The 288,358-nt window shown below is 39.5% G+C and overlaps 2 protein-coding genes across 6 annotated transcripts; one reads left to right on the top strand and one right to left on the bottom strand.

The window, feature by feature from the left end:
* Positions 1 to 99,424: 99,424 nt before the first annotated feature.
* Positions 99,425 to 166,973, top strand: PLEKHG7 (pleckstrin homology and RhoGEF domain containing G7). The gene is given in 26 exon segments (XM_053895319.1): positions 99,425 to 99,714; positions 104,126 to 104,310; positions 106,860 to 106,957; positions 107,714 to 108,049; positions 108,052 to 108,410; positions 108,611 to 108,698; positions 109,351 to 109,480; positions 109,689 to 109,756; positions 112,052 to 112,240; positions 121,919 to 121,984; positions 121,986 to 122,052; positions 125,385 to 125,431; positions 130,401 to 130,491; positions 132,650 to 132,787; positions 137,029 to 137,150; positions 137,481 to 137,581; positions 141,364 to 141,476; positions 147,350 to 147,432; positions 147,435 to 147,516; positions 149,048 to 149,147; positions 149,510 to 149,607; positions 154,580 to 154,658; positions 161,714 to 161,868; positions 165,780 to 165,838; positions 165,841 to 165,879; positions 166,866 to 166,973. Coding segments are annotated over 26 exon segments (3,291 nt in total).
* Positions 166,974 to 170,574: 3,601 nt separating this feature from the next.
* EEA1 (early endosome antigen 1) lies at positions 170,575 to 285,017 on the bottom strand. 5 transcript variants are annotated; one of them, XM_019446419.2, is made up of 31 exons: positions 284,749 to 285,017; positions 263,661 to 263,753; positions 256,717 to 256,842; positions 252,057 to 252,181; positions 251,414 to 251,468; positions 251,256 to 251,321; positions 249,099 to 249,138; positions 247,598 to 247,711; positions 246,767 to 246,888; positions 245,478 to 245,633; positions 241,656 to 241,670; positions 238,319 to 238,435; positions 228,731 to 229,069; positions 222,632 to 222,781; positions 221,245 to 221,364; positions 212,673 to 212,876; positions 209,546 to 209,746; positions 207,255 to 207,368; positions 204,231 to 204,386; positions 202,366 to 202,505; positions 194,946 to 195,276; positions 193,755 to 193,856; positions 191,779 to 191,973; positions 185,593 to 185,775; positions 180,566 to 180,751; positions 178,778 to 178,909; positions 177,422 to 177,607; positions 176,233 to 176,471; positions 175,839 to 175,959; positions 174,908 to 175,006; positions 170,575 to 174,200 (listed from the first exon to the last, which is right to left on the bottom strand). In XM_019446419.2, exons 1-31 carry the CDS (start codon positions 284,770 to 284,772, stop codon positions 174,078 to 174,080), a joined length of 4,374 nt encoding a protein of 1,457 aa, XP_019301964.1. In that variant the 5' UTR covers positions 284,773 to 285,017; the 3' UTR covers positions 170,575 to 174,077. The 5 variants fall into 5 exon arrangements, with proteins under 5 accessions (XP_019301964.1, XP_019301965.1, XP_019301966.1 ...); XM_019446420.2 differs by lacking the exon at positions 241,656 to 241,670; XM_019446421.2 differs by lacking the exon at positions 256,717 to 256,842.
* Between the last annotated feature and the right edge of the window lie 3,341 nt (positions 285,018 to 288,358).

Here is a 288,358-nt window from a genome sequence, read left to right as displayed (position 1 = left end):
ACAAGAAAGGCGAGTAGGATACGGGAAAAAATGCAATTAGAAACTCTAGGAAAATTAAAAGCTGTACAAGACGTATAATAACAACACACTATGTAACGCTGCAATAAACCGTATAGAGCCCAAAGGTAAACACCATTTATTGCTTTACAATTTTAGAATCAGCCTATAGACAAGATGTTAGAATTGGATTATAGAGCAGAAGGCAAACAGTAATGCCATTGACACTGTAGAAGTACAGGTTACAATAATTGGGATAGAGAAGTGAGAGAGAAGTACTAAAAAGATGGGGACTTAAATTGTCTATTATTAGAGGAATAAGTATATTATCTAAAGTTGCATAGGTAACTAAGAAATATCTAAAGCAAAGATATGACTAACAGAAGGTATTGAGTGACCTAATTGAGTTACAGTCTCATCTATCAGCATAAGAAGACAATGTACAATAACTAAAACCAATAACCCAAGAATGAGTGGTACAAGAGTACTGTTTAGAGATGCAGAGGTAAGTAACAAAAAGAAATGCTATATAAGTTATAAGTCACATGTGAGAAGATACTAAAGACAAGGATGGGACAGGGAACTATTGCTTTTCAGTGTAAACGCTTCTAACATTTGTTGCCCTGTGCAGTTTTGCTTTGGTAAACCTTTTTTTAATTATTAATATAAAAATCCAAGTCTATACATTTTATTTCAAAATGTAGAATCCACCATTATACACAAACTGATCAAACTTCTGTAAAAATTAATTGACAAAGTATTCTTCTCCAATACATTTAATTATATCTAAAACTAACCATATTATCAGAATGGGGAGATGCTCACTTTATTCTGGTAAACAGTCACTAACAAACTCTCACGTGTTCCAAACCCAAGATGTAATGTATCTTCAAATTTCCCCTCCATTTGGAGACATCTGCGCTCATCGATTTACAATGTGCACGGGCTGCCTGATTATTTTATTATGTCATTTGCTACTGCAGGAATTATTCATGATCATTCACCAGCAAGCTGAGAACACATGGGGCTGATATCTTGATTCAGGACCCTAACCTAAAGTGGATATGAGTACTTGGTAAATTTAGAAGTGAATTGCACTCCACTACCACAACCTTTCCTCATCTACCTTCATATACACTTATCACCAGGAGCCACAGGTGCATTTTGCGTGGAATGTCCTTTGTGAGCAGCAGAGAACAAAGGGAATTTCCTGCAAAATGATGCTGAAACATGAGCACTGATGTATATTATCTTGCCAGCACCTTGCCTATTGAGTATCATCTCTGGCTATTATTCAGATATTGTTCTCTTTGGATGGGGTAGGACAAGGATGAGAAGTCCACTTAAGTGCTCAAACAGTACCCTCTGCTGGTCGATTTTGCGCTGAAGATCTGATTTGTAGCAGGGCTTAGTCCCACTGACAATACATGGAAAGGAGAGAATAGAAAGCAAGGTGAAAACTCTAGACCAGGAGGTAAAAGGCAAACACAAATAAAAACCGACTAATTTTAGTTACGTGAAAGGAAACGGACATTTTAGGCATCATGCCACATAGCTGATGCGTAGATACGTAATTAACTCTTAACAAAATACATTCTTCTTACAAAAAGGATATATTAATGAGGGATTGTGCATATTGCATTAAAATTCTCTGCTTTGCAAAATGGTCCATCACATGGTCCCCCAGTGAGTTTCTTTTGTGCTCTTAACATGCGATGTGACTTTCGCTCTGTCTTTCAGGAACGAATTAACTGTGTAAAACAAAGTGGTTACTTGCATCACAGCCCAGGGTCCTTACACCATACCGGGGGTGTCTGTATTACTTGACATGTTTATAAATGTTTAGAAAAAACTCAAAATTAATGTTTTGCTGTCTTGCTAACATGTAAGGAGCAGTGGTTTGGAGATAGCAAGATTACTTTACCTGGCCAAGGGAGGAATGGGTAAAGATGTCTCTGGAGCAGGGCTATCTTATGATCTACTTTGCTTAGTGTAGTTGAACTGCTTCATAAATTGAAGGGCAATTAAAAACTGGTGCAGAACTACATTTAGAAACATAGAACCAGCATTTTTTATACATTTCATTAAAAATTAATCAAATCTTCAGCTCTCCCTGCCTATCATGGCGGTAGAATTTGTAACGTATAAAGTACATCCCGTTCTCACTGGGTATTTGCAGCCCTGTATGTTGAGAAAAAAGTCAACATATTTTAAGCCACTAAATAGCAATATGTGCGACTGATCTTTATTTCGTCTCCTCCAAAGTAGGAGCGGGGGGAATTCAAACGCCCATGGGCACCAAGAAATGGTACATGAGTGGCACACTCTGAGTTTCAGAAAAGGCACAGGGTTTTCTTGGTGTGCCTTTCATCTGTGATCAAGACCAGGATAGAGAGAAAACTCCACTATAAGAAAAGCAGCAGGTCAAACATGATGAGTGGTAACTGAAGTGCTGGGAAGACAATAAGGACAAGGAACGCTGAGGAATTGGGGAGTGTATGTGCCACCCAAGCTGATCAGACACCTGGAATTTGTCATTGTTGCGAGAAGCCCTGAGGACCAAGGGGTGCCAGATCTTACGCTTTTTCAAGAAGAGTCTGAAGTCAGAATATTTATACATTTCCTCTTTGAGGCTCGAATTTTTCCAGAGGAACCTGTGAGCCAAAACAAATATCCACAAACTAAATTTATCCCCGGCCAGCAGTCTAATGACCACAGACGAAAAAACTCTTTCCTCCTGCTTCAGGGCCTTTGCACATGTCTTTCATTCTGCCGATAATCCTCTTTCCCATTCCCCTTCCCTTCCTCCTAGTCCACCACACTCATCCCTCTGGTATCTACGCAATTGCCATTGCTTCCAAAAAAGTCTTCCCTGGCCCGGGAGATTAGATTAGATCCCCTTGTGACCTGCTGTCCCACCTTTTGGTGCCTTTCCATTGTAGCGCACAGCATGGTTTATAATTATGTGTGTAATTGTGTGCTTATTTGATTTATTTTCTCCTTAGCCATGTAGGCAGAGGCCATCTCTCTTTTGTTCAGAAGGATATTGTTCATCATAAAATAGGCATTGTTGAATAAAAGGGTAATGGTCTGAGCTTTTTAATTTTGTTTAACGTTTTTTGAGACAGAGCGTGTGCACGAGTTGGGGAGGGGCAGAGAGAGCAGGAGACACAGAATCCGAAGCAGGCTCCAGTCTCTGAGCTGTCAGCACAGAGCCTGACACGGAGCTCAAACTAACCAGAGCCGAACACTTCACCACTGAGTCACCCAAGCACCCCAAGTCTCTTATGTCGCTCTTTACACGGGCGCCTGGGTGGTTCAGTCAGTGAAGTGCCTGACTCTCAGTTTTGGTTCAGCTCATGATCACGTGGTTCACGAGTTGGTGCCCTGTGTTGGGTTCTGTACTGCCAGTGTAGAGCCTATTTGGGATTCTCTCTCTCCCTCTCTCTCTGCCCCTCCCTCATTCTCCTCTCTCTCTCTCTCTCTCTCTCAAAAATAAATAAATAAGCTTAAAGAAAATTTTTTTTAAAAAAAGTAACTCTTCATAGGTGTACCTGAGCCGCTTATCTATGGTAATATCACAGGAACCCTGAGATTTTGCCTTTAGAGGCAGAAAGCTCTTGGTCTGATAGCCCATCAGCTGTGATGTTACCTAGTTGCTGAACCTCTGGGAGTCTGTTTCCTCATTTAAAAAGTGGGACTTCATAGTTTGTGCAGAGAACTAAAGATGATGCATTGCAGTGCTAACGCAGAGTGAGCGGTCAACGGTATTACTTATTATCATTACCACTCTCATTAACAGTTTTCTCCCACTAGCTTGTCCTCTTGTCCTCCTAGAGCATTGGGGGAGGGGGGGTGGTGGCAAATCCGAGCTAACAGTCCCACTGTCGTGCCTCTGACCTCAGGACAGTATTCTTCCAACTATCAGCAGCATTCTCCAAGCTAATCAGTATTCAGGGAAGTCAGACCTGAAAGAGGTTTTATAATCCAGTGTCCTAATCTTAGAATTTTTTTTAAGTCAGAAAGACTTATGCACCACTAATCTTTCTTGATTATGTCATTGATCTTAATCAATCCCTTAAGAACCCTTGATATGTATTTTAGGCACACCTGCCAGGAATGAGTTATAAACCTCAGATGGATCGATGGACATATTATCCCTAGGGCAGGATGCATGATTTCTGGATTTACAATATCTGGGAAGGAGACACTGTGGTATGTGTCATGGAAAGCAGGTCAAGCTGGATCCAGGCTCACCTGGGTTCAAATTTTTTGTCACCAACCAGCTCTGTGGTCTTGGCCAAATCATTAGGCCTCCCCTGTAAAACTAACCCCAGAAGACCTCATGGGGGACTGAAGATTACAGATAACACGTGGAAACATCCTGTCACGGAAGAGATGCTCAATGAATGACAGTGACATAGTAAAGGGGAAATTGAGCGTTGAACTCCCCTCCTCCCTAAACTACCCCACCTCCCTAAAATGAAATTCCATTTAATTTATACGAGATAGCACACACCATAGCAGGCTGATTGTCTACTGTAAATCATAAGATTTCAAACTTACAGTGGAAGAAATAAAGCAATCTCTGGAAAGTTTAGGATCTTTGCTAGCCTGGGCCAAAAGTCTGACTGTTATGTACACAGCTTTTAGTCCTCTGTTTTCTCAGGAAAGCAAAGAGGAACCTGAGCCCCGGAAGCCAGCACCTGCAGCCCTCTCCCACTATAAACTCTGCTTGCAGCATCCACTCCTAAAATCAGGCTGGTCTGTTACGTGACTCATTTCTATACCTCATCATACCGAAATGTCCATGAGTTTCTCTCTCCGTCTTATTTTTCAATGCCTCACACTAGCTTCCCTGGTTCTTTGCCTCCCCTACCAATTGACCACAATAGGGGTCATCATTATTGTTTTCCATTCCAGGCTTCCTCGGTTCTTGGCTCTATCTACATGGCATCACTCCCTGAGTCTGGCTGGGGTACCTGTTTGTCACCCAGACTGAGAACACAGGATCTTTGTCTGATATATGTTTGTTTTCCCAACAGCTGGTACATAGGAGGTGTTCATATCTGCCCACAAAAGAAACTAATAGTGGCTGCTTTAAGCAAGACAAGAATTTATCTTAAAAATCTTGAGTAGGGGACGCCTGGGTGGCTCAGTAGGTTGAGCATTCGGCTTCAGCTCAGGTAGTGATTTCACGGTTCATGTGTTCGAGGCCCGCATCAGGCTCTGTGCTGACAGCTCGGAGCCTGGAGCCTGCTTCAGATTCTGTCTCTCTCTCTCTCTCTCTCTCTCTCTCTCTGTCTGCACCTCCCCTGCTCATGCTTTGTCTCTCAGTCTCTCAAAAATAAACATTAAAAAAATTTTTTAATAAAATCAAAAAATGTTGGATAGTTCCCAGAATCTCCCTAAAGCCGGAAGTTCCAGACTCTAGGTCTGTGCGGCTAGGAACAACGCCCCAAAGAACACCGGATGGACAGCATTCATCTGGCAAAAAGACACTTCTGCCCTCTCCCTCCACAGTTTGGGACAATTTGGGAACGAGTTCCCCCCAAAAACTCCGGGACGGCTCCCCAGGCCTGTCTGCAAGGGAGGAGGCAAGGTTGATATTTAGCACTTTCAGCCTCTCACATGAGGGATGGCCTCGTGCCCAGAAAGACTTAAAACGTAAAGAATTCCTCCATAGGATAAGGTTCAAATGCTGGGCAGCCAAGATTAAAATACAGCAAAAGTCATTGCCGCACCTACTGGTTCACATTGACCGGAAGCCAAGTTCTCTTGTGTTTTGGTCCGCTTAGCGCTCACCACGGCACCAGAAAATTCTAGTGCTCACTACCTGTTTGTCGGAATAACTACACGAATGATGGCTGTAAGGCCACATCGTTTCTTACTTCCTGGGCTCCCTTCACATCCACCCTGACTCCTCCTTTTGTCCTGAACATTTACAGCAGCCCTGACTGTGGCCCCCAGAGTGGACGCTGAGAACAACACGCTGTGAGCACAGCGGCCACACTTGCTCCCCGTCCTTCTGCACGGCTGGCACCAGCCCCAGAGCTGCCCCACTGTCTCCGCTTTGGCTTTGTCTTCTCTTTCCTGTCATTCCCTTGCCCTTTGGGCTTGAGGACTGCATTTGGCTCACTGGCTTTTTGACCCCAGACACTTTGCAGTGTTTCTCAACAGGGGCCCTGTGAGCCTTCGGTGCAGAACAATTCTTTGTAGAGCAGAACTGCCCCTGAAGTGGCAGACGCTTTAACATCCCTGGCAGTGCTCATTTAAGGTTAGGACCCTTCTACCGTCTAGGTGAAGAGCAGAAAAACGGATACATACACCTTTCCAAATTGAGCCTAGTTTGAGGTGGGGAGAGGGGAGAGCACGGCCCCGGCGGGGAAGCACAGCTTTTGTAAAGCCTCTGCTCACACACAGCACCTGCCCAGCTCCCTGGTTAGATCACAGCCTCCCAGCTCTGCAGCTCGGGGCTTGCCCCCAGCTAGCTGCCCACGGGGACATACAAATTTCCATGTCCCCTGGAGGCGGAAGTTCGCTGTTCAAAATTGACGTTTGGAAAAATTACGAAACGACAATTGAACGGAGTCATATGGAACTGGACTTCGTATTCCTGTGTGATTTGGGCAAAGCACTTCATCACTCCGAGCTCAAATTTCTTCAGTTGTAAAACAGGAGGTGTTTTACGTCAGGTTCCCTAGGAGTAGAGCTTGAGTTGGAGACTTTTATTCAAGCCGTTTATTGGGAAAGAGTATTTCCCAGAGAAGGGGAGGAGGGGAAGCAGGATGGGGCAGGGGGGAAAAAAACCAAACAAGGAAACTCTGAAGCATAAATGACATCGGTTTGTCTGGCCTTGAGATAAGGGAACTGGCCTTTTGTACCCCCGGGTCAGTCAGGCGTGGGCCGAAGTCTGGGTGGGGAGGCTGTTCCCATTGGCCAAGGGAAGCCTGCTGCTCCCCATCCCCAAGGAAGTGGTGGTAAATTGTTAATCAGCCATTTCTCACAGCAGCCAAGGGATGGGTGAGTGGCAGTAAAGGGGAGCTGGGCAGGGCGCCAACAGCATTTGTCACGGGAAATGATGATACAATACGTACCTCAAGAAATATGGCTAGCACCTTGGCTGGTACACAGGGAGTACTCAGCAAATGGTTTTATTGAGTGGCGCAAATGGAGAGCTTGCAGCCGGTGCTCTCCGGCAGGTGCGGTGGGGGCGCTGCAGGCAAGGAGTCCATCAAGTTCTCATTCCCTCTCAGGAGCCCAGAGCATCCCCAGCCTAACCTTCACTGGGACTGACCCCCCCACCCCCACCCCCAGCCTCTGTGCCCTGCGAAATGTCTATTATCTACCACTTTCATAATGCACAGAATGCACAAGTCTTACAATACCAAAAGTATAAATAAGGAATCATTGAAGAAAGATGGTTGTCCAAGTCTTTAGAGCTTTCCAGAGATACAGGGTGTGTGGATATGCATAAAGAGGGATATTTTTGCTTCTATTGGAAGGGGGAGAAGAGAGGGAAGGAAGGAAGGAAGGAAGGAAGGAAGGAAGGAAGGAAGGAAGGAAGGAGGGAGGGAGGGAGGGAAGGAAGAAGGAAGGAAGGAAGGAAGGAAAGAAGGAAGGAAGGAAGAAGGAAGGAAGGAAGAAGGAAGGAAGGAAGGAAGGAAGGAAGGAAGGAAGGAAGGAAAGAAGGAAGGAAGAAGGAAGGAAGGAAGGAAGGAAGGAAGGAAGGAAGGAAGGAAGGAAGGAGAAAGGGAGGGTGGAAGGGAGGAAAATACCAAGAAACATTTGTGGGACATTGGGGGAAAAAAAAGTCATGTATTTGATGACACTGTGGCAAAGAGAGAAGAAATTAGAACTAAGAATAAAGAGAGAGGAAAGCAGCACACAGGGACTGACTAAATCCACCAGACTGAGGGCCATGACTTTGTCCAAAAAAGGAGCAAATAAATCTTTCAGGAAAGTCACAGGCTCTGACTGGTGAGCAGAGAGAAAGATAAGCAGAACTTACTGAAGGTGATTTGCAAAATCACCCACAACTTTCAAAGATTTGAAAAGCTTTCTTGGAAATGGAACACTTTATTTCTTGGATATAGATACAATGTAAAATACAGAGGGGCCAGACTGTTTCTGTCACTGCTGTCACACAATAGGGCATGGTACTTTGTCCTTTCAGTTTATCATAATCCCTGAGGGCTCCCACAGGTGCCTTCACTCTGTTTATTTGTCCCTCTTCCTAAAATGCCTTCCCCCACTTTATATATATAGATGAAATCATTCAGCAAGCACTTACTGGGGTCTATGACAGGCTCAACATTGTGTTTACAGCGAGGATAAAGTAGTAGGAAAAAATTAAGCCACAAATACTTTCTTCAAGAATCTGACAATCTGGGGTAGGGTGAGGTAGTTAGAAATTTTAAAAATAATTACATTAATAGTTTCATAAATATGTATTATAATCGGTGCTCTAAAAACCAATCATTATGTTTTATTATGTATTACGGGGTCTCTCCTTGTTAAGCTAAAGGGAGTCAAAGGCCCAAAAAGCCTGTCAGTTTCCAAACTGTAGTGTTTATTGATGAAATGATCACCACACACACACACACATACACACACACACACACGTACACACACACACACACACACACACACACACACACACACGGGAATGATTACCAAATTATCTCAGAACAGGGGCTATCTTGTTCCTTGGAAAGGAATACTCGGCAAGCTTCTGAGATGCTGGCCATGTTCTATTCCTTGTCCCAAGTGGTACTCATATGAGCATTCACTTTATAATTCATTAACATATACATTTTTTGGTATACTTTTCTGTATGTGTGTCCTATGTCCACATGACAAAGTTTTAAAACAAAAGTCTGGCCATTTCTTTTCACAAAATACAGCCTGCTATAGACTATAGAGTCAGGCGGTCCCTGTAAGAGAAACACTTGTGCTGAGCTACTTTTCAGCAAGATCCAAAAGGACAAATACTTGAGAAGGTGGCATAGGAGTGACTAAGTCATCTTCTCCCTAGCCCTGGTTGTAGGCCCCAAGGATGCTCACTTTAGCTGATCTGTGCAGGAGCCCAAAATGCAAGAGCAAGATATACAGGGCCAGGTGATGTTTCCAAACAGAGGTCATGAAGGGAATGGGGCTTTACTGTAAGGGATTATCCTTCTGGAAATTTACCAAGAATAGGCAAAGGACACCAGGCAAAAGTATAGTCTGCAAGCAGCTGCTTGTACAAGTAACATCATGACATTCCCTAGTCTGTTGCTCTGCCAAGCCATTGCCCGGGGGCTGGCATGCAGCAATCTCCATTACTCCATTCATGCAAGACAGCAGAGGCTGGGGGGCCAAGAGTATGGAAGGGCCACAACTCGACAAGAAGAGCCCATGGGATAACAGACGGTCCGGAACTGAGTATGACCCACCCAAGAAAATCGGAGAACCATCGCTCACATATAATGCTCTGCCTTGCCATTGAGTCTCCATTTTCTATTTTTTCCCTTATATTTTTGGCTTCTTATTTTAGGTGCAGTGGATCTATTCTGGTTTTCCCACAGCAATATTTTAACTATAGAGCATCTGTCACCTTGAGAGTCTGAGTGGAAGTGCTCTTCATCACTTTGTGACTGAATTCTAAGACCTCAGACATTGACTCTATCAGTAAGTCCCCAAAATGTGCAGTGTACCACATTCAGAAGACTCTAGTCCCCAACACCACACGTGGGCGCACGCACACACATCCTGCTCACCTGTGCTGCATGACAAGCTCTATGGCATTTGTGTCCCAAAAGGATACCCATCAACTGTCTTATTTTATTTCTTTTTGCAGTTATTTTTCTTTTTTTCCACATAATTCATTTCTGTCATTACTGACAACGTATACCTCAGAGACAGCATTGTAAGTATTTGTTTGGAAACAGCCTTGATATTGTATTTTGCTACTCTCTCGACTACCTTAAAAGTCGAGTAGATTATTGGCTGTGTATAAATAATGCAGAGAGCTGTCACTGGAAAACCATGAGAGTTGGGCAAGTGATTTAACCTCGTTGAGCCTGAGTTTCCTCATCTATAACGAGGCACAAGAGTGCATGGCTCACAGGACTGCGAAATAACTAAATGAGATAACATACTAAAGCAGATAGCACAGTGCATGGCAAACAGAAGGTGGTTAATAAATGGTGGTTAATAAACAGAAGATGGTAAGGTCTTTCCCCTCAACTTACTGAGGTCTCTAGAGAATACCACAAATAAACACAAATGACATGGTGCATCCTGTGGATTAAAAATGTGATGTTTAAAGGCATAGGGTGTTTTTCTAAAACAACCTTTGTACATCCAAGAATAGCTCTGTTTATGACTGTGTGTTTTTATCCATCTGGGTTCACTCAACCCTCAACGTATCAGTTGGTCTTTCACATTCGGTTTAAATTTCGTTTCTCTTGAGGAAGCCTTCCCCAGACATTTCCACTCACAATGATCTCCCCTTTCTGAATTCCCTCCCCACCACAATGCAATAAACCATACCTTATGTGTGTGTGTGTAATTTGTGTTTGTGTGTGTGTGTGTATGTAGATAGATAGATAGATAAATGATTGATGGATAGATAGATAGATAGATAGATAGATGATGTGTGTGTATGTGTGTGCATAATTTTTCGGAATCAAATTGTAGACCTCTAAAGCAAGGATTTAACCTATGCCTTTTTATGTTTCCAGAAGCCAACACAGTTCCCTGCATTCGAGGGCTACTGTGTATATGGTTATTGGTTGGTTGGTGGTTGGTTGGTTGGTTGGTTGGTTGGTTGATAGACAAGGACTTAACTCTTCTGTTGTAACTGTGTAACAGACCCATAAAAAGCTAGAGCTCGTACAGGGGAGCAACACATCCTCAAGGAATCCAACCACCAACTCCCCAACAGCTTCCCAAATGGCACCACTTAGAAGAGTTGAGGAGGGATCACCCAGGATCTGTGATTTGAGCCAGTTTGAGATCTACTATAAATCCAACAGCTTAATCCACTGCTCCCCTTGCTAAGCAATGAGCAGTGTTCCTTCTCCTCCCAAAACAAAAACATGCGTCTGGCTTAGCAAATGTCAGCACAGCAGCATGAGGACAAAAACGAGTGCCATTTCCATGAAGCAAAGTTACTGGGCCAACAGCAGATGCATCCGTTGGCATCAGGCAAGGTCCATTATGTAAGCAGCGGTAACACCAGAGATCAAGAGCACACAAAGCCCAAGCTTTCAGGCCTGGTCAAAAGGCCCATCTATTGTCTCTGGCAGACAGTGCCAGAGATAAAGTATCCTGGAGACACAATGTAAGGCAGGCTGAAAATGCATGTGCCAAGCCAAAACGAAAGCGAGGCTACACAATGGTAACTACTGAAGGAGCAGCTGGTCCTGGTGGCACCAGACTGTGTCTTTCAGCCCATGTCATCAACACTTGTCCATATAGTAAACATTTTCTGAAGAGGTGCCTGTCAGTTTCCATTTATTTATAAATAAGTGAATGAATAGCATCCAACTTACACATTTTTCATGGTCTTTTTTTTTTCTCCCCCTTTAAATTCCGAAACCAGATGAAAAAGGACACCACATAGCAGAGCGATAACACAAGGAGAATGCAGCTCTGTCCTGGAAGGACAGTTGATGAATGACAGATGATGCACGTTGAGACAATGGAATGAGGCAGTTGCAGGCTATTGTTGGAACAAAAGGAGGTCAAATCTTATTCTTTTCTCCTGCCAGGTCACAAAGAGTTGGTCACAACTTCTCTTTAAAAGGAAAAGGAAGAATGCATTCCTAAATCAAGGCTTCCCAGGGCAGTGGGAACAAACCCAGCACTCCTTAGCTACACTATCTTGGTTGGTGGACGAATATTTCTGACCTTTTATATTGAACTCTAAGAAAGTTCTTTTAAATGCAAATTAACCATACTCATCTCCTTACCCCTCCTCTTAGAACTATCAAAATGACTGTTGAAAAATAAAACTATACGCATCCATCATGGTCCATCAGGAAGGTTTGAGCCCAGTGGTCACTGAATTAAGTTTTGCATCAGTAAAAATGGCCTTGGAGTTCTTCTCTCCTAACTCGTTCTCTCTTTACAAAACAAAAGATAAAAATTTAAAAATAGAGTCTAATTCATCTTGGGTCAGAGGGTGAATTGGAAGCAATACAAACATGCAAAGAATTAAATAAATGCACCTTGTCTGAAACCAGTAATGACATTTTCTAGGCCCAATTCAGATAACAAGGGACTTCCTTTTGCAAAGCATCATGGTGCACAACAAATAGCCTGCCAAGCTTTGGGTTTAAGCTCAGGTGACACCTACTGGCCAAGTCGGTAGATTGATGACATTAATTCAATTCTGTGTCCAGGTCTGACTGTCGTCCCAACCATACAACTTTCTTTGGCCAACAGGTTTTTATCAGACATGTAGCAAGCAGAGGTTGAACAAGTGCTTGCATATTTCAGTTTGTGATCTTGTACTCAGCCATTGCCATGAGCACCCACCCGGCCCAGCCTACTAGATAATGTAAGATGAGGGGAGCATATGGAGATATCCTAGCCATCCCAGCCAAAGCAATCCCAATCTGCTGGCAGTCAGCTGATGTCCAAGCATGTTAAGTGAGCCCAGCTCAGACCGGAAGAACTGCCCAGCTGAGTTCAGCCTAAATCATCAACCTGCAGACTGGGGAACCAAATAAACACTATTTTAAGGCACTGGGTTTTGTTTGTGGGTTTTGCTATGCAGCATTATTGCGGCCAAACATAACCGATATCCTACGTGATACTGGGCAAATCACTTTACCATGCAAGCTTTAGTTTCCTTCAATTTTCGCATCTGCAAAACAGATGCACGATGACTTCTTCACAAGGTGGCTGCTATGACTAAACTTATAAAATTAGATAAGGTATATGAAATTATTTAGCACTGTCCTAGCACGTAAGTGACATGTAATCTGTGAGAGTTCCTCCTGTGCCTCCTGTTCTGCCTTTAGATCTCTCCCACCAGAAGAACTGCCTTCTTAATGTTCTCACTATTGATCTCCATACTCTGTGGAGTTACTTACATGAGCCATAGTTGTACCCAGTGTTAAACACTTCAGTGGAGTCCACAAGATAGATTGCCAAAGATTTTTTTTAAAAGTCTCCTGTGACATAGAAATTTCCTGCAACATGCCTGGAATTTCTCAGATCACTTCAAAGACTTATTTCATGTGAGACCACAAATCTAGGGTGAAGCCTAGAAAAATACCATTGACCTCCCACTGCCTATGGCTGTATCTGAGGTTGGAGCCCACTCTTACTACAAACAGGCAGTCCAGAAGAGCCATCCCTCAAGTAACAATAGAATTTTGAATCAACACATAAGCCCCAGCACCATTAGATGGGATAATTCTGGGACGAATGGTCTATACTACCTTCCAGAGATCCCTAGAGGGATTGACTCTCAATTGCCCACTGCACTAATCTCATCTCTAACACATTCTTTATTGGATGTTTTCTGTCTGTCACTGTTTTACTTCTCCACTGCCTTAACAACCCTTCCTAGGGTCACTTCCCCAATAAGTAGCTTACATTCAAATCCTTTCTGAGGTCTGCAACTGGAAAATCCAAATGTAAATAATCGTGGAAACCCATCTTTGGATGAACTCATCTGAAAACCTAGATCCCAAAAGCCATTCCCAGCAAAGTTTGAGAACAAAATCATTCCCTCATTTTGACAATATTCAATGCAAGTAACGCATCAAGATCTCAATGGCCAAGTTTCCAGGCAGGCCTTCAGCACCTCCCTTCTGGGATTTTGTAGTAATTATCTAAATGGCCTCCCTTTTCCCAGACTTGTCCCATCCCTCTGCCGCTGGCCATTTCCCACACAACTTCCTTGTAACTCCTCTGCTTCAAGTTATTCAGTGTTTCCCCACTATCTGCATGATGAGCCCAATCTCCCTAGATTAACATACAAGATCCTTCCTGACCTGGTTATCCCTACCTCCTTCTTCTGCCTCGTTCCGTACCATTTCCCTGTACCTTCCACCTTGGCCATACTAAATACCTTGCAATTCCTGATTCAGTATGCTGTGTTCTATTTCCGTGCAGTTGCATAAATTATTTCCTCAATCTGAAATCCCTTCTTCCTACATACCTACATGCTGAATCCCCGTTCCTCCTCGAAAGCCCTGATAGGGGATGGAATGAAGGGGGCAGCCATATCTACTATGTTGCTGGCTATCCCTCTAAAACGTCTCTCTCACCCATCCATTTCCCTCCAGGTCCACTCCACCATGACAGTCAGGCTCCTCTATCTTACCCTCTCACAGCACCATGTACCTTCCTGCAGTACCTTCACCCAAGTTTAAATTTCATATCATATGTGAGGTTAATTGATTAATGTCTGTCTCCTGCAGATGGTAAATTCCTTATGAGAATAGGGTCAGTTCTACTCTTAACCACTAGGGGGTTCGTGGTACAAAACATGCCATAAAATAAGCATTCAATAAATATTCATCACAGTAATTTGTGAATCACTCCCTACTATTTGCAAAATTTTACCTGCAAATCACTTATATTATTTCACATCTAACATTCTATATATGAATCAGGGTGCTCCAGAGAAACAGAGAAACTGAACCAATGAAATATATAGAGATAGCCATAAGAGGTGATTTAGTGTAGAAATTGGCTCATATTTATAAAGACCTAGGAGTCCCATGATCTACTGTCTGCCAGCTGGAGATTCAGGAAAGCTGGTGGCGTAATTCAGTCTGAGTCCAAAGACCTGAGAATTAGGGAACTAATGGTTTAAATCTTGGTCTGAGTCCAAAAGCCCAAGAACCAGGAACACTGATGTGAAGAAAGCAGAAGATGGATAGGTCAGCTGAAGCAGAGTTAAATTGTCCCTTCCACTGCCTTGATATTCTATTCAACTCCTAAGTGGGTTGAGTGGTGGATGTCCACTTGTATTGGTGAAGTTGATCTTCTTTATTCAGTCTACCATTCAAATGTTCATCTCTTCCAAAGACACCCTCACAACACACCCAGAAATGATGTTTTACAAGCTATGTGAGCTTCCCTTAGCCCAGTCATACTGACACAGAAAATTAACCATCACACACTCTGTAGCAACATTTTCCTCACTTGTCAGTTTCCATCACATAATTGTCATCTTGAGAGTCCCAGGGCCTTCAAATAGTACTCTATAAGAACTCACCTTTATTGAGTGCTGAAAGTATAAGATTATAATGCACAGAGAAGAAGGTTCATCCGGGAAGCTTTGGAGGTTGGATAATATTTCAGTTGGCAGAGATAATGGCTTGAAAGAAAAGGCTTGAAAAAAAGGAGATACACAAATAAAAGCAAGTTGTGTGGGAAATAGCAAGTTGTCACTATGACTGGAAAGTGATTGGAGTGTGAGTAATGGAACAACTCAGCTGACATGTGTTGAGGGTTTATTATATGCCAGGCACTATGATAAACATCTCACACATATTAACACTTTTTTAAAATCATGAAAGGTAAAACTCAAACAATAAATAAGGGTCAAAGTACAGAAGGCTTTGAATGTCATCTAAGAAATTATTCTTTATCTGATGACTGATAGAGTTTCATTAAAGGTTTCTGAGCAAACGTATGATGTATCTGACATCTCAAAGATGTGCTGTAGGAATATTAAGCTGGTGATAGCAGCAACAAATCTAGAAGAAGGAAAATATGAGGGTATGGAGATTGCATTGGCCATCTCTAGAGATATCTATGAGGGTTTTCAAAGAAAGACCCACAAGACATGTCCTTTGATTACATGGCATGATAAGCAAGAAAGAATAAAGAATTAGTCCACAGACTAGATCATGAATGGCTACCCAAATGGGTAGGAAGCGTTAGTGTCAAAGGGGTGAGGAATGGCTAAATAAGTTACTTGATAAGTAATATGTCTATTCCGTGTCCAAATCAATTGGGGGGGGGGGAGGCAAATAAGCAAGAAAGATTAGGCACCAAAATATCACCTTTGTTATTGATGAAGTTGATAGTGGACAAAGTGGCTTATACCTGAATAAGAAAATCAAATGGACATTCTCATACTAATGCTCATCATGCAGTACTGGTCCAGGGGGTGCCTCCTGCTGGTACATTCCCTATAGGCAGCTGGTTCCCAACTAGGAAGAAAAGAGAAAAGGACAGACCGACTTTCTCCTCTAAGCTCACCAATCATATCAAGTCACTCTACCTCCTTTGGGGAAGTTAGTAAGGGAGTGAAGAAGGTAGGTACTTAAGTTAAGGGCACTCACTCTACACAAGATGTGAAGAATGAATAATCCTCCCTAATGACGTATGTAGGGGGATTGGCAAACTGTAGCCCATGGGCCAAATCTTGCCCACTGCCTATTTTTATGCAGCTCCAAGCTAAGAATGGTTTCCATATTTTTAAATGGCAAAAAAAAATCAGAAGAATGCTATTTCATGACCCATGAAAATTATGACATCCAAATTTTAGGATAAATAAATTTTTATTAGAACACAGGCATATCCATTCACTTATGTATTGTGTATAGCTACTTTCATGATACACGACACAGTTGAATAATTAGGACAGAGCCTATAGGGACCACAAGTGAAAAATATGTATTCTCTGATCCCTTAAGAAAAAGTTTGCCCACCCCTAATTGAAACTATTGAATTCCATGCAGCCATCAAAACAAAGAGGTAGGCTACATATACTGCCCTGGAAGGCGACCCATCCTATTCCATGGTGAGAAAAAAGTAGGTTGCAAAGCAGCAGATAGAGTACAAGTCCATTTTATTACAGATGCATATGCTGCTAAATAGAAGGATATTTACATATCTCCCTAACAACTCAAGCTGTCAGCAGGAATGACACGGCATGGGAAGGAATGGGCAAGAAGTAGGAGGGCTTAGACATTTGTGCATTCTGTGTTGCTTAACATCCTTGTAACGACCATTATTATGTTTGTATATAGATAAAACAAGAAGAACACAGTGATGGCTTATGCTGCAAACAGGTCAAATGAGAGGATATTTGGAAATGACTGCACGATAATCACAAAACTTCAGGATTTGGAAACCGACATCCAGTCTAAGAGCTCATTTGGTGCCCAAATCGATTCTATTACAATTTAAGCTGAATGTGAAAACCTCCAGAAGCAGGAACCTGCTGCTACCCACCGGCAGCCCATTTCATCTCTGGATAAGTTCAGTGGTAATAAAATACATCCTGACATTGTATTGAGAATTCGCCTCTCTGTAGGTTTTATTTGTTAATTCAAATTCTCTGTTGCAGGCTGGTAAGAAAAGTAATCTCTCCCATTGGAGAGTCCCTTATATCTCTGAACACAGATTGCATGGAAAAATTGAGCCTTCACTTCTCCAAACTAAACACCCCTCTGTCCTTCAACCATTCTACATGTGATGCTAAAAGAATGAAAAGAGCTAGAGTCAATGAGTCATGGAAGAGGATGGATACCTGTAAAACACATGCTTTTGGAAAACCTCAGCAGTAAAGGTTAGTGATGAATTGAGATGGTAGCTGGAACAATAAAACTGAAATTTCAAGAGGAAACATATTTTAAGTAGAAGGAAAGAAGCGAGCATACTCTCTAGAAGAAATGATATCGGTGAAAATGGAGATGGGACCAGCAGTGGGGTATGACTGAGCACCCTGACAGAGGAAGAGAAGACACAGGTGAGAAAACAGAAGAATTTGAAAGGGAGATACATAAGATAAGTAGAAACAAATCTTCCCAGGAAAACAAGTGAGCAGGTCATGTGCTATGAGAGAAGGAGGCCAGTAATTTGTGATGAACAGGGTGGAAGGAGGGGTAGGAAAAAGTGGGAAGGAGTATGTTGTTGGAGTTGAAAACCCGCATTAAAGGTATTACAGTGGCCGCTGAGGAAACACAAGACAGAGTCAACAGGGGTTAAATATAAGAAGAGCTTAGCTTTGGTGAGGGCTGGATGTGGGAGAGAGTGGACAGGTCTCAAGGTTTAGTGGGTTTTTCCAAAAGCATTTAACTACTCAGATTTTCCCACCTCAGTCCGTCCTCCGCTTGCCTCTCCAATGCGGGGCCCAGAGTGATTGTACTATTGATTGCTGGCAGGAGATTGACAGCCCATTGCAGGAAGACGGCAGTGGCTCTTTGTCCCCAGTTACACTGATGTGTGCCTTTGTGTGTGTAGACCCATGAGTATACACCCTCATAGAAACATTATACTCTATGGGTTTATTAAAGAATCATAATGCTTTCCAAAATTTCTCAAGCCATAATAAAAGGCCAGTATTCAACAGTGTTTACTGCTTGACCTATTCAGTCAGAAATAATAGGAAATATATTAAAAGTGCTACCTTTTCCACACTCTTAACATAATGCTTTGAATTTCCCACAGCATCCCAGCGGATTACTATGAATTACTTTGCAGGCACAAATTCTGTTTGTTTTCTCTCCCACTCTAGACGATAATCTTTGAAAATGTATTTATCAAGAGCTGAAGTGGCTTGTTTCTCTACCAGCCTTCTCTAGAGGTGCATATAACAGCATGTGGAAAGAGCTAGGACATTTGAAGGGCTCTTTCCATGTGTAACTCAGAGATCATCTTGCTCCCTTCTGGTTGACTCCTTGGTCACAATTCCCATGGCTCCTCTTCTAAAATTCACCCAAGTTCCCGCCTCACTCTCCACACACTTACCCTCTCAGCTGGTATCTTCCTATTACCTGTGCTGGAAGCCCTCCCCGCCCCAACCCATCCCCTCATCCCTGAACCCTTTTCAATAGTTATGACCTTCTGGAGTGCCGGGTCTCTGTAAGAGAAGACAGGGAGTGGTCACACTTAAGACTCATTGACTGGATATGATGGTGCCCAGAGCTCCCGAAGCACTCTGATATTAGCATCATCTGCCCAGCTAGCAGAATAGACAGTCTCATCAAGGTTTATGTATCTCATAATTGTGACCTCCTTTAAATGTTTTCTTGAGTGATCTCCCAGCATTTCCCCTCTAGGAACTTGGCATCATGTGACATTCACCTCAACATCTTGCAACTGGGGTCCAGAAACAATGAACCAAAAACAACAAATAAAGGAAACATGCATTCTTTGTTTTTTCCCCATCCAAGCTCGTATTCACTTGGAGAATTACCTGGTGCCAAGCAAAAGAAAGCTCCAGCTGGGGAGGAAGGAACCACAGAGAAACCATGATGGAGTTAGAGTGAATAAGAGTGAACCGTATGGAGAGAATGTCAAATTCTTGTTTTGAATGTGGAGAAGAGCAAAGATAACAATTTCAAAGGTGCTCTGCCCTCCAGCTGGGTAATCAGCACATTTCACTCCAATTTCATCTGAACATAGCCTTTTAAGTCCAGGAAGCCCCTTCTTCTATTTTACTGAGAAAATCAAGGCCATCTGATAAAAGCATACCAAAATTCCCTCTTCTTTCTTGGCATCATATGGTAGATTAGGGACAAGTTCTCTGGGCACAGGCAGGCTAAAGCTTTCTCTGACACTTACTAGCTCCTGGGCGAGTTCTTTGATCTTTCCATGTTTGCAAAAAGTTTCCTCATTATAAGAAAGGTAAAAATAATGTTGTTTTGCAGGATTGTTCTGAAGTTTTATTTAGATCAGACCCCAAAAGCCCTGGGTCTTTCTTTTAGGATGAGATAAAACTCCTGGTTCTTGGTCTGTATTTAATCATGTGGGCCAAATTATGTGTTTAATACATTATAATATAATTAGATCTGACAAGAGATTAGCCCACCTTTGAAGCCCATGAAGTTATCAAGATGATTTGGAATCTGGATTTTTTTAATGTTTTTTTTAATGTTCATTCAGTTTTGAGAGACAGAGTGCCAGTGGGGAAGAGGCAGAGAGACAGAGAGAAACACAGAATCTGAAGCAGGTTCCAGGCGCTGAGCCTGATGTGGGGCTCTAGCCCATGAACCGCGAGATCATGACCTGAGTTGAAGTCCGCTGCTTAACTGACTGAGCCACTCAGGTGTCCCTGGAATTTGGATTTTTATGCACCCTCCTTGACAATGAACACCACTCTAAGTTTATATCAAAATATTGGCTATAATTTTAGCGAGACCCTTAAAAATGAAGCCATCAGAGCAGTAATGGTATGGTTTTAGTGAGATAAAGATTGAAAATTAATTTTAAATCTTTTAAATACAGTTTATTTTATCTGTATTCTGTGCTTTTTAATGTCTACTTTTATATTTTACACTATATAAATGTATACATGCTAATACAAGCATGGATGTATATAATTTACAAATAAGCGGATATGTGTATATTAGCACGACAGGCTCAAACAGTTTTCATTGATGAGATGCACTATCAAAGGTTGGGAGAACATGATCTACACTGACCCCAAGTGTTTGCCTCACTCTTCGGGTTATATTAAAGCTCTGTGTAAAGATCTATTGTTCATGGCTCTCTATTTCCAAATGAATATGATCTGAGCTCTTTCGATGCATGCAAGGCCTTTCCCAACTTGTCCCAGCCCTCTTGTATCTTCCCAGATTGCAGTAGGAAACAGATCAGCATAGGTACATTGAAAGAAGATTAATAGAGGGACTACCTACAAAGTGGTAGGTAGACTACAGAGAAACCACAAGGGTAGCGACATGGAAAGATAAGAGGAGGTGTCACTCCCTTTAAAGTGAGGAAGGGTGAAGGCATTTACCCTTCCCTAGAAAGAGAGAGGCTGTGTGAGGAGATCCCCTACAGACACCAACAGAGGAGAGGTGTAGAATGCTCAAGGCATCAATCCCTTCTCTCTCTTAGCTGCCCCCTTGTGGCTGAATCCAACCCAAAGGGTGAATATTAATGTGGTTCACACAGTTCCCTTCCATGACACAGAATTTGATGAAGGATGGAAATTGAACCTGGAGAAACAAATGACAGATATCCAGACCAATTTTTTTTCCCAAGTTTTTTATCCATTCATCCATTCATTCATTGATGTTTTCCTTTCCTCATTCAACAAATTTCTATCAAGCAGAGCATTGAAGACTGATCTGGGCACTAGGGAGACAACAGGAGCAAGACAGTCTGTGTGCCTACTCCCAGGTCTCATGCTACATTCCTGAGTGGCAGGTAGGTACAGGTCACAATGCCTCCTATGTGACATGTGCTGTCATAGGGAATACTAGGGGACTTGCTTCAAGGAAAATGGCCCTGAGGATGGCCTCCCGGAGGAGGTAAGACCTGAAGATTAAGATCAGCCATGCAAACAGATAGGAGGAAATGTTCCCAAGAAAAGAAGTAGTAAGTGCAGCAGATCTGAAGTAGAACCACGCTAATGATGATCCAAAGACAAAAAAGAGCCCATGTGGCTGGTGGTTGTGAAGCAAGTGTCGGGGTTGCGCAGGTGGGCAGGGACCGTCTCATGCCAGGCTTCGCCAGCTAAGCTAAGGAACTTGGGCAATGATGTGTCGTTGAAGCAGGGCAGTGCCATACTCTTTCTGAATTGCTCACACAGTCCTAATGTTGCCAACTTTTGAGTGTTGTGTCTCCGTGCCTTTGCACATGCAGTTTCCCTGCCTTAAAACCCACCCTCTCTCTTCCAACAGGCAAACAGTTAGTCATCCTTTGACCCACTTTATGTGCCATTTCCTGCCTGAAACTTCCCTGGGTCCCGTCAGGCTGTCTTAGTCACTTCCTTTTCTGTGCTTCCCTCAGCACTTCGCACCTCTCTCCCTGCTGTGTCACCATTTGTTTACTGACCTTATCTGTCTCAAGACAGTGAGCCCTTTGAAGGCAAGGACCACTCAACGTTCTTTGAATCCCCACCTCTCCCCCTCCCTCCTGTTGCCCTCTGAGAGTGGACACCATGTCTTAATCAGGTTTCTGTCCTCACCCTGCCCTTCCTCCACCCGTAGTCACCTGGCCTGGGGTGTGCCCTATTAACAACACTCAAGAATGCACACCGAATGAATAAAGTCAAGAAAACAGACTTCCCCTATCTCTGGCTTTAAATAACAAGAAAAGCCTGCCCAGAAGAGGCCATCAGTGCTTGGGTGATTCCTTAGAGCTTCCTAAACATCCAAAGTAAGACCACAGCTGAAATCCATTTCAATGTCTAGACGGGGTTTTCATTTGTTTGTTTAATAGAGCAAAGACATTTAATCGTATATTTAATAAACTACCTAAATTAAACACTTATAACAAGTCATAGTTTAAAGTAAGTTTGTGACGTTGAATGAATACGTTTGCCACACATTTTGCAAGCTTGCCTTTCCCCAGAAGGCAAAGACAGTGTCTTTTTTAAAAGTGACTTTTGTGTCCACACTGCCCAGCACACAGTAAATGCTTATTGAGTATGTGAAAGAACAAGAATTAGATATCAGACCTGCTCTGTCTCAACAATATCCGTATCAGGTGGTGACTGTTAACCATAGTTAGTGTGTATTTTGGTTAGCCATAGCTACATAACAAATTATCTCAAAATACAGCTGCTCCAAACAACAAATATAGCAAATATTTATTATTTCATATTTATTTTAAACAATTAGAAGTTTGATGTTTACCTAGAGTTTAGCAGATGCCTTTAATTCATATGAAGGTAATAATAAATAATATTTATTAAGTGCTTACTACCTGCCACACTGTTCTAATAGCTGTACGTATCCACTCATTTAATCTTCAGAAACATTTTGAGATGTTTATTCTGATTAACCTATTCTGTGATACAAACCTTTGGGCACAGCAAGGCTAACTAACTCAACAATGGTCACACAGCCAGTAATAGGCAGGCCCAGGATTCAGACTCAGATCACCCAGCTCCTGCACAAACTTTTCATCTCTAACAGATTGGCTCCAAAGATAGAAAGATAGCAACAATTTTCTCTTCAAGGATGAAGTTAATACCATGAAGAAACATCCCTCTCATCATTGTCATATATGGGTCACTTCATCTCTCCAAGAGAGATGATCGACTTGTATAGATCCATATGGCCCACATGGGCCGGATGGTGCCCATATTTGATGGTGACATCAGTAGCCGTGGGTCTGAACTTCACAAATTAGCTCAAAGGAATTGCACGCCAGAGTTCTGACAGCATTAGAACTATTGCATCAAATTGTATCTTGTTCAAGTTTAAAAATAAAGGGTGGCCGTCATTAACCTAAAGATTATAGCCAGTACCCTTGACTATACCTAAACTCCCAGCATAAAACAGTGACTGCTCTTGTGGACCAAAAAAAAAAAAAAAAAAAAAAAAAAAAAAAAAAAAAAAAAAAAAAAAAAAAAATTACCAAAGAGGCTGGCAAACGATGCTTTTAGGGTGCCCATCTCTTGAAAAAAAAAAAAAAAAACGAAGAGCCCAGCTCTTCAAGAGTTTTCATTGTCTGCCCTTCTCCGTCAAGAAAATAGGAAAATCTCCCTCCCTCATACAGATATGTTGCATTAAAGGACACACAATGCATATTTTTTCAATCCAATCAAACCAATCAAAGTGGAATGAACAATGGGTGTTGAGCAAGGAGGGCTGGGTTCACACCTCAAACCAATTGATTCACATGATTCATCATAGACACAGCTCTTCACTGCTCTGGGCATCAACTTCCTCGTTATGTGAGAAAAAAAAATGGATGAGAAACTCTCTATGATCACATGTATCTCTAAAAATCATTGATCCTTAGAAGTAGAAGTCCATATAAAATTAACACTTCTTTTACTCAGGTGACAGATGCTATCATGCTTTGTAACAGTCTGTGTATTAACTACACGCGATTAAAAATCTCACAAAACAGGCTATGAAAATTAATCATTCATCAAAGGCCAAACACAATGTCAGTTCTGAGAGAGGCAGCATTCAAACAACCTGGGACCTGCAGAAAATTCCCATGACTCTCTTCTGTCACGTGGCAGGGCAACACAATAGAAGACAAGACAGATTCCCCTCCCCTCCCCACCTCCCACCCAGCTGTGGTCGTGGCCTGGAACCCTCCTTCACAGGGCATGTTCAGGAGCAGCAGTCACTGTGAGCCCTGGCTGAGGAAGGCATATCCACGGCTCCCTGCTCCACTTTCATGGGTATGTGGAGTCAGATATATTTTTCTGTAAGCTGTCAGGAGAATTGCGGTAATGGGATGAAGTCCATTGATTAACACGGGAAGAAGATAATAAATGTAATCCTGTTGATATGAGGAGTAGGACAAGTTAGAGGGGGCTCAGGATGTAGGAGGATTGTCACTAACGCTTCAAGTATGACGTAGTAGAAACATCACTGTACAGGGATCTGGTCTCCCAAGTAACTAACTGTGGGATTCTGGGTAGGTCACTTTATCTCCTGTTACAAACCAGGCAAGTTGCATTAGATAAGTGGTTTTCACACTAAGTCCTTAGACCAGAGGCGTCTCATGGAAAAATCAGTGGGTGAGAGGGACACAGAACCAGATGGGTCATGCTTGTGACTTTCCTCTCCCATCTCCCGCACGATCATCTTTGCTTTTACCTGTTTTGTATTAAAATTGAACAAAAGTTAGGGTGCCTGGGTGGCTCAGTCGGTTAAGCATCTTCAGCTCATGTCACGTTCGCACAGTTTGTGAGTTTGAGCCCCACTTCAGGCTCTGTGCTGACAGCTCAGAGCCTGAAGCCTGCTTCAGATTCTGTGTCTCCCTCTCTCTCTCTGTACCTCCCCCACCACACTCTGTGTCTCTCAAAAACAAACATTAAACAAATAAATAAATAAAATCTTTCCAGTTGAACAAAAGAGGGGCACCTGGGTGGCTCAGTCGGTTGAGCATCCAACTTCGGCTCAGGTCACGATCTTGGGGTTCATGAGTTCGAGCCCCACGTCAGGATCTGTGCTGACAGCTTGGAGCCTGGAGCTTGTTTCCGATTCTGTGTCTCCCTCTCTCTCTGCCCCTCCCCTGCTTGCACTCTGTCTCTCTCTCAAAATTAAAATAAACATTAGAAAAAAAGTTGAACAAAAGGAGTTTTTAACTTGGGCTATGATAAAGAATAAAAAGTTTGAAACCACCTAAACTGAATGACTTCACACATCTCCAACTCTATGAGTCCACGTGAATATTAACAAACAGGCACATGCTTGCTATCTGAATTCATTTTCACACCCACAGCAAACATCTCAGGGTGAATTAAAAGTAATTCTTTTGAATTTGGCCTCTTTTTTCCTCTTGTCCAACAGTGAATTCTGGAACTCCTTGACAAAATATCTAAATTACAAAATTCACCAGTGTCTTCTCACTGGAAAATGAGGTTGTTCGTGGTTTTTGACCATAAAACTTATGCGACTTGTTCTATCAACTTCCTCGAATCATTATTCCCCTTCTGCTTCACCATGATAATAATTATCATGGAGTCTTGGCAGAGTCCTTGGATAATCATCTCTAATGTCATACATCAGCCTTCCTGTCTCCGCAACCTGAGCAGAGGTTGGCAGCAGTCTTCCCGATGTTCCACCAAAATGCTGCCCCTCTCTGACGAGCCAGATGAGTCTTCAGTTCCCTTGGCAACCCCAAATACTTCATGTGGTCCCCTAAATCTTCTTTAGGGTTAGAAAGCAAAAGGCCTCCATTTTCTGGGAAGGATTCAGAGGTAGTAGGAGGGATGGCAAAGCCAAATTAAATTGAAATGAGTAAACACAAAGCAATACAGTTTTGTCCATAGAATAAAGTTGGAGAAGCTAAGAACGGTCCACCATACCCCCAGGTGCAGCCATATGATTGGACCCCATGGCAATTAGCCCAGCCAGACCTGTGGGATTTGCCCAGTCTTCATCAGGCTGTCTTTCCATCCGTAATAGATCCCAGAGCAAAACTGCATTGACGTTCCAGACGGCATTTTAGGTATCAACCAGCTTTGACTCAAATAGATTGGTGGAAGGAAAACAGTAATGACATTGTTTTCCAGCTCTTGGAACCCGTTCTGAGTTTTAATCACATAGACAGTTCCCTTCAAAGTTTAGTGCCCGTTCCATTTTGCAATATTTGAAGGGATATAGCCAGTGCCACATGTTGAGGCATTTATCCAATTCGTTTTCTGTACCTGAAAAATGCAGGGAGTCAGCAAATATTAGGCCCACCTGCTGCCACAGATCCTCCTGTAACCAGTGTCCACACTGAGCATCAATGACTGTGCTTTTTTCACGCACTCCAGATATAGCCTCAAAAGAGTTCTCTGAGCGTCGGTCGAAAAGCACTCAGGGTTGACAGTTAGGATGAAACTTATTCCTCATCCTGGACATGCCCTTGCTGTTCATGGATTGAAGATTTATAATTTTAGCCATTCAGAAGCACCCCTCAAGAACATGATAGCTGCATAACTTGGCTTAGTCACACAGTTGAATCACTTATGATGAAAAGATCCCTCAGCTGATGAGTGAGCCTAACGTCTCCCAGTATCTGTATCTCAACACAACTTTTGATCTTTCTCTCTCCTGCTTTAAAAAAAAAAAGTGTTTATGGGAAAAAATATGGGCTGTGGTAGTATTTATTAATTTGGAGATTTCATAAAGGATCTTGTTATTTAAAAGTCCACTATTATAACTACTACATTAGTAGCCATGCATACCACCTCCCCGATTCTAAACTCATTCATCCCCTACTGCTATTATCTCAGTCAGGGACATAAATATTCAAACACTTGTTCAGAACAGAAACCTGGAAGCCAAGTTTGAAGTGCCCTCTTAGCACCCCATACCCCAATCCATGAGAACATCCTATAGATTCTACCCCCGAATACATCATGATCTGTTTGCTAATCTTCCACTTCTGTTGCCGCCATCTTGGTTCGGGTCATCATCATCTATCTCTTTGCTAGAATGCTGGTCCTGACTGTTCTCTTCTGCCTCTTCTACCCCACTCTCTGTTCTGTAGCCACAGATGTCTATTTGAAAAGTGAATCCGATCATGCGTTAACACCCCCCCTCACCACCATCAACTCCCTCACCACCAAATGCACATTCACAGGCACTGGAAATCTTTTAATATATGCCCACTGTATGCTCAAAGTGTTGGTCTGCAACAAGGTAAGGAATTTACATCAGAACATAAATATAAACCAGCACACTCCTTTTTTTATTGAGCAAGTCTTGCTAAACGTGTGTCTGCGGGTGTGCATTTGTATAAGCTCGGTACAGTGTTCTAGGTGACATAACTGATTTACATCCACACAAGCTCTTTTTCTTATCACAGATGGGTAGCAGTTTGCCCACTAGCAACCCATGTTCAGACCTCAAGCTGAGTAGCACAGGCTTCCCAACCCCAAATAATGAGACTCCTGCCTGTCTCTCAAACTTGATTTTGAGCCCTTCTTCCTTTTATTCCTCTGCTGCAACCACAATGCACTGCTTTTGGCTTCTAGACATAACCATGTTGTCTTAGAGACATAACCATCGTAACCATCGCCTCTCCTAGAAACTTTGAACTTGTTTTCCCTCATCTGAGAATACCTTTTCCCTGACCTTTTATTTAAATGACACTTCCTCAGGCTCTCCTTCCCTGGCCACTTAGGTAGAACTTCCTCTCTATTCCCTATGACCATTTGGTCTCCAATTTGACACCAGTTTTTTCCATATGCAAGTCCATATTTATATGTGCTGGGCTGCTAATTGTTTGTCTCCATGAATAGACTGGAGGCTCCATGAAGGTAGAGCCCTTATTGGTTTCTCTGGTTTCACTGCCCAGAGAATCACTGCTTTAGGCATGGCATATCCCTCAAGTGTGTTATGGCAGATGGAAGCTTAGAGAACACACAGCCAGCCACAGTGACCCTTCAAGATGTTAATTTATTTCTTCAAGTCTTCCAAGGATCATTTGCAAAATCTGAATAAGAACTAGATTCTTGCACCCAGGTTGCCCAATCTACAAGTGCCCAATCTCTCACTTTATAATTGCAACAAGTCTCAGCCAGTTGAAGGTTAGGCAACCTATAAAGGAGAAACAGAATTACTTCATGTGAGTAAACAACTCATTATCCTCACTTGGGATTTTCTCACTCTGAATCACTGCAATGTTGTCATGTACATTTATGTCATTGTCATTCTCCTTAGAGACCCCATCTTACAACAGCTAAAATTTATTAAACAGCCAAAAATTTAGATGCCAAACACTGAAGCCTCCTCAGGGAACAAGACCACTCGGACTCACCTTCATGGAGCTCATGGTTCAGTGAGAAAAACCCACCGTAAACAAATAATGAACTTGAAAAGAGCGGTGGGTGGGGAGAACAGGGTGCTGCAGGAGGTGCACACTGAGGGACACTAACAGTTTTTAGGGGTTAGAGAGGATGGCACCCAAGGATGGAAAGAAGGCAAGTAAGGGGGGCAGAGGAGTGATTCAGGCAGCAGTGGGGCTGGAAAAGGCCAGGGGAAAAGAACAGGCTTGGTAATTTCAAGTCCAGTGGGGCTGGACTGCAAAGTAACGGGAAGGAGAAGACAAGGAATGAGGCTGGTGGGCAACCTGGGGCCAGATCTTCTATGGCTCAGCAGGGAACTTGGACTTTATCCTTTTCTGCCGGGACATGACATGCAACACCTCCTGTCTCCAAACCTCCTACCTAGAAATTACTTACAGCGATGTTGTGCATGAAGCACCTGCTGAATACATGTTAGTGACTATTAGAGGTTCATTAAAGGATAGGAAATGATGAGCAAAAATAACTGAGACAATGTTAGCATCGGAGGAAGACAAATTGTAATAGAAAGGACATGTAATCCATATACTATGTGACTCAACTATGAAGAATATTTGTCTGTGTGTGTGTGTGTGTGTGTGTGTGTAGTGCTAAAAAGTATTTTACCAAATATGTGATAAGACTGTATTTGAAACGTTTGTAGGCAGTCAGTAGCCGATACCCGAAACTGGAAAATCAAGAAATATCTGTAGAAACAGACATTAATTATTAGTCATTATTTAGAAATAGGAAAGTCAATACCAGAATGAAGAGTTGAAAGATTTGTAAGCAGTCACTTCTGAGGTAAAGAACTAGAAAAGGGAGATAAGTTGGGCTAAGGTAGGGCCAGGCACTGTTCTTATTTTATTACAATCCTTGTATATGCTTTACTTTGTTATTTTTGCGATTATAAGCTCTGTATATGTGTGGCTTTTTGACAGAGGTATAAAAAAACAGACACACACACACACACACACACACACACACACACACACACATCCCTAGAGAATACTAATCTAAAGAGAAAAAAGAGAAAAGAATAGAGGGCAGTCAAGATGCCCCCTACTGACCTTTTGCGGATGGTTCTATTGATGAGTCATTCCCCTATCTGACTTGCCTGGGTTCCTAAACCAATCATGTCAGCAGCAGGAACACAGCAGCCCCTTTTGCCGGACGTGTCATGGTTGGACTGCCAGACAACTTTTGGATTTGTAGTGCTGGGGACAAGCATGTTTACCTGCTGAGATTCCCAGTTGGCTCCATTGAAGGAGGCCCTGAGTACAGATCAGGGCCCCAGGGAGGCAAATCTTTCAGGAGTTCCAGAGCTCTCGGGGTCTTCAGAGGAAGCCAGGACATGAGGGAAGTGTGAGCCCCATGTGCAGGGAAACAAGATCCAGAGATGGAACTCGTTTTGATTTGGCCGACTCGTTCACTTATGGGAAGTCAATGGACCCACCAGATGCTGAAGTGTTACATCTCACTACTTCATACCCCACTAGCTGGAGATGTGCGATACTTAACAAGGACAAAATTCAAACAATCTTCTACTACCGATGAAGGAAAAAAATAGTGAGGGGAAGATCATACTTGAAACAATCTCTTGAAGCAGGGAAGCTGTTTTTAAGTATTTTCAAGGACTTTAGAAGGACTCCTTTTACTGACAGTGTTAATTAAAAACTGTTCTTATTTATTAAAGCAATTCCCCTAATTTTCTCTACCAGACAAAATTTTATTAGTCTACTTTCAGTGACTGGATATACTTGAAAGAAAAAAAAAAAAGTGCTAACATGTTTTGTAGATGAAGATTTTTACTTCTTCAGAATAAGTTTTACATGTAGTGTTATAAGTTAAGTGTTATGTTTCCTAATGCAATTTCTCCACACTTAATGTCAATGAGGATATTTATCTCTTCTGAGTACAGGGTGTTTTTTTTTTTTTACTAAAAACAGAATATTTTCCCAAAACAAATGCCAACTATTTCCTCATTATATCTTAAAAGGATAACTTCCATGTAAGTGAATGTTCATGTCAAATGTTATTAAGCACAAACAGCACAATAACTAAAAATAGCTCAAATATTGTCAAAAAATAGCCACATCTTGTCAACGAGCTTGTTCTAGCCAAGTTCCCCATTACTTGCACAATCTATATTTTGGGAAAGACAGAACCTAATTGTTTCCAAACAAAATTTCAAGCCTGTATAGGGTTTTCTTCCTCTGATTGGTTTCAGTTTAATGAATTAATCTTTTAAAAGGGAGAATGAAGAAAGAGAGGCTCCTCCAAAAACTCACTTAACATGTGCATTTTATCAAGGGCTTTAATTATAAAGTTTAATGGATAATTTTCGTTACAATCACCTTTGGAGAGATTTCAATTTTTTTAGGGCATTACTTTCATCTTTTGCCTTACATTTTTTATGGACAGATAGAAAACAGCAAATGCCAACTTGGAGAAAAGACGTTTAATGCTATTTGGGCCTGAAAGCAGAGTGAAAAATTTTTTTCTAATGCAATTCAAGCAATACTGTATTAAAAAAAAGTTATCAGCTCACTCAATCACCTCTTTTAAAGTAAAAAAGACAAGTTACTCATTTAGGACTCCCAGTAACTTTTCCTGAGGTCATGAATGTTACTCAATAGATTTGTTTAGTACCCTTTTAAAAAGCACCAAAATTTTAAAATTCAAAGCATAGTTTGTGGGCACATGGGGAATATGAAGAAGTCTAAGACACAGTTCTTATTCCCAGTCTGATTAAATTGGGAGAAATCATCTTACTGTGGGCATTTTGTCTCAACTGAATTAGACTTCTCTATTAATAAGTCACTTACAATTCAGACAAATTTCAACACTGGTCATGCAAGCGAACAATTAAAGTCCTCGAGGTGGCAGAGAGAGAAGAGTAGCAATGGAAACAGATCCACACTAGAGCTTGGCATTTTACTGGTGGAACGCCCTCGAAATGGGATCCTTAAAAGGATCCTACACAGTGACTTCTACAATTAAGGGTGCTATACTTTATATAAAATCTTATTTAATCCTCACAACACTTTGAGGAAGATCCTATAGATATTCTCCTTTTACAGATAAAAAGACCAACACACAATGGAGGTCGATAGTTTGCCCAAGATCACATGGTTTATTGAGTGGCAAAGTCGGGAATTAAATCAAGGCAATTTGATTCCAGTACATGTGCTTTTAACAAACATTTACAGAGTGTTTATACCACTTTGGTTTAAACGTGATTATGCATTGCAGAGACATATATCTTCATGGGGAAAAAAGGGGTGTGTGTGTGTGTGTGTGTGCGCGCGCGTGCACACACATCCATGCGGCACACATGTGTAAGTATTGATGTCATTACAGATGTCTTCTGGATGGCAAGACTGAGTGATTCTTTCCTTCTTACTTATGTGAACTTAAAATTTGTTATTACCATGGGTGTGTGATGCTCATGTAATAAAATAAATACAAAATGCCACTTCAAAAGCAAAATTAAATAGAAACAACTCAAGTTGATTTAATGACTAAGTGAAGACAGTGGATTCTATTCTCTCACTATTATTATTAACAATAATAATAGCTGTTTAAAAATAAACATTTTAAAAGATGCACAGGGCTGTTTGCAGGCATTTTTCAGGAAGAACCCTGTACCAAGCCCTGTACCCATATTATCTCCTTTAACCCACACAATTTTTCTTACAATATAGATGTTATTTATCACCCTCCCTTTACAGACGGTGATGGTGAGATACAGAGAGTTTGTTCTTGGTCCCGTAACTACAAGTGGCAAATCTATAATCTGAAGCCAATCTCCAGAGCGTAAACTCCTAACCTCTTCCATGAGACAGGGGTGCTGGCTGGGAAGAGAAGGCACTTCCAAGCCTGGAAGCTCTCAATTCGGAGACTGAGAGATGTGGAAGGACTGGTGCCGATCTAAAGTCAAAGCTAGACAGCTGGAGTCTTTCTCTCAATTCATGTCTTAAGTAGAAAACATGTAAAGCCATTTTAAAGGTCTCTTGATGCAGGAAGAGGATTCTTCTTAATCTTTAGTATTTTGTAAACATAAAACACAGACAGCCAAAATACTTGTCAGTATGTTATGGCCAATTTTGTTTAGTTTTCATAAAATCAAATACAGAGCCCAAGGTTCTAAAAAATACTTCCATAATTTAAATTTGTTTTAAATCCTAAATTATAAACGTTTGCATTTCATCCCGAAACAGAATTTAATATATGTTTAGGCTAAAAATTCTATTCGAAGCATTATATAATCACCTACGCATCCACTAAGAGGACATAAGATTCTAAATAACCAAACGGATGAGTTTGAGGGGCAAATTTTTATTATTACCCTGGAAGAGATAATTATGGAAATTTAGATGTGTAATGACATATGGATTTTTAAATAAATTATTGTGAGACACTAATTAATCTTGACATTTAAGAAATTACTCATGAGACCTGTTCACATATTTTGACAATATGTAGAAAGTTTGGCTGTTTTCAATCCACCTGATGCTAACAGAGTCTCAGATTCTACAGATAATATTCTTCCAGGATGTTGTTGGAAGTGTTCCTTAAACTGCAGGAGCAATGATATACATGGTTATGGAGTGATTATTCACCTATTTTGTTATTTCATTTTTTCGCTCACAGTGATGTTTAAATAAATATCTCCTGAGGCTGTTAAGAGGTCGCAAAAATCTCTGCCATGGTTACCATCTAGTTCTTAAGACAGGATGCAAATGTAGCTTAAGACAATTCTTTCCAAGCGAGTGTTTTGTGAATAACTGAATACATTTCCTCCTAAGAGCAACTTGAAATACTTCAAAGCTGGCTTATTAAGAAAGAGTCTCACTTTCTCTTGCAGAGCCTTAATTTTCATTAAACTCTTCATGTTTTTATCCCCAGTGGGTTACTTAGACTGGTTTCCTTCCCCGTACACAGGGAGAATTGTCTATCTATGCTTCTTTAGTACTGGACAGCACTGTGATACATTTCAAGCCCTAACCATACATGCATGTTAAAAATAATTATATACTGCCTGTCACCCCTAATGGCACTGTCTAGTGGACCCATTAAATTGTTACTAGGTCTTCCTGTGGCACAGAATCTATCAAGCTCTTTGCTTCCTGCTGGAAGGGTCTGAAAAGCCAAGAGACATTTTCCTCTCTTTTCCCTCTCCCCACTCTCAATCATCGCTCCTACATTTAACTGAGTTCCTAATTCCTTTTGCTTCTTCAGGAGAAAAAGCACAACGGCTGTCACAGGCAAAAATGTTCTTTCTCGCCCTTTCGTCTCCAGGCAGATGAATCAATAAAATATGAAGACAAAAGTGCTCCATGTTCTGGCCAAGGATGAATGTTCACCAACAGATATTCCTGATTGTAAAGGGAAGCATTTCATCTCAGGACCCAGATCCCAGAGACAATTATTGATGAATCCTGCAATACCATCAAGAATAAAACACTCTTCTCCCAGTCTCAGACTTGAAAGAATTTTCTTCCACTCTTCTTTTTTTCCTTCATTCACACCTACCAACACAAGTCGGCCAACAGTGCAGACTTTGGCTTTGCATCAGACAAAGCTGTCCCCTCTCTGCCTCCTCATGTCCCAGGACAGGTCACTTAACCTTTTGAATCTTCAGTCCCCACATCTGTGACATAACTATCAGTGGTTTCTACCTTCTAAGTGATCGTGAGTACTAAATAAAATAAGATTTCTAAAATACGGGGCCCCATATCACACACAGGGAAGGCACTCAATAGATGTGAGTTGCTCTGATTAAAATTATTGCTGCGATGTTTTTGCTCTTTTCCATTTCCATTCATTTCAATACAAATTTTTCAATCCTTCCTATGGTCAAGATGCTAAGCACAGCAGTACAATTTTTTTAATGTTAATTTTTGAGAGAGAGAGAGAGAGAGCAAGAATGGGTGGGGAAGGGGCAGAGAGAGGGAGACACAATCTGAGGCAGGCTCCTGCTTCTGAGCTGTCAGCACAGAGCCTGATCCAGGGCTTGTACCCAGGAACTGAGAGATCACGAACTGAGCTGAAGTCAGACACTTAACCCACTGAGCCACCCAGGCGTCCCACCGGTACAATTTTTAAACACAACCTCTGCTTCAACAAAGTAATAGTCTACTGGTAGTGACAAAGAAGAACTTAAATAACTTTAATATAAGGCAAGATATGGTAGATGACAAAAAGAGGCACCGAATGCTCCAAGACAGTGCTTCTCAAACTGTAATGTGTGTATCAGCCGTGGGAGGATCTTGTTAAAATGCAGATTTTGATTCAGTAAGTCTTGGGTAGGGCCTGAGATTCTGCATTTCTGATAAGCACACAGGTGCCGCTGATGCTGCTGGTCTGAGGTCTATCTTAATTTAAGCAGCAAAGTTCTGGGATGTTTGCGTATGATACAAACAGGGTTTGTACTTAGCTAGTATACGTCAGTATATCTGTACTGGTTTCTTAAATGCTAAATACACTCTGATTGGCCATGATCCATAACCTATTGTTAAACCCATGGTTGAGTATCACTCTGGCTATAACCACTACACTACTCTGGTAGACCGCGTAGAGGTCACGTTTGGTTTTAAAACAGGAGGCGTGGCGTTCAGGGAAGGCCTTGAAAGATTAGCAAAACGTTACTCATTTCTACTTGCTTGTCTAGTATACCCACTCTACCCTTCTCAAACACCACGGTTACTGTTCGTTTGGAATATAAAGTGCCTTCCGATGATTCCCTCGAAAACAGTGCTCCTCTGAACCTTCAAGACTAGATGACTTCTTATAAGAATTATGTCGCAATGGGTCTTCCCATGTTCTTATGGTTTCGTGGCTGCTGTTTCTGATTTTGAAATGAAATTAAACAATAAAAACATGCAATGGCATCCTCTACATTACAGACAAAAATCCCAGCCCCGCTCAAGTTGAGGCCAACCGTTCTTGTGTTCTGGTGGCCAGATACCCACTGTTGACTGGGATACCAGTGTTTCACTGGGGGCTTTCACATAAAAATCCAGATACCCAGCTTGGAAAATTGGGAAGTCCACCTGCCAGGAGCCTAAATTCACACCTGGAAGCCATCAGCTGGGACAGCACAGCGGACTGCCTTGGGGGTTAGGGTTTGGGTGGGGGTGGGGTGGGGGTTGCGGGGAGGGGGAGCTATGTTTCAAAGTCTCCATACTCCAGGCAAATCTCATTATCTCTCACATCTGATCGGCTTTACTCTCTCCTACAACTATGTAGGTATTTGAGTTTGTGATTTCATCTTCAAAAGCCCAGGAATCATCTTGATTTAGACAAAAGTATACGGTATGTCATTAATGACACAGAACCACTGACACATGGTGATTTTCAGAATACAAGGACAGCTAGCTTTTTTCTAGGACAATAAATCTTAATATAATAATCAGACCAACTTGAAAGCTTTAGCTTTCTTGATTTGCAGACTTTGTTTTTATCCATCATTTCAGTATTTAGTTCCAGTAGTTTGTTTCTTTCCTTCCCTCTTGTGGACATGAAAGGGAATCTGAGTAAGGAGAAAAAAGGTAAACCAAGGAATCAATACCCCATTTCATGAGCAAAACATTTCTAAAGGTTATGCCAGCAACTTTGTGAACCACTAGAGAATTCACATAAACTAAAGAAACCAGAAAAAAGAATGTGTGACTTTTCCCAGCCTGGGTTCTCTACTCTCAGGATTTTATTAGCAACTCGGTAAAACCTGGGTAAATCACCTTGGCTTCTTATGCCTCATTTATGCCTTGTGAGAGTTCAGAAAATCTAGAGAAGTAATAACAAGAAAATAAGTTTTGACTCATTTTAAAAGCTTTTCAGATTGATGATGTATTTACTCACTTAAAATATTTTGAGATTTTTTTTCCCTTCCATATTTAAAGGTAGTCAAAACTACAAAATGCACCCATACCAAGAAAAAAGAGGCACTAATTGACTTCTTTCAGATACGAAACATTTTATATGTTTTTAAATTTTCAAAATAGATGACCATCCTCTAGCATAAGTGTTGCACAACTGGAAAAACAGAGGGGCTTCTAAGGAAGACAGGATCGCTGCAGGTTTAAGGATTTCTTTTCACATAGCTTAAACTATATCACTGTTTCTCCATTTGGCTGGATGGCGAATGTGCTGGAAGAACCTGGCTTGTTTTAAAGTTACAAAGTGACATGAGGGGAGGGAGGTGGGAGACTCCCGCGCACAAAGTGACATGATACCGGGGCTGATATCTGACCCCATTTAAAATCCATAGATTCATGAATATGGTATGTGTGGCATCAGCACAGGAGCTCGGAGTCCACAGCCCCCTGGATGCATGGGACTCTGCTCGGCTCGCGGGCAAGGACCGCACCCCTCACCTGAACTCAAGGCCAGAGCTAGTGAATGCTACCTCCCAAGGTTGTTGGCAATGATCGAGTCAAGAGATTGGAAAGAGCTATACTGCTGAGAAGCACGACTCAAAAGCAAGACACAATTCAATGAGTAAAACGCTTAGAATACTGCCTGGTACCTACGTCTTCTTGGTTTAAAAAAAAAAAAAGTTCCTAAGATCTGTGGTACTACACGCTATTATGAATCTCTTGGTAGGTAGTTACACAGAATATTTCCATTGTTGGCCTTCTCTTCATTCACTATTTATCCCACCCTAACACCTCCGTAAATAACTGTAACACAGAACAGATTTGGTCTTGCTAACACTCTTACCAAAAGGTCATCGAAAACAGATGCTTAATTCATGGGAAATAACATTTAATATTAAAAGGTACGTAGGATAACCAATGCACTAAGTTAAAAGGATACCATATAAAAGCCGAAATCCAGGGTGCTATTCAAAATCCCAGCCATTAGGAATGGCTCACAAAGCAGCGGGGAAAGGAGGGACCCTTTCCTAGGTGAGCATCACCAATGATTCCTGGTGTGGAACCTCTGAGTCAGCAACCCGTCTCCCGGCTTCCTCCACTTATATCCTTCTCATCACAGCTTCTGCTGTACGCCTGTCTCCTTGGATTTCTCCGACCTCCACCACTGACACACCTCCAGCCTCAGAAGATGGATTCCTGCCTCCCTCATCACTTCTCGCTCTCCAGTCAATGGGCAAGATGCTATTTCTCCATTTCTTGACATAACTCAGATCATACGACACCTGCATGTATTGGTGGTGTTATGGATAAACTGTCACTTCTTGTGTATTACCAATCTCAGGAGCACTGCACATCGATCAGCTGCCTATTGTGTATAAGGCACTGGTGAGTAGAAAGCTAAATAATTTCCTGTCTATAAGCAGTTTATAACATCTAAGGCATCTATGTCGTTTTCTCGTATATAAAAAGGTATATAATTTTTTAAAGTATGATTGTATTCTGTAGGAGTACAAAGGAAGGCAATCGTCTCCTTGCTGGTCTTTCCATCACCTTCTAGCCCTTTACCCTCCTTTATCTTACTTTATTACTTACCTCCTGTATCTCCCTTACATGATACATATCTACTTTTTTGGTTATTTATCAGTAGCTATTCCCAACTGCCAGAATGTAAATTCCATGTGAGCAGAGACTTTGTCCTTGATCACTGCTATGCCCCAGCCCTTAGAGCACTACTTAGCAAAGGGAAGGCCTTCAATAAATATTTGTTGAAAAGCAGGTCTTCCAAAAGAAGTGGCATTTGAGTTGGGCTTTGGCCAATAAGAAAGGCCTCAGTAAGTGAGACATGGAGAAAAGAGTGTTCTGGAAGGAGGCTTCAGCAAGAGCACGGAGGTTTCGAAGTACAATTTAAATGAGGTAACAAAGTGGTTTTAATACAGAGAAATGAAAGGCTATGGTGGAATTTAACTATTTAATTTTAAGAAAGAAAACAATGTTTGCACCAGCAGTGTTCTATTTTAGACATTTCAGTGACATTTACGGGCCAACCTTTAAGTAGTCTTAGAGTAATCCAGGTCCCAAGTGGATAAACTGCAAAGTAAATATACACTTATTAACAATATGGAGGACAGATTGAATCCAGAAAGTAGGGGAGCTACGGAAGAGAAGGAGAAAAGAAAGAACGAGGAAGGTGGGGGAAAAAAAAGAAAGCCAGAGCTCTCACCACAGCTTGCAGAGTATCCTTTTATTTTATTTTATTTTATTTTATTTTATTTTATTTTATTTTATTTTATATGTCATCTCTAAGAAACCTGTGTTTCCATTCCTGCCTACCCTGCTTTAGCGGCCCCATCTGTGGGTGACCGCCATCCTGGATTTTGACTCTTGGTGATGGTACCACATCAGGGAAAACAGATGGGAGTTTGGGGGGGGGGGGGAGGCGTTTTAGTTTCTGCTAACTTCTCTTAACAAAGACGGCAAGTTTCCATCATCTATAGAAATCTCTTGCAATTCAAGAAAAATCCAATACCATTGCCAATGTGAGTCATTAATGGGTGTGAGGAAGAACAAACATTGAACTCTGTCTCTCTATTTCCACACGCCTCTTCCACAATGTGGCAACCTGATGGTGATTTTTTTTTTAAGAACAATGTTTATAGCTTTTAAAATAGTATTTGTTTAATGGATTTATGTCCAAATCATTCCTGTGGAAATTCATGGGCTTGCAGGGGATGTTTGTCTGCCACACTGTTCCTACCTGCCCTGAATAGGCTGTGACCTCACGCCTCTGTCTTGCTTCAAGTCAGAGGTAAGTCTCTCCTCAGCATTACAGATGCCTTACTGAATCAGCTCCTGGGCTGTAGCCCAGGTAAGGTAGGCTATAGATGTAAGGTTCTCCAACCTTTGTTTTGGTCCAGCTTTCGACCATGTCATCCCAGCCCATTTTCTGGTAGGAAATTTAAAACTCGCCATGTTTCTCAGTTCCCTCTAGGTGGAGGCTTCCATTGTCCTCACCGGGGAGAGGGAGCAGATGATGAGTTACATCACATCTGCCTCAGGAAGGGAACTGTATTGAGGAACAATTTATTCAAACTCATCAGGTCTTAATTATTGAGAGCATACAGCAAAGAATTGGAAATTCAGAGCCAACTAGAAATGCTCATTTGGCCTCTAAAACTCTAAAACAATAAAAGTCCTTAGGGAAGACTGCATTGCTCCTTAGTTGCCTTAGAAAACAGACGAACCCGACAATTCCAGGAATTTGGATATTGAGCTTACCAACCAGCCACCCGTAGGGGATGCCAACCCACAACACTGCCTGCAACCAACTGGGTGATGTGGGTTAGACCAACTCTGGGAACATTTTCGATGCTTAAAAAGAGCCCAAGGGGGACCAAACAGAGAATGTGGTAAAAGTGTCCATTGACTTTTTTTTTTTTTCTGTTCATCATCCTCTTGAAATAAAAATGGATTTTTTTTTTTTTTTAATGCAAGCTAGAGAATAAGCACTTCCATTCTTGCAATCCAGCCAGGTCTGGGATGAAAGCAACTCCTTCAGAAAAACAGGATGAAACAGCAGCACACAAACCATGTAGGGGAGAAAGGATTGGAAGATGAAAACTCTCTTAGTGTCCTCAAAACAAAAACTTGATCAAAGCACGCACCTCCCAGTCTTGAAACGCGGTGTAAAGACTTTAGTGTGGGGAACAAAAGACTCAGGGAGGAAGAATGAAAACAAAGGAATGGCCAAAAGAGAGAGATGGGGTGAAACATCGCCATTCTTCCAAGACCAGGAACGAAATTCGTCCCAGAAATAAAGGGCATAAAAGAAAGACAACTGCAACACAGCAATAGAAAGTGCGTGTGACACGTTGGGCCAGGAAGCCGGTATGACAATATTTTCTCATAGAACGATATTCTATTTCATCACCATATGCTTTAGGAAAATCCAATATGTTCCTGCCAGACTTCTAACATTTTTTCCCAAGATGGTAAAAGCTTTAGGGAACGTGTCAAAGATACTTAGCACCCACTGCATTTTTGACTATTACACATCAGTAATTCTCTGGCTCATGAATTTTAATAATTCCATCACAACCCAGTTTGCCAATCACTGTCCCCAGCACTAGCTGATGAAAACACATGCAGCAGCAGATCCTGTTTGGGTTTTGTTCCCGGGCGCTGTTGAATCTGCAAATGGAAATTAGATAGGTCTACAACTCGTTTAAAGAAAATGTATGCCAAGATGGGATGCAAGCGTGATTTGAAGAATTATTTCAAAACACGGGTCGATGCTACTTCAAAGTACAGCTCACGAGGTACCCGGGGAAGGAGTGAACGTTAAAGGTTTAATCACTCAATCACAGACAGACTACTGCAGACTAAGTAACTCAAATGGGAATTCCACAGGACACGAACCATGAGTCGCATGTGCCATTGGCTCCTCACACTCCTTGGTGGGGAGCACTTTCTCAGCTGCGCGCATCCACAGCCTTCTCCCCGCACCCGCCTGCATTTGCGTATTTCCAACCAAATTTCTGGTGACTGTTCCGGCTTCGTCACCCATGACGTACCACACTTGGACGGGCGGCCAGTAAACCATAAGGTGGCATATAAAAACCGAATTCGGTGCTACACCATGCATCAGGACGTGTGAGCATCAAATTGAAATCATCTGTTTTTATCTGGCTCCCTTTTCTTCGATTTTCTTTCTGTCAAAGGCTAACTTTACCCCTCCGGTCACCTGAGCTGCAAATGTGAGCGTCTTTCACACTCCTCCTTTATTGTGCTCTCCAGTTACCAAACTCTGTTAGTTCTCTAGTAACTCCTAACGCAGCCTTTGAACCGTTGTCCCCTTTCTAGTCCAATTTCCCCAAGCCAGACCCTCTGCGTCTCAGACCTACACTCTGCTAAAAATCACTCCAGAGCTTCCTGCTCCCAGCTTGAGTCCTGTCCAATTCAGCCCTTTTGTTCACACCTGGGAGATCTTTCTAAAAATGCTACTTTAATCTTGTGGCTCCTCTGCTCAAAAGCACTATTTACCGGATAAAGAACAAAGCCCCCGTTTCATAGCCCACGGCCAAGGTAGGTACCCGACTCTTTGAAGCTGCACCTTCCACGGCTTCTCAAAACAAGCCCTTTGAGGCAGGTGCATTGTTCCAGCCCCAGAAACTGAGCAATTGCCAGTGGCTGCTTGCCCTTCCCGAGGCACCTTCCTCCTCTTCCCACCTATGAATCCTAGTTCCCGTGAGGCCCCAACAGCTTCCCGAGCCACCTCTGCCCACTGGCTCTGTCTGCCTGGACACTCACTCGGGTGCTCGTTCATGATCTGCGCCTCCTCACAGGGCTGCTGGCCTGCCGTGCTGCTGTTGAATCTGCAGAGGGGGCTTTTGTTTTCCCCAAATAGATGCAAGCTTTGGGAGGACCACCGCCTTCAAGTAACATTCATTAAGCACCTGCTGTGTGCAGAGTCCTTCTTGAGGTGCCACAAAGATAGAGCAATATCTCAGTTAGGGCTGCTATGACAAACTCCCATAGGCTGAGTGGTTTATAAACAACACAAATGTATTTGTCACAGTGTTAGAGTCTGGACGTCAGAGATCGGGGTGAGAGCATGATCAGGTTCTGATGAAGAGACCTCCTTTCCAAGTTGCAGAGGACAGACTCCTCACTGTGTGGAAGGAGGCAAGGGATGTCCCTCGGAGCCTCTTTTATAAGGACAGTGGTCCCATTCGCCTCATGACTTAACTGCTTCCCAAAGCTCCCACCTCCAGATACCGTCACCATTGGGGTTGGGATTTTAGCCTATGAATTTGGGGGGTCACAAACATTCAGACCGTCACGGGAGCGTTATACTTCTTTGGCTTCCCATGACAACAAACAGGGCACTGTGCATATCACAGCTGTCCCATGTGTATTCTGAGTGAACTGATTTCCATAAGTTTGATATTGTAAAATTATGATTTCACAATCAAACTGTCAAAATTAAATCCCATAAATGCCTTCCTCATTTCATAGTAGAGAAACTATGGTAAAGAAAGATGGAAGATCTTATTAACCCGATGTATTGGTAACAAAATTAATATCTGAACACACATATTTGTCTTCTATTTTCATGCTCTAACTGGCAAACCTTTCTATGTCACTTCAAGAAAGATGTGCCCTAGATTCAACTTTTCTTTCCACTGGTAATTAATGAATTGTTCATCTGCCCGAGGCACTTTCTGGCTTCCGTCCCCTGTCCAACAAAGCACGGAGTCTTGCGTTCTGATCTCTCATTTTTTCATACGGTTCTCCTAATTTAGACTCAATCATGAGAAGCTCGAATCCTGTGGAACTGTAGCCAAAGTCAAACAAATGAAAATAGATGTTTCTTACACTCACATTCCCATTGCCCCAATTTACAGCTACACAGATAATTCCTGAGTTTCCTTGATAATTATGGGAATTTCCCAAAAAAAAAAAAATGTGTTTGGTCACATGCCTAGTTTCCATTAGATAAAAACACATGTGAATCCAGGAGTATCTTATATTTATCATAAAGAGACTTTGGTGCAAGAAGGATTGATAAAGCACATGCGTTGTCTTCACATTGTGTTAATTGGGAGGATGAGAACATTCCAGGTGGTAAGTCTTCACATTCGTTTAGTACAAACAGGTGATTCAACACTGAAAATCAAACAGCCCAAACAAAACATAATTTATAAACATATACATAATCAAAACTACATAAAATGAAACAGATGTGCAGAAAAAAAAAAGCCCTAACACTAAGATATTAACAAAGGTTTTTTTTCCCCCACCTGAGTAGATCCATTCATTCATTTATTCATTCATTCACTAAGCGTATACTCTTGGAGAATTTATAGTGTCAGACACTATGTTAGGCATTGAGTTGTAAGACTTTTTTCAGTTCTCCAAAGTTCCATAACAACATGTATTAATTTTATGGTGAAAAATGAGCTTTTTAAATTATAATTCGTTGTGATGGTTAATTTTATATGTTATGTGTTATGTGTTAACTTGGCCACAAAGTGCCCAAATATTTGGAAAAACATTCTTATGCGTGTGTCATAAGGGTGTTGTAAGTATGAATATGCATATGTATATAATATGTAATGTATGAAAAATAGTTGAAGATAGTTTAAGATAAAGTTTAGCATATGGCACCACATGGCCTGCTGAACAGTTCTCACGAAGCACTGAAGCTCCTTTAGAGATGAGGGTCTGATAAAAATGTTGTTCCTTCCTATCTACTTACCTGGCTGTTTACTTGTTTTTCCATCATTAAACATAAAGCTTAAAGAAACTGATAATTAGGGCTTCATTAAAATTAAGAAAATGTGTTTCTTTGAAGACTGTACTGACAGAGTGAAATGCACCAAGCCTGGAAGAAGATACTTGTAATGTATGTACCTGACAAAGTACTTGTATCCAGAGTATACACAGTATGCCTAGAAATCCATATGAAAAACACAGACAACCCGTTAAAAATTGGCAAAGGATTTGAATACGCACTGTACAAGTGAAATATTCAAATATAATTAAACATATGAAAAGGTACTAAACGTCATTAGTCATCAGGAAAATGCAAATTAAAATTACAATAACTTACCCCAGTGCACACCAGAATGGCTTGAAATTTATATAACCTAGGGGCATGTTGGGTGGCTCAGTCGGTTGAGCGTCCAACTCTTGATTTCGGCTCAGGTCATGATCCCAGGGTCGTGGGATAGAGCCCCATGTCAGGCTCCGTGCTAAGCATGGAGCCTGCTTGGAATTCTCTCTCTCTCTCCCTCTGCCCCTTTGCCCCTCTCCCCCACTTGCACTCTCTCTCTCTCTCTCTCTTTCTAAAAATTAAATAAATAAATAAATAAATAATCTAACCCGACAATTCCAAGTGTTGACAAGAATGTGAAGGAACTGGCATTCTCATGCACCCCAGTGGTAGTTTAATGCTGGTTGGTAAACACCATTTTGGAAAACTGGGAGTACCTACAAAAGCAGAGCATTTATATCACCTATGACCTAGCAATTCCATTCTTTAGCAAATGCCCCATAGAAATGCATGTGTGTACCAAAAGACACACACAGGAAGGCTTGTAGCAGTAGAAATATGACAGCCAAAACTTGAAAACGACTCAAATGCTCTCGTCAATAGTAGACTGGAGCAAGAAACTATAGTATTTCCAGAAAGGCAAAGTAACAAACCACTGCTACCGGCAAAAGTGTATGTGAACTTCAAAACAATGACTGAAAAAAGCTAGCTACATAGGAGTGTATATTGTCTGGTTCTATTTACATAAAGTTCAAGTCAAGCATAACTAATCTCTGCTGGTAGAAGTCACGGTGGCGGCTTCTTCTGTGTTTAGGGGATGGAGTAACGAGGTTTCTGGGGGTGCTGGTGGTTTTTTGATCGAAGTGGTTGGTTACACAGGTATTTTCAGGGGATAAAATTTCATTTAACTATACACTTACAATTGGTGCGTTTTTCAGCGTGTATGAAAAATAGTTGAAGATAGTTTAAGATAAAATTTAGCATATGGCACCACATGGCCTGCTGAACAGTTCTCACAAAGCACTGAAGCTCCTTTAGAGATGAGGGTCTGATAAAAATGTTGTTCCTTCTCATTCATCTCCAAAAGAGTCAGTGATCTCTTCTCTTAGTGTTTTCAGTAATGACAGCCTTTTGGCCTGGATTGTGTTCTTCATCCATTTCTTCCTGTCAAAAATCCTTTCTTCCCCTTTAAGACTGAGTAAGCAGTTCCATCTTCTTGATGAAGCCTTCCTTGACTTCCTTAGGAAGCATTTTGATCAAGCTTTACTGCTTCATCGTCCACCGGTCACGTTCACTGCATCTGCCTAAATCCCAGTGTCCCTGGGGGCACTTTTTATTTTCCTTTAACTGTTTATGGCATTCTTCCCTCCTATTTTAGTTATTTCCATTTTTGTGTTTTCACTGCTTAAAGGGAAAGGTTACTTCTTCACCAGTGTTTAAAAATATTATCCTATTCTATAGACAGCGCCTTGGACCTGTGTCTACTACTTATCCTCTCACAATTTCCAAAGTTACATCTCCTGCCAGCCCTCTCCCTGGAACGAGTCCTGTGTATCCACCTGCCAACTCCTTATCCCCACTGGGATTCTAACAGGCACCTTAAACTTCACATGGCCAAACCCTGACTCAACCCCCTCAAACCTGCATCTTCCATTCTCTGAATAAATGGCGACTCTGCCAGTTGCTCAGGTCAAAAACCTTGGAGTCACCCTGCACTCGTCTCTCTCTTTTTCTCTACACCCTATATCTGATGCATTGGTAAAGCCTCTCAACGGTGCCCTCAAGATATAACCTGAGGCTGACTGACCCCTTCTAGACACCTCTGCCACAAGCACCTTCTTCAAGTCACCATAGCCTCTCCCCTGAAATATCCCAACAGCCACCTGTCTTTGAACTTCGCTCTTCGGTCTGTTCGCACACTGGCTAGCATATCCTTTTAAAAATCTATGACAGATCACATCAGCCCTCCGCCGACAGCACCGAAATGGCAAAAGCCCTTCTCTACCCAATCTCCTCCTCCTTTTCCCCCCTGCCCCGCACCCACCCCCTGCTGAAACCCTGCTGGCCTCCGTGCTATTGCTCCACTGCCCAGGCATTGTCCCTACTCTGAGGTCCCTTCCACCAGGAACGCTCTTCCTTCTAGGAACCAAGGTGCTCACTCCCTCACCTCCTTCAAGACCCTGCTCACACATTACCTTCGCAGTGGCCAACCTACATTAGATTGTATTCCCACTCTCCTCACTCCCCTCCAGCTCTGTCCTTGCCTTTCTTTCCCCCACAGCACTTAACACTGTCCATATTCTTTTTTTTTTTTTTAATTTTTTTAACGCTTATTTATTTTTGAGACAGAGAGAGACAGAGCATGAATGGGGGAGGGTCAGAGAGAGAGGGAGACAGAATCTGAAACAGGCTCCAGGCTCTGAGCAGTCAGCACAGAGCCCGACGCGGGGCTCGAACTCACGGACCGCGAGATCTGACCTGAGCCGAAGTCGGACGCTTAACCGACTGAGCCACCCAGGCGCCCCAACACTGTCCATATTCTTTACAGACCCTCTATATATTATTTAGCTTTGTGCTGTCTGTCTCCTCCAACTAAAATGTAAATAGCACAAGGATAGATATTGGCATCTATTGTATTCATCAGATTCATGAATTCAAAAATTCATCAAATTTTTGCTGGATTCATGAATAAACAGTAGGTCCCTAATACATCACCTAGGAATGAATGGATAAATGAACAAACAAAATAACCCATAGAATTTAGTTTTCCAGAGACACCATGTGCCAATTTCTATCCTCCTAATTTATTTTACCACGTTGGATAGAAATCTTTCCACATTTCACATTAATCTGCCTCCTTAAATAGATGGTATAGACACCATTTAACTCTGTCTTTGTGACTCTGGGTCATTGACAGGAACCTATGTTGCTGTACGGAGATACCGTCAAAGGTTATCAAAACTTGTACAGTTGGCTTTCCCTCCAGTAAGTTCCGTGTCTGCTGTTATCGTTTCTCACCACCTTCCCACGGTGCTTTCTGCAAATCTATTTTGGTCAAGGCTTTCTCTAATTTGCATTTTCAAAATCAGGCTTACTAAGCTAGTTAGAAATGTGTCTGTTGGCCCTGAGTGACAACTAAGGGCTTCTCCAAGGAGCCAAATTCTAATACTTCAGTCCTCATGTGGAACTGAACATCCCTTTTACTCCTCAGAAGTCAGTCTGCTTCTTTCCCAGTTTTACTAGCAATCGAAATGACAAGGGAAATGACTTCTGAACACTTGAGAAAATGAGCTACTAATGAAATGTTGGGTAATATTTATATGAATATACATTTCGTGGTATGTATATGTGCAAACATATGCATTGTGAGATATTTCACAAGTCTTCTTCAACACTAGCCTTCTTCAACACAAAAGGCAATGTAAAAAGCTGGATTATACTATTGCTAACTTACTTTTTTAAGGAAAATTATGTACTAAAAATTCTCCAAATTTGTTTCAGTTACATAACACATTCATGCTTATTATACTATTTGCCTTTTCTCAGGTTCGAATTTAACAAAAAAAAATTGTGAATTATTTTCCAAAGGTTGGAATTATTTTAATTGCTATTTAGAATATGATGATCCTAGTTCAGTCACGTAGTATTAGTTCCACCTCTCTGTGCAACCCATTTAATAGCCCTTTTCGCCTGTGGACGCAGGAAGTAGTTCAGAAGTATTGAAGATGTATAACCAGAACCCCTTTAAGCCCAGGATGACCTGATTAGGTTAATAGAAGCTCCCTGAACAATTTAGCCATTCTGCTGGGAAGCATCCATTGTATGAGGACCCAAAGCAGTAATCTGTCCTGGTCTATTCTATAAACTTTGTCCTGGGGTCAGTTGCTTAAAGCCACAAGATTCTTTTTGTTTTGGTTAGTGTTTTGTTTTGTTTTTACTCTGTCAACAATGGAAAAGCAAAACATTGCTTCAGAGAAAGACACTTTTAACTTCCCAAGGCTGATTTCTGTTTCCGGTGCTCTGAGCCACGCCTTCCCACACTGATCTCCCAATTAGGCGTGTCTTCTACGCTGTCTTCATTCTGCCTTACTTCCTCAACAGAAGTTCTTCCCTTCCCCCCACTACCCTCCAAAAATGAGTTGAAAGTCACTAACTTCGGTTTATGTCATAGTGTTGTGGGCTGAATTGTGTCCTCCCAAAATTCATATGGCATAGTCCTAACCCCCCAGCATCTCTGACTGTGACTGTAAGGTCATGTGGGCGGGCCCTAATCCAATATGACTGGCATCCCCCCAGGAAGGGGAGGGCTTGACACGGATGTGTGACCACATATGGAAGATGACAAGACGATCCGAGAAGAAGGTGGCATCTGTAAGCCAAAGAGAGAGAGGGCTCAGAAAAAAACAACCTGCCGACATCTCAGCCGTGGACATTCAGCATCCACAACTCTGAGGGGGCAGAAAAAATCTGTTGTTTAGCCCACCCCGTCTGTGGTCTTTCGTTATCGCTTACTTATTGTAGCGAGGACTCTTCCTAGTTTTCAGAGTTGTTTGAAGAAGTAAGCAAAACATATGATGTTCCTAATTTGATTATATATGACATTACAGAAAGTTTTCAGATTTGAAAAACTGAACAGCATTATTACATATCATATCATTGGGCCTCCGTGTTCAGTGTGCTATAAAAAATATAAAGTTCTTAATTACATCCCATTTGAAACATAATCTTTGACCATGGATTTGCACATGTCCTATAATTTTGTTCTGTCCTTTGACAATTGAACTACAGTTGACTGGCTTAAGACCAATAAATGTCTAATTAAGGATAAATTGTCTCAGTTTTTGGCATCCATATAATTTCCATCTTTTCCTAAATTGAATTAAGTTTATGAGATCAAATTGCTCATCATTAAAACCAGCACTCTCACACTTTCCTTTTTCCATTCCATGCATTTTTATAAAATATGTGCAAAAGTGCAATAAAATTCACATTACTGCATAAAGCACTGCTATAAAGAGTAAAATGGAAGATGCCCCCAGAACTGAACTATGAGCTGAGAGGCAGCTCTCCCAGGCTAAAATCATCAATTTGTCTTTCCACAGCCAAACGTCCAGATTTGGCCTGGAGAAAGCAATTAAAGGATCAAATGTACAATGCTCCAAATGTGGTTTATATGCAGGTAATCACTCTCTGCTGGCTGAGTGCCTTGTTCTCAATAAGCAATAGCTATTATTACTGTTGTTGTCATTTTGATTATAATTTTTGGTGTCATTGCATAAATATACTGTGCTTCGTGTTGCCTAGCAGGATTGCAAGGGCCCACAGTCTTCCAGCAAACATTTGTGGAGCCCTGACTGTGCCAGGGGTGGGACTGGGTAGCGTGGTGAGAAGGACTGTGCCCTTTGGTGGCTTCCACTCCAGCAACAAGTTATATAAATGAGCAGATCAGCCCCAGGGCAGCATGGCAAATGAAGCGCCCACGTGTGTGGGGGACGCTCAACTATCCCCCAGCTATCTGTCTCTTGCACAGAAGGGACACGAGAGAACAATCCGGGGAGGTCTGAGAAGGCTCTGAAAACCTGAACAGGGGAGCAGAAATTATTTAAAACTTATCTTCGATCACAGTGTTGGCTGCATAATTTGTGTTTCAGTGTTTCTGTAACTATTTTTCAGGTTTGCTTTCTTCAGAGGCCTCTCTCCTTGGCTGACAGAGGACCAGCTTCTTGCTGTGACCTCCCATGGTCTTCCTCTGTATGCGCTCATACGTCTGTGTCACACTCTCCCCTTCTTCTAAGGACAACAGACATTGGATTAGGGCAGGCCTATGTAACTTATCTTACCTTACGACCTTTTTAAAGGCCCCATCTCTAAATACAATCCTACTTTTCTGAAGCACTAAGGGTTAGGACTTCACCAGGTGAATTTTGGGAAGACATGATTCAGCCCATAACACTGTGATGTGATCTAAAGTTAATGAGTCTTGGGGCGCCTGGGTGGCTCAGTCGGTTAAGTGGCCGACTTCGGCTCAGGTCACGATTTCACGGTCCGTGAGTTCGAGCCCCGCATCGGGCTCTGTGCTGACGGCTCAGAGCCTGGAGCCTGTTTCGGATTCTGTGTCTCCCTCTCTCTGACCTCCCCCGTTCATGCTCTGTCTCTCTCTGTCTCAAAAATAAATAAACATTAAAAAAATAAATAAATAAAATAAAAATAAAAATAAAGTTAATGAGTCTAAATTCAATTTTTACTCTTCTTTTGGTCACTGCTTAGCAATATTCTTTTAATAATTCTACTAATCATCATGCCCTTGTATGTACAAAGGTTTCATATACACTTTTTTTTTTTAGCTCCAAGACATTGAGTATGGAATAGACACTGTTATGTTTCAGGTGAGAAAACTAAAACCCAGAATTGCAACGTTGTCTGATAAAGCTTAAGTAGTTAGTAAGTGCTACAACAAGTTGTCTTGGTCAGTTCAGCTGCTGTAACAAAATACCATAAACTGGGTGGCTTATAGACAACAGAATTTTCTTTCTTACAGTTCTGGAGGCTGGGAAGTCCAAGATCAAAGTGACAGCAGGTTCAGCATCTGGTGAGAGACTGCTTCCTGGTTCATAGATGGTTGTCTTTTTACTGTAATTTCACATGGCCAAACAGAGGGAGCTCTCTGAAGCCTTTTCATAAGCGTACTAATTCCATTCACAAAGATTCCACCTTCATGACCTAATCGTCTTCCAAAGGCCCCGTCTCCTAATACCATCCCTTTGGGGGTTAGGTTTCAACATGTGACTTTTGGAGCACACCAACATTGAGTCTATAGCATAGATGACTGCTTAGACCTTCTGACCTCCTTCCAGAAGACCATCAGATGTCTAGTCCAGGGTACTTTCTACTATACCATCATGCCCTGTGTTATTGGGAAGCAACTCTCTTTTATAAAATGTAGAGCTATGATGTGGAACGTAACAGCCGATGCTTTCCCCAATTATCCAGACTGTCCAAACAATTCACATTAATCACAGACTCATAAATAAGAAGATAAGGGGAATTCTAAAAACCAGCTAGTTCAACTCTCCACATTTCACTGATAAGGAAACCAAGGCCAAAGAATGAATAACACGTCCAAGGTCACATAAGAAATAAGCTGGAGACTAGGACTAGAAACCAGTCTTCATCCTTCTATCCTGCTGATAATTCAGTAACTTATTAACCAGACGTTCGTGGAGCAACACATGTAGCAATTTAGAGAAACAAATCCACAGCCAAAGTCTCCTGGACTGGAACATGTTTTCCATGATCTACACCAGCTGTCACTTAAACTCCTAGAACCTGTTTCTCTTCTGAAAAATAGGAATAATAATACCAAGTCAGAGTTAAATGAGATAATACAGGTAAAGGACCTTGAGTTGCAACAAATGTAGTAAGTACTCCATGAGGGCCATGTTCATCTTTATGACATGCTACATGGGTACTATGTAGCTACTGTAATAAATAACATGTTAGTTTCTCAGAGCTGGAAATGTTTTGCCAGTCCCAATGCAGGATTGTGGAATAGAGTTTCACAGACCACAAAGGACTGCCTTCAGTGGCTGCCTTTGGGGTTACTACTCCAAGTTTAGGAAATTTAAAGATAGAAAATTGCTGAACCCAGTGAAATGCCAGATGTTTCAGACAGAGGAGTAGGTCTCCCAGTCAAGTCAGTATCACATCTGGATACATACTGGTCATTAACATCTCTCTCAGTAATATCCATACAGTACTAAATCTAAATATTCTTTTTTAATTTTTTTTTTAACGTTTATTTATTTTTGAGACAGAGAGAGACAGAGCATGAACAGGGGAGGGGCAGAGAGAGAGGGAGACACAGAATCTGAAACAGGCTCCAGGCTCTAAGCCATCAGCACAGAGCCCGATGCGGGGCTGGAACTCACGGACCGTGAGATCATGACCTGAGCCGAAGTCAGACGCTCAACCAACTGAGCCACCCAGGCGCCCCTAAATCTAAATATTCTTAACAGAGAAGAATATCCTGGATTTCTGTGTATAACTTCGCTCAGCCTTTACCAATTATAATGCTCAATGCCAGATACATTTTTGCTAGTGGGTTACAACCACACAATTAGCACCCTTTTTCTCCCCGTGAAAGAGTCTACATTTCTGACACTGCCAGAGGAAACAAAGCAATTTTATTTTTAAACTACCATTGTTTTTAGTTCCTTTGTCCACAAAACCATAATGAGACACACACAGGGTATCCAATTTTAGATTTGGTGTGCTACCAGGATATTTTCTTTCAGGAGAAAAAAATTAGAGGAAATTACTGTACAAATAATCATGTCCCTCTGGTGACTATGCTGGTAACCACTGGGCAAAATAGTTTGTCACTCCTGAGACTTTGTCATGGAAACCATCATATCTGAAGTGGCCCCTAAAGAAACTACACGTTCCTCATGACCTTCCCAAATGGAAAAAATCTGGTTTGAATAAGTTAGAAAGGCAAGAAGAATTTGCCCAGGAGTCATAGACTTTATAATCTAGGTTGAGTTATTACTTTTCTTAATGCAGAAATTTGGCAAAAAAAAAAAAAAAATCAAATAAACATTCTGAGAATTTTATAGAAAGAGAAATCTCTGGCAATGATTAAGTTCAGCTAAGCTGGAGCCTGATCTTTCAGCTAAAAGGCAGCAAAGGTGGGGAACCCCAATTCAAACTCAACTGTTAAGTCATCCCTGACACTTGACTGTGATACAGCTGGTCCCACGACTTCCTGTTTTGTTTTGACTTGCATATATCACTGAGTAATTTGCAGAAATAGGGATTTTTTAAAAAAATTACATACACATATAAATTGCATTTGTATATAAATTACAGCAAGAAGATTAGAGGCTACAAGTCCATTTCTTGTTTTTTTGCTTTGGGTAAAAAATAAATGAAAATATACAAAAAATATTCAGGGGAGGAGATCATTATGAAACAGAAATACATGCAATTCTTTCCTCCCCTTCTGTTTGTTAAGCTGGGAGAATGAGCCTCTCCTCTCTGCTCTTTGGGCCTCTAGAATATACCCATGCTCACGCATATCAAGAATTGTATTTCCATTGGTCCTTATGCCAGTTCTGAGAGGGAGGAAGAAATGCATGAGAAACATGGGCTCTGCTGGGCACAGCTCCAGGCGTTCTGTCATTCATGGTACCAGCTGCCCTTCAAGGAGACTTCAGCAGCCCCAAGTAGACATAAAAAGTAAGCCTCGGGGAAATTAAGTGATTCCATCCAGGTGAGGGCAGAGTGAGAGGTGGGACAGCATCTGTCTGTCGGAGGGCTGTTACAGACATCACTCGATTAGGACCTGCCAGATATAGATACCCTCCCACCCCCCGGCCACCCCAGCTATGGGAAAGGCCACGCTTGATGTTTGTTTTTTAATTGCAACGAGATAGAAATTTCAGAAGAGAAAAGAGGGGAAATTGGGAGGGGAGGGAGGAGAAGAGGACATTGAGGAGAGGAGAATCTGGGAACAGCACCCTTGACCTTCTAATGCTGTGGGTTTAGAAGGCTAGGCTGCCAAGCTGCTCAAGGACCCGTGAAGAAAATAAGTTCTCTCCCTTCAAAGAAATGTCTTCAGGAAAAAAAAAGTGCCATGAACAGCTTTCTTTTCCCAGAAACTAGAGTGTTTTCCCCTTAGGTCAATGACCATTAGATAACTGACCCTATTTTCATTTTTGTTTTGGCCCCAAAAACTTAGAATGACATTTACAGCTCAATTTTATTAACTCTGTAGTTAACTCTCTAGTCCATCTAAACATTTATTCCATCTTTCTACCTGGCCTTGTCTGTTTATAGTTATGTATTCTCAGGTACCATTTTCAACTATTGTATGTTAGCTAGTAAATTATATATGCTTGTAGACAAACGCCATTCTTATGTGACCAATAAATAAGATAATGATTTCATGCATCTGATCAATTACCTGATATAGTTATTAGCATGTATTAATTTTCATTGACTATTTAATACGCTTACTTTGCATTATGGCTTCTACTGACTGTATTCAAGTTACTTTTCCCTTAGTTCAGTCAACAAATATTTATCAAGTGTTCACTGTATGCCAGACACTGAACTGTGTGCTGGGTTCCCAATGAAAGCAACACACACACAGCCTCTGTTTTCAGGAAGATGTTGCAATTGTCACATGAAAAGTACAAGGAAGAAGAAGTACAGGGTGGTAAGTGAAAAGTACAAGGAAGGAGAAGAAGGGGGTGGACTAGAACCACCCTCGGACCTAGAACAGGTGAACTTGAGCTGATCCCAGGGTTTCAGGACTGCCCCAGGAAGGTCACATTTGACTTGATATCTATAGGGCCTTAATGAAGATAAAAGGATGGTGGGGCAAGGGTGGAGTTGGGGAGCATTTCAAGCAGAGAAAACAACACGTACAAGGCTCTAGGGTACAAAGAGCTTTAACGGCAAGGGAAGGAGGTGATCTTGAGGTAGGAAGATTGTGTCAACATGTAGAGAGACACGTTAACCTAGAGAGAGAGTCATACTGAAGATTCTTTGTCCCAAAAATGTTGATGAGGCTATAAAATGATGTGCTCAAAGTCATCCAGCCAGTGAATAAGGATGTGTATAAGAAATATCAACATAGCAAAACTGAATCAGCTTGTAGCTAATAATACATGCTAAGGGGAAAACTGAAATGATCTTGAAAATTATTTCTTTAGTGCTTTCACATATAGGGCATTATCAAAATTGCTGTTAAATCAAAAAAATTCAACACAGATGTTGTTAAATAGTTATTATTAAATTTACTCTTACATACCCCAGTTTACATAGGACAAAACTGATGTTCAGAGGAGTTAAGTGCTTTGTTTGAGATTACTCCAAAACAGTAGCAAAACTGGGAGTAGGACTCAAAAAAAAAAAAAAAAAACAAAAACAAAAACAAAAACAAAAACAAAAAAAAAATTGGGAGTAGGACTCAGGACTACTGAATCCACATCTTGTGTTCTGTCCATGAAGCATGTCCCACGTGGTGCTTCTCTGATTCTTTAAATTCATGTTCAAGACTGGGTCCCAGGGAACGAGCCAGAGGATGAAAACTTTTCTGTAAAACTGCCCTTGAGCTGTTATTGAGGCATATAAATGACAGCGAAGAAGAAGATGTGAGGTAGATTTTATAAATTATTCTAATAAATGGGAAGTCATTAGATTATTCATGCAAATGCATGATCAATCTTGAATTTTTACAAAGGAAAGAAAACAAAACATCTTTCACCACTGAAAGGTAATTTGAAATTTGTTACACTTAACATGTTAAAAAATCGAGGCAAACCTTAGCTGTGCATGCTTTGATTTTAAAAAGCTTTCACTCTTGGGTGGGAAATTAAACGTTCTTATTCCTATCCCTCATGAGAGGAAAACAAAAACTTGAAGGAATATAGAGGAATTGTTTTCTTTTTTCACATAAACAATGTTCTACAAGAGTTGTTCTTGTAAAAAAAACAAGAGTTGTTCTTGTAAAAAAAAAAAAAGTAGCTTTAAGCAACGTCAAGAAATGCAAATGGGGTTTCATCAGAATGGTGCTCTTGACAATAAAGGAGAAGGAAATCTCACGAGAAAAAAGGAGCCATAGAAGAGAGACGAGAGTCCCCTCAAAGTCATTTGGCTCCAGAGGCTGAAGGATCACATCAGTTGTGCCACAGCAAGAGTTATTGGATGGTCTCAGCTCTGCTTCCATTAGCAGGCCCCACCTTCCCTCTCGAACGCAGTCTTCCTTCTCTACACAACCCGCGGTGCCTGTTGAGACCTCCTGGGCCTCAGGGAATGCGGTTGTGACCCTGGACATGGTCTCTGCCTCCCTGGCCATTAGAGCTCATTGAAACTCCCTGCCCCATCATAATCACTATCAATTTTGTCCTCTGCTCCGCATCTTTTCCCTACCTTATACCTCTGCTTCCTCATACTTTTAGATGACCATTGCTTTGGTTTGTTTACAGCCCCACTGGACCTCTGTGGCCCTAAGGCCTCAGTCTACCTGAGTTCTGTCCATGGGAGTTTTTGGCGTCAGCCCCTGCCTTCTATATTTCCATCCTATATTCCTCAATTCACACCGTGAGCGAAAACCTGATTGGCCTGGTGAATGGCCCCATTCTGATTTTGACACTGCTGTATCTAACAGGTCCTGCCATTGACTGCTGTTGGGCTATGGATTCGCCACCCTTGGTTCAGGCAGTCACCACTCCCCCAGCAAGCTATAGTCACGGAGAGTAACATGGCATACGACACAAAGACAAGCTCTGATCTGAAGTCCGTGTTAAAATGCCAGCTCTGTCAGCCATGGGACTTTGGGCAAATCCCTAAAGGCTTCTTCTATAAAAGGAGGGGGATTGTAACGTCTGTCTCACTGGGTTGTCGTGAGCACTAAATGAAGTAACACATGGAAAACCTTACCACTGTGTTTAGTACCCAGTAAGGGCTCCATTGATGTCAGCTGCTATTACTGTGGGTGTCTAGTGACAGTCCTCAGCAAGTGGCCACGAGCAGGCCAACTGCCCTTGGCTGGGGACTGTGGATCCAGAGAAAGTCATCAAGGACCCTGCGCAATCACAAGCATACAATGTCTTCAACCTCGGCTCTACCTGTCGAAGCTCACTCACAGATCTTTTTAAGTGGGGAAGATGCTGAGAGGGCTTTGGATTTTTTTTTCTACACGAATGCTTTTCACATGACCAATTTAATCCACAAAATCAATATACACAAATGTGGGTAACTGCAGGAATAGGCTGTCAAAAGTGCCCTTTTTCATTTGAGCGTTCTGTGACATACTCCTGGTTGTTTAGCCAGGTTTTTATGGTTGTTTAGGTATTTGTGTGTGTGTATGTACAGGTGTGTTTTAACAAGAACCCCCTCATTATTATGTGACCTGTTGAGATCTACAGGAATTATCTGGTAACCTGGGAAATTAGCTTATTTAAATCTGGTTCAATCAGGCCTGTTAAGTCACCTAAGTAGAACTAACTAAATATTTTCATTTGAATTAACAATTGTAACTGTTATATAACAATACAGAAATGGGTTTGGTCCAAGGCAGGGTGGTTAGTCTCTGACCCCATCTGAACTGGGTTAGAGATGAAATGGCCTGTGACACCAGCCAACTCTTGAGATGACATGAAATCACTGCATTCCATTGTCCGACTCCAGGGAAGCACCTTTCACACTATGTTCTAGTATATACCATGACAAAAAAACGCGACTTCTGAAGTCTAGACGATCCAGAAAAATCTCACTAGGGAAGGGAGGGGGGCAGGGCTCACAGACCAATGTTTGTCAGAGGTTGAAGTATAGCTCTCTGACACAAAAAAACCTGAAAATTATAAATTGGGTTATGATAATTCCCATTTTCAATGCTTCCAATAGCATAGACATGAGTTCTTTACCGTGTGAGAGTGCTGCTGCCTCTCTTTCTCTAGCTCGTGGTTCAATACACATAAGCTGCTCTGCTTCCAACCTGTGCCCAGCACATACCAAGGTCTTTCCCAGCTCAGGGGCCCAGTCCCCTGTGAGTCCTCTCCCTCACCACCCACCTGAGATTCCTCCCGCACAGCCAACTCATTATTTCCTATCTCAATAAGCACCCTAATGTGTTCCTTACATAGCACCTGTCATGATTTATAATTATTTTATTTATAAGCTCACTTGAATTCTGAGATCTTTGTTCCTAGACTCAAGGCTTTCTGAAAGCAGAGACCATCTCTGTTTTGTTTACTGTTAGGCCTCCAACATTTCGCCCAATGCCTAGCCCACAGGAGGTACTCAATAAATATTTGTTGGATAAATTAAAGACAGGAGGGAAATCGAAGGGCAATTCACATACTATAGGGAAATAAATAGATGTCTTGTTCTTTAAATGGGTGAATTGTATGGTGTAAATTGTATGTTATGTGAACTATGTATCAAAAGAACTGTTCTCAGAAGAACAAAAACTTACAAATGGAATCTATGCTCAGAACTTTGAGGCTCCTTATAGGATTGTGGCATGCAACTTCATTTCGTGCACAAGTAACGCTTTACAAACGGAGGAGAATCGTGTTAATAACCAAGAAACAGTGAACTGCTGCACCATTGGTTGGTTATTAAAGGGCACACCAGCCCTTAACAGAAACTAGAGACCAACAAACCACAATTAGAGGGTGGCTGATAATACATGTGCCTAGACAGGGAGTCCCGTGATGCCTACTCAGCCTTTGGAAGACCAGAGACTGGACGAGGTAAAGAGGAAAGTGAACTTTGTTTCTGCTGCAGTGGGATCCAAGAGGTTGGTTGGGAGTGGAGGGCAGGGGAGGATTAATATCTTCTCCCCATCAGCTGTGTTCACTACTTGATCTCCTAAAGCATTCAAATGTTAAAATCTGATTACAGAAAAGCTTTTATTTCATTTTTGCCATTCGTATATCTATACCACTTGAATGTGGGCAAAGCAATCTGTAATTATTATTTTTTGCCTTTATTCAAAGTACTATTATGCTGAACAGGTAGGTTGATGTTTCAAACTCAGCTATATCTGGGCCCTTTGTATGATGAGAATAACAGAATGTCCCAATCAACTTAAAATAACTCACTTGGAGGCTATCTTCTTAGGAGATGCCTGTCCTATCTGTAGATAAAGCTACTTATGGGATTTTGTAAGCTCTTTTATGGACCCTTAGAGCTCTCTAAAATTTTTTCTGGATCAAGGTGAGCATTTACAAAATAAACCATCAGTAACCATTGGTATGATAAATAGGGTGTAAGTAGCTCCTTGTTCCATCCTATAATAGCAGAGAGTCCCTTGGCTTAAAGGAATCAGGTCTTTGGTGGAATGTCCTTGCCTCTTTCTTTACAGAAAATGGTAGAAAGTAAAATTCCCCTTACAGAATTAACCATCTCTTAAAGGTTAAGATACCGCTTGGATTCAACACCTCCACAGATCCTAGAAACTGACTAATAACAGGTGCTAAATTAAAACTAACTTGGGTCTGATCCTAACTCAATCACTCTGTGAGATTATATATGACATAGACAAGTTATGTAGCCTCTTTAAGACTATCTTCCCATCCGTATGATGGGAATAGGAATACTTACTACCTTCTCTCGGAATAGGAATACTACTACTTCACGGATGAAGTAAAACAGAACACAGCAATCACAGTGCCTGGCTCACAGAAGGCACCGCAACAGTAGGCCTTAGTTATTATTTTATTCCAAGAGAAAGTTCTGTCAAAATCATATGGTGTTTCCCCACACACCAAAATACCGTATGATGAAAGCGAAACCCCTCCAAACCTCAGTTTCCCCATTTTTAAATAAAAATAAAACAAATAGCAAAAGTAAGAATTAAAGAAGAAAATACATATGACAGCCATCTGTAAATTATACAGCTGCATTAGCCTTATTTAATATATTGGTTTTATCATTGGTGCTATCAGTACTATAATACTGGAAGCAATCATAACTCCTGTCATATACCACAAAAATCCACAACCAGTTCAGCCTCAGGATTAAAGATAATGAAGAGACATTATTTTGTTTCCTGAAGGGAGGAAAAAAAAACACAAAAGAAGAGAATCATTATGGAATGCAACAGCACATATCAGTGTTAATTTTTTAAAAGGGCAAAATCTGTTAACGTTTTCAACCTACGGTTTGCAGCAATGAGGAGGGAAATAAGTTAAATATTTGTACGCACATGCAGGGAGAGTAAGACAGGATCTGGTCGTAAGAAGGATTCCAAATCCTGTTGGTTTCCCTGGGGCAAAATGCAGGGATAATATGACAAAATATAGATGGCCGTCAAAAACGATATCATGAATCTGATCTCAAAATTTGGTCCTCGGCAACAAGTGCGAAAGCATCTCCATGGCACAGAGGTGACCTATTTTTGAGGCTAGAGGAAGGAATTCTCAACTTTGAGCAAGCATCAGAATCATGCAGAAGGCTTGTTAAAACACAAATCGTGGGGCCCTACCATCTCATCTGAATGAGCAGGTTGTGGTGCAGGCCAAGAATTTGTGACAACGATACTGGTTTCTACTTTGAAGACACCGGATCGATATAATGTAGGTATTTCTGCAGTAATGCTCAACTCCATGAGGATGGTTGGAAGGAAAACATGATAGTGTTTTGTTTTGTTTTTTAATTTTATTAAGGAATAATTAGCATAATTATTATATGCTATTATATACACAATAAATATAATTGTGTGTATTTAAGGTGTATGACATGATGATTTGACATACGTATAAGTTGTGAGATTATTACCAAGATCAACATAATTAAATACATCCATCACCTAACATGCTTATGCTGTACTCCTTTTTTCATTGTGTGTGCGTGCACGCGCGCGCGCGCGCGTGTGTGTGTGTGTGGTTAAGAATGCTTGTGATCTACTCTCAGCAACTTTCAAGTACATAATACCATATTATTAACTACAGTCAAGATGCCGTACTTTAGATCCTCAGAATCCGTTCTTCTTATAACTGAAAATGTGTACCCTTTGACCTGTATCACCCCATTCCCCTTCCCCCAGCTCCTGTCAACCACCACTCTGCTGCCTGTTTTTATGAATGCATCTTATTTTATATTCGACATATAAGTGATATCATACAGTATTTGTGTTTCTCTGTTTGGCTTATTTACTTAGCATAATGTCCTCTGGTTTCATCCATGTTATTGCAAATGGCAGGATTTCCTGCTTTTTTATGTCTGGATCCTATTCCGTTGTGTGTGTGTGTGTGTGTGTGTGTGTGTGTGTGTGTGTGTGTGTGTATGTGTGTGAGAATATGTGTATACCACATTTCCCTTATCCACTCATCCATCAAAGGACATTTCAGTTGTTTGCTATTGTGAGTAATGCTTCAGTGAAAGGGGAGTGCAGATATCTCTTCAAGATACCAATTTCAATTCCTTCATATATATATATACCCAGGGATGGGATTGCTGAACCATATCGTAGTTCACTTTAAAATTTCTGAGGAACTACCATATTGTTTTCTATAATGACTGTACCAATTTACCTTTCCACCAACAATGTATAAGGGCTCCCTTTTCTCCACACCCTTGCTAACATTTATTATCTCTTGTCTTTTTGGTAAGAGCGATCCTAAGTGGTGAGAGATGATACCTCATTGTGGTTTTGATTTGCATTTCCTTGATTATCAGTGATATTAAGCACTTTTCATATACTTATCGGTATGCCATTTGTATGTCTTTGGAAGAATGTCTATTCAGGTCATTTGCCCATGTTTTATTGTACTATTTGCTTTTTTGCTATTGAGTTATATGAGGTGGTTTTTTTCTTTAAATATATTTTGGACATGGACCCCTTATCAGAAATATGGCTTGCAAGCACTTTCTCCTCATCTATACCTTATATTTTCAATTTACTGATTGTTTTCTTTCCTATGCAGAAGCTCGTTAGTTTGATGTGGCCTCACTTGTTTATTTTCATTTTTGTTGCCTTTGCTTTTGGTGTCTAAGAATCATTGTGAAGGCCAGTGTCAAAGATCCTTTTACCTATGTTTTCTTGTAGGAGTTTTATGGTTTCACGTCATACATTTAAGTCTCTGATCTATTTGTGAGTCGTGTAAGACAGGGGTCCAGTTTCATGCTTTCACATGTAGATATCCAGGGGTGCCTGGGAGGTTCAGTCAGTAAAGCCTCTGACTTCGGCTCAGGTCGTGATCTCAAGGTTCTTGGGTTCGAGCCCGCATCAGGCTCTGTGCTAACAGCTCAGAGCCAGAGCTTGTTTTGAGTTCTGTGTCTCCCTCTCTCTCTCTCTGCCCCTCTCCCGCTCTCAAAAATAAATAAACATTAAAAAAAGTTTTTAAAAAAAGATGACATGTAGATATCCAGTTTTCCCAGCAGCATTTATTGAAGAGACTACCCTTGCTATCCTTTCCACATTTTTCATTCTTGGAGCCATTGTCAAAAACTGGTTGACCCTATACGTGTGAGTTTATGCATGGGCTCTCTATTCTGTTCCTCTTTTATACCCCTACCACACTGTTTTGATTACTATTGCTTTGTAATATAGCTTGAAATCAGGAAGTATGATGCTTTCAGCTTTGTTCTTCTTTGTCAGGATTGCTTTGGCTATTCAGAGTCCTTTGTGGTTCCATAAAAAATTTTAGGATAGTCTTTTCCTATTTCTGTGAAAAATGCCATTGATATTTTGATAAGGATTGCATTGAATCTATAGATCATTTGGGGCAGTATTGACATTTTCACAATATTAATACTTCCCATCCAAGAAAATGAGAGATCTTTCTATTTATTTGTCTTCTTCAATTTTTTCTTCAATGTCTTATAGTCTTCAGTGTACAGGTTTTTCACTTCCTTGGTTAAAATTATTCCAACGTATCTTATTGTTTTGATGTTATTGTAAATGAAATTGTTTTCTTAATTTCTCTGTCATATAGTATGCTTTTAATGTCTAGAAATGTAACTGATTTTTCTATGCTGATTTTGTATCCTATAACTGTAGTGAATTCATTTATTCTAATAGTTCTTTAGAATGTTCTATATATAAGATCATATCATCTGCAGAGATAATTTTATTTTTTCTTTTCTAATTTGGATGATTTTTAGTTCTTTTTCTTGCCTAATGGCTATGGCTAGGACTTCCAGTACTATGTTGAACAGAAATGGTGAGAGTAGGCATGCTCGTCTTTTTCCTAATCTTATTGGAAAGGTTTTTATCTTGTCACCATTATGATGTTAGCTGTGGGCCTGTCAAATATGGCCTTTATTATGTTGAGAAGCATTTCTTCTATACTTAATTTGTTAAAAGCTTTTATCATGAAAAGATGTTAAATTGTGTCAAGTCCTTTTTCTGCACTTCTTGAAATGATATGATATTTATCCTTCATTCTATTAATGTGGTATGTCAGATTCATTGATTTGCATATGTTGAATCACCCCTGTATCCAGCTTGAATCCCACTTGATTATGGCAAACGACCCCTTTAATGTGCTCTTGAATTCAGTTTGCTAGTATTTTATCGAGAATTTTTGCATCTATGTTTATCAGGGATATTGGCCCATAATTTTCTTAGAGTGTCCTTGCCTTGATATCAGCATAATACTGGCCTCATAAAATGAATTTGGAAGTGTTCCTTCATCTTCAATTTTTTTGAAAGAGTTTGAGAAGGATTGGAATTAATTCTTCTTTAAGTGTTTGGTATAATTCACCCATGAAGCCATATGGTCGTGGGCTTTTATCTGTTAGGAAATTTTTCATTACAGAACATAAGGGTGTTTGATTTTAAATGGAAGTATCACCATAAAAGATGGGGAATGGGAAGTAAAAAAATTGAAATTATGATCAAGATGCTGTTATTTGTGGAATATCTGTTCTGCGAATCAGTGGAAACCAGGGATTCCTCTGACCCTACTGGCTTGGTGAAATCTCAAAGTGTTGGCAGGCTCCCAAATGATCCCCCAAAATGCAACTTAAGTGCAAACGAGAGTCAGTTTGGCCTGATGAAGACACCACAATCCTGGGCACTGTTGAAAAGATGTGAAAGGATGGGAGAAAGTCATTCAGCAGAGACCTGAATGTTGTTCTGTCTCTTTATTATTCAAGTTGAGCAATTTCCTCTGGTATTACCAGATTCCCAGCTGTGACTGAATTCCAGGCCCACGAAAAGCACTTTTGCTATTGCAACTGGGCAAAATTAGGGATCATAATGGCCAGTACCTGTCTGGGGCTCACTATGCACTGGGCACTTTACATGCATTATCCTATATAATCCTTATATCAGTCTGTAAAGTAGGAACTACTATAATTCCGCACACCTCCCCCCCCCCCCCCCATTTTTTAAGGGAGAAAACCGAGTCTAAGCAAGTGGCTCTGAGTCACAAAGCCAGTAAATAACAGAGCTGTATTTGAAAACAGAGCTCACTCACTCCTGAGCCTGGTCTACATCCAGACAGAACTTGGCACACATGAAGGATGATCTGTGAGGTACGTATCAGGAAGATTTCACCGGCGCCTAAGAGCCTTTAGAAATCAAACACATTTCTCTAAGTGTATCTTCCCACTCCTCCTGAAACACATGATTATTTCTCGTTGCCATTATACAACAAACTACACAGAGAGAAACAAACAGAATTCCCTTTGTTCCATCAGCCTCATAAATATTTTTTATGCTATTACAACAGCAGGAATTCTCTTTGTCCATAGACTGTACATTGATTTCTACCGAGGCTGGGCTGTCCTCTTCCCTTCTTTTATAGGAATCTTGGTCTTTCTCTTAGTCGCCATATGTCCCTAAGCTAAGGAAACAAACATCTGAAGAAAGCACATGGTTTCCATAATTCAGCACCTAAAAATACTTCATGGGTTTGCTTTATTTAATATTCCCAACAATCTGCAAAGCAGACACTGTCCCCCTGTGTCATGCATGAAGAAATGAGTGCAGGAGTATTGGGTATCATGGTTAATATCATGGAGCCAGCTGAGATGCTCTCTGTGTCCAGGTCCTTTGACAATAAAGCCTACTCTTTTTCTTTCTGCCTATTCTCCTTGCTCTTTCCACTGCTTCTGCACTTTTCAAGCATCAATTCCATAAAGCCTACATAGGAAGGGGGAGTGCAACGTCAAGAGGAAAAAGAAATTTTGTAAATAAAAATAAAGTCCTGGTTTTTCAAGGTCTTGGTAGAGCACTTACCCCTGAAACCCCACAGCATTGGGACCACTATTGTCATTCACCCGAGGTCTCTGATGATTCTTTTCCCTTGGATTACCTAGAGAGGAATGAATTCCACGTGTTTGCTTGCATGACAGGATAAACTGCCAAGGCCAGTCTTACTATCAAGGGTTTCTCTGTCTGACATTTCAGCCTGACCTGGTGAAAGCAGTCGGGAAGGTACAGACCTTGTCCCCCATGTTTGAACTGTGTAATGTTATACTGCCACCTTGTGGTCCCTTCGTTGCGAGCTCAAAAACAAAGCCAGAGCTTGACAAAACCAGCAGTGGTGGAAACCAGTTTTGGAACTCGGGCTGAAGAAGTAGAAGTTTGGGAGAGAATATAGGAGAGACGTCCTAATTTGTCAGGAAAAACGTTAAGTCGTATATGTCATAAAATAATTTCCTGGTCAAGGGTACAGGACCTGGAGTCAGACGACCACAGTTTAAACTTACCGACTAAATAACTCCTTCTTTGGGCATTTTTCTTGTCTATATCATGGGAATAGTAATAATGTCTCAGGACTGCTATAAGAATTAAATGAGATCGTGCATGCAAAGCGTGTGGCCTTAAGCCTGGCACATAAGTTTCGCTGTTACTGTGGAGCCCAGACAAGAAAGCATGCTGTCCTCTCCAAAGCTCCAAAAGGTCCTCTCTTCCCTGTCACTTCCTGGGACCTAACCTTAACCCTCTCCCTTCCCACTCTGCTGTTCTTTGGTTTGAGGCTTAAACATTTCATCTTTCCCTACCCCTGAAGCGTGACTTTGGGGGAGTCAAGCAGAACACATTTCAAATCTCATCTTAATCCTCTAGCAGTTTTATGACTTTTGCCAAGTCATATAAACTTCCTGAGCCCAAATTTCCTCCTCTGTAAAATAGGGTGAATAATACCCATGTCTCCAGATTATAGAGAGAACTGGAAATAACATATACAAAGCATCTGGCTCAGTGTATTTCTCATAGTTGTGGATTTTTTGTTTGTTTTTTATTAGTTTTTTTAAGTTTTTTTTTGTTTGTTTTGTTTGTTTGTTTGTTTGTTTGTTTTACTTATGTATTTTGAGGGAGAGAGAGTGAAGGAGGGACAGAGAAAGGGAGAGAGAGAGAATCCCAAGCAGGCTCCACACCATCAGCACAGAGCCCTATGCAAGGCCTGAACTCATGAACCATGAGATCATGACCTGAGCCAAAATCAAGAGTCAGATGCTCAACTTACAGAACCACCCAGGCGTCCCATCACATAGTTGTTTTATTCTTCATGGTGATCATTATTATTGTCATTATTACCTGTATGTATCCTTCCCCAATCCTTCCCTTGTCCTTCAAGAAGCAATAAAACCTTTAAGCTCATCTTACCCATCAAAGGTCCACCAAGTAATTGGAAAAGAAAGAACCAGTCCTTCCGGTGTCTCATTATGCAGCTCCAATAAAACATTATTTTCCCATGATTTCATAACATATTTATTTTCTCAAGGCTAAAATTGTTCAAGGCAATTTGCTCACATTTTGATGCTTCTAATATGGAAGTATATTTTATAATCAATAGGTACTTCTATATTTGTTTCTTCTCTCCAACCCCTAACTCCCTCGGAAAAAAAAAAAAAAAGATATAAAGGTACTACTAAATCAAGGTTAATCTTATATTTAATGACAACTTAGGACTCAAGAATATAAGTGGATTCTGCTTTCATCCACCCTAACATCCCAAAGTCTGGATCTATGGTGACATCTTAAATGTTCTTAGCCATATGAATAGGAATTTCAAAGGTACAATGCTCCTGTATGTGAAGCAGTAATGCTAAGGAGACTGGGGTGAGGGGGTGGGGGGACCCAACAGCCCCACCCGCTCAGCAATATGACGATCCCCTTCCTTGCAGCACAGAATGAGATTGGAACTCTTGTTTTTCCCACTTCTCCATGTCCCAGAAACAAATGACAAGCCCTGAGCCCTCTAAACTCAGGTGGGAAAGATTTGCACTTTCTTCTGCATATGCAGACAGCTAATCACTCCCAGGACACCTGAGCTGGCAGGGCAGATGCCGAACACTGAAATTGCACGACCTTGAGCCAAGTAGAACCTGTACATTCGGTCACTAAGGTACAGCCGGGATCGCTGCCTGGGTTTCTAATGAATGAGGACTTGTTGCCTAATTGAAAACAAGCCTAACATGCTTCATTCATTAGTGTCAGAAGAAAGAAAAAAAAAAGAGAGAGAGAGAGAGAGAGAGAGAGATAGAGAACACATCCTGATGCCAACTTTTCAAAATTCCCTCTGGTCAGTTTTCCTGTATAAAAACCAGCCCATCATCCCCAGTCAGCCCGAGACTTGGCAGCAACTTTTTGGGTCCACCCCTTGGCACTGAAGATAAAATGACCTTTGTAGTTGCTTCTTTGGAAAGGTAACTTCAGTGCAGTGGAATAACTAATAGGGAAGAAGGAATAAGTAAACATTTCACTCTGGCCTCGACAGGCTGTTTCAGCCACAGAGTGCGGCTGGTAGGTCAGCCAACCAATACCTTTTGCTAATTCTTCCAAAGAAAAACAAAGTGAACTTGGACACCCCCGGGGCCCTAGAGAATGTGCTGGCAGCCAAGCTCAGCTACCGCCAGTAACTGCGATATCTTAAGCGCTAATGGCTTACTCTTTCTTTTCTCTTCTCCATGCACCTCTCCTGAGGTTCCTTCTCACTGTCAGTTGTCCAGGGCACCTGAGAGGGAGAGACACCCACTAAGACACAGGTGGAAGTCGTCAAACAGATTGCCTTTAGCTGCCATCTTCACCTGAGCTAAGTGGACACTGTGACCCCAATGCACAGATTTTGTGCACAAGTTCCTTCTCAAGATAAGCCATTAAAGGCAATTAAAATGAGTGATCACAGCTGAGTTATTCTGTCAGGGTGGCGCCCCCGCTGCCGGGAGCAAAGCAAAAGCTAAAGAGGGCTTGGTTTCAACTGAATAAAGATTTTTCTGAGAGAAGTCACTGCTGGGTTGCCTTCAACCCAACTGTGGGTCTGTGGGAAGGCTCCAACTCCTGTGTCTGCATAGCCAAAGTCAATCTCCATAGAAATAAAGAAAGCTTATCAAAGAGCTGGTCTAGAAAATGGCCTGCATTCTGGGCTACTCAATGACAGAACGAGAAGAAAGATCTTAATCCCGAACAAGTGAAAACTCTCCAGCTGAGGAGTACCAGACGGGAAAGGGATAACAGGAGGATCATGGGAGGCTTGCAACGATAAAAATAGTAAATCATTTATCTTCAAGGAACTAAACCTCTCTTGCTGGAGAGAGACTCTTACAAGATGAATTAACCGCACTCCTCACATCTTTTAACTCCGTGTCACTTCCTAAAAGCATCAAGGAGTTAAGCCAACTTATGACACAGTTTATTTCATTTATTCCACAAATATTACTTGAGGTCCTACCACACGCCAAGCATTCTACAACGGCAAAGACGCTAAACCAATCTCAGTCTGCACAGAATATACAGTCCCTTGGAGGTGACTGCCCTTGCAGTGAGGTCATGCACTCTGGTCAGAGTCCAGGCAAGTGAGGTCAAGTTTAAGCTCTGCCATTGACCTTATGTATGACCATGAGCAAATCGTATAGGTCTCCCCAACCCTTAGTAAAATGAGGGCTATTTTTGAGCTGCCACATTGTTTAAGCTCAGGGCATCTTGAAGGCAAGATGAAACTTGTGGGAGCAGGCTGGCCACAGATCTTCTGCCCTCAACTTTGACCTCAGCTCTTCTGCCTGCTTCTGGTTTAATACATTGGAGGTCAGGGGCACCAGGGTGGCTCAGTCGGGTAAGCATCCTACTTTGGCTCAGGTCATGGTCTCACAGTTGTGAGTTCGAGCCCAGCATCGGGCTCTGTGCTGATGGCTCAGAGCCTGGAGCCTGCTTCACATTGTGTCTCCCTCCCTCTCTCTGCCCCTCCCTCATTCATGCTCTGTCTCTCTCTCTCTCTCTCTCTCTCTCTCAAAAACAAACATTAAAAAAAATAATACATTGGAGTTCATAGTATTGTTTTTAATATTTTTTAAGTTTGTTTATTCATTTTGAGAGCGAGAGGGAGCACAGGAGGGTCAGAGATAGAGGCAGAAAGAGAATCCCAGGCACTATCAGTGCAAAGCCCAGTGTGGGGCTTGAACTCACGAACTGCGAAATCATGACCTGAGTAGAAATCAAGAGTCAGATGCTTAACCAACTGAGCCACCCAGGCATCCCTTGGAGTTCAGAGTATTTGAAGGAAAAAAATTCAACAGCTAAAATGAATTTTGAAAACTATTGCTGTATGATTTTAATATATTTTTTAATGTCTATTTATTTATTTTGAGAGAGAGAGAGCAAGCAGGGGAGAGGCAGAGAGAGAGGGAGAGAGAGAATCCCAAGCAGGCTCCGTGGTGTCGACACAGAGCCCGATACAGGCCTCAGACTCACTAACTTCGAGATCATGACCTCAGCCAGAATAAAGAGTCATATGCTTAACTGACTGAGTCACCCAGACACCCCTGCCTTAAATGATATTAAAGTCCATTCCCATTCTGTGGTTTCTTTTCCCAGATTTCATGGAGTTTTTCATCGCTGGTAGATAAATCACCCAGGGAAATCTCTCTGAAAATAGTTCCTCTCCTTGGAACACAGACTTCTCTCATGAATATTATCCTACCACAACCTTGCATGGCTTGTCCATCTCCCCTGTGAACCCAGATTTCCTCTTTTCCTCCGTCAAATATAAGTTCACCAATATATGGTCATCGCTGGTATGATCAGCTCATTTCCTCTCTAAATTACCATACTTGACATCTTTTTCCTAACATAAACCACGGTGTTTCCTATTTTCCCCAACATTATAGGCAGCTTGTCCTTCCTGGGGAAGATTTTGGGTTTTGTTGCTTCACTGTCTTATATTCCAACTTATTCTCAGAAAGGATCTGCAGGAATGCATAAAATACAAGTGCACGACATCTTTAATCGATATCAAAGTAATTTATATATACACATTTAAAAAAATAAATAGTCTGAAGAGAATTTTAAAAATAGTCCCACTTCCCAAAGCCAACTACTTTAAATCACGTAGCTGTTTTTTTACAAATCCTGGCCATTGCTTTCCTATCTCTTAATAATATGCCGATATTGCTATTTGTTGATTTTTACACTTTTTTTTTTTGCCAGATCCATTGATTTCTGCTATTATGAATGAGGAGTTAACACTCACCTTCCCCATTTTCCCTAGATAAGTGTGCCACTATTTTACGTAAATCGATATACATTTTTCTACTGTGATGATTATGTATATGTCGTTTCTGGAAAGGCCAAGCAGTTTGCTAAGCATGCAGCTTAAATGGGAATCTAAAAGTGGAGAAATAAAGGCGAGGAAATAAAAGAGAGCTGGCAATAATTTAAGATTTAAATGCATACTCGACAATATATGAGTATTTCTCTGCTTCCATGAATAAACCACCACTGAGATCAGTCTCGGACTTACAACGTGCATAAAAATCACATGGGATCTTGTTAAAATGCAGATTCTGATGCAGTAGGTCTGGGTGGGACTTGAGATTCTTGCATGTCTGACAAGCTCCCAGATGAGGTCGATGCTGCCGGCCTAGGAACTACGTTTGCAGTAGCAAGATCACCTCTGATGATTTCCAACTCTTCTCCACAGAGAGCCCTGGCTCTTCTCAATAATCTCAGTCTGTTCCGTTTTCTATTCCAGAGTGAGTGGCAACGTGGCATTCACCATAAGTACTTGCACGTGGAGAGGAACAGGTGTCCCATCTCTGTCTTGCAGATGGGAAACACTTTGGCAGGTAAGGGACTCATGCGGAGCTAAATGACAAAATTCTCTAATATAGAAAGAGTGTTTCAATTTCCACCTTCCTTGCTAACAGTCTCAGATGATGTTTAAACACTTGGAAACAAGCTACAGAGCATGTCTACCTTGCATCTGATGGAGGTGCAAGTCCCTAGGGTAAGCAGAGGACCAGCCATACTTCCTGTTTCTTTTTAATTATCTCCGTTTCTTTGCATTTCTCCAGGGTGCCCTCTCTTTGCTCATATCCACCTGGGCTGCCAGCAATCTAGAGACACAGGTTGATGGAAAAGATACCAAAGGAAGCCCTGCTCTCCTCTATTACGGCTGTCCTCCATCACGAAAGAAACTTCCTCCGAATAGTCTTAGAAAGTGGTACCTGTCATTTGTTACAGATATAAAGGCCAGTGGGTGCTATAAATGTTTAACCACTGACTGGCAAAAAAATGAGGCCCTGATTTGTAGCATTGCCAAATGCCATTGTGTAAATATTCCCACTCTGGCCAATTTCAAGCAACCAATGTGACTTTTCTGAACACGGAATTAGAAGGGGACGAGTACAGTCGGCTCTCACGAGCTGGTCCAAGCTGGCTCCAGAACATTGCAAGAAAAGCCTATCAGTTTAAAGCCAGACAATTAAAGCTGTATATTCAGTAAAGATTTACAGCTGTTTTATCAACCTTTTCATCACCTCCCTTTACTACCAGATGAAGCTGACCTGGCAAGGTCTTTAACAGTTGATAATTTTTCTTTATTACAAAGTATTTGGCAGAAATGTTCCCACCACATAAATTAGGCCCTTGGTCTGTAGATAAATAGCTTTCTTTGTCTCCTATTGAATATTGCTTTGGACCAGAGAAATAGAATTCCCTTCCTGATGGTTCCCATGCATTTGGTAACCCTCTGGAAAGAGGAGGGGAAAAAATTTGCTACTCATATGCTAAAATTAAAATTAAAAACATTCTAGTATGTGCTTGTTGTATATCTCAAGGAGTTTATTTCTGATATTATAAAGGTGTGTTTTAAATAAACACATTCATGGGGTGCTTGGGTGGCTCAGTCGGTTGAGCATCCAACTCTCAATTTTGGCGCGGGTCAAGATCTCGCGGTTCATGTGTTCGAGCCCCACATCAGGCTCTGCGCTGACAGTGTGTAGCCTGCTTGGGATTCTCTCTCTCCCCCTTCTCTCTGCCCCTCCCCCACTCATGCACTTGCATGTTCTTGCTGTCTCTCTCTTAAAATAAATAAACTTTTAAAAAACACATTCATAAACTGAATTTGCTGTCTGAAGGAAACTTGAGAAAAAATTTGTATACAGAAACAGAAAGATCTTATGCCTTTTGATCCACGGATCTTAAAACTTTATAAGTGATCAATCTCTAGTAGTTTGAGAATTGTTAGTTTAAGCTGAAAATAGAAACTTTAGGAAATATATATACTTTGATGGCTAGTCGGGGTTACGGAAGTTCAAACATATTTGCCTGAGAATAAATGGAAGGTGAAGCTAAGTGGATTGCTAAACGACCACAAATTATTTCCCTCCTTGTATAGCCGCGTCCTTTGCTATATGACTTCGCAACTCCTCCCATTAATAGGTGAGGTTTACTTCTAGCTCTTGAATGTGAGCTGGCCTTGTGACTTCTTTGGCCAATTAGAACACGACAAAGGGCACGTGTGGTGCACGACTAGGCTTCAGGAGGACTTTCAGGAGTTCCCACTTGCTCCTTTGGGGAACCTGGCATCATGGGAACCAACCCTCCCGGGAGACAAGAGACTTCTGACCCAGCACCTAATCACAACTGCACCCAGCCCTACTTGCCAGGCTATGGAATCTTATGCTAAATGAAAGAGTGTTTAAGTGTTTATGTACTTAGTTTTATAGGGATTGTACAGCAAAAACTGCTACAATCACTTCTAGATTAGAGAAATCTCAAAAGGCACACACCACAAAATGTGATATGTGGATCTTTTATTTTCTGGACACTGACTGAAATCAACTGTAAAAGAACATTACTAAGATAAATGGGAGAAATTAAAATGAAATGAGTATTGAGGAATTATTGCCAATGTTGTGAGATGTAATAATGGCACTGTGCTTAGGTTCATAAAAAGTCCTGGTCTCTTAGGGATATATATATATATATATATATATATATATATATAAATAAATTATTATTTATTAAATTGTACAAATATATAATTATAATTATAATTATAATTATAATTATATTAATTAATATATTCATATATTAATAATAACTAATATAAATTAATTTATATATAATAAATATAAATATATATATATTAAACATGTACCTAACACACACATATACACATACATACACATAGAAATATTTAAGAGCCGGAGCACCTGGATGGCTCAATCAGTTGCGCATCTGACTTTGGCTCAGGTCATGATCTCCAGGTTCAGTTTGTGAGTTCAAGACCCACATCAGGTTCCCTGCTGTCAGCGCAGAGCCTGCTTCAGATCCTCTGTTCCTCTCTCTTCTGCCCCTCCCCCACTTGCACTCTCTCAAAAATAAATTTAAAAAACATTAAAAAAAAAAAAAAGAAAAGAAATATGTAGGGGTAAAACAGCATTATGCTTGGAATTTGCTTTAACATTCTCCAGTAAAGCAAAGAAGGGGGGTGGGCAATGAATAAAAGAGACAAAACAGGCAAATGTTACAGTGATAATGTTTGGTGGTTGATAATGGCCACGTGGCAGTTTGTTATACTATTCTCTCTTTTGCATATGTTTGAAAACTTCCAAAATAGTTTCTGAAAATATTTCACCTGGGAAGAGGTTCTTAAGGTTATTTCTGGGATTTTTCCAAGTACCTGGAAAGAAAGCAATCACTGAATAGAAAGTCCATGTAATACAATCACTGGCCTGATTGTCTGCTCAAATAAATAGCAATAAATTTCACAATGCCACTGTGGAAGCAGAAGAAATCAAGTAATGGAGGTGGCAATTAGATTAGCTGGAAAGCCATGGTAAAAGTCAAACCCCAGAAAGTAAATCAGTTTACAACTGTAAACCCAGCATGCACTGAATGGAAATTACAAAGTGGATAGGGCAAGGACAGGGAACGTGGCTATTCTGATTTTAAGGCCAGTATTTTTCCACTGCAACATGGCCGCGGCTTCACTTCATGACATGGAGCGGCCAAGAGTTGCAAGCAGGGCTCTTGTGGTGGTGAGTGAAAAATGCAACCTAAGTTAGCCTAAGCGGTGAAAGGTTAACTACTAGATTTGTTAGTTAAGGTGTTCATCACTAGCTGCTTAAAAAGTTAAATCCCCGGATGTCAGTGTCTTCACCCAATGAACGTTTATTTTATGCTGACGCAACTGTTCAAGGGCGGTATCCTAGACAGATGGCTGCAGGAGCCGCCCTTCCCCAGATCCCTGGCCTCTCACCCAACGGATAGAGACATGAAATGAAAGATCCCTCATGGGATGTGTCTGCGGGCTAAGCCTGGAAAGAGGCTATATGTGCTTTGGCCACATTTGGTGAAAACTCCAGGCCGTATCCAACTGCAAAGAGGGCTGGGAACTGTAGGCTAGCTGTGTGAACTAGAGGAAGAAGTGGGTTTTGGTGAATATATTGCGCTTTCTGCACAACTGGACTTCACTCCTGGCAAGACAGAAGTGATACATTCCGCACAACTGGGTCCAGGCTCCCACCGTGATGAGAGGTCTCTCTCATACTCTCTTTTCCTACCTTGTTTCTATCATGTTCCATCTCGCCTCTGCCTTATTCTGTCTGCTGTTTTTTCGTTGCTTGATTTGTCATCTGCAGGATGCTCAGGCATCATATTGCTTATAAATGTAGCCAGCAGGCAGGACGTAGACACTGACTTTCCTTCTACATCACAAAATTCAGTTTCAGCCATTCATCGAAACATCCTTGTTTCCAGTGGAGTCCCATCTAACAGAAATCGCAAAGGTGGTATGCTAAGCGTGAACATTTAGGAAAAGCTGAAATAACATGATCCCTCCCTCTTCATGTTTTGCGGGCAGGAGGACATACAAGTAACAGAGAAGACAGACAAGATGGTGTGTGTTATGCAAGAATTATAAACAAAGTGCTCTAAGAATCCAGAGAAGAGTGCACGCATGGCCCAGAGTTGGAAGAACTTCCCAGAAGGGTATGTTCACATTCCTCTACAGAAGGAGGGCCATTCAGAAAGAGGAATCAGTGTCCAGAAAAGTATAGAACTGAGACCGTACGTGCATTTGAAGGAGAAAATTAATGCATTTGGACCACAAAGGCCAAAGGGTAAGTAAACAACAACAAAGATATAAAGAAGTCTAAATACACAAGGTCTTTTCTACCAAGCTCAAGAGTTTGATTTTGTTTTCACTTAGACTCTCTCCTTGACCAGACTCTAGCCAGGCTCCACTGAGGACTCTTCTGAGCTAGGCCTCAATGTGGCTAAGGAAAATCTGAACAAATACTAACATGATCTCTAACAGCTCAAGGCTGTGCCCCTAGGATGACCCTCGTCCCTCCTAAGGTACCTGCCCAAGGAAATTCAAGGCTGCCAAGAGAATTTATTATTTGTTCCAGCCAACACCTGAAGGTAGAGCCACTTCCTGTCCCCTCACCTCCAGGGACTCGGAGGAGCCTAACTTGAATAAGTGCCAACTAGCAAAACCAGATGGGTTTCACACAGACCCAATCCCCTTTCCACTTTTATAATTTGTCACTGCCCTGACCCTAATGAGCCCACCAATCCTTCCCTGTTCCTCATTCTCCCCTTAAAACACCCAGTCACCCTTGTACAAACCAAAATTGTGTTCAGTTCACGCTGGACTCTTTTCCCCAGGGTGGCAATATATTAGTGACTAGAATCTGCTCTCACCACTTCCCCTAGTATCCAGCTTCGTTTATCTTCCACCGTTACCATATATATAGGTAATGGAGGCTTTTGATTCAGAAAATAACCCAATGTGGGGCTCATGTGGGGCTCTTTGTTTCAGTTTTGTTGCTGTTCTTCTTGTTGTTTTATGTCTAAGAAGATGTAATCTGATGGAGCGTAGCAGGTGAATTGGAGCAAGATGCACCAGACACCTGAGGTCCAGAGAGGAAGATGAGAGAAATAATGCAGGCAAAGGAAGGTGAAGCCTGAGCTAAGTCTCTGTCAGAAAAAGAAAAGAGAGAGAGAGCGAGCAATTTCTCAATTAGAATTTGCAAGATTTGGCTACTGAGTGGATGAGGTCAATGAGACACAGAGGAGCTGGAAAAGTACCTGGAGTTTCCAGATGGAGACACGGATGGAGGACCCCATTGAGTTGTTGTTTCAAAAAGACACATAATTCATGTGAGCCATATTTGCACATGTTTAAGCTGTAAGAAGAACGTCACCAAAGAAAATTCACTGCGAAGAGATTTGTGTATCAGAGGCTTCCAAAGCGATTATAGAGCACAAGACAAATTAAAATAGCAGGGATTACATCATGCGAAGTTTGATTGCTAAATAGTACGTATGGTGTTTCCAAATGAAAACCAAGGTCAGAAATCGAAGTCCACAACTCTTATCTCACTAAATATTCTAAGTTTGAAGAGCTGAACCCACACACATGCACACACACACACACACACACACACACACACACACACACAGAATGTTATACTTTAAAAAAAAATTCATTCCTTTTTTGCATGAAATCCAGATTAAAAATTAAGGGAATCCAGAAATTTATGCTGGCTGCTACCTGCAGTAATTTTAGTTTAGAAATGTTTAACAGGAAACAAATCACACGACTAAACATTTCAGTGGAGAATTTCTACATGGCATTACCTGGAATACTGCACAAGAATGGACTAGTGATGTTTTATAAGAAACTCACAGCAAAGGTTTTAGAAAAATAAGAGCCATATTTTTTTTAATATTTACCACAAATATTGGAAACTAAAATTGAGAAAAGTGTCTAAAGGACTTTAATCCTTAAAGTTCTTTTGAAAAAGGATATAAAATGCCTCATGTTTCCCCTGAGCCAACTAAATGTGGCAGAATTGAGCCCAGGGAAGAGACTTGGAAACCAGAATACTTCTTTAAGATTATTCAGAAAAAGTAATTATGCCCTCATTTGTTCTAAAAACATTTTATATAGTTTTAATAAAAACAAGATACTTGCACCATTCATTGATTTTGCCTAATTATCTATTGCAAATGTTGGAAATGTAACAAAATCCCCACCGTGGGGAGCTCCCCATTCCCACAGTGCCTCCTTTGCAGAAGATGAAGGGAAAAAGCAAACACTCTTCCTCCTGGCTTTGAAAAAGCATCCTACACCATAGGCAAAGCCCAAGCACAGTTGCTCTGGGGAGCTGCAGAGCAGTGGCGGAAGGCAGGGAGGCCCCAAGAAAGCACTGAATCTGCCCTCCCAAGACACGAGTGGACAGTCTTGCCTCTATACCAACTATCCATGGGACTCGGAGCAAGTCACTGAAACCCTCTGTAGCCCTAAATGGTGAACGATTAAAGCTTGTCTTCATTAGATCTTTGCTTCTGAGTGCATGTGTGAGGACAAAGTCAGATAATTCATGCTAATTTGGGCCATCATGTCAGTTTCCTCTTCAAATGTGGTAGATTCATAATGGTTTTCTTGTCGTGTTGACCAATGTGTATCTTTTGTATACAGTTTAAATATATGACACAAGAGAATGGAGTGAGAATAAGCAAAATATCGCTCAGGAAGCCCTAAAAAATAGCACACTGGATAAGTCTTAATCATCCAGCTCTGTTAAGAGGGAAAAATCAACAAAAGAACCTGCACAACTTTCTTGAGAATGATCTAGGAGATCAATAGATTTGATGACTCCCAAAACATAAGTAATCACTATCATTTTATTAATAGGAGTGTAGTATCTATGAAGTGTAACATTCAATTCCCTCCCCTTCCATCTAAATTTGCATTCGTTATATCCCCACATAAATTAAGGGATTTTAATAATTTTCTAACAGTTATCACCTTTATAGTTGCAAAAAACAAATGCTTGTTCATTTGCTGTTCATTAACGAACATGAAACGGGCATATGGGAAACGGAGTCAACATCGATCTGTTACACCAAACAATACGCTTTGTCTCAGTTCCAGCTAGGAGACATCATTGTTGGGACAATATAGGCCTTTGCAAAACCTCCTTCGTGCCTATGGAGTCAGGCACTTGCAAACGTGCTCACAGACCGCAGCAAGTAGAGGCAGAGCAACTAGATTTGTGGGTCTTGAATAATGCTGTTTACTTGGGATTTCAGTGCTCAAACATGTGATTCTGAAGACTTTTATTGCTCTTTAACAACCCATCAAATATGGCCAAAATAACAACCGAGGGATAATAATAATTTTAGAAACATGATTTTCCTTCGCACCTTGCCTATGAGCCTCTCAGATCACTGCCTCCCCCTCTCCTCCTGTCCAGTTCCCCCTCACAGAGGACGACTTCATGTGCATGCCCAGGCTCTTTTTTTTTTTCTATTAAAGCTGTATCTTCAATCCTCTACCCCCTCCCCCAACTTCCATCCCTAGTTCTCTATCTTCTCTCCCCACACACACACACACACACAAAAATGTCAACCATGAAACCATCTGCTTGCCAGAACCCCCCAGCCTGGTCAATTTTGCTATCTGTGGTTACGCATCATTTTGTGTCATGGCCCTCCTAGTTGGGTGAGGATCACTGTCTTTTCATGGCCATCCATTGCCAAGCTGACCCTCTGTTTACATGTGACCCAGAGGCAGGGACGTGACTGTGGTGACAAGACTGGAAGGAAGGGTTGCTGTAGAGCAAAAGATTGCTCAATTTGATCACTTTCTCCAAACTGATGCCTTTTCAGAAATTTTAAGCCAGTATGTTGACATAATGATTAAGATGTACTAAACATCATCACAAAAAGGAATGTAAGGTGAGAGTTGTAGTTAGATGGTAGTTAACCTTCCTTCCAAAAGGGGACCCCTTTCAGTGCTTGCTTTTCTGTCAATCAATGGCCATCGACACTGGCCCCTCCCACTCTCCCATCCTCCCCCTCCTAGGCCCACCCTCAAGGCTGAGAGACCTGTGTTATCTGTGCACTTCCTCCCCTGCTATGAGAACAAGGTTCTGCTGGTATTTGATATTGGAATGAACTTTTAAATTTTAAAAAATTTGTCAAGGTAAGACAAGAAAGGACAACAATAATCCAATGTGTTTATATGTGGTTTGTTAATACTTGCCAAATTCCTTTTTATCCTTTAATATCTTGTGTAGTGGGTATATGTCTCCTTATATTGAAGAGGAAACTGAGGTTAATGGTAGTGAAATCAGTGACCTAAAATCACACCATCATTAGGATCCAATCCCTGGACTTCAACTCCACGTCACTGGCAAATATAATAAGTTGGTTCCCAACCTATGTTGGGATTAACATAAATTAATAGATCTTAAATTATGAAAGATATTAAAAGAGTCTAAAAGAAACCAGACTAAAGGCAAGTGAATATTTTAGTACTTTTCTATTATTATTTTCATTATTATTAATGACCCCCTGGTGGGATATTTTAGGATATTGATGAGCCTTGACCTTGGATGCCACACCATCATGCAATTATTAAGTGTCAGAAGAATTGATAGCTTTTAGAAAGTAACAGCAAGGCTGAAATTAACTCCCAGCCAGTGTGCAGTTGACAGCCGCTGATGGATGAGGGTGAGTTCAAGAAAGATGTGGTTGCAAAGGAAATCACATGTTCCTGCCCCCTGAATCAACCAAATCAACTCAGCTTGGCTCAGATTAGCATCTGTGTTTTCCCCACTCTCACTTGAACTCTGGTAATGGAAGGAAGTGAAGGCCTTCCCTGTTTCTTCCATTGACCACTGAGCTGAAGGACATTCATCTGTGGGTTCCCTTGTTCAATGTAAAGAACTGTTGACCATGGAAGAGATTTTACAGCCAGTTGGAGCTCAGAAGGCTCTGTTGTCTTCTGGTTTTGTCAACATGATCTGAATGTAAGTTAGAAACAAGCAGTCCAAATAAAAACTTGGAAACGGAAAATAGAGGTCAGGAAAAAGATGCCCTTTAACACATAGGGACTTTTTTTTTTTTTTTTTAACTCCAGAAGACAAACAATTCCTGGAAGAGTGGGGTTTTTTATATCAAAGTTAGCTTTGACCTTTGGCTTGACTGGCATATTCCTTCTGATGGCTCTTAAATAGAACCTCTCCCACTGTGGGGTGATTCTGAGCCCCATTCCTTGGATAAAAATCAGAGACTCTAGTCTCCAGCTCTTGGTGTTTGGGCTGGCGCTCCATTCCCACCCCTCTTGCCAGTTCTCTGCCGGATCTAACCTCTTTTGCAAAAGAGGAGGAAAAAACCCCAGGGAGACTTTGGGAAAGCTTGCAACATCAGTCTTGCAAAGGGCACCATGACACTGTAAGCACTGGCCAGGACACAAGCGGAACCTGAAGACATTTAGCCAGAAAACCTCAACCACATAATCACGAAGATGATTATGACCTTCTCAGAAGGCCACACTTTTCTTCTTCTTTGGGCAGATGCTGGAAAACCGTGGAGGAGGAGAAGTGTACAGATACGTGAGGTCTAACTCAGGACTGTGAGGAGGGAGGGAGAGACTGGGAGAGGAAGAGCAGGACCAGTCTGCATACTGGCGACTCTGTAAGAAAACCATCTTGCTGTTCGGTGATGTGGCTTCTTGCTGAAGTATTGGATGTGACTGCCAGTCCTTAAAGGAGAAAGCCGTGCCCCGAGCAAGACACAAAATAAGAAACCAAAGATTGAAAACAATGCCCTTCCAGTGCTGCGGCTCCAAGCGCATGGACCCCTGTTTCCCCGGGGATATGCCGCCCCAACTCTCAATGTCTCCTCTTGGTGACTGCCATCTGAATCATGGAGCGAGATGAGCCTCGGAGTCCTAAGTAGGAAAGTGGGCTTCTGGCAAGTGAGAGTTCCGGAGCCCGGGTTGGGGGACTGTGACAGAGAAACCGGGAGCAGTTCCAAAGCTAGGGAGAAAAACTGATCGTGGGAGGGGTGGTAACAGGAACTTTCGAACTTCCTCCACCCTCCACCCCTCACAGGTCCCGGCTTGAAGAGCTTCCCCACATCCTATTCTCAGCTGTCTCGCTTTCTACCACACTTTCAGCAACCTCAGAAGACCCTCTTCTTCCCCCTCCCGTTTCTTACTCATCTCTTCTCTCCCATTTGAGTGGTTGGGGGGTTGCCGCTCATTGTTTTAAGCCACCCCAAGCCCACTTTTCTAAGTAGTAGGAGTAAATAACTAAACACTCACATGAGTAAGTAAACAAGGTCAGCCTTAATCTCAACCAGCCTCCAGGCTTTAACTCTCCCCGTGAACAGGACCCCCGAACCTGAGTGTTCAGGCCCAAAGCTTTGTCCCACAGCCAGGTCTGCTGGCTCGGCTCTCTGGTCAACATCTCTACCCGGTGCCCGATGAGCAAATGGCATGCAGAGCCCAGAGCCCCAGAGAGCCCTCCTCCCCGCATCCATCCCAAACTTGCACTGTCCCAGCACTCCTGACTTAGAGCATGATGATCACTGTCCACCCTTCAGCCACACCAACACTCCAAGCCACCTGTGATTCCTCTCAAATGGGACATCTCGATGGACTAATGACTAATCAGCCCATGATCACACGTGGGCTAAATATCTGCGTAGTTGTGAAATACCCTCATCCTTGAATCCACCTCATCTCCCCTCTCTCTCTCTCTCTCCCTCCCCCCCCCCCTCTCTCTCTCTCTCTCTCTCTCTCTCTGCAAGCCCTTTCACAGTCCCAGAACTCTGTACCCTTCCCTAGGGTATTGCAACAACTTCTTTCCCAGCCTGCCTCTTTCCTACCACTGACCCTGCCTGCGTAGGGTGCACATTCAGTTCATCATCCAAACCAGGACACTTCTGAGTGGAAGGGGCACTATACGTGATCACCCCGGGACAACAGGCATAACCCAGGTCTATTCTGGATGTACGGGTACATTGATCCTATAGCCTTCTGGGCAGCCTGATCTTCCTAAGGCTGAACTCTGATCTTGCACAGCCTGAATGAAAACCTGCGCTGATTCATTGGCACACATCAAATAGATGTCTTAACACAGCGTTCAAGAACATAGCATTCAAAGCTCTGCCCCAGCCCTCCATCCCATGGTTTCTCGCTACCTTTCTTCCTTCCCTGCCACTTCCACCAAGCTCAGGAGTCTATGCCCTCCTATCCCCAGTGTTTGACATTTGCCTTTATCTTTAATATCCTCCCCTCCCCCAACCAGCACCCATCTCCCAATATCCAAATCTCATCTAGTTTCCAAGGTCCATGGTAAAGGCCGCCTCCTCCAGGAAGCCATGCCTATGGTCAACATGGCAGACTCTGGAATCAAGCTCAAGCTGCCTCAGTTAAGACGACGGCCCATCCATTTACAAGTAGGCCATTTGACAGCTTACTTCTGTGTTGTTCTCCTCCTCTGTGAAAGCTCACAGAGATGCTCTGGGGATTAACTAAGTATAGGCTGAAAGGTGTTTAGAGCAGTATCTGACCCACAGAGAGTACCTGACAAACGTGGGCTATCATGATTACCTCCAGATGTATCTTTCCTACATATGTGCAGAGCCCTGCTTTCTATATAGCTCCCATAGGACCCTCACCACATTCTACTCTGTACTTCAGTGTTTCCCAAGATGAAATATTAAGACTCTTAATCACAGTAAACAACACAAAAACAACAGACACGCTACTTCATGGGTCCACCCCACCTGATATATGCAGACCCTCCAGGTAGCCCGTATTATTCCCAAAGGTAGTCAGAATTTTGGAGGAAGGGCTCCCTCATGGATCTTATGGTATTGGGGGATGGGGCCACATGCAAATAACCCATCAGTGAACACAGCCGCCATAAGTGCTGTGCAGGACCAGCACTGTGGCGACTGGGAGCCTGAGAAAGTGACAACAGAGCAGAAGGAAGGTGAAGAGGGGTAGCAGGCGAATATGGGAGGGGACGAAGGAATTCTCCACAGGGAGGGAAGCCTGTCTAAAGGTCCTGTGGCAGGAAGGACCACGTCACGTTCAGGTGGCCAGGGAGTGACAGCACAGAGAGCAAAGGACAGTGAAGTGAGGCGGCAGCCAGAACACCCCACGGGCTGTGTTGAAGAGATTTCACCTCATCCTGAGAGCAATGGGGAGTCACTGAAGGGCGCTGAGTCGAGACCGGGCGGGTTATTTGTCTTTTGAAGCAGTCCCTCTAGTGTGGAGAATGCAGGGTCTACACTAATCCAGAAAGCAAAGGGAAGTTGAGCAAAGGGAATCCACCTTCCTTTCTTATGAGACTTCTCCAAGTCTGTAAGATCGAGCATGCACGGGGATCTCTAGGGAGATGGGGCAGTTAAGATGCAGATTTTCACACATTTGACCATGGAACTCTAATTGTTTTTCTTCAAGCCATCTATGATCATCTCTTAAAACATTGTTCCTTGGAACACCAGTTTGGGAAACACTGGCTAGGCTTAAACTAGAGTCCAGGCTACTCAGGTGTTTATGTGTGTGAACCACACATAAAGTCTCCAGGGCAGACCTATTCACTGAATTTTCCCACAGTTCCTAGCAGGCAGCTTTCCTTGCAATGTGTGTAAATGATGGTCCTATTGACAGTATTATTATTGCCATTATTGCTATTATGACCATTAGTTACTATTTATTGAGAGCTTGCTCTATAGGTGGTTGACACTAAGTGCTTCACGTATCTTATCTCATTTTTTCCTCATAAAGTCCCTCTTAACGTAGTGGATCGTTAGCAGACGAAAATAAATTTCCATGCGGTTTTAGCAAAGACATCATGAAGCCATCCAACGATAATCTCAAATTCTTAGCAATTAATTTCACTGATTTTATTTTCCTTTCCTGTTTTACTTTTTTTTTCTTTTCGAAGAGGGGAGGGGTGGTGGCATTTTAAAGCCATCAGCGAAAGTTCTCTGTAGCATTCTCTGCCTCTGTCAGGTGTGGCTTTTTGGTAATACTGCAATTATAATTATGACAAACTTGAACAGCTAATTTTAGAAAATGTTTTTCCACAAAGCAGGAGTGAAATGACAGCTTGCTCGCAGATGAGGAGATGATTCAATATGCAAAGGACTTTTATTTGAGAACCGGGAGCTAGAAGATTTAATGATCAGGTACTAAAATCCTTTTTGGCCACCCGCCCATCAGTCTCCTCCCCGGAGCTCAGCTCAGCCGCAATCAGGCAGCCACCCTCCCGCACTGGCTGCTCTCCCTCTGGCCTGGGAGGAGGGGGAGCGCTGCGTGGGAAGTCCCCCAGTCCCCAGGGCTTGCAGTAACACCATCAGCCTTCAGGAGTCACACCAGCTCTATACACTCGAAAGCGAACCGGAGAAAAGCACCACGGATCATTTAATCCGCAAATGCGGCCTGAATCGCCCCCACAAAGGTGCAAGATGTCTCCTGAGAAACAGAAGGTTGAGTTGGTTCCAGAGAAATGCATGTTTTCGTGTTCGTTTTGACCTTCACAAATACCTGGGCCAGTTTGTGCGCGCTGACTGACCAATAACAACGATGATGGTGGGGGGTGGTGAGGAGAGCGCGGAAGGGACGCTTTTTCTCTCTGTGCGGAATTATTCGGAACGTGCAGATAGCTAAAGATAAGAGTAGCAGTTTTATTACTGACAGCTGGACGGGAGAATGTGACATTAGGGCTTCCTGAGAATCCCCCTCTCTGAAGAATTTACCCCCCCCACCCCCAAAACAGTAAGGATTCCCATTGACAGGACAGAATGTACCTAGATAAACTTTCAGTACAGTAAGGAGAAAGTGAAAAAGTGCTCCCAATGCACAGGGAGCTGAACAGTCTCGGTTTTTCTCGCAATCTCTAGCCAGAGAACCATTCCTCCGCTGGTAGGAAGGAGGGAGAAGAGGCACAGAGAGGAGGTGGAGGTCTTCTTCCTGATCTTTTTTAATTCTAGGGATTGGGGTAAAAATCCCAGTCCTTCTACTAAACCAAGAGGTACGGAACTTTCCCACAGACGTAATCAGCATTGGAACCACAGCAATACAGGCTAACCTTTACCTATCACCAAGAACGCCAGAGCTCACATCAACCCCAGGAGGGCAGTGCTAATTCCAGTCCCCATTTTACAGGTGAGAAAAGCCGGACTTTGTGAGGTTCATTGACTTATTATCTACAGAGTTAGTAGGTCAGCACTCACATTCAACTCTGACCCTGAAGACCATTTTCAACCACTTTTCTTTGCCGCCTTAAAATGGTGCCACTAAGTAAACCCAAAGGTCTGATCTCCATAAGAATTAGTGCTAAAAGAAAGACTTTGGGTCTGTGATTATAAACTAGAAGATAAAGTTATCCACAAGTTAGTGCTTCTGACTCCCAGGGGCCAAGAAAGTCTTTCAGTGGCTTCGGCCTATGTGAGGAGACTTTTCAAAGCTGTGTGGCTGGTTCCCAGCTGCTACCAGTGACAGTGCAAGGCACCAGTGCCTGACAACCTGCTGTGCCCGCTGCCCCCAACCACCAAGGGCGTGGCCTTCAGAGCTGGACAAAGAGCCAAGGGCTGGAGACGTTACTCACAGTAGCTGGATCTAAATCCCATGTTTGCTTCATGTGGAATGTCTCAGAGGCCAATATAAGGAGGAGCCCACAAAGCAGGAGCTCATCTGGACTCTGTTCCCTCGAGCTCCCCTGAGATGTGATTTGGGGGGAACAGATTGCCCACTTCATAAGCAAGCGGTCCATCCCTAGGTGTAAGTAGGCAGCCTCTGAGATGGCCCTGATGTGGGAAACAAAGGCAGAAGGAAATGGCAGATAAAATTAAATTTCCTTATGACCTGAAGCCCATTGACAAATACTTGAAGCAGGCAAACTGAAAGTTTCTCTAGGCACTCCCTACTGTCTTAAGGCTGATGCTTTGCTAGAGGGAAAAAGCTTAGCTTGACAATTGCTACGCTTCAGTATCCTGTGAGACTTCTATAGCATATGAAAATCTCATTGGAAACTTCCCCTGGACTTTACCTCCCTCAACCCCATAGTATATAACCAGTCTCTCCATCCATCCCGGACAGCTCTTTCTGCCCACAGGTCCTGTCCCCATGCTTTAATAAAATGACCTTTTGGCAACAAAGATGTCTTCAAAAATTCCCTCTTGGTCGTCGGCTCTGGACCACCCCACCATCTCCCCAAATACCTCATCAGCCCCCAGTGAACCTAACCTCCTAGCACTCGTCTTCAGTGTGTGTGGCCTGGACCTGCAACTCACTTCTTGCCACCTCCAAGATTAGGTTACAAAAAGACCATGACCTCTGTCTTGAACACTCACCCCGTCCTGGGACACCCGCTCTGAGGGAAGCCAGCTGCTATGTTGTGAGCCGCCCTAGGGAGAGGCCCACTTAGCAAGAAGTGATGTCTGTAGCCAACAGTCAGGAAGGAGTTGAGACTGCCAAGTGACCCTCTTCCACTGGAGCCTCAAGGTGATCACAGCCCTGGCCAACCCTTTGCTTGCAGCCTCTTGAGAAGCCTGAGTCAGAGGCTCCCTGCTAGGCTGCCCCTGTGGGGTTTTGACCCACAGAAACTGTGAGATAGTAAACATTTCTTGGTTTGTTTTTGTTGTTTTTTTTTTTAATTTTTTAATGTTTATTTTTGAGAGAGACAGAGACAGAATGCAAGTGGGTTAGGGGCAGAGAGAGAGGGGGAGACACAGAAGCAGAAGCAGGCTCCAGGCTCTGAGCTGTCAGCACAGAGCCTGACGCAAGGCTCGAACTCACGAGCCGTGAGATCATGATCTGAGCCGAAGTCGGATGCTCAACCGACTGAGCCACCCAGGCGCCCCAACATTTCTTGTTTCAAAGTCACTAAGTTGTGGGATAATTTGATCTATAATGAGGAGACAGATCCATGGTTGAACGCGAAATGGTGACCCCTAATGCTTCTAACAGATTCACCTGTTAATACTCTTATCCCTATAATTATCTGTGGGGGAGCAGAATTTCTTTGGGTCCCTGACATGGTAGCAAATAGGGCTTGGTGAGTTTGCACTTGAAATTTCAAATATAAAAAGCTCTGCTTTCCTGTCCTTATCTGCCCCTGTCTAGCCCAGCACCTGCCTCTTCTAGAAGAGCAAATCATGTCTGTGTCATCAGCTTCCTTTATGAGGACCTCTCCTAAATTATTAAGTGTCTTTTTTTGTATGTTTCTGTTCTTCTTTAAGTCTCTCTATACATAAGCATGTATATGACATATTTTCCTTATATATTGATACAAACTGTCAGCTCAATTATATGAATGAATGAATAGGATTGTATTAAATGTGCTATACATTTAATAAAGATGTGCCTTCATCCACAGGGAAACTGCAGAGTCATTGTGCTAACTGGTAAGTGCTTGTAGCAAAAAAGGAATGGAAACTGCCCTTGCTTTACTAAGGAGCAATGGAGCAGATTTGCACCACATAGAACAATTTACCTCCTAACCGAATATGAAAACAGAAATCGTTAAGTGTCATTTCATCACCAAATAGTTCATCAGTAAGAGTTCTTTTTCAGCATCTCTCACTTTCCCATTATAACTGCCTCTCCATGAGTTTTATTTTCCTCATATAAAGAAATAATTTTTGCAGACAAACACTCTCTCCCATTTGTTCAAACTCAACTCTCAAACTCTGAAAAGCTCATGACCCCATTTGGCTCTGGAAAAGAGAGAATGAGGATCCTCTACAAATGAACCCTACTATAGAAAGACAATTAATTGGTCTTCCGTGGTGGGTCAGAAGGATGAACACCACTGTGAATACAGAATAAGATATCCTTGCTCTTGTGAGGCATATGCACACACTCTCAATCTCTTCCCCCAAAGTAGCTATACTTTTCCCAATTAAAATCTGAACAGTGATAAGGATTTAAACCTCAGTGCGTAATTGGTTACTATGTGATGCTTAAGATCTCCCAAAATACAAGAGAGTTTCCAAAGCCGGATAGGCTCTGTAACGCCACACATTAACTTTCCCAGAGGAGAAAGCAGGTAAAATATCCTGCCTCATAAGCAAACGAGGCACTGACTTTCATGCTTTAGGGATCACATTTGCACATTCTGGAAGCAAACATTGTGTACAAAACTGTCACCAGGTTGACCCTTTCCTCACAATGCTTCCGCCTGATGCAATTTCCGTCTCATTAGAGCCATCTATGCAAATAAGATGGAAAAACAGGCAGCCAGGTTACCATTAACAATGAGGCGATGCAGTGTGGATGTGTGTTGTGCTTGCACGCACACACAGCTGTTAAAGGTGGGGCTGGGACCAGGCGATGTACGGTTTTGTCAGCCCAGCAATTCTCTGCACGTAGAAGGCACTCAGTAAATACTCATTGAGCGAACCACTAAATTTGATTCTCACAACAAGTTATGAATTAGAGCTGGTGTTCTTCCATTTTACAGATGGGAAATCAGAGATTCACAGGAAAAAATGTCTAAACTTACATAACAAGGAATTAGAAAATCTGGAAATCAAATCTGATCTTTTCACTTTTGAGTTCGTGCCTCTCTCTATCATTAAGTAAAAGCACTCAGTAGACGGAATCTACTGTATTTACAAAGTGTCTATAACGGTGCAATGCTATGATTGTTTTCATTCCTTTGTTATTATTGCTAATATTGCATCTTAAGATCTTTTAGATGAACAAAATGTACATGAGCTTTGCCTTGCAGGAGTATATCATTTAGGAAATAGAATAAGACAAGTACATAAATAAGTATTTGTGGGGCAGGCACCTGGGTGGCTCAGTCGGTTAAGCCTCCGACTTTGGTTGAGGTCATGATCTCGCAGTTCATGGGTTCAAGCCCTGCAGTGAGCTCACTGCTGTCAGCCCGTTTGAGATCCTCTGTTCCCCTCTCTCTCCACCCCTTCCTTGCTAAATAAATAAATAAATAAATAAATAAATAAATAAATAAATAACTATTTGCTGCAACCTGGACAAGCTTGGCTTGAACCACTTTCCAAGATTCAACAGGGGCCCCAAGCTTTCCACCGGGTCCAGTGGGAGTGGGCACATCCAAGCTCTTGCTTTGCTGCCTGTGCTGGCTCACTTTGGGACCACGCTGCAACAGACAGACATGTGCACACGGCCACACACCGAAAAGATTTCTGGTTATGGTAGAATTTACTGAAGGTTTACAATAGCAAGGTTAACATCTAGTGGTGCATTCCACTTCAAATTCAACCGCTGGTTCAGGTTAGACAGTAGGTCTCTCCGTTCTTAAGATGCCTTTTAGCCAACCAAGCATCCAGGAAGTTTGGCCACTTCACCCCTGAGGAAACCCAGCCACAGTGCTTGTCTGGATGTCTTCTTACTACCTGCACACACACACACCCCTCTTGCTCCGCTGTCCTTCATCTCCTTCCATTTATCTTTCCTAAAGCACAAGACCTTCATCTGATTGTCCCCTTTATAGGAGTATAACCATCACCTTTGTTCTCTTGGCTCCTGCTGAACGCCAGCACCATCTTGGCCTGCAAGAACCTTATCAGCGTATCAGTGTTTTTTCCTCTTGAAGAGTTAGTCCAGTCCCAGCTGTTAAAATAATCCACTAAATACCTTGTTACAACTGTATTATTCCAAGGTTGATTGAGAAGCTTAAGAAGATAAAACAAAATTTGTAGATAGAAAGAAAAGGAAGACTTCCAGTTATAGATATTGAAATCTGAAGTGAGGAGGTTAGAAGGCAGAAGGGAATCCCAGGCAACGGGGACCCCATAAGCAGAAAAGGGGCACAGTTCTACCCGGGAAAGATGTTTGTTCCAGGACCCAGGATTACAAAGATAGAAATGGGGGAAAGGATGGGGAAAGCACTCTGAAGTCAGAGTGTGGAGGGGTTTGAAGAGAACTTCATTTCAGTCTATAGGAAGTGGGAAGCTATTTTTGAGCAGGAAATTATTTTACAGTCTCAGAGTAGGGATGAGAAATAGAGAAGATCATTTATCAGCACAGAAATAACTTTCCACAATAACAAAGAAATGTGCACGAAGGATGAAGGAAGACCAGAGTTCAGGTTCAAGAGTTCTCCAGACCATTTCCTTGGCTCCTTAGGAAGCTCCTTAACTGTGCTGACCACAAGGTAAGCAATCGCTCATGTCTGCCACTGTTGTCCGTCAACAGTTGTGATCATCCACTGATTACGATTTTACTGCTGGTAGTTTTCCTCCAACTTGGAAGAGAACAAGGATCTCACCCTGCCTGTGATACTCCTCCTAACTATGAATAGACTTTGGCCAGGAGGTGCCAGTTGTGAAGGTGTCTGAAGGCATAATACATAGGAGAGGGTGTAATCTGACTATTGATACACAAACAATTTGTACATAGACTTTAGAGTGGGATGGATTTGAGATGAAACCTAGTTCTGTATTTACCAGCCATGTGACCACAAGCAGGTCAATTAACTTCTTTGTGAGGACCAGATACAATTGTAGCCTAGATTACATGAGTGAACCTCTGTCAAACAGATTCAAAGAGGCAACGTATGCAAATATGAAATGCTCACTAAATAAAAGCTATCGTCATCATTATCGTCACCTTACTCTTCCTACACCAAGATGCTAGGGAATTGAGCAGAAATGCCATGTGTAGGTCTCTCCTACTGTACTTTCCTGGGCATCAGGATCCCTACATAAATCACGTTAGGGTGCTGCCTCATCCTGGCAGCACCCCAGGATAAAAGATGGCTGATAAAAGATGGCTGACCCCAGGTCTGTTCAACTTTCCTGTCAGCACACCCTTCTGCCCTGTCACCACCTCGTGCCCACCTCCTTCCCCAGCACATCCTGTTCATACTCAACTCCAGGTTTTATTGGAAAACCCTTCTACTTCTCTGTGCTTAGCCAAATCCCAATGCTACTGCAACAGGAACTGGGCCAGGCGCTGGGAGAAACACCAAGATAAACGAGGCCTAGCCATGCCCTCAAGGAGCGTGCAAATCAGCAGCAACTGTGTCTTATTCATCATTCTGCCTCTGAATCTTGGCACAAAGAACTCTACGTTGCTGTTGCCACTATTGTTGTTATTGCTTTTGTTAATATTTAAGTGCTTGCTATCCTGAAGTAGTAAATTAGTCTTTAGTTCCGATGTGGAACTCTTTTCTTGCACTAGAACTCGGGAGAATAATGAAAAGGGTAAGGCAGATAGGCAAAGAATAAACTGAGCATGCTTTTAAATAGGCTTTTACTGGTGTATATTTGATTAGGAAGTACCGTGGCTAATGAACCAAATGTTAGAATCAGAACAATCTATAGTAAGCTTCTTGGAGCCAACTCTCAGAGATAATGACAGAAGCAGGGGAGCAAGAAAGGATCAGAGAAATCTATAAAATAAATAATAATAAATACTACTGATAAAAATCTAATACCTAGGGGCACCTGGGTGGCTCAGTCGGTTAAGCAGCTGACTTCAGCTCGGGTCATGATCTCGCGGTCCGTGAGTTCGAGCCCCGCGTCGGGCTCTGGGCTGATGGCTCGGAGCCTGGAGCCTGCTTCCGATTCTGTGTCTCCCTCTCTCTCTGCCCCTCCCCCGTTCATGCTCTGTCTCTCTCTGTCTCAAAAATAAATAAACGTTAAGAAAAAAAATTTTTAAATAAAAAAAAAAAATCTAATACCTAGATCCATAAAACAGAGATACTCTATGACCACATAGTCATTTTGCTTCTCCCAAATCAAAAGCCATTGTTTCTCACTATTTCTTTGGTGCAACAGGTGCTGTGAACTCACACAAGACTACGCCCTGAGATGGTTCTTCAGTTCTGATAAGAACGACCCCTCCTTTGTTGCTGAGACCTCCACAGGATAGAAAATTCTTAAAACATGGCCAAAGACAAAGCTGCCAGAATAAGTGTTGCCGTTAAGTTCTTTGGTGTCACAGATAGTGGTTATAAGGCCTGTGGATGTCTTGGCTTACCTGAAAAAGGTAAAAATGAGGATTCCTGAGATGCTAATTGATGAAGGAAAAGTCATAAAATATACATGGTGGTATCATCGTCCTCAACATTTACTATGAGTGGCTTTATAACAAAGGCTTGGCCAGTGATGGGCTTTGGAGAGAGCACTGAACACGGAACCAGAAGTCAGGATTCCCAGGTTTCGATGCCAGCAGCACACTGGAAGCTGAGTCATCTTAGGAAAATCATTTAATATCACTGGGCTTTCTTTCCATGATTGAAAAATGAAGGTGTTTCGACTGGTGACTCTGTACCTTCCTCCGAGGAAGTTCTCTTGAGAAGGCTGTGCCAGGAGGAGAAGCCATTGTCACCATCCATATTTTCTGTGACTTTCTTTTTGTTTTCAGCCAAATGGAAATTTTTGAGACTGATTTTGCTGCCGGCAGAAACCACGGGAAAGGAAGGAAGCACGTAGGAGTTTTGACCAAAGGTATCTAGAAGCTAAGAAATAAAAACATGAGAAAAAAATAGATATAATGAGCCAGGATAACTCAGTCATGGACCTTCTAATGAGACAACTGTGTCTGCAAAACAGTGAAGTAAAACCACATTCAGAACCAAGGAAAACATGTTGGAACAATGAGTGAAGGATGCTTCCATTTCCCTAATCTCTGGACAATGCTAATATCAGGAGAGAATAATTAGAGCCAAAACTTAGCAAAGTTAGCCTTAGTTTATGGATCCACTGAATTAGAATTGCTTAAACAGGGGTACCTGGGTGGCTCAGTCGGTTAAACGTCCGACTTGTCATGATCTCACGGTTTGTGGGTTAGAGCCCCACATCAGGCTCTGTGCTGACAGCTTGCTCAGAGTCTGGAGCCTGCTCCAGATTCTGTCTCCCTTTCTCTCTGCCCCTCCCCCCACTCACACTCTGTCTCTGTCTCTCTCAAAAATAAAGAAACATTTAAAAAAATTAGAATTGCTTGTATATCCTTCAACAACAACAACAAAAAAAAAAACAGGGTTCTGCTACAGGGTTCTGCTGATGAGAAAATGTCACCAACATCAAAGTGGTGCTTAAGTATGGGGCCTTAAACATTTTGAAATCCAGTCATTTGGGAGTAGAACAAGAATTCACTTGAAATAATCCCAGAAATAAATATGAAGGATCTGTCCTGATAAATGTCAAGACTCTATTCCTGTGGTCTTCCCAGGACAGTTTTAAGTGAGAAATATATATGGCAGTGAACGGCCATTGGAGTACATCTGCTTCATAATGTGAATAGGTTCATTCCGTATGACAAAGGTGCCATTATTATGCCTTGTGACTTATAACTTCCAACGTCCTTCTCCTGACAAATGTTACTAGTCCAACGACTGAGAGAAGCAGAAGTCAGATAGACCTGGTTTGAGTTACAGCTCTGCCGTTCATTAGCTGAGAGCTGAGTGACAATTTGGACAATGTACTTTACTTCTCGGAACTTCAACTTCTACATCTATAAAACAAGGATATGATAATGCCTTCCTCCTGGGGATTTTGAGAATGGGTTTAGAAAACTACCTAAAATATAATACAGGGACAATAAATTGCTTTTATCTTGTTGTTGTTGTTGTTGTTGTTGTTGTTATAACCTGCAAGGGCATGGTCCTGGAAGACTTCTTTTTTTAAATACCAAAAAGCTATGTGTATATCCATTTGTTTGTGAGTTCCCAGTGACTTAGAAGGGTTGAAATATATGGGCCTTATATGAATTCAGGGTGGAGGTGGTTGGGGGAAGCTGCTATGAATTACTGGGTCCAAGATATTTCTTTCATCTAGTAGTGGTAGTAGCAGCAGAAGTAGCTAATAGAACTAGTAACGAGGCATCATTTCAGCTGCAATACTAGAAAAAAGGAAAAGACCTTTCTATGTAAACTGAGACTGTTAGCTATGTTCCTCCCTGGAGACATACGCTAAATCTTGCATGAGTTGAAGACTGGCTTGACAGAGGCAGAGGGACACAGCTAGAAGCTGAGAAAAAAAACAACCCAGTTTTTGATAGTTACATGAGCTGGCATTACAGATGAAATCCAGAAAGCCCTAAATGCATGGCCATTTTTCCCTAAGGCATTTATGAAGTTTCCCACAGTCTTGCGATGCTTAGGCAATGAAATTTCACAGAAAGGAGTACTCTGTGACAAGCATGCCATAGACCTCATCCTTGAGACATCTAACAGAGGTGGACCAAAATTAACTAAATTCAGTGTTTACGTATGTGATACCGAGTCAAAAAACTACAAGACATGTCAACAGTCATGAAAAACAGGCTAGTAATCAAGAGCAAGAAAAAAGCAATACAATTAGGTCCACATATGACCCATACATTGGAGTCAGCAGACAAAAACTTTAAAATAGCTATAATAAATGTGCCCCCCAAATGGTAGAAAGCTGAGAAAAATAAAAAGGAAGGTAACACAGAATCGTATCTATTAAAATAAGAATGGAAGTTCTAGAACTGAATGAATAAAATATCTGAAATTAAGAATTCATGGGTGGGTTTGACAGTAGACTAAAAGTGGAAGACAGAATTAGTAAAATCAAAAATAGGTCAATAAAAAATTTGCAGACTGAAGCCCTGAAGTTTAAAAAAAGGGGGGGTGGGGAGAGAATGTTAAAACAATGTTCCAATGTTAAAACAATTTTGTATTCTTAGAATAAGAATATTCTTTGAATATCCTTTGAAGTCTTAGAATAAGCCACCCCCACTGCAGTCGAGCAGCGCCTCTCCAACTTATGTCAGTCCAGCTCTTTCCCCTCTTAGAAGGTCAAAACACTACAGCTGACATCCCTTGGCTTGCCCCAAGCTAGAGCCTGAGCTTCCCTCATCCTATTATCACCACCCTTAAAGACCTGAGGACCAGGAGCTGGGCCACAGCCACAGGTATCCTTGGTTAGCATAGAAGTTTCTTGCCACCATATTACTGCTCCAGGATATAGCCTTCTGAACACTGACAGAGCAGATCTTCATTCTGACACAGCCCTAAGTGTTACAAGTGTTTATTTATTTAGAGCCAAAATCTGCCTCTCTCTAAATTACAACCTAATTCTGGTGTGAAGCTATCCAGAATAAGACTATTACCACACAAAAGTTGTTTAAATGCAGGAGGGTCTCATATACTCCCAGCTGTCTCATATAAGCTAAACATCTCCATTTCTGTTGACTAAACCTTACCTCTCTGTTAAGTGCGACTCTTTTAGATATCTGTGATAGAAACCTAGCCAACCTCGGCTTTAAAAGGGAGAATTTATGTCACAGCCGGGAAATGTAAGGGATTAGAACTGGCTTCATGCATCCATATGCTTTATTTTCCTTGAGTTGACTTCACTTTGGAGAAGGTGTTTCCAAATGGTAGCAGGTATGGCCACGAGCAAAGCCCAGTTGACGCCATCTTCACAGCATGTGATTGAAGATCAAGCAGTACCTGCTTCTTGGAACCCTAGCAAAAGTCTTGATTGAGCTGGATGGTAATTCTTGTCAACTACCAACCAATCACATTGGTGATAAACTGTTCTGACTGACCAGCCCTGGTTCTGTGTTGAGTGGAAGAGGGAAGGAAAATCAGCCCCATTCCAACCAAAAGAAAAAGGATACAATTACCAGAAGGGGCTGAAGAAAACCACTCTCATCTAGCAATGTCCTGCTACAGATTACGGTGATATCAACAGTCTTGATTACATTTTTTAAAGTCTGCACAATGGTGTTGGAACTTGTGAAATAATAAGAAATATATATTTTGGTTTCTGCCCCTGGGTCCTGACACAGAGCTCCTAAAACCCTTGTCATCCCCGAAGCAGTAGGGGTTCTTAGAGCATCTTTTGTTCCAACATTTGGTCTTTGACCTGAGTTCCTGACACAAAACTCCTAAATCCCTTGGAATTTCCTGGGTGATAGCAATGTCTTTTGTTCTAATGAGATGACTGGGTGGGCTCCAGAATAGCTCTCAGATGGGGCTGGTTATCAGAAAGATGGGTCATAATCAGCAGCATGGAATGTTCAACCCTGTCCTCTATCCTCTGAGGAGGGGAGAAAGACCAGATATTGAGTAATAATCTAGGCAGTAGTAATGAAGCTTCAATAAAAATCTCTAAAGTAGAAATTTGGAGAGCTCCCAGGTTGGTGAATACATGTATGTGGCAGGAAAGTGGCATACCCCAAATCCATGGGGACAGAGCCACTCTTGTATTCCTTATCATAGCCTTTATTACATAATAAACCAGTACATGTAAGTATCTCCTTGGGTTCTGTGAGCTGTTCTAGCAAATTATTGAACCCAAGGAGAGGGTTGTGCGACCTCAATTTACAGCCAATTGATCAGCAACACAGGGTACAACCTAGGATTTCTAATTGGCGTCTGAAGTGGGCACAGTCTTGTGGGCTGAGCCCCTGACTCGTGGAATCTGCCGAATTCCAGGTGGATCGTGTCAGACCTGCACTGAGTTGTAGGACACCAACTTGGTGTCAGAGAATTGGTCAGCATGTAAAAAACCCACATATCTGGGTACAGAGTGTTGGTGTGAGTAGGACTAGTGGAAGCAGAGGGAGAAAACAGTACCAGTCCCATCCATAAGGGTCATGACCTAATCGCTTCCCTGAGTCCTCACCTAATACCATCATATTTGAGGGTTAGGTTCCAACATATGGATTTGGGGAGGACATGTGCAGACTATAACGGGACCTAACTTTACCTATATATTTTTCACAGAGCAATGTGGGGAATAAGTTTAGGAGTTCCCTGAGCTTGCACCAATGGGTTCACAAGGCTTCGGACGAAAGCGTATAGAACGGGCAAACAGGTAAACAGGGTGATAGACCACCACAGCAGCGTGAAATTGCCTGGAGATAATTAACAAAAGAAAGGTACCTTGTTGGGCCTGAGGTAGCATGCGCTGTCCATCTTATCCCCTAGAAAAGTTAAGATCAACAGACATGCCACCCGGTGCCTGCCATAAACAGCCATCTGCTCGGCACCAGGATTTTGTTTTGTATTGACCCAAACCCCTAACACCACATATCTTCAAACCCTCCTTTCTCTCATACACATGAGTTAATAATCACTGTTTCTCTGTCTCTTTCTGCATGTCCATCACGTTTGTAAGCCTTCTGATCCTAATACATATGGAGCAAGGACCCTTGCTCGGGGTGGGGGGGTGGGGGGTCTTGTCTCCTCCTAGACATTAGCCTCTCTCGTATTCAATTCTGCATCTGCTGTCTGGCTGACAAGAGAGAACTCCAGACTCAAAGTCTGCCACAGGGCAACACGTTTCTGTATTGCTTATATCCATCCACAATATATAAATATAAATACATGTATGAGCATGTACACACACATACACGCTCATATTCTTTTTAAAATTCTATAAAGCATGCTGAAATGCTACAGTTAGGAAGTGAGTACATACGAAACTTATTTCCTTTTTTGTATGATTTAAAAAAAATTTTTTTAAATATTTATCTTGAAGGAGAGAGAGAGCATGAGCAGGGGAGGGGCAGAGAGAGAGGGAGACGGAGACAGAGAACCTGAAGCAGGCTCCAGGCTCTGAGCTGTCAGCATAGAGCCTGACGCGGGGCTCAAACTCATGAGCGGTGAGATCATGACTGAGCTGAAGTTGGATGCTCAGCCGACTGAGCCATCCAGGCGCCCCTGTATGATTTTTAAACACTTCTTTAAAAGCTTATTTTTGAGAGAGAGAGGGCAAGGGAGGGGCAAGAAAGAGGGGAACAGAGGATCTGAAATGGGCTCTGTGCTGTCAGCAATCAGCCTGATGCAGGGCTCAAACCCGTGAACTGTGAGATCATGACCTGAGCTGAAGTCAGACCTTTAACTCACTGAGCCACCCAGGCACCCCAATTTTGATACATTTTTAATATCTAAAAATAAAATGTAATAAAGAAAAATTTTAATCTCTTTCATTGTGTATCCTAGTCAAACACCATTTTCTTGGATTTCTGTCCTACTTCAATCAGTGAGGGGGGTTGTCTTGTGTAATTTTGATCATCTGTCCATTTCATCAGCCACACCATCTATCAGGGGCATCCACAAATCTGATAAGCAGGACTTCTAATCCATCATACAAACATTTATAAAAATGTTGATTGACACAGAAACTTGTGACCCCTCTGTATAGCCTGCTGTCCAACTTACCTTCATGAGTTTTTTCAGGGTACAATTGATCCCCATTATCCTACCTGAACTCCAATTTAGCCCACATTTGCCCTGAAAGATAGCTGGAAAATCTTTGTTAATTTCCACGTTAAAATTAAAGTATACCTCATACACATACAAAATTCTCCTTACATATGAAAAGCAGAAAATAAAAATATAAAGCATTGGTTTTTCAGACAGTGACATATAGATCCCTGGAATCTTTCCTGAGTTGATTGACCCTGTGAGCTGAGTTTCTAACCATGTACAAAGAGCACTCCTAGGCTAAAACAAATTGGATAGCCACCAAATACAGCTATCTCTGTCTGCTAAAAGAAACAAGAAATGAAACTAAGTAATTCCAAGTGATTATTTAACTTTCTAATGTATTATCAGCCTTGTACACTGATAATTCCCCAACAAATGCACTTGCCATGCTAATCAGTTTCTGATTATAATAATCTCCGGAACAACAACCTGAGAAATATTCCTGCATGCAAAGAAATAAAAAATATTATCAGGTAAGGTGCTTTTAGTCATAAAAGTTTAAAGATGACTTTATTTTTATATAATAACTGTAGGTTGTACAACAAATAGTATATACCTATTACATTTTGAAAAATATTTCCATCTATATACAACAAGACAGAAATATGACCTATCTCACAAAGTCCCTTTGCTTGAGAAGGACTCATAATTGTCATTTGAGAAAATGGATCCACCTTCTTTCCATTTAGAAATGATTCTAGTTTGGGACACCTGAGTGGCTCAGTCATTAAGCATCTGGCTTCAGCTCAGGTCATGATCTCACCATTCGTGAGTTTGGGTCCCACTTTGGGTGAGCTAGAGCCCCACTTTAGTAAAACACAAGCCCTTCATGAGCCCCACTTCTCTCTCTCTCTCTCTCTCTCTCTCTCTCTCTCTCTGCCCCTCGCTCACTTGCACTCTCTCTGTCAAAACAAACAAACAAACAAACAAAAGAAATGATTCTAGTTTATGTAACAAACCATGTTTTCTCTCTCCACCCCCCACTTCCTTTGCTGTCCTCAGGAACATTTTCAGAAGAGCAGAAGGTTTATGCCTCTCCGTTTCTAGAGCTCCTGCTGCTTCTGCTTATTCACCTCCTGAAGTCTTAATTCTCTGTTTATAACACCACAGTTGGCTACTGTGGAGATAATTTTGACATAATCACACTAGAATTATGACTTGGGGACAGAGAACATAGTGAGGTGGGGGAAGTCTTACAATGGTTCCTAAACCACAACGAAAAACCAAAACCAGGATAATTTTCAGCCAAATTATCTGTTCTAGCTTTACTACATTTACAAATAAAATTCACAGACTCATTTTCCCCCCTATTGGGCTTTTAAGACTCATTTCTAGGGTTATTATTGCAGTCATTAACTTCTTCACAGCCAGAATTCTGACAAGGGAGGCAAACTCAGTCACTTTTAAAATGTCATTACAAAAAATTGGTTGAGTCAAGCTGGATGAAATGTGCTGGGTAAGCCAGCAGCAGCTCAGGACTTCAGCACCAGTCAGAAATGAATTTCACATGTAAATCTCATCTCCACTCTTTCCAAAGTAGGCGATTTGCTGCTGGTTTAAGCAACATCAGTAGAAATTCATTCACGGAAGTCTAAGTGTTACTGTAAGCCCCTGTTGAACGTCAAAGCAAAATTCAAAGCAGCCCACACTACAATTAAACGAAAGAAATAGACCCCACGGTGCCTCCGTTGGGTGTAGGCAAACACAGATGGGCTGGTACAGAGCCAGGGACAGCCTAAGGAATTGTGAAATCGTAGCTGTGCCTACTTCGTGGGTTTCTGTGATGTGTGGTTGCTTGGTTTATTTCTACTTCTCCAACTGGCTTCTATCCCTCAGAAACACTAAAATCATACTTCAGGCCAATCTGATGTCAAAGAGTAAAAGAAAGATATGGCTCAAGAGGTTGGGGATGTCTCTGGTATAGCTACATACCAATTCAAAAACATTTTTTAAAATACTTTAAAATTTAAATTTTAAATTTTAAAATAATTTTCAAAAGTTAAATTACTATCGAAAAGACTGTAGTTGGCACCGCCTATTGGGCCCCCCTCCCCAAGTCACACTCTTGAGTAATCCCTTCCCTAAGAAAGTGGGTAGGACCTATGATTTGCTTCTAATCTATAGAATATGACAAAGGTGATGGAATGTCACCCCTGTGCTTATGTTACAGTAAATCTACAAGACTCTATCTTACCAGACTGGAGGGAAAAACTGCCCCCTGGCCTTGAAGAAGCAGGCTATAGTATGATCTGCCTATGGAGAGGAGAGTATGGCAGGGAATTATGGGAGGCTTCTAGGACTGGAGATCCTCAGATCTACCATTGCAAGGAACTGAATTCTTCTGACAACCACATGAGAATTCCATATCCAGGATTCCTAGATGATGGCAAAATAAAGACAATTTCAGATATGAAACCGTTTGGAATATGTACTGCCTAGAAACCTTTTTTTTTTTTTTTAATGTGTTTTATTTATTTTTTGAGAGAGAGAGAGAGAAAGAGTGCTAGCAGGGGAGGGGCAGAGAGAAAGAGGGACAGAGGATCTGAAGCAGGCTTTGTGCTGACAGCAGAGAGCCCAACATGGGGCTCAAACTCATGAACCATGAGATCATGACCTGAGCCAAAGTCAGATGCTTAAACAACTGAGCCACCCAGGTGCCCCAGCCTAGAAAACTTTCTTAAATAAGTACCTCAAAGAGGTTGAGATATATTTAGAGGCATGGAGACTAATAATTTTAAACATGGTTTCATTGAGTTGTATGACCCTAAGACCTACAAGAAAACTCAAATAAAAATCCTACCTCTTTCAAACACTAGGGAAAATTTTTTTTTTTTTAGAAATTGGCCAATTCAAAGATATGTATTAGCCAGCAAGTCATATAAACAAGTAAGCAAACCAGGATATAATCTGTCAGCCCAGACGTACTTTTTTAAGGACACTGTTTACTCAAGCAGAGCATACATAAACAAAAAAGTGCTCCTAGCGTGAGCATACCAGAGAATGAATTTCCACAAAGACAATACACCCAGGTACCAGCACACAGATCAGAAAATTGAACATATAAGCATCCCAGAAGCCACGCTCCTGCCTCCCCCCAAAGATAAAAACCATCATCCTAACTTGTAAGACTATTGATGAACTCTGCCCATTCTTGTTCATGTGAATGGAATCACAGAGTCTGGCTTCTTTCATTGAACATCATGTTCAAGGCTAGAGCAATTGTTCCTTTATTTTCATAGGTTAGTATATCAGTGTATCTGTCAGTTGGCGATGGACATGATACTGAAATTAGCACTGGGGTTTTTCCAGTTTGGGGCTATTATTTGTAGTGTGGTCAGAAGAAATAAGACCACATACACAATGACAAATAGGACGCAACACTAGCCTCAGGAATATTGTAGGAACTGGCAGAGAACGTGGTGAAATGGATGCTGTTTGTCCCATCTGAAACATAAAGCCTGTCCTCAGGTCTACTCCTTTTATATAGATACGGAAGTATTGGAATATGGACATCGCGTTGTCAGATTAGTTAATAAAATTAGCATTTTCTTTTTTTAATTAATTAATTTTTAAATTTACATCCAAGTTAGCATATAATGCAAAAATGATTTCAGGAGTAGATTCCTTAATGCCCCTTACCCATTTAGCCCATCCCCCCTCCCACAACCCCTCCAGAAACCCTCTCTTTGTTCTCTGTATTTGAGTCTCTTACGTTTTGTCCCCCGCCCTGTTTTTATATTATTTTTGTTTCCCTTCCCTTATGTTCATCTGTTTTGTCTCTTAAAGTCCTCATATGAGTGAAGTCATAGGATTTTTGTCTTTCTCTGACTAATTTCACTTAGCATAATACCCTCCAGTTCTATCCACGTAGTTGCAAATGGCAAGACTGCATTCTTTTTGATTGTCAAGTAGTACTCCATTGTATATGTATACCACATCGTCTTTATCCATTCATCCATCGATGGACATTTGGGCTCTTTCTATACTTTGGCTATTATTGATAGTGCTACTATAAACATGGGGGTGCATGTACCCCTTCAAAACAGCACACCTGTATTCCTTGGATAAATACCTAGTAGTGCAGTTGCTGGGTCATAGTGTAGTTCTATTTTTAATTTTTCGAGGAAGCTCTGTACTGTTTTCCAGAGTGGCTGCACCAGTTTGCATCCCCACCAGCAGTGCAAAAGAGATCCTCTTTCTCCACATCCTCACCAACATCTGTTGTTGCCTGAGTGATTATTTTAGTCATTCTGACAGGTGTGAGGTATCTCGTTGTGGTTTTGATTTGTATTTCCCTGATGATGAGTGATGTTGAGCATTTTTTCATGTGTTGTTTGGCCATCTGGATGTCTTCTTTGGAGAAGTGTCTATTCATGTCTTTTGCCCATTTCTTCACTGGATTATTTGTTTGTTGGGGTGTTGAGTTTGATAAGTTCTTTATAGATTTTGGGTACTAACCCTTTATCTGATACGTCACTTGCAAATATCTTCTCCCATTCTGTCAGTTGCCTTTTAGTTTTGCTGACTGTTTCCTTCACTGTGTGGAAGCTTTTTATTTTGATGAGCTCCCAACAGTTCATTTTTGCTTTTGTTTCCCTTGCCTCTGGAGACGTGTTGAGTAAGAAGTTGCTGTGGCCACGGTCAAAGAGGTTTTTGCATGCTTTCTCCTCAAGGATTTTGATGACTTCCTGTCTTACGTTTAGGTTTCTCATCCATTTTGAGTTTATTTTTGTGTATGGTGTAAGAAAGTGGTCCAGGTTCATTTTTCTGCAGGTCGCTGTCCAGTTCTCCCAGCACCATTTGCTAAAGAGACTGTCTTTATTCCACTGGATATTCTTTCCTGCTTTGTCAAAGATTAGTTGGCCATACATTTGTATGTCCATTTCTGGGTTCGTTCTCTATTCTGTTCCATTGATCTAAGTGTCTGTTTTTGTGCCAGTACCATACTGTCTTGATGATTACAGCTTTGTAATACAGCTTGAAGTCCAGGATTGTGATGCCTCCTGCTTTGGTTTTCTTTTTCAAGATTGCTTTGGCGATTCGGGGTCTTTTCTGGTTCCATACAAGTTTTAGGATTGTTTGTTCTAGCTCTGTGAAGAATGCTGGTGCTATTTTGAAAAGGAATGCAAAAATAAACATTTTCTTTAAAAAGCTTGCAATCCAAATTTTTCTGTAAAATCTCTTAATTTTTAACGTTGGGTTAATTTTTTTTAAGCTAAAGGTCCAATCAGAACTCCAGAGCTTTCTGTCTCAGATGCAGATATTGATGAAAGAAAAATAGCTTGTGGACTTTAGACTGCACGGGACACATCCCAGGTGGCTTTCTCCACAACCAAGATTTATCCTGATCCAATAACCTAGACCAGAGACAAAAGCATGCAGAGAGCCCCCCCTCTACAGTATAGCTCCCCCTCTTCACGTGTCACACTGAGACTTAAAGGGCCACCTTCACTTTCAAGGCAGTTGCCCCAGGGTCTTGAAGGAAAAGCTGACCTAGGGATTGCCTGGTCAGCCAGGGCTCCCCTCCCCATCCAAAATTCCTCCCAACTGTCCTTCTCCTTAGAAGTTGCGCTATTTTCTTTCTTGGTAATAACTTTGTGACCTTTCTGTAGACTCTTAATTTTCCTATTTAAGTTACAACCAGAGGTTGGAAGTTTCTGGATGGGGATCAAATATTCCATTATCATGTCTCCCGGGAGAGACAGTTTTATAATCATGCATGCGTGAGGAGACTAGGAGATAAAGGACGACCTTCCTTCTACAAACCAAAAGCTGAAACATTCTATTCATTTTTCTTTCTTCCTAAAGTGAAACAATTCATTTCTAGCCTTGGCAGGAACTCAGACTCTTTTTTGTACTGGCTTCATGCTGGTAAAATAGAGAAAGGCCCTTGATGCCTCATTTTTGGTATGGTGGCGGGGATAGTGGTAATGGTTGAAAAGGGAGGAGTTCAAGTCATTTTCCACAGTTCTAAGTGAGTGATGTTCTAATAAGGCCAAAAGGGGAACATTAAAGACTAATGCAAAGTTTATCGCAAAGCCAAGATGGATAAAATTAGACCCGGTTTTCCCTATGGCAACAGTTCTCAAATTTCTAACAAATGTGAAAATCCCCCCAGGAGGACTTGTTAAAACACAGACAGGCAGCCCCACCCCAGCATTTCCAGTGCAGGAGGTGGGGGAAGGTGAAAGTTTGCCTTCCAAAGGAGTTACCAAGAGATGCTCATGCTGCTGATCCAGGCACCCCACTCTGAGAACCACTGACAGCAGAAACCTTCACAAGAAGTACATGTAACGATTCTAAGCAATGAACACATCAGTAAATTAGGCTTAATTCAAGTTTGTTTGAATTTGTTTTTATAAAGATTCTGCAGATATTCTGTAGCATTGCATACATTCTTGGGTCCTGCTTAAATGGGAATGCTGTACCTGCACATATTTTTCCATTCCCATTTTAATTATTTGAAGATTAACACTCACGGATTTGTTCCCAAGTACGATGATCATTTCCTCTATTATTCGGTGCTTATCAAAACAGCCCACGAATTAAATAGAGCCACACAAAATGTTTTCAGATGCAAGCAAAGTCAAGTTGAAAGGAATGATTCTCACAACTTTAGAGAAAATAAAGAGAAGAGAACCACCTCGCAGAACAATCAGTGACTATTACTGAACACCTGGAGGTAAGGAAAAAGCCACATTTGCATCATTTCTGAATAGGATCATCCATTGTTCAACAAAAACAAATCACCAGACTTTGTCTTAGCCGGTCTTAGTCTTAGATTCTGAACTTTCTTTCCTTTGGGCTTTTTCATAAACAAATAACTAGAAAAGTCTCTAAGGAGGAGAAAGGCCAGTTCCTCATTCAAATTCGCCTCAAGTTCACCTGCACTCGGCCTGGAGAGTCCATAGTTACAGGTGTGGAACCTGTTCTTCCGAGCCTTCGCCTGGCCATTCACTCTGGATCTGCTAACTCCCTTGTCGGGCCACACTGGGACAACGTCACCTTCGGAGGTAGACCATCCCACTGGTGGTAAAGCCAACATTCTGGGGCTGTTTCCCTCTCAGACTTTCCATTTGTTTAGATCCTGTTGCTACCAGTTTCTCTTGGTTCTGGCTGGCTGGTCTCTTCAGGTCTGAGTAGAATAGGTGAATCATTAATCTGTGTGGTTTAAATTTGAGGACACAGAGATTCCTTCCCCGACTGTGTGGGTGGTGTTTCCTAGGTTCTTACAAGGCTTGGGAGGTCAAAGCCTGGTAAATCTTTTTAATGATCATGTGTTGTGTTTGTCTTTCAGAGAATATAAAGGAGAAGAGTTAGCCTTACTTTTCTGTTACCTTTTGACTCCTTACCAGATCCATGGGGGTAATCATTTAGGGAGGGCCTCCCAGGAGCCCATGCATTATATCCACTAATCCCTGCAGCCACCCAGGGAGGGAGGTACTCTGACGCCCTTTCATAAATGTGGCCTGGAGGCTGACAGAGGGGGTCACAGGCTAGCTGGCAGTGAGGTGGGGATAGCCAGCAGGTGGTAGACTCCAGAGACTGGGCTCTCTGCTCTCTGCAAACTGCCATCCAGAGACCTGCTGTATTTAAAGTTTCTCCGGTTCTGCGGTGAATCATGTCAGCCATCACTGCTGCTTTAGTTCCAATATTTCAGACACCGACCAATAAATAGTATTTAATGACTCTTACGTTATATGGGACATAATGACTTCCTACTGGCCACAACAACTGGAAACAAAATCCAAAGCAGGGTCCTAAACCCTCAGAGGAGGAGAAAGAAGTCACAAAGACCAAGGGGAAACCCAAGGACTAAGAATTCTGATAAAGCTCTTCTTCAAGTGCCTATGGAAACGTACTGAATCCTTTAGTGGTGTTGCTGCCTAGAACCTAGTATCATCAATGGTGACAACAGGCCTCTCATTCTTCTCCATCAAAGTGGGTAGCAGCCTTTCAAGCAGCAGCAGAAATTATTAATCTTAGAACAAAATCAGTTCAACCTCATTGTAGCTAAAATGTAAGTTTCTTCGCTGGTATCACCCTCTTCCATCGTCCCCAAAATAAGGTACATCGCAAGGTACGTCACACATTTTTGTCCTACATGTGAAGTTTTGTAACTCCGCTCAAAATATTAAAGCAAATATTTTTTTAAATGTTTATTTATTTTTGAGAGAGAGAGAGAAAGTGAAAGAGAGAGAGAGAGAGAGAGAGCGCGCGCAAGTGGAGAAGGGGCAGAGAGAGAGAGGAAGACACAGAATCTGAAACAGGCTCCAGGCTCTGAGCTGTCAGCACAGAGCCCGAGGCAGGGCTCAAACCCACGAACTGTGAGATCATGACCTGAGCCGAAGTCGGATGCTGAATCAACTGAGCTACCCAGGCGCCCCTCAGCAACTCAGTATTAATAATTGCAGATTTCTTTTGTAGGTAAGAGTCGAATTGACTTTAATTTGTATCTAAGAAGTTCCTTGAACAACTCTCCAGTCTAAAATCTAGTATTTTAGTTTCATTTGGCCTTAAACCAGATGAGAACCAGACAGTAAACATAAAAGAACATGGAGTCACCCAAATCAATGTCACAGTATTGTCATGACAACATCATAACATTGGACTCCTATTCTTTATTGATGTGAGAACCTATGAATCCTCTCTACATAGGGTCATTGGACCTCTATGCCTGAAACAGACTGGAAGAAACAAAGGGGAGAGAGGCTGCTTTAGGCAAGTACCTCAACTGTAATGAGAAATAATGAATATGAACTTGAGAATATATCGGTGTGAAGCCATTTAGTCATATGCTATAAAAATCTGTAACAATTATTGTATTCTTCATAAAGCTATGGTAAACATAGTAACAACCATTGCATGTCAACTAGTAGTATGAGTGATAATCAACATAAAGAGACTAGGTCATCAAGAAAAGATATACAGCTGTTCAGTGTTCTCTATTATCAAGTTGAGGAGGTAAATAATACACTGTAGAAAAAGATCTACTAAAAAGTGTTGTCAGTGCAATTAAAATCATGGAGTACTAAAGAAAATTATTAGTTATCCTTAAAATTTGGCTATTCAAATGTGTTCATTCCCAATGCATTCCAGATGGCTGAGTTTTGCTTTAGAATTACAGACTTGCTAAAATTGTTACTGGAGATCTCATAATATGTGATCAATTACTGATACGTCATCTACAAACAAGCCATGCACAGTCTGAAACCACTTCCCACGTTGTCCATGGCAAAGGAAGATAGTATCTTATCCACAGCCCCACACCAGGCCTGTAAGTAATTGAGAGGTGACTCTTACACAATCTTTAGCAGGATGAGTAAGGATCAATGCTTTCCCACACAAAGCTACTTTCTTCATATGGTAAACTACAAAATAACAGAGCTGTAGTAAGTCGTTTCCATGTTGCCATGGATCAAGTTGTCAAATGGTAGAATCAGTTTACCTTGAGCATGAGAAAAGTATAATCGAGAGATCATTCTGCATTAGTGAATCCTAGAAAGCACCTCTAATCACAAGAAGTGGGGCATTTGGGTGACATATGGGTTTTTCTTTTCAGATTTGCAAGTTATTTTTCCAAAATACAAGGATAGACAAAAACCTAGAACGCCTTCTGCAAAATTCTTTACAGCGATGACTGAAACCATGCTTCATCCTGTAATTTAAATCTTGAGGGAAAGGGTTTTGTTGTTGTTGTTGTTTTTTTCTTAATACATATATATTTTTAAACTTTTATTTATTTATTTTTAAAAGAGAGAGACAGAGAGCATGAGCTGGGGAGGGGCAGAGAGAAAGGGGGAATAGAAGATCCAAAGATGGCTCTCCATGGACAGCAGAGAGCCCGATGCAGGGTTCGAACTCAAGAACTGCGAGATCATGACCTGAGCCAAAAGCAGACGCTTAACCAACTGAGCCACCCAGGCTCCCTGTTCTCCTTGTTCTTATAGCTTTATATCCCTGAAATACACCAAAGCATAAGATAGATAGATGATAGATTAGATTAGATAGATAGATAGAGAATGTAAGAAATGTTAATGTATATTTAATTGTCTTAAAATGGAATAATCAAAAGGTGTTGAGCTTTGTGGCTTCAGAAAATCTCGTAGGTCACTAAGGTTTTTAAAACATTTTTTGTTTCAACCTGGAAGGCATAAGTAAACAGTATACAAATTTCAACATACAAAGTATTCAGATGGGAAGGTTGGAATCGTTTATGTAATTAATCCTCAAAACTTAAAGGATGCGAATAACTGGTCTCTACCGATGTCCCGTGACAAATTAGAGGTTTTCACCTGAAATTTCAGATACCTTTTTTTTCTCACGTTGCTCTCCCTTATTTGCAAAAGACTGCACACTCTGCTCTTCCTCACTAAAAATGCAACAACCTGCATGTAAATTTTTCCTCTGGAAAAGGGCAAAGACATACCAGAGGAAGAGTGGCACTTGAATTCAGAAACTGAACAACCCCAATGTGGTCCCAAGAACAGCAAGTCCAACAACGTCCCCTGGAAGCTTCCGGCAATAGGGGCTCTTAGCTGCATAGGAAAGATGGATCCACCCTGCCCAGAGGTACAGATAAGAGGCTGTGGGGCATCTCCTCGGTTCTCCGTGAGGAGTCTGTCAAAGAAGCACTGTGAGAACCAGGAGAATCTTCTCCACTTTGACCAGCAAGCCCTAGACCGCATCTCTACATCTCCCACTTACAGGAGATTAAGGGGCAATGTCTGTGGAGCGTCGTCACACTGCTGCCTGAGCAAGAGACCTAGGAAGTGCTCACCTGGAAGGAGCCTGGAAGCCAGCAGGAGCCTGCAGGCTCTCCATGTTACCTCTCCAAAAGTCCGCCTGGAAGCCCAAAGAATTCTTCACATTCTCTATCACCCTTGAGACTCCAACCAAGATTCCCTCCAGATCCCCAAAGGTCCTCAACACAACTGGCTCATTTGAACCCCTTCTCCTATCTACGGCCATACCACCCTGAACACATCCAATCTTATCTGAACCCCTTCCCCTGCTTCAGCCCATCAGTGGGGGATCTTTTTCCCAGGCCTCTCTTCCAGAGAGAGGAAGCCACTCACCACCCAGCCCTGCCACAAAGCCTCCTGGTTCTCGGGTAATACGGTGTCGGACCTCCCATGCTCGATCAGAGCACTACAAGGCAAGATGGATCTCTGGGTTGCCATATTACCCCAAATGCCATGAGTTCCTATGATGGGAGACAGCACAGGAAGTCACACACTTTTCAGGACATGTTGGCTCCAAGTAGTTTGGAGAAGAGGGAGAACAGAGGTCTAGTTCACTTTCTTCTTCTAGAGTAGAAGGTCAGGTTAGCGATGGTCTGTCGGCCATTGGATATAGTAAAGGCAGCCCTCTTGCGATCCAGGCCATTGAAGACAGCCTGGTAGGGCTAGTTTAAAAGCAGAGGAAGAACGAATTGTTCAAATATCTAATCTTCTCCCCCTCCTCACCAAAAAGAAAATATCCAGAACATTTTAGCTAGGAAAGTTCATTGCCTCTCTTTTCCAGATGTCTGCTTTGGAATTTGGGATGGATTTAAGCAAAACTGAAACGTACATTTGAAAAACTTATTTCAGAGAGAATTGCACCCAGCCAGCTGTGCACGTCTTTATTTTCTCTAATGCTGTGAAAACTGTCCACTGCTGACTTTTCCCTCTCTGTGGCTGTTCTGACATAGCAAACCTGATGGCACATTAATCAGGGCACTTTGCTTTACAGCCCCCGAGTCGCTTAACATTTATGGGTGACAGAGTCTTAATTTCAAGAGTCTCCTTGAAAGGCAGAGCATTTTGCTGTGGCTTTTTGGGGCAAGGTATGACGGCCACATGCGGTCATGGTTTTCATTTTGAATTGCCAATGACTTGGCCCTGTGGCTTAATTAACATCCACTTAGTAATTGGTTTTGTCAGGCTGAGAAAATATAAAGGCCAGAAACATTCAACAGCTCTTCAAAGAGAAACTCGGAGGACAAGGATAAAAACAGCAAGATGCGCTGTTTGAAGCTAGGACGACCTTTCAAAGGTCTCTTCTGACAGATCGTGTCTGTCTTTGAGAAGCAGGTAGACTGTGTCAGAAACCAGCCCTGGATTTTCAGCATGGTCCTCAGGGATGCGCCGGTGGGCTTGCCATTCTTCCCGGGGATGAAGAGCCTCTGTGACAGCAAGGGCAAGATCCATGCTCAGTTTCACCCACCCCGTTTGCAAGCTGGGCAGGAAAGCCCTTATTTCATTTGGAAAGTCACGGAGACATTGTCAGGAAGTGGCCATTGTTTTATTATAGGACCTCAACCCTCAAGCAAAATATTGCTGTTTTCAGTTGGAGGAATGAGATCTGTGTATGCCATCTCTGTTGATTTTAATCCTCTTAACCCCAGTTGACCTAAACATATCGACTAAGGCTGAGGACATCTACAAAGCCACACGGGAAAATGCAGATTATCGCGTTAGTGTTTCCATTAGCTATTCCTATATGACCAACCACCCCAAACCTCAGGGGCTTAAAACAACAACCAGCTATTTTTTCTTATGTATCTGTGCATCTATCAGGTGTGAGTTGAAGTAGGCTGGTCTCAGCTGGGTAGTTCCACTCTGCATGTTCCTCATCCTTTTCACGGAACCAAAGGGTATATTCTTCTTATGGTGGAAGGAGAGGTTCGGGAAGACACTTGCAGCATGGGCTCGGTGTCTGTCCTAATTCTACTGGCCAAAGCAAGTCACATGACTGAACTCAGTGGGGGTGGGGTAGGAAATTATGTGTCACCTACATGGGAGAGCACGGAAGTGTTACTTGGTAAAGGGTGTGGATACAAAAGTTGGTAAAGAATGGAATTATTGATACAAATCTTCTACAGACACAAATGAGAATAAAGCTCTAAAATAATACCTGATTCAGGTGTGTCAGAGGAAGGGAAAGAGAGAGCAGTCTCAGAGAAAGATGATGATGTTAGAGTCGATCATGCAGAGTCTAATAGGGTGTTTGGGATTTTGTTCCTTACCCTAAGAGCAGTCTGAAACCACTGACAGGACGGACACGGCCAGATGGATAAAGGGTGGACATGACATTTAGGTGAGAGAGGACTCCAGCAGAACAATTAGAATGTTCAGATACGAGAAGTTAGTAGGCTAGGCTCTGATGAACGCACCGGAGTTAAAAAGAAGTATTTCAGTTGAGGAGGTATTAGGAGGAAGAATCATCTAGACTTTGTGAATAGTAGACCATCAGGGAGAGAGGAAGGAAGTTGTCAAGAATGACCTCCAAGCTTCTGGCTTGCATCTCTGGGTGGCAGATAGTTCCATTCACCAATCTAGGTAACCATGTGCGGACGGGTGAGGGAGGAGAAGAATGGGGGAGGGCGGGTTATAGGTCTTGATGTCAAGTTTGGGCATCTGACCTCGGCTCAGGTCATGATGCGGTCCACGAGTTTGAGCCCTATGTTGGGCTCTGTGCTGACAGCTCAGAGCCTGGAGCCTACTTCGGATTTTGTCTCCCTCTCTCTCTGCCCCTCCCCCTCTCGTTCTCTCTCTCTCTCTCCTTCTCTTTCTCAAAAATAAAACATTAAAATAAATTAAAATTTAAAAAAAGAATGCTTCCTAGAGCAGGTAAAATCTGTGTGCAGCTCTGATTATAAGATGGAGTTAGCAGACATATAGTTTAAGTGATAGGACACAACCAGCCATTTGCAAAAGATAGCACGCAGGTAATTTTTACTGACATGCAGAATCTTTGTAAGATGATAACAGAACTAGTTTTGGTAAATTCAAAGGAACAACTTGGCAGGGAACGTGGGTGACTTAGTCAGTTACGTGTCTGATTCTTGATTTTGGCTCAAGTCATGATCTCACGGTGGTGACATTGAGCCCCGCGTCAGGCTCCACACTGAGCATGAGCCTACTTAAAGTTCTCTTTCCCTCTGCCCTGCTCTGTTTTTTTCCTCTCTCAAAAAAGTGTTTTTAATAAAATGAATGAATGAATGAATGAATGAATAATATGTGTATTAAATGATATAAACCATGAGCTAGCAAACTACGGCCTCTGGGCCAAATTCAGTCCTCCATCTGTTTTCATAAATAATTTCGCTGGAACACAGCCACACCCTCTGATTTGAAAACTGGTCTTGGCCCTCTTACAAGCCAATGGCAGAGTTGCACTACAGTCACTACAAAGACCATAGTGCCCATCGAAGCCTAAAATGTTAACAACCTGGCAGTTTATTAAAAAAGTTTGCTGACCCCTAGGATATTCAATGAAGAAGTGCTTGCCTATATGTGTATCAGTCAGTCACAACATTTTTTGCCTTATAGAATAGACATGAACCCTTTTGTAAAAATACTGATTCTTCTTTTATTATGGGGTTTTAACATGTGGCCTGACAATTGAGCAGGCTCATATAAGTGAGGGTCCAATCTACTCTCAGTTCTGAAATCAGCTCTGGGTTACGACCTTGATTCCAGGTTTTCGTGAACTTTTTTTTTCTTGCTGCCATTCCCTCTCTCCCTCTGTACTATTCCTTTGAACTCACACTCACTCCAAACCTTTTCCTATCACCAAAATACACCTTCTGGAAAAAAAATCTTTATAGTTCATTCTTACTAAAGTGTGAAGGACTTTAGGCTTAAGGGATATCTGTGCTCATCTTTCCAAGTAGAGCAGTGTATCCTTTCCTTTTGGGGGAGGAATTCCTCCCTAAAGCTATGTCTAAGACACTGCTGCATTTCTTTTCCATTTGTCTGCTTCCAGAGTCAAGACCTTCCTGAGGGCAGAGACCTCTTATTTACCTTTAATCTTTGTAAGACGATGCCTCGGTCACTTAGTCGGTTGGCAGGCAGACTGGCAGGCAGCTTGACTTACAGTGTCACTTATCAATCCCTGATTTATTTGCGTTTTGACAGAGGACATGACTTGAGGCCAAGCGACGAAGGTGCATTGGTGGGATTTTAAACATCAGGAAGCAAACAGGGAGATTTTATGGGCAGGGAGATCTTTCTAGCCCCCTTAAAATTTATAACAGAAAGCCATCTGCCTCACTTAATTTTTCAGTCTTCCCTGAAGCTGAAAACGGAAATGGACAAGCCACCTCTAGGAACCATGCTGGGCGTGTCTGACCACAGCAAACCCCTCAGGCATAGGCTCCTCTTAAGAATGTAACAGACCCCACCTACTCCCTCTCAGGTTTCCCTTAGGAATTTGACAAAAGACCTAAGTATGGCCCCAGACCACCCCTCATACAATGGAAATGAGCCAATCAGGAATGGACAACCCAGCACCTAGAGCTCTCGGGGTAGAACCTGAGAAGGAACAAGGGGGAAGGGAGGGGGTGGTGACCAGAACCTTATAAACAAGGACCCTCCCCTATACTCCTGGGGCATCACTTTGGAATGTCCCCTCTCTGTAAAAAGAGCTTTCCTACTATTCTTCTTTTCTAATCTTATATTCTAATAAATTTTTGCCTGCTGCTCATTTCGGGTCCACCTCTTCATTCTTTGAAGCGGCGACACAATGAATCCTGAGTATTGTGGGTAAAAAGCCCTACAACAGTAACATCGGCACAAAACCCAAATAGCGAGGTATTCGAAAATCTCTCGAGGAAGAAACCAGACAAAAACATTGAATGCCAGTAAGACATCCCCCACCCCCACCCCCTCAAGTCAGATCTGAAGTAGCACAACATAGTGTTAGGGAGCTTTTAGAATCAAACTCCCTGAGTTTGAACCCTGTTTCTCTCTGGCAGTGTGGTCTCAGGCATGGTTCTTAACTCAAAACCTCAAAATCTTCATCTGTGAAATGGGGATGCAAATAGTACTCATCTAATAGGCTTTGGATGTGGTAAATAGAGCAACACAAATATTATGTTTGGTTTTTTTTAAACCATGTACTCATTCATTCATTAAGCACTTCCTGTATGCAAGTTACGGACCTATTCTTTCTAAGATATTCTGATCTCAGAGTAAAATGGTCTATCACCCGAAGTTCATCTGAGGTGTCTGAACATTAAATTCAATACAATGTTATATCCTCCACAGACTTTTATTTAAAACCTGACATACACGTAGCACTGTCTCTAAAGCTTGGGTGGCACCAGAGAGGGAGAACACCCTGTCCTGGCTCTTGCAGAGCCTACAAGCTTGTTAGAAATGTATTAACTAGAGACTAATAGATTGTATATTGATTGTTGGGTTGTTTGGGTTTGTTTTTGTTTTTGTTTTTTTTTTTAGCTTTTTTGAAAGATTTCACACTCCACAGCATCATATTTTACTGGATTGCACTTTCTTTTTTTCTCTCAATGTTATTGAGATATAATTGACATACAACATCGCATAAGTTTAAGGTGTATATTACAACGATTTGATATATGTATATATTGCAAAATGATCACCACCATAAGTTTAGTTAACATCCATCACCTCATATAGTTGCAACTTTTTTGCCCTTTGTGGTAAGATAGACAGCATGTTGTTAATTAGTCAGAAGAGGAGACTGGGGTCTCAGGGAGACTGAGCTGGGTGTGGCTGGAGGGCAAGGCTGCCGGCCAGCTTCCTTTCACAGCAGGAACTTTGTGTTATTCTTCCACTGGCATCGGCTCCTCTAGAATGGACGCTCCATGTACGCAGGGATCATGTCTGTTTTGTTCATTCCTATATCCTTAGTGCCTAGAACACAGCCTGGCGCATTTATTTAAGAAAAAAGGAAGTTAGTCGGTGAGTTAGTTAAGTTAGGACAAGCCTGGCAGGGGAAATTGTATTATCCCTTTTGTGTTTTGTATATTTTCTCCTCCGGATAATTTTCTCCCTCCAGCATCTTGTAACCTTCCCCATCTTCCCAGTCTGAATTGTGTTTCTCTCTTAAGTGTACCTGGAGTTGCTGGGCATTTGCACAAGTATTGCTTCTTCCCCCTGGGCTGTATTGCAACTTCCATTCCACAAGGACAGTAGCCTGAAAAGCTGGTGAGAGCTGGCAGCTACCAGTACCAGCAGCTGCCCTGGGGGTGGCCCACACATGTGTTTGGTAACTACTGCGGGGTGAGCCCTGGAGGTCACAGCTTTGGGAGTTCTCCACACTGATGAGACTCCACAGGCTGGCTCTGTTCTGTGTTGAAACTGGCTTGTCAGGGATGAGTCTTCTGTATGTTCACTCCACATTCATGAAGGGGCCACTATGTAGCAGGCCCTGGACAAGAGCCACAGGCTCCCTGTCCTTTCTGAAGTCTCAGTTGGATTCTAGAAAATGGAATCTTTTGGTAGAAAGTTGAGCTGGAAATTATAGTCAAACAGGAAAAGGAACGTTCCCAATATCTTCTGAGACTCGTAATGGAAAAATGTATCCCAGATTTCACCGACTGGCAATCTATTTGTCATTTCTCTGTTGATTATTTTAAAAGGGGATATTTGGGGCGCCTGGGTGGCTCAGTCAGTTGAGAGTCCAACTCTTGGTTTTGTCTCAAGTCATGATCCCAGGGTCGTGGGATCAAGCCCATGTGAGGCTCCGTGCTGAGTGTGGCACTTGTTTAAGATTCTCTCTCTCCCTCTGCCCCTCTCCACAGCTCATGTGCTCGCTCTCTCTCTCTCTCTCTCTCCTTTTGGCCCTCTCTCCCCTGCCTATTCTCTCTCTTTAAAAATAAAATTAGGGGCACCTGGGTGGCTCAGTCCATTAAGTCCATTAATCCACGGCTTGTGGATTCAAGCCCCGCATCAGGCTTTGTGTTGACAGCTCAGAGCTTGGAGCCTCCTTCGGATTCTGTGTCTCTCTTTCACTCTGCCCCTCCCCCGCTCATTCTCTCTCTCTCTCTCTCTCTCTCTCTCTCTCTCTCTCTCTCAAGAATAAACTTTAAAAATAATAATAAAAAATTAAAATTAAATTAAAATTAAAAATAAGAAAAAATAAAAGGAGATAGATATTTTTTAAGATTGTTTCTGATTCTTTTTTTTTAACTTTTTTTTTTTGAGACAGAGAGAGACAGAGCATGAATGGGGGAGGGGCAGAGAGAGAGGGAGACACAGAATCTGAAGCAGGCTCCAGGCTCCAAGCCATCAGCCCAGAGCCTGACGCGGGGCTCGAACTCACAGACTGTGAGATCGTGACCTGAGCTGAAGTCGGACGCTCAACCGACTGAGCCACCCAGGCGCCCCAAGATTGTTTCTGATTCTTAATTTGCTCCTCTTGTATAATCAACCCATAGTTCTAAGCAAGCATTCCAAATTGCACTGTCTCTCTTGCATAGAGTAAAACACCATGGTTCTTAAAATAGAATACCTACCTTGTCTAGTCACACAATTACTGGAAAACCACCTGCTGGAAAAGGTATATTTACCATGAATTTTACTATCAGGCAAGGATATCACATCCGAGGAATGCAGCCTGATGAGCTTGCCTGGTAAGAAAGAAACCACTGGGCAACATTCATAGCAGGAGGAAGAGTCAGATTATGCCTTATCCAAAATATAGTACCTTCAATAAGATTTTTACGCCATTAAGACACACATATCACCATAGGGCAGCAGCTAACCCCCATAATCTCTAGTATTTTTCATTATTTTCCTTTAAAATTTGCACCCAGGAATTAGAAGCCAACAGTTCTTGGTTTAAGCCCATTGCAAAAAAAATGCAAATGATGCACTAGTCATATTTCTAAAGGAGGAGCTTTAATTATTCATCTTCAAATATTTCTGCCAAGATAAAGGTCACCATATAATTACTGCTCCCACCCACTGGCCACTGGCATGGAAACTGAGAGCAGTGATCCTAAATCCTTGATTCACCAGAGACAGAAAGGGTCTCACTACAGGTGTTTTCCACATAACCAAGCTGAGGCCCAGGAAGACCCCATGCCAAGGTCAAACGTAATGAAGGTCAGAGTTGGGAATCAAGTTGGCCAGTGCCCTTGCCACTCACTTGCACTACCCCCTTTATTAGTCTTCTGTGGCCTCTATAATAAATTACCACTAACCAGGAGACTTAAACAAAGAGAAATTTACGCTTTCACAGTTCTGTAAGCCAGAAATCCAAAATCAAGGAACTGGCAGAGCTGGGCTCCTTCCGAAGGTTCTAGGGAAAGACCTTTCCTTGCTTCTTCATCCGGGTGTTCCTTGGCTGGGGCTGCAACCACTTTAATCTCTGCCTCTATCTTCAGATAACCTTCCTTCCTCTCTATGTCTATTCTCACCCTGTCTCTTATTAGTACACGGTGTAGATGGATTTAAGGCCCACCCAGATAATCCAGAACAATCTCATCTCGAGTTCTTTCATTTAACTACACCTGCAAAGACTTTAGCCAAATAAGATCCCAGGTACGTGTTCCAGAGTTTAAGACATGGACCTATCTTTCCAGGAGCTTCCATTCAACCCACTCCGTTTCTTCTTCTACCCGATGTAACCATCATTATATCAATTAAAAAATAAATAAATAAATGTAGTGCTCTAACGTGGTTTGTAGTATCTTTCTCTTCCCCCTATTTACAAGTCCAACTTGCATATTTAAACTTTGAATTCTGGCTCTGTGTTCACTAGCAAGGCAACCTTAAGTAAGTTGTTTATCTTTCCCTATAAGCTTCAGCTTTCTTGGCTCTAGAATGAGAACAGTAAATTCTACTTTGCAGGGTGCTTGGGAAAATCTACATGATAATGATGTTAAAATACTTAAGTGGCCAATAAGTGCCAGCTGATTTTAAATTAGAATAAAATATTTACCAAGACCAATCTGTTCTTTACCATGTGTATGCATTCAAGGTCCATGGTATGGGGGTTGGGGACACATCTCCACCAGCCAGAAACTCTTCTGGCACTAATGTGTAAGAGTAGGCTCATTGTTGACTGTTGATGCATGGGTGTGTGGCCTGCTCAGCAGTGGGAGGAGAATTCTCTGGATTCTCTAAATTGTTGCTCTCCCAGCCCACACCACGGACCTTTGAATCTTCAGTGGAAGATAGAATAAGGAGCCGTTCTGGTACCAGAAAGGAGACAAGATTATTCCAGCAACTATGGGACTAGTCTCTTGGGATATGACTCCCCTGGGGCAACACAACTCAGGATTAGAGTGGTTGTGTTTGGGTTTCTGGATGCTGTGTGGGGTGGAGAGGGAGGGGAGGGGGGATAGGCTGACCAGCCCAAGAGGGCTGCAAAGTCTGGGTCAGGTACCTGGTTACACAACCTCCTGGGTCCAGAATTTCATCCTGAAGCAAATAACCAGAATAGCCAAGCATCGAACGAGCAAACAAAAAAGAAAAATGTGTTTCTCAAGGATGTTTGTTTAGTTGTACGCTTCCAAACAAATAAAGGCAGGATAAGTTATACTGTATTTACACAGAGACAGCAAACTGCCAGCCCCACCCCAAACCCCAAACATGTTTGTATTTATTGTTAGTCCATCTCCTAGTCTGACCTCTCTGTGAGGAAATTAGGTTTCAAAACCTTCCTTCCACCCCCTTCCACACAGTATGCCACTACCCTATGCACACACCATTTTGTTTGGGGGAGGGAAATAAAAAATTCTGAATTTGTTCCAGTAATTGTTTCTAGTGAATAATCAGTCCAGAACTAGACACAAGGATCCTGCACGCATGCTATTTTTCCATAGAAAGCAATTCTATTTGTAACAAAACGAAGATAACCAGTTTGGAATCACCAACACCCCTCTTACCATGAGACCTAAATTCAAAGTCATTCTGAATTCTCTGCAACCATTTGCATTAACGTCATTAATCCAATGATCCTAACAGGCCTGGCTGCCACAGACATGGGGTTCTTGAGAGAGTACCCAGAAATCTAATCCACTGCCAGGCATGGGTGATGCAGGGGCAGGTTTTCTATACCAATTCATGTCTCTTCATGTTACTATATGCAGATGTTCTTTCTTATTGTTTTCCTAGGTCTTCATATAATTACCCTGTGGTTCTTGATATTTTTATCAACCCATGGCTGCTTCTTATGAACATAAAAGGGCCATGTCCACACAGATTCTGTTTTCCCCTTCCAGGGCATGCCCACCTTTCCAGAATGAGCATCATTGGGTTTTGAACACCAAGGCAACAAAGCCGAGGTCAGGGCTCAAGGGCTGTGCCAGCCAGTTGTCTTCCCTCTGCTCCATATGTGCAAACTGAACTCCCAAACCTGGCCTGTGTGCTCCCAAATGGATGCTTTATGTCAGAAGGTATCCTGGATAAGGTAGAAATGGACAGAGTAATTTAACTACCTCTAATGAGAGCGGGGGAGGGGGGAGGAGGATTCATACTGAACTTTGCTGTTGTGAATGCATATGATTACTTATTTATGACTTAGAATGGAAAAGCACATTCATTAGAGGACTGTCTGTGTATCTTTCTATAGATCAACGTGTCTATTCCTTTAAGAAGCTTATTTGAATACCTGCTCTATGTCAAGTGCTATGTGAGGTACTTAGGTTCTGTAATATATAAGACACAGCATGAGCCTTCAATGAAATCATTATAGAGTAAAAAGACAAGGTGAGGGTAGAAGAGGGAAGGAGAGAGAGGGATGGCTCTTCCTGAGAGGATCAGAACAGACTTTTGGAGGAAGAGAGTCAAAGCTGGAATTTAGACATGTATGTGGGTTTGTTTACCAGGCAAAATGGAGATCAGAAGGCAGATGGGAGCTACCTGAGCCAAGGTGTGGAGACGTGAAGGGCAGGGTACATTTAAAGAACAGCAAGCAGCTTGCTATCACTGGATTACACATTCTGCAAGAGTTCATATCAGGAGACGACAAATGACGATTCTGGGCGTGTGAGAACCCTCACATGAAATGTTTACGTTTCATTTATTCAAGAAATGTTTGTTGAGCTCATACTAAACAGAAGGATTTAGAACAGGAGCTAGGAGCTTAGGGTAAGGGAGGAGATAAGACATAAATCTGCAAACCACCTTATAAAGTAAGACACTTTCCATGAGGGAGGCAACATCAGAGAGGTATTTCATTCGTGTGCCTCAATAACGATGGATTGAATACTAAATGAATACTCACTACATTAAGAAGTAAGACATGTTTGGCAAGGAGCTGGCAATCTAGTAGAATAAATAGAACATCATATCACAGTTTATTCAATAAGCAATGCAATAGCATTTATTGACAGCTTACTAAGTAAGTTCCAGACACCGATCTAAGTGCTTTATGTTGATTAACTTCAATCGTCCTCACCCAATAGGTAAATATCATTATTGTCTACATTTCACAAATGGCAACATCAGGCCCAGAGAGGTTATTAACTCCCTCAATCACAGCTAAGATTAAAATCCAGACAATTTGTCTCTACATTCTTAACCATCACTCCAGAGAACTATGGAAGCAGGGGAGAGAAACACAAGCCAGCCTAGACATGGCTGGGGAAGACTCGTCCTTTTATTCCACGAGTAGTTATAGGATTATAGTTATAGCTTATAGAATCTTAGGAAACTACCAAACTTCTGATACTCACCAAATTATGAAACATCTAGAGTTCAAGTTCAAGGGTAAACCTTTTCCCCAAAATCCAACTAGGTTACATTTCTCACTCACATGATTAAAATTTTTCCATGCCCCATCCAATCCAGGTTCATCTATCCCCTCACACACCAACTCTAATCATATGCTTCTAGGATCTTTATCAAGAGAAGTATAAATTTAATGGGGAAACTGCTAATATTTCTTTTCAGGGATCCCCTTACAGGCTCCCAGCATTTTATGTTATCTAATGGCTTTGGAATGGCACTGTGAAAATTCCTGGCTGGATGTGCAAACTGTTCATTTATTATGTATCTGTCTAATTATCTTACATCCAATGAAATTAGAATATATTTCTCATTCAAATCACTGTAACTTTTCCATCTCCTAATTCAGCCCCCTCTATCCTCATAACCACTATAGGCATTGGGTTGGCAAATAGCAAGAAGGGGAGAATTGTAAGAAGTTAATGATTTTCTAATCATCTCTAATGATCTTATTATGAAACCTCATCATATATAGATGGTAAAAGAGTCACAAGAGGTCCAAATGCCAAAAGATGACCTTGTTCTTAGAGAAAGAAGTCCAGGATGGAGAGATCTGTGTAAGTTAGGATAGCATTTGCCTCCAGGTAACAGAATCCAACTAGAATGACCTAGACAAATAAAGAGTGTTTCTCCTGTAATATGACCAGAGCCCAGGCCAGGTGTCAGCAACCTGCCAGGCTCCTTCTGTTTTTCTGTTCTGCTGTTATCTTTGCAAGACCACTGGTATGCTTTCAGATATCAAGCCATATTCCAGACCACAAGAAGAGCAAAGATCAGGGATGCCTGGGTGGCTTCGTTGGTTGCGCGTCTGACTTTGACTTGGGTCATGATCTCACAGTTCATGAGTTCAAGCCTCACCTCAAGCCCCATGTCAGGCTCTGTGCTGATAGCTCAGATTCTGTGTCTCCCTCTCTCTGTACCTCCCCTGTTTGCTCTCTGATTCTCTCTTTCAAAAATAAATAAACATACCATATATATAAATATTATATATATATATATATATATATATATATATATATATATAAAAGACAGAAGCTATCAACTCTGTCCCCTTTGAGAAAGTTTTTCCAGAAGCCACATCCTGCAACTCCTGCTTAAACCTCATTGCCATATTTGAGTCACATGGCCTCAGAGCAAGTCAGCATGTTAATTCTGCACCTGCTGCCAAGCAAAGCAGGGTTTTGGTAGCAAGAAAAATGGAGAGCACACACATTGGGTTAGCGCCTAGCAGTACCTGCACCATTATCTTAAAATTTTCCAATGAAGATAATAGAGAGGGAGAAGACCAGAGAAAGATCAAGTCAAAACAGATTTTAAAACTCAACGGCACACAGCTAATTAAACACCAGCCTAATGTGAAGTATTTTCCCTTTTAAGTTACTTAACAGATAATCCCTGGCCCTAAATCTCACAAGATGACTAGGAGTCGGGCTTGGGGAGGGCAGGAAGAGGGCAAACACCGCCAGTGTGGGCCGCTCTGTGTGGAAATTACAATCCATTCCCTGTTTCCAGAAAACAAATTGCAGAGTAAGGAATATCAAGAAGGTAAACGGGCCAGGTCATGAGAGGCTCATGTGTGTGCTTAAAAACATGACTTTCTGGTACAAGACAAAGAGCCGCTGAAGTGTCTGAAGCCAAGAAGGACTCGGTCATGCATACATTTTAGATAACTTGGATTCCAAGGGGGTGCTGGTGGCCACATCCATGGATCCTACTCACCTGGGAGGCAGTGTGCATCTTTTGCACATGATTTACACTTCTGCCTTTGAGGGCTTTCTCCTGGTATCCTTCTGAGTCAGAACATTTCAGTCAGGTATGTTTGCATTGACATTTCCAGGTGAGCTCTCCCGTTTGCGGGTCAATCAAAATCGTGAATGGTCAATAAGCCTCCCAAAGGTGTTGAGTACATGCGAGTGAGTGAGTGAGTGAGTGAGTGAGTGAGTGTGTGTGTGTGAGAGAGAGAGAGAGAGATCACAGCCCTCCTGTGCTTGGAACGTGCAGTGGCCTCCAAGTCCTTCCGAGAAAGCGGCCATTAACCTGGCAGCTAGCAGTCACTTCCAGATGCCCAAAGGAGGCCCAAGGGAGGACCCTCTCTGTGTGCCAGCTCTAAACTCTCCTTTCATCTCTCAAGCACAGGTTCTATGAGCCCAAGCAGAGTTTTGCGGTGCTCAACTTCCCTGGACTTGATGTGTTCCCATGGGAACATTCTGGTGTCAGATGTAGCTGCAGATTACCTGTTCCATCCCCTTCTGCTACCGAACTCAGGTCCCATTTGCTCCTTCTCCTTTCACTGCAGACATGTCATGGGGACAGCTATTGTGACGAGTAGGAAAGGGGGTCTTCAAAATATTTCATAACTAATAGAACGTGTGCAGTAACCAGTCAGAATGCATGTGTCACCAATCAGGACAGGTATCGGCCATGAATTACTGGAACCAGCTGAATACCAGTCTTGGTATTAGGCGTTAACTTACAGAGATGTATAAGGTATGGGTCTTCTCGCAAAATCTCCTCTTGTCAAATAATTTACCCCAGGTCTAGGACCTAGAATAGGTTCACCAGTGACAGTCACCATCGGGGAGCAGAATGCTCTCTCTGTGCTGGGGGGCACCTTCCCATCATTGTTGTATTGGTGACCCCACCTCCCTCCTGGCCTTCAGACTGGCACTGATTTTCCATCCAGGGTGGTGGCATGTGGAGGCAGAGGTCTTGGTGACAACAGATTACTGTTAGAGCAGATTAGAGAGGGGCAGGTTTAGGGCTAAATTGTCTGCATCTTCAACTTGGTTGTGAAAGAAAAGAACAATCGTGCTGTTCTGGGGACATCCTCCATGAGTCTGAAGGTGAACTTTGAAAGCTGAAGGTTATCCTCCCTGGTAGTCTTTAAATGGGTTTTGTTTTTAGTGGCGCCCTCTTTACAAAAGCATTCTTATTTGGAAATCCAATCCAGGTGGAATTGCAATGCTGAAAGCTGGGGAAAGTCCCACAGGCTCACCTTCAAGGCATCCCCAGAAGCCCTGGACCCCTGACAACATCAGGCTCATTCCTCATTCACAAAAGGGGGAAAGCGAGACTCGGAAGTGATCTAGGCCTGGTGTCAGACGGCTTGAGTCAGACAAATGGCACCTAGGCTTTTAACTGCTAACCATACCCTTCCTCCCCCTCCGTCCCCTTTCCCCTCTTCCCCCTCCAGCCAGCTTGCTTCAGCCACTCAGCATGGGCAGCGGCAGGTTCTGTGTATGGAACCAGGAAGCCACTAGTGAATAAATCATAGCTAACATTTCTTTGCTCCTCACTCTTTAGGGACCCCTTTCACCTCTTCTGTCTTATATGACACAACAATCTGAAGGGGCGGACCTATGCCGGCCAACCATGCCTCTTCCCCTTGAGTAACCTCCCACTCACCCGTTCAAACTTCCCAATCAAAACACGCCTGGCGACCTGCATAACAGGACTCCAACCCTTCCCCAGCCAATTGGCTGAGCCCACAGCCATTACCTCACCAACTGCCCCTATACCCCAATAAAACCTTTGTGCTTTTGAAACTCACTCTCTCTCCCCGGTATCTCACCGCTGCGTCGGTGCAGGTAGGGGATTGAGCTCGAGCTAGCTCGAATAAAGGCTCTTTTGCTTTTGCATCAGACTCGGCTCCCTGGTGGTCTTTGGGGATCATGAATTCTGGGCATAACAAATCCACATGAACATGTACTGTCTCGTAGGACATAATAACCCAAATGAAACAATCAAGTGGGGTTAAGCAATCTACTCAAGGACAGATCCCTAGAAATTAGAACTCGTTCTAAACACAGCAGACACTTAGCACAAGTTAGTACACTTTGAGAGCAAATGATCTGCATGGATTAACACCTAGAACGGTGTTTCCCAAAGGCTGGTGGCCCCAGAGCAGAGCTTCCATATTAACCTGAGAAACTGTCAGAAATGCAGATTCCAGAGCCCATGCCAGACCTTTTAAATTAGAAACTTCAGGGTAGAGCCCCAAACACAGCAACCTATTTTTTTTAACAAGACCTCCAGTTGATTCTGATGCCAGCTAAAAAGTTTGGGAACCTCCACACTAAGGAACACAGTCATATTTCGATCTCCCACGCAGCCCTTACTGGGGGGCCCTCTGAAGAGCAAGTGGGAGATGTCCCTTCCCCTGGGACCTCAGACCTCAGCGGTAACTGGCCCTGCCTGCATTTATGTCAGGACGGAGCCCAGGAAAGTGCACCGCTCATGGTGCTTCTAAATCATACTAATTGTTCTCTCTTGTGTGCCTACCATCACGGGAAATACCACATAGTATAAGATATGCAACATCTTCCACGGTACCCCACCGCATCTCCTTTTCAAGGAGTTTCGAACAGAGTCTCCAAGTCCCAAAATCATGGTACATGCACTGCTTCTCAAGCTTTGATGTGCAAATGTGTCATTTAAAGATATTGTTGAAATAGAGATTCTGTTTCAGCAAAACTTAGTATTTGATACAGATAATAAGATTGTGGATTCAATAAAGACTTTCAAGCTTCTCCTGAACACTTGTGTCTCTTCCCCAAGGCCCTAAAATTATCCCCGAAGTTAGAAAAGCAGACAGAAATTTGCTAAGACCAGAGACCCCAATTATTGCCGTTCAAATTGGACATAATAATTTACCACTGGGCATTTGAGGGCTAAGAGTTACGAAGCTGATTCGTCCCTACCAAGATTCCACCATCTCCCCTTTAAAAAGATCAATAAGGTGGTCAGAATGAGCGAGATAATCAGCTAGACAGTTGCCTTTCAGGGTTCCAGTAGGAAAAGTCCCTCAAGCGCATCCTTTGTAGTAAATGCTGCTTGGGTAATTGCTTCTATTTGATTGAAGTATTCTGCAGAGTCTCCTGATGAATTTAATAGAAAGGAGACAGACCCACAAGACATTCATTTTGTAGACTGAGTCATCAGAGCATTTCGTCTAAACCTAAGAGACAGTTCCCGGCTTTTTCTGAGTAGCATTGCAAGTTGATGCAAATGACATAAAAATCGAGAGGCCAGAATCTAATCCCCACTTCCTGATAATCCCCAAAATGACTTTTTTCTCAATTAAAAGAAACTCCCAAGGATTATTTGGATGGTGGTCAAGGACAATAGGGCTCCTATTTCAGGAGTCCTCCTAACCATACATGGGGATTATCAGGTCCATGCAATCTCCATGTATCAAGTCTGGCCAGGCTACTGAAGTTGCAGGTGCTGGCCTGGTGTATGGTAGAACGGTATAAACAGGACTTTCTGACTTTAAGAAATTACTGGACATCCTTAACGCAGTTCATAAGTTTCTCCTCAAGTGATGGGGGAAGAAAGCTAAACAATACTACAAGAGTAAAGAAGCAGGGCAATGTCACCTTAAGGTAGCCAGAGGACACCGACCTTTAAGTTGTGACATTGCTTTATTTGCTCATCTGCATAAATATAAATATTCATTATGTGATTCTCAAGAGGAGAATCAAAGCAGGATAAATTCTGTTGAGCTCATTTGAAAGGGCAGGTTTAGTAAACCGCTGTACTGATCTGTCACCAGTTATTTGAATTACTAATATATGTTCTTTAATTTCACCCGGCAGAATCCAAAAAGCCAAGATGGTGTTTCTCCCAGAGAGGCACGGAGAGTGTTGCACATAGTCATTTTTGTTTCCATTAAGCCTCTGGTAGCTAAGAAAGTAAGAGATGGCCAAAGAGCCCCCTCATCCCACTTTATCTTTGTGTGATAGCAGATGGCACGTGGAGTTTAACTGATATCATCGCATCCGTGACAGTGGCCGCCGAAGGTGCCAAATGATGTCATTTTGTGCAGCGAAACATGCTAATTGCCAGTGGCTAATGAGCTCTGCAAAAACAAACAAACAAACAAGGAATCCTAATATTGTGATGCTTTACAACCCCAGATTTACAACTTGATACAGCTTAGGAAACAGCCCGCTCGTTGAAGTAAACTTGCACAAGCGTATGCCCCAGCTTGCAATCAGCGCCATGCATATTGGGAACGCTGAAAAATTAATGAGCTATTACAGAAACACATTCCACACGTACACATCTACTTCTGGGAAAGCCAGCTGGATTAATCCTAATAGGTTTTTAAAATTCATTCTTGATTCCATCAATTATTGAAGAGTTATAAGTCGAGATCAATGATCCCTGGTTCTTTACTACCTCAGACAAGGACTGGCCATAATCCAGCCTTTCCTTCAGGCCTGCTTCATTGACATATCGACACGCCTACAGCCAGCAGAGCGGTAGGCCTTATGGGTAGTGGCTGTGCCTCATTCTAATAAAAAATCTACCCACGTGGCCTCCAATCAGTTTGTCATCCGTGGACACACACACACACACACACACACACACACACTGATATTTTTTTTATAAGTCCTATAGCGAAATCAAAAGCCCTCTGAGGTTCCAATCTATGCTGTTCTGACTACTGCTCTGTGACCTTGGCCAAATGAATTACCCTTTCTCAGCTTCACGTCTTTCCCTGTAAGGAAGGGATGGTAATAGTGCCTGTCTCATAAGGTGGTCATGATGAGTAAATCAGATAATGTTTGTAGGAGCTTACCACAGAGCTGGGAGTGCGGTAGACGCTCAGTCAGTACTGGCCACATTATTGGCAGTATTATTTTAATTGGAATTTGTGAAACTACTTGTTCTCCTAACTGAATATATGAATGACTTTCACATAATTTTTTCAAGCATAAGAAATCTGTATGAGTGTCTTCGTCAGCTTGGACTGCTATAACAAAATAGCACAGACTGGCTGGCCTAAACAGCAAACACTTATTTCTCACATTCTGAAGGCTAGGAAGTCCAAGATCAAGGTGCCAGCATGGTTGGGTTATGGTGAGGGCTCTCTTCCTGGCTTGTAGGTGGCCACCTTCTCCCTGCAGCCTCACATGGCTGAGAGAGAGCACACTGGTATCTCTTCCTCTTTTTATAATTGCCCAGGTCCCATCACAGGGGCCCCAACCTCATGACCTCATCTAAACCTAATTACCTCCCAAAGGCCCCGTTCTCCAAATGTACCAATGCATTTGGCAGTTAGGGCTTTGACATACAAGTTTGGGAAAGACACATTCAGTTTGTAGGGACACAGTCTAAACATCACAAGCTTCAAATCATAAACTACTGGTTCAATTCTGACACTGTTTGCACCAGGGCTGTGGCTCATCGTTCATTCTCATTTAACCCTTCTTTAGGGACATGATTGGGCTGTTTTCCTGGCAGATCTGAGACTGCCTGCAGTGCAGCCTTTCCTGGGCTCCTTCATCATAAAAATGGAGGCAGGGCCCATTACTAGTCGGGCGTGAGGTGCCAGGAGAAGGGGAATCTCCCACCAGCTCTCCTCCAGAGCAAGGAAGTTCTAAGACCTGCCAGGGAGATAGAACGTGCTATCAGATGAGAGAGACTTACTTATGGAAGGGATGCTCCTACAAGTCTACTCCTAGAAGATGTCCAATCTATTTTTAAATCTCACAGGTCTAGTTTTTCCCCCTAAAGGAGCAACATGTTCCACATGTGCTGGGTGACTGTATGTGCCAAGCACTGGGCTAGATATCTAAGACACCAAGATGCCCTCTCCTAACTCACAATTGAGAAGGTTGGACTGACATGAAAATGAGAAAAAAAAGAACGTGCTAAATGGCTTGCACAATGTTGGAGGTGAGTAGGCAGTGATGGAGATCCACAAAGAGAATAATTAGGGGAATGACAAAACGTTCAGCAAATGTTCTCAGTAGTGAAGGGAAATTCATTTCTTGAAGCCTCATTTTCAAAAGGATACAATATTTTCTCCTCTTCAAATTGACTTGTCTACTCGCTCCTTCATCTTTGGAGCCTTATTTATCAAGTAATTCATATCTCCATAAATGATAATCCACAAGAATATAACAAACGCACTGCTATGTTATAACGGATTCCCCCAATCTATTACAGATTTTTCCTTTCTTGCCATCCTTCCTTCTCTCCTTCATTTCTTCCCAACGATCAACAGCAATATTAGTGGGGTGCTTGGGTGGCTCAGTCGGTTAAGCATCTGACTCTTGGTTTCAGCTCAAGTCATGATCTCATAGTTTGTGAGACCCAGCCCCTCATTGGGCTCCACGGTGACGGCAAAGAGCCTTCTTGGGATTCTTTCTCTGCCCCTTCTCTCTCCCTCTCTCTCTCTCTCTGTCTCTCTCTCTCTCAAAAATAAATATATAAACTTCAAAAAAACAATATTAGCAATAAAAGCAAACACATATATGTTTCCAGCTACCAGGCACTGATTCTGTTATACGTGTTCCTGTCTATGTATGTCACAGTTTACACATGTTGATTCATTAATTCTCACAACAATCCAACAAGGTAGGTCACATGACTATCCCCTTTTGCAAATGGGTAAGTCAAGGTTTGGAGAGGCTGAATAGCTTGCTTAAGGTCACACCGCTCTTAAATGGTAGGGTGGGGTCTTGCCCCCTCCCCAGCAGTCCCAGACAATCTGGCTCTGAGTCTGTTTTGGTCCTGACATTGCCCTGCTTCTCCAAACGTGGGGCTTCACGACCAGACCTGAACAGTCTTCATTCGTTTCTCTTATCAGAGCTCTCAAAAATCTTGCCTGTTCCTACCGATTCAATGTCATTTTTGTCAACCACTCCAAAATGTATATATCCACATATGTCCATTTTACTCTAGCTCCAAGATACCAGTGGCTACTGCAAACTTCCATTCCATCCACCTTTTAATTATTAAGTTTGAGACCCCAAAATTAACCTTGGCTTATTCCTTCTCTTTGCTCTCTATATCCTTTCAAATATGCTTCAAATGCTTCTCATTGCCTCTCCTAGCCAATACCACCAAAGCAGAAGCACCAAGGTTTCCAACAAGGGGTCTGTTACCCTAAAGAGCTAATATGACCTCTCAAATGACTGTCCCCTCCCTCCTCACTGGTATGTCCACCAAGCATTTTGGTCAAGAGGTTGGTCAGACCCATGGAAAGTAACAGTGAGTGCCCCTGAAGATAGAGGGCTGGTGCCCACTTTCCCACAGCTCCAACACTGCTTCCATTGTCTCAGTTTCTTTATTTTCCCACTGCCTGCTGATTTTTTAATTTCCACAACATGCAGTCACTATGGTTTCAGACAGCAACAAAAGGCATATGTCCTAAATCCTGTAGGAGGTCTCCAGCTGGCTGCAAGATTCCTTTGCTACTGTGGAAGCTAATGAGCCTCTAATAGATTTCTTTCTCCGGTGCCATAACCCTACCAGAAAAACCAGCCACAGCCCATGAGCACATTCTAGAACTATTACAGTTCTCCTTTCACATATATACAGGGAGCCGTCTGCCCACAACAGCAGATAACTCATGCCTTCTCTCGCTCCTTAAAGTAAAGTTGAGTAACTTCACCAAACTGCTTAGATCCACCATTATGCACCATACATCATGCACCCTGAGGCAACAGAACAAGTTAAAAAATTATCTGTGATAAACATTCATTTGAAATGCAGCCAAGTAGACTTCAGAAAGCCCTCCACATTGTTATGAGCGTTTCTTCCCGGTTTCGTTGGTAAAATGAACTCTTTAAGTGGATAATTCATGATGTTGCAACAGACTACTGAATGAGTCAAATAAAAATATAAAAAGATCGCAACATATTAAGTTTAAAAACCAAGTTGCAAAAGGATGGGTAAACATGACACCATTAAATATGAATCATAAATACCATCAGAAAAAGGTTTTCAGGAGTTATCTAGACATAAGGATTATGGGTTATTTTGATTTTGTGTGTCTCTCAAATTTTCTGTCATAACCATGATTATCTTTGTAATCAGATTTTTTAAACTAATATTATTTTTAAAAAATTGTAACAATAGCAACAATGACAACAAAAAATGTGGGTGGTTCCATTCTAAGGAAACTAGAGTTTCTAGAATATTCTGATATTCTTTAGCACAGAATTATCATGTTGGACAGTCCTTTAACATTGGGCTTTATTTAGTCATCTGCTAAATGATGAGTTGAAATAAGACATCAGAGGCACCTTCTGTTAAAGTTCTATGATCCAGTATTTGGAGAAGTTAGGATTGAGAAGGACATTCTATCTCCCACAAGGCAAGTGATAAACTAAAGTTTATCTGTCTGCTGAGACTGCTATATATGATTGTCCTGAGTCTTGGATTTTTTTCCTTTTTATAAGTAAAACAAGATATTTAGACTAGACATCCTCAGCGGCCAATGTCCTCTGGATCTAAAATTCTGTGGTTCTATGGGTCAGACTATGACTCAGAAATGGCTTTTTTTTTTTTTTATGTTTATTTATTTATTTTTTTTGAGAGAGAGAGAGAGAGAGAGAGAGGCAGAGAGAGAGGGAAAGAGAAATCCCAAGAAGGCTCCATGCTGTCAGCACAGAGCCTGATGCAGGGCTCAAACTCACTAACTGTGAGATCATGACCTGAGCCCCAGAAATGGCTTTTCAAGTGTTAGTGGCTTACAGACAAAATGTGCAATCTTTTCTCATGCATATTAGAGAATGGAAGATGCTGTGGCTACTAAAGTTGTGTCCTTAAAGAATTCGTGTTTGAAAATCCTACTTCTAATGTTCTTTAAGCAGGGCAAAGACAAACACAGGCACATACCTGACCTGGAGAACTGCCTGTCCTCAGTGAAAATTACAGACTTCAGGGACTGTGAGTTCCACTGCCATAACATAACTCAACTTGTTTGCTGCAAGGCTGGGTTTTTTTTTTTCTTGTAGTCATTATTTTAAGTTGTCAGATTATTCCCTTGTTCATAATACCAGCAGAGAGCAGGAGACAAACCCGAGGCAGAGCAGAACATGGTCTGCTCTCTCTAATGCACACTGAAATATGGGAGAAGCTATTTTATCTTAACAAAGGTAATGGCTATAACGGCACTTTGTAGACCAGAAAGCCCTGTACAAATGTGGAAAGTTGTTATTATTATTCACATCTCTGGGCCTTTTTAAAAAATGTTTATTTATTTTTTGACACAGAGAGAGAGAGAGAGAGACAGAGCATGAGTGGGGGAGGGGCAGAGAGAGAGGGAGACACAGAATCTGAAACAGGCTCCAGGCTCTGACTGTCAGCACAGAGCCCAACACGGGGCTTGAACTCACGGACAGCAAGATCATGACCCGAGCCGAAGTCGGACGCTCAACTGACTGAGCCACCCAGGGGCCCCTCTAAGCCTTTTTTGATAAGATAACTTTTTTCTTAAACTCAAGTTGGCTAACATACAATGTAGTCTTGGCTTCAGGAGTAGAATCCAGTGACTCCCCTCTTATGTATGACACGCAGTGCTTATTCTGGAAAGTACCTTCCTTAATGACAGTCACCCATTTAGCTCATTCCCAACCATCCCCCTCCAGCAACCCTGTTTGTTCTCTGTATTTAAGAGTCTTTTATGGTTTGCCTTCTTCTCTGTTTTTACCTTAGTTTTCCTTCCCTTCCCCTAGTTCATCTGTTGAGTTTCTCAAATTCCACATATGAGTGAAATCATATGATATCTTTCTGTCTCTGACTGACTTATTTCATTTACCATAATACCCTCTAGTTTCATCCATGTTGTTGTAAATGGAAAGATTTCCATTTACATATAAATGGAAATCGAAATTTTACATAAATATAAAATATTCCATTTTATGTATCTCTTTATCCATTCATCAGTCAATGGACATTTGGGCTCTTTCCACCTTTTGGCTATTGTCGATAGCATTGCTGTAAACATTGGGGTGCATGTGCTCCTTCAAATCAGCATTTTTGTCTCCTTTGGATAAATACCTAGTAGTACAATTGCTGGGTCACGGGGTAGTTCATTTTTAGTTTTTTGAGGAACCTCCATACTGTTTTCCAGAGAGGCTGCACCAGTTTACATTCCCACCAACAGTGTAAGAGGGTTCCCCTTCCTCCGCATCCTTTCCAACATCTGTTGCTTCCTGAGTTGTTAATGTTAGCCATTCTGACAGGTTTAAGGTGGTGTCTCATTGTGGTTTTGATTTGTATTTCCCTGATGATGGGTGATGTTGAATGTCTTTTCATGTGTCTGTTGGCCATCTGAATGTCTTCTTTGAAGAAGTGTCTAAGGGATGCCTGGGTGGCTCAGTTGGTTGAGCATCTGACTTCGGCTCAGGTCATGATCTCACTGTCCATGAGTTCAAGCCCTGCGTCAGGCTCTGTGCAGACAGCTTGGAGACTGGAACCTGCTTCGGATTCTGTGTCTCCCTCTCTCTCTGTCCCTCCCCTGCTCATGCTCTGTCTCTCTCACTCTCAAAAATGAATAAATGTTAAAAAAAAATTTTTTTAATTAAAAAAAAAAGAAAATAAAAAGTGTCTATTCATGCCTTTTGCCCATTTCTTCACTGGACTGCTTGTTTTTTCGGTGTTGATAAGACAACTTCTCAAGGTCTCTTTAAACGTTAAAACTCTTATTTCATGATGCTTCAGTAGTTAATTTCAACAAGCATTGCCAGTGGAACCTGGATCAGACTTCCCAGTTCTGAGGTTGGGGTTCTTTGAGGGTTTGGGGCAATAAACTGGAGAGGGCTCATTAAATTCTGAAGCATAATTCAAAACAACATCAATTTAGATTTCTTCTCATTATGGATACTATGCTTCCATGCTTTGCATCAGGAGGAATTGGCACCCCAAAGTCCCTCAGAGAGAGGAAACTTCGTTCTTACTGATATGTAAGTTCTACAGTCTGAGTAGTTTGCAGAACCACTAGCAAGAGGGATGCCCGGGGCCTGCAGTGGGAAACATGGTTTTGGAAATCACCTGTTCCTGCTGCTTTGCAAGTCAACTCACCGAGGTGGAAATGTTTTGTTCTCTCTTTTCTCCCATGTCCAGGATAAAACCTGGAATGAAATCATGGAAACATATCAAAAACTTCCTACCAATTAATTAGACTTGAGAAAGCAGCAAGTGGCCAAGTTAGAAGTCTTCACAGGTGAATGCATTGATTTCTTGGACCATTTTATCAGTTCCTAAGATGGTAATGTGGCTTTCAGTTTCATAGTAGATGGAAAATATTAATTTGATTCTTTGGGGACTCATTTCTCCCTGCCATGCTAAAAAAAGGAAGTTGAGGAGAAGGTCCCTTCTTTCAGGGAATCTGAAGAAAATTGCATTTATGGTGTATTTTTGTTTATCTGCTGCTTGGTGTCTCTTTGTTCTCTTTTTTAAACATGGCCTGTTTGGTTTGTGTGAGATCTTCTGAGTAAACTAGTCCAGCTCCCCATCTGATGTCTGAATCTCTTCTGCCTTCTCACCCCATGTTCATACACTTCTAGAGTGAGGGAGCTCACTGCCATCCTCAAAGTACCTGTCCCACCTTCGGTCAGCTCCCTCTTTTGGAGCTCTTGTTCCCTCTGAACAATGCCAAGCAAATCTTCTTATCAGCCATAGGTCACAGATTTCTGGGGCAACCATTCACATGTGATGCAGTGGGGTCAGATTCCACAGTATATTTGTGGTATCTGTGGGAGAAATGGTGCCCCCGACGTTGTGTGCTGCTGCAGTCGTGATCGAGTGCAGTTATGAGCAGAGAATTCCTTGGCAAAGGATTCCTTTCCAGGGCAAATGATGGGCAGGGAGCAGCTGCCTTCCAAGATGACAGGGGAGGAAGAGCCACATTGCTGCCAAGGTTGCCTCTGCCCATAGGCTTTGGCACTCAGGCTACTCTCTTACACAGGAAAAAATGCTGTGCTTGGAGACTTGGGTTCAAGTTCTGGATCTGCCTCTGGCTTTGACCTTAAGAAAGTCTAGTCCACCATTTCCTAAATCAGGGGTTGGCAACATTTTCATAAAGGTCCAGACAGTAAATATGTTAGGCTTTGCAGGTCATGTGGTCTTTATTGCAATTACTCAACTTTTTTGTTGCAGTGCCAAAGAAGCTATAGATAATTTGTAGGAAAGAAAGAAAGAAAGAAAGAAAGAAAGAAAGAAAGAAAGAAAGAAAGAGACTGAGGGAGGAAGGAAGGAAGGAAGGAAGAAAAAAGAAAAATAATGTGCATAGCTGTATTACAATAAAACATTATTTGAGTAGCAGGCCTGGTTGATCCCACAGGCTGTCATTTACCAATCCCTGCCCTAAGATATAAAAGAGGGATGACGATACCATCTCTGGCTATCTCATAACATCTAATCATTGCCATGATCAGATTAGTTTTCTTTGACATCTATCAGGTGCTATACAAATGTCAGTTAAAATGTAAATAATATTGATTGGGTAGGTCACAATGTTATGTACTTTACCGGCAAAATTTAAACCACAAAGACACTCAGAAAATTAAGACTTAGAGATGATATCTGTTAGGGTACAGAAAACTAGCTTAAGTAATATAGGATTTTATTGGCCCATGTAGCTGTAAATGTCACAGGTGGGAGAGAGTTCAAGGTTGGTTTGATCAAGGAATTCAAAACCAAGGAAAAATTTCTTTCCATCTCTTATCCCTGCTTTCCATAGCATCAGTCTCATCTTATGACAGGCTTCTGTTATAGTCACAGATTGGCTGCTGTCCTTGAGGCCATAGAGAGAGAGAGAGGGACAGAGGAGATCTCTTCTCAGCATTCATAGCCAAAGTCTTCATTTTCATTCTGATTGGACTGGATTAAGTCACATGCCCTCTCCTGAGCCAACCCCTCTGATGAGGAAGGAAAGTGCTAATTGGCTTAAAACAATGAAGGCCCATCTCTAAGAGTAAGGTCATTGTGATACATGGCACAGCTGAGGCATAGGGACGAGTAGATCCTGAGGTGAAAACCAGAAGATGTTAGGGAAGGGGAGTTTTGGGTGGTAACCAATAGATGTTCACTATGAAGCACTAACCCCCTGAGCTATGCTACCGCCCTTGCCCTAATAAATAGCGTAAGAATTATCTAATCCCACTGTAAGCTACACAAGCTTTTCAAACTAGCATTTTCTGGGTTTTTTTTAAAGGTCAATTTGAGTTTATTTATTTTCAAATGTTCCAGTGTATTTAGAGGATACATATCTTCCTTTACACAATCAATACAAGTTTCCCAAAGTTATTTGTTGTAAGTCAAGTGGTAAAATAAATCTACCAGAGGACTCACTATTTTTTTAAGTGGCAAAATTTTGTATAAGGTTAAGAATCTTATAGCAGAAATACTATTTCTTCTAAATTTTCTCAAAGATTCTGTAGCAATGACTTCTGTCTCTTACAATTATGGTTTTTAAATACTTGGATGTTTCCAAATTTCCAGACAACAATACTCAAGGCATACCTCAGAGATATTGTGGGTTTGGTTCCTGCCCACCATGATAAAGTGAATATGGCAATAAAGCAAGTCAAAGGAATCTTTGGGTTTCCCAGTGCATACGAAAGTTATATTTACATTATATTGTAGTCTATCAAGTATGCAATAGCAGTATGTCTAAAAAACAGTGGTTTACCTTAATTTAAAAATACTTTATTGCTAAAAAATGCTAACCACCGTCTGTCTGAGCTTTCAGCATGTCATAACCCTCGTGCTGGTAGAGGGTGTCGCTTCAGTGTTGATGGCTGCCGACTGCCTAGGGTGGTGGTTGCTGATGGCTGAGGAGGCTGTGACAATTTCTCAAAGCAACAATGAAGTTTGTCACATCAATTGACTCTTCCTTTCACTTGAACACTTAGAGACCACTGTAAGACTATTAATTGCCTACTTTCAATATTGTTGTGTCTCAAGGAATAGGGAGGCCAGAGGAGAGGGAGAGAGATGGGGGAATGACTGATTGGGGCAACAGTCAGAACACACACAACATTGATTGATTTTTAACTTCACCCTTTTATATGGACATAGTTCGTGGCACCCTAAAACAATCACAATAGTAACATCAAAGATCTTGGATCACAGATCACCATACAAAATATAATAATAATGAAAAAGTTTGAAACATGAGATTTATGAAAATGTGACACAGAGATAGAAAGTGAGTAAATGCTATTGGAAAATGGCACCAATAGACTTGATCAACACAGGATTGCCACAGACCATCAATTTGTAAAGAATGATATATCTGTGAAGTGCAAGAAAATGAGGTTTGCCTGTACATGAACTTTGGGAAGCTCTAAGTCAGTGGTTCTCATAGTGGGGGTCCCTACACTGGCAACATCAGAATCACTTGGGAACTTACTAGAAATATATATTCTCAGACCCCATCAGCGACCTACCGAATCAGATACTTGGGGGGTTGACACTAATGTCTGATTTAACAAGGCCTCTAGGTGATTCTGATGCAAGTTCTAGAACCATTCACTGCATTAATTAATTTTTTTTAACATTTATTTATTTTTGAGACAGAGAGAGACAAAGCATGAATGGGGGAGGGTCAGAGAGAGAGGGAGACACAGAATCCGAAACAGGCTCCAGGCTCTGAGATGTCAGTACAGAGCCTGACGCGGGGCTCGAACTCACGGACCGCGGGATCAAGACCTGAGCCGAAGCCGGACGCTCCACCGGCTGAGCCACCCAGGTGCCTCCACTGCATTAATTAATATGAAAATGGAAACTGGAGAAGACTGGTGGTCTAAAGTCCAGTTTTTTCACACCTAGGCTCTTTGAAATAATTGGCCCCTTTGAATGTTTCATCATATTTTTACAAAGTAGTCCTGTTTCAATAAATTGGTCTCTAGTGTATAGAATGAGGGCAAGTTATCTGGAGAACTATAGTTCCTCCTTGATTTGCTGTTGTTTTCCTATTGTATGAAAGCATCTGATCAAGTAATAATAACATAAAGACTCCCTTAATGTCTCATTAATATTTATGCCTTTCTCCAAATCTAAACATCTTCCCTGTTATCAGATATTAACTCATTAATTGTTTATTTTTAATTTCCTGAATGTACAGGATATTTGGGTCTTTTGCAGAGGAAGGAATAAATGAAAATTTAGTATGAATGTTGTTTTGGTCTCAAGTTAGTGCCATGGCAGGAAGAGAACCTTTGAGACTTTTCTGGCCCCCAGAAGCAGAGAAGGCCCATTTGAACAGATTATGTTCAGCGGGACTGTTGAGGGGGCTCATGCAAGCAACAGCGACTTCGTACAGAACAGCACCTTTCCCATATGTGTTCTATGGAGCTTAAATGTCATCATTTGTATTTAGTAAAATTCTTAAACCTTGAAAATACTGGTTGCTACCTTGTTTTGTAAAGTTATACTCAGGTTTATGTTCAATGTTCTCCCAAAGGGCAAGTTTCAAAATTGAAAAATATAAAGTAATGTGCATTGGATTTTCTAAAAAGATCTTCATGAATACATTAAAATATCTACAAACTCATGAATATCTTCTGGATGTAGATTTATGGAGACTTTTTGCAAACCTAGAAGAGTTAAGTCAAGTGAGTCAAAGCAGGAAGGTTCCAGTAGCCATGTTTTAAAATTAACCAGAAGGGGGCATCTGGGTGGCTCAGTCAGTTAAGCTTCTGACTTCAGCTCAGGTCATGATCTCGAGGTTCATGAGTTTGAACCCCATGTCGGGCTGTGTGCTGACAGCTCAGAGCCTGGAGCCTGCTTCAGACTCTGTATCTCCCTATCTCTCTCTTCCTCCCCTGCTCATGCTCTGTCTCTGTCTCTCAAAAATAAATAAATGTTAAAAAATTAAAAAAAAATTGTTTATGCCTTACCCTTGGAAGTATCTGTACTCTTGTCTTCTTTCTCTCTGACCCTAGACAAGCTTCGATTTTGTAAACAGTGTTTTTGGCATCATCAAGGACTATGCTGAGCCTTCTGAGACCTCACTACTGATGGATTTCATCTCCATGCTCACAAAGGCAAAATCCTTCTGGGACATCCCAGTTTCATGCAGTAAATTCACCCACCTCCCAGGATAGCTGTTTACATCCCCTTGATGTGTGCGTGTGTGTTATTGTGCTTGAGAAAGTTCCATCAGCACCCTCCCACAAAGGAACCATCATCTGATGCTCTGTCAGTTGACATTTTCAAAAATAACTGGCAGATTTCTGTTTGCCATTGTCACCTCTCCTGTGTGGGTTTTATTAACAGAAAATTCTGCATTCATGGAAAAACCATTTCCAAGTCTGTTTTTTTAAATTGCTTCAACTTACAGCAATATTCATGGCGATAGTTAGTGTAGGCTAATTACATGGTTCAGTTCTTCTTCTAACGAGGTTCCTGGCTCTCAGAAAGGAACAAAATAAACCTTCACATTTATCAACACCCTTAATAAGACTTCTGTATGGAAGGAGAAGAAAAGAGGAAAGTCTGTACCTTTGGTATGATAAATGCTATTTACTTCCTGAGTAGATATTTGGACCTTCTCCCCCACTTTTCCACTTTGACCTTTTTAATCCATATCCTCATTTAGCAAAATTTAAATTTTTACAATCCATTTAAAAACAATGTAGGAAAAAATTTAAAAATAAAGTAAAATAAACATAGATTGAGATTTATTGAGCACTCACTAAGTGCTTAGGTGTGGAGCTGAGACCCTATACATGGTAATGTGCAAAATTAGATACACTCCCTGGTCCCGGGGAGTTTTCAGTCTAGTGGGGGAGAAATTAATCCAATAATGATGCTAAAGATACAACCAAATTGAGATAAATGCTGGGGGGCAGGAAAGGAACATAAATATTGTGAAAGAAAGCTTCTAGGTTGGGGCAGATGGTGAAGTAGTTACAGATAGGAGATTCTTTGGAAGGCAGTGATGCTCGAGGTGAGATATGGAGGGAGTACTTACTAAGGTGAAACAAGCATGAAATTAGGTGATAGTAAGGAGATCTTTAGTAAATTCTGAAAACAGATTTGAATAAGAAATGCTGTGAAAAACAAGAGGAAGAATGTAGCATCGGGAATTAGATAAAATCTCAATCCTTCAGAGTCGGAACGTATTTACATGCAGTTTTTAGTAAATAGTCTGGAGAAATAGCAACTTCTCGTCAAAACACATAAGTTGTATTCATCTGCTCCAGCTGCTATAACAAAATATCACAAGAGTGGGCAGCTTTGAAACAACAGAAATTTACTTCTCATAGTTCCGGAAGGTGGAAGACTGAGACGAAGGTGCCAGCATGGTCAGGTGAGGGTCCCTTCTGGTCCCATTGTATCCTCACAGGGCAGAAGGAGGTAGAGATCTCTCTGGAGCATCTTTTAGAAAGGCACTAATCCCATTCACAAGGCGTCTACCCTCATGACCTGTTCTCCTAAGGGCCCACTTCCTAATACTGTCACATTAGGGGTTAGTGTTTAACATATGAGTTTGAGGGGACACCAATATTCAGACCACAGCATGAGAGCACTTTACAGACTACTAAAGCATGGTGCATCAATAGATTGTTTGCCAAAGTCTATAACGTAACCCACACGTGAATGCTTCACATAATGTTACAAGTGTGCAAAGGTGGATTATAAAAGCTTTTCCTAAATTTAAAAAGTCCTCTATCGGTCAGGTTAAATTCATTTTTGTACCACAATAACAGTCCCCAGATCTCAGTGGCTTGGCTCATATCTCACTTATGCTCTGTTTCCATTTTTTTGTCACTGTCCTCGCTCTGGGACCCATGCTGAGGGAGCAGCCACCACCTGGAATGTTACCAGTCTTCATGGCAAAGACATAAGAGATTAGGGCAAAGCACTCACGGACTCTTCAAGTTTCTGCCTGAAGCAACGCACGGCATGTCTGTTGATACTTCAAAGGTCAAAGACAGGCACGTGGCCAAGCTCACCCTCAGTGGAGTGGGTACGTGCAATCCTCCCCAGGAAGGGGAAGCAGAGGAAGGGTAATACCACAGTGCCTCACAAGCAGCTCACCAGGGCAAGACTGGGACATTTGCTATTCACACGGGAGCCATTTAGTACGTCACCATGAAGGAAAATGAGGGTTGCAGAGGTTAGATAATTTGGCCAAGGTCACAGAGCTAATAGGTTGTGGACCTGGATTTCTAAGCCTGAGTCTGCGTGGTCTTAATGATAGCCTCTGGGCAATGGCAGTTCTCAAGCATCTCAGTGCCTCCTGAGAAGACCTGCTCTCTATTTCCTGCCCAGGCATCAAAGCCCCCTACTCGAAAATAAACTCACATCATTGTCTTTCAAATTACTTCTCGTTGAAGCCAAACTGTGACCTTTCTCCCCATAGCATTTTGTCTGCTGAGGTCCTGTAACAAAAATATTTTCTGGGTTTTTGTTATCTCTGTCTTTACTGCTGTCACTTCCCTTAGTGGCTTTTTACACTGGGTCCGCTTTCTCTACTCCCTAGAGTGGTAACATTATCAGAAGCACATCTGTCTTCCCTCTCTCGCTCCATCACATTGTCACACTGTTGGAAAACTCTTAATGGGACACATTACTCATTATTTTAATAAATAGGTCTATCAAGGAGCGCGTAGGTTTAGCAACATGGTAGGCACTATGGAATCCTGAAGAAGAGTGTCTGAAGCATTGGCAACAAGAAAAGAGTGACTGTCATCCCAAAGACACACTTTGCTAGGCTGGTGGCACTTTGATGTGTTCTGTTTGACCCTTAGATATATGAACATATACATATGAATTGGCCATCTGCCTTATACTAAAATAAATTTGAGATGGCTTACAAATGTGAAGTCTTTTTTGTTAATGTTTATTTTTGAGAGAGAGCACAAGCAGGGGAGGGGCAGAGAGATACGGGGACAGGGGGTCTGAGGCAAGCTCTGTGCGGAGAGCAGAGAGCCTAATGCAGGGCTCGAACTAACGGACCGTGAGATCACGACCTGAGTCTGACGCTTAGCCAACAGAGCCACCCAGACACCCCCAAATGTGAAGTCTTTAGAGCAGGTTTCAGACGTTAAACAAGAACAATGAAGACAAGGGAAGAGAAGTGCTAAGCCCAGTACATTTAATAGATGCCCCCCCCCCAAATTTAATGCTATATTTTTAGAAGCCAGCAGGAAAATTAAATTTATGGATATTTCTGAGGACTATTGGATGACGTGTAAAATGTTGCTACTTTAATCACTTACTACTAACACCAGCTTAACTAATCAACCAACATGAGCACTGAAATCAAAGGTGATATTTGTATCAGAAACCATGCGGGATATGTAGGCCTCAACAAAGGCAACCAGAGGTAAAGGGTGAATTAAATTAAGATATCCAAAGGAGGGGTACCTTGGTGGCTTAGTCGGTTAAGCTTCTGACTTCAGTTCAGGTCATGATCTCATGGCTCATTAGTTCAAGCCCCACCTCAGGCTCACTGCTGTCAGCACAGAGCCCACTTCAGATCTTCTGTCCCTTCTCTCTCTGCTCCTCCCCTACTCATTCTCTCTCTCTCTCTCAAAAATAAACATTAAAAAAAAAAGATGTCTTAAGTAGAATTTTCTTTAAGCATGTGGGAGATGGGGGGAGTTGGTTTATTGAGGAGTGAACTGTTTATTATGGGAATACCATTTCAGTTTTAAAAATGTTTATAATAAAGACGACCTGTTTCTATCCACGCAGTCACAGCTCCTGCTTGATAACGGTGACTTTCCAGTTTTCCCTGTTGTGATTAACGGTACAGGTGAAGAGAAAGTCCATGCTTTCCTTGACTGTGAGTCTCCTTCTGCTTCTCTTCCTGCGGTATTTCTGAGGCAGCCTCTGTCAGAGCCACCAGACCTACTGCCTGAATGACTTAGTCACTGTCTTTTATCTTGAGAGCCTGAGGCAAAGAGATGACCTTGGAATTTATTTAAAAGGAAAGTACCATTTTCTTTTATATTTTTCCTAAGACTCTTTGGGCATAACAGGTACTGGGAATTATTACACCCCAATTAAATGGGAAAGAAGATGAATGCTCAACAATACATTTTAACTACAAATCTGCTTTCCCCATAAATACATGGTCCACTGCACACTTTGGAATTTTAAATGGTGCACATCTGGAAACATTATATCATCTTTCTTTCCTGAAATTTGGGTAGGGCTTAAAAATGTTTTCTTTGTTCATTGGTTTGTTTGTGGAAGAAATTGGTACAGTGTAAGGAGAAAATAGAACAAAAAACGAGGCTTTGTTTGTGACCAGAAGTTTGGCTTTTGTGCGATTTGGTTACAGGAAAATCCTAGTGCACAAAAGCCTGAAGGACCCTTTACGTTGTAGTCTATGTGAATGGCGGCCCCTTGGACTCCTCATGGAGCACAACAGAAATGTTTGCCCTGACCCTGTACAACATGGCAGCAGTGGCTTCCAAAGTGCCAGAACAAGGAATTTCTGCTGGGGAACTTAAGCATTTGTTAATAAGCAAATCTTGAAGGAATTTTCCTTGACTTCTCTAGCTCCTTTGATCAACCCCCTTCCCTTTGATATTTCTTTAGTCTGACCTGTACCTTTTCAGTATCATGCCAGAGCCCTTCTGTGTGATCCAGAGAAAATGGTCCAAGCTTTTCCAGAAAACCAGCTCTCCCCTGCAGCTGCAAGTAGCCCCGCCAGAGCATCAGCTCAGAGGCAAGGCAAAGGAGGAAAGGCTGCCATTTTCCCCAAAGACTTCGCTGTGGATCAGTGCACCTTTGCCACGGCCCAGATGTGCCAGAAAGCCTGGATGTGGAACGACCCAAGAAAAGAAAAATGATCTTTGGGAAGAGACTTGGCTCCATTTTTGTAGCTTCAGCCTTTCAGTATTTAATTTGCTACTCAAACTGAAGCTCATTAGATTTCCAAATATATGAATAACCCTACTGCAAAAGTTTTCCCTGGAAGCTGATGGATTAGACTCTTAGCCAGGGACCCAAACTGGGAAGAATCCAGGTCCATTTCTCTCCCTTCCAAGCTAGGACAGAGATGAATTTAACAAAGCTCAGCCACTGCTTCCAAACAACTGTGGAAAAATCTCATATCAACTCGTTTACATTTACATGTGAAATATATATAGCAGCCAGAGATAGTTAGGGAAAAGAAATAGGGGGTGAAATGTTGTAATGGTAACATACAATACCCTTACAATGCATAATACTTTACCAGGCACTTTGTCAAACATTTCTTTTAATCCTTAGCACAAAACTATGAAGTTGATTACATGTTCCCCATATGTCCCTGAGGCTAAGAAAGATTATGTGACTTTATAAGGTCACGTGGCCAGTAGGTGGCAAAAAAGAACCTGGATAAAAGTCTTCAGGCAAAAAAAAAAAAAAAAAAAAAAAAAAAATCCAATGGTCTTTCCACCAGAACTATTTCCAACTTCTCAGGTAAATTTCCCATTGCTGGGGAGCTGTCAGCCTCATGAAACAAAACTGAGGAGTCAGGTAGAGGCTCTGGAAGAATGGAAGGTGCATCTGCCTTCCTCAGCCCCATGGTACGAAGCAAAAGCATCACCACAGGTAGTTAATCATAATATGACAATACATATAAGATATACAATACATATAAGAATACATATAAGAATTATAATGCTTATAACATGTAATAATTATAAAAATAATAATAATAATGTAATAGTAAGTAAAAATAATAAAGGTGACTCATTCTTGAGCCCTTGTTATGGCCAGGCACTGTGCTGCGTACTAAACATCTATGATCTCTTTGTCTATACAGTGCCCCTGTGAGATCTGATATTATCCTCATTTTTCAGGAGCTTAGATAAATTAGGCAACTTGCTGGAAGATACAGTCGTTCAAGGAAGATGCCGGCAGGATTCCAGTTCAGTCCTGTCTGAAGCTGACATTCGTTCTCCTACTATGCTCTGATGTAAGCGTGGTTGGGGCACCTGGGTGGCTCATCAGTTAAGGGCCTGACTTCAGTTCAGGTCATGATCTGAATCATGGGTTGTGAGCTCGAGCCCCACATCAGGTAAGGCCAAGCCCCACTTCAGGTAAAACACGAGCCCTGCTTCTCTCTCTCTCTCTCTCTCTCTCTCTCTTTTTCTCTGCCCCTCACTCACTTGCACCCTCTCTCTCAAACAAACAAACAACAAACAGCGTGGTTGCAGAACTGAAATCTGTGTCATGCTATGGGCTGCCTGGAATTGGGCTCTGAATGCACTGGGATGAATTTACCCCCGTACCACATTGGCCTGGGCTCTATGAGTGTCTGTACGTTGTGTTGGCAAACACTGATGGGAGTAGAATGCTCCCTGCTCTTTCCTAAACAGTCAGGACGAGACAGAGAAAGAGACAAAACTTTATACTAGGTCTCTTCGTGCGGCTCGACTAAACAATGGCTAGTAGACCGAGTGTTTGAGAAATACCAGACACTGTTCTGGGCACTTTGCGTAGATTATCTCATCAAAACCCCTCACCAACCTGATGAAATCATCATTCTCATTATCCATTTCACAGATGAGGTTTAGGGAGCTTAAGCATATTTCCCAAGATCCCACAAACGCTGGCTGCCCAGCACCATGCTGTGTCCCACCAAGACAGATTTATGAGAAGAATGTTTGATTTGGGGCCCTGAATTCCTTTCACTGATCCCCTAAACACATTGGATACTTAGTATAAAACAAAAGCAGATCCTATTGATCTAGACCTATCCATTGAAAGGCCTTTTATGTCTACTCTTTCTTGATAGAGATGTTCTTTTCTTCCCTAATGCACCTGAAAAATAAAGTCAAAAGGGGAGATAAAAGAAAAACTCATAGCTATTTTTAGAATCATCAAATAGCTTTATTCTCTCTTCTGAGGACTTTCAAAACTCTAAAAGCTTCCAATTACCTGCCTGGATCTTTGTCTAAATTATTTACCACTGATACTTCTTGCCTGATATTGTTATGTGGGGGAGATTGCGTGTTGCTACGTTTACCTGCACTAAAAGTGGGTGCTGGCCACCAGAGCTGTCCCCTGAGGCGTGGAAATATGGGGCAATGGCCTGGGCCTGTGTGTTTTGAGGAAACCCATTACTGGAGCTCCCAGTCACCCTGGCTGGAATGCAGCTGCCAGTGAGTCAGCGTGGAAATCAGCCACTAAGCCTACAGACGAAGGCCCTCTCCCCCCACTCCTCTTCTCACAGTTTCCACCCCCAGCCTCTCCACACCTGCAGTTCCAGCCTTCCTCATCCTTCCCAACCTTGATGAGAATCACAGCCATTTTGACCAGATGAGAACTTGGAGGTGGTCTAGAGACTTCTGCAATTTTCCAAAACAGGAATCTGGGGTGCAGAGAAGGGAAGGGGATCCTCAGAAGACCTTGAAGCCTTGCTCCTAGAGTTCCATTCATCATGCACCCAAGTACTCACTTTCATGACCTGCCATTGGTATATGGGGAAGTGGAAAAGACTGTGTCTGGCAGAATTCCTGTGAGGAATGAGCCCTAAATGTTTTCAGAAGAAATACTTTGGTAAAGCTGCCAACGTGGCCAGATGAGAAGCCTGTCCGTGGTGGACGAGGTCAAACTGTGAAAGACAAGCATAAATTGCTAAGCAAGAGGCTGAGAGAGAAAGGGGGCAAAGTTCAGGGGTAAGGGAGACAAAGAGCTCTCTTTTCAGAGAAGAGAATAGCACCAGAAAAATGGCGGAGGGCTGTGGGCTGTGTATTTGACCCCGCCCCACAACCCAAAATCTTCAGTAAAATAAATATGTAATTCATAAAGTGTTTGGCAGGAGGGGGTTAACAGTGGAAACCAACATAGGAAACCAACCAATGGACCTGGCTTGGCATTTGTCCCATGTTGTTCAAAAAAGAAGTATGTGTGCAAACAGGAGTCCAGGGGCCAGAGAAAGCCATTGGAATCTCCGTGTCTCTCAGTGAGTTTCTAAATATCTACATAAGGGCTTTGGACTTCCCTGGGCCATTGAGTCAGCTGTACCCAGATCTCCAAAATGCAAGGGCTGACATGTGGGCATAAAGATGGATGCGGCTGTCTTTGGGGAAGCAAAGAGAATCTCTATAGTGTGCCTTAGCCCACTTGAGACTGGTCCTGGAGTGCCTTGGTCACAAGACAAAGGATTTAACCTGGGCCTGGACTGAGCATAAAAGTGGAAAAGGGGCAATAGCCTGCAGCACAAAAAAATGTTTTAAAAAATTTTTAATGTTTATTTATTTATTTGGGAAGAGAGAGCACAAGCTAAGAGAGAGAAAAAAATATCAAGAATCCCAAGCAGGTTCTACGCCGTCAGCTCAGAGCCTGATGTGGGACTTGATCTCATGAACCATAAGATCATGACCTGAGCTGAAATCGAGTCAGATGCTCAACTGTATGAGCCACCCACGTGCCCCAAGAAAAACATTTAGTTAAGGGTAGGACCCTTTTACAGCTCAACTCAGGTGGGAGAAGAGAAGAGGGAGAGAACACACTAACAGTACTAACAGTACTTTTTGATGCACCTGTGTGCATAGCAGCCAAACACTGGGTTCCATTCATCATGTGTCATCAAAAGCCAGGGCCCCTCCGTTCAAGACCATGTCGCATTCCAAAAAACAGTCCAGCAGATGAAAGAAATGGAAGAGCCGTTCGCACCTTTACTTGTGTCTCTCAAATGCCTTTGATGGAAATTCAGTGTATAACCCATAGCAGTACTTACTAAAATCTTCCTGGTGCTTGCACACCTTGCAACTGCCTTTTGGCCCAACCTCTCCCTATTGAAAATTGTCTGTCTTTATCCCTCCTCGTTCCTGTCTCTGCTCTATATCATGTAGATCAACTTAGCCTCTTGACTTCTGTTTTCACTTTCTCTTCATTGCCCTGAATCTCAGCAACAAAGGAGACTTGAAGAACTGCCCCAATGAACAAAATTCCTTCCTTTCCCTTTTACCCCCATGTGCATCCTCAGTTCTCCTAACTGTGCATCACAGTGAGGACGGGAGCAGAGCTGGTGAAACCAGAAATCTCCACCAAGGGCCAGGGAGAAGGGAGAAACCAATGGGTGAAACTAAACTCTTAAGGAGAAGGGAAGACAAAGCTGGAACATGTATATTAATATATCTTATCACTGCCATGGGTAGACCACGCATTCTCTGGGAGATTTAACAAATTTCACACTTTTCCAGCACATCAAAATCATGTTGAATTTCCAAACTATTTAGGAGGATTGGGTGATGTCACATGGAGGGCTGAGGACGGCTGCCTTCATCACCATTACTGGGGAGACAAGACATCTGAACAAGGAGTCTTTCGTTTCTTTAACTGGAAAGTAACAAGTCAGTAATATTCAATAATACTTCTTTTTTTAATTTTGTTAATGTTTATTTATGAGAGAGAGAGAGAGAGAGAGAGAGCGCGCGCGCGCAGGGAAGGGGCAGAGAGAGGGAGACAGAGAATCAGAATCAAGCTCCAGGCTCCAAGCTGTCAGCACAGAGCCCGACGTAGGGCTCGAACCCACGAACCCTGAGATCATGACCTGAGCTGAAGTCAGACACTTAACCGACTGAGCCACCCAGGCGCCCCTCAATAGTACTTCTTAACCATATTTAACACCCCATTTCCAACCCTGATTTTGGCACTGGTGGGTAGATACTTGCTAAAGACAGTTTAATATGGAATTTTCAAAACCAAAGTCTAGTCCACAGCTTATAAACTTTCCTAGCAAGCTCACAGGTATGTCATATAATTACTGAATAAAGTCTCTAAGTTTCCCGTGTCCAGGCTTCTCAGTGCCTTAATAGGAGAAATGATATTCTGAAAGTCTGCTTTTGGCTTCTGCAGTGGTGTGAGCAAAATGAACAGTGAGGACGGCTCCACCTGCCTGAGCTGCTGGTGGCCCCACTGGACAGGTGGGGTGACTCGGCACCTTGTTGCTGAAGAATGTCTGGAAATGGAGTAGAGACTCTATGGAGAAAATCATGATCTACAGCATGGAAAGGTCAATCAGTAAGCCCCTGAGATAGGTGACCCAGAGCTCCAGTCTAAGTTTACTCAAAGCGATGGAGGGCCCCGTGGCTGCTGGGAACCATTTGGACTTCCACACTAGAAGGCAATTCCATTGACTTGAGGTCATGGCTCTCGGAAACATGGATTCGAGTGGGAGTGCATTGTAAATCAAACACGCAAAACAATGGACTCCAGTCACATCCTGGCAGACCCGATGAGAACTCCCACGCCAAGTTTGTGCAGGACGTGGCTCTGTCTCCAAGGCGTTCAGAAGTGAGTTCAGGCAGGAAAGACCTACTTCCCAGATGATTGAAAGCACTTTGTGTTTCACATCCATGCTGAACCCACACACAAAGCAAATGGGGGTAAACACCATGGGGAGCCTTTCCGGAGGCTAAATTACCATTCATCTTTTTTTTTTTTTTTTTTTTTTTTTTAGGTCACTGAAATCCAGAGCTCATCTAAAATTATGCCAGCTGCAATCTCGGGAACTGAAATTTGGGAATAGGAACTAAGCAAGTCCTCTGATGCCTTGAGTTTATTTGTGGAGCTTTCTATAACTAAATTCAAATAAAGAAATCTTTGATATATACCCATAAACCAAGATTTCCTGGGAAGCATCCAAAGGGAGCAACTCAAATTGACAATTATCAGCTGTACAGAAATAATATTTATTTGCAAGTTTCAAAGTAAAATGGTCATTCAGTTGGGAGTTTCTTCCCTCTTTCTAAATTTTTTGTTCAAATTCTAAAATGACCCTAGGAACTTGAATTGAGCTTATTAAGTGAACAAGACAAAAACTCAAAGCAAGACTTTTTAAAACTTTGTAGATTATTACTCATTTTGATAGGTTTGTGAGATGGGGAACAGCATCTCTTCTGGAGATTTCTCAATAAAAAAAATAGATCCTTATCATTGAGGGAAGAGACTCCTGTGGCTTCCTATAAGTCTGTGAGATTAAAGATGAATTCTCAAGAATCCCACCCACCATGTGATTCTGTGGGTCTATGACTTGCCCTCCATATTTCCAAAACTTATTTCAAAAGCTCATTAGTAATATGTTATTTTAATGTGGGAAAATTAATATAAGCCTTCAGAAGAGAAAATGAGTTCTTGTCAAAAAGCAATAATCATCCTTATGAAGTTAATGTAGGTTTTACGATTAGTACAAAAGATACGTTTGTCCTTGTTTGTCTGATTTTCCCCCCTCTAATTAAAGACTATATGGTGTAGGGACGAAGAGAAACCTACAAAGGCTTTATTAATATTATTGAAATAAAAATGCACAATACATTTCCAACTTACTGAATTAAATTAATTAAGCTTCATTTTTCTCTTCAAGAGGCTGATTTCAAATTAGTGCATTTTTCTAAGACATTTAAACAACAAGCAATATGTTAAATGAACCTAAGATACGGTTTGGCTCCAGGGACAGTCAGTGTTTCTAAATGATTTCTGTGGATCTTGGTTAACTTTTATGCTGCAATGTCATATGCATTTAAAAATATATTGATTGTGTCTCGTTTTTCAGGGATCCTTGAAGGAAAAGTGAAGTGGCTTGACAATTGCCAAAAATGTAGACATCTACGGAAGATTACTGTGTGGCCTCCACTATGGGATAGAAACAAAAAGCTTCATTCCAGAGGTACAAAGATGTTCAATTAGGACTTACGTCCCTCCCCAGAAGTTTGGTACGTAGATGGAAATTGTTAAACTAGTCTTACAAAGTCCCCAGCTGTCCACTTGAATAATAAACCTAATTTTATGAACCAGAAGTAAAGCCTTCATCCACATGGCATTGTATGTGGGAGGCTGACATCATCAGACATTCTTGGGGTGGCCCTTCTGAGCAGTTTTCCATTCTTTCCCATTCTCAGGTCCACCTTCCAGCATTTCCTAATGTTGCAAACCTTCTAGGTAAAGTGTGCTGCCCCGGTTCCTGGAATGTGTTCTCTTTTAATCACTAACAATATCTCTGTGATTTTCTCTCCTTGTTTTTCCTGAAACATATTTTTAAAGAACACATGGCAGAAAACATCTTGTCACCAACCACCAGACAACTTTTCTATGAAGGAAAATTAACTCTTGCAGGCAAATAGCTGCTTCCTTTAAAAATTCAACATCTTTGGGGTCACCTGGGTGGCTCAGTCAGTTAAGCATTCAACTTGGGTCATGATCTCATGGTTTGTGGGTTGGAGCCCCATGTCAGGCTCTGTGCTGACAGCTTGGAGCCTGGAGACTGCTTCAGATTCTGTATCTCTTTCTCTCTCTGCCCCTCTCCCACTTGTGCTCTGTCTCTCTCTGTCAAAAATAAATAAACATTCAAACAAAATTTTTTTTTGATTCAACATCTATGCTATCTTGTAACTTGTCCAATCATTACTAATTGAAGTGTGGGAGGAATCGCATTTGCTCTGTATGGCCAAAGGCAATGGAAAATGTGGATCAGAGCATCCTAGGGACTCAAGCACACTCTGGCTTGATCAAAGACTTCACAGCATAACTAGCTCCAGGCCCTCCATTTTCTCCCTATGAAATGGGATGACCATAAAGCTGTTGTTAAAATGAAGTAATATACATGAAGAGCTTCGCTCATGGTCTGAAATACAGTAAACACTCGACATCACCTGTTATCATCATCATTTTACTCCCCCAGTGACTGGGGCGGCCACCCTGTCAATTGGGACCCTATTATGTAATACACGCTGTGCTAGGTAGATACCATTGGAGAATATAAAGTAATTGTTCTGTATAATCCTTTCCCTCTGGCTGAGAAGCTCTGCCATAATGAGCAGACCTGCAGCGTAAGTTCAGAAAAGCTAAGAGTCTGTGAAGCTGGCGTCCTGGGGTGGTCCATAGGGCTGGAGGTGGGTTTGGGGGTATAGAAAGGATAGAGGTCCCTGGAAGGACAGGAGGGATTACATCCCAGATGAGAAGCATAGCAGGAAGAAAGTCTTGGAGGCAGAAGCCACCCGGCAGGCAGGTGGAGACTCTAGCAACATGGTTTGAGGTCCAGAGGGCAAGCCCCGAGGCTGACTGCCAGGCTCACTTCCTGGCTCAGCCTGTTGTGCCTGTGTGACCTCGGGCCCCTACAGCAATCCTGCCACACTTCAGTTTCCTCTCTTTGTTGTGAGGATTCAATGAGCTGATGGATAGGCACTCGAAAGAATGGCTGGCGCCCAGCCTGTGCTCAGTAAATACTATCATGATCAGAAAGGGCTGCCAGACTGAAATAAGATTTGCATTCACTCATTTATTCATGTCTGCATAGACTCTTGATTAGTCACCTGCTGTGTGTGAAGCCCTGCCGGAAGTGGGGTTGCCTATTTATGGTCATGTGATCCAGGGGGCGGAGCTGGGCGCTAATTCCTTATTGAATACACCTCGTTGAGAATCTCCTCTAATTTAGGGAGAGCGCTAGATGGCAGTTCAGGACACAATGCCCAAATGGCAACTGCCGTTTAGGAAAGATAGACATGCCCAGCAATTGACCTCAAGGGGCTGTTTCATGCATTTTCTCCTTCCAGTGAGTTATGCAGAGAAGTTACACTTAATCCCATGTTATAGGTAAGGAATCTGAGGCTTAGGGAGGTTCTAGAATCGTCCTCAAGGCCACCTGGCTGATTAAATGGCAGAGATCAGACCTGCACCAGGCCACCTCAGCATAGCAGGCTTCCAGAATCACAGCAACTACCTTGGAAACCAAGCAGAGGGACCCAGCCAGAAAACTGCTGGCAACAAGAAGTCATTGAGCTCTTGGACAGGAGCATGATAGGTTTAAAGGGCTGTAGAAGAAAGAGTTACCAGAAGCAAAGCACAAAACGGCACGGAGCTACAGGAGGGTACCAGAGCACAGAGACCCGCTGCAAATTCCTCAGTGAAGCAGGGTGGGGTGAAAAGAGCCGGGCCTGGGCTTCTCAACTGTTCTTGACCTGCAGGCCACGCCCCTCCCACATCCTTTCAAAAAGATGACAATTTTCATTTTCTTTGATGTTATCACCACTTTAAAAATAATTTTGCATTGTGACAAAACCAAATCAAAGTAATGAAGCAAAACACAGCCCTGTGCTCAAACATGACTCTCCCTCCAAATTCCGCCTCCACCTGGAATTATCAGAGATTTTTATGGACCCCTGCCCTCTATCTACCAAATTCCCAACACTGTGAGGGGCACTGACCTATCCTAAAATGTTAGAAAGGGACACAAATAGAAAAAGATAAATGGGAGAGATGTTTCAAAGGCAAAAGCAGGAGGACCTTTTGATGGACAAAGTGGGTGAAGAGGGAACGAGTCGAAGCCGTCCCCGGGTGTCCTAACCTATGTGCTGAAAGGCTGGTTGAGCAACACTGAGACTGGCGGAGAGAGTGGGTCAGAGAGTCAGTTTTGAGGCTCGGGTTTGGGCATCATGAGAAGTCAGGTGGAACCTGGAGGACATGCCCATGACCATCTCTCGGTGAAGAGCCACGTGAAGATGTGCATTCACATGTCATGCGGGAGCGAGGTGTTTGTCGTGGAAACCTGGATGGGATGCTGGCTCTGCCATCCCTGGGAAATCGCTTTTTCTGTGTGGTCCAAGACGAGTCACCGGCATGTCTCCATTCTAGCCGGGGGGAAGTGGAAAGGGGGACAGGAGATCAGAGCCTTGCTGTTTAGGGACATGGCCCAGAAGCTGCACACTTTTGTTCATATTCATTGGTCAGATTTAGTCACTTGGTCATATTTAACCACAGGGGAGCTTGGAGATGTAGTATTTATTGGAAATGGACATGTACCCACTAAAACTCAGAAATGCTGCTACTACAAAGGAGGGGTGAAAAGTTTTTGAGGGACAATCAGCAAGCAGTCTTTGCCACAACCTGATTTGCAAAAAGTAAGTTTCGTAGTGATGAAATACAATTTGTAAAAAATATTCAAGGACAGGGGTGCCTGGGTGGCTCAGTTTGTTAAGCGTGCAACTTCAGCTTGGGTCATGATCTCATGGTTCATGGGTTCGGGCCCCACAGCTGGCTCTGTGCTGACAGCTCGAAGCCTAGAGCCTGCTTCAGATTCCGTATCACCCTCTCTCTCTGCCCCTCCCCCATTCATGCTCCCTGTCTCCCAAAAATGAATAAATGTTAAAAAAATTTTTTTAAATTTCTTTTTAATGTTTATTTATTTTTGAGAGAGAGACAGAGCATGACGGGAGAGCGGCAGAGAGAGAGGGAGACACAGAATCTGAAGCAGGCTCTGAGCTGTCAGCACAGAGCCCAATGCAGGGCTTGAACCCGCAAACTGCAAGATCATGACCTGAGCCGAAGTCAAAAGCTTAACCAACTGAGCCACCCAGGCGCCCCAAATTTTTTTTAAAAAAATTCAAGGATGGGGCACCTGCGTGGCTCAGTTGGTTAAGCATCTGACTCTTGATTTCAGCTTAGGTCATGATCTCATCATTAGTGAGATTGAGCCCCACATTGGGCTCTGTGCTGAGTGGGGAGCCTGCTTGGGATTCTCTCTCTCCCTCTCTCTCTCTCTCTGCACTGCCCTCACTCATGCTCTCTGTCTCAAAATAAATAAACATTTAAAAAATATATTCAAGGACAATTCCAGATTGAATAAAATATCTGATATGCAAATATAGAATCTTTCCTCTAAACTTAAAAGAGAGGAGAAAATAGAATTGAATTCTAAATATTTTATCTACCAACTTAACCTTAAGCCACATAGTTTCCTGGGCTTACAGCACCTGAGAAAGAACTCCTAGACTAATATTAATTAGCTTTTTAATTAATTTACTTATTTTTCTTATATTTATTTTAAACATGTTACATCTGCCTCTGAATGGACTGCTTTTTCCTCTGAAATCATTTATATTTAACCATTTATTTTTCTAATTTCTAAGGGATAGAGTAGAATAGGGAGGCGCAATTCCTCATTTTATTATTTTTTTTAAGTTTATTTGTTTAGTTTGAGAGAGACAGAGTGGGGGTGGGGCAGAGGGAGAGAGACAGAATCCCAAGCAGACTGCAAGCTGTCAGCGCAGGGCCCAACGCGAGGCTCGAACTCATGAACCGTGAGATCATGACCTGAGCGGAAACCAAGAGTCAGACGCTTAACCGACTGAGCTACCCAGGCGCCCCTCCCCATTCTATTTGATTTCTCTTCTACTACTATCCCTTTCTTAGGGAAAAATATAAAAGGCATTTGCTTTAAGTAACTATGAAAAGTGATACCAGAAAAGTTTATAAATATAAAGCTACGTGACGAACGTTTAAACATGGATGGACACACTGGAAAACTCAAGAGGCAAATCGCTTTACTGACTGTCTTAATCAGCTAGCGCTGTCATAACAAAATACCACAGACAGGGCCACTGTAAGGACAGCAATTTATTTCTCCCACTTCTGGAGGCTGGGAGTGCTTGATCAAGTTCCCAGCCAATTCAGTGACTGATGAGGGCTCTCTTCTCAGCTTGCAGATGGCCTCACTCTCAGTGCCCACATGTGGCAGAGAGAATCGGCTGGCTTGTACATCCTCTTGTGACGGCACTAATCCTAATGGACCAGGGCTCCACCCTTACACCCTCACTTCATTTTACTTATTCCTCGTAAATCCACATTGGAGGTTAGGGCTACAACATATGATTTGGGGAGTGGGCGGGGGACACAATTCAGCTCACAGCAATAATAAAATGCCTTTTTTTCTGGTCAAGTATACCTTGGCCAATGACCACCCAGATGGGTCGAGAGGCGAAAATATTGCAAATTCCATTAGTGGATAGATGTGTCCTAGGCTTAGCTGAATCCATTGCAAATACCAACTAAGTTACCTTGGATCCACATGAAATACATCACAAATACAATGTCTTTAAAGGCCGAAGCATGGGCTCACATCAAGTCTCTGCTTTAGGGGGAAATCGGTTTAACAGTAATGCAATTTTCTGATCCACATGATTGGAGTTTCCCAAGCTGCGAGCCTCCTGTGCCCTGACACTGCCCTGTCTTGCTTTCTAAGGGATTCTTTGATTCAAAAAACACCACCTTCTGCTTACTATCTCCAGCCCCAATTACACCTTTTTCTCCTCAGAAAGCACAAGATTCCTAGGTATTTATATGTTTCTCTTTGATGATTTCCTCTTAGTTGTGAAAACTAATTGCAACAAAAAGGTAAAATGATGCTATTTCTAAATAAGTCTGCTAAATAAGCTTAGAAATATTTCTAAATCAGTTGTGTTAAAAAATATAGAAGATTGTTATACATAAGATTGGATTTCATCCTCTAAAAAATGGAGGCATAATGAAATGGGGGCATCCTCTAAAAAATGGAGGCTTTTTTTAGTCTTACAGGTCTGAACTGAAAAACAATACCAAAAGCAAATTACATTTCTTAAAGACGTCAAAGAATGCACACATTTTTAGAACGACTTCGTCTGTGTACTAGTGAGGTAAGTCCCAGAAGCCTGGACTTTTGGCCTCACCTGCCTAAGCAAATGAAACAAACGAAAACAAACCACTTTCATCCATGGTAGCCTTTGTCCACCACGGTGGCATTGCCGGGATAGCAGTGCGCATCAGTGCCTCCCCAGGTTGTCCGCCACAGCAAAAGCAGCTGCTGTCCTGTGCTGAGGTGATCTCCATCCCTCATTCTGATTTGAAAGCTCACGGGGGGTTCTGAGAAATGACGATTTGGGAGCCAGGGGTGGGAGAGAGTCCCGAGCTCTCAGTGCCTACTTGTATATAAGAGCTGCAGAAGCCAATTCATGGGCAGCTGGCGTCACAGACAAAAATGTGTGTGTGTGGCTAATGCCACAAAATCTCTTCTGAGAACAGGGATTTTTCCCATCACTTAAGTGTTGATGGTTACCACGATGGTTGTTGTTACCGCACGTTAAGCCACGGCCTCGGGGTCTGCTAAAGGCTTTCTGATCTCCCCCTTCCCAGTGTGCTCCAAGTGGTAGTGGGAGGGGGGCCTCCTCAAAGGCTCTCAGACACCTGCCCTTAGAGTGGGGAGGAGGAGCTACGGTCTGTCTTAGGTCCTCGGAGACGTCCACTGTTGTTTCATTCTGCCTCTTTACCAAATGACTAGCTTTGCACAGATATAAGATCGCGAACTAGATAGTTCACATCTTTTAATAACCTAAGCTTCTAGGCAGCATGGTGGTAAGCTGCGCTAAATAATTTAAGGCTCTTTAAGCAATAAAATAGATACCCATTAATCAATCTATGAATAGCTGATCGGTGTTTGGGAAGGGAACGGTGCCACCAAATATGAAGAGTCACAGTTTGGAAGGTCGGATGGCCTCCTATTTTAAGCTACCCAGACCATCCTATCTGAATAAGTCAAGCCCTAAAAAATCTCTATCCCCTTCACAAACCTTGACGCGAACACAGCTTGCTTTCACTTCAAATAGTGGCAGAAATGAGAGCAAGTGAACGAATGGCAGCCCGTATTAACCACAAGCTAATATGCTGGTTTCATGCTTCACAACCGGATTCCAAAACAAAGAATGGCATGTTTTAAATTCCTCTATTTTTTCCTCTTTGCTATTTGATGCACAATATATGTCGTGCAAATCACAATCTTTGACATTCTTTTTAAAAAACTCAGCATCTTATATTCAGCATCTTAAATAATTCAATTATTTACAAATAATAGGCATGGAATCTATTTATCAGTGTTAGATTCCACGGATGGATGGAGTTGGCCAAAATGGGGCTCCCCTTTCTGATTCATCTAACATAGCACTAGAGAGACTGGAACTGAAAATCTTCCCACTCATGTGATGGAAATTTAAATGTTTCCCAGTCATGGACCTCACCCATTATTTATACAGACAATTAAACTTGGGGACCTGGAACACTATGTACTTTACGGCTTTAAATCACTGTGTATTGATGGAAGGCTTTTGTGTGTCTCACGTCCATGAAATACAGCCAGACCAACACTAAACCATCCTACACACCTAGAAAATTGATTGGAGGATTAACACAACAATCTGTACAACGTGAACCACAGAATTCAGCAGGTATGCGGCGCGGAGAAGTGAACTTGGGGAGTGAGAAGGTGCAGGAAGGGAGGTACTTTTTCGAGTGGAGAGAGGACGGAAACTGGGTGGGGCGGGGGAGGGGGGGTGGAAAATACGGGAAAAGCACCCCTCCCCAAAAGCAGCTGGAGAGAAAGTAGAAAATTGGAAACAGCCGCAGGGACTAAACTAAAAAGGGAGAAAGGAGGAAGGAGAGGGTTTAAATTCCATTAAGACTGTAAACAAGGGGAGCGCAAAGGCTGCAACTCCACAGCTCCATACCTGGAGGCGCTCTGGTGGGAAGGGCAAATCCCCAGGAACAGAGTGGGGTCCGGGAGGTTCTCGGGCCACACAGGGAAAAGCAGTTCCACTGCTGGAAGGACATTTGGTAGAGACTGTTGAAGCCACCTGGTCCCAGCAGACCCCAGAAAACGGCCACATTGGCTGGTGCTGGAACAAGGTCCTTAAGGGTGAAGCCTGGTGCCCGATGTGTGTTGTGATTTTCTATAATCCCTGACGCGCTGCTGCAACACTATCTCGCGAACTTCTTCTGAGGCGGGCTGGCACCTGGCCGTAGTCCTGGGGCACTGGCAGCAGCAGGGTCCAGCAAGCGTTCCTGGGTGCAGCCGACATTCAGCCATTGCTCATTCGGCCATTGCTCAGTGAGACCCTCCTGCAGAGGGGTGGAACGGGTCAAAGCCGCAGTCCTTCAGAAGTAAGGGGCCGGGGAAAACAGCCGCATCTGAGACAAAATTCAGGAGAGAGGTACTGCCTGGGGCCTGGTCACAGAGAGTGAAAAAGTGGGGAGTGGATGAAAGCTGAAGACAGAGGACGGGTCCGCGATTGCTGATCCTGAAGAACAGACTGGGTAACTGGCGCCATTTTTCACCGCCCCCGCGCAAGCGCATACGCACCTATGAGCGCCGCAACAATCCACCCCAGTAGGCTAGCAGCGCCATCTAGTGGAAAGCGGCGCCGTTACACTGAGCCCCACCCAACCGGGCCAACTTCGATCTTCAAGGACACAAGTCTCACTGCCGGCTTAGTTTATCAACTATAAAGCACGGACTTTAAACTATAAAACACTGACTATGAAACACTGACTTCTAGGGGAAAACGAAGTAATTTCAGTCCTACTTCAGTTTGTTAATAGGTCCATCTATTCAATTTTCTTTTTTCTTGTCTTAAACTTATTTTTCTTGAATACAGAAAGAGAAAAAATTCATTTTTATTTTCAATTTTTACTAAAAATACTTTTCTTTAATTTTTATTACTATATTTTTTACTTTATGTAAATTTTTTCAAATTCTATTTTACTTCCATTATTTTATTTTAGTCTACTTCAGTGTATTCACCTTTTCAAATTTTCAAACGATCTCCTTTTTTTTACTTTTCTTGTTTCTTTTTCTTTTTTCTTTTTCTCATTTTTTTTCTTGAATGCAGAAAGAGAAAAACTTCATTTTTACCTTCAATTTCTATTAAAAATATTTTTCTTTACTTTTTTTACTATATTTTTTGCTTTTATGTAAATTCTTTCAAATTCTATTTTACTTCCATCATTTTATTTTAGTCTACTACAGTGTATTCACTTTTTCAAATTTTCAAACGATTTGCTTTTTTCCTTTTTTTCTTTTTTCTCTTTCTCATTTCTTTTCTTTTTCTTGAATATAGAAAAAGAAAAAATTCATTTTTATTTTTAATTTTTAATAAAAATATTTTTCTTTAATTTTTTTCTACTACATTCTTTACTTCTGTGTATATTTTTTCAAATTCTATTTTACCTCCATCATCTCATTTTAGTCTACTTCAGTGTGTTCATTTTTTTCAAATTCTCAAATGATTTCTTTTTTTTCTCCCCCCCCCCAATTTTTTTTCTCTAATCTGTCAAAGCACTTTCAACACCCAGACCAAAACACACCTAGGATCTAGCATCATTTATTCGATTTGTGTGTGTGTGTGTGTGTGTTTAATTTTTTTATTTTAATTTTTCTACCTCATTCATTCCTTTACTCCCTTCAAAATGACAAAACGAAGGAATTCACCCCAAAAGAAAGAGCATGAAGAAATGGCAGCCAGGGATTTAACAAACACAGATACAAACAAGATGTCTGAACCAGAATTTAGAATCACAATAATAAGAATACTAGCTGGAGTCGAAAATAGACTAGAATCCCTTTCTGCAGAGATAAAAGAGTAAAAAATAGCCATAATGAAATTAAAAATGCTATAACTGAGCTGCAATCATGGATGGATGCAGCAGTGGCAAGGATGGATGAGGCAGAACAGAGAATCAGCGATATAGAGGACAAGTTTATAGAGAACAGTGAAGCAGAAAAAAAGAGGGAGATTAAGGCAAAAGAGAATGATTTAAGAATTAGAGAAATCAGTGACTCATTAAAAAGGAATAACATCAGAATCCTAGGGGTCCCAGAAGAGGAAGAGGAAAACTTCCAAACTCTTTCTATGAAGCCAGCATTACCTTGATTCCAAAACCAGACAGAGACCCCACTAAAAAGGAGAACTATAGACCAATTTCCCTGACGAACATGGATGCAAAAATGCTCAACGAGATATTAGCCAACCGGATCCAACAATACATTAAAAAAATTATTCACCATGACCAAGTGGGATTTATACCTGGGATGCAGGGCGGGTTCAATATCCACAAAACAATTAATGTGATTCATCACATCAGTGAAAGAAAAGACAAGAACCATATGATCCTCTCAATAGATGCAGAGAAAGCATTTGACAAAATACAGTATCCTTTCTTGATAAAAACCCCCAAGAAAGTAGGGAGAGAAGGAGCATACTTCGAGATCATAAAAGCCATATATGAACGACCCAATGCTAATATCATTTAATGGGGAAAAACTGAGAGCTTTCCCCCTAAGGTCAGGAACAAGACAAAGATATCCACTCTTGCCACTGCTATTCAACATAGCGTTGGAAGTCTTAGCCTCTGCAATCAGATAACACAAAGAAATAAAAGGCATCCAAATCGGCCAGGAGGAGGTCATACTTTCTTCTGCGCAGATGGCATGATACTTTATATGGAAAACCCAAAAGATTCCACCAAAAAACTGCTAGAATTGGTTCATGAATTCAGCAAAGTTGCAGGATATAAAATCGATGCACAGAAATCGGTTGCATTCCTGTACACCAACAATGAAGCAACGGAAAGAGAAATCAAGGAATCGATCCCATTTACAGTTGCACCAAAAACCATAAAATACCTAGGAATAAGTCTAACCAAAGAGGTGAAAACTCTATACACTGAAAACTATAGAAAACTTATGAAAGAAATTGAAGAAGACACACACAAAAAATGGAAAAAAGATTCCATGCTCCTGGATAGGAAGAACAAATATTGTTACAATATTGATACTACCCAAAGCAATCTGCATATTGAATGCAATCCCTATCAAAATAACACCAGCATTCTTCAGAGAGCTAGCACAAATAATCCTAAAATTTTTATGGAACCGGAAAATACCCCGAATAGCCAAAGCAATCTTGAAAAAGAAAACCAAAGCAGGAGGCATCACAATCCCAGACTTCAAGCTATACTACAAAGCTGTAATCATCAAGACAGTATGGTACTGGCACAAGAACAGACACTCAGATCAATGGAACAGAACAGAGAACCCAGAAACAGACCCACAAACATATGGCCAACTAATCTTTGACAAAGCAGGAAAGAATATCCAATGGAATAAAGACAGTCTCTTCAGCAAGTAGTGCTGGGAAAACTGGACAGGGACATGCAGAAGAATGAACCTGGACCACTTTCTTACACCATACACAAAATAAAACCTCAAAATGGATGAAAGACCTCAATGTAAGACAGAAAGCCATCAAAATCCTCGAAGAGAAAGCAGGCAAAAACCTCTTTGATCTTGGCCACAGCAACTTCTTACTCAACACGTCTCCAGAGGCAAGGGAAACAAAAACAAAAATGAACTGCTGGGACCTCATCAAGATAAAAATCTTCTGCACAATGAAGGAAACAATCAGCAAAACTAAAAGGCAACCAACAGAATGGGAGAAGATATTTGCAAATGACATATCGGATAAAGGGTTAGTATCCAAAATCTATAAAGAACTTATCCAACTCAACACCCAAAAAACAAATAATCCAGTGAAGAAATGGGCAAAAGACATGAATAGACACTTTTCCAAAGAAGACATCCAGATGGCCAACCGACACATGAAAAAATGCTCAACATCACTCATCATCAGGGAAATACAAATCAAAACCACAAGGAGATACCACCTTACACCTGTCAGAATGGCTAACATTAACAACTCGGGAAACAACACATGTTGGTGAGGATGCAGAGAAAGAGGATCTCTTTTGCCTTGTTGGTGGGAATGCAAGCTGGTGCAGCCACTCTGGAAAACAGTATGGAGGTTCCTCAAAAAACTAAAAATAGAACTACCCTACAACCCAGCAATTGCACTACTAGGCATTTATCCACGGGATACAGGTGTGCTGTTTTGAAGGGACACATGCACCCCCATGATAGCAGCACTATCAACAATAGCCAAAGTATGGAAAGAGCCCAAATGTCCATCGATGGATGAGTGGATAAAGAAGATGTGGTGTATATATATACAATGGAGTATTACTTGGCAATCAAAAAGAATGAAATCTTGCCATTTGCAACTACGTAGATGGAACTGGAGGGTATTATGCTAAGTGAAATTAGTCAGAGAAAGACAAAAATCCTATGACTTCACTCATATGAGGACTTTAAGGGACAAAACAGATGAACATAAGGGAAGGGAAACAAAAATAATATAAAAACAGGGAGGGGACAAAACATAAGAGACTCTTAAATATGGAGGACAAAGGGCTACTGGAGGGGTTGTGGGAAGGGGGATGGGCTAAATGGGTAAGGGGCACTAAGGAATCTACTCCTGAAATCATTGTTGCACTATATGCTAAGTAATTTGGATGTAAATTTTAAAAAATAAAATAAAATTTTTAAAAAATACGTGGTATGAAATAAATAAATAAATAAATAAATAAAAACGCTATGTATTGGAGGGAAGTGCTTTTCAAGATCCAGAAAAAATCGTTAGCTGGAGTTTAAGCAATTGTTTCTAAAAATTGATTTGGTTAAGGACGCACCTTAGGTATGTGCATCAGTGTCGATTTCCTATTTATTGCATTATTTTCTTCTTTACTTTGGGAAACTTGAAGGTTCAGGCACTGGTTTAATGTGTCCTTCGCTTACTGCTGAGCCGTGAACAGTAATAAAAGAGGGTGGTTCGTGTATGGTACTTGATCAGCCCATTCCACTAGACCGATTGGTGGTCAAAAGTATCGATCCACTCCACATGTCTGGCATGTGTCTATTTTCATCAGTCAGCTTAGCTGTTTGCCATCATGGAGTTTTATATTGGCCTTGTTTTGGTGATAAGACATGAATCCAATTTAAATCTTCGTAAGATACAACGCCTGGTTCCTATGTGACTAGCACTCACTCTACGAATTAATTCTGAAAAAACTGTTGGACTTGGTTTCCAGTGCTTGGATAACTCAACTCTACCACTCACTAACTGTGGCTTTTTCTTTTTTTAATGTTTATTATTTTTGAGAGAGAGAGAGAGAGAGAGAGAGAGAGATGCGCATGTGCACGTAAAAATGTAGGTGTATATGTCAAAAATACATATCATCTTATTCATTTGCTCAAGCATTCCCTGAGTGTCTCCTGAGAACCAGGCACTCTGTGGGCACCCTGGAGTTAGAAAGACAAATAAGAAACAGCCCTTGTTTTGGGGGGAGTCCTCAGAATAATCAAAGATCCATAGTAAACCCTGATGTGGAAGCCCTGGGACTCAGTTTCCTCAGTGCTGGGGGAATGGCCTGTGTTCAGAAGGAAGCAGAAGGGGATTCTGCCGCAGGTACAGGCTCCTAGGAGACCTGCTGAAGCCAGGCTGGCGGGGGTGAAGGGATCACCTTTCAGTCCTAAGGGAGGAGCAGGAAAAAACAGGAGCACTACCCATGGTTCTCAACTCCCAAACCAGCAGCCAAGTCCAGAGCTTTACTGACAAGCATAGGGTGACCTTAAACACGGCGGAGAAACACTACACAGTGAATGAATGAAAACACACCTGAATAATAATAATGGCAAACATTGACATCGTTGTGTTATGTAACTAAATTCTGTATGTCAGTGCTTCGCATGTTAACTCATGAGTGGAAGCAAACTTTCCCCAAGAGCAGATGGGCTCCACGAAGAGGCAACATCTAGAACCTGAGCCTTCTGCCCTCTTGTCTGTTTCTTCCACTTCTGCTGGGATTTGCTGAAACGCGACCTGCGCAGGCTGAAAGGCCTCGTATTTGAATCGACTGTGACCCCTTGGGGTCTGTGTAAGCTGAAGTCTGCCTAAGGCCAGAAGACATTTCTGGAGGAAATGTCCCCTAAAAAGGGGAGCAAAGCCTTTGTCCGTGAGTGTGCTCCCCAGCCCCATCCCTGTCACTGCCCCCGGGGAGCCCCCCTCCCTGGTCAGCGACGGCAGAGGGGTGTTGATAGGCAGAGACTCAGCACGGGGGCCCAGAAGTACTTTTGTTTGCTTGCTTAGTTTACTTTTTCATGGGGAAAAATGCCATTACCAGAGGCCATCCTAGGGCAGGAAATTTTTGTCACTCCAGCGGCCACAGTCAGAAGGTGGTAAACCGACTTGAGGGCAGGAGGCTGTCAGAACCCCAGGGCAGGAGTGGAAGCGGCTTACTGAGGCTGGGGGCTCAGGTTAGTGTCGGCCCTGCCGGCTTTAGGAACTCGACTTTCTGGGAAATCTCACATCCCTGGATTACCTTGGGAGATGCAGGTTTTTTCTTCTCTATTCCTTTTTTTTTTTTTTTTTTTTAAATAAAAACTATCTTTTTTTAAAGCTGTGTTTCCACCATTTTTTTGTTATTTTCTAATTTGTTACTACTATCTCGTCTTCTATACATTCATGTATTTTTTTTCCTCATTCCTCTCATCTATTATTTTGACTGTCCAGATAGTACATGAACCAAAATAGCTGTAGGATGGGAGAGAATAAAGGGCTAAAAAAGAAGAGATGGGGCTTTGGAGTGATTGACAACCTAGTTTCAAATCCCGGCTGTATCATTTGCAAGCTGTGTGACCTGGGGGAAATGAAATCTGCTTCCTTATTCGTAAGTAGGAACTAGATGACTTACTCAGTTGCTGTGTGGTTTAAATGATACAAAAAGGAGGGGAAAAAATATACAGTGCCCAGGAATAAGGATTTAATAAATGGTGTCAGTTATTGTATTAATTATTGTTAATTGCTATATTAGAATGTCAGGCAAGAAAAAGGGCGATTCTTGACCACATATTTTCTCTCCTCGTTTTATTTTACAAGCCTCGCTGGACCAGTTCCCCTGCTTATAATGTTCCCTGTACCCATGTTACAAATCAAGCAGATGACGGATACCTTGAATAATTGAGAACTACAGTTACAATTTTTGAGGATAACGGATTCCAAAATCCAGCCAAGAACAACCACCTCATCTGAAAAGCCTCACTCCCTACAGAATATTTATAAGGAGAAAAATCAAGGGGTGAAACAAATTCACTCAGATCTTTTTTCCCCAGAAAGTCATTTTAATAGTCCTCCCATCTCAGAGAAGCTGACAGAATGTCATGCCCTTAACAGACTTTGTTGTGGTAGAATTTAGGAATTAGGAAGTTTAGACTGCTATGAGTATTACCTGTGATACTAGAATAATTCTTGCAGTTAAGAAAATGAAAGTCTTGGGGCACCTGGGTGGCTCAGTCAGTTGAGCGTCTGACTTTGGCTCAGGTCATGATCTCGCCATTCACGAGTTCGAGCCCCACGCCAGGCTCTGCGCTGACAGAGCCTGGAGCCTGTTTCAGATTCTGTGTCTCCCTCTCTCTGACCCTCCCCCATTCATGCTCTGTCTCTCTGTCTCAAAAATAAACAAACGTTAAAAAAATAAAAAAAATAAAAGAAAGAAAAAGAAAGAAAGAAAGAAAGAAAAGAAAGAAAGAAATTCTTGCATTTGCTCTGATTTTGAAATGAGGCCCAACCTCTTCCGGTGAGTCTGAGTTAAACCCACACATTTCATTGAATACAAATAATGACAGGGGACACGCATCAGCTTATGATCCACCAGGAATAAAAAGTCAGTGCTCTCCTCCTTCTCTCTGAAGTACTCCTTGGTATGACCAGAAAGAAGACAAGCCTGGTTTGGTTTTTGTTTGTTCCCACACATAAATTAACTGCATGGACTGCAGAATTTTACTCCCTGTGTTGTATTAGAATTTCAAGGAAGAAGTTTTTATTTTAAAAGCACCTGCCAGGGGCGCCTGGGTGGCTCAGTCGGCTAAGCGTCTGACTTCAGCTCAGGTCATGATCTCGCAGTCTGTGAGTTCAAGCCCCGTGTCCGGCTCTGTGCTGACAGCTCGGAGCCTGGAGCCTGCTTCGGATTCTGTGTCTCCCTCTCTCTCTGACCCTCCCCCGTTCATGCTCTGTCTCTCTCTGTCTCAAAAATAAATAAATGTTAAAAAAAATTAAAAAAAAAAATAAAAGCACCTGCCACATTAAAAAAACACAATAAAACAAAATAAAAACATGAGAATTACTCTCTCAGTATCTCCTGTCATTTCTCTAAGAGACCAGCTAGGTAATGACAGAACAGACTTTCTTTTACAAGCACAGAAACCACACCAACACTTATTTTTGTTTGTTTCACATTTCACATAATTTGTAGATGCTGAATTTTGAGTCAATTTTTTGGCCTGTTAATGAAGCACTCAGGAGACTTGGTATTTTTGGTACATCTTACTTTGTCTATAACCCTTGCTTCCATGTGATTTCACTTTAAATACAACAGTAACATTTTAAACAGGAGTGGTGGATGAAAGAGACAACAGTTACCTTGTTTTCCATCTTTTTATTATCTGTATTTTACATACACACTATCCACCTAGCATGCTAAATTTCTTCTAGAAGGTGCCCATTTTCCATCACATAAGCCATAATTGCATTTCATCAAGCTGCAGAAGTTGTTAGCTAAGGAAGAAAGGGTTCTCATGTTTAAGTGGGCTCTCTTTGGGCATGGTAGTGAAGTCTTGCTCTCGGAATCAATTCCCTTTTTTTGTTTGTTATCTACATAAACTTTCCATATTCATTGAGAATATTCAAAAACTCTAGGTTCTTGTCCTGAGAAACTGGATTTAATATTAAACGATTTCTTTTGCCTGTGTAACCTTTTTCTAGCGTTTGGGCTGAGAAATGCTTTCCTTGTACAACATGAAAACAGATTTCGACGGTGTGTACAGCAATGTTCTTATTCCAAACCCAAAGGGAAAATATCAAAGTATGTATCTCAGTTGTGCAGGTTTTGATTCTTCAGACCTGACATAAGGAAGAATCTCCCCCCAAGCCTCTTAAGTAATGGGAAGTGGGAAAGTTTGTGTATTTCCTTCGCCGGCTTTGGGAAGGGCAGAGGTTAAGAGGGGGAAGGATGTGGACATCTAGTCCCTATCATGCTCAGAAATCTCAAGAACTGACCACCTCTTCACACTCACAGAGCCAACACAGCTCCTTCATTTTCGCCTGGAGCAGAACCTCAAGCAGCCTTGGAGTTGCACAGCTTACGTGAAACAACGGGAAAGAACTGCTTTGGATTGCATGATTGACTCTTAAGGTGTTCCGACTGTGAACGTCCTGGTATGCAAATTATGTGACGTCAGCTCAAATGAGGGGCCACCGCAATAACGAACCGCCTTTGAAGATACGCCAGTGTTCAGAAAAGAGGCCAGTGTTGACTCAGCTATGGCACTGAGAAGCAGCCGCCTGACTGGTTTCTCCATCTTAGAAGTTTTCTTTCCCCAGGAAGGTTTTCATCACGGCAACAACGTAGCCAGACAATTAACGCAGTGTTGCTTTAGCCCTAATAACTCAATTTCCAGGGTCACCTCCCTCAGTCTGCTTTGCAAATTATGCCACTTGTTAAGAACCATTTCCATACAAAATGGAAATTCAAGGAATTCAATTTTCAAACTGTTTATATTCTCAGTGCTCGTTTTTCTAGTCATCACGGACTATTATGATTCCTCGGTTATTCGTAACTCTTTTCCCAACTTCCATACCATACTCATTTAATCCACTTCCATTTTCATAGATGATTAGAGGTATTTGTGACATATTAAAGAAAACGGGAAACATGCAAGTGTTTCATTACTCTTAAAGAGCAAGTCAATAAATACAAAGGAAAATATTAGTCCAAATATGGGAATAATTGTCAACATTCTCTATATATTATATATATAGTATATATGTATTATATATTATTTTTAACAGAAAACATGGATGACACCAATAACAGCAGCAATATCTTGCTTCACCAAGAACCAGGAAACCAAGAAGATAACTTTATGTCCGTCGCCTGCAGAATCCTTTGAAATGTAGGAACCTAAAACAAGTGGTGCATTTTTTAGACATTAGGATTAAGGTATTCTTTCATTCAAACTTTCTGACACTTATTTAGTGATGAGCTAGAAAGAAATGTGCATTTTAAAGGAGTTCCAGAATTTGAGAATTTGAGCTAGGAAAATCCTCATTATAGAGGAATAATGACCGCAACAAATTTGAACTCTGAGGAATTTTTTGGCGGGTATATACTGATACCTTATCATGTTTCAGCAGGGCTCGCAAGAGGTTGGAGTGAAGTATGGTGCTATTAGAATTTGTAAAGGGTGAAAGATCAGATGAGTGGAGGGTCAAAAGGAAAGCAATGTCCACTGCTTGTGCTCAGTATGAATTCTAGCATCTCACTTTGTGTATGTCAATAATGAAACCATATTTCCTACATGGCTCATAAACCAGTCTTAACTGCTTTACAGCCCTACCTCACATGCAGTGATAATTCTTTTTTTTAACTTTTTAAAATGTTTATTTTTGAGACACACAGAGAGAGAGAAATGAGCAGGGGAGGGGCAGAGAGGGAGACACAGAATCTGAAGCAGGCTCCAGGCTCCGAGCTGTCAGCACACAGCCCAACGCAGGGCTTGAACTTCCGAACCGTGAGATCATGACCCGAGCTAAAGTTGGATGCTCAACCCACTGAGACATCCAGGCACCCCTAAAGCGCATTGATAATTCTGATACAACTTTGGTTGCTTTTTTAACAGATTAAGCAATCAATAAGGTCTATATTTAACAGTTTTTAAATTCCTATTTGCCAACAGTTTACTTACCTCAGGTATACTTGGTAATACCCTAAACTGAAAGTAGAAAATCCCAGAGATTAAATGCCCTTATTTTAAGGGGAAAAAAAGCAAGTGTCTGTTCCAGTTTCGCCAGTTAACACTTTTATGTGAGAGATTTTCATAGAAATAGTTAAGATAGCTTTCTCTGAACCTCATTTTTTGAGGAACGAACAATGAAGTTTGTCATAAAACCACTTTCTGGTTTGAGTGGTGTGTGTGCTGGCATAGAACAGCCAAGTTTATTTGGCAGAAAGCACTTGAAATGTCATTAGAATCTTTATCAAGTAAAAGTAGCTTGAATTATTATATTGTCATGGTGGAATACACTATTAACTTCATTTAAAAAAACGGGTTCTTATAGTCAGATCATATCAAGAGGAAATCCACAAATTTCAATATCAGGAATGGTAACTTCCGCAATTTCCAAAACGGACGTATTGCACTTTTCAATTTGGGCTGGAAGATAAGTGATATGTTAACTGATCTCCTTAAGTTGGAGGATGAGACAGAGAGGATGGGCTTGAGGAAGTCATGACGTGCAGTTAATTCTTTGAGGAAAACAGATTTCGCCACACTGCAGCATAAAGGCTCTTGTCCAAGGGCCAAGCACTATTAGAAGGGAGCGGCAGTATCTATATAATCACTTCAGATACTTATTAAGAATAAGTTGAATTAAAAGGAGAATCTCGAAAGCAATTAACCACTGTTAATGTCTAAGAATAAATGAGAAAAAAAAAACGGGAGGGCCAAGAATGGGGACTAGACTGCAGGTGAGTTCCTAGAGAGGGGACCTGGATGGGATTGAAAGCAATTACATCCAGAAGATAATACAGATTTGTGCAAGAGAAGATTTAGGAAGAAATATCTGACCAAAAAATAATATATATTTTTTAGAAAAAAAAAATCAACAATCATCTTGTAGAAACTTTTAAATATTTAAAACCAACCTAAGAGGAAGGACACAGACCGGGACTAAGTGATCTCTCAAGATTCCTTTTAAAATCCTCTAAGTCCAGGGGCACCTGAGGGGCTCAGTCTGTTAAGTGTCTAACTTCAGCTCAGGTCATGATCTCACAGCTTATGAGTTCGAGCCCCGAGCTGGGCTCTGTGCTGACAGCTCAAAGCCTGCAGCCTGCTTCAGATTGTATGTCTCCCAATCTCTCTGCCCCACCCCTGCTCACACTGTCTCTCCTTCAAAAATAAATAAACATTAAAATTTTTTTTTAAAAAATCCTGTGAGTCCAATAAATAATTATATGTATAAAGAACTTGTGGGGTGCCTGGGTGGCTCAGTCGGCTAAGCGTCCGACTTTGGCCCAGGTCATGATCTCCCAGTTCGTGAGTTCGAGCCCCGCGTCAGGCTCTGGGCTGACAGCTCGGAGCCTGGAGCCTGCTTCAAATTCTGTGTCTCCCTCTCTCTCTGCTCCTTCCCTGCTCATGCTCGGTCTCTCTATCCTTCAAAAATAAATTAAAACATTAAAAAAATTAAAAAAAAAAAAAGAACTCGTTTACCCTTAAATCTCATTAAAGGGAAAGACTGAGTAAATTAACATCAAGATGGAAAACAGCTGAAGAAGAATACGCTAGATGCAAAGGACTATTAGTATTCCCATGTTCATCACAGCACTATTCACAATAGCCAAGAAGTGGAAAAACCCTTAATGTCCACCAACAGATGAACAGGTAAAGAAAATACGGCATATACATACAATGGAATACTATTCAGCCTTTGAAAAGAAGGAAATTCTGCAATTTGCAACAACAGAGATGAACCTCGGACATCACGCTAAAAGAAGTCAGTCAGTCAGTCACAGAGAGACAAATACTGTAGGACTCCACTGACGTGAGGTATCGAAAGTAGTCAGACGCATAGAATCAGAGTAGAATAGAGGTTGCCAAGGGAGGGAGAAATGGGAAGTTACCAGTCAACGGCATAAAGTTTCAGTGAAGTGAGATGAGGAAGCTCTACAGGTCTACTCTACTAGAATTTAAAAGCCGTCAAAGGGGGTAGATCTGTTAAATGTGATCACAATAAAATAAAATTTAAAAAAGAATATGCTACATATTTAAACTGAAATTCTATAGTGCTCACAAAAAAACATGTCTAATATATAAGCTAGGAAGTTCTTGAGGATATACACATTGAACTCTTCAGAGGGAAGCACATTAGAGTCAAATAAAAAAAAAAAAAAACACTTCTGGAATTTTGGTTCCCAGGAAAAACACGGTAATAAGCGACTGGTATAGTGAGCCCTCAGAAAAGTGTCTTTAAATGGTCACCTGGGTACTAAACTTAGATGAACAATGAAAGAAGGAATGACTTTAATATTGTTTAGTATTTTTTTGTAGTTTTGTTAATTCTTCACAATAATGAATGGAATGAGAAGGGAATGTCTTAAGCAAAATGGCTTTAGTGATTTCTCTTGCAATTATGAACTTCATTCCTAATTCTAAATTGAACATCAAAGCATACCCACGGTCTACATCCATGTGGAAAGTTCTAACAATCTGTAAATAAGTACAAAATGGTTAATATTTTCTATTCTTTTTTATTTATTTTTATTTGAGAGAGAGAGAGAGGGCGTGCATGAGCCAGAGAGAGGGGTGGGGGAAGAGAGAGAATCCCAAGCAGGCTTCACACTTGGTGAGGAGTCCGGTGCAGGGCTTGATCCCATGACCCTGGGATCATGACCTGAGCCAAAATCAAGAGTCAGACGCTCAACCAACTGAGCCACCCAGGCGCCCCATGTACTCTCTTTTTTTTTTTAATAGAAAAAAATAATTTACAGTCACAGAATACATCTACTAGAAAGAAATGTTTTTTAATATCATCTTTAACAAATTAAAAAAACAAAATCAACAATTCAATAAGGATCCTTCCATTCTTCTTTATACAGATTTAAATGCTGTTGTGTAATTTATCAGTTACATTTATAATCAATAACCTTCCACTCACTGAGTTTAGAAATTACAGTATTTACTGAGCTAAACTCTCTCACAAAATAAGGCACAACTACATGATCACAAGTAGTAAACACAATACAAACAATGAATCCAAAACCTAAATGAGAAAATATTCATGCAAAAGTTTCTATAGAAACTATGAATATATGATCCAGTTCAAGGAAGTACAGAATGTCATATACATAACTGCATCATGTTACAATAAATTCATTACTTCTACACAGAAAGAACTTAGCTATTTCCAATTCTATTTTATACAATTTTACATAAATTTAGTAAGTTTATGCACAATATTCACATCTGCAACAATAACAAATTGATCATTAAAATTCAGGCAAAGGGCAATTAAGACACGATAATGTGTGGCACATTATAATTACAGAATGCCATTCATCAAGCTCATGTCTAGGAATACTAAATTGATGGCACATTTAACTCTTATGGATCAAATCATCCATGGTTTTATAGCCAAAGTGCATTAAAAAAAATTGCTATAGTCAAATAGGTCATGAATATCAAAATATATGATCATAATTTGCTCTCCACTTAGAAGCTAAACATTTTTATGCAAATGCAAAGTTAAAAAAAAGTGGCTTCAAAGTTCTCAAAACTATAAAATAATCCAAAGCCTTTCTAAGAGAGATGGGAAACTAACAAATTTGGCAGTTACTATTTAACATTACTGTGAGGAAACTATCAAACTAGCTAATTCCACATTAAGAGGTAGTTGAACAAAATGTTATTTGTACACTGCATTGAGGTCTTTGTGTTTCCCTCTTTTTTCTTCAAAATGAACTAATCCTATACCAGCAGCTTTGTCTTCTTCCTATGAAAAAAAAAATCTGTAGGTATACTCTATTGTACTCTAACCCAGCAAAACTTGATTTTAATTCACATTTCTATGCTGGGGTTTGGAATTTACTAACATGTGATGCCAACAGGCTTCGCATTAGAGCCAAGAGCTGGGACGTGCCAGCCCTAACTCACTGACAAATAGTACCAGCAAACATCTAAAACGTAGAGCCAATAAGAACTCAGAAGATGACTTTTTAGTTAAAAGAAAAAGAAAACCCTTTTTGTTTCCAAAACACGTTAAATTAGTGAGAGTTAATAAGCACACACACACAAAAGGTTCATTTCTGATAGCATTAGTGTAGTAGCCTATGGTAAATTATTCAGGACCTATAAAATGAGATTTAGCTAGATGAAAACTAGTGATTACTCAAACACATACAATTTTGTTTGTTGCCCTCCCGACATTTTTTTTGTGAATATGTGGGTGAGTGGATAAGACGGGAAAAGGCCTTCAGCGCACCCAGTTAGGAGATGAAGTGAACAAATATTCTAACCTAGAATCCTCATGAAGTTTTACTATCTTCAAAAAAAAAAAAAAAAAGGTACTGTGAATATCTATTTTTCCAACATAGAAAATTTCTAAGTTTCATATTAACTTCCTTATATTTAAAGTGTAGAATTAAGACTCTTTGAAAGGATTTATAAGCATATGAAAATGCACAAATAATTTTAGCTCAATTTATATCATCCAGCTGTTGTTTTTAATAAAGAGTCATTGTATTTCTTCTTTATGTATGCTCAAGGATGTATGTCTATCCTAGTCTAGGGACACCATCAGGGTCCTTAATAGCTACTGACAGCAGGATTTACTTAACTGAGTTTTATAAAATAATTAAATGAATATGACAATCTCTTCATTTATCGATGTTACAGGTAAAGCATAAACCCGATAACTTTATTTCGGCATGATATTTGAAAGCAAGTGCATATTATAGACTATTGCAAACGAAATATTAACTCCCATTCTTCCTTATTATTACCAGATGATTACACTGCACAAATATATAACTTTATATTTTTTCTCTAGAAAGAATAAACCAATATTAATGACCTCTCTACAGATGTTTCCCAAATTAAGAAGACTATGATAAATTAAAGTTCAATTCCATTGTTCAGCATACAAATAAGCTAACTTTTAATTACCCTTAATTAGCCATTCTGTTTCAGTTCTGATTATAACTTTGGGATTCCGAAATATATTTGTTTTTGGTGATATTCTATTCTCCAATTGTTACTTTAAAGCAATTTCATAGCAGTATTTTTGCAAAGTGAAAAGATTTACCAGTAAATATGGAACCCCAAATTCATAACCATTTTAAATTTAAGTCAACTTCACAACTTTCAAAAATGTTTCCCTGTTAGGTAAGAAGATGTAAAGTTGAATATTTAATGTCTCCTTCCCATGTGTATTTGTTTTCACAGATAAGACTAGAGCAATATCAGTTACTGGCTTTAAGATGCAAAATTATAAAACTATTACAGTGAAGCTGAGCTACGGTTCGAAAGGTTAAACCAAATAAAGGGAAAAATAGATCCATTAAAAAAGCAAACTCAGATTCCCAAAATGCTGGAGAGACAATCCGAGGGTATAACATAAAGGCTAATCTCCAAAACCTTCCTACTTACAAGAAACTGACAATAGAACCATTATACAATTTTTACGATTCATCCTCCAGCTGGGGGGTGAGGGTGGGTAGTTTTATAGAATTCTTAACAGTATGTGAGAGTTTAAACATGAGATAGAAAAAGACAAAGAAAAATTAACCCTAATCTTTAAAATACAACCCCAGGATAACCATAAAGTAAGCAAACTGATTTTACAGAGGTTTTCATAAAATCTACCCAAGAGAATTTAATCAATATTGTTAAAACAAAAACCATGTTCAAATTCATGGTTAGTACATATTTCAACATAAACTGTACTTAGAACACATGAGTAGTAAATTTATAACATAACAATGCAACTGAGCTATGGACCTATATATAAGAAAAAAAGAAAGTTTTATAGTTCTGTGCATGACTTCACCAAGAGAGTATCTAATGTAATAATAATATAATGTGCTATTGTGCAACATATATGATGTGATAACATCACCCATGTACATTTTTGTATACTAAATTTGGGAGAAAAAAGTAAGCTATGGAAGCGTATATTCATGTCATTTGTGAACAATGAAATTATATTTAAAAAAATACATTGCTATTTTCTGTCCAAAGTTTATTTACATTTCATTGGCTAATTCTAAACTTGGCATGAAAGCTGTTCCAGGGGTTAAATGGAAAAAAGTAATGAAAGATGAGCCCAAGTCTCACAAAAATAGAAGAGTTTTACTTGATATTGATAACATTCCAAAATATATGAATTCTAATTTGGTCTAATATTGCAACCACTGTCCAAATCAAATAGTAGTCCAAGACCTCTATTAAGTGCATTTATTAAAAATCTAATGTTAGTGTAATACTATTCTGAAGTTGTGATAACCCATTATCCTTGCAAGTCATTGAAACATGCATCACAGACACGAACAGGCTTCTTAGAAGATGGAGTTAAGGCATTTTTGGCCGAACACTCAGCACAGAAGATATTTCCACATTGTCTGCAGTGATGCTGTAAATGACAAAAATTAAACAATTTCAAGCATAAAAACTACACCAAAAGCATGATGAGATATAAGAATACTGCAAACTGCACTGTGAAGGTATATTAACTTTCAAGGGATTAGTGTATTATTTAAAAATATTTCAACATGTCAATTTAATCTCTTAATTTGAATGCTTTCTATTTCTCAGGTACTGTGCCAAACATCTGATATAAAATTCATCAAGAATTCTCAAAAGAACCTTCAGAGGCATTTAAAAAGTGATAATAAAGCACCTCGACCAGCTGAAAACCATTTCTATTTGCCAAGTGTTTCCGGCATAATTTCTTCAGTAGGAATATAAACTTCACATGGTATTATTCAGAATAAACATTTTTTTCATCTCTGCTTTTTCTTTAAAATAACCCAATGATGACTAAAACATATGAGTTAAACACATAATGACTAAACATATGGCCCAGTGGTTCAGAAAATGACTATTCCAGAGAGTAACTGAGTAGGAAGGCAAGGACTATACTTAAAACTAAAATTGAAATACATATGCTGACCAGAAACTAGACTGCATAAAATTTAATCATTCTATGTAGTTGTAAAGTTAACCAATAAATAGAAAAAATTTTTAAATCTGTCAAATACAAGATTTTGATGGTTAAAACATTAATTGATACTGAGAAATAAAATCCAGAACCACAGCAATATGAACAAAATCATTTACCCGTCTCACTGTTACTGAAAAGCCTTTCCCACAGGCCATGCAGTTTTGTACTTCATTGTCTTCCGCCCACTTCCTATTTAACGCTTGCGTGTGTTTGATCTATCAAAAAAAAAAAAAGGGGGGGGGGTGTGCATAGATTATAATACTCAACATTTTAAAGAATGATGGATAATTTCTTATTTGGTGCCCAAGTTTCTCAAAATTTAGACTTATAGGCACCATGGGATAAAATTTTAAAAATCAGAAATACTTTGGTTGGCTTCCATTGTCAAAAGCTGCTACACTCTTAAGTCTGAATGACAAATTAAGTCAAATTTTTACCGTCAAAGGCACCGGCAATTTCTAATCTTTGGTGATTTCCTAATCTTCTAACCCTAATGATCAATCCTTCCTAAGTACCCTGAGCACATGTTCAGATCACTTCTTTAACACATAGCAGCTCGTCTATTCCTTGATGTTTCTCAATTTTCCCAGAGCTGCCAATTTGTGAATGACAAGGCTTTCTAACTGATCCCTGGGATCTCTCAGATTAATTCTTTATCACTTTTATTCAACTATCCATAACACTTACAATATTGCTATACAGAGAGCAACCATTCAAAAGTTATTTATTAAATACAGGAGATTTTTTTTAAAGATTTAAAATACGCTGGGGTGCCTGGGTGGCTCAGGTGGTTAAACATCCGACACTTGGTTTTGGCTCAGGTCATGTTCTTGCCATCTGTGAGATCAACTCCATGTCGGGCTCTGCGCTGATGGTGTGGAGCCTGCTTGGGATCCTGTCTCTGCCCCCCCCCCCCCCGGCCCCTCCCTTACTCAGGTTCTCTCTCTCTCAAAACAAAAAACAAAAAACAAAAAAGATTGCAAATATGCTTTTCACTAAGAGTTAACTCTAGACTGAAAAACAGCCTCACATTACCAGATGACTTACTTGAAGGGATTGATTTTCTCTGCCCAGCTCCTGCACCGCTGCGGTCGTATTATCCAGCTTTCTTTGCAATTCTAGTACTTTGGTTTGAAGCTTTTCTATTTCACCTTCTCCTTTAAGACATCTAGAACAGATTGCAAAGCAATCATTAATTTTTTAAAAAAAATTATCAAAGATCCTTCTAGAACAGAGATAAGAAACTACTTCGTAACCTCAAATATAATACTTTAATTTCAACTATCTGATTGTTTTAAGAGTTAGTTTTTAAATGGCTGCATAAATACCTGCGGGACCAATGTACTCTTCTCAAGACTCTTCTATTTTAAAAAATGTGGAAAAAGACAATCTTCTTGTCACTTAGAATGGAAACACACTAATTTTACAAGACATCAATCACCTTTCTAGTAGTGCTCTCCTTTCATCCTGATTATTCTGAACTGTGGCTTCTAATACTGCAATTTCACCCCGTAAGTCATCCGTCTGTTTCTCGAGCTCGCTGACTCTACGTTGACTAGACTGCCACTCCTTCTTTACGGTGCCCAAGTTTTCATTTAATGCTGTAATCTGCATGGTAAGTTTAGCTTCATTTTCTTCATGCTTCTTCATTCCTATTTCTTTTTCTTTTATTTCGGAATGCTGAGAAAAGGAAGAACAGTGAGGAAAAAACCTATTCCTAAAGTAATGCAAAATAAATTTCAGTTAGCTATTGAACTTAAAATACTGGCAACATAAGTAATACTACTTCTTCAGGAAAGAAGGCAGGAGAATGTATTCATGTCATACTAATAAAATTGATTCCACAAACATCTGTGTAATCTGAACTGGCTCAAAGGCCATAATGCTGAAATGAGAGTCAGCAAGCCTCTAAGAAGAACCACTAACATACAGCAATTTGAGGTTTTCGTTTTCCTCACTAGAACAGGGGAAGAACACATAGTTAGGGATAGCAAGGTGCCCTGGACACAAAGCTGGCATTTTCAGTCTCAAAATCCACATGTACCTTTTCTTCTATCAACCTGCCAAAAAACCAATTCCAAGCCATTCAACTCACTGTGTGAACTTGAAATCACAAATCTTCAACTAAAACATTCAGCCCTCAAGTTATGTGGGGATATTTGGACTTAATTCAACAGAGGAAAGCCAGATGCTTCCCATTTTGGCATGCACAATTTAGGGAAGGAAAAGTAGACTTTGGTCATCAAAATTCCACACTGAAGTTTCCGTTCTCCCTTATCAACACTCACTTGACCAAACAAATGAGTTTAACATCATCCGCATTCACGCCATTTACCTCAATCTACATAGCTGTGGATTTGTTTGTTTTCCTGGCACTAAAAGTGTGTTTATTTTTTATGAATTATGTTTCATTGAATTTTCACTTCTCTAAACCAAAATATAATTACAGACTAAAACATTTCCAATCACATATCAGCTATTTAAACAAATCAGATCTCCTTTCTCAATCAAAAAGTAAAATGCTAGGTAAGAGCACTTAAATCCTAACTTCCAAGTAGAAAAATCCTCTCTTACTGGATTGACTTACAAAATCAGTTACAAAACACACTCCCCACCATTAACTTACTGACCAGTTTAGCCTCCTTCTCAGTAAACTCTTTCTTTAGTTCATCTTCTTCCTTTTTCACCTGCTCTTTTAGCATTTGCTGGTTTCTCTTCTCCTGGTCAAGGGTTGCCTTCAGGGAATCTACTTTCCCTTGAAGCTCGAGTTTCTGCTGAATCAAAAGCTGTTTGGCATCCTTGAGATTTGTTACCTCCTATTGAAAAAGGCCGGAACTAAATCATCCTTTACAGTGACTATTTCAAAATGTAGCTGAAATTTATACAACTTATCCTAACAATATAAAAGAGTTTTAGCCTCTTCTCTTATGAGATTCCTAAAGTTCAGTATTTCAAACAACTGGTTAAAAAGACGCAAGATTATTTACTTCCTGCTCAACAATCATTTAAACTCAAGTGACACTGTACATGCATGTTTTGATGAAATTATGTGAAGAACCTCTATCCCTTATTTTCCCTTTTCTCACTTAGCAAGCATTTATTGGTCACCACTGAGGCATCACACACTGTGTTAGGTTTTAAGGATGCAGATAAAGGTTATATACATTACCTGCTTTAAGGAAGTCACAGTGTGTAAGAATATAATAACATAAAGAGGTAATAAGTTATAAAGCAAAATGGGAAGTATACTGATAGACATAAAAGGTGTTATTGAGAGCATTCAAGAGAGAATCTAACCTTTGAGAAAATGAATAACATTTTTACAAAGCAAATGATAGACAATTAGTTTCTTCAGCTGGCACCCTAGGTACACTTATGACAGGAAAAATGTTCCGAACAGAGTATTAAAAGATTTTAGGAAGAAAAACAACTGAAACAACAGAATCCCCTGAAAATCTTAATTCTAAACATAGGCATAATTTTCTTTAATTTTTTTTAACATTTATTTTTGGAGAGACAGAGAGAGACAGAGCACGAGTGGGGGAGGGGCAGAGAGAGGCAGGGACACAGAATCCAAAGTAGCTCCAGGCTCTGAGCTGTCAGCACAGAGCCCGAGGCGGGGCTCAAACCCATGAACCCTGAGATCAAGACCTGAGCCGAAGTCGGACACTTAACCGACTGAGCCACCCAGGCGCCCCAACATAGGCACAATTTTCTAAATCAACAGCTCTGTTGATTATCATCTCAACAAATCTAAACTTTTAGACCTACTTTGCTTTATTCACTAATCTGCAAACAAAAGGAACATAGTTTCAACACATGTATATGGATAACACACAACACAGGGATGAGAGCAAGAGTATTTGTCAAAACAACAAAACTGCGTCTAGCACATAGTAGATTCTCAGTAAGATATATACACATATTTTTTATTTAAATGACAATAATACAGGATAGAAGGAGGGACAATGATTATCTTCACATACCTTTATGCTTTCTTGCTTGTGGGACTTGAGTTCTTCACTCAATTTAGCAATTTCTTTTTCCTGTCTACACTTAATTTCCTCTATCTCTGCCAATTTAGACTTTTCATTTACTAGTTCTTTTTCTTTCAGTGACTGTAGAAAAATAATTTAAAAATAATTTTAAGTAAATACTTAGCTTAAAACTAATGTCATGAGAATAACTGCTACTAGGCATGACATGGTCTCTGCCCCTTTCTACCTAAGTTAACGTGAGCAAACTACTTACCTTCACTTGCCTCTGTGTCCTTATTTACACAATGTGAACAACTAATAAGATCTTCATAAGCATTAGTTACTGTTAATACTGTGAAATAAGTAGTGTCTAAGCAAGGAAAGAACACTATAAAATTTAGCCTATCATTCTTATTCTTAACGCTATTATCCTTATTACTATTATTACTATCAATGCCTTTATTTAAGGTGCCTAGCTAGTAGTGTGACATATTACCTAATTTAATATCAATACTAAATATAAATAGCTCTTTTTAATCCTCATGTGATAAGCAACAAAGGTTTAGAGAATAAAGGTTTGGAGAAGTGAAATAATCTATTAGAGATATAGTCAAAATTACAACCGTTCTGACTGAGCTAAAGCCCTTGCAACAAAGGCCTATGAAACTCTCAGAATTTTCTAAACCCAAGACACAAATCATGAATATCATACCAGCTTCAATACCTCTACCTCCCCACAAAAACATCCCTTAATTTTTTTAACTAAAGAGACTTTCAGGAATTGCACAATTAAGATACACCACAAACTTCTGGAATTGTATACTTCAGAATAATATCTTATCAGCTAATGGAAATATATTTCAACCATGAAACCAAAAATAAAGTGCTTCCTAGAATCTGAATTTCTCTTTCATATAGCATCTTAACTTTTAAACATAGTGGTCTTATAATACAAGGCTTTAACTTTATTTTTTTTAAGTTTACTTTTATTTATTTTGAGAGAGAAAGAGAGAGAGAGAGAGAGAGAGAGAGAGAGAACGAGAATGGGGAAAGGGCAGAGAGAGAGGGAGAGAGAGAATCCCAAGCAGGCTCTGCACTGTTAGCATCACGGGGCTCAAGCTCACAAACAGGGAAATCATGCCCTGAGCCAAAATCAAGAGTCAGACGCTTAACCAACTGAGTGACCCAGGTCCCAAGGCTTTCAACCGTATAACTCAGCATAATTTATGTAAAATACACTCCCATTTCCCTAAGAAAAAGCTGGCTCTAAATTTTAAGAACTATAAGAATAAGAGGAGCCTGGCTGGCTCAGTTGGAACAGCATGAGACTTTCGATCTGGGGGTTGTGAGTTTAAGCCCCATGTTGGGTGTAGAAATTGCTAAAAAAAAAAAAAAAAAAAGAAAAGTAATAATAATAATTAAAAAAAAAGAATTATAAGCATAAGAAGTATTTCTAGATCTTTTAATCTCATTCACACATCTAAAGAATGTTATATAATAGTGGTGGAGCTACGATACCTGTTTCTAAATAACCAGGGGTCTACAATGTGAAAAAGAGTTGTTTATAAAACTAAAAAGAGCAGTAAGAAAAATGAGTAGAAATGACAAGGGGGCTGTTAAGAAGTACTTCCCGGCATTAACATTCCAATTACCACGGTGTTGTATCAGAAACTAGAAGTCCATCTAAGGAGAGCTATTGAAGTAAAGTGATGCCCATATCGGAGAAGAGGTTTGACTAGATGATTTCTAAAGATACCGCAACTCTCAGATTCTAGATTCAGTCAGAAAATGAAATACCTTTTCTTTTTTAATATCTTGAAGCGTTTTACACTGCTCCTTCAACTGTTGCTCTTTCTTTGCTAAATCCTGCTCCAACGTAGCCGTGGAACTCTTCAGTTCTTGAATTAATTTATTTTGGTTTCCAATTTGATTTCTGTTTGAAATCAAGTCCTCCTGTGCTAGAGAAAGCTTCTCTTCTACAGACTTACAAAAAACAAACAAACAAACAAAAAACCAATTTCCCCAAATTATTGTATGTCTTTTTTTGTTGTTTTTAGCAAATGTCAACAGAAACATAACAGTGTAAGTATAGTAGAAAGCAATATACTATAAAAGGATAGCTTGTTATGCCCTTTAGTAAGATCATGTAAAAGAGAAAGGACACTAGACCATTAACTCTCTTGCCTACGAAAAACATTTTAGTGTAAAATATTTAATAAAACTGAAGCAATTCCAAAACCTCTAGAAATAGTAAGTACTACTAGCTAAGTGATATTAAGGACTATCAAATAAAAAGGGATCATATCGAACACACTTGCAATATGCGAAAATATATACATATATGTCCCTTGACATGCTGAAATCCTCAATAAATAGTCTTTGTCTTGGGAAAAAAACAAAAAACAAAAACCAACAACTGTATTTCACATCTGCAAACCTGATCAAGTGAACCAAAAGAAGAAAGTCCACCAGATACATGGGGTTCTGTTTCTGAGAAGGCCTTCACCCCATCCTCTTCACTTCCCATCGATGTGGCAGAAACAGTGTCGTCAGTTAACAGTTACTGACTGTTCTAAAGCCCAGATATTTTGAGAAGCCAAAGCTTATGAAAAGGGCAAGCTTTTAGGCCCCTTAGATTTCAGACTGGGGTAGATATGGTAACAGGTGAGTAGTGGAAACTGGCAGGGACCTTGCCACTCTCAGTTGCAACTGCAAAGAATCAGAAGGGAAGGAAATGAACTCCATGATACTCTTCCACCATTTGGAAGACGTTCTCTTTCTTATTCTGGAGATACAGTTCCTTTGAAAAGGAGGGAGAAGATCTAATTTGGGAAGGATCCCTGCTGGCTAGGCTTGACTATAGTAAGCAACCATTGGAAAAGAAATAAATGAATACTTTTTAAATGAAGACTGTATTTAAAGGGTTTCTCAAGGTTCCCTAAAGAGACAGTGTATTCCTTACAAATAAACCCAGTTCTGAAGTCTTTCTGATATCAATGAAGTTTGATTTCCAGTGGCTTCTAGAGAACACTAAAAATCCCAAGGCTTCTTTTTAAAGAATCCTAAAGTCATCTAGTCCTTTACTAACCAAGCTGTTAGCCATTAACTGAGTATACTAGTAAGGTAAAAGACAGTCCTTAACTTAAAGAAGCTGGCTATGTAGCCCGAAAAACAGAACCACCACATAAAATGGAAGCTGTACGTAGCAGAAGAGCACTTGCTATAATGCCAAACGCACAGAAAAACAGTGAGTGCGAGAACTTTCCCTGAAATGTGTTTATGTAAGGCTCCATGGTACATGTGGGAACTGACATAAGCATCACAAAGGGTGAGAGTGATTTCAAATAAAGATAATAAAATTTGACAAAACCTAGCCCATATGGTCTATAGCAATTATTATTAGGTAACAGAGGTCCTGATCTAATACTAAAGAACACCAAGGCTTGCTAGAGCCTGAAATTAACAGCTCCCCCAATCTCTGACCACAAGAATTCCAAACTGCCCATGGTTTAAATAATACTCAATAAAATTTTAACTCCCAAGACCCAATGACTAAATCTTTAAAGTCAAGCTCAAAATCTGGGCTATGCTGACATACTGCTCTACCTTGTCTCTGAATATTTGTCAATGCCATTCAGTGATACACTGCCATGTATTTTAAATATTCCTTTTATCTTTCTTGTTATAGGCCATTTTATTTTCACCTACTCAGCATATCTTCCTTTGGGGAACTCCCGTCTCCCATTCAACAGGTTTGTGGGCCTATCTTTAACCCATTGACTCCCACTGGAACAAGCGAATCCCTGAGTAGATCAACTACCAATCTTGACCCTGAATACCACAATCGAATTACAGCAGTGTAGCTAAAAAAGAAATTTCTGCAGTGTTTTCTGGTAGCTATTGTTTTTTGTCTGCTCCACAATTTTACTCTTCTTTCAAAATAAACTTTTTAAATGTTTATTATTTTCTTGATGTCTGATTAAGTGATATAAGGAATAGTATAAAGATTTATATTTAATTCTAAACTTATTATCCTAGAATTTTCACTTTACTCAGGGTGCAAAATGTACAGTTACATTCCACTTCTACCTTTCTTCGACAGCAAAGAATAGCACACAGCACAGCCATTTTGCAATATACAGTCAACAAACGTAAGTATTTCATAAATAATCCAGCAGATGGGGCTAAAAGCATGGATCAGACCAGCCTGTTTTCCATTCTACTGGTATCTAGATGTACAATGTCAGCCCACAGATGGCAGCCTTGACTTAGGTAGGTGTCATGCTACAAAGTTCTCAACCTCTCCCCTTCTCTCTCACATGCAACAAGATCATTCATCACTGAAGCAAAAGAAAAATAATGGCTGATAACCATCTCTTATTCTGGTCCATAAATATCATTTCAAGTTCTCGAGGAATTTACTTCTTCATCTTTTTTTTTTTTTTTAGCTTCCTAAGTAGTTCAGATACTTCTCATTTTGGAAACATTAATAATAGAATTTAGCAATATTCTATTTCATATTTAAAAATCCTAGTGATGATAAAAGAGTAAAGGGCTGTGAATCACAAGAACTGAGGTCTAATCATGGTTCTGTTATTGTGCAATTCTGGGTCTGTCACAAACCACGCCAGGCCTCACTCAGTCTTGTCTGCAAAAGGAGGCTTTGGAATAGAGGACCTAGCCATGCCTCTTAACAATTGGAAAACTCCTCAGCAGGCTTGACTCTCTGCCCTTCTCTTTTTCCTCCATGCCTTTGATTTGTTTTCATGTATAAAATTATTAGTATACAACATAGCTTTCGAGCATAATAAAAACCATTGTTGGCTTAATGAAAGAATATTGATCAAAGATCTAAGTCCTGTCACCATGTAATGCTCTTGGGTAAATAATACATCTGTATGAAAAAAAAGTGTGATTTCTATAGGACTTGTACAATCAATCATTAAGTTTCATCTCCTTGATCAGCTAAACACCCTTCTAATCCATCCATATTCCCCATCCTTACTGTTACTGCCCACACCGCCGTCGTGTGCACCTGGACCAAGTGCCGTCTCCTCTCTGGTCTCTACACTCAGCCCTGTTGCTCCAAGATCCACTCCTTACTCTCAGCCAGTCACTGGCCCAACCTACAGATCTGAGCAAATCTTTTCTGTGGTTCCCTACTGCTTTTACAATAAAGCCCAAACTCTTCCACAGACCTTCCCTGACTTTTAATAGTGTTCTAAAGGAAAAAAAAAAAAAAGAAAGAAAAAAAGAAAAAGAATTTAAAGCTACTAAGGGAGCATAGCAAATAAGACATTTTCTAAATGTCAGGTGGTATTTTTTTTCTTATAACAACTGGGCACCATGAAAATTTTTTGACCCAAGTTTCCTATTTCTTTGTCAAATCATTAGTGACCCTTAGTCCCCTCAGTGCCCTTGCAGCCTGTCTGCATCCAGCCCTCCTGTTTCATCCTGTCTCTCTCATTAATCTCTTCTGCTCCATCCTCCTGAACTTTAAGCCCAGTTCTAGTCAATTCACACCTTGATTAATGGAATTTGTGGAGGAAGGGAGACAGCCTCTTCACTAATCTTCCTACGTCTTGTTTCCCCGGGTCCAATCCAAGCTATCTATAAACCTCTTCCTGGTTAAGTTGTCCAAAGTACTGTCTTCTTCATTTTATTCCTTCTTCATTTTATTCCAATCATCTTTGCTCCGCATCTAAGAAACCTCACAATTTGATCCCAACCTTTCCAAATTTATCCTCCAAACACAAACCAGCATGCTAGCAACTGGTAACTGTCTCCTGCCTTTGTTCGTTCCCTGCAGTACCTTTTCTCAAATGTGCCCCTGAGTGAAATGACCTTCCTCAGAACTCTCTATATATTCAAATTCTGTATATCCTTGAGCACCTGTTCAAGTCCCACCTCCTTCAGAAAGCCTTCCTTATAACAGCCTATGATAAAATATAGACACAGTATATTTATGTTGTCTAAAAATATCCTGTGATTTTCAACAAAATTCTTCAATAATGTACTTTAAATTAACAAATTAAAAGAAACCAGAAAGGAAAGGAACAAAAAGCATAACATTTCATGATGACAAAAAAAAAAAAAAGAAAGAAAGAAAGAAAGAAAGAAAGAAAGAAAGAAAGAAAGAAAAGAAAAAAAAAAAGAACTAGCTGAATCTTGTGGGAAAGAACACAAACGTTCCATTTATCTTAGGGAACTCATATTTTAATAACACTGCATAAAATTTATCTTTTTTCCATATTCTTCATTTTAATAAACATGATACATTAATCAAATAGATTTGTCAAGAACAAACAATATATGTTTAGATAATTATTATTTTTTTTAATATATGAAATTTATTGTCAAATTGGTTTCCATACAACACCCAGTGCTCATCCCAAAAGTGTTTAGATAATTAGATTAAGGTTAAGTTTACTTTGAGCTATAATCTCCTAATTTTAATCATTAAACATTCTGGTAGTCTTGGGAAGCTGACCAACATAAAAACTAAAGTCAAAGTTATCTTTTTACATTTATAAGAAGACAGCTTTAGATAAGCTAATAATGTAGCAATTAGTATATTTCCAAATAATTTTACTGTTATGGTTGTTATTTTTAAATGCCCATATTTAACATATATCATATTTTGTTATAATATAAAACAATTTCATTATTAAAAAGCATATTACTCCAAAAATAATAATTTAATAGAAAACAAGCATGATATTCCACAAATACTAACATTACCTTGTCTATCTGGTCTCAAATCAACCATTTAATGAATGCCTATAAACAACTTCCTAATATTTTTATGATATATTTTACTATACCTTAAGATCTTGCCTTGTGGCAAGAAGTTCAGATTCCTTCCCATAGAAATCAGATTGAAGCTGTTTTAGATTTTCCTGACTTTTTTCATAGGTATTTTGTAACACTGACATTTTCTCTTTCTCTGCTGCAAGTTCCTGGGCTGCTTGTATTGACTGCTGCTGTAATTTATTCTCAAGCTCTGTCTGGAACACACAATAGTTATTTAGAACAGTATGCATATCACAAACCAGTTACAAATACAAAATGAAATCCACACAAGAAGATCCCTGAGAACAAATTAAACTGTATTTATGCCCTAAAAAACTTAAGAGATTTACAAAATACAAAATCCAACAAGTCCCAATTTAAAAACCAAAAAATGAAAAAGCATTACATACAGAAAAAAGCATTTCACTGGATAGTCCCAAGTATCAATGTCTCAGGAGACTGAGAGTAATAACCACATTCTGAAGGAAGATACAGTGCTAGATGCTTTAGAAGATGATATAATTTAAGGTTGAACTAAGGGAAATTTCTATAGGAAAGAAATAAAAAAGTCATTACTGCATTCATCATTTCTACTCCCTGAAATTCTAGAATAACTTAGGACATTTCTACAAGATCGTGTTTATTAACAACAAGGCAGAAAAAGAAATCTTGCAAAGATCTGACTCCTCTAAACGCTAAACTTGTCTTTAGTCTTTACGAAGACTCAGAAGATACACACAAATTATGACATAATTAAAATATATGTGTGCAGAGTATGAAAATAAGCACTGGCTTTTAAAATAAATACACTACCTCAATGCAACTTCTTTTTAAATGACCAGTGACCCCCTTGTTCCAAAACCCACTATTCATGTCCTTGTCCACAGCTGACTTCACCTCCCAGCAGTACTTGAAACAGTTGATGATGTTCCCTCCTAGAAACATTCTTCAACCTGGTTTCCAGGGCACCTATCTCATTGGTGATTCCTTCTTAAATTTTTTTACAACCTCCTCTTCTTCTGTTTAACCTCTCAATATTGTAGGATGCCAGGGTTCTGACCTTCTTTTATTCCATATACAGTCTCTCTCTTTCTCTAGAAGATCTCAACTATACTCAACTATGGCTTTAAATATCATTTATTGACAACTGACTCCAGAATTTGTGTCTCTAGCCCCGATCTCTCTGCCTGAACTCTGGGCTCATTATAACTGAGTACTTCCCTGACCTCTCCACCTCAGTGACTGACAGAGATCTATCTCAAGCAGAACTCTTGATTCCTGACAGCAAGGCTGCTCATCAAAAAGCTTCTTTCCTCCAATAAATATGGTCATCTATCCACTTGCACAAGCCACAAATGTAGAGTTCTTTTTTTTTTAAGGTTGATTTATTTTTGAGAGAGAGAAAAAGAGAGACAGAGTGTGAGTGGGGGAGGGGCAGAGAGCGAGGGAAACACAGAATCCGAAGCAGCCTCCAGGCTCTGAGCTGTCAGCACAGAGCCCGATGCGGGCTCGAACCTACAGGCCACGAGATCATGACCTGGGCCAAAGTTGGCCGCCCAACCAACTGAGCCACCCACATGCCCCTGTAGAGTTATTCTTGATTCCTCTTTCCATCACCTCTCATCATCTAATCTATCAGCAAGTCCTGATGACCCAAACTTCCAAAATAGATTTTCAAATCATCCACTTCTAACACTTTAATTCATTCTATCATCATGTACTGTCTGGACTATTGCAACCATTTTTCAATGTCTTCTCTGCTTGCTCCTTTATCTCTCTGTAGTTAGACTGCACCATTTTCGCTCAAAATTCTCCAATCGATTCTAATTATCCTTAGAACAAAGTATATTATTCTCTGTTACCTTCTAATCTATAAATCTTCATGCATATGCTTTGGCCCTTATTTACTTCTCTGAGTTCATTTCATATTACTCTTCCTCTTTCCCACCACACTTAACCTACATTGGTCTTCTGTTTTTAGAAAATACCAAGTTTGTCATAGCTTAAGGTCTTTGCACTAGTTGTCCCCTTGGACCTTTGTATGGACAGCTCTTGTCTTTTAAGCTCAAATCTCTTCAGGGAAGCTTCTTTGGTCACCCAACACTTAGCAGGACTCAGTCCCATCACTGTCTTTCCCATCACCCTGTTTAGTTTCTTTCCCAGGAAAGTGTAAGTTCCACAAGAACAGGTTCCTTATCTGTTCATGACTATATCTCCAGAACCCGAAACTGTGCCATGGCATAATATAGGTGCCTAGTAATATTTCTTAAGGGAATGAATGGCAAATAGATTGGAGGTGGAAAAGCCTGGAATGACTCTTAAGAAGCTCTTATAATAGCCTGGTTAAGAGAACAAAATGACTTGGGGCGCCTGGGTGGCTCAGTCGGTTGAGCATCCGACTTCAGCTCAGGTCACGATCTCACGGTCCGTGAGTTCGAGCCCCGCGTCGGGCTCTGGGCTGATGGCTCGGAGCCTGGAGCCTGCTTCCGATTCTGTGTCTCCCTCTCTCTCTGCCCCTCCCCCGTTCATGCTCTGTCTCAAAAATAAATAAATGTTAAAAAAAAAAAAAAGAGAACAAAATGGCCTGGACTAAGACTGTGACAGTGGGAAATGAGAAAAGGGAATGGATTCAAGAGAGTTAGGAGGTAGGTTGACAGGAGGTGTGCTAACTGCCAATGGAGGAAAGGGGGTTTGATCTCCCTGTATGTTATCTCAGAACACCCCATGTCACCTCCTTTTCATTCCCTCCAATTTAGATTCTTCATGATGAAGAATTCCTGTACGTCTTTCTTCATCTTGAAGACTATACTGCACTTATATATTTTCTTTTATAGAATACTATTTTTTTCTTTTTTTTTTCCTCCCCACAAATCTAGTTTTCTTTCCCTTTCATCACCTTCATGGCTCTCAACTAAGCCCTCTGCAAAGTCTCAGTAATGACCATAAAAGCCCTTTGGGTTCATACTTGGGCTTTCATTATCTTTACTCTGACAGGCTGATTCATTCATTTAAAAAAATTATCAATGGCTTATTTGTCAAAACACACAGTTCTCTGACTTTGAGAAACTCAAATCTATTAGTGGAGAAGTCAATTTAAAACAAAAACAAAACCAGACCAATGCAGCAGTTTGATAATTGCTTTAACAGACATACACCCAAACTTCCAAAGAAGGATACAGGAGGGTCAGTCATTTACAATTCATCCTTCACAAACCGACCAGTTTTTGCTCTAAAACAGGTCTGATCACACTCCTCCCTTCTTAAAAGTCTTTAATATTCCAATATTAAAATTGTAAAATGGAAACAACTATACAACATCTACTGTGATCTGACTTCACCTGATTCTTATTCTCCCTTATTCACCTTATTCTCCCCTCACTTCTTCATTTATCATGTACTCCAACAGCTAACCTTCTATAACAACATTTTCTAAGTCTTGCAAACTTTGCTAATATTGTTTTATCTCCTTTAAATATCTAAATTCCTCTTGTTTAAGCTTTCACAATTATAATCATCTTCAAAGGCCCAGTGCAAATGCTAGTTCCTTAGAAAGCCAGTCAAAATTTCCATTAAGTTCTAATTTTTCTATTTCTGTTTAAGTTCTGGTTTCATTCTCCTTTATACATTAGGGTTTTTTTTTTTTTCTCTTTACATATCTACTTCCTCATTAAATTACAAACTGATTGAGAGTTGGGGGCTATATCTTATTCATTCTGAATTCCCATAACAGATTCCAAATAAAGTTGGTGCAGGGGCCAATGACTTATAACCTACTTGCAGAATTCTTGATCTTTGGCTCTCAAACAATCATTTCCAAAGTGTGTGTGTGTGTGTAGCCACGTATTATGTAACACACTTAGATCATAGTTTGCTATATTTCCACTTAATAGCCAAGAACCACTTTGCTTCCGTACTGCACTGGGCACAGTAGTAGGCATTTTAAATACATTTTCTCAATCTTTATAAGAACTCTATGATTCTATTTCATTTATCTCGGAAAGATAACCACTTCCCTGTGGCCATAACCCTAAGGTGTGTCACATGAAACTTAAACTCAGATCTGACTAGCTACAACATATGTCCTTTCCATGCTACACTGCTTCTCAATAAAACCAAACCATACTTGCCTTTCAGTGATTCTCCAGTTACTCTAAATTTATTTGTTTAAGTTTTATTTATTTTGAGAGAGAAAAAGAACAAGCAGTGGAGGGGTAGAGAGAAAGGAAAGAGAATCCCAAGCACTGCACTGGAAGTGCAGAGCCCAACATGGGGCTCGATCTCATGAATCGTGAGATCATGACCTGAGCTGAAATCAAGAGTCAGATGTTCAACTGACTAAGCCACCCAGGGGCACCTAGTTACTCTAAATTTAAAGTCTAATTTATAGCGACTGGCTATCCATTCAAAATTCCCCCCAATTTAAAAAGTGTGCTCCTTATTTTAGCATCCATACACTAACATAAATTAACTATATCCATGGCTGAATGCTTGTGTCTCCCCAAAAGTTCATGTTGAAGCCTAGATCCACAATGTGATGATAATATTTGGAAATAGGACTTTTTTTAAAAAAATATTTTAAAGTTTATTTATTTATTTTGAGAGACAGAGAGAGAGCGTGCGCATGCGAGTGCACACACATGCAGATGGGGGAGGGACAGACAAAGGGAGAGAGAATCCCAAGCAAGCTCCACACCGTCAGTGCAGAGCCAGAAGTGGTGCTCAGACTTATGAACCATGAGATCATGGTTTCCTGAGCTGAAATCAAGAGGCGGATGCTTAAGTGACTGAGCCCCCAGGTGCTCCTGGAGGTAGGACCTTTAGGTCATTAGCCCTCATACATGGGATTAGTACCCTTACAAGAAGAAACACAAGAGAGATAATCTCTCTTTCAGCCTTATGAGGCTACAGCAAAAAGCATCTACCTACAAGCCAGGAAATGGGTCTTCATATCACTGGATACGCCAGTGTCTTTATATTGGACTGCCCAGCCTACAGAACTGTGAGAAATAAACATTTACTGTTTAAGCCACCTAGTCTATGGTATTTTTGTTATAGCAACCCAAACTAAGACAACTATCAATAAAAACATTTCCTTTAAATCTCATAATTCTTATGGTGTCAACTAGTAAAGTCATACAAAGTATGGGCACATACATTAATCATAAATCTAAAAGAAATCATATTGTAATGAATAATTCAAGAGAAATTGTGTTAAAAATAGTTGGGCTTTTTTTTTTTTTAATTCATGAAGTTATGATGCTATAAAAATGAAGATGTGGGGAATACCTGAATATGAGGCTAATAGATTTGGGAGAAAAGAATGACCTCAAGACATCAAATCGTACAACAAAATATGTACTGTGATAATTACATCCTGACTTAGGATTATATGTAACACCAAAAATGCACAGGCAAATTTGTCTACTCTTGTTTATTAGAAAATTACTCTTTTGTAAAGTGGCATTATTAATGGTTATAAAAACAGTGGTCAACATAAATTACCTATTTGCAAGGTTAATTTTATTTTCTCTAGTAATATGATAGCCAACTCTTAATGATATGACATACTTTGTTCTACATAATAGAGATTTCACTTTTCTCTTTTCCATGGACCAACTGATATGCACATACCAACAGCAGGGAAAAGCTTTTTGTTCAAATATTAAGTATAATACAACTTTGTCAACTCTTGGTGTGGACAAGTATTAAAACATACTTAAGAATAAAAAAATAGATACTTAATAAAAAATTAGAATAGTTTAGAAATGGAAACCATTAAAGATGTAACTTAAAATATCAAACAGTTATAACTATATGAAACCTACATTCCTTAATTTTTTAAATGCATACCATTTTGTGGTTTTTGCTCTTATCTTCCCTTGGTTAGGATAATTTATTTTTAAATTCCTTTAAAATTTTCTAATACACTAGAGAGGTTATATAAATTACTCCCATCTCATTAAATGTTGTTATTTATGTCTATCAAATCATTAGTACTAGAATTTTAAATAAACATTATCTAAAAATGTGGTTATAGTGAATGGAAATCCAGACTTATATTATTTAATTACATATTTAAGTGCTTTTATACATTAGAAAATACTTTAAAAAATTGTGAGCACATGTAAATTTTTCCTTGTTGCAACTCATCTGTGTTATATTATCTTAACTGCAAAGACTGTCTTCCCATAGAAAGTAAACACATATCATATTACTACCTTCTGTGAAACAGCAATTTTAATTTCTCCTTGGAGTGCTTCAATTTGCTTTTTCTTCTGTTCAGTCAATTGCTTTAGCTCATTTATGTTCCCCTGAAGTTGCTGTTCTTCTTTTTCCTTTTGTTTTAAAGTATTCTGGGCCTGTGCCACTTGTCCCTGCATTGAACTGAGTTCCAAATTCAACTGATGAGAAGTCTAAAGAAAATAAAATCTGTTTAGCATTCATTCCATGAAGACACATTTAGTACCTACTACACACCAAGCACTACTCAGGTAGAAACCACCACTCCCCTGATGGCCATAGGAGATCAACAGTAAACCAAAAAAAAAAAAAAAAAAAAATCCCTACCCTCACGGAGCTTTCATAACTGAGACTATTTGCTATTAGATGACATGCTGGATTAATCGTCAATATTTGTTTAATCTTACCTTCCTTTCTAACTTGTAAATATATATTTGGATAGAGCTTGTAAATGAGCGAAACTGCTATTACCTTGTATCATAGGAAATAGGAATATCAACATCAATCTTTAGACTGCTAGAATGTCTACTGACTTTCGAGAATATTCTCAAACTGCTAACTTAGTCTGATGGCCATGGTTAACCAAAAAGAACAGCTCCATATGAACTATGATAAAACTAAAATCATTTTTCGCAAGTATGTTTAGTATCTGTCTGATGACACGAAACTATACCATTCAATAGTTTCCTTATTTAGAGATCTGGGGCATATTGTGCTATTACTTTGTTTTTACAGTCTACTAGGATCTATTTCTGTTCAAAATTAGGTATTATAAAAAGTCACACTGAGGTTCCTCTGTGGTCAGTGTGAACCACTATGATCTCCCACCCTTCCAGCCAAAGTCATGTTTTCATGTTTTATGCATATTATGAACCTAATTTGAGCATTTGACTATATTTAAAGTTAATTTTGAAAAGTTTCACTGCTACATATGGTTGCTTCAGCTCATCTCCAGCACAAAGGGAAGTATTTTTGTGCAAAACAGAAGACAGGTAGTGTAACAATAATGATGATTATAATATGATAACCAATGAGAAACTGACAGCTAACATTTGAGCTTTTATTTGCTTATTTTGTTAAGTGTTCTACGGACTTTGAAATATATTAACCCATTCATCTCTTATAATAATCCTATGGCACAGATTCTCTTATTAGCCCCATTTTACTGCTGAGGAAACAGGAACACAGAGAAATTAAGTAATGTGCCTAAAGCAAGGCAAGTCAGCATAACGAGCAAATGGCACAGGCAGGATAGAAATCTGGACAATCTGGACTCAGAGCTCGGGTAATAAGTCACCATAATTTTTCCACCTAAAGGCTGGCATCTAAAACACAGGTGTCTTCTTTCCATCAACAACCAGACTATAATCACATTAAAGATTTCTCAGGACTAGGTTTTGCTGCTTTTATCAAATCATAGCTCTAGAAAAACTATATACCTGGGTTCTAACCGCAAGAGGTAGGTCTTCAGAGAATAACAGCTGTATATTATACCCATTTATTTACTCATTTGCTGGTTTGTTTTTGATGGACGGCAATAAAAGCATTAACCATAAAAGAATCTGTTGTTATACAACCATTAACATACCATTAAATATACATGTCCATGAAATAAAGAGCCCTTAAAATGTTATTTCTATTGAAAGCCTATCTATTTTTTCAATCATAAATAATGTATCCAAATCTAAGTTATCTAATTATAACTCTATAGTAAGTTGATTCAATTAACTTTATTAATTATAATCCTTTATTTTGGGTCTTTTATTATGAACTAGCTTAAATCTTTTTAGTAGTAGGTAGAACGCAAATGTCAATTTTATACTATTTTTTTGTGATCCATTATGTTTCAGAGAAATAAACCTCCTTTGATTTAAGTATCAGTGTGAAAATATTTTGTAAATATAGAACTTATTATTCTTTACATATTTTATGTTACAGAAAAAGAAAATCTTACTTGCTTCTCCTTTTCAAGTGACTTTTTCAGTTCATTCTGTTCCTTAAGTGCATTTTCTGTCTGTACTTGAAGCTGATGCTTTAATTCTTTGCAAGTTTTTTCCTAAAACAAACAAACAAACAAACAAAAAACTACATTATGCAGAAGATACTTGTAGTAGCTTTAAGAACTCTGATTTATACACTTAGTAAGATCCACACATAGAAATAAACCAGAATCACTGATGGTTTAGAATGGGATAGAATCATCCATTTCAGTTATAAAACTGGCAAATATTACAGCAATAAGGGTAGAGGGACAGGAAAAGGTTAAGAACTTCTATCATCAACCATCAGCAGAATACTCTGGAATTCTCTGGAATCCACATTTTATATCACATAATTAATTATAATTAACTTGTCATGCTATTTTAAAAGCATAACAATCCTTAAGAAAATGGAAAAAAGGAAATTTTTGTGAAAGAAAGCATTAAAAGAATAAATAAGGAATAATCACATATAACTTAAGAGGGAAGATGTACATGTAGGAGATGATTTCTCCAAACAGAAAGAAACATAAAAGTAACATACGAATACCATATATCTTTTGTGCTACTAAACACTTTCACTGATCTTCACACTGAGAACAAAAGAATTTTACCTTTGCTGCTACTCTGTTATTCTGGGTTAAAGTATTTCTAAGAATACATTCCCCATTAAGAATTTCCTGAGACTGTGTGACTTTTTTTCCATATAGTTTAAATGTGTTTTATGGTATCTCCAAGGCATGGTATTATCTAGAGATTTAGAATATTCAGTCGAGAAGAAGAAAGTTTACAGTGCCAGAATTAAAAGTCACGATCTTTCTGATCCTTTTCTGGTTTTTAGGCAAGTGAATAATGTCTGAACCAGCAGCTATATTCTCTGTGAAAATTTCTCTGAGGACAAACAGGAGGCAGTCTCCCAAATCTAGCATCATACCAGCAATAAAGAAAAACTGTTTATTCAACTGAAAGTTTCCTGGGCCTCTGGAAAATTATACTCACAAACACCAATATCTTTTTCTCAGGTTAAGCAATCCCAGTTCATTTCCTCGCAAGAATTAAAATCATTTAAATGTAGGATAAAAAGTCATCAGTGACTTAAGCAGAAACAAAAGTACGTTTTAAATAAAAATCATTTCTACCTAACCAAGTAAACATAAACAACTAACCAAATCTAATATAGCAGCTTTTCCTTTCTGGTTTTCCTTTTCAAATTCACTTTTGGAGTTCTTCAAAGAATCAGAAACTTTTGATAAATTCTCTTTGGCCGCAGAAAGCTCTGTCATTAGAGTTTCTTTCTCCATCTTCGATTGTTGCAGTTCTGCTGCTGCTGTTTGAATTTTGTTATTCAATTCCTTGTGCTGCATCTTTGCATCTTGACTTAAATTTTCAATTTCTTGTTCAAGGATTTTTTTTTCTTCCTCTTGCTTGGTAAGCATTTGCTTAATATTTTCAAGAGCTTCAGATTTTTTCTGTAGTTCCAACTTTGTACTGGATACTCTAGATATTGAAGAAACAACTTTTCAAACGATGCATAATTTACCATGAAAAATTAATAATTATTGAGTTTTGAAACTTCCTTGTGTAGCTCAGAATAAAAAATAATAAATTAATGTCATAAAACCACACAACTGAAAAAACCTTAAATGTGATCTGATCATGTAACAGAGAAGATTTTCTTTGAGTCAAATAAGTTAGTGGTAAAGCTAAGACTACCTAACAATTCTCCTGACTTAATCCAGTCTTATCTATTGCAATAGATGCCCCCCCAAACTGTACATATAGCAGACCTTCTAACATATAGCACACCCTCTAATCTACAACAGCCAGAAAAGTTTTTCGGGTACCTTAAAGAATCTACTCACTGTGTTAGCCCCCAAGCATATAGAGAATTTTGCCTCATTCCTTGAAAACATACAACACATTATGTTGTCTTTTAGGTATTAAACTTCAAAACATGATTAACCCAGAAAAAAATACAGCAAATTTCATTTCAAGCACAGAGAAAAAAGATTTACTTTAATCCTAGAGCCTAACAGATTATTCAAGAGACTTGTTATCATTTGTCCCTTAACATAAATTTGCTACACCTGAATGAAAAAGCTGTAAGAATAAGGAAATGGAAATATAGCTTCAAGAAAGTTAAAAACTTCTATTGTTTTGATAAAATTATGAATAAAATTATGAACCAAATTCAATGAAATTATGCACTAAAAGAAAAACACATTAAAGATAAACCATTTTAAAAGTGAAAATGAAACTGGATGCAAAGTAATATTTCTTGAATACATACTATTTCTGATGCTTTATAATCAGCATAAATTCAATAATATGCTAAAGAGAGGTTGTTAAAAGATGTACTAGCCACATATTTGTGGAGTTGGGTATTCATACAATACCAGAATATTTACACTTCGGAAATTTTCAACTTTTAGTCCCAGAAACTTACTTTTACTTTCTAAGTGGCTAGAAAAGATGGGAGTTGAGTGCATTCATAGGATACTGCACCTCACCGATTTTCAAAGGTATAAATAGAAATCATTACACTGGGGCACCTGGGTGGCTCAGTCGATTAAGTGACAGACTGTTGATTTCAGCTCAGGTCATGATCTCATGGTTGGTCATGAGATCGTGCCCACATCAGGCTCCGTGCTGGGCATGGGGCCTCCTTAAGATTCTCTTTCTCCCTCTCCCTTTATCCCACTCCTGTTCACACTCTCTAAATAAATTAAATAAATAAATAAATAAATTTAAAAACAATCAGAAAAGTCATTACATTAATATTATTTTACCTTTTTAATATAGTTATAATTACTATCAAGCAACCGTAAATTAGGACTTGATATATATTACTATGCTACTTAACTTCCCCATAAATAATTATAAAATCATAAGATTATGTAAACTAAAGAAGGCAAAACAGAAATAAAGGCTTTCATGGTCACTATAAAACTTTATTTTTAAAAAGGGTACTAAAGTAATAAATCCACAATCACAGTTGGAAACTTTAACACCCCTTCTCAGAAATTGACAGAACAACCAGAGGGGGAAAAATGGCAAAGATACAGAAGGTTAAACAACTTTACTTGGAACGAATAAGTCAAGGGAACAAAAAGTACAGTATAGGGAACACAGCCAATGGTACTATAATAATGTTGTCTGGTGACAGATGGTAGCTACCATTTTGGTGAACACACCATAATATACAGAGATGTTAAATCACTACGCTGTGCACCCTAAACTAATGTAACATTGTCTGTCAACTATACTCAAACAAAAAGAATTTTTTTAAACATTATCAACCACCTTGATTTGATAGTTATAAAACACTTTATCTAACACAGAATACATATATGTGCACATGGAAAATTAACCAAGATAAGCCATACACTGGGTCATAAATAAGATAGTTTGAAGAGCTGAATTTTATCGAGTATGTTCTCTGTTCGCAATGGAATTAAATTAGAAGTCAATAAGTGTAAGCTATCTAGAAAATCTCCAAATATTTGGAAAGTAAACAATATACTTTTAACTAACCCAATATACTTCTAAATAACCCCATGCATCAAAAAAAAAAAAAAAATCTCAAAGGAGATTAGAAAAAATATTAACTGTACAGTAATGAAAATACATCATAAGATGAGAGCTGGAAAGAGAATTAGATACATAGGTGTAGGTGGGCCTTGGGAAAGGGAAAACTTTACCCTGTTCTTTGGGTTGAGCCCTGGGATCAGAGATAAGGTTTACTCAAATCCCAGATGTGTTTCCTTGGCCCTTTTTTTCCTATGTAGTACAGTAGAAATGCAAGACTCCACATAAAAAAACATTTCCATAAAGTATATAGGCAAAAAAAACCCTTTAATATTAAAAGGTTTCCCTACCTCAAAATGAGATAGAAGTCTCTGAGTGAGTTCTGAACCATACATTATTAGAACATAGACTAGAAATGGGCGCATTTACACTGAACCCATTAGAAATAGAAAGAAACACTGGGCCCATAGGGACCTCGGGAAGGAGAATAAGAACTAACTCAGAGGTGATCTTCATGGACTGATGACTGGGTTCCAGAGAAGACAAACTACTCAATGGGTGATATGAAGGATCAGATGTGCTCCCCAAATATCTGTGCACTGGTGTGAGAAGGAATGCCATTTAAGGTATCTAATGTACCTCTACATCCTCAAATTCAAAGCGTCAGGATCCACTCTACTGGATGTGAAAACAAGAAATCTTTCATCATCACTTCCAAAGACAAAACCATGAAGGTGTCAAACAACTTAATTATCATCAGTCTGATGGGTTTTATTTCATTTTCCTGAAGGGTACCTTTCCCAGGCTCTCAGCTTCCATCTGTAGGACTGAGAGTCAAAACTCTTCATACCCTTGTTACAGATCAAGTCTGTCAACTCACAGTGGCCTACTTAACATTTAAAGGCAAAGTCTACTGAAATGTGACTGGTCACAAGCCCTCCCATAAGACATCCAGATGAATGGGGTGGAACTGGTTTTTACCCATCATAATTCTAGTGAGTTTTGTGTCCATTGTAGATCTTGTAGGAAGACCCAATCCAAGCATCAACATCAAGAGCAAGCTAAGAGATTAATTCTATCTTCGTAGTGAACAAAAGATAGCTCATCTTTGCAGCTTTAATCACTATTTAGGTTATGTCTGGAAGCACATACCCTCTCTGCCACCAAGGACATTTGGAATTTCATACATAAATTAATATTTTAGATTCTAATATCTTCTCAACTAATCCATCCTTATACTCAGAGCTTTCATAAGCCCATTAAGTACTTAGTGCAAAATAGAAAAAAGACAATCTTCCTCAAGGTAATTTACTCCATCTGTTAAAAAACTGTCATACTATACTGATTTTACTAGACTAAGACATGTAACTACCATCTGCAGAAGCCTGACATCTGGCATTGACAAAATACAAAGAGGGTGAGGAACTGAGAAAATGAAACAGATACTACAAAAGGTAAACATTCACAGGGAAGGTTTCACATTAAAAAACTATAAAGAGAAGAGCAAACTAAACCCAAAATCTAAGGAAGAAACTACTAAAGAGAAGATGAGGTATAAATTAAACACAAAAGTGACAAAATCAAATTATAAGATTCTTTTAGAAAATTGACAAACCCCAAATTAGACTGATCAAGAAAAAGAGAATACCAATTACTGCTATTAAGAATAATAAGACATCACTATAGACCCTACAGACCTTAAAAAGTATAATGATACTATGAACCAATAAATTTAAGTTTAGATGAAATGGATGAATTCCTTCAAAAACACAAATTACCAAAACTGACTCAACTAAAATGTTAGAAAACAATAATAGCCCTGTATCTATTAAATAAATTGAACTCCAAATTAAGAAGCAACCCAGAGAGAACTTCAGGCCAGTTGGTTCATTGGTGAACTCAATAAAACATTTAACAAATAAATAATACTCATCACATACAAACTCTTTAAGAAAGGAGGGTAAGAGGGAATACTATCAATTTATTTTTAAGACCAACATAACCATGATTCCAAAGAACACTGCAAACCAGTAGTCCTCATGAATGCAAAGAAAATTTTAAACAAAGTATTATCAAGTCAAATAGAGTAATATATAAAAAGAATAATACAGGATGATCAAGTGGGATTTATCCCAGGAAAGCAAAGTTATTTAATATTTAAAAAGCAATCAATAAAATTCACCATATTAACAGAATACAGGAGAAAAAACATATGATCATGACAATAGATGCAGAAAAAAGTTAATAAAAAAATTTAAGAAAACTAGTATATACAGAAATGTGCTCAATCTGATAAAGGAATCCACAAAAAACCTACAGCTAATTTCAAAATTAACAATGAAGTATTTCATGTTTCCTGCTCAAGGCTGGAAAGGAATCTACTTTCCTATCAAGGATATCTACTATCTTTTTACATTCAAATGTTCACTGGAGGTGTTGGCTAGCAGTAAGTCAAGAAAAAATAAAAAACATCAGAGACCTACATACTGAAGAAAAAAAAAAAGGATAACTGTTGCTAATTCACATATATCAAGACTGTCCACTTGGAAAATTCTAAAAACTCTAGAAAACAAAAATGCAAACTTAACAAGGCTAGTCAATAGATAAGACTCAATTGTATGTTTATGCTAGCCACAAGTGATCACAAATTTATATTTAAAAAACAATTCCATTTGCAATAAAATTGAAAAACAAAGTTTTAGGATTAAATTTAGCAATAGATATTCAAGATCCCTATTTTAAAAACAACAAAATGTTGACCAGAGATATTAAAGAAGACATAATTATTAGAAATATACTATGTTCACAGATTAGAAGACTCAGTATTGTTAAAACATTAATTCTCTCCCAAAGTGAACTAGAGACTCACTGAAATTCCAATCAAAACCCAATAATTTTATTTGTAGAAATGGACAAGTTAATACTAAAATTTATATGTAAAAAGCAATGAACTTAACCAAGACAACCTTGAAAAAGAATTAAGTTGGAGGGCTGATACAGCCTGATATCAATACCTATACCAAGAAGATACAAAAATCAAAATAGGACGGTATTGATGTCTGGATATCATATAGACACATAGACCAATAAAACAGAATAAAGCCCACAAATAAACTCACATATATTAGGTAAACTGCTTTTGACAAAGGCACCAAAGGCCACTCATTGGAAGAAAAAAGTTTTATCCACAAATGGTACCAGAACAACTTAATGATGTACAGGAAAAAAGGTGATCCTGGACTCCATCTCAGACCTCTAACAAAAATAAGTTCAACATAGATCCTAGACCTAAACGTAAAAACTAAAACTGTAAAACTTCCAGAAGAAAACATAAGAGAATTCTTCATAAAACCTGGGGATAGGCAGAGGTTTTTTCGAAATGACACAAAACATTAAACATAAAATAAAAATAAATGGCAAATTGAATTCAAGCAAAATTTAAAACTTTTCACTGAAAGACATCACCAAAAAACAAAAAACAAAACAAAACAAAACAAAAAGCTGTTAGGAAAAGTCTTGATAATCTATTTGGTTAACTCACTGGCTATCTGGCAAAGAATAAGAACTTTGCATATATAAAGAACTCCTACAAATCAGTAATAAAAAGACCCAATGGGGAAAAATTTTTTAATAGGTGAAATAATTTAACAGACACTCCACAGTGAAGAAACGCAAATTAAACCCACAATAAGACCCCATTTCATATTCAATAAATAGCTAAAATTAAAGGACCAACAACACCAAATACTAGCAAGGATATGAAGCAATGAAACATTCCCAGTAGAAGTATAAAATGGTACAGCCATTTTGGGAAAAGGTTTCGTAATTTCTCATACAGTTAAACATACATCTACTCCACCACAGCCCTGTACTTTCACAAAAATACTTGTATAAGAACGGATAGCATCTTTATTCATAACACCTAAAAACTGCAAACAACCTAAAAATACTCACCAACAGAAAACAGATAAACAAACTGTAATGCATTCAGTGGAATAATATTCAACTATACAGACAAAACTAAAAATAGTGCATTGAGAAAAAAAAAAAGCCAGTCATAAAAAAAAGAACATACTTGTATGATTTCATTTCAAAAACACACAACATTAATCTATGAAGGCTGAAAACAGAACTGTGGTTTTCTACAAGGTATTGACTAGAAGGGCACCCGAGGAAACTCCATGGGTATGAAAATGTTGTGGGTGGGAGGGCATATTATTACACAGAGTATACACTTACTAAAACTCAAAATTTTATATGTAAGATCTGTGCATTTAACAGTATGTAAATTTTACTTCAATAATTGTTAAAAGGTACACTGATTCTGGTGTTTCCCTTGTGTTCATAAATACGATCTGTCAAGATGTACCACAAAGCTAAAATAAGTCATTTCTTGTAAGAAAGTATACATTCCCTACTTGGTATAGTTCCTCAACACAGAAGCCTGATTGCCCTTGGGTGATATATATAAATACTCCTCTATTTGTTAATTTCAGAGTAATTTATTCAAATCAGTGAATAACTCAAAACAATTGCTTTAACCCAGATAAATGAATACCATATTACTGTTGAAAAGAGACTAGATGACCCAAATTTTCAGTCCTTTCTAGTGAAGGTAAATTTAACCATACTATGATGCTTTTATTTTTCATTCAGTATTAACATCAGATGATAGAACCAATAGGAAAAAACATTTAATAAATCTTTAAGCACTGTGATAGCAAAACTGAAATCCCAAGAGTTTTTTAAAATGTTTGAGAGGGAAAGAGAAAATGGGAACGCACGCACACAAGCACACAAGCACACGCGCACACACACACACACACACACACACACACAAACACACACACAATGGGGGTGGTGGGCAGAGAGAGAATCCCAAGCAGGTTCTGTCAACGCAGAGCCTCACACAGGGCTTGATCCCACAAACCATGACATCATGACCTGAGCTGAAATCAAGAGTGGCACGCTTAACTGACTGAGCCTCCCAGGCACACCTGAAATCAGAAGATTTTAATACTTAGTTTATAATCCTCTCCCTTAAGTAGTTTAGCTTACATTTCTTTCTCCATTTCAAGTTGTTTACTCAATTCTGTGGCTCTAAGCTCTAAATCTGTATTCAGCTGTCTTTGCAGTTGTAGATCCTGCAAAGCTTGCTCCTTGTTTCCTTTAACTTCAAGAGTATCAGCTTCTAGTTTCTATGAAAGAAACAGAATACAGTAACCATTTTAATGTCAATAATTATCCATTTATTATTAAATATAACATTTTTGTTTATACTCAAATTGGTGTTGACATAACACAGAGTAATAACCATAAAATGTTTATGTTATAACAAAAAACACATTTTCCATTCTGAAGCCACTACTGAGTAAAGGAACTATTTATTTTGGAATCTTTCAGAGGACCTACCAGCAGGCTTTGTACATGACAGGCAGTCACCAAGTTTCTGTTTTTTAAAATTAACTCTAAATAACAAAATAAACAAAATAATTGTGTCTATTGCTAGAGTAAAAGTTATTAAGTACGAAAAAACTAGGTAACAGGTTCATACATAGGCTCATTAACATATATTATCCTTTATATACAGTAAACAACACTGATGTAATTGTAAATATTCAAAACTAAAATGGAGTTGTCATATCATCCTTCTCCTTAGTACCTATTGCCGCTAAATATAAAGACAGCTGAATTCCTGATATTGCACCTTTAAATTCTCGGTTTAGAGACTGTTGTTCCTCACAGTGTAGTTTCTGTCTCATACATATACATATAACTGTGTGCATTTTTGCAAATTTGCAAAATCAAACTGTTAAATATAAAGTTTGAATATATAAGAGTAATGCATTTTCTTGCATAGTTGTAATAATTTTGCACCCTAAATATTTTATAAACCAACCTAGGTATCTATAGCTCTTATGCAACTCTTACAATAGATTTTGATGCAACTGTAAAATTTTGTAACAAATAATTACAAAAAACATATGGAATACTCCCTAAAATAATTACCAAATGTTAAAGATCTGATTATCACAAGAGACACTCTCGGTTCTAAACAATTATTTGTAAAAGATACCCAAAAAGAATTCTCATTAGATACTTTTCAGTAAAATCGTTTTTCTGTTCTTTTCAAATTATTACAAAAAGTAATGTGTCATTACTATCATCATTGGCCATAAAGAAAAAGAAACTCATAAATAGAATTAAAAATGTAATTCTTCTTCCATGTTATATTGGTGTGGATATACACATATACATGTACACATCCAATAGTTCTACAGAAGTGTTCTGTTTGTGAAGGTATAATTTACATATATATAGTAATTTGAGAAATCTTTGTTTAATCAATAGTAGATCCCATTTCAAGGACAAAGGACTCAGGTCAAACCCTTGTCTGATAGGTCTACTCATTTAATCTCTTTAGTACATCAACAATTTCACTTGGAGTTGAAGTTAAGAAGCAGTTTACCACAGCATAAACTTATTATTAAAGACAAAATCCAAAAGATATAAATGTAAAATTCAAAAAGTGAAGAGGTCTGTCATATGTGAAATATATTCTGAAATAAGGAGGGAAGGAGATAGGAATGATGGAACAGAAGAGGCTTCATAACAACAACAATGACAACAAAATGGTAAGTTCCTTGTAATTACAGAGTAAATCCCTGGTTGGTTGTTTTTTTTGAAACATTACAAAGGAACCAGTATAACTGTCATTTGTAAAAGCCACTCATTAATAAAGAAATTAAAATTAAGAATGGAATTCAAAATTAAAACCAGAAAAATTCCAGGTAATTTAAAATTCTGTAACACAACTTCACCTTTGTTTGCAAATTTAAAACCTTTGATTCCTTCTAGGTCATCAGTTTCCATTACTACAGTAGCAGAAAATAAGTAATACACTCAATATCTTTTATACAAACCTTAATTTGACCTTCTAATTCTTCAGTTTTTTGTTCTAAAGAAAGGTGTTTCTCTTTATATTCTTTAAGATGACTTTCCAACTGACTGCAATGTTCTTGCTTATCCTGTAACTTTGCAGTGACTTGATCCAACTGAGTAGTGATCTTATTTAACTCCTATAGAAAAGTACAATTGAAAACTTTGGTAAGGTTTTCTTTCTTGTATTCCCAAATGTTTGATCAAAGTACTACTGAAAACTCTAATTCTATTTAAGAAACTATTTGAAGGTTAAGAAACTATTTGAACTATCAGAGGTTATTTTACTAGTACAAAGGACCTGAACTGAAATTGTACATAGCATGAGATATTAAGTTTATATGCATCACCACTTAACTTTTTCTAGAAAGAGTTATTTTAGGACTCAAAAGATACAATAGAACATTAAATATACTAATAATAAAATAACACTTTTATATTATAATTAAATGTTTTCAATCTTCAAGATGCTATTTTTATGTTGGGATGAGCACTGGGTGTTGTATGGAAATCAATTTGACAATAAATTTCATATTTAAAAAAAGATGCAATTTTTAAAAATAACATTTAAAAACTATTACAGTGACTACATCTATGAAACTTGTTCATTTGTAATATCTAGAGGCACTGAAAGAATTAAAATCACTAGTAAACCCACCACCCACAGATAATCACTATTAATGTTTAGATAACTTTCCTTTCAGTCTTTTCTGTATGTTTCCATTTTTTAATTTACACTTTTGTTTTTACTTGATTTACTATTGGTATTATTTCTTTTTTTTTTAATATGAACTTTATTGTCAAATTGGTTTCCATACACCCAGTGCTCATCCCAACAGGTGCCCTCTTCAATGCCCATCACCCACTTTCCCCTCCCTCCCACCATCAACCCTCAGTTTATTCTCAGTATTTAAGAGTCTCTTATGGTTCGCCTCCTTCCTTCTCTGTAACTTTCCCCACCCCTTCTCCTCCCCCCACCCCCACGCGCCCGGTCTTCTATTGAGTTTTTCAGGATCCACATATGAGTGAAAACATATGGTATGTGTCTTTCTCTGCCTGACTTATTTCACTTAGCATAAACTCTCCAGTTCCATCTATGTTGCTACAAAAGACCAGATTTCATTCTTTCTCATTGCCAAGCTGCTAGGAATTTACCCAAGGGATACAGGAGTGCTGATGCATAGGGGCACTTGTATCCCAATGTTTATAGCAGCACTTTCAACAATAGCCAAATTATGGAAAGAGCCTACATGTCCATCAACTGACAAATGGATAAAGAAGTTGTGGTTTATATTTACACTTTTAAAATAGAGGTAGAACCTCGCTTTACATACTACAGGTTTGTAAGCCATACAAAGGTTTTATTATAACCTTTGTTTTTACATAACAATGCATCATGAAATTGTGTCATTATTTTCTAAAATATTGTATTTGACTGCATAAATTCCCATTTTATTGATTCAGACCTTTTATCAGCCAAATGTCCTATTTTAGATTCTTAGATTGCTACTAAACTTTCCGTATGTTATTAACAGAAATGTAAATGGCATCCTAAAAGCTATGATTATTCCCTTAGCTTTATAAACGACTAAAAGTGAGCTAAGGAATATGAAAAACCCTAAAGTTCTTGAAATATATTGGCAAACAGCTCTCCCTATCACCATTAAAAGGTTGAACTTACCTACCACCAGCAACGTATGAAAGTGACTTACTCTTCCTCTTCTACACCATCTCCAATCCTTCCAGTATTAAACAAACACATTTCACCTCAACAAGGGCATACTGTCTTAATTTACAATTGATTGTCTTAATTTACAATTGATTCTTAATCTGAACATTCACTAATATATTTTTGATCATTTACTCTTTTGTAGCTTCATGCAATTCCTATCTGTTTTAAATATCGAAGATATTAATCCTTCGTCGGACATATTTCAGAAAGTGTATTATTCTTTTGCTATGTGCTTTCTAATTTTGTTAGTAATATTTTTGGCAAAAAATTTTTAAACTTTTATGTGATTATTCTTATCAATAATCTTTTCATTACAGTTTCTAGCACTGATCTTGTGATTAGATATTTTCCAGATGTATGTAGCAATGAGTAAAAAGTTGCAAAACATGCATACACAGTAATTCTATGTGCATGAAAGAAAATATTAGTGTGTGTGTGTTATATATGAACACACACACACATATTTGCCCAATGCTTATAGAACTCTGGACAGGTACATACCAAATTTAAGAGCAAACATTCCCTCTAAGAAGGAAAATAGGACTGAAGTTTAGGGTAAATATAGAAAACAAAGCTTTTATTTTGTTAACTTGATATATTACTAGATTGATCAAAAAAAAATTAGGCCAACAACCAGTGTTACCACTCAGATAAAAAGTAAATTTAAAAAATCTCATTTGCTAAAAGGAAAGAAAAATCTATCAGCATTTTGACCTTGGCCCTTAAGTAGGAAGCCTTTATTCTATTAGAAGTATTGAGAAAAATAACTTATGTATTCCCTGCAGCCCTACTTATTCTTATCCCCAAAATAAAAGAGGAACTCTTACTGCATTGGAATATACTTGGTGCTCTTTTCCTGCTTCCAAGAGGTAAGTAAATCTAGGTCATGGCCCAGATTACCTACTAAGAACAGGTGTGAGAGTCTGTCTCCCTTTACCAATCATTGGCACTTGATGCAATGAAGCAACAATTCAACAATTAGGAACAGATATTTCAGCTGCACACCTTAGTCAACACTAAGGACTAATACAAAATTAAGAAGCCCAACCATGCTTACACACCAATCGCGCTTTATCAAAAACAAAAATGATATTTTTATCTTCATCTGTCTGACTCCTGCATCTAGAACTGGTTCTGAACTCAGGCAGAAATTAAGGGGAAAAAACAAGTAGATCACAATATTAATAAAATTGAGTATCACTTTCATACATGTTTGCAATTAATTTATCTACCAAAACATTAGGCTATGGGATGAGACTGTATCACGTTCACCTACCTGCTGTTTATCTTGTAATGCATTTTGGGCTGTGTCCAAATGATTCTGAAGATCTGCTCTTTGAGCAGTTTTTGCTGCTTCTGCTGATAGCAATAATTCAGTTTTGGCTTTAATCTGTAACAAAATTTGCCAGTCATTTAATGTGTATTTATTTCTTGATTTTCTCTTGCTTCAACATGCATTGCTTTTGTCAAATTATTTTAAAAATTAAGCCCTTTGTCAAAAAAAAAATAAGGATTTAGACACTGAAAAATAAGTATGTAATAATCCCAAAACAGGAATGAACATGGGAGAAAAGACTCCTAACAATGTTTGGACAAATGATGAGATTTATTATGATATATATGATGATATATATGTCCCTATATGACACCAAAACACTTCTCCCTCTTTTAAACTGGACTTCCAAATATTGGGTTATCATGTAACCCACCTAACAAATATTTATATTTTAATTAGAAAGAAATGTGTATCTTCTTCCTCCAAGTTAATATGCATGCCTGTTATTTTATATTTCTTACTGTCAATAGAATTGTTTTCCTAAAATAAAGAAAATCAAGGCTTAGATATGTTTCTATAACTTTCTCTACTTTAGTGTAGAATAGGAAACCAACGATGACAATGGAAAAAGAAACACGTTTTAATTCCCACCCCGACACTGATGCATTGAACGTGAATTCTGTACTGGCCTCTGAAAGAAGGTTATTAAAAATATATAATGGTAGCATATAAAAGTATTTTTTTAACCTAACCTTTAAAGTAAAATTTAAAAATCAAAGTCAAAAAGTGTTTAACATAGAAATCTAATGGTGTAATATCAAATGACTGAATTTCAAAAACAATAATAAGGACTTCATGGAAAAAAAAAGAAAAGCAAAAGGCTCTGGTGGTTTCAGAAGGTGTAGTTTGCCAGAAGAGATAAAGAGGGAAAAAGGCAAACAGGAAAGCTAAACAAACTGTCTAGATAGCACCTTTATTTAATTCTTGTTCCCAAGGTTTTTCCACTACTAAGTAAAGCAGAGAGTGAGAGAGAGGTCGGAGATTAGGGGGAGAGAGACAAAGAGACAGGGAGACAGAAAGAGAGCCGGAAAGACAGAGACACAGGGAGAAACAGAATTTAAAACATTTGATGGCCTCAGGGAAATACGAATCAAAACCACAATGAGATACCACCTCACACCTGTCAGAATGCCTAACACTAACAACTCAGGCAACAACAGATGTTGGTGAGGATGCGGAGAAAGAGGAACCCTTTTGCACTGCTGGCGGGAATGCAAACTGGTGCAGCCACTCTGGAAAACAATATGGAAGTCCCTCAAAAAATGAAAAACAGAACTACCCAATGAGCCAGCAATTACACTACTAGGTACTTATACAAAGGATACAGGAGTGCTGATTCAAAGGGGCAAACGCACCCCAATGCTTACAGCAGCACTATCGACAAGAGCCAAAGTACGGAAAAAGAGCCCAATGTCCATCGATGGATGAATGGATAAAGAAGATGTGGGATATATATATAGATATCTATCTATATATATGTAGATATCTATAATGGAATATTACGCAGCAATCTAACAGAATGAAATCTTGCCATTTGCAACAATGTGGATGGAACTAGAGTATACTATGTTAAGTGAAATTAAGTCAGAGAAAGACAAATATATGATTTCACTCATATGTGGAATTTAAGAAACAAAACAGGAACACAGGAGAAGGGACGGAAACATAAGATAAAAACAGAGGGAGATAGAGGCGCCTGGGTGGCTCAGTCGGTTGAGCATCCAACTTTGGCTCAGGTCATAATCTCAACTCAACATTCCGGAGTTCGAGTCCCACATCGGGCTCTGTGATGACAGCTCAGAGCCTGGAGCCTGTTTCAGATTCTGTGTCTCCCTCTCTGTCTCTGTTCCTCCCCTGCTCGTGCTCTCTTTGTCTCAAAAATAAATAAATATTAAAATTTAAAAAAATCAAAAAAATAAAAAAAACGGAGACAAACCTTATATAAGAGACTCTTAAATACAGAGAACAACTGAGGGTTGATGACAGGGTGTTGGGTGGAGGGATGGGCTAAATGGGTGATGGGCACTAAGGAGGGCACTTATTGGTATGAACACTGGATGTTATATGTAAGTGATGAATCATTAAATTCTATTCCTGAAATCATTATTACACTATATGTTAACTAACTTGGATTTGAATTAAAAAAAAATCTACAGTCTTAAATTTTTGATGGCCTACAATTGGTGTTTTATTCAGAAAAACTCACATTAAATTGAATAATTCAAAATTACCTGTATGTCAAGCTGGGAGACCTTCTCCTTGCTCTCATTTAATTGACTACTTAATTCATTGACACTAGTTTCTAAGGAAAGGACACGGTCTTGTGCAGCTCTAAGATGTGCCTTCTGCTCTTGCACTTGGTCATGCAAATTCTCCTGGGCTTGTTTATGGCTTTCTGACTGATTCTTCAGCTTCTCTGTTAGTTGAGTTACCTATCGTACAAGGAAGACTAATTATGAAGGTCACAAATGATATAAGAAGAATTAAAAAAAAAAAACAAAACAAATTTAAGGACCATGAGAGTATTAAAGTGCTCTATAAGTTATCTCATATTTTTAAGAAAATTTATTCATCTTTCCACAAATAAGTAAATAATCTTTCAAAATCATAAGAAAACACCAATTCAGAGATTCCTATTATTTTTAAAACCATCTCTACTGAGCTAGAATTTACATGAAATAAAATTCACCTAGTTTAATTGCACAGCTTGAGGAGATTTGACAAATATATACACTCACTTAACCATTGCCACAATCAGATAGAGAACATTTCAATTACCCCAAAAGGTTTACTCATGCCCCTTTGCAGTCAGTACTCTCCACTCATCTCTAGCCCCAGACAATCATGGATATAATTAATAAGAGTTCCTTATATATTCTTAGTATTTCTGAATTGTCAGATATGTGTATTTCAAGTATTTTCTCCCACTCTGTCTTGACTTTTATTTTTGTAACAGTATCTTTTGAAGGGTAAACAATTCTAGTTTAGATGAAATCCAATTCATCTAATGTCTCTTTGGTGCACCTTGATTGGAATTCAATGAGTTTCTTGAATCTGTGCATTCATATTTTTAATCACATTTAAATTTTTTTCAGCCATTATTTCAATAAATATTTTTCCCCTCCCCACTTTTCTGTCACACCAATTATATGTATGTTAGATTACATGATCTTGTCCCACAGGTCACTAAAGCATAGTTTTTTTGGTTTTTAGCCCAGTCTTTTTTCTCTCTGTGCTTCCTTTTGGACAGTTTCAATTGCCTTGTCTTAATGTTCACTTTTGTTTTCTATTTGGTTGATTAAGCACATCCAATGAGATTTTAATTCCATATATAGAGAGAAAAGTTCTATTTCTTTTTTTTTTTAATCATTCCCACTTCTATTTCCATTATAGTTTTTCCTTTACAACCATAAGCATATTTTAAGAGCCATACAAGTTTTCTTCTTTGAATGTCTAGAAAGTTTTGATATTTATGGAAACAAATCTTGACTTTGTTGCTTTCTTTCAAAAATGCTTAATTTTGTCCCAGCAGGCAGTTAACCCACATATGGCTCAGCTGGATCCTCTGAGGCTTGTTTTCATGCTTTGTTAAGTCAGGTGTACACCAGCTTTTACCCTAGGGGCTGGTTTACCTTTATCCCAAGGTGTGACATTTCCGGGGTTTCTACTAAATGGCCCCAAAGTGCTCAATCACGTCTTTGCGCTCTTGCATAAACATCTCCAAGCTCTAATTTTTCAGTTTGCAACTCCTAACAATTGTTCATTGCCTGGCCACATGAAATCCCACATAAGAATGCAAAGTTTAGCAGTCAGCTGAAGGCTTAAGTTGATCCCTATGCAGATTTTTAGAGCTTCTTCTCTCCACTGTTCCCTCCCCTCTGATATTCTGCCCCACAATTTGAGGTTCCTCAACCTTCCTAAACTTTAATCTCTTAGTACTTTGTTCAGTGAGACCACTGTGCTTTCCTTGGATTCCCCCAACCTACACCAGTCTGGAAAATGCCTCTGGGTTACCAGAAGTTGGAATGGTCAAAAGGTTCACTTCCCTTGCTTCTCTTCTCTCAGGAATCAAACCCCTGCATTGCTTGTTGTACAGTATCTGAAAATAGTGACTTGATACTTTTTTTTTCTTTTCTAGTTGTTTATGGTGAGAGGACAAAATAGGTATCAGTTACTTCAACATGGCCAGAAGCACAAATAACATAGATTTATTTTTATTTATTATTTTAAAAAGAATTCGAGGAGTGCCTGGGTGGCTCAGTTGGTTAAGTGTCCAACTCTTGGTTTCACTCAGGTCATGATCTCATGGTTTCTGGGTTCAAGCCTCTCACCAGGCTCTGCACTGACAGTGTGGAGCCTGCTTGAGATTCTCATTCTCTCTCTCTCTCTGCCTCTCCCCAGCTTGCGCTCTCTCTCAAAATAAATAAACTTTAAAAATAAAATAAATAAATAAATAAAATTAGAAAAGTGGTTGTTACTTACTGATATTTTGTTTTACTATTTTCTCATTTAGATAATTATAACTCTGTTACTGGGCAATTCTTCCAAAAAAGCAACTATAAATTCTTTCAGTTTGAAAATGGATTAAGCCAAATTTTGTTAAGTTTCTCTTAAGCTACATATGAGCAACTTATCAAAATTATTATTAGCTATGTGTTCCAAAGACATAATTACCAAAATATAAGTAACTAGTAAGCCTGCATATTAACCAATACATAGTAATAACTAGCAGTTGATTAGTGCTTTTAGTTTATAAATATAATTTATTATTCTTTTTTTTTCAAAACATCACAAAATGCCATGAGGCAAGTATGTATTATTAACACCATCTCTATCTTTCTAATGAGCTAACAAGATGAAATTACTTGCTTGTGGTCACACAGGTAGTAGGTTATATACTGGGACATGAACTGAGATCTTTGTCAAATCATGCTAACTTACTTTTACTACAATAGCAACCCATCTCTAAGGTAAATTGGATGGTATTTGTCAAAAAAAACATAATATTTAAAAAGTACTAATAATAACCAGAATGAAGAGGCGTTTAAATAAAGTACTTAGCAATATTTAGAAAGATAAAAGTGAGTTTTAGAAACAGAACACATTTGGGGCACCTGGGTGGCTCAGTTGGTTAAGTGTCCAAGTCTTGATTTCAGCTCAGGTCATGATTTCCTGGTTCATGAGTTTGAGCCCCACATCAGACTCTATGCTGATGGCGCAGAGCCTGCTTGAGATTCTCTCTCTCCCTCTCTCTCTCTCTGCACCTCCTGTGCTCATGCACACTCTCTCTCTCAAAATAAATAAATTTAAAAAGAAAAACAAACAAAAATAGAAATAGAACACATTCGACAGGCTTACTTGTTCCTGTAATGTATGGTTTTTTTCTTGTAACTGGTTGAGAACAGCAGTCTCTCCTTCACCAGCCTGAATTTTTGCATAAAGATCTTCTCTTTCTTTTTCTAGTAAGGAAATATTTTCTTTACTCTTCTGTAATAAGGCTTCAAGGTTCTGGATCTTCTGGTCCTTATCGCCAATTTGACGTAGTACTTGTTCTAAATCATTCTGTAAAGAAGTGAAAACTACTACCTTAACGATAGAGAACTTGAAAAGTTATTCCTCAAACAGAAAATGACTGATAATACATTTTACAACTCAAATTCTGAGTCTTACGTCTTTTTCTACTCGTTACATTTTAACACAGCAAACTTAAGTAATTAGAACTATGTGTTTAATAATATAAATCTATATTATCAATAGTAAACTAGAATTTAACCCCCCCCAAACCTTCAATTAACCACATTCTTACTCTAACACTCTGACCTCATTGCCCAGTACCCTCTTGTTTAATCCATTTCAGACACATGGGACTCTCCTTATTCCTTCATCACACCAGGAACACTCCCACCTCAGGGCCTCTGAACTCACTGTTTCTTCTGTCTAGAATACCTCTCCCACAAGGTCACATGGCTCATTCCCTCTCCTTCAAATGTTTGTTCAAGGGATGCCTGGGTGGCTCAGTTGGTTAAGCATCCAGTTCTTGATCTTGGCTCAGGTCATGATCTCATGATCCGTTGGATCAAGTCCCATTGACAGCGCAGAGCCTGCTTGGGATCCTCTCTCTCCCTCTCTCTCAGCCCCTCCCTGACTAATGCACATTCTCTATCAAAAAAATAAATTAATTAATTCACAAATAAAAAAATGTTTGTTCAAATGACACCTACTCAATCAGGCCTATCCTGACCATTACATTTAAAATTGCAGCCTTTCCCAATATTCCTTCTCCTGAATATTTTATTTCTTTCCATTGCACTTATCTTTTAACACAATAAATTATTTATTTATTTTTCATGTTTATCTGCTTCCCTCCACCTCACTAGAATATATGCTCCACAAAGGTTAGGATTTTTGTCTGTTTTATTCGTTGATGTATCCAAGACACAAATGTTCTACAATGTTTGTTGAATGAACAGAAAAATAAAGGATTGCACTCTAACACACACATACTCATGAAGGCTCACTTCAATACCCCAAGAGGAATCTTCTATCGATACATCAAGGGATCCCTCTTCTTTTACTTTACCGAGGGTCTTAGTGTTACACAGAGCACGGTGTATTAGCCCACATCCAGAACAATGTCCATTAATATTCTGGAGCTATCCGACCCACATTCTTTGGCTCTGCCTCACTTCTCCCCAGAACCAGGTCCTAACAAGCCCTTCCACAAACCTTATACCCCATACCACCTTGCTCGGACAGAGTCAGCAACCACCTGGTACTGGTACTCTCCAAAATTTGCACCAATATTACACTATTTGAGATCACTTTCAAACATGTTTTCTCATCTAAGTTTCAGTCACAAAATGATGAAAGGCAACCTACCTCTCTGCTCTCATTCTCTACTCCTGCCACTAATGACCCTCTTCTCCACATCCCACTCATCTTCTGGAACCACAGTTCCAGGCCTAAGTTTTGTTTCCAGAACAGTCAGAACTGAAATTTTTAGTTCACCCTTTATAGATGCTGATTCCCCTTCAACACTCTCAGATACGTAAGGACCATTCTGCTGGGCAAGCAGGGGAGGTTGACTTCTTCCTGGTTTTTCACCACCATAACTCTCCCCCTCATGTAAAAGCTTCATGCTGCTTTGGGAAGTATGTCGTTCATTTATTCTAGCTTCTATTCTGTGTTGCTATTATCTATAAATCCCTACCTCATTCACTGAAGACTTGAGACCTGATTTAGTCTTTCTCTCAATCCCAATTTCTGCCAATTTCCTGGGAAATACAAAATACACAAAGAATTAAGAGCACAGCCTCAACAGTCATATCATCTTAATTCCTGGACCTCATTCTATTCACTCACTCACATGTACGATCTTGTAATCACTTGAAATTGTTCCAGATGAAAAATTTCAACTGTCCTACTCTGTGACCACAACTTCCTGACCATCTTCCAATTTCATGACCTCATTTCTGTTCTTCAATGCAATGCCAAAGAGACACTGACCTCAATTTTCTTCTGACTTATATAGCACATGCCTCATTTCTCTTCCTGAACCTCATACATGGATATGAACTAACTTAACTATCCTCTCAACTATTCAACATTCTCCATTTCCTTTCACCTACAAATTCCCCACACAGCCACCCTAAAAAAGCCCAATCCTAGATCAGTGTTGCAATCTTCTTACTCCACACCTTCATTTCTAAGAACTGTTAGAGCAAAATCATAAACCTTCAGAGATTGGTGCCACTACAAAGTTCTAGATCGCAACCTCCATTATATACTTAAAATCATCTTGTCAATCCTTTCACTTGAGTAAGATTCTTACCCTCAAACATTCCCCTCAATAACTATTTAAAAGCTTCAAGGGGCACCTGGGTGGCTCAGTCAGTTAAGCATTCGACTTCAGCTCATGTCATGATCTTGCAGATCGTGAGTTTGAGCCCTGCACTAGACTCTGCACTGGTGGTGTTGAGCCTGCTTGGGATTATCTCTCTCTTTCTCTCTTGTCCCCTTCACCACTTTCACTCTCCCTTTCAAAATAAATAAATAAAATAAAAAATAAAATAAATAAAATAAAATCTTCAATATTCTCTCTAGATTTTTAATCTCTGCCTGCCTTCCATTCAACTATCTCCAACTTTATCCATAAAAAACAAAGGGAGGGAGAGGGTATCTTCAGGGAAGATGCACCTTGATTTTTCACTCTCTTATCTATAAAGATAGACAACAGACAGATAAATCCATATTTAGTCTTTTCCTCAAGCTTCAAAGAATATCCTTCAGAGAATAAGTTCAAATTTACCACCACCCACTGTATCAATGACCTCACAGCTTATCAATACCCTATTCCTTCAGTCACCTCTCCTTCAATATCTTCAAATGACTCCCTCTCTCCCAGACTGTCCCAGACTATAAACATGTTCAGGTATCTCTTGTTTTCAAAAACTTCGCAGACCAAGCCCCACTCACTACTGTTCAATCTTTATACAATTCGTATTTAAATTTCAAAAGGAATTCAAATTTACTTTTGCAAATCTCTCATTTACTCATCAAAAATCAGCCTTTCATCTCTATCACTTTATTGCAATTATGTTTAGCAAGAATATGTAAGAATATTATATAAGAATCCTTCATATATATAAGAATATGTATTTATAATAAATAATTATAGCTTAATATCATGGACATTTTTCACTTATCATACTTGGCATCCCTACGACACATGCACATTTGAAGTTGCTGATTAATCTGAAATTTTGACTCTCCCCATTCCTTTGGCTTCCACTTGGCAGGTTCTCCTTAATTACACTGATCATGCTCTTCCTTTGGGGTACGCTTCCTCCAATCATCCATCCTGTTAGGTGCTAATGTTTCCCAGAAGTCTTGTGTTACCAGTTGTCTATTCTCCTCATTACACTCCCTCCCTGGCTGATCACATCTATTCTAATAATTCCATTTACCCCATATATACTGTGATGTTTCTCACAGCTTTAAATGAATATATACCACAGGTACCTCAACAACATCCAATATTGAACTCACAACGCTGCCCAATGAAATGGCCATTTGTCTCAGATGCACTAACAAAGTTGACACCTCCATTTACCATGTACTCAGTGTTATCACTCTGGAAGTCATTTACTTTCTTTCTCATTCCCTGCAACTATTAAGTCCTACTTTTTTTCTTTTTTTTTTTTTTTTTAACTGCCCAGGTATTATTCATATTTGCCCTATAACATCTTTAACAATTGTTTGAACTAAGGCCATTATTATTTTTCATCTAAACTACTGCATATATTAGTCTTTTAACTGATCTCCTGCTTCAGAATATTCACTCTGAAATCCACCTTTCGCACAACCACAGGAATAACTTATTTAAAAATCAAATCTGGGGGGTGCCTGAGTGGCTCAGTCAGTTAAGTGTCTGACTCTTGTTTTCGGCTCAGGTCATGATCTCATGGTTTGTAAGTTCGAGCCTCACATAGGGTTCAGTGCTGATGGTGCGAAGCCTGCTTGGGATTCTCTCCCTCTCTTTCTGCCCCTTCCCTACACTCTGTCTCTCTCTAAATACTTAAAAAACAATAATCAAATCTGGCTATGGCACTTCTCTCAGGACGTTCAATACTTTTCTATCTTCAAGGACAAATGTCACACAAGACCTTCTATAAACTCACCCATGTCTAATGCTCTGGTCTCTTCTCCAATCTCAGTTTAGTTCATATCAGCTTCACTATCCTTGCCCTTTTAACTCCTTGATTCGGAGTATAATCTTTACTATCACCATCTTCACAACCCAGGAACATCTGCACATGCTCTGCAACTCAAATTGTCACTTTTAAGAAGTTTCCAATGACGGCTCTTTTCCAGACTGAGTTAGATAACTGTCCTCTGTGCTACCATAATAATTTTATACACATATATACACCTGGAACGACACTGATTCTACCTCTTTAATTAGTTTTTAGGACTTCTGAAATTTCCATAATGAGAGACTTTGCCTGGTCTCTTTGTCATCCTTTTCTTATTCTTCTTCCCCAGGGAATGGGGAATTCAATTTAACCAACTGAAAGTCTGGAATAAGAAACTAAGCATGTTTTGCAGAAGAATGAACCTGGACCACTTTCTTACACCATACACAATAATAAACTCAAAGTGGATGAAAGACCTAAACATAAGACAGGAAGCCATCAAAATCCTTGAGGAGAAAGCAGGCAAAAACCTCTTTGATCTTGGCCACAGCAACTTCTTACCCAACATGTCTCCGGAGGCAAGGGAAACAAAAGCAACAATGAACTACTGGGACCTCATCAAAATAAAAAAGCTTCTGCACAGCAAAGGAAACAATCAGCAAAACTAAAAGGCAAGTGATGGAATGGGAGAAGAAATTTGCAAATGACATATCAGATAAAGGTTAGTATCCAAAATCTATGAAGAACTTATCAAACTCAACACCCAACAAACAAATAATCCAGTGAAAAAATGGGCAAAAGACACAAATAGACACTTCTCCAAAGAAGACATCCAGATGGCCAAGCGACACATGAAAAAATGCTCAACATTACTCACCATCAGGGATATACAAATCAAAACCACAATGAGATACCACCTTACACCTATCAGAATGGCTAACATTAACAACTCGGGCAACAACAGATGTTGGCGAGGATATGGAGAAAGAGGATCTCTTTTGCATTGTTGGTGGGAATGTAAGCTGGTGCAGCCACTCTGGAAAACAGTATGGAGGTTCCTCAAAAAACTAAAAATACAACTACCCTACGACTCAGCAATTGCACTACTAGGCATTTATCCACGGAACACAGTTGTGCTGTTTCGCAGGGACACATGCACCCGCATGTTTATAGCAGCATTATCCACAATAGCCAAAGTATGGAAAGAGCCCAAATGTCCATTGATGGATGAATGGATAAAGAAGAGGTGGTAAATATATATACAATGGAGTACGACTTGGCAATCAAAAAGAATGCAATCTTGCCATTTGCAACTACATGGATGGAACTGGAGGGTATTATGCTAAGTGAAATTAGTCAGTCAGAGAAAGACAAAAATCCTATGACTTCACTCATATGAGGACTTTAAGGGACAAAACATGAACATAAGGAAAGGGAAACAAAAATAATATAAAAACAGGGAGGGGACAAAACAGAAGAGACTCATAAATATGGAGAACAAACTGAGGGTTACTGGAGAGGTTGTGGGAGGGGGGGCAGGCTAAATGGGTAAGGGGCACTAAGGAATCTACTCCTGAAATCATTGTTGCACTACATGCTAATTTGGATGTAAATTTTTAAAAATAAAAAATTAAATAAATAAATAAATAAATAAATAAATAAATGGAAAGAAAGAAAGAAATAAGGAAAGAAAGAAAGAAAGAAAGAAAGAAGCTAAGCATGTTTAATTCAGCCCCTTCCTTTCCCCTCAATCTAAGAGACAACCTGCCTATAAGAAGTTGAAAGCCTGTCATTTCCAGCTTTGTCTGTCACTGGATGAATAAATTTAATTCTGGGGCCACTATAAAAAAGCACACTTGGGGGGCGCCTGGGTGGCTCGGTCAGTTAAGCGTCTGACTTCGGCTCAGGTCATGATCTCACGGTCAGTGAGTTCGAGCCCCGCGTTGGGCTCTGTGCTGACCGCTCAGAGCCTGGAGCCTGTTTCAGATTCTGTGTGTGTCTCCCTCTCTCTCTGCCCCTCTCCTGCTCATGCTCTGTCTCTCTCTGTCTCAAAAATAAATAAACATTAAAAAAAAATTTTTTTTTAAAAAGCACACTTGGGGCTCCTGGGTGGCTCAGTCAGTTAAGCGTCCGATTTCAGCTCATGATATCACAGTTCGTGAGTTCAAGCTCCACATCAGGCTCCATGCTGACAGTGCAAAGCCTGCTTGAGATTCTCTCTTTCTCCCTCTCTCTCTGCCCCACCCCCACTTGTGTGCACCTCTCTCTCTCCCCCTCAAAATAAATGAATAAACTTTAAAAAAAAAGCCCACGGCTGCAGACCTATGCCAAATTCTCTACCTCAGTCTTACTACTCTATTTCTTTGCTACTCTTTATAGTAAAACTCCTACAGTTATCTACATTCATTGTATCAAACTTCTCTTGCCCCATTTTCTCTTGAACCCCTTACATCAGGCTTCCATTCCTACTTCTCTAAGTTGCTCTTATCAATGTCATCAATGACCTCCATGTTGCCAAATCCAATGGATTCTCAGTCTTCATCTTGCTTGACCTCCATCCTCCTCATTAACCAGGCCAAACTTCTTGAAATCATCCTTGACTTCTCTATATACCCCACATCAATCTATCAGTAAATGTGTCAGCTTCACTTTTAAAATATATGTAGAATCTGACCATTTCCCATTACTTGCACTGTTTCTACTCTGATCCAAGCCGTATGATCTCTTTATCTGGATCGCTGTAGTTGTTTCATAGCTAATCTCTTTGCTTATAATCACATGTCCCTACAGTCTACTCTCAATACAGCAGCCAGAGTAATCCTGTGAAATTATAAGTCAGATCATGTTACTCCTTTGCTCAGAACCCTGCAATGATTTCTCATATCACTCACAGTAAAATCCTCAGAATTATCTACGAGGCTTGACATGTTACTCCTCTGTGATCTCCAGGACTCTGTGACCCTCTAACCCTCTCATGTCTCACACCACTCCAGTCACCAGTTTCCCAATAGTCCTTAGACATGTTCCTGCCTCAAGGCTTTTTAATGTATGGATGCTGTTCTCTCTGATATCCACATGCCTCACACTTTCTATTCCTTTGGCTCTTTCATCTTCTCAGAGAGGTCTTCCCTGGCAATCCTATCTCACACTGCAGTCCCACCTACAGCTCCCCAGATAATTTCTAATCTCCGTTCCTTTGTCATCTCCATAGCACTGACTGCCATCTAACACACCACACATTTTGCCTATTTACCTTGGCTATTGTTGGTCCCCCTCACTAAGCTCCATGAGAACAGACAGCTTTGTCTATTTCATTTGCTGTCACGTCCATAAAATCACTTCCTTGGCTAAGAGTAGATATTAATACATATTTGTTTACTGAATAAATGAAAGAACAAGTACATGAATACAATAGTTTTATCTCTATCCATCTGACTCTCATCCCACTCTCCAAACTCAGAAGGGAAAGAGACATCTTACTTATAGCCTCCTTTAAATAACTCCAACGTCGTTTCTGTTTACACATCATTAGACTACCATTTTCTAGAAGGCAAGCACGTTGTCTTACCCATCTCTATTTTCAGTGCTTACCACAGTGCCTGACATGTAGTACGCAACAACATTCAATGAATTAATGAAAGACTGAAGGAATAAACAAATGTCAAAAGAGGGCACCCTGTTCCCCTCGCTGTAACAAAACGAAAATTTAACTTCTTTCAATCTTCTAAGCTACGCTATAGAATCTGTATAAATTTAACCTAATCACTTATATTTTCTATGCCTACAATTCCAATGTTCCTATGATGGTTCTAAAGCAGGAAAGACATGACCAACAAATACTAAGTTCTACTGTAGAATATACAAAATGTTCTTTTTTACTGGGCTAACTAAATCAGGAAATTTGTACTTGCTTTAATTTTTCAAATAAGGTACTTTTAAAAATAATAAATAATAAGCAATAATATATTTTGTCTACATAATAAAGAAATTTAATAAAATTTAAACATTTTATATAAATAAGTACACTTACAATAGCAAATCTAGTTATAATAATTTTAAAATAGAAAATTTCAACATAGCAATCAAAAGAAAAAGATTTTCTGCTCATCTAGATACTGAAAATTATCAAAACCCTTCAGAGTCAAGTTTTTTGCATTATCCAGTTTTAGTACAACAAAAGAATAATGACCTGGTTAAATCCTGTTTAAAAGGCTAATAATTCAAATAATATTCACCTGAGCTTCTCGAAGTTTTGCTGTAGTGCTTTGCTGAAGAGCTTGCTGTTCTTGATGTTGTTGCTTTGTTTTATCTAATTGATGCTGCAATTCTGTGGAATTTGTTACTTTTTCCTTCAACTTAAAAAAAATGTAGATTGTCAGTTAACAACTTAAAAGCATAATGCTATCATTTGTAAATATCTGGCATTACTTTAATTCTCAAAATTCTCGAGTCTGAAGTAAAAACCTAAATTCAAGGGGGCGCTTGGGTGGCTCAGTCAGTTAAACATCCGACTTTGGCTCACACGGTTCATGGGTTCGAGCGCTGCATTGGGCTATGCTGACAGCTCGGAGTCTGGAGCCTACTTCAGATTCTGTGTCTCCCTCTCTCTCTGCCCCTCCCCACTCACACTCTCTCTCTCTCTCTCTCAAAAAATAAACATTAAAAAAAAAAAGAAAAAAAAACCCTAAATTCAGACAATACATAAAATCAACTTTAAAAGCAATATCTCATTACTTATAGAATCCTAATCTCATGATTATGAAACTATTCCCTAGGTATTCCTAGGGACTCATCCTAAGAATACAATTCTTTCTCTAGGTTGGCATTCAGTTTGTTATTGCTTTTTTCTATACTAATATGATCAAGGAATTAATTACATACAATTTTTTTGTAGCAACAATCTAAATCACAGTACCAATATTTGTTTTATTTTTTTCCAGAACAATCATAATTATCGCTTATTGGGAAAAAACAGAATCCTCTACCATGTCCAAGATTCTGGGTCTAGAAGAAAATCCTAGCTTGATGAAGCTAGATGTAGCTTGATACAGCTACAGATTTTAACTCTCATTATTTGTTCAATTTTAGTAAAAGACATAATTTAATGATAACTTTAACCAAATAATACTTACCATTTTTAGCAACCACACCTTTAATTAGAATAGCATTCAATCTTATGCTTTAATTGAAAGTGAAAATCCCTAAGTGCAAACTCAAGGTTTACATGCACCAAATATGTGTCATTAATGATCCTCACCAACTGTGTTCATTTTTCACTGTTCTATTGGGATGCTGTCCTTCCTGGGTAGGGAGACTCTTCCCTCCCAGCAGCCTATGAAAGGTTCACTCCCAGAATCTTTCTTGCCTAAAGCTAAAATAGTCTTCTTAACACATTTTAGTTGAGAACTTTAGAGAATATAGTCACAACAAAATGACCCATATATAGTGAATAGGAAGTAGGATGTTTCCAGTGGGGAGAAATAAATGTCACAATTTAAAGTTAAAAAAAATGTCCAATTAAAGCTCCTGACAATAAAAAAATTGAACCATCATGAATATTTAACATGCCTCAAATCTATCAATAAACTTACTAACATAAACTCACTTGAAATGTTAGCTTACCTGTTCTTCTAAACGAGAAAGTTTGAGTTGTAGATCAGCCACTTGTTGTTCTTTATCCATCAACTTTTCACTTGAAAGCTGTCTCTGTTCCTTCAGCCTACCATGAGCTTCACCTAGTTGGCGCTCTGTCTCCAGAAGTTTGCTATGTAACTTTAAAAAAGAAAAAAAAAAAAAAAGGTTGTATACTACCTATGTACAAACACACACTCATCACTACCATCTAAACAATGTGTTTTTTTTTAATCTTAATTTTCATATACTTTGGGGGAACCTAAGATCCAGCTGAATTTTAATCACATGAATTATGATGGATCACATAAAACTGTGATTAAGCATCACAGTTTTGGGGGTTTTTGTTCTCTTAAAAATATAGTGAACCAAAGGCTCTTTTTTGGACTTAAGTATTACAATCACTTGAGGAACTTAAAATAATAAAATGAAATGTAAAAATCAAGACACTCAGGGGCGCCTGGGGTGACACAAGCGGTTAAGCATCCAACTTCGGCTCAGGTCATGATCTCGTGGTTTGTAAGTTCAAGCTCTACATCGGGCTCTGTCATCTCAGAGCCTGGATGGAGACTGCTTCAGATTCTGTGTCTCCCTCTCTGCCCTCCCCAGCTCATGCTCTGTCTGCCATTCAAAAATAAACATTAAAAAAAAAATTTTTTTTTTTAAATCAAGACAGTCAAGGCACATACAATACTATTCCACAGTATTTTTTTTTTTTAATTTCATACTGGTTCTTATTTTATCACAGTTATGAACCACCACAATTAACTTCTTACATTTGGGTATTGAATAGAGCACAAACCACTCCCAAATCCTCAAATTGGCACATAATTTCTTTTTTTTTTTAATTTTTATTTTTGAGAGAGAGAGGGCATGAGTGAAGGAGGGGCAGAAAGAGAAGGGGACAGAGGATCCAAAGCAGGCTCTGCCCTGACAGCAGAGATTGACACATAATTTTCTAAATAAAAGAGAATAAAGAATATATATTTTTTTAATATTAGGTGGCCCTCATTCATTGACTTTAAAATTATTACCCAGTTAAAACTAATTGAAAGATTTGCCCGGGAGCTAAGAACCATCACTTTCTCAAATTCGTTATTTTCTCTAATACTACCAGAAATAGCAGTCGGTTTCTCTTAGGAGAGGGGGAGTTCTATCAAAAAAAGAAAAAAAGTTTGTATTAATTTCAGAAGAATTACTGCATAAGTGCTGGAAATATAAAATAAAAATGAGCTGTATGATATTTGAAAAAGTTGCAAGACATTCGGCAAGGCTTATACACTATGAGTGCTCCTCCACACCAGCCTCGTAACACATTCATGTGCCTCACTAAAATTAGTAATTAATAAAAGCATTCTGTACAACTGTTCTCAATCAAAGCTATTCAGGTTAATGGTGAGAATATTAAGAATCTCTAGCCTTTGTGTCATATTCCTATATATATGCTCTCTACTTGCATATTTCTCCATAAAAATTCATAGTTGGCCAGGAAAAAACAGAAAAGTTTTATCAGAAAAGTGGACACCCACTATTTTCTTATGCTGTGAAACACCCTGACGCTATTAGAATATATTCTATCCTTAGTAAGGAAAACCAAAGTCAATTTTTAAAGTAAAACATGTTTCCATCTAACTAAAACAAGAATCAGTACTAAAGAGAATGCATTTATTTTATCTTTGTCCTTAGCCAGCATCCTGACGTCTCTCTTTTGATTCTTCTTGTTAAAATGCAGTGGATTAGCTCTATAAGGTTAAGTACCCAAACTTCCTTCTTATTACAAGAATTAGGCAAAATCCTGATATGTAAAAGGGAGGCCTTCAAAGTAAACTCACATTTCAAGCATCTAATGTGTGTGATCTCTTACAAACAGGCATCACCCATATCTAGTTCTTAAAACTTGTTGAATAGGAATCTCCTGCTGATTAAGAGGTATAAACTTAGTTATAAAATAAGTCACAGAGATGAAAAGTACAGCACAGCAAATAGAGTTAATAATAATATTATAATAACATGGTAGGGTGACAGATGGTGACCACACTCCCCATGGTGAGCATTCAGTAATGTATAAAACTGTCAAATCGCTATGCTGTACGTGCACCAAAAAAATAATATAAAAGGGTCTCCTGATATCATTGTTAATACACAGATAATCAGACTCGTCCCATATAAATTTAGATTTAGTACATTTGAGCTAAAGCCCAGAAATCCATGTTTTCATCACAAGAATCAGATTATACTGAGTTTCAGGAAACTCTTTAGAAAGGACTTACCAAAAAGTAACACTTCAAAAAGCAGCAGTGTTCAATCTCAACTGCATAGTACAATTACAGGGGAAATGTTTAAATATGACAATGCCTAAGACTATGCCAGCCATCAGGAATTAATAGGACCAAGGGTAAGGCCTTGATAATGGTAATTTTTTAAATCTCCCCAGGTGATTCTAATGTGCAGACAAAATTGAGAACCAACCGAATTAAAGAGAACTATTGCTCTGAAGATTTACTAAAGGGGTGAGATAATACTATAAATAACTTTTTCATTCATTATGGCACAATTCCTGGTAAGTCCCTGATCTTTAATTTAAAAATAATCTCAAATCAAGGCTGTCCAATGGTGGGAGTAGGCCAAAATCACTTAAACAATGATGTCTATACTATTTGTATAAACATATTAAAAAGAAGAGGTTAAATTAAGAGTAAAAATCATATACACTGGAATTATTAATAGAATGGTCTGTTCTAAAGTCACATTTTAAGATATATATACAATCTATAATAAATTCACTTTGTAAACCTATATATAATATATAATTCTTTATTCATTTTACTCCTAACATTTACTATGTGCCAACATTTACTATTCTAAATGTAAATATTAACTAATTTAATCCTTATATATATATAGCCTTATGAAGAAGATTCCACTATTACTTATTAGAGATGAGGAAACTGAGGCACAAATTAAATAATGTGCCTGGATCACATGGCTTACAAGCCTTAGAAATGGAACCCAGGCAGCTGGTTTCTAAATCCACTATGCTATTCAAGATGTATGTTAGATAATTTTTTAAAATTAAAATGATGACATCTAAGCTTTCAGTTATATAACATCATTATTTGCACATTTGTGGCTACTTAGGAAGTGGTCATAAACCCAAATATGAAGAATACAGGCTGCTGTGTTTTCAGGTCCTTTCATGACAATCACCAGCTATCTACTTTTGTCACTACTGAAATGGGTGCTGAGGATACAATGGAGAGCAAGACAAACCCGATTCATACCTACACTCTTTAAGGATATGAAAAAAGGTTTAAGGTAAGATTCATGTCCATTCTTCCAATAAATATTTGCTGAAAGCCCTAAGTATAGAGGCCGACAGTATAAAAAAACAAATTCCTCATATTAAGGAATGTGGGAATTGCATCCAATGGAAAGGCAGACAATATGCAAGTAAACAAAAACTAATTATATAATGTAAAGTGTTCTAAAGAAGAATATAGGGGTGCCTGGGTGGCTTAGTCAGTTGAGCGTCCAACTCTTGATTTTGGCTCAGGTCATGATCTCATGGGTTCACAAGATAAAGCCCCATGGCGGGCTTTGCACTGACAGCCCAGAGCCTGCTTGGGCTTCTCACTCTCCTTCTGTCTCTGCCCTTCTCCCGCTCACACTCTCTTTCTCAGAATAAATACATAAACTTAAAAAAAAAGGGGGGGGGAGAAGGAGGAGGAGGAGGAAGAGGAGGAGGAGGAGGAGGAAGAGGAGGAGAATAGATTATGGAGATCACTAGAAGGGAAACTTTAAGAAGGCTAATACAGTGGCCTAGGTGAGTAATGATGGTGGCTTAAATTAAGAGCGGTAGCAGTACAGGGGCACCTGAGTGGCTCAGTCGGTTAAGTGTCTGACTTTAGCTCAGGTCATGATCTCGTGGTTCATGGGTTTGGACCCTGAGTTGGGCTCTGCACTGACAGTGCAGAGCCTGCTTGGGATGGATTCTCTCTGTCTTCCCCTCTCTGCCCCTCCCTCACTTATGCCCACTCTCTCCCTCTCTCTCATTCTCTCTCTCAAAATAAATAAATAAACATAAAAAAAAAAAGAGTGGTAGCAGTATAGATGAAGAGAAGTGGACAGATTTGAGACATATTTTGAAGGTAGAATGTAAACGGCAGGCTAAAAGAAGATAAATGGTGTCACTTCAAGGTCTTCAGTATGACCTCTTTATTTATTACAGAATTGTGACTAAACCAACTAATCACATGCTCAAGTCTTTGTATAAAAATATGTTTGAGTAGGTTCTCAAATTCCTGATACCCCTCCTCCCACTGACAACCAAATAAAGCCCAAATTCCTCAGCTTGCTATTCAACACCCTACACAATAAGGTTCCAAATGCTCTTTCTAATCACAATAGCCCATTCCTATTACACACACCCTATCTTAAGAGGAAATCAGTGCCCCTTCCTGGTTCTTATAATACTTTGCTGACACTAGTTTCTTCTCACTAATCCTTCTGCCTGGAAGATTCTTCTACCTTCAAACTGCCACTTGTCAATACCTACCCAAAATCATAATTTCATGCACCACCTCTATCTCTCACACAAAGCTTTTCCTGATCACATACTGGATAAAATAATTACACAAATGAAGTGCTATAGGAGAAGAAAACAGAAGAGGAACCCTGCAAAATTCCCATCATATATAGGATCATTTTATTATAATCCTCCCATTCTTTAGTACAGGATAGTACTTGCCTTGTCCTCAATAAGATTTACATAATGATTTAAGGTAAGTACTGTTTCTTTTTTCAGTTCTGTATCTCCCAACAACTAAAACATAATGTCTTTTAGAAACCATAAGTACCCAATTTCTTTATCTGAAATGAACATCAAATATCTAAGTTATCCACTAAAATATCTGCTCATTAACATGCAATGTGCCAGGTAGTGAAGGTAAAAAATGAGTAAGACATGGTCTTTGCATCCAAAGAGTACAGAGTCCAGTGAAGAAAGACACATAAACTATGATAATATACTGTACTGTGGTAAGTAATGCTTAAGCCATCTCTGGGGGATCAGGGTGGGAGAAGTGGCAATGTACAGGAAAGGATTTCTATAGAAGAGTGACAACTGAAGTAAGCCATGTGGTCATCAAGGAGAAGAGGAACAGGAAAAATATCTCAGGCCAAGAAAGAAGGACTGATGCCGTGAAAACAAGTATCACTGCAATATTTAAGTGAAAATAGGTGAATATTATCAAAAAAGTGGCTGAGGACTTTAATGCCTCCCAAATATCCATTCTTCAACTGATTTTTAATGTTATCTATAAGCAATAATAAGAATACAGAACTTAATTTAAGTTAATGGCAAAGTCAAACTTTCATTAATCAAATTACTGATTAATCTGATAGACAATTATTTACTTCTAAAAAGTTATTAGGGCTAATTTGTTTTTTCTTTTAATGTATCTAATTTCGAGGCGCCTGGGTGGCTCACTTGGTTAAGTGTCCTGCTCTCGGTTTTGGCTCAAGTCATGATCTCACAGTTCGTGGGATCAAGCCCTGAGTCAGGCTCTGTGCTGTTAACACAGCGTCTGCTTGGGATTCTCCTTCTCTCTCTACCACTCCCCCTGCATGTGTGCACACACGTGATAAATAAATATTTATCTCTCAAATAAACTTTAAAATAACTAAAATATCTAATGTTTAAATTATTGATTTAACCATAATTATATTTCAAAAATTTAGTAACAAAACATAAGAATTTTTAAATTAAAGAATAGTCAACGATGTGAATTAATTATAGTAACTAATACAAGCGGAGTGCCCTGTGCCGGGTACCATCTTAAGCAATTTATAGGTATTAATTCATAAACACTTCACAGCAATACTATATGATGGGTGCTAACATTTTTTTCTCATTAAGGAAAACTGAAATGAAAGGAAATGAGATCTGATTCAGTACTACCAGTTATGAAAATGAAGAGTTAATTTTTCAAATGACTGTTTTTTTTAATGAACAATATTATGATCAAATAACTACCAAGCACACAAGAAACCACAGGAGGAATTCCAATAAATAAAAGTAACATCTCTTACTTGATTAATTTCACTTTGGAGTTGTAACCCGTGCTGCTCTTTCTCTTCTCTCTGTTGTTGTAGCTGTTTAAATTCAGCCTTGAGATGCTGGTACTTGGCCTCTACTTCTGATAATTCTTCCTTGAGCTTCTGCATAGCTTCCCCCTTTTCACCTAGTTCTGCCTGTATTCTCTGCAGGGAGGTTTCAGATGCAGATAATCTTGACTGAAGCTGCTGACAATCTAGGTCTTTTTGATGAAGGCTTGCTTGTATATTCTTTTTACTCACACATTCTTCGTTATGTTTCTCCTCTAACTGAGTACACTCCAGTTCTTTCTTACGAAGCTTTTCGGTCAAGTTCTGAAATATCGATGAAACAATTTCCTTTCTTAATATTTCTAATTATTCTAATTATTCAAACTATCTTTACAACAATACCACTAAAATTAGCCACACTGCAATATAAAAAAACATTTGGCTGAATATATTCTGGCCAAAATAGGACTAAATTATTACATACTAACTTATTTTATTATTGGCCCACTTGACTAAGCTCTACTAATACAAGGATTACCAACTGAATTTTGACATAAAATGAAACACTAAAATCTACTAGATTCTTTAGGGTATACAATATATTTATACTCTCCCATTTGAATTAAGTAATAAAACTACCTTCTATCATTGAGATGCCTGGGTAGCTCACTCAGTTAAGTGTCTAACTCTTGACTTTGGCTCAGGTCATGATCTCACAGTTCGTGGGCTTGAGCCCTGCAGCAGGCTCTGCACCATCAGCTCAGAGCCTGCTTAGGATTCTCTTTCCCTTTCTTTCTCTGACTCTCCCCTGTTCATGTGCTTATTCTCTCTCTCTCTCTCTGTCCCTCAAAATAAATAAACATTAAAAAAAAACCCTACCTTCTATCATCAAAAATTACTTTGAATAACAATATACAGCAATTGATTTGAGGTGTTGTAATTTCTTTTTTTTAATTTTTTTTTTAATGTTTATTTATTTTTGAGACAGAGAGAGACAGAGCATGAACGGGGGAGGGGCAGAGAGAGAGAGGGAGACACAGAATCCGAAGCAGGCTCCAGGCTCTGAGCCATCAGCCCAGAGCCCGATGCGGGGCTCGAACTCACGGACCGGACCACGAGATCGTGACCTGAGCTGAAGTCTGACGCTTAACTGACTGAGCCACCCAGGCGCCCTGAGGTGTTGTAACTTCATAGCTGATAAGAGCTTTAGCATAACAATACCACTTGCTGCTTTAGTATGTAGATCCTACTGATTCTTTATTTTTACTCTTCTTGATAAAGACCATTTATATGAGTCACAAGTTTAAGATTAACTCAAATTTCTTTCTAGGTGTATAAAAATAGTGATCTAAACATAATTTACTTGCCTTATGTTTTATTATTTTAATCAGTACTATCAAGTACAAAATACAAAAAAATGACACCTCCAATTAAAGATCTGGATCAACTAGCCTATTCAAATGTTGACATCTAGTCTCAGTGGAGTTGTTACAATTAATATAGAACATTTTAAGTCAACACACTTATATATAAGACCTGAATCAGAACTCTGACTCAATGCTAAAAGAACGATAGCTAGGATAAAAAGCTACTACAAGCATCTGAGAAGTCAAGCTGTGGATGTTGATTATACTCACTTTTTATATGCAGTGTGCTAGAAGGGAATAATATAGAAATAGTAGAGGACAATCAAAGCCTCTGGTCTCTAAATAATCTAAATGAAATACACACATTAAAGAAAAAAAAAACTTTTCCAAGAAAGTTAAAATATAACTCTCTCAAACAAAAATGAATTAATACAGGGGCGCCTAGGTGGCTCAGTCGGTTAAGCATCAGACTCTTGGTTTTTGGCTCAGGTCATGATTTCATGGTTCATGAGTCTGAGCCCTACATGGGGCTCTGTGCTGACAGTGTGGGGCCTGCTTGGGATTTTCTCTCTCTCTCTCTCTCTCTCTTTCTCTCTCTCTCTCCCTCTCGCCCTGCCCCTCCCACGCTCCTTTTCTCTCTCTCAAAAAATAAATAAATAAGCTTTTTAAAAAAATGAATACAAAACCTGTGTCAGAAGTGAATAATTTTTCTTTTTTGATAAAATAAGCAAAGTCAGATGGGGCTAACTAGTAATTATAATCACTTGAAAATAAAGTTTGAGCTTAGTAAAGTGGTGATAGGAGTTAAATAATACGTATGCATGACTCACACCATGTCATTGAAACAGACACAAAAATTTACATAAAAAGACACAAGGGAACAAGAGACAAGCAACATACATGTGCGGAAAGTGCAAACACTACTACCTCAAGGGGAGTAATAAATCTAGGTACCAATGTAGCAAAGTTAGCAGTAAAGATTCTTGAACACCATCTGAGAAAAGGTACATTAATGTAAATAGATTACCAGGCAGGAATATACTACAGGAAAAGCAGTGTCCAGAAGATGCTATAGGTATATGTAAAAAAGACAAGATGTGAGACAAACTTAAAGGTAAGAAGAGCACCCAGAAGAGATGTGTGCCTTGGCCAACCAACAGAAACAAAGAAAGAGTAAGAGTCGAAAGACTAGAGGGAAGAAAACAACTTTTGAGTTAAACTATCTGTTAAGAAAATGTTTTTATAAACATTTCTTTGTGTTACTGGCTAGTAACTCCAGATCTTTCTGGATGTAATTTTACATTTTTTTGTTTTAAGAAAATTACATTTATTTTGGACTTCATATGTTAAATTAAGGCTATTCATTGATGTATAACTGTGTTGCATCTTTTTACATTTTCCCCCCACCCTGACCCTGACATCCTCCCTCCCCCACTCAAAGCTGTGCTGCATCTTTTTAAAGAAAATTCTAAGTCACTGAATTTCATAAAGGCCGCCATGCTCACATATACTAAGAATGTGGGCAGGATATAATTTTAAAACATGCTGCAAAAATTGAAGGCTAGTAATGAGCTAGCAAGGCTTCTCCACAGGCTTACTTATGGTGTGACCAAATATTCCCACCAATTTATACACAGATGACCCCTCAGACAGCTTCAACCTTTAAGAAGTAAAGGCACATAACAACCGTAGACTTTAAAATTCACTTGTCCTAAAAAATTAATTGGAAGCTACCAGGCTTTATAGCACAGATGAGAGATAATTAAATTTTCCTTAAAAGAACCTCAACCACTTTCTTTTTAAAAGACCTAATCCAGGGGCACCTGAGTGGCTCAGTCAGTTAAGTGACCAATTCTTGATCTTAGCTCATGATCTCACAGTTCATGGGATCAAGCCCTGAGTTGGACTCTGTGCTCACAGCACAGAGCCTGCTTGACATTCTCAATCTCTCTCTCTTTGCCCCTCCCCTACTAATGCATGCACGCGCACGCACACACGCACACACACACACTCTCTCAAAATGAATAAATTAAAAAATATATTCTAAAAAAAAGACTTAATCCACTCACACTGCATAATTTTTACATGCAGAAGGCTAACTATATTTAGTACTACAAATTTTCATTCTTACTACAGTCTTCCCATGAAATCTGAAGCAAAATATTATAGCAAATACATGGTTTTTGAAAACTGATTTAAGTATAGTGAGAGTCATTAAAGAACATAGTAATTGCACTTTCACATGTCCATATTAATTCTTAAAACAAAACATGAGATACATTATTATCTCCATTTTCTGAATAAGGAAGTAAAAACTCAAAGAACCTCTATGACCTGGCCAAGTGGCAGAGTCATATATTATGATTCCAAGTCCAGTAAATTGTCACAACACAATTTAGACACGCAGTGAGTCAATTCATGCTTCCCCCAAAACACTCTATTCAAGTTTAAATTCCAAAATGATTGTTAAGCCTAACTCATAACATAATTATCTTTTGGGTAAGCAAAACTCCTTCCTTCCAAATGTTGTCCCGTCCTCTTGATTTCCTCACCAACTGCTCTCAACAGATTTTCTTACAGAGACAATTTCCCTATATTAGACTCCAGTTTTCACTTATTACTTGCCCAAGTAATGAGAATGAATGCAAAAAGATGGCATTTTTTTAGCTTACAAAGTAGTTTCAGGCATCTCATTTGTTCTTCAAAACAGCTTGGTGAGAAAAAACAAATTGAACTACTATAGCTCTCCAACATCTCATATTCTCTTGTGCTCTTACATGTTCCCATGCCTTCTGCATATCTAACTCTCAAAATGAATGCAATCAACCCCTCTGCCATGTGAAAGGATGTTCCTTAACATCCTTGAAGACTAAGCTAAACAGTTGTCTTCTACAAAAGCATTTGCTGATTTACTAGGCAGTAAGTTAGGAAAACTTCCACCTTGGTCTTGACCCAACCCTGCACCAACACTTACCAAATAAAAACAAAAACAAAAACAACAAACCTTGACTGGGATGTTTACTAAAAGCCAGACACTGGTCTAAGCACTTAAACATCTATTAATTTATTTAAGACCCATACCACTCCTAAGAGGCAAATGGGTAGGAAAGGAAACAAACTTGGAGAGGCTGTCACAGTCAGTCAGTGGCAAAGCTGGGATTTAAACATGCCTTCCACCACTGTACTACATACACCATTCCTCAGTGCACCACTCTGCAATAAATATAGTGGTCATACACAACAACAGAACTACTTGTCACATCTGGCTCTTGCTTTGGACTATGAGCACCTTAATACTAGGACTACCGGAAAGGGAAAGCAATAAAAGGATGGAAATAGGATAAGAGGTAAAACCCAAAAAATAACTCAGTCTCTTACAATGACCTATACTAGGAGCTTTAACTAAGCATATTATTTTGTTCAGAATTTACATAAAAATAATTAAATTGAGTTGCAGAACTGTGTTTAAATGTTAGTGTATAAATGAATGAACGAATGAATGAATGAATATCAGACTATGATTCTTATTTGAAACTAAGAAGGAAGTTTTTTCAATATTCCCTTTTATTTTTAAGTTTTCAAAAGCAGTAATTACAAAACATTGGTCTAATACTGAGGATACCTTGATATTAGTGCAAAAGCAATTATTGTTTCCATTCATTATGTGTTAAAATATTGTCTATCCACCTTGATGCTGCTATATAACCTATAATAAATGCCCAAGGCATTTCATGTAATGGTCTTCCTAAGACCAAATACAAAGATTTCCAAATTCAAAACACGTGGATATCACCACTGTCAGCAATCATAGTTTGCCAAGGACATGGGATGAGGAGAGGTGGGAGAGGCAGATAGCAAGGATAATAAGAAAAGGATGCATTTCTGCACTTAACTTTAACTGGTAAGCAAATCCTAACCAGGAAAACATTTTGGAAAAAAAATTGTTAAGTCTTACACTGATGTAAGGATTATTAAGATGAGTAGAAGATGCCATTATTCCCTAATCAATCATATTCCAGTCTTACCACACTAAATCATCTTGATTCTATATACTATTTATCAAATTCTCATAGTACTTCTTTTAATAATACGTGTGTGTGTATACATATAATCTGTGCTTCATTATCTGACCATACATTTCAGTCTATCAATGTCAAATCATGTCCTTTATTAATAGTTTAATGCTTCAAAATTATATAATAAATGACACTGATCATAAACATCCACTTTATGTACACATCTTGGTCAATTTCCAAAAAGTAGAACGTCAATTTTTAAGAAATTAAAAATCAAACTGAGGGAGAAAGATAAAACTAAATTGTATATAGAAGTTTTCCACATATAGCTTGACAGGAGACAAAAGGGGGAGGAGGATGGACAGGTTTTCATAAAGCCACAGAAAAAGATCAAGTCAGCATCAAGAGTTGACAGAGAAATGGACAACGGTAAACTGATATAATTACTTCAGAAAATTGAGGTCACGTACTAAACTTGAACGTGTGTAGCCTGCACCCCAGCCATTTCACTTGGGAGACATAACAAAGAAATTTTTGCACGAATGCATGAGATTTAGATGTGAATGTTCACAGCTGCAATATTTGTAATAGCAAGGAAAAATAAAATCTATGTGAAAAAGTAGAAGTATGCATAGATCACTTCTGCTGCATACCAATCAATAGTAGAACTGTCACATGGAAAAGCATTTATGGTCTTAAATTACAAGCTGAGCTAGTTGCTGTTTTTCATAAAACACCATTTTTACTGGCAAGAATAACAAACTATGATTACTCATACTTGGTAGGAAAAGAACCTATCACGTAAGAAAACAGAATTGATACTATTTGTTTCCAGTAATAAAATTCAAGCTTTCAAAGAAGGGCAGAATTTTGGAAAACTAGTATCCATCACCATGAGCTTGACACTTCCTCATACTTAAAGCCTATTCAGAGACTGATGGAGATATTGACAAATGATGCTGTTTTTATATTGCACAAGGTAATGTGTTAATATTTGGAAGATCTGCATAACCAATATTTTTACACCTGACTAATGCATGATGTTATAAAACCCACTCAAAAGGCAAAAAAAAAAACAACTAATAAATTTAATGTTACAAATATATAAACAGCATTGATATGGTTTCAGATTCTAGACTGTAACTAGCTATTGAGAAACTATGCCTTATCTAGTTTTGGTATAGTATCAAATAAAAATAGCTATAATTATCCAAAAAAAAAAAAAAAAGCTATTCAGAGATTCCTTTTCTTCCCAACTACACACCTATGTGAGATTGAATTTTCTTCATACCCTTCAACCATATCACAACAGATGAAATGTAAAAGCAGATGTGAGAATCCATCTGTCCTAATATTAAGCTAGACATTAAAGAGGTTTGCAAAAATATAAAACACCACCACTATTTTTTGTTTTAGAAAATAGTCATCTTTCATAAGAAATAGTATTGTTAATATTTATTAATGTTTTAAAAACACATATTTTTTAAATTTATGTTTTAATTTCTAATATACTAAATATCCATAGATATAACCCCAAAAATAAAAGCTCTTTGGAGTCTATAACAATTTTGAAAATATACAGCTTTCCTGAGATCAAGAGGTTTGAGGTTGGCCAAGGGCACAAGCAACAAATTACCCTAAACCTTAGGTTAAAATTGTGTCTATTATCTCACACAATTTCTGAGGGTCAGGAATCCAGAAGCAGCTCAGCTGACGGTGACACCTCAGGGTCTCTCATGAGACTGTTGTAGTAAGCTGTGGGCCAGAGCAGAGCTACAGTCTCTGATGATTTGAAAAGAACTGGAGGATGAGGATCTGCTTCTAAGCCCATTCGCCTGGCTGTTGGCAGGAGGCCTGATATTTCCAACCAATTATACTTACTTCTTTTTCCCCTCTACCATGTTCTTTTCTTTGGTTCTTCCTTTGCTATATTTTATCAAAATATTAGGTTCAACTTATTAAAAAGCAAGCCAACAAATTCACCATACCATTGAATATAAGGGTTTAGTGACTCTACTCCCCCACGACCAAAAAAGTAAAGACACAGAAAAAAAGTACTAACCAATACTTGCCCTGCCCCCAAACTTAATATTATCTGTTGCTCATCTATAAAGAAACAAGGTGGGAAATAACAACATTCCAAAATAAAGAACAAGGCTGAAGGTCTCACATTCCCTGATTTAAAACTTACTGAAGGCTATAGTAGTCAGAGGCACCTGGGTGGCTCAGGAGGTTAAGCGTCTGACTTGGGCTCAACTCATGATCTCGCGGTCTGTGGGTTCAAACCCCGTGTAGGGCTCTGTGCTGGCAGCTCAGAGCCGGCAGCCTGCTTTGGATTCTGTGTGTGTCTCTCTCTCTGTGTCCCTCCCCACTCATGCTCTGCCTCTCTCTCTCTTTCTCAAAAATAAGTAAACATTAAAAACAAAAATTTTTTTTTCAAAGTTACAGTAGTCAAAACAGTAGAGTACTAGCATGAAGACAGACATATCGACTAACGGTATAAAAATAGAAAGCCCATAAGTAAACATTCACATACATGGTCAAATGATTTTTAACAAGGGTGCCAAGACCACAGGAAAGCACAGTCTTTTCAACAAATGGTGCAGGAGAAACTGTTTATCTATATGCAAAAGAAGGAAACTAAACCCTTACCTTTCACTATTAAAAAAAATTAACTCAAAAATGAATCAAAGACCTAAACATAAGACCTAAAAGTATAAAACCATTAAAAGAAAACAGGGGAAAAGCTGCCTGACATTGGATTTGGCAATGATCTCTTAAATATGACACCAAAAGCACTGGCAACAAAAGTAAAAACAGACACTAGATTACATCAAATCAAAAACTCTGTGCATCAAAGGTGTGATAGTAACGTATAAAAAGAAATATACATTTGGTGTTCATCTCCATTTCTGGAACAGAACTCCAAAAACCCTTGCAATTTCCTAAGTGAAAAGAGTAGCAAAGATGTCTTTTGTTAGTCATAACAACTCCCTTTCAACCACCAATGAGTTTATGTTAATGAGGTGATTTTTTTTTTTAGAAAGCTCCTAAGGATGGGGGCTGGTTGCCATGGGAACCAACCAAAATGAAAGGGTTGGAATTTTCAACCCCACCCCCTACCTCAGAAAGGGGACAGGAGCTGGAGGTCAAATTAATCAGCAATGGCCAATAAATTAATCAATCATGCCTCTGTAAGGAGGCCTCAATAAAAACCCACAAGGACAGGGTTTAGGGAGATTCTAGGTTGGCGAACACATAGAAAGCACCCAGAGAGAGCGTGGGAGCTCCATGACCTCTCCCATACATCTTACTCTACCGATCTCTTTCATCTAGCTATTCTTGAGTTCTAATCTTTTATTTTTAATGTTTATTTATTTATTTATTTTGAGAGAGAGAGAGAGCACGTGCGGGGTAGGGACAGAGAGAGAGGAAGAGAGAGAATCCCAAGCAGGCTCCACTCTGTCAGCACAGAGTCTGACATGGAGCTCCATCTTATGATCTGTGAAATCACAAGCCAAATCAAAATCAAGAGTCGGAAGCTTAAGCAACCCAGGCACCCCCTGAATTATAATCTTTTAAAATAAATCATTAATCTAGTAAGTAAAATGTTTTTCTGAGTTCTGTTTGTCATTCTAGCAAATTAATCCAATCTAAGGCAAGGGTTGTGGGAACCTCCCATTTACAGCCACAGCCATTTGGTGAGAAGTACAGGTAACAAGTTGGACTTTGAACTGGTATTTGTGGGGGGAGGGGGCAGCTAAACCCCTGTGGGATCTGACACTATTTCCCACTATCTCCAAGTAAATGGTGGTAGAACTGAGTTACACTGTAGGTCATCCACTGGTGTCACAGAACTGCTGATGTGTGGAACACTCATATGTCTGGTGTCAGAAGTAAAGGTGTAGTAAAGTACTGAGAGTAGAGGAGACACACAGGAGTGTTTTTCCTCTACAAAAGGTGGTGGTGAATGGGGTGTTGTTCAGAGTATAGAATTTTAGTTCTGGAAGATGGAAAGAGTTCTGAAGATCGGTTCTGTAACAATGTGAATGTACTTAACACTTAAAAAAAAAACCAACAGAGTAATAAGTCACACTGTACTCATGCCAATATATAAATAACATACACGAGATTAAAATTTAAGATACATAAAACCAATTCACCACTCTGTGTAGTTTTTAAATACTTACCTGATTTTTTTGTGTTAATTCATTGAGTGAACTTTTAAGTTTTTGTAGTTCCTGCACATATACAGCAACTTCCTGGGGGCCTTTGGCAAGTTCACTCCTTAGCTGGCTTATTGTGGCCTTAAGAAAAAAAAAAGAAAAAAAAAAGAAAAAAAAAAATTAGAGGGAACTAAAATGGAAAAGAGAATGGAAGTATCCAAAGGTTTTAAAGTTACACAGATTTTTGTCACTGTTGTTGTTAAATTGATATAATACTTCGAAGTTTCAATTTAGTTCTTTTTCCTACCACCCTACTGCCACCCCACATCATTTTTGACTGAAAATTAATTTTTAAAATTTATCCAAAATGTTTAACCTCATTTATTTAATAATGAATGAAATGAATAGTTGGCATCCTACTTTATGTATCTGAGTCAGCATCAAACTATCAACCTGAATTTACTGGCTTTGAAACTCTGTACTTTAATCCTTCTGAATTTAAAGAACATATGCAAGTTACTGCCTACCTTTTATCCCAACTTCTACAGGATAGCCTTTCTTTTTACTTTAAAAACATGTTAAATAAACACAAACACACAATACAGAATCACCTTGGAAAGGTAGCGAATCATCTCTTTGACTGTAATGGAAAGTATCTGTCCAAAGAAGTTATACAGAGTTTTATTAGATATGATTTTATTAAGCTGGGTCATTCCATGACTAGGTATAATAGCTGGACACGAATTTGCTTTAATGCATCTTAACGAAATTAAGACAAAGGTTTGATCATTTAAAAGTAAGAGAAAATTAAGCAAAGTCTCAGAAACAGAAACTTCCTATACATGAAAGCTTCAATGACCAGAGAGAGAGACTAAGTACTGCTTTTTAAGTATGGTTTCTTGCAAGTGAAATTAACAAAAGAACGTTGTATTTCTAATATTTAGCTTATTGACTTCACTTTTTACATTCTTAAAGCTACATTTTCATTGTCTATATTCTTTATTAGTAAATAAATTTTATTATGGAAGACATTAAAAAAAATTTTTAATAAACACAAGAGTAGTTATCTACATCAAATATTACAAATACATCTTCAAGGGAGAAACTTTAGAAGGCTACTGATTTATTTTGACAGTAACACCAAGAGATCTGCTACTCTTCTCTTAAAAACCCTTCCAGTATGTGTGGCACTTTTTTGTTTGTTTGGTTTTTTTTTTAAGGATTCTCTTTGGTAGTATATCTTCATCTATTACAGTGCTTTGGTTTTAAGTTTTGGAAAACCATCTAGTAAAGAAGGTAAGTGATTGAACTGAATGATTAAACACTTGGGCTTATATTATTTTAATAACCATAAGTTGATGAAACTAGTTTTTTGAGTGTTTTCCAAACTGGTTTAAAGTCAACTAAAAGAGGTTTCAAAAAAGTTTTTACAAATAGCAGCATGTCTAAGATATCTTCCTGGCCTAACCTTTTAAGGAAAACATTCATGTAAATAAACCAATTCTGATATACTGACAGGCAATCTGTCATATTGCTTTATAGTTACAGCTTCTAAACAGGGTGTTTCAACATATAACAACACACACACACACACGTATATAATATATGCCATATATATCCTATGCTTCAAAGAAAGAAATGTTTAAATATTCATTATTTTTAACTATATTCAAGTTAAAGGCATATCCTAATAATTTCTTTCTTAAACTGATCATGTAACATTTTCATTGATATTGGGAGTTTATTTCAAACTGCTATCCCTAATAACTTTGAATCTCAGGATCATTTTCTGTTAGTAACATTATGGATGTTCAGAGAAATATTAGGAACAGTTTGGCTATTTTAAGTTACCCTATTTTAATCATTAGCGTAGATGCCAACTTATCACAAAAGAAGATATATTATTGTATTTAAATCTTGGCTTGTAAATATCTTATCAAAGGATTTAGCAGAGTGACACATAATAAACAGAAATAATAGTGCATATTAAGATGCAAATTAGGAGTATATTTCATTAAAAAACCATGATTCCACATTAAAGTTTATAAGATATAGTAAGCCAAGAGTAACATCTGTCTTGCTGATTAACTCTGACATGTAGAAAAAACTAAACAAGCAAAATGTAAAGCAAATATATTCAACAATATCTTGTTATATTTTATAGTTTTAAAATATGTTCTTATAAATGACTTTATATTTTAATACCTAAAGAATTAAACATTAGGTATATCATTTATCCTTTGTACAAATATGTATATTTTTAACTATAATTTTTTTAAAAGCAACCATTTGAAATTTTTTAGTTTACTCAAGGGTGGAAAAAAGAAAGATGTGGGAAGAGTTTACACCAAAAGGTATACTTTAGTCATGGAGAGGGGAAGGAGGGGAATGAACTACAGATAAGGTTCATTTTCTCTGTTGTACATCATGAATCATTTCAATGTTTTACAGCGATCATGCATTATGTTTGTATTGGGGGAATATACAAATTGAAAAGTCAAAATGTGCAAGAAAATACATTCCCTGTTCAAATATGACTATGGGTCAAATTCAAACAAAGATGGCTCTCCACTCCAGCCACAAAGACATTCCTCCCTGTTTAACAGGCCAAACTCATCTGCGCTTTGAGACTTTACAGTTGCACTCCCTCTTCCTGAGAATGCTTACTCCCAATTCTTCACCCTCTTGCTTACTTCTCACACATTCCTCCTTCAGAAGACCTTCCCTGATCATTCTATCTAAAACTGTCATACATTATTGCCAGCTCCACTACTGCCCATACATACCCTGCTTTATTTTTCTTTATAGCATTTATTATTACCTGATTTTCCATCATGATTTGATTTATTCATGTATTATCTGGCTTCCACAAAAGACTATAAGCTTTATGAGAGCAGGTACTCTGTCTTATTCACTGTTGTATTCCCCACACCTAAAACAGCTACTGACCCTAGGCATTCAAAAACTACTCTCTAAAGGAATGAGTGATTCGTCTCCAAGGAGTTAACAGATACTTGTTCCCAGTATCTGAGACCCGATAAAATAGCCTCCATTTCCTTGAAGCCATGTTACTGAATTCAAGTTAGACTTTTACGAAAAAATTTTAAATTAAAAAATAATTAGAGATATTTTGAGCAAATATCCTGCTAGTGTTTTAGAATTATAATTATTGTCCTAATAATATTCTACTACAATTTGTATGTAATTATTTAAAAACGATTGAAAATTCACTTGATTAACAAAAATAAGCATATCTTTGAAGTTCTGAGATTGCCTTAAAACACAAAATTTCCATTTGACAACAGAAGGAGCTATATTAAAGGTATTACTAACATTAAAAAGCCTTCCCAAAACACATTACCTCAAGTTTAAGCATCTCCATTAGAAAGCAGAAAAAAAAAAATAATAAAATGATGGATGAAAGGTGGAAGACTGACAAAAGTACACACTGAACACATAATAAAAATGTCCAAACATACTGCTAAAACTGATCTCTAATATTAGTACACTTTTAAAAGATATTTAAGTACTCTTTAATAACTATGCATGAGTATAACCATTTTTATTCCATATCTTTGTAAATATTTTAGCTTTTAAAATGAGTTTATTTGGAATTCAAATAAAATTCTTAAAAAACCATTTACATTAAAGACCACACCAAATGTAAGTTGATTATAGCTTTGATATTTTCAGTAATGTAAATTTTTAAAAATAATACTTATTTTAACCCTTAAATCCTCAATTTCTGATGATAACTATTTATAAAGTACTTTCAAATGCTTTAGAATGAATTATTTTTCTATATGCCTTCTAAAATATCTAAACCAAAAACACAACAAAACAAAACAAAACCTGTCAATGAATTCATAGGCATATCTAAATGAATGTAATGGAACATAAGGACATACTTAACAATGTATATTACATCATATGTCTTTAGCTTCAATTAGAAATACCAAACAAATCATTACATTTTTAGCTCCTTTAATTCCTGTTCGTGTATTTTGTTTCAGATACCAGTATTTACGTTCAGTAAAGTAGTAATAAATACATAAAGTAAGTTTTTCATTAAGTGCTATAATTCACCAACAAATTTAAGAATAGGATTTAATTTTAATAAATTAATAAAATACATGCCACATATTTAAAAAGTAAGCACAAGCTAAAAACAAATGGTTTATAACATTGTTATAAACAAATGAGATGGAATATCTAGACATTAATTGTTTTAATATAAAAATGGTGTGAAACAACTCAAAAGTATTTTAAGTTGTACTCAATATAAATATTACAACATATAATATGGCAAAATATAAAAAGTAATAACAGTAAGTATTAGGTCAAAATTAATAGCACGAATTTACTTATAAGGCAATTATCAGACCACCCTAAATGAGAGATAACATGATTCAGAAAAGACTTGAGGCTTTGGAGGAGACCTGGGATCCAATCCTAGTTTCCTTATATGAGGTACATGAACTTAAACAAGTTATTTAACTTCACCGAGCTTCAGATTCCTTACACATAAAACAAACTTAATACTTAATTTACACAGTTAAAAGAAACAAAAGAGACCATATATTTAAAGTACCTGGCATATTATCCAAAACTTGGTGGTGCTCAAAACCTAAGAGCTTGTTTCCAATAATAATATTACTCTGACTCATGCTACCACTTCCTAAACTTGTTCAACATAATCTGAAGTCTCAATCATTACACACCTATTAGTTAACTACTAGAAAGTAAATATTACCCTTGTTTTACTAAAATGATGATGAAATGTTAAGTGCTATTCAGCAAATCTCTTTATTTTAACATTTATTTCAAAACATTTAAAAAGATAAACCTTTATGAAAATGTAAAAGTTAAGATGTGAAGAATGAATTTCTATGCCATTTTTCTTCTTTTCCAGAAACATCTTTTTGAGAGAAAAAAAAAAAATTGTTTCCCACAATTACTCTTGTTGATAGGAGGACAGTACAGGGAAGTCACCAAATCCTTTTCCCCCAAATCTTATAACTCTAGTTATACTTTTTCACCTTAAATGACGTCTTCCCATAACATAGAAGATAATCCAATCTACACGAATAAAAATACAAATTTACAAAAATCCTCCATATTAAAGTAATTCTTAAATATTACTCAGAAATATTTTCCCACATATATTTTTCCCAAAATGCAAGCAAATATATAAATTTATTCTCCCTGTTCAAATTCTATTTGTATAACAAGTATATGTATAACTCCACAATTCTCAGCAGGAAACAGTCAGAAAGGATTATACTTTAAAAGAGATATATTCTAGGGGCGCCTGGGTGGCTTGGTCGGTTAAGCGTCCGACTTCAGCTCAGGTCATGATCTCACGGTCCGTGAGTTCGAGCCCCGCGTTGGGCTCTGTGCTGACAGCTCAGAGCCTGGAGCCTGTTTCAGATTCTGTGTCTCCCTCTCTCTCCGCCCCTCCCCTGTTCATGCTCTGTCTCTGTCTCAAAAATAAATAAACGTTAAAAAAAAAAAAAAAATTTTTTTTAAATAAAAGAGATATATTCTAAAAGTGCCATTGCTGTGATTCAATTTTAGTCAACCTGTTACATTTGATTTGAAACCTCATATAATATTAAAGGAATTTTTAACCAAAAGAGAGTATAATTTTTTAAAAATTTGAGAAATACCAGTGGACAGGCAGATTTAATCAAAAGTAATTCTTATTAAAACACAGAAATAAATGACTCGATTCACTCAGATTCAAGCATTTCTACTTTCACATTATCTGAATGGGACTTTTCCTCATGAGACTTCTTTGATTCAGCATCTCCTTGACTGCACATTAAAAGCTTTTAACTGCCTTCAATAAATTTATGAACTCCCTAAAATTGTTGGAAAAATTGTGGGGTCAAGTGTCATTGGGCTAAAAAGATCACTTTTGGGAAGTCTGCACCTGAAGTTCATAAACTTTAAAGTCTAAAGTGTTAAGTAAGCATCATAAAGCTTCACATGCCTATGCATGTTGTACCTACAAAGGTTCACCATTCCCCCTTTACAAAGATACAGGAAGAAGTAAAATAAAGGGTGACATGGTTATCTATAATATTTATACTCCATAGCTCATGTTACTAATTATGAATAGAATGGCTTTTAAGATCACCAGCTTAAAAACTCTAAGAAAAGCAAACTGCAACGTTACTATAATAACAACCTCTTAAACTGAAAATATGAAAAATAGAGGTCCATGTCACATAAGGCAGCTTAAGAACTACAAATATCTATTAATATTTTGTTAACTGTTAACACAATATCCTCTATAATACTTTAGTAAAAAAGACAAAGGCTACATTTTTAAGCAAATATATTCACTAAAAATCCTAGAGCTTGCCATATACTAACATAATTATATCAAGGATTTACAGGTCAAAGTCAAGCCATGTGACAAATGGCAGAAGGAACTGAAAATGTTTATCCTGAAAAAGAAAGAACTCAGAGTAAATATGAACAGTCTCCAAATATCTCATGTGGAAAAAAGGAACAATTTATTCTGTGTAATTCCTAAGGAGAACTGGAATCAGTGCATGGAAATTCTAGGGAAACAAATGTCAATTCAATGGAATGGCTGACTTATGAAGAAATATGCACCCCTACATCACCTACCAGGAGTTGGGGATCACTTATCAGAGAGGCTACAAAGGAGGGTCCTGGGTGAAATGTTAGTCTAACAGATTTTTAAGATTTCTTTCAACAACATAATTCAATAATCGGTAAGTGAAAAACAAGCCTACTAGAAAATAAGTTCTCCTAAATATTTTTCCTAAACAACATTGATAATACAATTGTAAAAAAATGAAATCATGCTTCCTTTACCCCTACACCAAACTGAGATAAACTCAATTACCACTTATTGACTAGCCTGGATCAAATTTAACTTTAAATAATCATTTCTCCACAATATGTACATTTATTAAATAGACAATACTCTTTTATACATTCTTCTCTAAATGTCTAGCTTTATAAAGCAAAATTAAATATTGTCTCTCAGACTATATTGACTATACACAAATATCACTCAGGGCAAATGAAAGTCAAGTATTGTTTTGATAGATCGCTTGGAAAAATTTCAACTGCTGGCTTCACTCAACAGTATACACTAAACAAGTTAACAACAATCACATTTAGGCACACTGAACTTATTTACCTCTGAGTTAGCATATTCTGCTTGTAACTTTTTACACTCATCTTTGAGTTTTTCAGATTCTTTTTCACGCTCCAACGTCATGTTGTCCATTAGTGTTTGAACTTGGACCAGTTCTTTCTTTAGCACAGCAACATCTTCTATACCAGGTCTCTGAAGCTGTGAAGCATTTTCATTAAAAATTATAGTGAAAAACGAAAATATGGTTTTACTACAAAGAAATCAAAATGAAAATAATCTTTAATATCAATTGTTAGACTGCAAATGTTGACCACTGATATCTTTTTCCCAAAAAGCCTCTCCTCTTCCCAATCTTTGTCATATTTAATAGTATCACCACAATGTGAAAGAGAGCAAATTCAATTATCCTTAGTGCTTTATTTGCTTTCTTTTCCTTCACAAACTACACTCCATGGTTATAACAATCACTTAATAAATGCCACATTTTGAAGCATAAATGCCCCATTTTCTATCCTAGGAAACTGATAATAAAAATAAAGGAGCAAATGTAAGCATAATTAGGGTTTGTTGCTAATGGATATGGATATGCATATGGTTGATTTTATTCATATATTTATTGAGTGCTAAATAAAGGGCAGAGAGGCACCTGGGTGGCTCAGTCGGTTGAGTGTCCGACTCTTGGTTTCAGGTCAGGTCATGATCTCATGGTTCATCGGATCGTGCCCTGTTTCGGGCTCCTCGCTGACAGCACAGAGCCTGCCTGGGATTCTCTCTCTCCATTTCTCTCTCTGCCCCTCCCCTGCTCATGCTCTCTCACTCTCTCTCTCAAAATGAATAAACATACATACATACATACATACAGGACAGAAAGGAGACAAGGACAGATCCAAAGTTGTACACCTTGGGAGAGCACTGAAGACATATAGCACCAATGACAGAAATAGTTGGGGAGGAAATACGATGACCTGATGCTACACTTGTTGAATCCGAAATGAAGCTAGAAATGCAATCAGAAGTTTTCTAAAAGTAGGTGGATTTATAAAACTAAAGGGCAGGGAAAGGTCAGGATCAGAGACGCAGATAAGGAAACTAGTAAAAAGACACGATATTAAGATAGAAACAACAAAAATGTTAAGGTAATAAATTTTGTATCATACATTGCATTTTTATTTAAAAAATCACATTGGTATATGTGTAAAGGATAGAACTAGAGGGAATTTTCCTTTCCTTCATTTTACTCAACCAATACTTTTAACATTTTTTCAGAGTATATATTTCATTTTTCATTTAGAAAATTATAAAAGTACATTTCAATAAGGTTTCTGAATTACCAGTTCAGTCTTCAGATCTTGAATTATAGTTGTTTCTTTGTTTAATTCCTCTGTCAGATATGTCACTTTTTGTTCAGCAGCTTCTCGAAGACTCCTTTCTTCATCATATTTTGACTTTATATCTAATTAAAGATAGTTATATAAATATTAGTTTCATGACATTAACTCTAGGAAAGGGTAGTTTTATAAATTCTTATCTATTACATTGCATATCTACATATTAATATGTATTAATTACATATTATTATGTATGGATAACTACATATTACTAGTATGTACATATTATTAATATTAATTCAAATTCACATTCCTTAGATAACCCTAAATATATACAATAAACTTTTACTTCTGATTAAATGATGAACTTAAAATAATCAGATGTTTTTGTCTAAATTCCATACAGCACTGTCACTAATTATCATCTTAATGTATACTTAATCACATATAATAGTTTAACCTAAAAGCATGTAGTTAAAGAAAAAGTAATTGATAGCATAACCAAATGTTAAATCTAACTGTATTATTTAATTTCTTCAAAATGTTACTTGTTAATCTTTAAGCATGCCCCAAAGAAAATTCACCTTTTCTAAATTAGAAGAAAAATTCTACAGAGAAAATCGATCCTTTGAAAGGAAGAGGTGAGAGGACAAACAAAATAATTTATACAGCAACTCTATTATTAAATTCCAATAATCACTACCATAGTCTATAACAAATGTTTTATCACACCAAAATACAATACACTAAAATACAATGCCTTATTTCCAGGATGTACAATGGCAAAAAGGTAACGAGACTCATCATTGGCTAAAAAGATCTGATTCAATTTACCTGCAATTTCAGTGGCAAGTTGGGCTGCTTTCTGTTCAAATAAGTCTTTCATTTGCTTAATATTAAAATTTTCTGTTTGGGCTTCTTCTAATTGTTGTTCCAAAGACTGTAGTTCTACAAAAATGTATCATAGCTATTTAAATACATAATTAATGCTAATTACATTTCCTAAACTGTTATTACTTATATCCTAATCATTGTTGTAGTTAAAGACAATCAACATGAAAAGAAAAAAAAAAAAAGAGAATCAACATGAGTCTATCATCCAGTTATAAATGGAGAATCTTCATATTTCAAGAATTAAGCATATCTGATTCATTTAAGACACAAGTCATAATTTATAAATATATAAAACAAATTAAAGGAATATTTAGCATCATACTCAAATAATCTATAAATATTTGTTTCAAAAGTATTTTGCTTTTACATTTCAGTTATTTTCCTATAACCATCAACTGTCCAAAAAGGAACATATTCTGGCTTTCTAAATAAAATTGATTATATTGAGAAACAAGAACAGGGAGCCTGGGTTAAGCATCGGTTAAGCATCCAACTTTGGCTCAGGTCATGATCTCACAGTTTGTGAGTTCGAGCCCAGAGTAGGCTCTGTGCTGACAGTTCAGAGCCTGGAGCCTGTTTCAGATTCTGTGCCTCCCTCTCCCCCTCCCCTACTCTCTTCCCCTCTCCTCCCCTCCCCCACTCACACTGTATCTCTCTGTCAAAAATAAACATTAAAAAAAGAAAGAAATGGTTTAAGAACAATCCAAATCTTAAATAAAATAATTAAAATATGCAGTCAACTCCTAATACTCCATTCTCCTAAAGAGATTTCAAAAAAAAAAGGGCGAGACAGATTTCAGAGGGAAAGTAAATACAACAGCTAACCTCAAAATACAAATTTGATTATTCATTGAGCATTCCTCCAAAGTCAATTACAAAGATGCTAGCTTCATCATTTTATTTCAAGAGAAAAAGAGGACATCATTCTTCAAACTAGATTTAACTTTTCACTAAAATGTACTAATGTGATATTTCAGAAGTTTATAACTTCAGAATATACAGAACAAAGAAAACACTAAGATTTTTATCAACTGATTAAACTATAAAGTTCACAAATAATATTCTAAACCTAAAATATGACTATTAGCTTCACTGTTTTAAAGCCAGAAAGTATAATCACAATACAAATTCATGTAGCAGGGATCAGAGCAAAAGAAAGTAAAAAGTGAAAAAGAAGAATGAGAGGGGTGCCTGGGTGGCTCAGACAGTTAAGCTTCTAACTCTTGATTTGGGCTCAGGTTATGATCTCACGGGTTCCTGAGTTTGAGCCTCTAGCTCTGTTCTGCACTGACCATGTGGAGCCTGCTTGGGATTCTCTGTCTCCCTCTCTCTCTGCCCCTCCCCTGCTTGAGCTCTCTCTCTCTCAAAAATAAGTAAATAAACAAAGAAGAAGAAAAAGAAAAATGAAGAAATATCTGCTTTAAGCAAAGTTCAAAGTTACCTGCTGATGAATCAGCCACCAATCCATCAGGTTTAGACTCCTCAATGGAAACAAGACATAAACAAACGCATTAAAAGAAAAAGACAATACTATTATAATTGCCAATGTGAAAAAAGTCTCTACAAGCCACATTCTATCAGGTAAGTAGCAAGATTCTGATTAAATTTTGGTCTGTTCACAATCTTCCAGATTTCTAAAGTACCATTAGGCAGACTGGCATAATGATCTAGCTGTAGTCACTGGTTCTAAGAATTTTTTTTATGTTAACATATATTTAAATTATTGTGAATCTTATAATAGGTACCATCTTAAGTTCTATAAATTCAGTAAAGATTTTAAAATAATATAAACTATCATTATAAATATAGATTCTAAAGCCAATACTGAAGTCAGCAAATAAGATTCAATACTATAATATATAAAAATCTGCAAAAGTGAAAACATGCCATGAACCATCACTACTATAAAGTTTGGCATTAAAAGCACAAATTTTTAATTCATGATTATAAATCATCTTTTAAAAAAGCAGAAATAAAGAATATATTCCATAAGGTTTAATTTATTATGTGCATTAGGAATAAAATACTATACTGCCAAGTCATTATTTCCACATTCTAAAGAATTACACATATCTTCAAGAGTTTAATAAAGCAACTCCTAGTGTATCTGACTTATTTTCCTATACATTAGATTTAGACATATTGGTTGCTAAGAACCATCAATATTTTAAATACATTTTCCCCAAGGTAAATTTCCTACCAAGGCAATTTCACCTTGCACTGTGGAGAATTTAATTTATTAAATGTGAAATAGTCATCTCAAATGTGGTAAACAATTTCCTCTGTTTTCAAGTACAAAAAAATAATACAGCACATGTTTGATTATTTGTTAATGGCATTTATGTAAAACAGAGTAAATGAACTTTAAGTACTTTAGATTACTAAAAACCTCTTTCACAGCCTCAAATACAGAAGCTGAGTAGTAATAAGACTAATAATATCTTGTTATCCATTTATTTGGGATTTTTTTTCTAGTCCAAATGACAATTTTTGGTGAAAAAACAAAAAGGCAAAAAAGATAGACTGAGAGTCACAATGTACTAAGATAACAGGCAACAGGATCACTAATTACTTTATAAAAATATTAGAACTATTATTGAAGGTTATCCACTTTATTCTTACAAATGAAAACTATATTTAGTAAAATTTATTACTCTATGATCCTTCATGTAATTGTAGTGCAAAAGCCAATATAATTTTAATATAAAAATCATAGTTGGTTAAGACATTTAGAAAATACATTAAATTATGTATCAACAGAATCTTACTCCAAAGTAACCACTTTTGTTACCCATGATTTTCGTTTTTTCTACATATTATTTTTATATAAAGCTGTGTGTGTTTGTGTGTATACATACACATATACATAAATACCTATATTCTGTTTTTTAAAACCTAATACTGTTTAAAAAAATAACTAAAATTGTTAATACAACCATTTCCCCATATTTTCAAACAATCTTCAGTAATATTAACAGGGGTGCCTGGTGGCTCAATCGGTTGAGCAACTGACTCTTGATTTCGGCTCAGGTCATGATCTCACTATTGGTGAGATCAAGCTCATGTCGGGCTCCATGTTGAGAGTGCAGAGCCTGCTTGGGATTCTCTCTCTTTTTATCTCTCTCCCCCTCCTTCCCTCCCTCAAAAATAAGTAAACTTTAAAAATTCTTTTAAAAAGAATATAAACAGTAAACAGTTAATAGTAGTTCTTTCCCTACTAGTAGACAATTTAGTGATCTCCCATTTGTCACAACACAAATGCTCTGAAGAATCTCACTATTGTCTGAACCTATATTTTTTAACCACTTAGGGATATTTTCAGAAAATAAGAATAATGCAGCCTGGTATTAAGAAAAAAAAAAAAAAAACCCACAGGTCACTGATTCTTAATGGAGCACCTTTAAGAAATAACATCTGAGCTTCCAAAATATTTGTTTGCATTCATTAGAATTACAAAGGATATACACTGTAGGCTATTAAATACAGATAAATTCATTAGGAAGTTATTTATATCAGGCCACCTGCTTACAAAATGCTTATTTTTAACAATGAAAATAAACATCTAATAAACACACTTCAAGTATTTAAAAGCATTTACTTGCTGTTGCAGCCCTTGAAATTTTTCTAATTCTTTCTTTAATTCTTCTGAGTACCATTTTTCTTCCTAAGGAAAAAAAAAAGATTTTTAATTAAATTTCAAAAGATTTATTATCTGAAACACTGAAAATACACAAATGTAATCATTTCTACTCTTACCTTAAGTGAAGCCTGAAGGTCTTGGACCTCTTGTCTAAGTAGTGTTAAATCATCTCTAAACATATATTGGAGAAAAAAGGAATTAATAATTAATGTTCTCTAACAACCTGGTCTCTTAATAAATCATGGCTAGTGACTGCACATTAATTTCTAGTTTTTGCAATTCTTAAAAAAAAAAGCTGCTTAGAATTTTATGTATACTGGCATATATATATAACCCTTAGAAAAATAATTTTATTCTGAAAGCTCCTCATTCATAAATGGAAAAACACTTTATCACAGAAATGATATAATCATTAACTGCCTGAGGCCAGAAACAAAATATCTCCCATTAATTTACTAACCATAAGGATCAATACCTTCCTATTGTAGTTAGCATAAAATCTAAACTCATTAACAAGGACTATACAATCTATACAATCTAGTCCCTGTCTTAACACTCTCCTGCTCATTCACTCAGCTCAAGCAACACTGGCTTCTTTCTGTTCCTTGAGTCTTGTCAAACTTCTTACATTCTGTTCTCCTCACCTAAGAGTCAGTCTGACAAGGAATGGTGAGCACACTCTCAAGGCCCTAACACAGGAAAGAGGTAAGATCACATGCATTCATAATAGCATTACACTTCAAAGCAATTGTACTGTACCGCTTCAGAGCAAGAGCCTCTCCTCCATGACTTGAATCATTACCAGCATCATGAACTACCTCATAGTGTTTGAAAAGTTCATCAGCAGACCCAAGGGATTTCATACACTGGGGACATATGAAACCCTATAGAAAGAGGGAGAAAAAGGTTACAAAACTGTGTTGAATATTGTAAAATAGCAATTTGTATGTTATGAAATACGGTCTAATGTCTTACACCAATGGTGCCATTAGTAAATTGTAACTTACGATGTTAAGCCCAAATTCAGGTATTGTGCAAAAGTACATCACCATCTATTCTGATTGAAGTTTACAAAAAAAAAAAAAAAAAAAACCCTTACAACTATCTTTTAGGTTGAGTAAATTGATGGCTAGAGTACAGAATTCTAATTTGAGAAGTTCTAACCTAGAAGACTAGTTGAGAAGTCTGCCATCATATTCCCACCCCTCTCTCTAGATATCCCCTTAGTAAAATAACAGCTGTTCCAATCTACTTCCTAGTAATGATAACCAAAAAATTAAGAATATAAAGCATTCTGATCACTGAGGGAAAAGGTACTGTATTAAATAACTCATAATTACCACAGAGTATCCACAATGCTTGAGAAGTATTCTAGTCAGTAAATTCTTTGCTAACCTAAGATGAACACTGTAAAAGCCTAAAATTAATAGACCCATAAAATATTAAACACTTATAATATTCTCAGAATTATATGGTTATGGCATACAAGGTCCTACATGAATATTTCCTCAATGACCTAATAATCACTCTGATGCTGGGGCACCTCTCACTCTCCACAATTATACTGACACTTTCAACTATTCAGATTTACCTACGTTCTCCAAACCCACCACGGTATCCCACATTCCCGGGCCTTTGTATATACTGATTTTCCCTCCAGCACTACCCTTAGTAGCTTGTCAAGTTTCTACATTCCCTATAATGCACAACACACTGGAGCTTTTCATCCATGTTTCCCTAATGGCTACTGTATTATTTTTGAACACACTCTATATTTTCTATGTTATATATTTATTTTAAAAATATGAATAAAATAAATTAACGACTGGCTGGCTCAGTTGTTAGAGCATGAGACTCTTGATCTCAGGGTCGTGAGTTCAAACCTCACATTGGGCATGGAGCCTACTTAAAAAATAGATAAAAATAAAAAAACAAAAATATGAATGAATCTGGCAGGGCAGAATTTGGCAAAAAGACAGAAGAGCTTTAACATCTTGCAGGTTATAAAACTTTCCAAGGAATAGAGTGAAGTAATAAGTACTCCGAACAAGTAAAAACTTAAAAATAAACTTCTCCTTCATTGGGTGCTATACAAATAGCATATATTCATTTATTTATGTACATTATGTAGCAGAATGAAGGCTCACTGAGTACTAGGGAATACTGATATGTAGACAAACATTATCAGACAATGGTATAACATAAGTAAATATGAGGAACTATAGGAACACAGGAAAAAAAGAATCCAACTCTGCCTGTTGCAAGAGTTAGTGTTTTACAAAAACTACACAGAAACTCATTTATGCTATATGTATGTGTATATACGCTGGACACTGGAATTAGGTACTGAAGAACGAGTAGGAGACACTTGTCAGAAATAAAAGAGAGGCATTCTAACAAAGGTGTGGAAAGAGGTTTGAAACACAGACGTGCTGCGTTTGGAAAACAGAGGTATGTTCTGATCATAGAAGTAGAGCAAAGGGCAGGGGCACAACAGGTGAGTGAACGCAATGGTCACCTATGAAACTCTGAAATAAGCAAAGGTAGTAGCACTAAGTACTCAGGATGTACCTTTGCACATCTGAATGACGCCATTTGGCTCCAGAGGTATTTGATGCGCAGCACTGTCTTTTGAATGAATGAATGTCCCCAGCCTATGTGTTAATCTAGCTCATGTTATGCTCTTTCTTCAAAATCATCTATTATCTACCATTGTTTTTTGACGGCTCCACTTTATACCTAATTTGCCATTCTTACAACTTCTATTCGGTAACTGTTGTACCACAATAGTTAACATGCTTTTAGTGCAACAGCTATACTATTTAGCCGGTCATTTCTCTTTTGCATGTCAGCTTCTACTAGTATCTAGAAGGCAAATTACAGAATGTTCCCCAGAGAAGCCACAGACCAATTACACTATTTAATCTTTACAACTTTGGCTTTTTGACTATTGTCTCCACTTCCAGATTTTGGGTCTAGATATCTAAAGATACCAAGAAAGCTAACGATCACATTAAGGTATGCCATACCTTCTTAAAGCTTCTAAATATTACCAGGTTAATACTCCAGAAAGAACTGATTCATCCCTAAAGAGAAATTTTAGAAATTCAGTAATATATATTTAATCATAGAAATATTCCACCTAAGTGAATTTTCCATATGATTCACCTAAATGAATTTTCCATGTTTAAATAACACTTTAATTTTGGGACATTTCTAATAAAAATAAATCTTTCTAAAATACATATACTTTCTCACCTTCTTAAATAGAAGATACTAAACTGTTGTTTGGTGTTTCAGATGCATAAATATTTATCACTGAACGGGTGATTTTTACTCTATTAATTCTGGCCTCTTTAATTTCTGGACCCACAGTTTATAGTTTTTTCTTACACCCTGTTTTGTCTTTCCACAATCATTTCTTAAAATTATTCACATAGTGGGGCGCCTGGGTGACTCAGTCGGTTAAGCACACAACTCTTGGTCTCGGCTCAGGTCATGATCTCGCAGTTGGTGAGTCTGAGCCCCGTGTTGGGCTCCACACTGATAGTGCAGAGCCCGCTTGGAATTCTCTCTCTCTCCCTCTCTCTGTCCCTCCCCCACTTGCAGACTCTGTCTCTCAGAATAAATAAACACAGACAAAAATGTTTTAAAAATATTATTCACGTGCTATTTCTAGTAATGCTAGCCTGATATAGATGGGAAGGATAAAGAAAAAAGCCTATCAAGACTACATCACTCATTTATAATAAAAGTAACACAAGCTCAGAGTGAATATCTGAGGGATGCCCCCTGAATACAGTGCATGATCTTTCATTCATGGGCTTTGTAATACTAATTGTGGATATTAAGAGACTGCTTCTCTATTTCTTCGCAACCACCTTCGAGGGTAGATCGATAACTTCCACAAAAATGCTGTTAGTAAACGTTAAAACACTAAAAACAGCCAGCTACATTTTTCCCTTAATTATTCCAAATTTCTCACCAACTTCCAAACATGCACACACACAGACATACACACACACTCTACTTAAGATTACTCTTAGATTTCAGCGATCTCTAATCCTTTCTCAGATACACTACACTTAAAGAACTTACCTTAACTTGATATTTATGGTATCCTTCTTATACCAAGTGCTCTTTCAGTTAAAAATAAAGTTCTTATTTAAATGACAAGTAGGTGATATTGTCACTTTTGATTTTGGCTAACCCATAAAGAAGAAAAGTTGGCACAAGAGGTATGAAAGACAAGTGGTAAAATGCTAAGGAGAGCTCCAAGAATCTTTTAGGTCTCTCTTTTTGCTTGCACCAGGTAGCTAGTTTAACCAGTTGGTGTCTTCCTATATTGCACCCATTTTCCGTATCACCCTAGAAAATGTCTGGTTTAACTGTTCCCCAGTAAAGCTTTTCTGGGGTTCTCCTCAGGTTCAATCACCACTGCACTCTTTTTACAAATAGTATTTATCACAGAAATTGCCTGGGATAGAGATCATATCTTTTTTTATATTCTTTACTTACCAAAATATATGATGCATAAGAAGTACACTACAAATATGCCAAATAAGTGAATGTTTGGTGAAATCCTTTCTTATATATATAATTGCCAGACAGAAAAACACATGTCTTTTTTTTTTTTTCTTGTGTCTTTCTGGGTACAAGGAGTTTCATTCTTTTGTGAGACTTGCAAAAGAATCAGAAAAGCTATGTTTCTCTTTGTTTTTAGATTATTGCAGTGATTTTCAAAAGAAAGAGATAGATCAAGACCATCTAAGAAACTTTTTCCAGCCTGCAAAAGGGCAATACTTGCCCTCACTGGCTTCCACCCTCAGCCTTAGATATGGGCCGTCCCACACACTACAGAGAGACATTTGGATGATACACTGTTAATGATGAGTATGTGCCATTTGTCACCTTCCTCAAGTCTAGGGAGTCAAAACAAAGACTGAAACAATGGTACATCCAGGTTCTAATGCTGGATACTTTCTCAAATAAAAACAGCAACAATTAACATGCAAAGTCCTCTTTCTATATACGAGTATAAAGCATTTTAACCCAAAGCATTTTTAAATATGCGTTAATAAAACATTAACTAAATAATAAAGATACAACTTACAAATGGTGAAATCAGACATCATTCACTTTATATTTTGAATTTCATGGCAAAATTTATGAAAAATATTAACTTAAACTTTTATATTTGTTTACAGATTCACAAAAAAGACAGCTGCAAACAGTAAGAGCAATGAACCCAACTTCCCAAGAGCCTGCTTTCCTTATTGAACCTTCTTTTAAGCATGCATGATTAAAGCAATCCATATTCCCTTTGTAGCAGAAAAAGTTAAGCAACACCAAGGCAAGGAAAAACAAAGCTATTCTGCAACCATAACCAAGCTGCTAAAGCAAAATATACAGGACCCACAGTAACACTGGAGTCATTAAGAAGTTCCTGTCCTCTTGTTTCATTTTCAGCGTGCACTTGCTGGTAATGCTCCGACAAATCACTAGCAGTTATACATCTTTTCATACATAATGGACAGATGAAACCCTGTGAAATAACAACTTTTAGGAGGATATACATAAAAAGTTATTTATAAAACAAAATACAGACAATGAAAACAGACATAACAGGAAAATAATTAGTACATCTCTTTTTAGTATACATAAGGGAAATTTTCAAGTAGTAACTATATACAAAAACTGAAAGATCTATTCAAAGTAGGACGTCTAAAAGTAGGTCCCATCCTTATGCTGGAAATTCCCATTGGTTCAATTTTATTACAATTACCAGTTGCTTTAGTTGGAATATTATTATTCTTTTTGTTTATGACAGTCTGTCCTTACTTATCTAAGAGCCATTATTGGCAAGTTAGCTTTTATTTTCGATCAAGAAATGACAGGCAGTTATAACAAATAGCTTTATGCGACATCATGTTCTCAACAAAAAAAGTCCTTACAATGAAAGCAATTTTTAGTCTTTACCATAATCCACTAGCCTAAGACCCCATATTTGCCCATAGCCGTAATTCCCAGTAGGGGACTCTTCCTTCTAAATTTATGAACCAAATAAAACCATTTTAAGTCAATCTCCCCAATTCCCTATTCCTAACAGTATCTGTATTTTAAAATGTAGGCCATTACACTGATCTATGGTTTAATGTTTTGTCAGACAGGAAAGTAGAGGGATAAGAGAACAGAGGAACTGAGAGTATCGGAAAGTGAATAAAATGGAGAGTGTAGTGAAGGACAATAGGTTATAAACGCCATGAGTTTTTGTGTCAAAAATAATGTGGATTTGAGACTCAACCAATGCTAACTATATGACTTAAGGAAGTTACTTTACTTTGCTAAACGTCAACTTCCTCATCTATAAAATGGGGTTAATGTTAGTACCTATTCCTCTAGAGTTATCATGAAGTACATAAAATGCTTAGTCTAGTCATAAGGCGTTGTTCAATAAATATTCTGTCATTAGATGTATGGTTAGAGAGGAAAGGAAATGAAGCCAGGAAAGTTTGAAAGACCAGAAGATAGGAATTAAAAACCTGAAATATTCAGCAAGGCCAAAGAAGTAGTAAGAACATGAGAAAGTTTTTGAGAAGACAGGTAGTTGTGTAAGAATGGAAAGATACAGTTTTGACATCTCAGGTGAACTATTCTACTGCATAAGATGGAAGGTACTGCCATGAACTTGAGTAGCTAGAAAAAATTAATAAAGATCACTGGCATTGAAAACATTAAAAACTGGGAGACTTGGATGTTCCTTGAGTCACTAATGTCACTAAGGATATAACAAAGGAGAGGATGACTGTAAATAAGGACCCAAAGTGGGAGGGCAGGCAGGGCAGTAGTTAAGAGCTAGGCTTCGAATTCTGGATTCACACCACTCTTAGTAGATTACATGACCTTCAATTTCCTCATCTGTGAAATGGGGTAACAGTAACACCTACTTCATATGGGGGGGGGGGGGCTCATGAAAATTAAATGAGATAGTACATGCAAAGTGCTTATCATAGCATCTGATACAAAGAAAACATTCAACAAATGTTAGCAATGATTAATATCATTAATTCCTTTTGTTAACAACCCTTAAAGGAGATTAGCCAGAGGATGAAAGTGAGGAACGTGAATTCTTTGTTGTTTTCTCTTTTTTACTGATGAAAGAGTTGTCTTCTAGGCAACCACAGTCCAAAGTGCTGGAACCACAGAATAGTAATTCCTTAAAAGAACGCATCATTTGCATATTTTTTTTTTGCCATGATAGCTTTGTTCTGCCTTTGACTTTACTAGTTTCTTCACTGTAAGTTTCCACATACAATATTCAATCATTCACTCAAAATGTGTGTATCAAGTGTGATTACTGTGTTCCAGCCATTATTCTACGGTGCTGAGAACAAAATGATAAAATAAGGCACAAAGTCCCATCCTCAGGAAGCTTACAGGCTTCTTGGAAAAGTTATGAAAGAAAGTAATTACATTTTAGAGCACAAAAATCAGAAAATCCCAGTAGAACCGCCTTCAAACTATATTTAGACCCTCAGGACCTCCACTGTTAACCACCCTGTCACAATCAGTCTCACACCACACAGGGATCACTGCAACAGCCTTTCAACAGCCTCTCTGCTTCTATCCTTACTCCACGAACAGTTTATTCTCCACACAGCAGTGAGAATGTATCCTATAAAGATGTAAACAAGTTTTGTCACTTCCCTTGTCAGAACTCTCCAATGGCTTCCCATCTCATCAGCAGTAAAAACCAAAGTCTGTACAAAGGCCTGAAAGGCCCTGCATAAGGTGGACCTGATTAGCTCACAGACCCAAACTCTCTTCACTCACTGTGCTGGAGCCACACTAGCCTCCCTGCTGGTTTTTCAACATGCCAAGCATGCTCCTACTTCAGAGACTTTCCACTTGTTCCACATGAATGAAACATGGTTGTTCCAGAAACCCACATGACTCATTTCCTCACTTCTTTCAGTTCTTCCTGAGCTATGCCCTTCTCAGAGAAGTCTTCCCTGACAATCCTATTTGAAATTGCAACCACCCAAAACACTTCTTATGCCTCCTTCCCTGCTTTATTTTTCTCAATAACACCAGTTGTTTCCCTCTGTCCGTTTTCGTATGTTTTGGGGGTTTTTGCCTATTTCCACCTAAAAGAATATAAGCTTTACCAGGATAAAGGGTTTTTTTTAATGTTTATTTATTTTTGAGAGAGGAAGAGAGAGAGAGACAGAGCAAGACCAGGGGAGGGGCAGAGAGAGGGAGACACAGAATCCAAAGCAGGCTCCAGGCTCTGAGCTGTCAGCACAGAGCCAGACGCAGGGCCCAACTCACGTACAGCGAGATCATGACCTGAGTGGAAGTCGGACGCTTAACCGACTGAGCCACCCAGGTGCCCCTACCAGGATAAAGATTGTTGACTATTTTACTCACTGTCATATCTCCAGCATCCAGAACAGCGTCTGACAACAATAGATATTTGATAAATAAGTGTATCTCAGAATAATCATTATCAAAAGGATAGGAAGCACATGGAATAAGCATCTATCCTACATGTGAGTCAAGTGAAGTTTACTGAAAAAGTAATTATCTGTAATGAGACCTGAAGGATAATAAGATATTAACCAGGCAGAAAAGTAAAAGAACAGGTAAGACATGGGGATCAGCATACAGATGTCCAGAGATAAGAAAAAACTTGGCACACCTTAAAAGCGGGAAATCTGTATGCCTGGATCAAAGAGCATAAAGAAACAGAACCACACATATAAGGTCAATTGATTTCCCACAAAAGCAAAAATTTAATTCAATAGGAAAAGGTAACATTTCAACAAATAGTACTGAAACAACTATATAAAAAGCTGTGGTTTCCATATCCATATGGAAAAAATGAACCTCAACCACTATCCCATACCATACACAATATTTTAAAAGAAACCACAGACTTAAATATACACATTAAAATGAATTTTTTTAAGTACCATTGGTAAACATAGGAGAAAGCCTCTATGACACTGAGCTAGGCAAAAAAATTCATAGAACGACCCAAAAAGCACTATCCATAAGAGAAAAGGCTGACAAACTGGACTTCACCAAAATTAAAAACTTCTCTTTGAAAGACACCATGAACAAAATGAAAAGCAAACCACAGACTAAGAAAAAAACATAACATCACATATATCTGATTGTGGTGTAAAGTCGAAAATTGAGACCCAGTATTATGCACTCCTTTGTCAACAGGCGAGGGGAGAGCTTCACGTGGCCTAACTACAAGTTCCCTCCCCACTCTGCTCCCACAAATAGGGGCCTGCAGTCAAACACCCCTCCTCTTCACAGAGCCTCCATATGCCTAAACAGCAGGTTTCAGTTCCCTGTCAGCCCACAGAATTATTCTAACAAGCCAATCATATGCTCCAGGAACCAAGGGGCGCCTCATCCTCTTGATACTATAAACCTTGCCTCTCTGAGCCCGTGGTTGTTCATTTTGTTCCCGAGTCCAATCCTCATATGGCCCTTCATGGCATACAGTGTCCTCCTGGGCCATGCGTCTTTTGAATAATAAACTGCTGTTGACTTCATCTGTCCAGTGTCAGGTTAGTTTATGTTCAGCCGTCCCTGTGAGCCCAGGACAGGAATCCTTCCCTAGCCAACAGGGCAAATAGGAGGCAATCAAACTATCGACAAGACTTGCACCCAGAGTAGATAAATGATTCTTACAATTCAATAATAAAAAGAGAAATAATCCAACTTTTAAAGTGGTCAGATTTCCAGTTGCAGACAGAAAGGAACAGATACACTTTTCCCTATTCTTCCTGTTGAGCACACCTAACATCCCTAGACATTATATATAAAACAAACATAAGAAAACTCTGAAAGGTGAAGAGAAGGAAGACCAGCTAAGGATCTTGGGATCCAAGCACTGATACAATGATGAATACTCTGGGTTTTCTTTTGCATCATATATTCCAGACTGGGTGCTGGAGAAGCTGGCAACCTGGAAACTTCAGTGAGCGCTTACAAAAAAACCTGCCCTCTCTAGCCAAAGGAGCAGGAAAATGCGGGTCATCAATGAGTAGTTTAGTGTGTACTAAGGATGGAAGCCAGACTAGACAGGGATAAAGAGTGAACAAAGACATTTGCTTCTGGCGATTCATTATACTAAATACTCTGAACAACCATCCTGGTGATAACTGAAGGATATAAAAAATCACTTATTACATTACATATTATACACATTACATGTCTGATATAAACTGAATGTGTATCCTCATATTGGAATTATGTTGAAGTTATATTGAAATCCTAACTCCCAATGTGATGGTATTAGGAGATGGGGTTTTAGGGAGGTGATTAGGTCAGAAGGGTGGAACCCTCAGGAATGTGATTAGTGCCCTTGTAAAAGATCTCAGACAGCTCTCTTGCCCCTTCAGCAATATGAGGATGGCCACCTATAAACCAGGAAGCAGGCCCTCACCAGACACAGAATCTGCCTTGATCTTGAACTTCCCAACCTCCAGAACTCTTGAGAAGTAAATGTTTGTTGTTTAAGCCACTGAGTCTATAGCACTTTTCTTATAACAGCCCATACGAAGACAATATTACACATTATCTTAAATAATAAAATATGACATAAATATCATATGAATAAAGCAAGGCATTGCTTTATTTCTATTTCTTTTTTAAGTTTTTTATTTTGAGGAGGGGAGGGGCAGAGAGAAAGGGAGAAACAATCCCAAGCAGGTTCTTCACTGTCAGTACCAAGCCTGACATGGGTTCAGTCTCGCAAACTGTGAGATCATGACCTGGACCAAAATCAAGAGTGGGACGCTTAATGGACTGAGCTACCCAGGCGCTCTTCTGACTATTTCTTTAAAGTCCCAGAGACATTTCAAATTCCATATAGATGGCTGCTAAGGGCACAGAGTTAAAACCTAGGGTTTGTACAAAGTGGGATGCCAAGGTAAAAGGGAAACAAACTGAAAGAGAGACTGATAGAAAGAGACAGAGAGAGAGAGACAGAGAGAGAAATAGAGATCACCCAAGACCTTGACAAATATGTACCCAAGCACTGGGCATATGAACCTATAGAGCAGTATTATATGCCAATAAGAATAATTCATGACATGGGTAAAAACTAGTGGCAGGAGGGACAGAAAATAAAATGAGAATGTGAGAGAATGGAATCCAGAGCACAAGAGAATGGATAGAAATTTGATAAGAAAAGGAACTGTTTTCTGTGTACTAAAAAAGAGAGAACAAAGGTGCCAAGTATAGCTTTGGACATTCAGCCAATACTTCCTATGATATAGAAGGTGACTGAGGGAAGATGGGAGAGGGGAGCACACATGAGAGATGTGAGGATATAGAAGACAGTAAAACTATCTCAAAGAGTAGGAAAATGACCCTAAGAAGAAAATACAGCAGGATCACCAGGCACTGCTCACTACGCACTAGAGACTCTTTTTTTTTTTTCTTTTTTTGATCCAACTGAGGTCAACAATTAAACTTGCTCTTAATAAAGTTCAACTGATACTTTTATTCTCACTTTCATGGTCTTTTAGATCTTCTCAAGGCTAATACCCATATACATGAAATCAGATGGCCAGAAAGAGACAAAACAGGAAGATGAATGCATAGAGACAAAATCAGAAATACACAAGACAGAAAACAGACTCACCAGCAAACAGGTGTGGAAAGGGGAGCACAGAAAAGGGGAACTAGGTAGGCAGTACAACTGGGCCCAGAAAGGGGCAAGTGACAAAAACTGTCAGAGCAGAATGTGAGTGCATCCATATCTTAAGGACATTATTGGTGGTTTTTATGTTCTTCTCTTCCCTTTTCTCATTTTTCTATAATGAGCAAACAATGTTTGTTAAAAATAATTAATCATAATAAAGCAAATACTAAGGCTAACTTCTCAAAAAAATTGAGTTCTTTCTTACTTTCCCCATTACTTTTTAATAAACTATGAAAGATAAAAGTTCTTGCAAAGTTGTAAAGACAGCAAGTAATGTATAAACTTTATAGATAAGTTTATCTAATTTTTTATTAACTCAGTAGTTCATGCCAGTACAAACACTAATTAATCGGTAATTTTTATAAACAGATGTCAGAATCTTCCTTAAGTTCAGATGACATTAGCAATGAAGACAAATCAACAATATGAATTTTCAATTTTAATATACACTTTCTTAGTCTTAGAACTAAACACCGTATTTTTCTAGAAGTGTGATTCAAAAGTCATATTCCAGTTTGTAAGAAGGATGAGACCTTTCCTATGAAAGTTTAAATTACTGACCACTACTTCAAGCCTCTGCTTGTTTTCCTTTAATAATACCAAATTTTATTGCCAAATTATTATTTCCATACCTCTGAAGAGCTTTCATTATTGACATCCACTGTGTTTATAGGAGCAGCTGATGAGTCTAAATCAGAACCTTGAGAGCCAACTCTCCCAGGAGTCTGAAACAGAGAAGAGAGAAAAAAAAAATCAAAGTAGGTATTAATAATATATTCATAAACTACTTAATAATCTAAACAGTAAACAGGGCTAGCCTTACACATAAAAGAAGACAAATACCACTAGCAGCTATCCTTCATTGCAGAGTGTGCCCAATACCGTATCAAGGTCTCTGTATGCATTCTCTCATTTTTAGTCTTTCTAAATTAATAAAAAGTTTACATTTGTATATAGTGCCTTATAGTCTTCAACTCACTTTAGTCATAATGACATCTCTGAGAGAGGAAGGGTAAATGTTATCTCTAGAGATGAGAAAACAGATTCAAAGTGGCTAAAAGACTTCTCAAGATTGTACTGTTAACAAAAATCAGAAAGAAGACCTTAGAGAAAAACTGAGAGCTTTCCCCCTAAGATCAGGAACACAACGGGGATGTCCATTCTCACCACTTTTGTTCGACATGGTGTTAGAAGTCCTAGCCTCAGCAGGCAGACAACACAAAGAAATAAAAGGCATCCAAGTTGGCAAAGAAATCAAACTTCCACTCTTTGCAGATGACATGATACTCTACATGGAAAACCTGACAGACTCCACCAAAAAACTGCTAGAGGTGATACATGAATTCAGCAAAGTTGCAGGATATAAAAAATCAATGTACAGAAACCGGTTGCATTTCTATACACCAATAATGAAGCAAAATAGAAAGAGGTATCAAGGAATCGATCCAATTTACAATAGCACCAAAAACCATAAAATACCTAAGAATACACCTAACCAAAGAGGTAAAAGATCTGTACACTAAAAACTAGAAAGCTTATGAAAGAAACTGAAGAAGACACAAAGAAATGGAAAAATATTCCATGCTCATGGATTGGAAGGACAAATATTCTTAAAATGTCAATATTACCCAAAGCAATCTACTTATTCAATGCAATCCCCATCAAAATTCTTCACAGAGCTAGAACAAACAATCCTAAAGTTTGTATGGAACCAGAAAAGATGCCGAATAGCCAAGGTAATGTTGAAAAAGAAAACCAAAGCCAGAGGCATCACAATCCCAGACTTTAACCTATATTACAAAGCTGTAATCATCAAGATGGTTTGGTACTAGCACAAAAACAGACACGGAGACCAACAGAACAGAACAGAGAACCCAGAAATGGACCCACAAATGTATGGTCAACTAATCTTCAACAAAGCAGAAAAGAGCATCCAATGGAAAAAAGACAGTCTCTTTAGCAAATTGTGCTGGGAGAACTGGACAGCAACAACATGCACAAGAATGAAACTGGACCACTTTCTTATACCACACACAAAAATAAATTCTACATGGATGGAAGACCTAAATGTGAGACAGGAAACCATCAAAATCCTATAGGAGAAAACAGGAAGCAACATCTTTGAGCTCAGCCACATCAACTTCTTACTTGACACATCTCCAGAGGCAATGGAAACAAAAGCAAAAACGAACTATTGGGACCTCATCAAGATAAAAAGCTTCTCTGCACAGCAAAGGAAACAATTAGCAGAACTAAAAGGCAGCCTATGGAATGGGAGAAGATATTTGCAAATGATATATATCAGATAAAGGGTTAGTATCCAAAATCTATAAAAAACTTACAAAACTCAACACACACACCAAAAATAAATAATCCAGAGAAGAAATGGGCAGAAAACATGAATAGACACTTTTCCAAAGAAGACATCCGGATGGCAGACACATGAAAAGACGCTCAACATCACTCATCATCAGGGAAATACAAATCAAAACCACAATGAGATAATACCTCACACCTGTCAGAATGGCTAAAATTAACACCTCAGGCAACAACAGATGTTGGCAAGAATGTGGAGAAAGGAGAACCCTTTTGCACTGTTGATGGGAATACAAATTGGTGCAGCCACTCTGGAAAACAGTATGCAGGTTCCTCAAAAAATTAAAAATAGAACTACCCTATGACCCAGCAATTGCACTACTAGATATTTATCCAAAGGATACAGGAGCGCTGCATCAAAGGGGCACATACACCCAAGTGTTTATAGCAGTGCTACGGACAATAGCCAAAGTGTGGAAAGAGCCCAAATGTCCATCAATGGATGAAAGGATAAAGAAGATGTGGTGTATATATATACAATTGAATATTACTCAGCAATCAAAATGAATGAAATCTTGCTATTTGCAACAACGTGGATGGAACTAGAGTGTATTATGCTAAGCAAAATAAGTCAGTCAGAGAAAGACAAATACTGTATGATTGCACTCATCAATGGAATATAAAAAACAAACAGATGAACTAGGGGAAAGGAAGGAAAACTAAGATAAAAACAGAGAGAGGCAAACTATAAGAGACTCTTAAATACAGAGAACAAACTGAGAGATGCTGGAAGGGGGTGGGGGGGATTTCAAATGGGTGACGGGCATTAAGGAGCACACTTTTCAGATGAGCACCAGGTATCACTTGTAAGAGATGAATCACTGGGTTCGACTCCTGAAGTGAAGACTACAGTGTATGTTAACTAACTTGAATATAAATTTTAAAAAAAATCTAAAATGCTAATCTTCTGATTCCTCTTGCATTGCTCTCTCTACTACACCAACTAAACTACAATCATTTGAGGGTTGTTAAAAAGATCAACACAGCCCATCCATCTGCCATCCATGCCAACCATTACCAATCTGTCTCTAATACTTGATATTCCATCCCAATGATACATACAATCTGGAGGATTAAAGGTCTTCTTCTTTTTCTTCTCTAACATCATCATTCGTTACTATCTAGATGTTACCTTAAAGGAACTGAAAATCTAGTCAAACACTGGGCAAGATTCAGAGCACAACAACTAACTTAATAATCCTCAGCAAAAAACATTAATGGTACATACTATCATTATTTCCATTTCACACGAGAGAAATGAGGTGTGGAAATAAGTAATTTGCCCAAAGTCACATGGCTAATTAATGGAAGAAAGGATTTTAACTTGAGCAAACCAGCTCATCATCACTAAACCATACTGCTTCTCTGCTGGACATCTCCACTGAGATGCACTGTAAGCACCCAAGACTGAGAGCAATTCACTACACATTTGTCTCAACAAGCAAACATCCTATTCATAACTATTAAATATTTAATATAAAATGCCAAGTAAGGAAAAAGTGATACTACTTTGAAATTCATCCATTAAAATGATTATAAAAGCTGCACAGAAAAATAAGAAAACATACACACTGTAATTATAATTGTGTACAAAAACTATTCATATGAGAGATTCAAAGGATATATATCCCAAAATATAAATAATGATTTCTGTAGCAAAACAGTTATGGATATTTTGGTTTTTAGTTTTTCAGGTTTTGGTGTTGCTCATTTTTTTTTTTTTTCGGAATTTTAGATCCATAGTCAAATTACTTTTACAGTGAAACTTTTCTTGATATTAAAAAGAAAAAAAAAAAAAGAAGCAAACCTCAATAGATGATCCACATTCCTGTCACATTTTCCCAAAATGTAACCTTCTAAAACGTTCTAAACTTATCCAGAGTCTGTCTTTATTGTGTTCATTTAAAATCCATAAGATTCTCATGTTTTAACGATTCTATCATCTATTATCTACCCTACTCTAAAAAACATAGTAAGATTCTTTCCCAAAATGGTATGCTTGAGACATGAATTTATAAATAAAAGTCAGGTATCTGGATCTGATGACAACTCCTGCATCTGAGAAAAAAAGAAAGGAGCTGAATGGTGAAAAAGTTAAAGAGCCTTTAAATTACATACTTAATATAAAGAACTGTATAAAACTAGCAATTCATTTTTGACCCATCAACATTTCAACAGTTTCATCCCACAAGAGGTTTTAAAACTAGTGAACCCATCCTCAAAAGCACTGGAAACAAAAGCTGTACCTCCCAAGAACTACATTTTCCCCATTTCTGTATCCTTTATTTTTCCAGAGTAGAGGTGGCTTTTCTTCTGGGATTTACCTTCCCAGAAAAGTAAGCAAGTCAAAGATATAACTACATAACCCTACTACCACCACCAAAAAAATCTTTTATCAAGTTTGCCAAAAATAGTCCTAGTAAACAGACCTAAGTAAGCCCAAGAAGCCTAGGGAGTAAAAGGAAAGAACAGGGGACTAGCCATATTTTGCTAATCCATAGAATATAACGTAGTTATTAAAAATAAACAAATAATAAAAGAAGTAGTTCTGAAAGTGCTGGTACTTAAAGATCTCCAAACTATATTAAGTGAAAAAAATTAAAACCCAATATGAAGACTATGATCATATCTGTATAATATTAATGGATATATGCGTCAGAAAATTGTGGAAAAATACAAAGACACTATTACCAGTGTTCCCTAGGGAGGGGACCTTCTACTTTTCATTTCACACCTCCTGTATTCCTAATTCTAACTCCTGGCTGTCAGCCTCAAACTTCACGTAAAATTTGTCTCTTAAGTCCTTCTTACTTGCTCTAAGTCTTCAACCTTGAAAATGGTCACTAATACTCTATATTCTCATCTCCATTATAATTCTAACACCTTTAAACTTGTTTCATAATTCATTTTTGCTAATTACTTTTTTTTTTGTCCTGAAACTTCCTTCTTATTTCTCTGCCTTCTTAAAACAGAATATATCCTGAAGGAAGAAAGCTTACTCAGACTTTTGCAATAATATGACCTAGAAAACTTCTGGTACCAATGACTTCACGGAAGCTTCTCTATCCATCATACAACCACATACAATAATAGTAAGCTTCTCAGGACATCTGGCTGGCTCAATCGGTAGAGTGTGTGACTCTTGATCTCGGGGTCATGAGTTCCAGCCCCGTGCTGGGTGGAGAGGTTACTTAAGATAAATAAATAAATAATTTTTAAAAATGGCAAGCTTCTTTGCCAACATACCACATTTAACTAACTCATTTTCATCAGCTTTGAACTGAGAACAATTCCTACTTTCTGAAATGTGAGCAATTCCACCTAACCTGGAACCATCCTACAACTTTAATGAGTAAGCAAATACAATCACTCATGTTGTTAAATTATTAATGCTAAATTGAGTGCAATTCCTATTCAATTTGGCTTTCAAAGGGGCTTCTAAGAGGCTATCCCCCGGTTGTATCTAATTTCAATCCTCTCCAAAATTTCCTAGGTACTAACACACAATATACTTCTGAATCCTAAGTCTTTCCTGGCTAACATACTGACACACAATACTACCCTATGCCAGAGACGGGTGTCAGAAGCATATATTTACCTAATGCAACTGGCTCCTATTTTCAGCAGTGCCTATTAAGTGTTCCAAAAGCAAAAGTCCACCTAAATCTAGGAATAGTGATTCAGAATACAGAAGCCGGAGTCTCACAGATCTGCATTCATTCCAGTTACCCACTAAGAAGCTTTGTAGATTTATTTAACTTCTCTAAGCCCCAAATTCCCATTTGTAAAGTGGAACTAATAATGTCAGCCTCACAGAACTGTTGTAAGAATTACATGAAATAATACACTTAAAATGTTTAAAACACTGCCTAGCATTTGGTAGATATACTGTACATAGTAGTCATTCATATCATTAAGACGAGAAACAAAGTTTAAAAATTGGAAAACATCTCAGAAATTATATTCCAATTGTATCACTTCATAGATGATGAAACTAGCCCTAGAAACTAAGCTTACTTGATTGACATCACTCTGGTAATGGTAAAGTTGCAATTAAAACAGGTTTCCCAGGTCCCAATTCAATATTCTCTCTACTAACCAAAACATTTCTTGGTCATCTGTCTGATCCCCATCAAGACAATTTCTCTAATCTCAACTTCTTCAAGGAAGAATTACAGGGACAGGACAAGATCACGGGTCCTTCCAGCTCTAAAATTCTCATTCCATGATTCATTTGAGTCCTAAATTGGCTAACTTAAAAGCACGTCCAGGGGCGCCTGGGTGTTCGGTCAGTTAAGCTTCCAGCTCCTTTTTGGCTCAGGTCATGATCTCATGGCCCATGAGATCAATTCCCATGTGGGGCTGTGTGCTGATAGCAAGGAGCCTGCTTGGGATTCTCTCTCTCTTTCTCTCCGCTCCTCCCCTGTGCTCCCTCATTCTCTCTCAAAATAAACAGGAAGAAAAACACAGAAACAATCAACTATATTTCCAATCTCTATATACACTTTGCTTTCTTATGGACACTTTCAAAACTCTAAAACTTTTACCAGTTATTAATGGTTATGTGAAAGTAACATCTCTCAAAAGCAGCCAGTCAAAAAGAAAAAAAAAGAAAAAGAAAAAGAAAAAGGCAGTCAAATCAGTAAGAGACTGAGACTATTAAAACTAATTACAGATAAGTTATTAGTAACTAAATTGGGCTTACAGACATCATACAATTAAGTCAATATTAAGTAAAGGAGTAAAAGTATTTAATATCCAACATTTTTTAAATATCTAACATATAATCACAATTGAGCTATATATTTGAAGCAAATTTAGAGTATCAGGTGTTTTGATTCAAAAAATACAGATAGGCAGACACAAAAATATACCAAAATAGGGTTCAAAATCTAGTTTTAAGAAGAGGCCACTTTTCAGGGCACCTGGGTGGCTCAGTCGGATAGCGTCCAACTTCAGCTCAGGTCATGATCTCACAGTTCATGAGCTCGGGCCCCACGTCAGGCTCTGTGCTGACAGCTCGGAGCCTGAAGCGTGCTTCAGATTCTGTGTCTCCCTCTCTCTCTGCCCTTACCCCACTCACACTGGTCTCTTTCTCTCAAAAATAAATAAACATTACAAAAATAAAAAGAAGAAGCCACTTTTCATTCTTTAAGTCTTAAAATCTGTTGAGGGAACTGGGAATGGTGCTGATAATAAAACCTCCTGAACAGAGCATCAGTGTGCCACACTTAAAATCCCAGCAAATAGTCTTGCATGGTACTTTAGAATCTAACAAATTCTAATCTACTGACTACAGATTCCTTTTCTAAGAGATCTATAGAGGATCAGTTTAAAGAAGTAGAACACAAAGATAATAAAATTAAAATCCATCCTGAATATAATCATGTTTTATGACACAAAAATCTCTAAGACACACTATCCAAATAGCAGAGGATTCATAATCTGGGCTCCCAAGGAAACAGACTCTGAGGCCCTGAAAACTACAAGCAGTTTTACTGGGCAATGCTCCCAAGAACACCCGTACGGGCACAGGGGCAATATGACGGGGCAGAGAAAGCAGACGAACAGCGCTAATCAGTAGCACAATTACAACAGTGGCCTTAGTTAATCCCACCAAGAGTCCTAAAGCTGGATGGTCCTTCACAGAAGTCCCTAACCAAGGCAAGAGGAGGATTCTTTGTATTCTCCACATCAACCAGTAATGAAGTACAGGCTGTTTCCAGGAAAGGGACATAATCTTGGATCAGGCAGCTTCTTTCTGTTAGGGCAACTCCCAGAGAAGGATGCAGCCAAGAGCCATCGGCAGCCATGACTCCAGGCAGCTAGGGGAATGTGACTCCATCTTAAAGGAAGATCTAGGTGCTGCATCAAAGCATCTACTGTAATGAATGTCCCTTACTTGCATCTGAGATACTTATAAAGGGCTGCATGCTGGGGGCAAGGAAGATCTCAGTAGAGAAGGGGACCTACTATCTTCTGAAAACTACTACATGGCAGTGCTGTGACAGTAACCTTACACGAGTTATCAAATTTTATCACTGAATTCTTGCTCTAAAGACAGGTTTTTTTTTCCTTAGCAAAGATGCTAGAAAATAGGTTAAAAGTTATTTTGATTTGTTATATAACACTTAAAATGCTACCTCAGGGCTGCAAATGAGCTGCAGACTCAAAATCTTGGTACTCTTTTGGTTTTCAAGTAACAGGCTTACCCTGAAAAGCACTTTAGAAATTGCCTAGGTGATGATGCCCTCAGTGGACAGATAAGGAAAGTGAAGTCAAGAGAAACTCCATGATTTGCCTAAGATCACACTGACTGCAGAGATAGAGAACATGAACTCAAGTCTTCTGATTCAAATTCAGGGATATTTCTTCTTGCCCAGGTGCTTTTATACTCAAAAATTTAACAAAATCAAAATAACCCATGAATCTTATTGTAAAGCTCAGAGTATCTACTTCTTCTAGATTATTTGCATTTTTAAAATGATGCAAGTAAGAAACTTGAATTTTATACTAAAAAAAATGTCAATCGGTCATCTGCTAAATGAAATATTCTATCTTTCTATTAACAATAGCTAACATATAACCTCTATGACAGGCATAATGCCAAGCACTTTGTCTACACTATATCATTTAATGCTTTTAACAATCCTTGAATAAAGTCAAAGGGATTGTTCCCATTTAGCCAAGGGGGGAAATACAGTTAAAGAAAGTTAAATAAATTGTCAGCTAAGCTTACAAATATAATAACACACTGGGGCGCCTGGGTGGCTCAGTCGGTTAAGTGTCCAACTTCGGCACAGGTCATGATCTCACAGTTCGCAAGTATGAGTCCCACATTGGGCTCTGTGTTGACAGCTCAGAGCCCGGAGCCTGCTTCGGATTCTCTGTCTCCCTCTCTCTCTGCCCCCTGCCTGTTTACACTGTCTCTCTCTCTCTCTCTCTCTCTCAAAAATAAACATTAAAGGGGCGCCTGGGTGGCGCAGTCGGTTAAGCGTCCGACTTCAGCCAGGTCACGATCTTGCGGTCCGTGAGTTCGAGCCCCGCGTCAGGCTCTGGGCTGATGGCTCGGAGCCTGGAGCCTGTTTCCGATTCTGTGTCTCCCTCTCTCTCTCTGCCCCTCCCCCGTTCATGCTCTGTCTCTCTCTGTCCCAAAAATAAATAAAAAAAAAACGTTGAAAAAAAATAAATAAATAAACATTAAAAAATGTATTTTTTAATGTAATAATGCATAAAGCTGGGATTCCATCTGACTTCAAAGCTTGTGCTCTTAATGTTAAACCATCCACAATGCTATAGCCCTGTTGCTTCTCAATTTTCCTTTTCTGATATATTCAAACTTCTATGATATACATGGTTTATTTTCATAACCAGAAACATATTTTATTATTTTTAAATATTTTTATTTTAAAACTAGATCATTGCTTCAAACATTCAAAAGGTACAAGCAGATATGAGGTTAAATTAAAAAAATGTTTCACAGGACAAAATAAATGCATACTTCCTTATCAGAGATCTGACTCAATATGATTTACCATTTAATCCATCTCACAAGACAATGTATTCTGACATAGCACTGTATAAAGACAGAAATTCTTAATACATTTTCCAAATATTATTTAGCCAATAAAGTCCAAATAAAGTATCAATGAAACTCTAAAAACTTTTATATTAGCATATTTATGTAAAACTTAGCCATAGTCTGATATTAAAAACTGAAATGACGGGGGAAAGGGTGGTTTTAAATTTCAACTACTGCTACAGTCCATGCAACACTTAAACAGATGTCAGTGCAACTAAATTATTCATGTTATTGTATTAAATATGTCAATCAATCATAGTACAGGCAATGGCCACGGTTCCATCCTAAAGTAAACTATCCTACCATAGCCCAGGTTGAGAATACAGTCCAAGACAGCCAGGTTATATGACCCCATGTCTACTGCCATGACAAAAGATGTGATCACCTGGACCAGATAGCAAATATTCACAAGCTAGCTAGCAGCCAATAACATGGCCGAGTGGCAAAAAAAAGAAAAAAAAGAAAAAAAGAAAAAAAAAAAAAGCACCCCAATACCAAGAATGAACTACTGCTGAGTTCCATGCTTATTAGGCCTTTGAACTGCAAACCATGAAGAAAAGTGATCAATTAGCCACATAAACTGGCACTAAATAGATAGACAGTGTAGTCAGGAGATAAAGTAAAAGTACATGAAAGACTTCAGCAAATCAAAGCTATAAACCAGCTAAGGTTTCAAAAGACCATAGACTCTGAGTATGTAGAAGCCATGAAGAAAAAAAAAAAAACTAGAATAGAGGGTAAGAAAATTAGCTGAGAGCAAAATCAAAAGTAGATAGATATAGGGGACACAAATATATGAAGAGTTACTGAGTCCTTTAATAGCTCAACTCTAGAGTGATAATCTATAAAGCCCTGTCATGAAGTTCCGAATAGCACTGCCTTAGAGCCTTCAAAGCCTTCCAGTAAAAGTGTCTGAGAGGCTCAGCACCATATTAAATGTTTGGTTTTGAAATTCTATGAAATTCCATCTTATTGCCAAGTGCATCCTTATAACCACTACTATGCTATTTTTGAGCTAAGCTGATGGATCCTTTATTCCTAGAACCAAATGAACTTAATCATAACTATTATCACTATTTCAGAGCCATGGTAAAGCTTATTTCTAGAAGAATGATATGCAAAATGTGTGTTTCATGATACCACTCTTAGAAGGAACAGTCCTAAGTATCATATGACCAACTCCACTTCCAACCTCAGTTGACTAAACCGTCAATGAACACCTTTGGCCAGCCAGAGACCTATGCACAACCCAACAAGAAAAGATGCTGAGGACATTTTAGTCTTCTCTCGGATTTTGGGAATTGAGACACTGAGTCAGTTGGCTACACAAAACTAAGGTGAAAAGTAAGTAGAACTATGTGGTCAGATGACCATTTGGGGTCTTGAGCATACTGAGTAGGCAGCAATGAGGAGGATGGACACAGAGACACAATGATGCCAGTGGTCCACGAAAGAGTGAGACAAAGAGAAAAACTCCCTCTGTCCCTGACACCATTCTCTTCAGACCCAACTGTATAGCAATTCTTATTCATGGATCACTTTGAAATTTTACAATAAATCCCCCTTTCAACTTAAACTGATTTGAAGTTTATAATTCTTGAAAATAAAAATCATTAGGGGTACCTGGGTGGGTCAGTTGGTTAAGCAACTTGGGTCATGATCTCACAGTTCATGGATTCAAGCCACACATTGGGCTCCACGCTGGCAGGGTGTGTGGAGCCTGCTTCGGATTCTCTTGCTCTTCCTCTCTCTCTGCCCCTTCCCCCACTTGTGCTTTCTCTCTCTCTCTCTCTCTCTCTCTCTCTCTCTAAAAAAAAAAAAAAAAAAACAGGGGTCCCTGGGTGGCTCAGTCGGTTAAGCATCCGACTTCGGCTCAGGTCATGATCTCACGGTCTGTGAGTTCAAGCCCTGCGTCGGGCTCTGTGCTGACAGCTCAGAGCCCGGATCCTGCTTCAGATTCTGTGTCTCCCTCTCTCTCTGCCCCTCCCCTGTTCATGCTCTGTCTCTCTCTGTCTCAAAAATAAACATTAAAAAAAATTTTTTTTAAACTTTAAAATAAGATAAAAATCATTTATTAGAACGTGGTCTAAGGATGACAAATTTCATTCATGCATTTAATATTAAATTAGTTTCTGCTTCCTCTACTCTATATTCCTCAGGAAGTAATCTGTGCTCCCTGCTTCTACTTCCTTACTTCCCAATTTATCCCTATGACTCTCCCGAAACTGAACTAGGTATGACTCAACTGTTCCATTCAGTGGACACTTCTCTGTCCTTATTTGACTTGACTTCTCTACAACATCTGTACGTATCTAATACTTGCCTCCACTTGTCTCCTGTGTGTTGGACCTATATTTCCACCTGCCTCGTGAACATCTCCACTGGGATGGCCACACCTCTAGTTCACATTCATCTTCCTCCCCAAACCTGCTCTTCTTCCTCCTCTACTCTTTACCTTAGTCCATTCCATCATCCTCTCAGTTACCCAAACTACTCACAAGTCCAAAAACCCTATCAATTTTACGCCTTAATTTTCTTGAAAATCATTCTATTCTTTCTCTATCCCCAAAACCATTGGCTAAATTCAAGCTTTAACCATCTCCTGAACTGAAAACTAGAGATCCAGAAATTCTGTTTCAATGGAAGAATTTGGATAAGAATTCCAAATGATTCTAATGTGCAGCAATTTTAGGAATAAAAAGTTATTATTCTCTAGCCAGTCTCTCCCCTAATGGAGCCATCCTCTCTACACAGCCACCAAGTAGTCAGAGTATGTTAGTGAAAAACCACCAAGCATCAAACACTAACTTAGAGCCTACCCACTAAAAAAGAAAACAAAATCCCCACCATAAGAGAGCTCAAGTCTAGTAGACAAATAGTCAAGTAAACAAATTACAAAAACAACATAAAAATTTTTCTAGAGACCTGAAGTATAATAGCTCTTAAATACTAAATGTGTACTGAATGCTAGATCCTGTAGTGAGTGCTTCATGAACATTATTGCATTTAATCCTTCCACAACACTTGAGGTATATAAAATCCTCCATTTACAGATAAAGCAACTGGGTCTCAGAGAGCCTGAAATTTTGTGCAAGATCTCACCCTCATGAGTGGAGGAGCCCAGACCTTAAATGACAGTCTAATACCAAAAGCTTGTTCTCCTAATTAGTATGGGATGTTTTGGGAGAAGAGTAGGGGAAAAAAAAAAAAAAGCAGGCAAGTAAGTCCCAGTGTCATCTGAACTGAGCAATGCCTACAAGTGATGGTAGGACACTGTGAGCAGAACGAAGCACTTCTACAGAGGTATGAAGGGATGAGAGAACAGGGTAAACACAACTGGTGGGAAACACAACTGGTGAGAAAGGCAGGGGCAGAGCATGTGCAGTAGACGGAGATGAGCCTGAAATCCTATAAAGGGACCAGAGCATTATGGGCTTTGTGTGCCAAAGTAAAAAGTTTGGACATCTCCTGTGGGCAGTGATTAGTCACCAACAGATTTTAGACAAAAGAGTGGTTTACCCAATTTACTTTTTATAAAGATTACCTGGAAAAAATATTTTTGGAGGGTTTTCCTTATTACAGATTTCATCATTTAAAAAATTCCAAGGCTCCTTATCGCCTATGGTATATAGACCAAAACTTTCCAGTCTCATCTCTTATAACTACCCCCATCCACATACAGAAATGTTCACAATTCCCCTAATGCTGTGCTCGCTATTTCATGCTCTTGTGTTTGCTTGGCCCCCATCTCTAAAGATGGCTCCTCTCCCTTGCTCCTCTTGGCCTGTCACTGCCAGTGTCCGTAAGGCCTTCAACAGTCTCCACCTACCCCTCCCCTCACAGAATTACTCTTTCTTTTGTGCTCACAAACTCTTCCTCTGTGTATCTATTAACACTTAGCACATTACATTGTGGGTTTTTTTAGTTTTTATTTATTTATTTTGAAAGAGGGAGAGCGCACATGAGCAGGGAAGGTCAGGGAGAGAGAGAGAGGAAGAGAGAAACAGAGAGACAGAGAGAGACAGAGAGACAGAGAGAGACAGAGAGAATCCCAAGGAGGCTCTGCACTGTCAGCCCAGAGCCCGATGTGGGGCTCGAACTCACAAACTGTGAGATCATGACCTGAGCCTAAACTGAGAGTTGGAGGCTTAACCAACTGAGCCACCCAGGTGCCCCAACATCTTCCAAATTACTTTGTAATTATTTAAGTATCTGTCTCCCTCATTAAAACTCCGCAAGAGTTTTTTATCCCCAAGCCCAGCAATTTGCACAGAATAAATGCCCAATAGTATGATGAATGACTGTACACACATGTACACACACACATACACAAGGAGATTGATAAGAAAAGTGTTCCTTGAAGAAACCTGGAGTATATAGTAACAAAATACCAACATCAGCAATAGCTAACATTTATAGAGAGGTAGTTACTCTGTGCCAGGTACTGTCACAGACGTTTACGTGTATTAATTCAGTACCCCCTCACAACAACCCTATGAGACAGGTACTATTATTATTAAGGAGACAGAGAAATCAAGTAACTTGCCCAAAGCTACTCAGCTAGTAACTAGGAAACAATATCACCCTAGACAGTCTGGCTCAAGAGTTCAGACTGTTAACCACTAATTATACTCTCTCTTTAGCTCAAGCAAAAGACCACCAGGATAAGAAGAGAAAACTTAGTTCGAGCCCTGGTTCTTTTGTATCTCAATCGCTATTCTTAACACACTAAAAATAAATCTCCACAGAGAGAAAATAATACCACTTTTTAAAATGTGTTTCATAAATTAGTAGTAACTGCATCAAACTTAAGTGTGTAACCAATCTAGGAAGCCTTCCCTAACATCTTAGTTTAGATCAGGTCCCTCTTGCTGTATGCTCTTGGGGCTCCCTGTGCTTTTCCTTCCTAAGACTCACCCACATGACCATATAGCTATGGGATTTTTGAACAGTTTCTCTTACACCAAGCTCCACGGGGGTTTATGTCTTTTACTCATCAGTGTGTCCACAACACACAGTGGGCCCATACTACGCATGTGAGGAAGAGATATGTTCAAAAGGTCTTCCTTATACATTACCTTTTCCTGCACACACTGTCATCATTCTAATGTAAATTCTAATTTCTGAGCGCCTAAAATATCAAAATCTCTCCTATCTCATCTCTACCTATACTCTCCTATGGTTTTAATCCATCACATGCAACACTGACAAATTACTCTTCCTTAAAACATTCCTTTCATACTCATTCCACAAACTTTTTAACTCCCAACTCTGTGCCTGAAGAAAGCCAGAATGTCATTCCAAAATATGCCCGGTTAGCATATTGATTATCTTTAATTAAAGGCACTACAACAGCAGGTATAAGAACACTCTGACCCTCTTTTTTCTTTTTGAAAGCAAGAGATAAAACTCTCATGTGAGAGGCACCCTCGCTGTACCAGGAGGAAAAAAGATTTTCTCATCAGTAGACACAGAGAATTTGGAACTGAGAAATCTGCATAAACAAACCTCTTAAACTGACCTTTATCTTCTTGGCTACTTCTTCACCACTTACTACCCCTAACCCAAACCCACTGTCTTGTCAGTTCTTCACAAACGTATTGTTTCTTTGTCTACAAGGTATAAACACCTGGTCTGGTCACTTCTTTGGGTCCTCATACTCTTGTGAAGCTTCTCATATACATGTAAAATTTTAATAAAACTTGCATGCTTTTCTCCTGTTAGTCTGCCTTATGTCAGTTAAATTCTTAGGCCCAGCCAGACACACCCTAAGAAGGTAGAGGAAAATTTTGCCTGTCTTGCATACCAGATATATTTCACTGCTTAATAAAACCTTTTTTTTTTTTTAGATTTTATTTTTGTAATCTCTACACCCAATATGGGCTCGAACACACAACCCCAAGACCAAGTATTGCATTCTCTTACAACTGAGCCAGCCAGGCACCCCTGCTTAATAAAATCTTATTGATTTCATAATGCCTACAGAATAAAGTTCAAAATGTCAGATTTGTCTGCTGAAATAAACAAGAAGAAAAGTTACCCCAGATCTGGATCCCCACTAAAAGAAACAGAGCTCCTCAGAGAATTGGCTATTTTCAGGGCTAGGAAAGAGTAATGGATGAGCTTAGAATACACTGTTATACCAAAAAGTAGCGAAGAGGTTAAAAAAAAATTATTGGAGAATGTCAAAAGGACACAGGGCCACCCTAATGGGCTCCCACTGTTCAAATCTGACACAATTAGAGCACCAAAATAATTAAGAACAGTGATGAGTTATAAACCATTTTTAAAAACTGAAATTAGTAAAGAAAAAAGGAAGCTGACAGAAAGGAAATGGAGAGGGAGGGAGAGAGGGAAGGAGGAACGGGAAACCCAATGACCAATTGGTGAAGGAGAAGGGAATGCTGGAGTGGGAAAATCATCATTTTGCAGTCATTATGGTGAAGACTAGATAGGCAATGAACAACAAAGAATGAACAATGGATGCTAAATTTAAGGGAAATTTTTGATAAGGAGCAAGATATTTGCAGGGTCTTATAAGTAGATGCCTACTAATGGCAAAAGAAGAAAGAATAGTATTATACAGTCAAAAATGGGCTACACCTTGACCTTTGACAAGGTAATCAAATCTAACAGCACCTACGAAGGACAGAAAGACACCCTGGGTCTCCAGATGTGAGGCAACATGTTCTAGGCAACATCCTGGCCAAGAATGCATAATCTCAATCTAATCACAAGAAAATATCACATAAACATAACATGAAGAACAGTGTAGGGGGAAAAAAGCAGGAGGGGATCTGTACTCTTCATAAATACAAACAAATGCCGTGGAAATGTTCCAGATAAAAAGAGACTATAGCAATATGACAACTAAATATAATACCTAATCCTAACTGGACCCTAAACTGGTGAGGGCAAAATGTTACAAAGGACATACCAGATCAACTGACAAAACTGGAATTATAGATAGTAACTGAACCAAAGTATATTTATAAAGTTGGCAACTATACAGTGGCTATGTAAATAAATATTCCTATTCTTCATTGAAGTATTCAGGGGTAAAAGACCATAATTGATCCTCAAATGAGTCAGAGAAGAAGAAAAAAAAAAAAAAAAAGACACAGAAAAAGAAGAGAGAAGAAAGTGAGAAAAATGTTCCTTGTAGTGGCACCTAGGTGCTCAGTAGGTTAAACATCTGACTCTTAATCTCAGCCCAGGTCATGATCTCACAGTTTGTGAGTTCAAGCCCCACATCTGAAAGCCTGCTTGGGATTCACTCTCTCTCCCTCTCTCTCTGCCCCTCCTCTGTCCTTTCTCTCTCTCTGTCTCAAAATAAATAAATAAACTTGAAAAAAAAATTTTTTTAAGCTGTTCCTTGTTCCTATTATTTTATTCTTGCAACTTTTTGTAAGTTTGAAACTAGTTCCAAATAAAAAGTTAAAAGTTAAATATGCATTCAACTAAAACGGCATCACCCAATACACAGGGCTATAGAATAATTGAAATATGATTAGTACAAATTGAGATATGCTGTTAGTACAAAATACACACCAGATTTCAGATACCTAGTTAAAAAACAGAGAGAGAGAGAATGTAAGATATATCATAATTTTTATATTGAATATTTTAGATACATGGTCAAAAGAAATATGTTTTAAAAATTAATTTCACCTCTTTTTACTTTATTTTTTTTTCACCTCTTCTTACTTTAAATGTGGCTACTAGAAACTTCAAATTACATATGAAATTCACATTTGCATTGAACAGGGATGAGCTAGAAGATCAAGAATCTCCACAATGGGGTGTCACACTATCTTTGTAAATTTCTCTCAATTTCTCTGTGCTGTAAACAGATCTCTTCTAAAAGTCACTTGGTGTAAGCTACTTGAGTGTAAGGACTGTATCTTACTCACTGTTGTATCCCCAGTTTCTAGCACATAGCCAAGTGTTACAAATATCTGCTTACTGAAAAGTAATATGTAAAGGAAGGAGGAAGGCAGGAAGAACGAACTCATTCCCATCTCTGCATCTTTACTTATACTGTAACTCCTTCCGAAAAAGAAACCTTCCTAAGACCTCTCCTACACACACACACATTCTTCAAAACCCCACCTCATGCTCATTTTCTCCAAGGAGACTACCCACTCACACAGGATCATTCTGATCTTTCCTCTTTTGTACCACTACAGCCTTCGTTGTCTGTACCAATTTCTCTGGCACTTAATCATATCCTTGAGGAAGAAGTTATGTCTCATATTTTCCCAATATCTTCCACTGTGATTAGCAGAGTGCTAACCATATCAATTGAGTAGTAGTGGAAAGGGCAACAGGGTACCAGAGAAAGAGAAATGGATTGAGTTGGGAAAATCTGGCTCTTGGCTCAGTTTTGACATCTACTAACCGTGTTGCCCTTAGATAAATCACTTAATCTGTTTATACTTCCTCATTTTTAAAATCAAATAGACCTGCTGACCATAAAAAAAGCCTTTTATTTCTACAATTCTAGAATACTTAAGTCCATTTTTTTCTTTAGCAATGTTATTGGCATATACCAGCGAAAGGAAATCTAATACTCTAATTAAACCACTGTAAATTCCTTAAGAAAGAAATAGCAACAAAGTTTACATACTGCCTAAAGTACTAAATGCTGATCATCTATCTGTCTGGTCATCAAGCACTTTATTATTTTTTTTAAGATTTTATTTTTAAGGAATCTCTATACCCAACGTGGAGCTCAAACCTACAACCCCAAGATGAAGAATTGCATATTCCACCAATTAAACCAGCCAGACGCCCCATGGTCATCAAGCACTTTAAATTCGTATTTCTCTTCAAAGGACCATTAAGCAAAATAGTCAATACATACATGTTGAAGCAACCATAAAAAGAATTTTTTTTCTAAATCAGACCCTTTCAAGCCTCAGAAAGACAACTTATAGTAAGCTAATGGAAACAAAAAAAAAAAAAAAAAAAGGAAGAAGAAAACAGAAACATTTTCTGTAAAGTACCCTGGGACCTTATTGGTGATGTTCAGTGACTCAGAGTTACAACTGACTGCAAGCACATTGTCTGTTTCTTCTTTAAAAATGCTTTTTAAAGGACACTATTCAGAAGAAAATAACAGCAGTTAAAATGAAAAGGTCATCCAAAAAGAGAATGTTAAAGCATGGAGACCATTTCAAACAAATCCCAAAATTAGCAACTTTCATCTTAATATCTTATCACCTCCGCCGAGAAATAAGATTATCAGGGTGGGGTAAAATAAAATGGTTGCCATGTTACATAATTTAAAGATTCTAGTTATACTTGTTAGTGAATACCACCTGTGGAGTCAATAAGGTATATACTGTAGGAATATGTCCTCCTACCAGAAGTTTTCCTGATGGTCCCAACACCCTGACCCAGAGTGGCACCCAGGGCACTCTGTAATTACTTTTAAATGGTCGACATCCTCTATCTGGCTGTGAGTTTTAAAGGGAGGACCCATTTATCAAGTGTTTCCCAGCCCCTTGCATATGTCTGACATTTACTGACACTCAATAAATACACAGGGAACAAAAAGTAACTGAGAAACAATTCAAATTTTATACGTATAAAAGAGTATACATATTTAACACAGTGGTTCTCAATCAAGGGCAATTTTGTCCATAGGGGAATATGGTAAAGTACAGAGATATTTTTGGTTGTCACGAGGGGAAAGGGAATGGGGGAAGGGTGCTACTGGTCTGAAGTGAGGAGAAGCCAGGGATCCTGCTAAACATCTCAGATTCAAAGGACAGCCCCCCACAACAAAGAATTATCCAGTCACAAATGTCAATAACGCGTTGGTTAAGAAAGTCAGTCTTCAACTGACTTAAGTCATATGTGATGATTCTATACCACATCTCAGTAATAACCAGAATAAATTCCAATTTTGCAGTTTTAATTAAAACTTCGGTCACAGTTGATGTGTATGTATCAACACGTGGTCTTTATATAAAAATAGTCCTAATATGATGGTAATGCTTAACAACATTAAACCAAGAGTACTGGAAAGTATTCCATATTTCTGAAAACGAATCTATAAATGCCAGAATACTTTTTTTTTAATTAATCTTTTTTTTTTTTTTTTTAAGTAATCTTTACACCCAACATGGGGCTCGAACTCACAACTTGAACCCAGGCTCAAGAGTCGCATGCTCCCCGGACTGAGCCAGCCAGGCAACCCTACCAGAAGCTGCTGGTAAGTCAGTAAACACTTTGTTTTATTTATAAACTTTAAAGCAGACCATAGGCAAACTAATTTTCAGATGTGGAACTACGACAGAAACACAATCTGAAGCATGAGCTAATCCGTTCCTCCAGGTCCCATAAAAGAAAAATCTCCAAGTACTACAAGCAAATCATGCACAGATGTCTTTACTATGGAACACAGGAACTGACGGCAAGGGTAAAGGGCATGCCCTTGCTACTGCCAAAATCATCGGCTTATCAAGATTTTAAAAGACTCTGACAAAACCACTGCAGAAAATCATCAAATGTCAATACGGGGTGGTAGATTCAAAAGTTAACTATTTCTCCCCCTGACGGATGACCAAGTTTCACATGACTTGAACATTTCACAAAGCTATGCAGGAGCCAGGAACACTCCCTTTCCATATAGTGGATGACTCAACTGTCTTTGGCACATTCCTTGGCTGAATACTACAAACGCACTAATGTCTTTTGTCCTTTGAACTAGTGAGGCTACTTCCCCAGCAGCCATCTAATGAGTTTGGCCCCAACTTTTCAATCATTTACATTTTGTTGCACACCCCCATCACTTTCAAAAAAAAAAAAAAAAAAGCTATCCAAAACAAAAACTTGAGTACAGTAACTCTTGTAGGAAAATATGCCCTATTATTATTCCAGGAACTGATTTCTAAACAACACACCTACAGCTTTCCAATGTTCTTATTTTTTATATCTTAAGGGTTTTTTGTTGTTTTTTTTTTTCCCCCCAGATTTCCAATAGGGATAGTAGCACTGGCAGAAAGTGAAGGAGTATGCGTATATCACTGGATAAGGCTTACTGCGAATTTATTCTTGGAGAGCTCAAAAAGGGTCCTGGGCTGAGAGGGGGAAACGCATTTTTAACTGGGGGTTGGGGGGGGGCGTTCCAAGAGTGAGTAATATCTTCTTCCTCAGCTGACTTTGCCAGTAAGTGTCGGTACCACGATTGGGCCCGAGCTAGGCCGGGTTTAACCACATTACCCTGCAATACTGTCCAGCCGAGAGTGGCAGGTGCGTGCAAAGTTGGGGGGCGCGGTGGGCGCGAAGGATGCAGAGGCTGAGCAAGCCTCCCGCGATCTCCCACGGGGCGCTCTCCACCCGTCTGGACGCACTAACTCCCTTTGCGTTGCCATTCCCGGAGCTGGAAGGAACGCGCCGGCACCACACCCTCCCGCCCCGCCGCCCATCGCACTGACAGCCCCGCGCGGGAGCGCGGCGCCGGGCCTGGGCGCGCGGGGCCGCCGGGGACTCGGCGCCGGCCCGGGCTCCGGCCTGCCGCCCCGCCGCCGCCGCCCCACCCGCCCTCCCTGCCCCCGCGGCCCGCCCCCGGAGAGGACGGCCGAGGCCTAACCGCCTCCCGGGGCTGCGGGGCCTACAGAAGGAAGGAGCCCGCGCTGAGGAGGGGCGTCCACGCCGCCGCCTGGGCTCCTCAGCTCGGCGGCGGCGCCCGCAGCCCCGGACTCGGGCTCTCCCGCTCACGTGCTGCCGGAAAGACGGTTTCACTCTCTTACCCTCTGCAAAATCCTCCTAAACATGGTTTAAACACCACCCGGGCCGCCGCGGTGACTCTCCGGACCTTACGCGGGACCACTCACTACTCGGGGGTGCGCGGGCGGGAGAGACTGAGCCGGGAAGGGACCGGGGAGGAGGTCGGGGCGAGGCGGTGGCGGCAGCCGCTCGGGCGGCCCCGACTTCCCCACAGGCGGCGAGAGGGAGCGCGCGCGAGCGAGAGACGAGGTAGCCAGCGAGCGCCCGCCCGCCGGCCGGGCCGCCCCCGTAACTGACAGCTGGGCGGACCCGCCCGTCGCGCCACGCCCTCCCGGCCTGTCCATCCGCGGGGGGCGGGGCCCTAAGGGGCCCGGCCCGGCCTGCGACCAATCCGAAGCGACGGCGGCGTGGGCGGCTGCGTGACGGACAGGCGGCAGGACGCTGGCGCCGCCGCTCCTTCCGGCGGGCAAGGGGACGCCGTGGCCGCCGAGCGCACGCCCGCGCTCCGTCAGAGGCCGTGCCCGCGCGCCGACCGCGTGCCCGCCGGGAGGTGGATGGAGGGACCTGGGCCGCGGCCTGGGGTGGTCCCAGACCTCGGCGGGTGGAGGGGTTGCGGGGTGCGCACCTGCGACCAAAACTCAGGCTGCTTCGTCACATTTGTCAACGTGACCCTGGTCTCGGCCGAGCCTGGACTGCATCTTCATTTCTGCTGGAAGAGCTTAGCCCCTGGGTGAAAGCAGAGAATCGCAGACAGGATTAACCTGTCTGTTGGGCTTTCCTCCTCTTCTTCAACCCCTGCTTTCCTTTCTCTACTCCCTTTTTGCTTCCAATTTCAGCCAAAGAGAAAGTATAGAATCAGAAGAAAGGATAGGAAGAAACTGGAATTTGAGTTGGCAAGAGAAGTTTAGGGTTCTCCTTTCTGGACCATAACAACAACATTTAATGGACTGATGTCGCTAACATGATACACTTTGTCTTTCTAAAGCACATGTGTGGCCCATTCTCCTAAGGAATTTTAAGTCCTATTCGAATAATAGGTATATGAGTTGAGTCAACATTAATGCGTATGTTTCATAAAGAAAAAATAATAAGGTCACAGATAAACACTGTGCCAAAACAAGGACGTGGACTTCAAATTGACTTCCAGGCACCATGTCATCATTTAAACTCAACAATCACAGCTCCAGAGTCCTACCATTCTGCTAATATTCACAAGCTAAGAGGTTCAGAAGTTTTACCCTGAGAAGAAGAGAAAACTTTAATATTATTTAAATAGGAAAAGAAGGAGTAATGCAATTGACCTTGTCTACCCAAGCAATGAATGGAGTGCTTTTTGGAAAGTACTTCCAGATTGTTTGAAAAGATGCAGCAAATACTATTTTTCAAATGAGTTAATGTAAGTGTTTTTTCTAAAGTGTAAAGCATATGATATAATATGTTTCTATTCCAAACATGTTCTGTGTTTTAGTGTGTGTGTCTATAGTGCAACAAAATAGTCACACCTAAAACTAATACATTATTAATCACTATTGATTATTGCACTTAAATATTTCCAGACAAACATAGCAAAGCACACACTTTTCCATCTTTCCAGACACAGGGTGCTTTATTTTCAGACAACATGGGAAATACTTTGACCAACATAGGGTGATAAAACTATGTGGCATAATAAATATATACTTGGTCTCTGTACCAAGATCCTGACACAGAGTTTGTAAGACCCTTGTAATTTCCTGACTGGCAGGATGCTAGAAGCATCTTTTGTTCTAATATTTAATCTTTGACCCTACTTCCTGACACCAAAGCTTCTAAGACCCTTGAAAGAAAGCAAGAGCCAGCAGGGGAGAGGTGCAGAGGGAGAGAAAGAGAATGAATGAATGAATCAGCATGGAACACTGAGTCTGCTCAGCTCAGAGCCCAACACAGGGCCCAATCCCAGGACCATGGAATCATGACCTGAGCTGAATTAAGAGTTGAATGCTCAAGGGTCTGAGCCACCCAGGTGCCCCTTGAGTGTCTTTTTGTGTGATAATGGGATGACTGGTGGTTGGGGGTCCCTAGATAGCTTTCTCATAGGAGCTAATCTCCAGAAAGGTCAAGGCATGATTAGAAGGTTGCAATTTTTGAGGCCCCCCATCCCCCCCACCTCCTGTAGGGAAGAGGGACTGAAAGAGTTAATCACTAATGGTCATTGATTTAATCAACCATAGCTATGTAATAGAACCTCTATAAAGATCCTAAACCCAGGAGAGCTTCCAGGTTAGCCAACACACCAAGGTGCTAGAAGAATGATATGCCCAGAGAAGAGGGAACCCCTCCCCCTTCCCCCATAGCTTGCCCTACGAATCCCTTCCATTTGGCTGTTCCTGAGTTGCATCTTTTATAATAAATCAGTAATGGTAAGTAAAGAGTTTCCCTGAGATCTTTGAGCTGTTATAGCAAATTATCAAACCTGAGGAGGGTGTTGTGGGAACCTCCAATTTATAGCCAACTGGTCCAAAGTAAAGGTGACAACCTGAACCTTGTGACTGGTGTCTGAAGTGGGGGCAATCTTGTGGACTGAGCCCTGAACCTGGAGGGTCTGCACTGGCTCCAGGTAGTTTGTATCAGAATTGAATTAAATGGTAGGACATGTTACAGAACCAGGCGGGAACGCTGGCGGAAAAACCAAGCGGCACTTGGAGATCTTGGTGGATCGGAGATTTATTTAGCACCAGCGGTCTCAGAGGAGACTGTTTCTCCAAGATCTGAGCCCCGAATGAAGGGGGGAAGGGTAATTTATAGTTGTCAGCTTCCATATCTGTGATGGGTTTTCACTCGCGCGGCAAACAGGGCAAAAAGAACCCGGAAGAGGGGTCTCTAAACTAGAGACCAGAGCTTGTTTTAGTCCCATCGGCCATCTTGTGGTGTAAAATTCTATTCATTTTCCCAACAGACACCCAACTGCTATCCAGAGAATTGGCAAATTACCTGGTGTGGAATAAAACCCCGCACATTGGGTGTTGGAAGTGTTAGAAGTAGGGGTTCCTGACTGATACATTCAGTAGAGTGTGTGACTCTCTATCTCAGGGTTGTGGGTTCAAGCCCCATGCTGGGTGTTGAGATTACTTAAAAATAAAAATAAAAAAATCTTAAAAAAATAAAAGGGTTGTAAGTAGAGAAAGGAAACAAGTGTTTTTTGTAGTTGTGAAATCAACATATTTTTTTTTGTTTTTTCTTATTTAACCCTTTTTCTTTTTTTTTAATTTTCTTTTTTCTTTTTTAAAATTTACATCCAAATTACTTAGCATATAATGCAACAATGATTTCAGGAGTAGATTCCTTAGTGCCCCTTACCCATTTAGCCCATCCCCCTCCCACAACCCCTCCAGTAACCCTCAGTTTGTTCTCCATACTTATGAGTCTCTTCTGTTTTGTCCCCCTCCCTGTTTTTATATTATTTTTGTTTCCCTTCCCTTATGTTGATCTGTTTTTTCTCTTAAAGTCCTCATATGAGTGGAGTCATAGGATTTTTGTCTTTCTCTGACTAATTTCACTTAGCATAATACCCTCCAGTTCCATCCACATAGTTGCAAATGGCAAGATTTCATTCTTTTTGATTGCCGAGTAATAGGCCATTGTGTGTGTGTGTGT

The sequence above is a fragment of the Panthera pardus genome, unplaced genomic scaffold (assembly GCF_024362965.1).
Source record: "Panthera pardus isolate Hobbes unplaced genomic scaffold, ASM2436296v1 HiC_scaffold_6, whole genome shotgun sequence".
NCBI classification, from domain to species: Eukaryota; Metazoa; Chordata; class Mammalia; order Carnivora; family Felidae; genus Panthera; species Panthera pardus.
This window is presented reverse-complemented; position numbering and strand designations above follow the sequence as displayed.

Excerpts from the sequence above, each read along its gene's own strand:
- EEA1 (XM_019446419.2), bottom strand. The coding sequence starts at position 284,772 with ATGTTTAGGAGGATTTTGCAGAGG. Across the intron at positions 251,469-252,056 it reads GAGGCTCTTGCTCTGAAGCG|AGATGATTTAACACTACTTA; the intron begins GTACAGTACAAT and ends ATATATGTTTAG. Across the intron at positions 222,782-228,730 it reads TCCAAAGTGAAATTAATCAA|TTACATAGCAAACTTCTGGA; the intron begins GTAAGAGATGTT and ends TCTTTTTTAAAG.